Genomic DNA, 288,358 nt, shown 5'->3' on the forward strand with positions numbered 1-288,358 from the left:
ACTCATACACACACTCACATAGACTCACACACTCACACACACTCACACACACACTCACACACAGACACACACACATACTCACACACAGACTCACACACTCACACACACACTCACACACACTCACACACACACTCACACACACACTCACACACACACTCACACACACACTCACACACTCACACACACAGAGACACACACACTCACACACACTCACACACACAGACACACACACACTCACACACAGACACACACTCACACACACTCACACACACACACACATCTCCCAGAGAACAGCCTGGGGATGTCCACAAGGATGGGAAAATATCCCAGGCTGGGTCAGCTATGCTGGGCAGTCCTGTCTCATCCTGTGGTTAAATGTCCAGAGCACAGGAATCTGACCACTGACTACCTGTGACCCCCTAGCACCCACCAATGAGATTTTAGATTACCCAATCCTTAGCTCCCCCGTTCCCTATAAGAAGGCCTGCGTGCCTTTGTCTGAGGTAACCATTTCATGAAATGGTTGACCCCTGCGTGCTGGTCGTCTCTGCAGAATAAATGTCCTTTGTCTTTGTGTACTGTCTGAGCCTGGGTCTTCCTTCAGTGATTTTCAGACCCTCGCATTTACTTAAAGACAAACATGTTTTGCAGTACCAAGGATCAATTTGGGAGCCTTGCATGGGCTCCCACGCTGAGCTGCTCCCTGGCCTCTTTTCTTTGTCCTCCCTCTTGCTTCTCTGCTCTCGATCTCTCTTCCTCCCCTTCCTTCTCTGCTCCCGTTCTTCCCTCCCCCTCACCCCTCTAATTCATCACAACTGATGCCTCTCACTCGCTCTCTTCCCCCTCCTCCCCTTCCCTCTCCACCCTCCTTCCTCTCCTCCTCCCCTCCCATTTCCCTCTGGCCATTTTCCTCCCTCGCCCCCACAAGCTCATTCTCTGATGGCGGCTAGATTTCTGGGTGTCAATGCTGGGCCTCTCATCGACACTTGAAAAAGGCCTGCTTTTTAGGCCTAATCACAAAACGGAAATGAGTGTGAAGCCTACCAGGTACTGGAGAGCATCCAAGTACAGGGCCGACAGATAGAACACATCAAAGTTCTAATGGAAAGACGGACTGAAAATTAGACACATGGGCTGTCTCTTCCTCCCATTCACAGCCAGCCATGCTGGTTCTCCACAGAGTATGGCAGTAAGGCTTATACGATGTGGCAGTGTGCAGTCTGCCCCTGCATCCTGCTCTGGAACTACCCGTTGACCTTACATCCCTCACTTGTCCCTGGACTAGTTTTCTCTCTCAGCCATGCTTCTAAAGCCTTGTGTCTGTTCACCATGTTCCTCTACCAGGGCCTCTCAGACTCTTCCTGCCACTCCATGTGACCCAGTCCTGTCAAATTTGCCAGCCGCCTCCAGCCTCCATGTGTTAGAGCTAATGGGTGAGGCCTGAATGCTCACTTGGCCTTTCAGAAGCTGTTGACTAAGGTAATGCCCCTGCTTCTATCTGATTCTCAGAACTGTCCGTCCTTCTTCTCTTCTGTCGGAATCTCAGTGTTTTTCATTCCTTGAGTTGCTCTATTTCTACAATGAACCTGCCCTTGAGCCCTGCCCCAGGGCCTTTCCCTTTGTCTCTGGGCCTTCTGACCTCCAGCATGGTTTCCTTGATTGTCTGTGTGCGGGTCCCTAAAGAACACTCTCCATTCCTGGCCTGTGGTACCTCGAGTTCCTAGACCTCCAGTGACACTTCACTCTTCTCCCAGCTTCTCATGCCCGCTGCCCTCAATTCTTCAGTTCTTCTGAACCTCTCAGTTCTTCTTTCTTGTGCTGATTAATGGGACCCCCTTCCTTCTAGTCTCCAGGTCAGAAGTCTATAGTTCTCCCACTGGATGCAAGGGCTTTAACATAACATACAAGGCTCTTCATGGTCCAGCCACTGGTTACTATGGAAACCTCCCCTTCCTTCCCATCTTCATCCTATGCACTTATCACGCTGCTCTCTGAATGAACCACCATTCTCTGCCTTTGCATCTGCAGGGCTGTCTGTCTGGAAGACCTGACCCTGCTTCTTCACCAGCTGTTTGCCCTGCAGGGCTCCATTCTGGTGCCATTCTCTCCAGAAAACCAGTCTTTGTTCTTCCCTGGTACAGACCTCCTCCACGGCCACCCTGGACGTTTGGAACTCTGTTTTAACATTGTACTTGTTACACAACACTGTGCCTTCAGCATATTTATGGTGCTGTTCTTTGTCCTCTGAGTCCCTTGGGCGGGAGTACTTGTTCTGTCCGCCTGTTTCCAGCCTCTAGCACAGTGCGTGGTGCCTTTAAATGTTTCAACAAATGAGTTAATGCAGTGCTCAGCATGGCAGTCCACAGGGCTTCGGCCTGAGTCTGTGGCAAGTGTTCTTTCCTCAGAGGTTAATGCTCAGCAAAGGTTCTGCTCTGGCAGCCTAGTATACTCAAAACCAAAGTGTCTTTGGACAAGGCAGTAACCCGTTGAAACATTTTCCCAAGTTCCACCCTTGAGCCTTTCTCCAAAGACCTTCAAACTTTCCTAAACATGTAAAGTTAGACTGGGAGGATTCCAGATGTTTGCAACATATAGAGCCCCATTTAGGCCTGGCCTCCAGAGCCTAACCCTTAGCACTCCCATACCCTCTCTCTACTCACTTTCCCAAGGGACCTGAGCTGTTCTTGGTGTTAGCTTTAGGATCAAAGCAACGGCCATGTCCTTCTGCTGTCAGAATGAAGGATCCCACACTCCAGCTAAGTGGATTGTCTTTGGTGCCCTCTTTTCTTATGGTCCCTCTTCACTTGTGTGATTCCCTTTCACATGGGAAATTCCACCCTTGTCATGGATATACCCACAGCCATCGTTTCAGTGGATTCCTCATCAGAAGACCCACATCTGAGTTAGATGTGCCTTCCTGGAGTCCTGTGCACAGTGCTGTCTTTATCGTGAACCACGCTGCTCTTGTATAGGCACAGATGAGCATGGTCTCTTCTAGATAGTTGCCTCTCGGCGTCACATGTGGTAACACAGTGGGCATTTGTTAACTGAACAAAAGATTATTTTTATACAAAAGATCCTATGATTCTTTTTTTTTTTTTTTTTTTTTTTAGCCAAGAAGTTATCCAGCAAAAATTCTCAGAAAGTCACATCTTTGCATTTGGCAATGGTAAGTGGTATGAGTGTGTGCGCACCTGTGTGCACGTGTGTATGTGTACATGTGTTGAGAGCCTATAGACACCATGCCTTTCGTTTTCAGTGCTTTCCCGTCTGTCCCTGCCCTCTCTGCATCCCTGGAAGGAGCTCCTCAGGCTCATCTCCCTGACAGCTCATCAAATGCAATTTGTGTCTCCTTCATGATTTTAATTTCAAAGAATGAAATTTATATCCCATGGATAAGAAGGAGTAAGTATACAAACTTCCAGATTTGTCTTATTCCTTACGTCTCTGCTATACACTGAAAATGACTGGGAGATTTCACAACGTATTTTGCAGTTTAAAGGAATAAAATGGTAAAGAACAATTGCTAACTTTGTACTCGTTTGTTTGTTTGCTTGTTTGTTTGTTGTGCCTATGCACATGTGCTGCTGCCTGAGTGTGGGGCCAGAGAGCAACCTGCCGAGAGCTGGCTCTTGCTTTCTGTCATGGATTAGACTCAGCTCATCAGGGAAGCAGAGCTGATGGCTGGCCGGAGATGAACTCCCTCAGAGATGGTGGGTAAATGACCCTGTAGTGTGATCATTAAGTAGTTTCCATCCTAGAACAATGAGTCTTGCGATCCTCAATCCTGCAGTGGCCTCTTTCAAGCCCCCAAACTTTTGGATGGCTTCTTGTTTTTATGAGACTTACAGTGCCATGAGATATGAACAGTAATGAATATTCAGTGACTCCAGTTTACAGAGCTAGACTTCTCACTTGCCGAATGGCCCCTTATATTTGAGTTGAGGATTTTGTTTCTGCTCACGCCAGTGGGATGTCTGGTTACCAAGGATACTGGGCATAAAAGGATCCACTGAGTCATCTCGCCAAACTGTTCTTGAAGACAAAGCATGGCGCATATCTGTAGCTATGTGGGTAGTCGTTCACCCTCCAAATTCCCAGGCATGATGGTATGCTTTTAATCTGGAATTTGTCTAATGAAATCATCTCTATAAATTGGCGAGTGCATTCTTCAGAAGGAATAGGGCTGTGGTTGTCCAAAGACCTTTGCCTTACCCAAGTCAGGCCCAAAAGGGAGATGACTGAGATGTCCCAAGTGTCTGTCCAGTTCTAGGTCCTATACCAAACCTTGGCCGTGTCTCATGTCCTTGCCCATTTACTTGCTGGAAATAAAGACAAGGTCATATGTGAACAATGTATGATGTGTACAATGTAGTATTGATCAGCAGCACGACTAATGGACGAATGGGTGTGTAAGCAACCTTGCACAGGAATTGTAAGCCCGTTTTGTTAGTGGCCTTGGAGAAGTGAAACAAGTCTATTAGTTTTGTGTCTTTATCATCAAACTTTAGATAACTTTGTGTTATCATATTGTTTAATTCATCAGATGTCAGAGGAAACAGTGATGACCACTCAAAGGTCTGCATCTCTTTCCCAGGAAGGGGTCAGTGTCTTTCCAGATGTGCACCTGGTAACTGAAAATATTTTGTGGTTATTTTTATTTGGAGATTAAATGTGGCTTAAGGAAAAGTATGCTCTGATGATTTACGATTCTATTTGTCTAGAGTTTTGCTCCATTTTAAAATAAAACAGTATCGTAGAGCTACAGTGAGACATTTTGCGTGTTGTTAAATCATGAACAATGGAACGATGATTTGGTAAAATTCATGTTCTCCAAATTTTGCATTAAGTGAGGCAGGGCAAAGTGCATTAAAATCTCCCTTAGCATTGAAAACTTATGAGTATTCTTTTATTTTGAGATAACTACATCATTCTCATCTTCTTACTTCCTCCAAACCCTTCCATAATACCTACTTGCTCTTTTAAAATTCAGTCTCTTTTTTCATTATTACTATAATTGTTATATACATATATAGTTATACACATCTGTATGTATAGATAACTATAGATATTCCTACATACATAAGTATAACTTGATCCGTCTATATAATGTTGCCAGTATGTATGTTTTTAGGGTTGACCGTGTGGTGTTAGATAACCATTGGTATGCTCTTCCTGAGACACAGTCTCATAGCAAACTCCGTGGGTTCCTGCTTCATTTTCTATAATGATCCCTAAGCCTTAGGTGTAGCAGTTAGAGTGTAGATTCAGCCACTGTGACTGGGCTCCACAACTCTGCACTTCGATTGGTTGTGGTTTTCTGTAATGATCTCTAGTGTGAAGAGAAGTTTCTTTGATGCGGGATGACATTGCACTGACCTGTGGTTATAAGGACAAATATTCCTAATGTAGTTCTCCATAATGTAGTTAGGGATTACACTGGTTTAGTGAAAATGGTAATTGTAGATTTTCATCTAGGATTCATGACTTCCCCAGCCCTGGGTAGCTGGCTAGCTTCCTAGTAGCAGACAAAGCTTCCTTCCTGTTGAGTGGTTCTTAAGTCCAGTTAGAGAGCTGTTGGTTACTGCCAAGGTACATGTGCCACCACTGCACCCTTAGGGGTATCATGCAAGGTGATCGTTGTTGTGGCTTACGAGTATTACAGCTACACAGGACTGTTGGTTTCTTCCCTCCTTTGTAATCTTGCGTGGCAACTTCTGATACCTTGAAAGTTAGCCCCCAGGGAGGAGGCTTTCAGGTAATTTCTGGCTGAGGGCTTCTTGACACTGTGTCTGAAGCATATATTGTCATCATCAAGAGGGACTTTTCTTCTACCTCAAGGTAGCCACTAAGGACAGCAGCAATAGCCTGCCATGTTTGTGGAGTCCCTTGAACCACCCTGAACAACTCAAAAGAGATGTTCTCATGTCTGGTGTTAGGATTTTTTAGGATGGTTCTTGCCTCTTGGAGAAAACATTGCTAGCTCAGATGGAAAAGTTTTATTTACTCTATGTATGTGTATTTATACACTGGCATACATGTATTATAGGTTTTTAGGCAGATAGTTAATGGTATGATTTCTTGGGACTTTCTCAGATTTCCTTACAATTATTTCATCCCCTTCCCCACTTCTGTATTTATTTCCACCACCACTAGAACCTAGCAGTTTTCTAAGCTCATCAAACAGCAATGTAGCAAGCTGAGAATTCACAAGTAAGCAGAATTTCAAAAAAAATCCAAGGTAGAGAAGTTCTTGGATAGCCAGGGAGACCTGGAATGATCCACCAAACAGTGTCCAAATGATTGAAAGGGTTCGCATCGGTACAAGACCCCCAAACGCAGTTTTACCAAGTTTACTATTGATGCATATGGCTCCTGACTGAGAGGAAACCCAGTTTCTGATCACCTCTATGATATCTGGCTCTCCTTGATATTGTGTCTGATACTTTGCAGCAAGGAGTGGAATGGGGTGGCCCATCTCTGCTACTGCATCATGCATTTCCTGCACTGACTATCCTATAATTCTTCTCTTTGAATAGTCTGTTCTGTTCTCTACTAAGAGTACGGTCAGTTTGAAGAAAGTTCTCGTACATACCTGTTGAGGTATGTGGTGCAAGAGTTCTGCTTTACCGTGGAAGACTAAGTACCTGATGTATGTCGTACGCAGGCCCACACCATCCCTATGCCACCCTCCGACAGGTATAACCTGCCATGATCTTTCAGAAACTGGTTGCTAATGCTGGCACCAGACCCAGGGTGCCATTTTCTGATGGCCAGCTCATAAAGCTTATTAAACCTTGGGTTGAGCACCTCCTAGTTCAGTGGCAGAATACATGAGGTCCTAGGCTCCGTGCTTATAAAAGTCTTATACATCTACCAAGAACTAGTTACTGTTATGGGCTATGGCTGTCATATAGGCTGTCATACCCTAGCTCCAGAAGCCACCACCTGAGTATGGTCAAAAGGAAACTTGGCTTTAAAATGCAGTGGTCTGGCTTTGCTCACTGGAGAATATTTACTGAGGATCAAGTCAGCAAAGTATTAGTTCCTTTCCATGACTCCTGCCCTCACTATCTCCTGAGGATCCAGAGTGTGACCCTTGACGTTCACAGACTCTCAAGGTTCCTGTGGGAAAGAAGGTTGATATCTGATGTTGGAAATCATCCTTGATTGTTCGTCCACTTAAGCCAGGCCTCTCAATCAAACCCAGAGCTCACTGATAGGGCAAGCCTTTCTAGGCAATGCCCTGGAGATCCCCTGTCTCCTCCTTCTGAGGCTGGAGTTGCAAACAGACCTAGATGCCCGACCTGTGGGGAGTTCGGTGGAGACCTAAGGAGGAGTAGAAAGAATGGGAAACAAGAGGCTCAAAGAAGGAGAGCAAGTCGATTGTCTGATCAAGCTCTCAAACTTTATTTCAGGGCTGCAGCTTAAAAGGACAAGCAAGCAGGAAGGCCACACAGGGCCCACGATCAATTCATCACTGTCACCACCCTCCATGTAGCCATAAACCGTAAACTGCAGGTATTAACTGATAAGAACAGACAACTGCTAGGTTTCCCAGAGCCAGAGGCTATAAAAGTGATAGGAACAGATAACTGGTTAGGTTTCCCGGGGAGACAAAGGCTGTAACAGTGAGCCTGAAGCATCCCTGAGAAAATTCCTGAGACAGAGCGTGCTTGCCTCCCGGCACCTACATGCATTTTTGTGGGATCCTGGGGATCCGGATTCTGGTTCTCATGCTTACGTGACAAGCTCTTTAATCACTGAACAAGTTCCTCATCCAAAAATTATATTTTTCATGTAAGTCATATGCAGGCTGACATTCTGCTCAGAGGGCCTTGCTTTGTCTGTGGGCTCCATGACAGTTTTCAGTGGAAAGCGTTTCCTGATCGATTTTCAGAACAGCCAACCTTTCAATCATTCTGAATATTTTTCAATTAAAATTAAACATTAAAAATTTTACCCTCTCCTTATCCCCTGTCCTGTTTATTTTTAAGCTGTTTTTTGAGGGTGGAGTTTAGCAGTTATTCTAGTGGTTCAAGTTAATATCTTATATTTCTAATAATTTAGTTGAGGCGATAGCAATTAATTTCACCAGCATATGAAATTCTACTGCTGGGTGCCGGTGAATGGTAGAGGTCTGCTGGTAGAGCAGTTATTTGGCACACAGGAACCCTGGGTTCCATCCCCTCAGCATGAGTGTGGTAGTATATAGCAAATCCCAGCATTTGGGAGGCAGAGAAGATCAAGAGCGATCTTCATTATGTAGCAAGTTCAAGGCCAGCATAGGACACATGAAGTTCATCTCAGAACAAAATGAAAACCAACAAACTCCCTGTTCAACACAGCCTCTGTCTTCCTGTTGTCATGAATCACACCTTCACGTGGTGTATGCCCTGTGGCGTATATCTCTAGGTTTTCTTTTGTATCTTGAATCATCTAGGAAAGAGAAACTACAAACCCCAGATACGATAACCCCAGCTCTCATATTTGTCTGCCCAGCTGCCATAATCCATGTTATTCCCTTGCATGGTTTTGAGATATTCTCTACTTTTCTTTCCGTTCATCCTGGTAGACACTCTTTAGCATCTCTAGTAAGTCAGATCTACTAGAGATGAACTCTGGGGTTTTGTTTTTCTGGAAGTCCCTTAATTTTTTTTTAAGTTTTGAAGAATGCTTTTTGAAGAATGAATTGCTGCTTGCGCATTGTATACATGTGGGTATGTTTATGTGTGGGCATGTGGGTGTGTCTATGTGTGTGCATGTGGGTATGTTTATGTGTGGGCATGTGGGTGTGTCTATGTGTGTGCATGTGAGTGTGTTTATGTGTGTACACTGGGTGTGTCTATGTGTGTGCATGTGGGTGTGTCTATATGTGTGCATGTGGGTGTGTCTATGTGTGTGCATATGGGTGTGTCTATGTGTGTGCATGTGAGTGTGTCTATGTGTGTGAATGTGGGTGTGTCTGTGTGTGTGCATGTGGGTGTGTCTATGTGTGTGAATGTGGGTGTGTTTATGTGTGTGCATGTGGGTGTGTCTGTGTGTGTGCATGTGGTGTGTCTGTGTGTGTGCATGTGGGTGTGTCTATGTGTGTGAATGTGGGTGTGTTTATGTGTGTGCATGTGGGTGTGTCTGTGTGTGTGCATGTGGGTGTGTCTGTGTGTGTGCATGTGGGTGTGTCTATGTGTGTGAATGTGGGTGTGTTTATGTGTGTGCATGTGGGTGTGTCTATGTGTGTGACTATGGGTGTGTCTGTGTGTGTGCATGTGGGTGTGTCTATGTGTGTGCATGTTAGTGTTCATGCACATGTACACTGTTTGGTGCATGCATTTGCGGAGGCCAGGGATTGACTTTGGAGAGCTCCCTCTTTTGCTCTCCATTACAGTTTTTGAGAATTGATGTCTCTTGCTCAATTTAGAGGTCACCCCAGGATCCTCCTGTCTCCACTCATCATTGCTGGGGTTACCTCATGAGCTCTCATGCCTAGCTTTTACACTGGCATTGAAGATCCAAACTTCGGTCCTCGTGTTCACACAGGAGGTACTTCACAGCGGTCATCTCTATGGTTCTTATCTTTTTCTTACCTTTTAATGCTTTAAGTGCACTGTTCACTGTCTGACACCCACAACTTCTGATGAGAAATTATTGCTAATTTTATTGTATATGACCAGAGGCTCTCCCAGCAACTTCTAAGACTGACTTTTGTTCTCTGACACTGACTACAGTGCGTCTCCATGTTGAAGGCATTAAGCATCCTAAGGTGAACTGAACTTGGATGTGTGGTTTCCTGTTTTCAACCATATGTGTGGAATCTGAACTGTGATTTCTTCACAAATATTTCTCTTCCTTGTTTTCTCTCTTTCTAGAAAGCTTGTCGAAGTCCAGTGGATACCCAAGGCTTTGTGCAGTTGTATTTATTATTATTATTATTATTATTATTATTATTATTATTATTTTCTACTGAATAATTTTAATAAATTTTCAAGGTACTGACTTATCTCTGAAACCTGCTGAATGTGTTAACTTTAGCTCGCCCCAATGGCCCAGTGCTTGCTGATCCTCTCCTAGGAGTGTCAGTGTCCTTTGTCTTACTCTTCCGTAGTTTACTTGAGTCATTCAAGCACAGTTGAGCAGAGTCATTGAAGCCTCTGCCTGAGAGCCCAGTGTCTGTGCTCCCCCGGGACGTTCTGCAGCTTCATTGTTTTATGTCATTCGAACGAATCACATTCGTCTCTGTCTGGCCATGCTCTCACGCTCATAAGAATTTTCCCATACATATCTCTGTCCGACTGCCCCCTCTCCGTTCATGGTTCACTGTTGCTCTCTGCAGACTGCTGGCCTGTATTTGCATTTTGACTTTTCCAAATGATATTGCAAGCGTCCCTTGTCAGACTCCTTGTTGTGTGGAACCCTGCTTGTCTCCCTCCCATTATCTTGTCAGCTGTGCAGCAACCTGAGAAACACTTACTTAAATGCCTCCAACTGAAAATAAATCAAAACAGACTCTGGAATTTTCAATCTTTTCTGATTTTCAGTCTAAGCTAAAATGTTTGGTGTTTAGACTAGCCATCTGTAATTTTGTCCTTACAAAAGTTCACAGGTAAGCCAGAATACGGTCACTGGCTCATCCCTGCTCTTTCTTTTATATTTATTTAATTAAAATTTAATTTAATTTAGTGTGTGTGTGTGTGTGTGTGTGTGTGTGTGTGTGTGTGTGTGTGTGTCTGCATCATTCAGATGAGGGCATGGGATACTAGAAACTGGATTTTGGTCCTCTAGAAGAAAATCAAGCATGCCTAACAGCTGAGCTGTCTCCCCAGCCCCATCTCTGGTCTTTGTGAGAATGGGCTGAAGCTCAACGGACATGGAGCTCTCACAATTCCTGGTATTCCCAGAAATCATTCAGGGTTCCTATTTCCTCCTGGAGCTTTCCCCTTAGCTTCTTACTTTGCAGCTTTTGTTGTGTCTGCTGCTCGCCTGTCTCTCTACCCCTTACCCAGGAGACTACCAGTACCATAATTCCTGCTGTCAAATACTTCCCAAGAATCCTCAGCCCAGAAAAAATTAAAGTGTGATAAAACAAAGGAAAATCAGACAACAAAGCAAACAAACAAACAAACAATCATCAGGGACCTGCTTCAAAGCACATGAGCCTCATTCATAGACAACAATATTGCCATGACTGGCTAGCAGGAAGCCGAGGAACAGAAACCATCACCAAGCTGGAGGAGCTGGAAATGGTAAGAGGCTAAGCACACATAGGCTGCGCGCTCTCGGGCCAACACTAGCAGCTTCTCATTAAGCATCCCCTTTGTTGTTTGTTGTCTTTAAAATTGGATGTCTACGTCTCCAAATGGCTTATTGTGAACATGCTTGTAAGCCCAAGGCTTGTTTCTCAGCAATAATGGGTCCTGGGGGTGTGCCACTCTGACACTTTCCATGATGTCCCTTCTTCACATGCCTCAAGAGTCTGGAGTCCATGGTTGCATTTTTCACATTATTCTTCACATTCAGTTTGTGCAAAGGTCCTTGAAGTCTATGGAAAGATTTTATGAACCATTTAGTAGTGTATGAAAACTACTCCAAAAAGCATAAAATAAACCATATATGCTTAGTTACCAGGGCGTGGCATTTCTTGAGAAGGATTAGGTGCAGCCTTGTTGAGGTAGGTGAAGTCTGTTGGAGGAAGTGTGTCACTAGAAGTGGGCTTTGAAATTTTCAAGCCAAGCCCAGAGTCTCTCTCTGCTCCTGCTACTTGTGTGTCCGGATGTGAAACTCTCAGCCACCACTCTAGCATCATGTCTGCTTGTGTCCCACTATGATGATAAAAGACTAAACTTTAAACAAGTTCTAATTAAATGCTTCCTTTAAAATGAGAGGCTGTGGTCATATGTTTCTTCAAAGCAATAGAACAGTGACTAAGGTAATATATTAACTCTTAATGCAATCCTTTTTGTTGCTACTTTGTAAATTAGTCACATTGTTTATTCTTCAAAACTAGACTTTCCCTTACCTGCTTCTCCATAAGTCTGTGCAATTTTCTATCCTTTGATTCTTTAATTGCTTGTGTGACACATAAATCAATTTAAAATTCTGCCACCATAAAAGCCAGCTCTCAGGAAATGGGAGCACCTTGTCTACAGAGTTTCTCTTGCCTGTAGGGAGTCCTTATTAAGATACAGATTCATGGGCTCTGCTCCTCAGGCTCTGATCCAATTGTTACAGTCTGCATCCATTAGCCACCTCCTCCCAATGGATGCTTTCTTAAGTGTTTGAAAAAATGATCTAGTATTTTAATAGTCCATCAAGGCACATGCTCCCTGGTAAAAAGGCCCTCTTCACTTCCTTTGACCTTTAATTCTCAGACTGCAATATAGGAAAGTAGGCTAGCCAGGTGTCCCCTCTCTCCTGTCTTCCTGTCTTCTCTGATGAGTTCTGGTTACTTTACCCATCTACCTGCTCCCTGCTTTAGGCTTAGTGAAGTCCTTCTTCAGAGGCTTCTCCTCAGTGCCCTTCATGTAGAAGAAGTGCTCTTTTTTTTAAAAGCATCTCTCTTTAAAAAAAGAAAGAAAGAAAGAAAAAAGACTTATTTATTATATACACTGTAGCTGTCTTCAGACACACCAGAAGAGGGCATCAGATCCCATTACAGTTGGCTGTGAGCCACCATGTGGTTGCTGGGAATTGAACTCAGGACCTCTGGAAGAGTAGTCAGTGCTCTTAACCATTGAGCCATCTCTCCAGCCCCAGAAGAACTGATCTATTCTTTCAGATCCTACCCCTTGCTGTGATTGTGTGCCTATAGGGATGAGCTATGACCAATGAGGACCAATGGGATCTTCAGACATGAGATCGGAAAAGTTGGCTCTGTTTCTATTCCGTCTCCTGTAGACAGATTGCTTATGTGCACCTAAAATGCAATCAGTGGAGCCTGAGTCCCCACTGATGCTGAGTCCCCCCTGATGTCATGAAGCAGAGCCCTCGGGAACAGAACCTGTGCCCTTCTGAGAAGAAACGTTGAGTGTTCATTCTGTTCTGCCAGATGCAGTGAGAAGATGGTAAACCAGGAAGCCCTCACCCAAATCTGACTATGCCACATCTTTATCAGGTCCTTCTGCTCCAAACTATAAGAATGGTTGTCTCTAGCTGCAGACAGCCAGGCTCTGACATTATATAGCATCACAAACTGATGACACTGTTTGACACTGTTTGACATTATCCAGTACTGCCTGGTACTGACTGACTGACAATGAGTGACACTGCCTGACTGACACTGCCTGGCACTGCCTGACACTGCCTGACACTGACTATAGACACTGACTGTCTGACTGACACTAACTCAACATGACTAACAACAAGTACCTGTCTGACAGTGACTGACTATGGCTGACAGTGACTAACACTGACTGCCTGACTGATGATGACTGACAATGACTGACACCAACTCCCTGATACTGACTGACTGACAATGACTGACATTGACTGACCGACATTGACTGACTATGACTGATAACTGACTAATACCATATGCCTACTGACCAACTGATGCAGACTGACAGTGACTAACACTGACTGCCTACTGACCAACTGATACAGACTGACAATGACTGACACTAACTGATGCTGACTGACAGTGACTAACAGCAACTGTCTGATTGACAGTGAGACAGTGACTGACTATGGCTGACAGTGACTAACACCAGCTGCCTGACTGATACTCACTATGGCTGACAGTGATTGACTAACACCAACTGCCTGCCTGACAATAACTGACTAACAGTGACTGCCTGACTGTCACTGACTGACTCACACTGACTGCCTGACTGTCACTGACTGACTCACACTGACTGCCTGACTGTCACTGACTGACTGACAGTAACACTGACTGCCTACTGACACTAATGATGCTGACTAGCACTCACTGACACTGTCACTGACTGACTGACAATAACTAACACCAACTGCCTAGTGACGCTAACGGATGCTGACTGACACTGACTGACTGACTGTCACTGACTGACAATGACTGCCTGGCTGACATTATCTTTTGTAAAACTATGTTTGTGTCTGCCAAGTATTAAAAGAAACTATGCAGGAGGGAGAATGCAACGAGAAAAATCATCTCTGATATCGGACAGGAAAAGTGAGTCTGACAACATTTGGCTCCTGGGTGCCACTTCTCAACACCCAGCAGCACCTCAGGTCTCCCAACCCTTTCTCAGACTTCAAGTGACTTTGTTGCTGCTGTTTTGTTTTGATTTGATTTGATTTTTTTGTTATTGTTGTTGTTGGGTTCTTTCCCTACTATATTCCAAGTTGGATTTCTGCCATCTGTATTCAAAGGCTTACCAATAGGCAAACCTTCCTTGATTTTCTTTCTCTCCCTGGCAGTACAGTTGTCTGTGGAGTTTGGAGTGCAGGACGCCAGTGGTGAGAGGACTGAGAGCTCCATTTAAGTGTCTGTCTAAGTGGCCCAGCAGGAAATCATTTGCACCCAGAGGGGGCAGAACAGCTGTTGGCTGAATCTGTTGCTCTGTAGAGATAAGGAAATCAAGAGAGAGAATCAGGATAAAGAGGAGAAAGTGATGGCACTTGTCTGAACCCAAGGCAGGATTTCTAGCTGGAGAAAGATTTTCTTTCGTGTTTGTTGAGCTCATCGCCATACACTGAGCTCTGGGCGGAGCCGCCCAGTCTTCTCTGCAGCATTCCTGAAGCTCCACTGCCTCCTTTAGCTCTGGAGTCACACTCAAAGGAGACAAAACTCTGCAAGGTTGCCGCCCTATCGCAAAATAAAATGGCTGAAGGCTTTGTTCCATGTTTCAATGAAGCAAATGCTTAAGAAAGCAGTTGCTGGCCTCTCTTCTCCCTCCCCTCCAGCCCCCTTCCTTCTGTAAGAAGCTTCTTTAAATCTTCCCTCCATTCTGAAGACCCCGAGACTAAGAGATGCAACCCTAGTAGATTTTTTGTTTTTGATTTGTTTTTTTCTCCCCTGCTTACTTTTCAAAATATTTCTTTTGCCAGTTCTAAGTTAAAGGCAGCAGACACGTCCAGTTTCTTTGGTTATTCTTAGCATCTGTCTCCCTCATCTGAATAGTAATAGGATCCAGTGGCAAGCAACCCTCCCGGGTGTGGCAGATAGGGAGGCCACTGAGTCATTGTTGTGCTCTGTGGGCATCACAGCCACTTTGCCCAGTCCAGGTCTCCATCTGATCTCAGGTATTGGAAGCATGCTCCTGCTCCATCACTTCCAGGGATGCGATTTCTTTAGAAACTCCCCTTCACAGTTTACAGACTGACCTTTCCAGCAGAGCCAGTGAGAGGGGTAGCTCAGAACCCCAGACCTTCTTTATGACCCCTGCATGTGCCTTCTGCTGGAAGAGTTTCAAGTAAGCCAGAGAGTGGCGATACCTGGGAAAATAATGGTATGTAGTAGTAGAATGTTAAGCAGTTGAAAGGCTGGGGTGTGGCTCAGTGGAATAGAGTTTGTCTTGCATGCACCAGGCTCTGAGTTCAACACCCAGCACTGAAATAAAGAATTAAATGGTTGATGTCACGACAACTCCCTTATATTGCCACTAATTCCAAATGGGGCTTAAAAGATATCTCTGGGAAGGAGACATTTACAGCTAATGAACAACAGGGTGCAATCCTGTGTTGATTTAAGAGAATATCATTCCAGGATCTACTAGGTACAAAACCCAGCATATTAAAGATCAGAAAGCTTGGCAGGACAGACAAAGGACAATCCCTGATTAGAAGTCATTGTGAACACTGTAAGGGAATCAGAGGTAAGAGAGATGCACAGGGTGGAGAGATGGCTTAGTTGTAAGTCACTTGTCTAAGGACTCCAGTTTGGGTCTCTAAAATCTGTGTGGCAGCTTGCCCTTGTGATCAGCAATGGCAAAGTGTGAGCTGGAAACGGAAACACCCCTGAAACTCACTGGCCAACTAGCCCCTGCTTCTTGGTATAGTTTCTGGCCAATGAGGAATCCTGCCCCAAACAAAAAGGTAGAATGGGAAGGCTCTTGAGGAATGACACCTGAGGTTGTCTTCTGACAGCTATATGCATGTGCACACATGTGAAACATGCTCCTGCATACACACACTAGAGAGGGAGGGGAAGAGACATACAGAGGAGACACAAATGCAGCAAGCAAATGGGTTGGGCACGGTCATGACTTGTCTAAATTTCTCTATTTTGAGGACCCTTGGGTACCTTTCTCAGAAGCAGCAAAGGACCACAGAGGCCCATGGTCATATCGTGTTCAGATATTTGAATTTTAAGACAGTTTTTGTTTCATTTGTGATCAAAGCCCTCTGTGGAGCTTTGTTGATTCAGGACCGTGGACAGCGACCCGGCGTTGTTCTCCCCTAGGGTTATGAAGCAGGAGCTGGCCGAGTAACCCAGCAAACATCCCATAAGAAGCGAAGGGAAGTGATAAGGACCTCACTGTGTCATCCCGATGACTGCAGGGAATCCACACATGTTGAGTGCAGGGAATTCTCACATATGCAGACTGGGGTTGCCACTCTGACATGAGCAAAGAGCCCAGGATAAAGGAAACAGTGCATCTAGGACTGAACTCATTCTTACAGGCTGGATGTGGAACCCCACACTGTGTGGAAGACGGACAAGTGTGCGAGCACAGTGTGCTGCATTACCCCAACCTTCGCCAACATAGGGCTCTGTAGATTTCTAGGGTATGTGCACTGGTTGTAAATGTTACAGACACTTAGGGGACAACACAGTTAACAAGAAGGGCAGGATGCACTTGTTATGGGAGAAAGCATTTAATTGGGGCTTGCCACTCTCTGGGAATGACTCTGTTTTTACATGAAATCCAAGATGAAGCCCTAAGCTTACTATAAACAGAGTTGCTCTGGATGGGTCAGGGTGGAAGTCCCCGGGTTCAACTCCTCCTGGCAGCAATGTGGCTTCCCCCCTTACCTTACCCAACACCACAGTAGCACACAGCTTAATCGCTAGTACACAGGGCGTGGCAGGGACTTTTGGGTTATACAGGCATTCCTGCCCAATTTGTGGTGGCTTCATTATATTTACTGAGTGACTTGTGTATGCATACTTTTCAGGATAGTATGCTGCCCGCTGTATTTAAAATTGGTCTCAGTGGTTTATCATCTGTAGCATTTTAATTCCCTTTCCCTCCATACCCTCTTCTTTACTGTGATGGTTTGAAGAATGTCCTCCACTGGCTTGTGTGTTTCAATAGTTAGTCGCCGAAGAGTGCCATGTTCTGAAAAATTAGAAAGGTTACGTGGTGTGGCCTGGAAGGAAGTATGCCACTGGGGGTGGGCTTTGAGGTTTAAAAGCCCATGCCAAACCTCTATAGTCTCTCTCTCTCTCTCTCTCTCTCTCTCTCTCTCTCTCTCTCTCTCTCTCTCTCTCTCTCCCCCTCACCTCCCTCTCTGTTTATAGATCAGATGTCATTCTCAGTTACTGCTCCAGTGCCTGCCTGCATGCCACCATGCTTCCTGACACGAGAACAATGATCTAAACCTCTAACTCTAAGAAGCCTCAATTAAATGCTCTTTCTTATAATATTTGCCTTGGTTATGCTCTCATCACAGCACTAGAACTGTGACTAAGATATTTACCCCCCCCCCTTTTTCTTCCTTTCCTCTCTTTACCCTGTGTTCAGTTGCTCTGCCTGGATGGATATATATATATATATATATATATATATATATATATATATATATATACACACACACACATTCATAAGCCTCCAGGTCATGATAGGAGATGTATTCATGGCATCCAGAGGGCTCTTGGTCCTCCACGAGGGTTTTCAGTGGGCCTACATTTATTCCTTTATTTCTCATGCTAATCTTCAAACTACAGCATACTTTAGAGTAAAACCATATTTTTAAAACCTGTTTAGTTCACAGAGGGGAAGAAGGACAAAGGAGGGGTCAGAGAGTGCGGGAAGATGAGAAAAAAAGAAAGAGAAGGAAAGTAGGGGGGAGGATTTGGACAACTCTGAGCACGTCTTTTTCTTCCAAGCCCATGTATTGAAGTCTTGTTTCTCATTTCCTGTCAGCCTTAGCTGTTCACCTTCTTTTGTTTCCTCTCATGGCTGTGCATGCAGCAGCCCCCACTCTGCCCCACCTCTTGCCAGTTTTCTTTCTTCGTGTTTCTCTGCCTGCCTTTTCTCAGCTCTCTCAGTCAGCATCGCCTTCATTTCTGCAAACTCCAGCTTCTCCCTTAACACTGGCTCAACTCTCCCTCTCCTTACAAAAGCTACTCCCAGACACAGAAAATAAAAGGGATTTTGTTCCAAGAACATCCAATTTCTCATAGTTCTCGTGGGATTCCACCTTTATCTCTTCTGGGCAAAATTGGTTTCTTCCCTGCCAACAGAGGCTGGGCATAGCTGACTTCAAGAATGGTTGCTAATGAGTATGGGAAGGAATGAATGACTTCAACAGTTTCCATTAGAGACCGCTCTAGGGGGTTTGAATCCTGTCATTAGAGCCAGCAAAGAGCATTGTCCACACTTACATGTTCTCTGTGGCCAGCGCTCCCTCATTAAGTAGATAGCACAGTGGCTAAGAATGGGGGCTTTGAATCCACAGACCTGCATCCAAGTCTCAGCCCTTACTCACAGCAGCCATGGCATGTCAGGAAGCAGGCAGAAGCCCCTATGCCTACGCTTCCCTAGCCAAAAAATAATGCACGAACGGGGCCTGTCTGCCCAGAGTCTTATAATATGGAAGCAAAATGATGTACAATAAGGCACCACTTAACACATGAAAAGGCTTAGTGTTATCAATGACCTTCATCATTTCTAATGGAACTCTGAATATGGATGAATGAAGCTCAGGGAATTATAAACTGAATACTTGTCAGGTTTGTGTAGGAGGGAGAAGGGATCAGCTAACAGATACAGCCTTTGTGAATCCCTTAGCTCTCACCAGGAACAGATTATAGGCACATCCTTGGGCCTTTCCCAGCTTCTCTCTAGAGACAGTAATGCTGACTGTAGAGCCAAGGAGAGGATGGATGGATGGAGGGGCTCACAAAAGAAGGGATGTGTGAGTGAATGAATAATGAGACAGACTACGGTGCCGGGACAAGCTAAGCAGTCACATCCCTTTCCACAGTTTTGTCTTACTTCACCCAAAGGTGCACAACGAAGGTCTATTGGTCACTGTATTGGGCTTCTTTGCCCCACACACCCAAAATGTGGTTCTTCATCTGGACTGTGCTTTCAGGGATGCTCTGTGGTTTTTCACTAAAACCACGTGTCCACAAGTCTTGCTCCATAGCTGGCCTCAGATTTCCAGGAAGGCATAGCAGGCATCCCACCTTCCCAACACAGAGAAGCAGACCCTGGCGCTCTCCTAGGAACAAGCAGAGATGGCAGTGCTTGGTTCTGCTTCTAAGAAAACTCGGAGGATTGTCATGAAGTAGAATGTCCATGGATTGAGGGCTTGGCTTTTTTGGTGGACACTCTGGGAATTGTGTTGCAAGTGGTAGATCATCTCCAGTGAGGACAGAGTGTGGGAAGACCTCTGGGCTCTGCTATTGGCTTTCCCCCTGACATAAGCTCTGTCTGTTGTGACACACTCATCGAGAGTGACAGTGATACACAGTCTGCCTCTCTGATGGACCAACACTGGAAGGAAGCCATGACCCAACGTGACAGCCTGCAGCAGGAAGCACGGGTACACTGGGCTGAGAACACTGTGAATTTTAGTTGGAACAGCTATAGCAATTTATCACTACACTCAATGTCTTTTCTCATTAACTTGTCAGCTACCAGGGAGGAAGTGACAACGTGCCCAGGACAACCATAAAGGGAGGGTCAAGGACTAAACATGGGTATGTGGTGTTGGCCAAGTGCTTTGCTGTTGTGTGACGTCAATGGCCCTTGAATGACTCTACACATGGTAAGATATAGAATAGAGAATTACCAGCATGACTGACAAGTCCAGTCTGATGCACTGACGCTAATTAAAGGAAATCAATACTGGACAAGTGTAAAGTCCGACCTTCAGTTCACATTTCAGTTCAGAGAGACGCCAATCTGAGCTGTGTTGGTACCACAGACTGAATTTGAATTCTACTTCTGACACATGTGAAAATGGGAAGTTTATTAGATCTCTCTGAGCTTAGTGTCCTCACCTATAATATTCAGTTAATTACACAGGCCTTAAAAGTTCACTTAATAACCTTAAGGGCATAGGAGTTGGTTTAGTAAGCAAAGACATTTGCCATCAGTCTTGACGACCTGAGTTGGATCCCCAGGGCTCATGTGAAGAGGAGGTGTGTCTTCTGAAGGTTACCCTTGGACTTCCACATACATGCTGTAGTATGCATGCCCTTACACACACACAAGCACACGTACACACAGAGAGAGAAGCATATAGACACACACAGACATGTACTCAAAGATATACACAGAGATGCACACTCAAAGACACATATGCACACACAGATATACACTCAAACAGGCATATAGATAGTTATGCACACACATAAACATGGGAACCCCTCCACAGACACACATACACACATATTCAGACATAGACATAGATGAATACAGACATACACCCACATACAGACACAGAGACACACAGACACACAGACACACACAAATACACAAGCACACAGACATACACACACACACAGACTCACACAAGCACACTGACAAAGACATATAGACACACAAGCAGACAGACAGACACATAGATATAGATACACACACAGGCTCACACACACATAGACACATACATTGAGACGCAGGCTTATATACAGACATACATACAGACATACACACAGACATGCACAAACACATACTACACACTTATAATTTCAAAAAGATCATTTAAGGCTTGTATGAATTAATGCTTATTGTGGGCCTGGAACTTTAGTAAACAATGACTTCGTCTTCCTCTTCTTCTTCCTCCCCCACTCCTCCCTCTTTTCTTGTTCTTGTTCTTGTTCTTGTTCTTGTTCTTCTTGTTCTTGTTCTTCTTGTTCTTGTTCTTCTTGTTCTTGTTCTTCTTGTTCTTGTTCTTCTTGTTCTTGTTCTTCTTGGTCTTTTTCTTGTTCTTCTTGTTCTTGTTCTTCTTCTTGTTCTTCCTCTTCCTCCTCCTCCTCCTCTTCCTCCTCCTCTTCCTCTTCTTCCTCCTCCTCTTCCTCTTCCTCTTCCTCCTCCTCCTCTTCCTCTTCCTCTTCTTCCTCCTCCTCTTCCTCTTCCTCTTCTTCCTCCTCCTCCTCCTCTTCCTCCTCCTCTTCTTCCTCCTCCTCCTCCTCTTCCTCCTCCTCTTTCTCCCCCCTCCTCCCCCTTCTGCATTCCCCTCCTCCTCCTATTAGTCATTTTTCCAACTTCTCACAGCTTCTCTGGGGGGAGTCTCAAGAGGAGGACACTCTTGTTTCATGATCACTCTGAAAAGGTGAATGGGGGAAGAGAAACAAATCTATGTGGCATCTGTTCTAGTCTTGATTCCTTTTGTGTGTGATTTAGGATGCTGACCGTTAGTCACAGTTTCCTGTAGAGGGCACGAGCTTGCAGATAGTGCCAGAGAAACCAGATTTGTTAGACACACAGGCTTTTTTCTTCAACAGAAGAAATTAACATCTGTTTTCCATCTAGAAGCCTGGAAATGGATGTATTAACACCTGGTAACCTTTGTTCTTCTGTAAAGCCATTGAATCCCCCAAAATCCCAAACACTGTTCTCAGTCAACAGAACCCATTCTTGTGGGAAAGGTCACGGGTGTTTTACTAGAGAAATGTGTTTTGCAAGGGAGTTTCGATGCAGCCATGCTTGAAACTTTGTTGTGATAATTGTCACGAGGAAACTTATCTCCAAAGTTTTACTGCTTAAATGTGTAAGAAATAGTTTGGTGTCAATCAGATTCCAGATGTTTTGAGCTAGCCCCAGCTAAGTCTTGCTGAACCTCACATGGTTCATTTCACTGCAGGCTGCATGGCTTGCAGGGACCCCCCCCCCAGACACACACAGTCCCCATTCTCATTCTTTACTCCCCCCTCCACTAGAATATTCTTCCTGATATCTTTAACGTTTTTATAATCTGTCCTGGTGAAGAAAGTTGAATGAGGAAGTCAGCCTTGCAGATTTGGTGATTCTCTGTAACATTCTCTCATCATCATCTCTAATGACTTCCTCTTCCTTGGCAAAAGGCAGCACAAAATGTCAGTGATAGGTCATAGGCTAAGAGTTGGTGTGTGGATGAGAAAGGAATGCATGTGAAATTGCAGTTGGAGTGAAGCACTTTGATGACTTCTCCCCATGCAGCTATAAAAACTACAAGCATCAGAGACTGGGCAGACAATTTTACTCTATATGGTGTCTTCCTCTATAATATGTGTGTTCAGAGTGCCTAAAAACACTCATCACTGCTGGATTATCTCAAAGAATGCAGGTAGTGATGGGCTAGTCAGCCAGGGGGGAAGCATGTGGAGTCAGAAGTTATGTGTTTAAGTTCTAGCTGTGGACTTGTCCTTGAGTGTCCAACCACTGACAGATAACCCTTCTGGGCTTTGCTTGGTGCTGTAGACAGACCTCTTTCTCATTAATAAAAGAATTAAAAAACAGACTCAAATGGAAACCCCAAAACAATTTTATCGAAGTTTGAGAGAAAGACAGTAGTAAAGCCAAGCTGAAAGTCCCTGACGCTGCTAGAGGCATGGAGATGGAGGAAAATGCCTTTAGGTTAGGCATGAAAAGCAGAGAGCCACTGAGGGAGCCCAGTGTGTCTAGGGGAGCATGCTTTGACTTATAGCCAGTATCCGAAAAGATAGTAAAGGGAAACCAGCTTAGTGTGGAGCTGAAGACCACATTCAAGAGCACCCCACTCTTGGCTCTTGTGTTAAATGACAAAAGACTGTAACATGGAAACAAGAATAGAGAAAGTTTACTAATGATAGGAAAGCATGCCTGAGAGCGAGAGTGGGATTGAGAGCTGAGGGAAGAGCATAGAAGCATTCAGCCACGCAGAGAACACAGCTCTTAATGGGACCCATACCTGGTACCTGCCTCTCCTGTGATCTCATATGGAGGGCTTTTCTCCTAGGGCTTCCAGTCCTCTGGTCTCTTTCATTGCTAATTTTTGTGTAGCTTTCTTTAGGAAGCTCCTCCGCAGCTCTATAGGAACACATCGAGGTCTCTGCCTGGCTCCAGGGCCAGTGTGGTGCTGTGCATAATGGAGCTGTGCCTGGCACTTCTAATGCTTGGTGTCCTTGGGTCAGCAGGGCAGGCCAGCCTGCTTCCGCCCACATCCTGCTATCATCTCTTGGTTTGCTGCCTCCCAGGAGGTGCAAACTTTGCGCAGAGCTCTCTAGAAGCTCTTCTGAGCTTTTTATTTGCTTCCCAGTTGGATGATTTCAAGACTACTAAATGAGGCTGGGAGCCTCAGTATAGCTCATTGCTGAATTCTCAGCAAGTTATAAACCATCCTCTTGGCTTCTGCGTACCCACATTTCTATGGCTCTGTAAGGTTGGGCTGGGGGATCCTTCAGGATGAACATGACCGTAAGTGGAATTTCTGAGGTCTGAGATCCCCCTATGGCCAGGAAAGAGGCTTATCTCTTGTGCCTTGGTACAAAGTTGGTACTAAAAGAACATTTGTGCTATAGAAGTCCTGGGCTAGTGGAAATGGGCTATGCTCTCAAAATAAAAGTAGCTGCATTCTATCAACTTTATAATTTTGAAAGCATTGCATTAGAAGTAATTTCACATTGGACACGGACAAGCAACTTGGAAATGTATACATTTCACTGCTAATAATCGGGAGCACGGCACAAGGTTCCGTGAGCCCACAGAGCTCCAGAGAATCCAGGAATGCTATGGACACAGGACTCTCTTTCCAATGGGAAAGATGAAAAACCTGTTCTTCCATTCAGAAAGCTGAGAACTGGAAATGATTAACTGCCTGGTGGTCTGTGTTATCTGTTGGGCCAGGCCATATCAAGCTTCTACAACCAGGACCAGAGATGACTAATAGCCCAAATGACTCTGTGCTATCTATATGACCCAGGCCAGTCCTTAGGTGCTTAAGCTAGTACAGGTAGTGTCTCTCTAGTAACTATCACTTGGAAGAAATGGCACTGGCCTGAATTGAATTCCAATGTAATTATGCTTCCTTGTGCACTAGGGGTTGTATTATGCCTAGAATTCCCCCCCTGCCCCAGGATGTACTGATTTTAAATACGTTAGGAGTAAACCACCTCTTATTAGGGTTGACAAAGTCAATCTGCACTGAGTTTTCATTCTTATCTCTTTCAGGGTTCGCTTTCCTGTTGGACACGTGCAGGGACACACTTATAGCTTATTAAACACTAATTTTAAAGTCTAGTATTTTGCTAGAAATGTCACAAATATTATTACATTTAATAGTTAATACACCTATGCCAACAACCTTAACTACCTATCTTTAGATGTAACTTAATTGACAAACATTAGATGAGACAGATTTAAGTAGCCAGGGTCACATAATAGATAAATTGTAAAATGAAATTAACGCCAAGTTCTATCTAAATTCAAATCTTGCTTTAAGCACTATGCAGTGTTTAAACTGTTAGCATTATTAGCCAAAGCATGTCTTTGAACTCCTGGGATCTCTAAAAATAGACTGCCACAAGAATAGAGAGTGACAAAGAAGCAGGCTTCCTATAGTGTCTTCTATTCCAGGCATCTCGGGAGTCCAAAGGCTGAGATGCTGCTCCTAGTGAGGAGCTGTGGCCTTCTCTACTCTCACCCTGGGAAGCCTCTCCACAAGCCTGGAGAGGCAGATGGGTATACAGGCCAGAAAGCAGCCATGTATGTTTGTGTGTTCGGGGTGGTAGTGCAGGTTTTGCTGGGTTTGTGGGGAGTAATGTGAGGAGCTAGCCTGCAGTTTGATTGGAAACCACTATAAAGTGGACCTAGTGACCTGTAGGCCTCTGGTTGCACAGAGCTGGGGGCAGGGAGAGGGTGTAGGAGAAACCCCAAGGACTCTGTTCTTGCAGCAAACTAACACGTAATAGAAAGGCCTGTCTGAGCCATTGCCCAGCAGACACACACAGCTGGTGATAAGACACTGGGCTGGACTAAAGACTGTGGAGACAGCTAGTTCTTGGAGTTTGAACATTTTTTCTACTGGGAAACAAAAGCAAGACTCTGTTTCATCCAACTACAGCTGTGTCTCTACTGGGAACCACCAGCGATATACTTCTGTGCCATGTGCCCGACACTGAACCAGTCACTTCACGAATCATAATTTCTCATTACCTCGCACTGAGAAGCTTGTTAACGTTCTTGTTAATTATTGTCTCCCCACTTTACAGGAAACACACTTGGTTCATGAGGTGCTAGGAATGAACATAGGGCTTCATTCATGCCAGGCAAACAATCTACCGACCGAGTTGGGGGGGGGGGAGAGACGCCAGTCCTAGAAGGCAGCTAGGCTCCTTTGTGTTTTATTTTCTTCAATCTCATGTGGTCTAGGATGGCTTTGAACTAACTACATCGCTCTTGAACTCCTAATTCTCCTGCATCCACCTCCTAAGTGCCAACTAAGATTGCAGGTGTGACCACCATGATAGCTCAGGCCCTTTTGGGGTGGGGGTAGTAGGAAGGTTTCTGCTTTACATGGGTGCATCTGGGAAACATTTTCCCTTCAGTTTGCAGGAGTTGTGAACCAGAGCTGCCTTTAAGGGCAGAACTGAGCCCTGCTGTGTTACGGTGGGAAGACGACAGACAACAGAGATTTCCAAGAAGAAATCTAGTGTTGTAGGTTTAGTGGAGTGCTTTATGGCTTCTTGCTCAAAGGTAAGAGTCTGTATGCTTCATGAACCATGTGTGTGTGTGTGTGTGTGTGTGTGTGTGTGTGTGTACGGCTTCTGGATGGAGCATCCAAAACCCTCAGAATAGACCCACAGCCTCCCTAGACTAACCAGGTCATGCCAATTACTGTAGCAGGTGGTGCTGATGCTAAGATCATGTTCCCCAGTTGGTTCTTGATCGATCAATAAAGGTGCCAGAGACTCACTTCCAGAACAGCTGTAGGATTGTTGCTGATTCCAGGTCATCTTACCTCATCCAAACTTTCAGGCAGATCTGGCTAGAACTTCAGTCAAACTCTGCACCTTCCAAATATGCAGAGACTGGACAGCAGATGCTAAAGCTAGCTTTCTTAAGTCTAACCGGTTTTTCTAATTTTTCTACCCTTCCCAACCTCTTTAGAGAATTTCTCATCACCCCTATGCAGCAGGAAGTAGCTATGGAGAGTTGTCAGACCAATTCCCTGGGCTTGGGTGTCTGGTAATTGTTATTTTACAAATTATAAATAGGTTGTCATTTTGAGGAATAATTTGGAAATGGTCATAATTTTGAACACTAAGGAAATAGGATAGATAACTAAATTTTATTCTTGAACAAAGCATTGTGTAGCCAAAATTTTAATTGATAGAAAACTTTATAATTGATACAAATTGAGATTATAATTTTTTACACTGGTACAGAATTGATATTGATACAGATTTAAGGGTGTGAAAGTCTTATATTGATACAAAATTTGAGATTAATATTGTTACTCTTAGATAGGCATTGTGCCTATGCAACTCATTTAAGAATATGAGGCTTAGACGCCATCCTTCTACAGCTGCTTTACAAACTGGTTAGGATGATTAAGTAATGCAAGTTAAGGGCCAGATAGCAAACTCCTGGTTTAGATTATGATTTAATTATTATAAAGTATTTTCAGTTTACTCAAATAGGAATGGCTAGCACTAGTTAAGGTTTAATAGTTCAAAGACACTTTACTTAGTCTTCAAGAGCATCAGAAACCCACCGAATGTGACATTTAATGTTATTTCATTATTAAGAATCAGTTGACAATGGGACGTGTCTGTTCTGGACAGTTTTCCCACTCTCCTTCAAAGAAAAACTGAGCATCTTTATGTTCAGGTGAGGTTGCTTATCGTGGCAAGGTAGCCACTGGACAAAAAAATGATTATCATCTACAGACAAATACTGTCCAAAAGAGAAAAAAAAAGGTAGGATAGTCATTTATTAGCTCTGCCAATACAGGGTAAGCTGATCCTTCATATTTCCTACTTCATGAAAAGTTTGCCAGATGATTCTGGGCCAGAAGGCTGAAGATAGAAGACCCAACATTATTAGAAATTAGGGGCTGTTGAGGTAGTCAGCTGTCTCTATAATTGCTTAAGTTTTGGAAGATACGTTTGGTGCTTCCTATATACTCAGGCAATATTTAATTCATTTCAGATTTCTGACAGGGTTGAAGACTAGTTATAGTCCATAATCAAACCTAAATTGTTTAACATTGAGAGAGAGGTTATAGAGTGTAAGACATGGTTTCCAGACAGTGTTACAAGCTGAACTATAAACACAGTCTAGGGCTAGAGTCATAATTGTTTAAATTAGGAATGATGGTAGAGTACTTTACCTAATTAACAAATATGATAGACTAGATTTTAATTGTATATCATACTTTATAATTTACGTGATGGTTATGGTTTTGTTAAATTTATGTCTAGAAGAAGAGGGTTAAATTGGACAGAAAAGGTGAGATGTAGGAGGTGGTTCTGAGGCTAAGGTCCTGTTCCTCAATTGGTTCTTGATCAATCAATAAAGATGCCAAGAGTCAATTGCTGTGTAGATAGAAAGAGGTTGGACTTCTGGGTCACCACAGCAGGCTAAGGGAAACAGGAAGATAGAGGGAGACGTCACCATGCTTCAGAGGGCGGAAAGGTGGCCAGCCATGTGAGATCTCAGGCAGAGCAGCCCTAGGCCACATCCCCAGGCAGGAGATTAGGGACAAAGGTAAAGGCAGTTAAACGAGAACAAAGAGAAGGTAACTGAGCAACTAAAGTTGAGGGAAGATTTATGGTGCTGAGCTAAGAGTATTGGGAAGAGCACACTAGCTATGGAGATTTGAGGCGCCCAGCAATTGAGCCTATGAGGCAGGTTGAAATTAAGTGTGTGTGCGTGTGTGTGTGTGTGTGTGTGCGTGCGTGCGTGCGTGCGTGCGTGCGTGCGTGCGTGTGTGTGTGTGTGTGTGTGTGTGTGTGTTTTATCCACAATACAAAGGAACCTAGGTGGGGCTGGTAACGTGGTCCTCCTGGAGCTTAAAGCAGGGTAGCAAAAACTACATGCTACAAATTACTTTCTATCTCCACTTCCTTCTGTAGCCAGTCCCTGGCCACAAGCCTCTGCCTTGCCAGACCTCCCTGTGGTGCCACCATAACAGCTGCCCTTACTGCACTACAGCCTCATTGTCTGAAACATCCACCCCATGGCTCTCAGTTCCCTTTCTTGTTTGGGGGATCTTATTGCTACAGTAAATACCTGAACAAAGCAACCTAGAAGAGAAGGGCTTCTCTTAGCTTGCAATTCCAGGCTATAGCCCATCATGGCAGGAAGTCATGATGGCAGGAGAAACAGGCCACATACCATCCATAGTCAAGAGCAGAGAACAATGCGTTCATGTGTGCATGCTGGCCCTCATTGGCTTTACAGTGCACTCATGAGTGTATACTGGTGTTCGTCTGGCTTCCTTTTTGTTCCTCCCAGGACCCAGCTCATGAAAGGTGCTGACTATATTCAGAGAGGGCCTCCCTAACTCAATCAAACCAAGTAAGAAAATCCCTCACAGATATGCCCAGGGACCAAACTAACTAAAACAAATCCTTCATTGAAATTCCCTTCCCAGGTAATTCTACATTGCAGTCAGTTGGTGATTGAAATTGACCATCATAAGATCCACTTCACTCACCTGACTCTCACTGTTCACTGGACTTTACTTGTCCTGTCTGTGGAGTCCCTTTCTATCCCAGAGCTAACCTACCTCTGAACCCCCAGGCCCCTCAGCACTGACTCTTCTTGAAACTGACTCTTTCAAGCCTTCCTCTCTGCGTGGCCCCATGGAAAAGTTCCTAATAGTATATAAATTGAACTAAGTTAGAACTAGGTTCTTTTTTAAATATACTAGTTTATTCTGTGAGGATTTCACACATCTATTCAATATATTTTGATCACATTCATCTTCTATTACTCTTCCTAACTCTCAGACCCATCCCAACCCTCTCCCAACTTCATATCTTCTTTAAAATATTTTCCATTTTGTGTATATGAATGCCTTGCCTGTATGTATGTGCACGAATCACCTGAATACCTGGTGCCCACAGAATCCAAAAATGGATATCAGATCCCCTGAAGCTGTAGTTACAGATGGCCATAAACCACTGTGTGGGTGCTTGGAACTGAACCTGAGACTCTGGAAAAGAGTTCAGTCTGAGTCTCTGGAAAAGGGTTCAGTCTTCTAAACAGTCGAGCCATCTTTCCAGCCCTCCTCTCTTTTTAAAAAAATACAACAAGATGTCAAGAGGCTCCCCACTCTCCCCACATCACACAACATGGGTAGGGTGAAGCATACCCAAGATGACCCCAGCCCACTGCTATGCTGTATGGGCTAGGCAGAGCATGGGCCGGGGGAGGGGTTCCATGAGACACCGCGGCACTGAGGGCTGAATGGAAGACACCCAGAGGTCTGGGTACCACTCAGATGAGCAATCTGTGGTGAAGAGATGAAAGAGAAGCGAAGGAGTGTGTGCACTAGGGAGAGAGGTGAGGAGCATCCGGATGGGAGAAGCCTGCAGAGCCACCTGAGGCCATGGTGAAGTTTTGGCCTGTGCTGCTGCCCAAAGCCATGTCTGGGTCCTTGACCCTGCAGCAGCAGAGATCTGTGCTGATGTCCGTGGCCCATGCTACTACCAAAGACCATGTGGAAGTCCCTAGTCTGCGCTGCTACCTGGACCCATGTCGATGTCCTAAGGCTGTGCAGAATCACCCTGCTCTCACCAGCTGCAGGCCGCAGGTGAGCTGGTCCCACCCCTTGACTGGACAGTACAGGCTGGCCCAAGGGCACGAGAACTGGAGAACTGGTGAGCTAACCAGTTTAGCTTCTACCCGGGCCCAGATCCAGGACTTGAGTTGACCTCTCCCACATCTCCACCATCCACGAACTGCTGGAGTGTGTGAAGGGGCTACAAGACACAATGACACAGAGCAACACAGGACATACAAGAGGAGTCCCAGTGAGAATGTAGCAGAACCCAGAGTTCTTGAACCAGACCAATGACTCATTGTAATAAACATTTGCAAGTAAAGCTGTTTGGGCAAAAGAGTGTACACACCATGACACACCACAGTTTCTACAGATTTTGTTTGTCTTATTTGTTTTAATTAATTAATTAATTAATTTTTTTGTTTTGTTTTCTTTTGAGGGAGAGGTTGCGAGGTGTAGGGCGAATATGGAAGGATGGGAAGATGGGTGGGATTGGGGTTCATGAAGGGATTCTTCACAAAGATCAGTAAAAAAAATTTTTTTTTTAATTTCACTGAAACCAATTTGTGCTTGGTGCATATACTCATGAGTATGGGACCATTCCCTAGAGTGTGGCCCATCTCAAGGAGATCAGGGGCCACACCCATGAAGAAATCTGAGTCTTCCTTTCCCAGATGGAGTGGAGGCTCTTGAGCTCCTCCGTAGCCCACGCTGGACTGTCAACTGGCTGCAGCTCGTGAGTGGAGAGGTCCTGTTCTGTCCAGTAGGTACTGTCTTGTTGTGATGTTCCCGATGTTCCCTGACCTCTGACTCTTACAATTCATAGCCCCCTCTCTGGTAATGGTCCCCGAGCCTTTGGGTGTGGGTGGGGAGTGATATAGATGAGGGACTAGACTGAAAATTTCCTGCTTGATCAGAGGAACTTCCTGGTAGCAAGAACTCTCCCCCATTTCTCATTCCACCTCTTGTCTTAATTCTTGCTGTAGCTACAGTAAGGATTCTCGTTTCTTTTTGCCAAAGAGAGAGGCTCTGCTCCCACCGAGATCCTATGAGGTTGCTCGGGGTGGGAGGCATATTTGTCTGACTCACAATTTTCTCAGGTCCTGGCTCAGAGGTGAGAGTATGGAATGCACTTAATGCATGCTGCAGAGCGAACTAGTATATGCAGATTTTACTTCTGCACTGATTCATTCCAGACCACTGTCTCCAGGTAAGGGGTTGACTGACCAGTGGGCCGTCTCCTGCCTCTTCTCTTGTCAATTATAATTAATCATTCTTGTGAGAGTTTTTGTTTTATAAGTGCTTGTATTACTAGTTTTTTATCTCTGTGTATAGTGTATGCACATGCATGTGTGTGTGCATGTGCATGTGGCATGTGTGCGTGTGTGTGCCCTGAGGATGACCTTGGGTATCTCCTTGTTATTCTCCACATTAGGAATTGAGGCAGGGTCTCTCACTCAGCTCTTCCTTTGAGCGGTCTGATTAGCTTCCTTGCTCTGGGTAATTCCTTGTCTCCACCCCAACCACTGGGTTAGGCAGCTACCACACCCTCCCTGACTTTCTGATTCTCGACTTGGGAAGCAGGCACTTTACCTGCTGAGCCATCTCCTTAACCCTTTCTACACTTAGAACTAAGTCTCTCTTGTTTTGTCTATAGGGAGATTCAAGAAACAATGTTATAGTTGTGTGAAGCTTATTATAGGTCAAATACTTAGGAAATCATACGCTATTAACCTTGTGCGGGTCACAGACTTCTTACTCAAGCCCGCCAAATGCACCCTCTTGAGTTCTGGCTGCTCAAAACCATGCTTTCCTCATCTTTGCTTTCTTTGGCTTTTTTTTTCTTCTTTTTTCTTTTCTTTTTTTTTCCTGAAGCTGAGGACCGAACCCAGGGCCTTGCGCTTGCCAGGCAAGCGCTCTACCACTGAGCTAAATCCCCAACCCCTTCCTTTGGCTTTTAAACATTCTGTCTTTATCTTGTTGAGTTAAACATTTGACCTCCTTATTAAATGACTAGATGCTTTCAAGGCTTCAGTACTTCTTGTTGAATAAAAACCACTCATTTCTCGAGTCTTCTGATTTCAGTTCTAGCTTGGGCCAGTTCTTCGAAAGCTTCCTATGCAACTGTTTCCAATTGGCCTTCTCATTGCTTTCCTGGAACAATTCTATTTTTTTCCCTTAAATTCTTTTCTACATTCATTTTTCAATTTCCAAGTAAATCCTCAATTCATTTTGTTTTGTTTTGTGAAGACTTTGGGAGCTCATCCCTGACTCTTCAATGTCCTCAAACAAGCCCTTGTCTTACTGGCTTGTTGTGGATCTTCAGGGAAGAAGCTATGCACATGTTGAAGAGTCAGTACACACGGGAGCCTAAGCGCAGGTTCACCTAACTCTTCAGGGAACATTCTGGAAAATTATGTACTTATAACCACTCCTTTGTTCTGAGTGGGCTTCTGAGAAAGACGCTAGAGGAGGGAGGAAAAAAACCATCAGAAGAGCCTCTTGAATGGAGTGCTCACCTGAACAGGTACAACAGTTGCTTTGGGAGACTAGGAAGATCTGGGATCTGTGTCTCACCTGAGTGCGATGCAGACTTTCCTTGGCTCCATTTGACCTTCATTATTCGGTCAGTTATAGCTTTCATCTATGTGGAAGGGCTTAGATGCTCTGCCATCTCCTTCATATCTGTAAGCATGTGTCAGGACAGTCTTCCCACAGCTCAGTGCCTTCTCTCAGCACTTCCGAGGGACTGCTGTGCTGTAGCTGTCTATAGCTGTCTGTAGGTGTGCTGTGCTGTGCTGTGCTGTGCTGTGCTGTGCTGTGCTGTGCTGTGCTGTGCCCTGTGCTGTGCTGTGCTGTGCTGTGCTGTCTGTAGTTGTGCTGTGCTGTCTGTAGCTGTACTGTGCTGTCTGTAGCTGTACTGTGCTGTCTGTAGCTGTGCTGTGCTGTCTGTAGTTGTGCTGTGCTGTGCTGTGCTGTGCTGTGCTGTCTGTAGTTGTGCTGTTCTGTCTGTAGCTGTACTGTGCTGTCTGTAGCTGTCTGTGGCTGTGCTGTAGCTGTCTATAGCTGTGTTGTAGTTGTACTGTCTGTAGCTGTCTGTAGATGTCTGTAGATGTGGTGTCTATAGATGTGCTGTAGCTGTTTGTACCTAGACTCTGTTATTGTTCTACAGTGCCTCACTAGTCTAGAGCATGCTCTTTGGGGATTGGTTCATTGTCTACGAGTCTTTTTCTAAAATGGAATCTCTTATTTTTTTTTCCTGTGAAAAGAGTAGAATAATGAAATTTTACATAGCTGCATCTGTATGTGTATTTTTATTTATTTTATAGATGTGTATGTGCACATGTGTGCTATATACATGTGGGAGAGTTAAACTCAAGTATGCATGGATAAGGTCAGAGGTTACTGATGAGTGTCTCTCTCAATTACATTTATCTTATGTTTTACACGTGGCCTCTCACTGAACTGGGATTGTATCACTTTGGCTAGATTGGCTTGCCAGTGAGTCACCACCCTGCCCACACGTTTGTAAAGCAAGCGGTGTACTCACTGAGCCCCCGTTTGTTTAGCTTCTGAAAAAGATACTTTATACCAAAGATATGAATCCTCTTTTCTTTCTTTCTTTTTCTTTCTTTCTTTTTTTAAAGTCACCTTTATTGGGGGCTCTTTTTGTTAAGTAGAACACTTTCCTGGGGCAGAGGCTGAGACCCTACTTGGCCTGTTATGTCTTCTCTCTCTGCTACTTTCTTTTACATGTGCTCTTGACAGTTTTCCTTAATGCTATTATCTAGTGTAGCTATTAAATTTTATAGCAGAAATTACACTTCTAATTCCCAAGTAATTACTTTCTGAATATCCTATTTTTAATGCAGCCTGCTTATGTTCCAGAGACAAAAATCTTTTTCGGATTTCTGAGTCATTAATAAGAGTCATTAATAAGAGTCATTAATAAGAATGGTTTTTTTCCCCTCTCATCCTAGCTCTGTTTCTTCTGATACTAGATTTTCTTTTTAAAATTTTGTTTCAAACTTCGAATAGTTGTTTTATTTTGGTGTGTGCACACGTGTGTGTGTGTGTGTGTGTGTGTGTGTATACATGTGTGCATTTGCCATCTATGGGTACACATAGAAATTAGAAGACAACTTCAGAGGTCATTTCTCATCCACCTTAGCTTTGAAAAAGGTCTCTTGCTGACCCAACCCTCATGTAGACCGTGAAGGCTGGCCTGCAAACCCCAGGGGTCTGCCTGTCTCTGTGTCACCATGCCTGTCTATTTTTGGCCTGGGTTCTGAGTATCAGCCTCAGGTCCTGATGCCTGCAGCCACCTCTCCAGCCCCTTCAGTTTATTCTCTGTTTTCTTACCGTGGTCCTTCAAAATGCTTATGATCCTTGTGTATTAAGGAAAGAATGGAGAAGCTTATTTGGGAAACAATTGGCACATTTGTCCCCCACTATTTCTCCAGCAGGGTGCTTGCCCCCGTGCACAAGGCTGGCTCAGAGCTGTTTCCAAAATTTAAAAAGAAACCCAACAGAACACCCCCTAGTGTTTGTCTGGAATTAATTCTGTTCTGTTTGGTACTGGAGAACCACCTTACTATCCTCATGTTAACACAGACATCTTCTAGATGTTACACAAAGGAAGCTGCTTCCTTGTATGAAGGCAGAGTCAAGTCCGATTCACCTGGTGTTGTTGCTTGAATGAAGAGATGGTCTCTGTCCCTTTGTTCTAGAAATTTCCAAACATATTATGTGTCAATGTAAGAATGTTTCAGGGATATCTCAGGTAAGCAGGCATCATTCATCATATGGCTAAAATGTCAGGATTTATGGTTGAAACCATGCTTTTTTTATTACCTTGCTTATTTCAATGACAAATACTGATTTATTTATTTTTTTTGCAACATGTCTATGTACAAAGGATTACAGAACCTTAGTGGGATAAAAGCTTTTAAATCACTTGAATATTCAATGTGGATTGTGACATTCTCTGCTGTCTCATTGGCTGTCTCCTGTTGCTGTAAAATTATAACAAATACCTTTCTTTTACCCTGCTAGGTCCGGCACCGCAGTGCCCCAAGATATCTGGTAGATATCTCAATCTCAGTCAGCAAAGCCTCTCACCCACTTTGCTCCATCCCATATCACACTGCTGAAGGCCTCTCTCTGAGCCTGGCAGCAATCTCTCTACCCATCCAGTTCCCAAGGCAGGCTGCTACCATGGCGGAAACACATATCCTAATTCCGTGGCATCTCAGTGTACCAGCTGCCACCTACTCTCTTAAACTTAAATCACCACAGGAAAGAACACATAACACAATGACCTCTGATCCAATTGATTAGATATAATTGCCCACCTAAACACACAAAGCTGTGTACACATCCATGCCTTAAGAACATTCATAACAACCTGTAAAGGTACAGTGTGGAATCTTAACGTCAGCCTCCATGTTCTCTCTGCAGCTACCCACATTCTCCTCCTTTCTTCTTCCTTTCCATTCCCGTCTCTTCCCCTTCCTTCAAACTTTTCTCTCACCCATCCTTCCTTCTCGTCCAATGACAGGCCTCATTGTATCTTGTACCTGCCTCACCTGTGACATCATCCCACAGTCTCCTACCAACCAAGCCAATGCATGGTAGATGCTGTGTGGACACAATGCAGGAAGAAAGATGGCATCCTTCCTGGGCTGCACCTCTCACCTGACTGTTGCTATGGAAAGGCTGTGGCTCACCAGGGAGACAAGGTACATCGTGCATCTCATGCTGGACGTAGACTGCAAAGGGTGAGTGCAGATGGCCCCACACATGAATTCACACAAGCTGGAGAGCTTCTGAAGTGTCAAAGGTCAGGTCCAGGAACTCAGAGTCCATCCTTCATACAGGAGGCAACAGTAAATGTTATTAATCAGGCACAAAGAGGTTGGGTTTAGGTTTAAAAAAAATGGTTGTGGTATGTTAAAGAGCAAGTTAGAAATGGCAAGGCAGCATTTATGGAGGACGAAGGCCAGAAGGAAGATTCATTGGAGTTCAAATAGAAATTAATCATGTTCCTAGAGCTGCCTTAATAGTACCAGAAACTAATTGCTTAGAAATATCAGAAATACATAATTTCTCAGTCTTTGATGTTCAAAGCCAAGGCATTGCCAGGTCTTAGTTCCCTGTGAAACCTGTAGGAGAGAATCCTTGTTCGTCCCTGGTGTTTGGAAGCAGCCATCAGAACTTAGTGGTCCTTGGCTTGCAATGGTGGGACTGAATCTCCGTCCCTGTTGTCACATGGGTATTCTCTCTGCATATGAGAGATCTTATTGTGAGATCTTCCTCTTTTCATAAGGCTGCCAATCATATCATACTAAGGCGCACACTTATAACATTATCTTTAACTGATCATATCTGCAAAGACTGTTTCCAAACATGACATTCGTGGGAACCAGGAGTCTGGGGATCAAATTTGATTTGGTTAAATGGGCTTGTGGGTACTTAGCTTATGAAGGATTGAATGAAGCACTCACAGGAGCTGGGCTTTAGCAGGTTATTATGAAGAATGGACAAACCTAAAAATGGATGAGATTCTGAGCTGAGATGCTGAGTTTGTGAATTTGGTGTGGTGTGTAGGGAGTGATGTCTGAGCTGAGGTGAGGAGCTCCATCAGTACTTTTTTGAAGTGTTTCGGAGCCATTAGCTATTATCTAATATTCAGTGGTCCTTCAGAGAGATGTATGGACTCCAAGAAGGAAAGGCCCCGTCTCACCAGATGGGCTATGTGGAAGGGGTCTGAGGTGAGGACCCTGGTCAACAGTGGCCGCAGAGTTCTGGGTGTGGACAGCTGCTGTCAGTCATCTAAGACTCCCTAAAACTGGAACCTCTAGTCCCCATGGAGACGGGGCACGGACATCACAGGGAGTAAGTTGAACTTGCCCCACTGAGCGCACTGTAGAGCCATGAAAAGATGAACTCAGAGGCAGTGTTTTATTTTAAATCTACATTTTAGAGTCGCAAAAGCTACGTAAAGCAAGCACAGGTCTCAACTGTACATAGGAGCCTGCTTGCCTCCCTAATTCAGTCTGCCTGGGTTTCTGAAGTGGCTAGTATTTCCCCCTTAACTTCTAGGTGGCAGGTACCACTTAGTTTTGTATTTTAAAATATACATTTTTTTATGGGCGATGTTCATCATCTAAGTGTTCCCTTTTAAAATACTTCAGCTACAGTGTGTTACCAAGGGCAGGAGTTATATTTACCAGTTTTGTTATTTCTCATGTCTTTTAGGCTACAGAAAAATTAGACTTTTGGAGAAAAGTATTTTTGGAGAAAAAACAAAGAGAGCTTCTTTCTGCAGCAGACGCAGACAGCTACTGTCAAAATGTAGAGAACGGCAGACTGGAATGCCTGCGACTAGTGGGTAGACCTACAGTGTACTCTCTGCGTGTAAGGCTCAGGGGCTACCATGGAAGTGGGCAGACCGATTATAGGAGCCAGAGACTGCTTTGAGACAGCATCTTCTGTATCTGACAGAAACGTTGCCCCCCTGAAACCTCAAGAATGTGGTCACCTAAAGAAGACATGCATAATGACATCTATGCATGACATGCCGACACAGATGGGTAATCCCTCATAGGCTACCTGCCCCCAGACGAAGAGCAGCAGGCAGTTAATGGTGCTAAGAGAGGGAGAGGAAGGCTTCTCCAGGGATGAGTCCCTGATAGATTATCCAGCCCCAAGTAGTCAGCACTAAACACACACACACACACACACACACACACACACACACACACACACACACACAGGAGCAACACCGAAGAGACTCAGCAGGTTATACATCCACACATATGTATACATACACACATACACTCATAATACACACATCCACAAACATATACATACACACACACATACACACACACACATAATATACACATCCACACACATATACATATACACATACACACATACATACACAAATACACACACACACACACACACACACACACACACACACACGGGAGCAACACCGAAGAGACTCAGCAGGTTATACATCCACACATATGTATATATACACACATACACACATAATACACACATCCACACACACATCCACACACATATACATATGCACATACACACATACATACACAAACACACACACACACACACACACACACACACACACACAAAACACACAACACCCCTACGAGAATAACTAAAGAAGAGAGGTCATGAATTTGAAAGGCATCAAGGAAAGGCATCACGGGGATCCTAGTTGGCTAGGAGAAAAGGGTGAAAATAATGTGAATATAGCACTTGTGTACGAAACTCAAAAAAATATTTAACTTGAAAATTAAAAGGTTACATGGGAATGACTGATGATTCCAAATCCAAAAGCTTGTGTTATCAAACGTCCAGAAGAAAATAGAGGAGAAAACCTGTACTGCCTTGTATACGAGAATGTTTTCTATGTAGCATAAACAAGAAAGGAGGCAGAAGTTAGCCTTCGTCAAAATTGTTTTCTGCACATTGACAGGTACTGTAACATTTCAAAGCAGATTGAGAAAAAAAATTCCAGTACAGAATCTTTCAACAGAAGAAGTACATCGTGGTTATGTTATTCTTACAACTCAACAGTAAGAAAATGGTGCATAAATGTGGACAAGCTACTTGAATAGAAATGTCATCAAATGAAGGAGTGCAGGGGCTTTTAGCCTTCTGTGAAGAAAGACGCATGAATGCCCAATACCCATGTGGGAAAGCGCTCAGGATTAATCAGCAGAAAATGAAATTAAAACTGTACTGAGATGTCACGTCATGCAAGCCGGTGAGCAAGCTTGGTGTGGTGGCACATGCTTTTGATCTCAGCACTTGCGTGGCAGAGGCAGGAGGATCTCTGCAAGTTTGAGACCAGCATAGTCTCTATAACGATACCCCATCTTAAAAACGTATGACCAACACTAAGGGTTGTTCAGGAGGTGGAAAAACTGCAAGTCTCATTACTAGCAAGGATTTAAGATAATAGGACAACTTTGAATATAAATTTTTCTATATAATTTATTTTATTTATAACACACAATTGTAGTATGATCTGAATTATAATCAGAGATGCCAAGAGAAGAAATGCATAGAGTGTTCCAGGTGGGGAAGACAGGAAGAGTTTTGGAAAAACACAAGAGAAATAAGAGCAACATGAAAGTGAAAATGTGAATCTTAAAAAAGAATGTAAAATATAATCTAAATTATAATTTTGTTCATATTCATGTGCTCTTTCCTTGCTGTGAGGTTGTAAGAATAACATAACCACAATGTAATTCTGCTATTGAAGGATTCTGTACTGGGAATTTTTCTTCTCAACCTGGACACTTACCTCGAAATGTTACAGTCCCTGTCAATGTGCAGAAGTCAACACTGATGAAAGCTAATTTCTATATACCTTCTTTCATACATATATTATAAGAAATACATATTATATTATATATAATGTTTCTTATAAAATTAAACACACTTATGATACGAATGAGAAATTCTAATAGCCAGAGAAATAAATAGTCATGAACACAGGAAGATCTGCTACAGGTCCTCAGAGTAGCTTTATTTATGATAGCAAAAGCCTAGAAACATTCCTATGTGAAGCTATGTGCAAACTGACATTTGCACACCACTGAATACTTTTCAATTGTAAAAAAAGAGAAAGAAAGAAGAAAGAAAGAAAGAAAGAAAGGAAGGAAGAAAGAAAGGAAGAAGGAAAGAAAAAGAGAGAGAGAGAGAAAAGAAGGAAGGAAGAAAGGAAGGAAGGAAGGAAGGAAGGAAGGAAGGAAGGAAGGAAGGACGGACAAACCTGAGTGACAGGGTCAAGCCATTCACCTATGTGGTTGTCTGAATCGTTTCTTTGCATACTGGATGAGAGTTCCAGAATTGCCTCCCAGAAGTGACTCATTGGATGTTGCCTCCAAGCGATGTGGGGAGACAGATGCCAGGGAAGAAGCACATAGACTGCTCTAGGTGGTGAAGACAGGAGATTTTCTGGAAAACCCAAAAGAAATAACAGCGATATGAAAGCAAAACTGTGAATCTTTTAAAAGAACCTAAGAGCCTAAACTAGATTTTAAACAAAACAAAACAAAAACAAAATGGAAAGAGGATGAAGTATTACTAAACTCTCCCCGTTCCCCACCCCAATACTAAACATCCTACATTTGATTCTGGAAGATTCTTGTTCTAGAAGCCGTATTGACCAGCACTTTACCTCCCCTGGTCATATTTTAGGAGGAATTCTTTATCTGGGAGATAAAATTGGCAAAGCCAAGTGCGTTGGGGCAGGGTGTATATATAGCGTCCATCCCAACACCAAGACTTGTGTTAAAATAATGAGCCCTGCAGATGGGAAATGTGCTACACTGCTGTGAGCAGTACTGTGTGTAAACAAAACTCACGTCAGCGAGAAATTGATATTTAAGAAAAGTGTTTCATTCCTGTGAATTCACCTGAGGTTAAATTAATTGTGTGGTCATGAATTTCACAGTAATGTGCTTCCCAGTGGGTAAGAGAGCCCAGCATGCTTTGATTAATCAAATGAATGAAAGCAAAGATTCGGTGTCTGAAGTAATGATTAACAGTTCTATGGTCATCTGGTGGCTCAGGGACAGCTACACTGTAACAATTCACACCATTTCCCTGTGTAAAACCCTGAATGGAACTTCCCCCCAAAGTAGATCTTGCCTGATATACATAGGATTCTTGCTCTTCAGAGATGTTAGTGATGTTTTGTATTTCTGGCATCTGAGGTAAGAAGGTTGCTCCTTTATTAAGTGACATGGTGTCCAAGCACACTTAGTGAGTTGTCTCAAGCTATTGCTATATATAAACTACTACTCAAGCTGGTATTCATTTGCGGGATCTTATCTTGCATTTGTGTTAATAGTCATCAAAGGACATGTTAAAAATTGTATTTTTTCCATCAAGTTCTGTGCATTAAGAGTAAAATTATTCCTACTGTGTAAAAACAATTGAAAATTAAAACAAGCTGGGTGGTGTTGGCACATGTCTTTAATCCCAGTACCCAAGAGGCAGAGACAGACAGATCTCTGAGAGTTTGAGACCAGCCTGGTCTAGGAGCAAGTTCTAGGATAGCCACAGAGAAACCTTGTCTTGAAAACTAGAAGGAGGAGGAGGAAGAGGAGGAGGAAGAAGAGGAGGAGGAAGAGGAGGAGGAGGAGGAGGAGGAGGAGGAAGAGAAGCAATGCTAAATAGAATTTTATCAATTGACTTCTACAGTTTATCAAAAATATTATACAGTGGGATTTTCCCTTTAAGTTCCTGACCTTCCTCACACCCTGGGCTCAACTCTCTGAACACTTGGTCTTCAGCTAGTGGCACTGTTTGGGAAGGTTGTGGAACCAGTAGGGGGAGTTGCCTCACTGTAGGAGGGGGCCTTGGGGTTGGGTCTTGAGACTCAACCTGGCTCCCTGTTCACTCTGTCCTTCCTGGTGCCAGCCTCTGCCCCCACCACCATGCCGTCCCCAGATTGATGCACAGTATTCTTCTGGAACTGTAAGTCTGAACCCTCCTTCTCTCTCTCTCTCTTTTTTTTTTTTCTTTTTTCTTTTTTTTTCGGAGCTGGGGACCGAACCCAGGGCCTTGCACTTGCTAGGCCAGCGCTCTACCACTGAGCTAAATCCCCAACCCCCCCTCCTTCTCTCTTAAGTTACCTTTGTCAGGATGTCTAATCACAGCAATGGGAAAAATGACTAATACAGAACCTTGGTGCTAGGAAGTGTGGCTGTTACTGTGATTAACCTGAAGATGTTCTTAAGCCTTTAGAGCTGGTTTGTGGGAGGAATGTGGAAAGTTTTAGGTACTTTGAGTTTAAAAAACACTCCTTGGATGCTGTGAACAGTTGAATGGACCATTCTGGTGGTAGTATGGAAACAGAGAAATATGCAGACTGTGGAATCTGGCTCATTAGAGCTCAGAGAGGATCAAAGTGGGCTAGAAGCCATTTACATTACAGTCTGACAAAGAATCTGGCTGCATTCGTCTCCTGACTTGAACCTGAGTGATGCTGAACCCAAGAGTACAGGCTTAATTTGTTTCCTGAAGGAAGAGTGAAGGCTGAACATCAAGGCCGTGGCATGCCTGATGCTCACTGCTCATCGACCTGTTGTGAGAAGGAGGAGCCCGTGGCGCAAAGGGAAATAAAAACTGTGAGATGTGGTGAGGAAAGTGTGTGATGGAGATTAAACTTAAAAGAAAGGTCTGGGGAGATGGCTCAGTGGGTAAGGTGCTTGCCGCTCAGACAGAGGACCTCAAGTCAGAGCCCCAGAACCCATGTGAAGCTGGGTGTGGCAGTGCATGGCTCTCACTGCCACAACTGCACCAGGAGACACACTTAAATAATTAAGAGCTTGTAAACAGGGGACATCCAGACAACACATCAGCTTTAACTGTCAAATTAGTGTCAGATTAGTGCTTCGAGAATGAAGCCTAACAGGGTTGGAGAGCCGGTCAGCAGTTAAGAGCATGCCCTCCCCCCTTTTGTAGGAGATTCGTGGTCATTTCGCAGTACCCAAATCCAGTGGCTCACAACCACTTCCAACTCTAGCTCCAGATAGGTTCAATGCCTCTGGCTTCCATGGGCACTGGCACATACCCACACATACACGTAATTTAAAAGAATACAGTAAGATTTAAAAGTTGCCTGGTGCTCTGCACTGGGACAGTAGGGAAAGTACCTTGAGGGAAGACCCCCTCCCATTAAGAGCTCCATCTTGTGAAAGTGCAAATTCATTTGAAAGGGGGAGTCTACACTCAGAATAGAAGACAGAACATTTCCCCAGGGGAAGCTAACACCAGGGTGGTTCAAAGGGGCCAGGCTACACCCTGAGCTGACAGCAGAACTTGTCAGCATTTTTCAAGTGATAACCAGTGATGCCGTCATGACAATGGCAAGATGGAGGGAACTGTGGAAAGTGGCTGAAGCCAGGAACCCTGAGGAGGTCAGAAGCCCTGAGAAGCCATGCGTTGAAGATGAGGTTTAAGTTGCGGTGGGTGGAGAGTTCCTAATAGAGTAGGGGTGGAGCTTTGCTAAGACTTAGAGGGTATCTTCCACAAAGCAGGGGACTGCTACATCTGATTGTGCTGAACTTGGAAGGTCTCTGTGGCAAAGAGGGTCACAGGGAACAGGGAACACAAAGACCGGCTAAAAATAATTCAAAATATTCACAAACTCAATAAAATAAAATAGTCTACAGAGAAATCCCAACATCTATATAACCTTTTAAAAGGTTGGGCACTCGCTAATTAATATGCAGAAAAGGAGAGGTTATAATGATCGCATGGCGAAAGCTATTCAAATGCGTGTTCCCAGGAGAGTGGTCTTGGGCCTTATGATCAGGGTTCAAGGTCATCTGGCTCTGCACGGCTCTGGCTTTCCTCCCTGCATCTATGGGCTTCTCAAAGAGGAGTTCATGGCTTTGCTTGTAGCTCTCGCTCCTGGGTAACCATCACTTGTCTGCATAGCTGCTTTACTAGACCAGGAACGTGGGAACTATGAGCGGTATACCTCTGCTCCTACTGCCTGCCCTCTTCCCCACTCACAGTAATGCTTGCCACATTGAATACAAACCACTTTTGTTCAGAAAAGCCCAGAGTTCCGTCCCCAGTAAGTTAACATGGGCTTGGATGGCTTGAGCTCATGAATTGTAAATTACAGATGAGCTCAATGTAGGGGTCTCTGATCAAGGAGCTGCAGAAAAACACACATGGTATGCACTCACTGATAAGTGGATATTAGGCCAAATGCTCGCATTACCCTAGATGCACAGAACACATGAAACTCAAGAAGGATGACCAAAATGCGAATGCTTCACTCCTTTAAAAGGGGAACAAGAATACCCTTGGCAGGGAATAGAGAGGCAAAGATTAAAACAGACACAGAAGGAGCACCCATTCAGAGCCTGCCACACATGTGGCCCATACATATACAGCCACCCAATTAGATAAGATGGATGAAGCAAAGAAGTGCAGGCCGACAGGAACCGGATGTAGATCGCTCCTGAGAGACACAGCCAGAATACAGCAAATACAGAGGCGAATGCCAGCAGCAAACCACTGAACTGAGAATAGGACCCCCGTTGAAGGAATCAGAGAAAGGACTGGAAGAGCTTGAAGGGGCTCGAGACCCCATATGAACAACAATGTCAACCAACCAGAGCTTCCAGGGACTAAGCCACTACCTAAAGACTATACATGGACTGACCCTGGACTCTGACCTCATAGGTAGCAATGAATATCCTAGTAAGAGCACCAGTGGAAGGGGAAGCCCTGGGTCCTGCTAAGACTGAACCCTCAGTGAACAAGATTGTTGGGGGAAGGGCAGTAATTGGGGAGGATGGGGAGGTGAACACCCATATAGAACGGGAGGGGAGGGGTTAGGGGGATGTTGGCCTGGAAACCGGGAAAGGGAATAACAATCGAAATGTAAATAAGAAATACCCAAGTTAATAAAGATGGAAAAAAATTGATTATATGAGTACGAAGAAAGGTTTATTTTCCAATAAGGAGATTGACAATGATGTGTCTCCAAAAAAAAAAAAAAAAAAAAAAAATCACTGCTGACATTTCATCTATAGCCTAAGTCCTGGAAGTAAAGAACTTCCTTCAGAGCAGGAGCATCAGATAAGATTTCAGTGACCCTGACTTTAAAGGGCAGGTTGAGAAATAGCCAAATAAGGAAGAAGAAAACTAGAACATTTCATAGATCTCGCTTCATAGTGTGAAATGTCGCTTAGATGCTGGATAAATGAGATACTGAAAAACTGCACAGTGGGATTGGGGTCTTGTGTCTTAGAAAAAGGAATATTAAAAATTACAGTTGGTTCTCACAAAAAAAAAAAAAGGAGCTGCTGGGAAGTTGATGATTGTTAGAACTGAATGCACAGGATGCTGCTATTGGCCAGCTGAACTCTTTAATGTATGAGATGCTACTATTGGCCAATTGAGCGCTCTAATACCCTCCAAAGAGTGTTTTCTCCTGATGGAAGAGATTTCAGAGAGAAGCAATATGAGGCTGCTCAGGCACGGGGAAACATTTGTGTGAGACATTAAGACCTTGAATCTTGTTAGGAAATGTGTCCACTTTAGTCCGTGGGTCCTGAAGCAGAGCTGATAATCAGTTTGGGGAGAAAAATGATACAGATCAGGACTGGAGTTCTGAATTAATGAAGACTTTGTCCTATGTAACTGGTTGAAGAAATTGGCCAGTCTAACTCCCATCTGGATTTGTTCTAAGAATCTGATTTCATTTTCAGTGCAGGAATTCTAGGAGGACTTCAGGTGGAGGGACAAGGAAAAAGAACATATCTGCTGGCCAGTTGTACCTTACAAGGAGGAGAAAAGAAAGAGGAGAATCTTGAGAGCTGTGCGCATGTGTGCGTGCAAGACAGAGAAAGAACAGTGACTATGTGTGAGCATCTCTCTCAACTACAGCACACATGTGCAGGAGGCAGGGATACCAGCCACCAGGAGGACACTGGCACGTGTGAGACTGCTCAGGCATTATACAGACCAAGAACCACACACAGATACGTGGGCAAAGACTCAGCAGGAGCTCAAGCTATTGAGATAAAGAGAAACAAGGGATGAGAACAGACTGTGGCAGGCCACTAATTCAACAGAACTTTATTGAACATATTAGTACTGGCTGAAGAACATTGTCTGGAGCAGATGAGCTGGGTTCAAATCCCAGGTTTGCCACCTACTGGGAGCATGGCCTTGGGCAAGCCTCTGGAACTCTCTATGCCTCTGGCTCCTCTTTTATAAACTGGGTCTAATATTCAGTGACCGTTTAGAAAGGAATGGTTAATTTTCATTGTTAGCTGGGCAGATTTAGAATTATCATGGAAACACACTTAGGGGTGTGTGCATGATATCATTAGAGGAAGGTTTGACTGAGGAGAACTCACCCTGAATGTGAGCAACAGCATCCAATAGCTGGGTTCCTGAACTGAGTAAGACAGGAGAAAGCAACGTGAGCACTGGCCTTCTATCTTAACCTGCTTTAACTGCTGATGCAGTGCGATCGGCTGCCATCCTCATCATGATGGACTGTGTACCCCGGAACTGTAAGCCAAAGCAAACCCTCCCTTCCTTGAGTCACTTTTCTCTGACATTTTGTCACAGGAAGAGGAGGGTAGCAGGTATGAAGAGCTGTGAGTTCTCCTGGCACACTGCCCCACAGTTGTGACACATGTCCATCATTGCTATTTTGCATGCTGGCCATTGTTGTTTTGTAAGGGTTGTCCTTGTTATGATAGGAGCAAGGATGAACCCTGAGTGTGTCTTATACAACGGTGACTTCCACACACCATATTCTCAAAGAAGAGTCACGTGATGGCTGGAGAAGCACATAGCTGTTACAATAGCATGGTCCCTGTCACCATGGAGACATGCATAGGGCATCTGTGGAGCTCCAGAGGGGTACCACATTCTACACCCAACTTTTCTTGTCTTCTGCCTGGGTCTTGGACTTCCACCCCACCCCACCCCACCCCACCCCACATTCCTCCTCAGAACCTGTCATCGAGCTATGAAACTCCAGAGGTTACAACGCCTTGCAAACTGCCAGGGCACAGCGCCTTTCCTGGTAGTGGAACTCAGGGCTTGGCTCTCAAGCTTTGAAGGTTCCCAGACCTTTGAGTTGACCAACCTTGGAATTCAGTCTTGTTTAGAACATAACAAATCCTTTCCTTGCTCTGGTTTCCTATCTTTTTGCCCCAACTTCTTTCTGTGGTTTCCATGGAGATGGAGGCTTCTGGCTGGGCCCATCCCTGGAGCAACTTTAAGGAGATTAACTGCCTCCCTGGCTCTATTCTGTTTGCTTCTCACTTTTGGTTCAATGATAAGTTCCCCATTCGAGCTCTTCACTTTCCTGGTAAGAGGGTAGGGACGCGGCTCACTATGCTGGGAGGCAACATAGCAGGAGTAGCTTTGATTTGTGGGCCACCGCTCTGCAGTATGTCATACATTGGCTGGCTCGGAGCGAAACACATGGAAGTGGTTATGGCTCATGTACACATGGATGATGGATATAAACACCGGCTCCCCAGGCTCCTTCACTGCTGATAACCCTGGGAACCCGGGCAGCCTGTTATTTCATTTTGGCTCTGTGATGGCTGTGTTGGTTCATTGCACCCTAATGCCAACTCTGGTCACTTGTCCTTCTGGAGGCTGACTCTGTGTGTCCAAAGCCTCAGTTCTATCCAGGTAGGGAGGCATTGGCAGCAGGCTTAGAGGCTGAGGGAAAGGAGGTTGGAAAAACAAATTTGGCTTGAATAATGGCTTGTCTAGCCAGGAAAGGAGCAGGAACATGTCACAGCTGTTTTTCACTCTCCTTGTATTAGCATTTAATTAACTTATTTATTATTGCGCATACGTGCATGATAGGGTAGGGCACACTTGCCATGGCCATGTACTGAGCTCAGAGGAGAGCGCAGCTCTCTCCTTTGGTCTTTATGATGATTTGGGGACGTAAACTCAAGCAGTCAGGCTCGCACAGCAGGTATATTATCTGTGGAGTCTTCTAGCTCCTAGGAGCATGTTAAAAATCAATATAATTAAGATTACACTTGAACAACCCTTGTTCACTACCACAGAACAAATGGCCCTATGGTGCACTGACTGAAAATTTCATCTGTTACGTCCCAGTTACCGGGGTTAGGACTCTAGATGCAGCCGTATTGGGTGAAAATGCCTCACGGTCTCTCAGGAGATTGCAACCAGAATAGCACTGTTCTGTTTTGCTTTATTTTTAAAGTGCCTAGGATGCACCCTCTGATGTGAACAGAGATCCTGATACTCCCCCAAATTTGAGAACTACAGTCAGTCCCAGGCAAAATGGATGCATGGGCTCAGAGAGAACAGAACTCTGGGCCCAGTTCCTGGGCTGCCATTTAAACCTCCGGCTATCTGTTCGTATAATGTTTGGAAGGCAAACCACTGGGACCTGAACTTAACAAGAGTTGGCTAGAACATCAGGACCCTGAGGCCATAGTCAAGCTGAAGACATGGCTCCGTGTTTAAGAGCTCCTGCTGCTCCTAAGGAGGACTCCAGTTTTAGTCTCAACACTCATGGCTGACAGTTCACAGCTGTGTGTAACTGCAAATCCACAAGTGTGATCACCTGCAGGCCTATGAATACACACAAGCAATCACACATATATAATTAAAAGGGAGAAAAAACCCTAAAGTACATTCTCAGGTACCCAGGATGTTGTAAATGCTGAATTAATGACAACAACCATTTTTATTATCTTCCCTTTGAGCTCCAAAGAGTTTATCCATTATGTCCAGTTCTTGAGAACCCCAAGAGACCACCAGGGACCACAATTCCAATGCAAGTACACAAGAGTCTTTTATTGTAGTTCAGACTCAGGGCACAGTCCTCCCTGTGCAACAAGTTAGGTATGCAACGCTTGGGTTTAGGAACTTTGGGTTTCTATAGGGAAAATCTGCAAGCTGGGGCTTTGAAGCCTTGGCATTACATGATTGGGTAGAGGATAAAGGAATGCTATCCTTCGAACGGTAACATTTGTTCAGACAACAAGGAGAGACCACACATCTGGAAAGGAGCATCTTTGACCTGGGAATGATGAACTCATCCTGTTACAGGGACCAGTCTTTTCCTGTTGTTGCAAGCTGGCCACAGCAGTTATGCCTGTCTTCAACACTCAGTGGTCTCTTTCCCAGTGCTCAAGGGTGGGGGCTATATCACTCCAAGGACATCAATTTTCTGCTTTCTCCAAGGACAGGAGGCAGCAGCCTTTCCCAAGGTTAATAGTTTAAAATAGAGTTTCGAGGACAAGATGGAGTCTGTCCTGCTATTGCTTTTTGTATTTACACATCCCATCCTTCTTACATACATGGCTAGTCCCTCTGTTATACAGAGGTGCTAAGGCTATAGAAAGGAGAGGGAAAGTTTAAAGCATCCTGTATGCTCTACATGATGCTCTAGCTTCCTTTCTGTCACTACGATACATCTCCCTGGCCAGAAACAACATGGGGAGAAAGGCTTGTTTGGCCTGTGATTCCACGGGCTACTATTGAGGGAAGTCAAGGCAGGAACCTGTAGGCAGACCTGCCTGTAATTCTGTGAAGCATTATCTCTAAGGAGGAACTCAGTTCACAGACAAGGAAGAGCTTCAGGAACCCTGGGAGGTTCTGCTGTCTGGCTTGTAGGTAGACTTACTTCACTTAGATTGCTCAAACCACTCAGGACCACCTGTCTAAAGAATGCTGCTCCTCAGGGTTTGCTGGGAGCTCCCACATTGATCTTTCATACACATGCTAGACATAGGCTGTCATGTTTTTATAAAAAAGAAAAAGAAGGCAGGGATATGTTTGTTGGAAGTGCAGTATGGTTCAGAGCAAAGGGATGCCTCTGTGGGCCCATGCTGAGGCATCTCATCCTCTGAAGGTAATAGCCACAGGACAAGGATGGTATAGTATAGAATAGAGTTTATTCAGGGCATGGGGAGGGGAGTTGAGGGGATAGTAGAGACAGAGAAAGGGGGTGAGTGAGAGAGAGGGGGGAGTAGAGCCTAGTCGTGAGTACATAGAGAGAGGCCTTTGTCTAGAAGATTCATAACACTAAGATCATCAGAGAATCCACACCACCTCCAAACTCACTCCCAGCTGGACCAGGATCCTGCCCATTCAGGAATCTTCCCGGAACTTTATTTCATTCTTCTAGTCCAGTGTGCAGGGGCATCTAGACACCTCCAGAGGGAGAAAGCAGAGGAGGTAATTTATTCCTTCTCTGACCATCTTCAATGCAATAGCTCTTTGAGATGATTTTAGCTTGTACATGTATCTTTATTCCAGATGGGCTGATACACATATTGGAGTGAGCCAGCGGTTATGCAGTTTTGGGGAAGGGGTGAGAATATCCAGGTAGGCTGAAGACTAAGGCTACTGAGATGCCTCGTTAGCATGGGAAGGCATTCTAGGAATTTTGGTGCAGAACTATGTGTGACATTCCTCGGGTTTTTGATGTGGGGTCTGGGATTCCCCCAGAGAAGAGAACAAAGGGAATCCACCATTTTGCATAGAGCTGTTAGATTTTGACCCTAGCAGCAGGGTTTCCTAACAGCTCCCCTCTTTTAGGTATGAGCAAAATTTCCTCTGGGAAAGAGCCTGCAGGTGCCCCAGTCTCTTGACTCTTTTGCTCTTTAAGCCTCTTGTACTGAGAGAATCTGTGGGCCTTTAAGGCTAACCAGAGCCTTGCCTCTTCTATGAAGCCAGTCCTTCCTACCTCCAGGGTCTTTTAATATTTTCTTCTCAGGAAAGAAACTACGAGTTAGCATAGACTCATCAGCCAGTGGGGAGGTGGGCAGCTGAGCGGTACTGCCTTTACAACGGATGTTTCAATCTTGACCTACTGTCAGACTCACTTAGGCAGCTCTGAAAACTCCCAACATTCAAACCCAACCCATGAAATCAGAGCCACTAAGTCACACTCTTGGGGATGAGACTGTGGCATTGATATTTGCAGGAAGTTCCTCTTAGCATCTTTACGTGCATCCAGGGTTACGAGTCACCTCTCTAAGGACAGCCTTGTGCTGACTGCTCGGCAAATCAGCCATCCTGAGCACCACCTCTGATACTCGGTGCCAGCCTCCTGTGCTGACTGCTGCAGTGTGTGCTTTATGACTAAGGTCATGACTTGCAATCTGCTCACTCAGCTCCCACATTTGTCCATCCAGGCACCTGGTAATCGGGCTGATTCCCTTGTAGATTGACCTCTTACCACTTCCACTCCACAGCCTCATCTCTATCTTGCCTTGATCCTCCTAATGACATGCCTGGTTTTGCAGGAACATGGCACTTTGTGGAGGTTCTTCTCTGACTCGTATATCAGGGGTTGCCGTGTCAGCTATGTTTGCTAACACAGCACTTGGTAGATTTTGAGAATTCCACTTTTGGCCCAATAAGAGAGGCCTGTGCTGAGAAACGGAAACCTATGCCATTGGCTGTCGGCATGAGGTGATTTACGTCATCAGTCATGTCTACAGGTTGGGCTATGGTTTTTGCCTTTATAAGCCTGCTGCTTTGCAATAAAATTGAGTCTCGATCAGAACTTTGTCTTAGTCCCATCCTTCTCTCATCCTTGTCCTTTAATTCCCAGACCCCCATTTGAGGTACCTACATTGACTGGTAGTATCAGGTTGACTACAATTCTCAAGTTAGTTCAGGAAATTCACTTCTGTCTTAGTTAGGGTTTCCATTGCTGTGATAAGACACCATGACTTACAAAGGGCAATATTGAGCCGGGGCTGGCTTATACTTTCAGAGGTTCAGTCCAGAAAGACATGGCAGGAAGCATGGCAGCGTGAAGGCAGAGACGTGCTGGAGAAGGAGCTGAGAGTTCTGCTTCTTAATCCAAAGGCAGCCAGGAGAAGACAGGCTTCCAGGCTTCTAGGAGGAGGTCTCAAAGCCCACTCCCCACAGTGACATACTTCCTCCAACAAGTCCACATCTCCTGATAGTGCTACTCCCTGGGCCAAGCGTATTCAAACCGCCACATTTTTCTTAGGAGACTTCAAACTTATTTGAAGTCTGTTTCCAGGAGGGAGTAGCATATTTTTGAGCATATGGTAGATAGAAGCTGAACATCTTTATATAAAATTAACGTATCTACAAAACCCCTATAAAACTAGAAGACAATATAAAAAATCTACAGACTTATGAATTAATATTGTATTTGAAAGGAGATATTTGAAGTGACCTACATAAAGTACCTCAAATGATAGCGAAAACACACAATTATCTGGGGAAAAATATAGAGTCTTGTTGGATTAACTGAAACCTGAGTTTTGAAGTATCCACAATACTACACCTGGATGAGCACGAGACTAAAATCTCTCCAGGTTGTCATGGATGAGTGTGGAGTGACTGGCTTCATCGACAGCTATTAATTGCAATCTGTGCTTAGGAAATAATTATTTTCAGCAGTAGTTTCCCTGAAGTCAGTTATCTTGAGTATTTTATGTCCGTGTGACCCATCAGAAAACAAAGGTACACGACTCACAGCACTAATGAAGTAGTTTTAGGACTCCATCAACAAGCTGTTTTAGCAATGGGGACCTCAGACCAGGTCAGGGGTTGACGTTCTCTGTGAAAGGTGCAGGTGGCTAGGGTTGGCCCTCTCTCCTGTTGCATCCTGCAGGATCTCCTGAGAAGATTAAACCGGGATGGTTGTTCTAGATCTGTGTTGGGCAGGGGGCTTGCCCTGCTACCCAGGAGGATGGAAGACACACGCAGTGTCTTAGTGTCAAAGAAAAGAACGATTCTCAGACACTAGAGCACTGCCAGTGCAGACAGAACACACAAGCCAAAGATTCTTTGGATGGTTTTCTTGCTTATTCTCTTCCTCTAACCTGAGCTAGTTCTCTAGCTGTGCTCTCAGTAGGAATTGCGGTACTATTAACAGTCTTTTTAATCAGGAGAGAGTGACTGCGGGGGTCCTCTGTGAAATTCACATACATGGACAGCATTCTCTCATGGGGAAGAGCAAACTAGGGGACATCGGGCTTTATTGAGTCACTTTTTATGGATAAAAAGCCAAACAAGGAGTTAGATAGTAGCCCTGAAATTGCCCTCCTAGCTTCTAAAAAAAAACCTGCCCATGTGTTGTGACGGTGACATTTCTTGTCTCCCTTCCCATCACACACAGCGGGGGGAGCAGATTAGACACAGTCATTTTTCTGTTTGGCATATCTAGTCTTTGGGCAGATAAAGGAACATTGGAGTAAGACTTGTTCCAGTGTCTGCTGATCTCCAAGACACTTAATTTAAAATAATGAGCACATCAGCATCTTAGCTTCCTGTCACTGTGACAAAGTGTCATAGATAAAATTTCTTAAGGAAAATAATCTATTTGGACTCACATAGATTTCAAAGGATCCTACCCATGGTTGATAATCTAACTTTGGGCCTGTGTAAGGTAGAGCAACACCACAGAGAGTGAGATAGGAGCAAAGCTGATCTTCATGGCAGCAAGGAAGCAAATGGAAAGAAAGGGCCACTATAACCACTCCTGGAAGCTCTGTATGAACCATAAATGGCCTAATTCATTCCTGAGGCCAGAGGCCTCACGACCCAATCCCTTCCTAAGGATCTTGCCTCCAAGCTGTGCCATGCCTTAATGGAGTGTTATCTTACTGATGGGTAACCACAAATGAGCACGGTCCAAATGTTTCTCTCCACCCCAAATCCATATGGAGAAAGGTAATCAGTAATGTAGTGGTATACACTTGGGGACACTTAACATCAAATCCAAACCATAACACTGGAGTAACACGTTTCTAGGTGAAATTCCCTGGGCTCCCTCAGTTTCTCCCAGGAACAGATATAAGGAAGTGTGGCCTGTAAGCATGGGGGAGTCCTCAGCTGACAGAGAATGTTCTAGCATTTCGATCTTAGCTCAGGCCCTGAAGTGTGAAAAATACATTTCTCTCATTTATCCATCAACTGATGCCTAACTAAGATGCAGAACCAGGACAGAAAGGACAGGGGCTGGTGTGTCATTCAAGATCATCAGAGGGAGCTTCAGCTGTTCATACTGAGGAAATCTGACAAGGAACACAACAGCCATCTTCAAGTGTGCAGAGGCCAGTCAAGGAACCAGTGTGCCTCTGCAACTTGCTTAGAAGATGCCTCTTCCGGGCCTCTGATTCCCACCATCGCCTACTGTAAGCTCTTTTACAAGTCTGTCGGCTGTAGCCATGCAATATGGTTCTTAGAAGAAAGTTCTGCCTCTGACCTCCCTCTGCCCTGTCCCAAATCCATCTCACCTCTCCCCATTCACACATTCATTTATGCATTTCTGATTTATAATGCCGCTGTTCTTCAGATTTTCATTTAAACCACTTTTTCCTTGAACTGAATGAAATCTTTCACATTTGCAGATGTTTTACATACAGAGGAGAGTCTTGGCTTTATATTTTTCTCTTGAAAACTACCTTTTAATGATTGTGTGTGTGCATGTGCATGTGTGCATGCTTGCCCGTATGCGTGTGTGTGTTTTGTGTGTGTGTGTGTGTGTGTGTGTGTGTGTGTGTAGATTACAGACTAATGGGCAGGGAAGCAGGGATTTATCATCAAAACAGGGAGACCACGAGCATGAGTCTCAAGTCATGAGTTGAAGTTCGGGTCCTGCTTGTCCACCCTCTGCAGTATGGCTTGGATATTTATCCTTGAATTTGTTTGCCCAGTTAGAAAATGGGGCTAACAGTGATACTCATTTCACATGACTTTTTGAGATGCAAACACAATAGCTACATGTCTTGTGTTCTATCTGGCATAGGATGAGCACTTGATTGACACTCCTACAAGTGACTGTTAGGAGTTTCCATGGGTACGCACCATGTATTTAAGAAGATATATGAGGAGGCAGGCAGGAGAGCTTTAAGATTCTCAATAGAGAATGAACAGTTATCTAAAAAGCCCACAGACGGGATGCATGTCCTGGGTTGTTGTAGTAATTATTTAAATCATGCCCCGAGGTTTCTATCCTACCTTAGACTTTTTTTTTTTTTTGAAACTAAAACTAATTAAGTCTTTTCCTGCCCACTCCAGAGTTGCCTTTATTTTTATCTGAGCTGTTCACTTGCTGTGGTTGTTTTTTCCTTAGGACAATATAGTATTTCATAATGTGAATCACAATATTTTAGATGTTACTTTTCTAGCAGGGTTCTCAGTCTGAATGTAATCTTCCATCACCACAAACAATTCTAGGGCATAAATAATTTACTTATTGCTGTACAGATTTCAGCCCATCCTTTTGAAGTTTCCACAAACTACGTGTCCTAGACGTGCCTGCCGCTTGCTTGGTCTTCTAGTAGTATGTTTTATAAGATCACGAGGTAAAAGAAGAAGGGGTTCGGTCCCCAGCTCCAAAAAAAAAAAAAAAAAAAAAGAAGAAGAAGAAGAAGAAGAAGAAGAAGAAGGGGAACTCTTAGCTAAAAGCTCTTCCTGGAATTCTTCTGTCAGCAGCAGGCAGCTAGGGCTAAGTTCTAACTCAAAAGCAATACACCGCGGAGTTGCAGGACCACCCACAAGATCTAGGGGTCAGTGCACTCGTTGAACCAGAGGCATCTTGATGCTATGGTGTTTTTTGGTCAGGAGGAGTCTGGATCCAAAGGATAAAGAAGGAGTGGGCTCCTCATGCTGTCCTTCCTGCCCAGTTCTGCAGGATGAAGGCACTCTGAGGCAGGACTGTGTTCAGCCTGGCTGCCCTGAACAGGCCAGAATCTTTGTCCAGAGAAATCACTACCTTATTGTAGGGAGCTGCGAGGTCCCGCGGCCGGGGGGATGGCGCCAGTTTCCGCCTTCCGCTCCTTGTGAAAAACAAGTCCTTATTTGGCTGTTCCTGCTTGGCCTGGTCGCTTCTGCATAGATACAGCCTATCTGCTATCCCCACGTGGCCTGCTAGGATTGGCCAGTGCTAGCTATTTAAGTGGGGGGTGGGGGGTTGTTCCCTGGGGTCAGAAGATTGTATCAAGGTTCCTGAGTAAACTGCTTGAAGAAGATCTTCGCTGGTCCTGTCTTCCTTGCTGGTCGAGGTTGGGCGCGACACCTTATCACAGTAACTGTCTCTGTAGAGGTCAGAAGACATTTTCCAGGGGTTGGTTCACTCCTGCCGCCATGCGGGATCCAGGGATGGAGTTTGGGTGGTCAGGCTTGGCAACAAATGCCTGTACTCTCTGAGCCTTCTCCTTGGTGCCCTAAACTTTTAAATCGCATTTGTTTATTATGTGTGTCCTGGCCATCTCCCAGCCCTAGAATCATCTTGTAATATGAAGTTTAGAGTGGATTTTTGAGTAACTGTTTGAGTCAAGCATGTAGAAACTCTCACAGTCTAAACGCTCACAACTGGCGCTTAGCTGAGATGTGACTTTGAACTTCCTCAAGGACAAAGACTGGTCATCATTAAAACGTGTAGCAAAGTCTGCAGTGGTTTTATAACTGAAAATTATTACAGCACAGTAAACAGATTTGCTTGAGATCAACAAAGGTTCTTGTATGTGTATAAGTCCTTCATTTTACCCCTTTAGGAGAAAGGAAATAATTTGGTTTTCTGCTGCAAAAAAAAAAAATTGTTTATATGTGGAAGTTCCTCAGCCTTCTGTCTTTTTTTTTTTCTTCAGTTACAACTGTACTTTATTGTGTTCAACCAAATCACCATGTTACAAAAATAGCAAGCTGCCATAATAAAAAATAAGGCTCCTCTATCCAGCACCAGATAGCATCATTTTACTTTCAAGCCTAGAAATTGCACACTTGTATATAAACCAACCGAAGATGAGGATTGAGAGTTCATCTTGGTGGATTTTTCCTTTGATGAATATGAAGTGTCCTTCCTTATCTTTTTTGATGACTTTTAATTGAAAATTGATTTTATTTGATATTAGAATGGCTACTCCAGCTTGCTTCTTCTGACCATTTGCTTGGAAAGTTGTTTTCCAGTCTTTCACTCTGAGGTAGTGTCTGTCTTTGTCTCTGAGGTGTGTTTCCTGTAGGCAGCAGAATGCAGGGTCCTCATTGCGTATCCAGTTTGTTAATCTATTTCTTTTTATTGGGGAGTTGAGGCCATTGATGTTGAGAGATATTAAGGAATAGTGATTATTGCTTCCTGTTATATTCATATTTGGATGTGAGGTTATGTTTGTGTGCTTTTCTTCTCTTTGTTTTGTTGCCAAGACGATTAGTTTCTTGCTTCTTCTAGGGTATAGCTTGCCTCCTTATGTTGGGCTTTACCCTTTATTATCCTTTGTAGTGCTGGATTTGTAGAAAGATATTGTGTAAATTTGGTTTTGTCATGGAATATCTTGGTTTCTCCATCTATGTTAATTGAGAGTTTTGCAGGATACAGTAACCTGGGCTGGCACTTGTGTTCTCTTAGGGTCTGTATGACATCTGTCCAGGATCTTCTGGCCTTCATAGTTTCTGGCGAAAAGTCTGGTGTGATTCTGATAGGTCTGCCTTTATATGTTACTTGACCTTTTTCCCTTACTGCTTTTAATATTCTTTCTTTATTTTGTGCGTTTGGTGTTTTGACTATTATGTGACGGGAGGTGTTTCTTTTCTGGTCCAATCTATTTGGAGTTCTGTAGGCTTCTAGTATGCCTATGGGTATCTCTTTTTTTAGGTTAGGGAAGTTTTCTTCTATGATTTTGTTGAAGATATTTACTGGTCCTTTGAGCTGGGAGTCTTCACTCTCTTCTATACCTATTATCCTTAGGTTTGATCTTCTCATTGAGTCCTGGATTTCCTGTATGTTTTGGACCAGTAGCTTTTTCTGCTTTACATTATCTTTGACAGTTGAGTCAATGATTTCTATGGAATCTTCTGCTCCCGAGATTCTCTCTTCCATCTCTTGTATTCTGTTGGTGAAGCTTGTATCTACAGCTCCTTGTCTTTTCTTTTGATTTTCTATGTCCAGGGTTGTTTCCATGTGTTCTTTCTTGATTGCTTCTATTTCCATTTTTAATTCCTTCAACTGTTTGATTGTGTTTTCCTGGAATTCTTTCAGGGATTTTTGTGTCTCCTCTCTATGGGTTTCTACTTGTTTATTTATGTTTTCCTGGAATTCTTTCAGGCATTTTTGCGATTCCTCTCTGTAGGCTTCTACTTGTTCTCTAAGGGAGTTCTCCACGTCTTTCTTGAAGTCCTCCAGCATCATGATCAAATACGATTTTGAAACTAGATCTTGCTTTTCTGGTGTGTTTGGATATTCCATGTTTATTTTGGTGGGAGAATTGGGCTCCGATGATGCCATGTAGTCTTGGTTTCTGTTGCTTGGGTTCCTGCGCTTGCCTCTCGCCATCAGATTATCTCTAGTGTTACTTTGTTCTGCTATTTCTGACAGTGGCTAGACTGTCCTATAAGCCTGTGTGTCAGGAGTGCTGTAGACCTGTTTTCCTGTTTTCTTTCAGCCAGTTATGGGGACAGAGTGTTCTGCTTTCGGGCGTGTAGTTTTTCCTCTTTACAGGTCTTCAGCTGTTCCTGTGGGCCTGTGTCTTGAGTTCACCAGGCAGGTTTCTTGCAGGGGAAAAGTTGGTCCTACCTGAGGTTCTGAGGCTCAAGTTTGCTCGTGGGGTACTGCCTAAGTCCTCTCCGCGGCGGCAGCAACCGGGAAGATCTGCGCCGCTCTTTCCGGGAGCTTCCGTGCACCAGGGTTCCAGATGACGTTTGGTGTTTTCCTCTGGCGTCTGGATGTGCGCAGAGTGCAGTCTCTTCTGGTTTCCCAGGCGTGTCCGCCTCTCTGAAGGTTTAGCTCTCCCTCCCACGGGATTTGGGTGCAGAGAACTGTTTATCCGGTCTGTTTCCTTCAGGTTCTGGCGGTGTCTCAGGCGCAGGGGTCCTGCCGCTCCTGGGCCCTCCCCTACGGGAACCCAGAGGCCTTATACAGTTGCCTCTTGGGCCAGGGATGTGGGCAGGGGTGGGCAGTGTTGGTGGTCTCCTCCGCTCTGCAGCCTCAGGAGTGCCCACCTGACCAGGCGGTGAGGTCTCTCTCCCACGGGGTTTGGGAGCAGAGAGCTGCTGCAGGCCGGGATCCGCAGGTCCTACCTTAGACTTTTTAAGCTCTTAGGTGAAAGACACACTCAGCTTTCATACTTACAATAAGCCTTAAACAGCACAATTGCTGGGCAGATATCTACCCTCTCTGTTATTGGAATCTACTTTCCTTTGATAACTCCAAGTTATTACTTACTATGTTTCATCTGGGCTGCTCTTAACTCCAATTGGGCATTCCTAAGGGCCACATTCTTTTGACTCCTAACCCATAATGGCTTCTCCTTCCTCCTCCTGCACTCTTCTTCTCCCTCATGGTTCCTCTCCACCCCAAGCCTGAAAAGCCTAAACCCCATCTATATATTGGCTGTTGGCATTTTTATTTACCAATCAGAAATAACTTGGGGCAGGGTCACTCAGTGTCTTACATATGGACTCTCTCATCTCTGGGACAACCAATCTTGGGGGCTCAATATTAGCATTAAAATATAAGTAACTACAGTAGGTAGAAAGAGGGACCTCCAGATATCCAAACACAGAGCACTATGTAGTGCTTCTGAGCTTAGACACATGTGTCCTCCATGACAGCTCAGGACGAGACTCTAGTAGCTGTCACTCACATTGGAAGTAAAAGGAGAAGCCTCATCTGTAAGGCTCTTCTGTGGCCCTCAGCTGAAAGTTGATCCCACTGTGTCCTTAGGGCACATGGCATATACAGCTAAGGATTGAGCTGTTCACTTATATCTCACTTTGAGCACTCTTTTCCACCTACAATACCCAAGGGCTAGTACAAGGCAGGCAGGACCCTTCTCATCGCTTGTTGAATGCACAAAACCTAACAGGAGCCACTGGAATGCACGGCAGAGTTGTGGCCTCAAGGATGTGGGCAGTGCCATGGTCTCCTGCACCCCACCCTAACCAAACACGCATTTAAGTTTTAATTAGGTGTGTATGCATAGACGTGAGTGCAGGCAGTCACGGAGGTCAAAGGGATTGTTGGATCTCTGGAGTTACAGGTGGTGGTAAACTGCCCACAGTAGCCCATACAGGCCTCTGCAAGAGCAGTAGGCACTCTTTCCCAGTGAGTCATCTCTCCACCCATCAAAGCACATTTTCAACAGAGTTGAGAGGAAAAAGAAAATTCCAAGTGTTGGTTGGTACAATCTCTCTGCCAACCACATCTCCTAAAGCTAAATACGTGTGGTCTAGGACCAGCAATTTCGCTCCCACATATACGGTAGGAATTGGATGCCTGTTCACCACAAGGCATGTTCTAGAATGGTGAAAGCAGTACAATTTTCAGTAGTACTACCCAAAGGTGCAACAGGAATGGAATGTACGATTCATGGTATAGATCCTATGTGCAGCACCTGTAGTGTGAGTACCAGAAGTGGAAATGAGCCGTCTGAGTACACACAGCACAGGTGGACTTCTCACCGGGGCATGAGCCCAGGCGGGTAGACAGCAAAGGGCGGGCAGTGCTTGAGAACAAACAAGGATGGTGATTACAGTGGAGGTGGAGGCAACTGAAACGGGGCCGGGATGTTTCCTGGAGGCAGGGAATGCCTATTGGTTACAAGGATGCATTTGTAGATGCGGAATCAAAACGACCGTGTACGGTGTATATTTCTTTCTAAGTGCACTGTATTTTGAAAAGAAATATTTTTAAAACAAGGCTCATCAAATGAACAAAAGGGGGGATGAAGCCATACATACCATGCTGCATAGCTTCATTAAACTCCATTCAAGAAATTATTTATGAAGTCTGTATCATGTCCAAGATCTCAGAAATCCAAAGATGAGCAAGACAAAACATCTGTATGTTACAGCAGTCAATATTGTGGTCAGAAACGGAGCAAGATATCTGAAACCATGTACACACGAACGGTGGCTGTGACTAAATGTGTAAGTCACTCAGTAAGGCAGAGTGTGGGAAGGGAACAACACTGACCAGAGGCCCATGAGCGGCACTGAAAGATCTAAACATCCACATTACCACCCTAATCCTACACATCCTCACTTCACAGAGGAAGACGCTGAGGCCAGGTTTCGATGCTTGGCATCGCCTTGTCCTCAGTGTCTTGCTGTGGCATAACCAACTTCCTGTCTGGGTGTCACAGTAGCTTCTGTGGACTGGTCCCTGGGCTTCCTGCCTAGGATTTGCAGACATGGCTTTCTCTGCTGAGGCCTTGTTTCTTCCAAGCCTGTCTTTCAATTCATTGTTTCCTCCCCTCTGATGCTTCCCTTGGGCCCTTCATGATAGACACAGTCGACTACACTCTCTCAAACGTAAGTGCAGTGAGGGCAGGGGCCAGGTCGGTGGCTATTTGCCCCTGTTCTCCCACAGCAGCACATAGGAAACATAAAACACTGGCCTAGTAAACCTTTCAGATGCCTACCGTGAACAGTTACTGTGCTGTGCAGTGGAACCAAGTTTGGAGTAAAACCCGTGGATAAATGACACAACCATTCTATAGGTCCAGCTGACTTAGCACAGTTGCTGCCTTTTCTTCAGAGCCAGGCAGAGCTCTCCTAATTCACACCCAGCCTTTGCATTAAAACACACACAAGACATTTTTAAACACCCGGGGTACACTCGGTGCTGTCTCCAGCCTGTGTCTTCTTCTCTGTAATTTACTTGAGTAGGAAAGAAGGCTTTGAGTTGCCTGCTTAAAGGTTTTCAAGATGAAGAAGACCTTGGTTGCCCTGCCAACCTCTTTGTTTCCTCATTTCCTCGAGGCAGAACAGGGGAGTAAGCAGTGGGGGGGGGGGGGGGGGGACTGAAGCTCGCACAGGCTCGTGTGACTGTGAGCGTGCTACCGCAATTGTGATTTTCTAAGTATTACTTTTCCCAGAAAAAGGCCGGGGTACCGTACCAGAAATTTCCTCTCCCATTTGTTCAAAATACCCAGAGAAACGGGATCTTCCCCCAATGCCTTAATAGCTGGCCTACAGACCCCACACTCCAGAGCAGTCATTCTCAACCTGTGGATTGCAGCCCCTTTGGATCACATGATATTTTCACAGGGGCTGCACATCATATATACTGTATATCATATGCTTATATTATGATTCATAACAGTAGGAAAAGTACAATTATGAAGTAGCAATGAAATAATTTTGTGGTGGGGGTCACCACAAGAGGAGCTGTGTTAAAGGGCTGCAGCAGTAGGGAGGCTGAGAACAACTGCTCTAGAAGGTTCCTTTTCACTCAGTGCCATCTGAGAATTCCATACATTTGTGTGGTACATTTTTAATCAAGTGCACCCCACTTTTTACCCTCTGATTCCTTTCATATCCCCACCAATTCCTGTCCAATTTCATGGCATTCTGTTCCGTTTGTTTGTTTGTTTGTTTGTTTGTTTGTTTTTAACCCATCAACCCACTCAGCGCTGCCGGCAAGCGCACAGGTGCAGGACCATCTATTGCAGCATGGGTGGCCTCTCCTGTCCTGAATCTGTGAAGAAAACCTACTCTCCTCCCCTCCAGCAGCCATAGATTACCAATAAAGCCTCAGGTAGGAGAGCTCCTCCCTCGTCCACGATAAGACTTTGACTGGCTTGATCCAATACAGGTCTTGCTTGTTGAGACACGGCCATGACGAGCTCATGTGTATGACAGCCCTGACATGTCAGGCAGATGCTGTTTCGCTGTCGCTGGCTCTTAAAGTCCTTTAGTTCTCTTCAATGATAACCTCTGAGCGTTGGGAGGAGAGCTTGAATACAGATGTCCCGTTTAGAGCTGGGCACTGCACAACTTTGCATTCTCTGCCGGTTAGTCAGTTGTGGGCGTCTGTATTGATCCTCATCTACTGTAAAAGGGGCTTCTAAGGGCATAGGGGCAGTTTATTATATATATTTGATGGAATAATAATAGTAGCTTCTACCTTAGGGCTGATGATATAGCCAGCTACAGGCATTTGGTCCAGTTAGTGGCACCAAGCATGAGTTTTGTATTGTGGAAGAGGCTTTAAATCCAAGCAAAAGCTGTCGGCCACTCCCATACTTAGTCAGACAATAAGATTCACACAGAGACAGAAAAAAGCATTGCCCATGTTGGCTGCACATTTAGTTCTGAGTCTGAACTAAGCTTTCTCCTCCCCATCCTGCTCCTTCCTCTCCCCCTTCCTCCTCTCCCCCACCCCTCCTCTCCTCTCCTACCCCCTCTCCCCCACTCCTCTTCTTCTCTCCCACCCCTCCTCTTCTCCCCCACTCCCTCCTCCTCTCCCCATCCCCCTCCTCCTCTCCCCCTCCCCTCCTTCTCTTCCTCCATTGTGGATTGATTGTAATGCTATTTATGTTATTCGTCTCCCCAGATCCCATGAGAATTGCATGTCAATGTGTGAGACTCTGAAGGTCCCTGCCCCAAGTTGGATTTAATTAGTGAAATAAAGTTGCCTGTGGTCAATGGCTGGGCAGGGAGAGAGAGGTGGGACTTCAGATTTCCCGGACAAGGGAGCAGGAGAGTGAGTAGTTTTTAGAATCTCCATGGTGAGAAAGCAGAGAGATCAGACTTGAGTGAGCAGGAGAGAAAGGATCCAGACATGTAAAGGTCAGAGAAGCAGCCTCAGGGGTCACTTCCCTGATTGGGTCTGGTGTAGCAAGAGTAGCCCAGGCTTTGAGCTGCTTGGGGCATACTAAACATAAGGGTGTGTGTGTGTGTGTGTGTGTGTGTGTGTGTGTGTGTTTCATTAGTGAATCTAGAGCATTTGGGTGGGCAGTAGGGAGAAGTTTGTACTGCTGGCTAGGAGTTCAGACAGGATTAACAGTATTACCATTTCTATAGTGCTCAATGTGTTAGTCTTGTACTCACTTTTAAAAATTAATTAGAGATTACAGAATGGAAGGCACATGCCCTGATGTAAGTTTAGGAGGTGGAGAGAACTGGTTTCTTAGCAGAACTGCAGGTTTTGCCCATGCCTCATGGGTTTGGGCCTGGGACAGAGACATGCTGAATTGGCACACACCATTCTGGAGTTTGTGGATTAAGGCTGCGTCACATCCAGGCCAATATAGGGACAGGTTGTACAGGAGCTTAAACCAGCCAGGAATGCTAATAGATCCTGCTGTGAGAAGGCAGGCAGCAAAGAACAGGCAGCTCGTGCTGAGGAGAAGGCAGGTAGGACACTGAGAGCGAGTCCAAATAAAACAGAGAAATGGGATTGCTTTAAAGGAAATTTAAAAGGTTTACGCCATCACCAGCACGGGGTTCTAGGAACATGGTCTACACGGGAATCCTGGGATTGCTTAGCCTGGCACATGACACATTTGAGTTTAGAAATAGGCTCACACATTAATATAGAAGGGAATTTAATTGAAGTTAAATACATAGGAAAGGATGCTAATTCAAGTTATATATAGAGAAAGGGGATCTATAGACCCACAGAGATATTAATCTTTATAGAAGGGAGGAATGAATAACCTGAGACCGTTGATCTTAAAAAAACAAGACCAAGGGCAGGGACTAGGGAGCAGGACCTTATCTCCACAGATGTAGAAACTCAGGCCTTGATCTTGTGTAGGTCCGGGCAGGAGATAGCGGAAGCATGGTCTCAATGGATAATAATATTTGTTTAGGTTGCTTTAATTGCTTTGAATTGTTTAAATTATCAAAATGCATGTGGTTATAAGTTTGGCGGTTGTAATATTAAAAATCCTCTGGGAGAGAGGTCGGAGTAGGGCAGGCCTGAAAGAGGCTGATAAATTGAATCAATCTTTACCTTTGATGATTTCTGGCTACTGTACCAAGGACACGCTATTGTGAGAGAGAGGCTCTGCGTTTGTGTTAATAGGAGAGAAGAAAAGGCTTCGGACTCCTTCCGGAGTGGTATGGATCAGGGGAAGACCCCCTGAAGATCATGGCTACAGAAAAGAAAAATTTTTAAAAATCGAACAGGACAGGTAACCTGATCTGCTGATCCCGCAGAACAGCCCTGTGACTGAATTAGACATAAAATTGTCTCTCGCCAAAACTTCAGCTAAAATTAGACAATAAATCTTGCTGGTTGTGGAATCCTTAAGATTCACTGTGCCACCCTTCAATGGCATGAAGATTATTACAATTGGTTATTGATCAAATCGACTCATAAGAGGATAGCTGTCTTTGACCTGCTCAAAAAAAGAGCAAAACATTCATCCTAACTGGTCTGTGTACTTTGTGTAATCTATCTGAATATCTTAATGGTAAAAGTTTGATTGTAAGATTCATATGTTACAGAATGTACAGCCCTGACAAGATTCATCCGTGGAGATGCTAAAATGACGTGTTCTAGTTACCTGCCTCCCAAAACAGCCTCAGGTATAACTGCTGACTCCTTTTTTTTTTTTTTTCCTTTTTTTTTTTTTTTTTTTTTTTTTGAGCTGAGGACCGAACCCAGGGCCTTGCGCTTACAAGGCAAGCGCTCTACCACTGAGCTAAATCCCCAACCCCATAACTGCTGACTCCTGATGGACTCAGTGCATCCAGCCTTTCAGGCAGATCCGGTCAGAACTCCAGTCAAGTCCTGAGCCTTCTAACACAGAGGCTGGATAACAGATGCTAAAGCTAGCCTTAAGTCTAATCAATCTTTCTAATTTTCCTACCCCTCCCCACCCTCTTGAAAAACTTTTGTCACCCCTCTTCAGGAAGAAGCCATGGAGAGTCATCATCCTGATTCCCTGGGTTTGAGTGTCTGGTTATGGTCACTTCACAAATTATAAATAGGTCGTGATCTTAGGAATGATGTGGAAGTGGTCATAATTTTGAACAGGGAGGAAATATATGAGATGAATTACTAATTTATTCTTAACAAAGCATTGTATAGCCATAATCTTACTTTGATGGAAATCTTTATAATTGATGCAAATTTTAAGTTATAATTTCTTACATTGGCACAGAATGTGTATATTGATACAGACTTAAGGTTTTCATTGGTATAAACCTTTGTATATTGATACAAAATTTGAAATTAATATTGCTACTCTTTGATAGGCATTGCGCCTATGCAATGCATTGAGAATCCAAGGCTTTGACTTAGTCCATCTATAGCTGCTTTACAAACTGTTTAGAATGATTAAGTAATGCAAGTTAAAGGCCAGATGCAAACTCATGGTTATGTTAGATTCTGATATAATTATAATAAAGTATTTTTAAATATTATTCAATTAAAAATACCTAAGAGAGGTCACGGATTAACAATCAGATATATACTTTATATAGAGAGATAGTCTTCAAAAGAATCAGAAATCCACATAATTTGACATTTAATGTTATTTCATTATTAAGGATCATTTAACTACGAGATGTGTCTGTTCCCAACAGTAACCCCTTCACAGTTCAAAGAAGACATTGAGCATCATTACCTCCGGACAGAGTTGCTTATTGTGGCAAGGTAGCCAATGGGCAAGAACTGCCCTGATTCATCTGCAGACAAAGAATACTGCCCAGGAAGGACACACATGTGGGACAGTCGACAGCGTAGCCCTGCCCAGACAGGGTGAGCTCTTCATATTTTCCTGCTTCACATAAGCTCCGCCAGATGGTTCTGGGACAGAAGGCTGAGGAGAGATGCTCCATCATTATAAGAAATTAAGGGTGGGCTGAAGAGATGGTTCAGTGGTTAAGAGCACTGGCTGCTCTTCCAGAGGTCCTGAGTTCAAATCCCAGCAACCACATGGTGGCTCACAACCATCTGTAATGAGATCTGATGCCCCCTTCTGGTGTGTCTGAAGACAGCTACAGTGTACTCATATATAATAAATAAATAAACAAACAAACAAATAAATAAATAAATCTAAAGAAAGAAAGAAAGAAAGAGAGAAAGAGAGAGAGAAAGAAATCAAGGAACTGTCCAGGCAACCAGTTGTCTCTCCAAATCGTATAATTTTGGGAGCTAGGTCCTTGTGCTTCCTACGTATGCAGGTAATAACTTGTTCTCACATCTCTGACAGGGTTGAAGATCAATTCTCATAGTCAAACTTAAGTTGTATAACATTGAGAAAGATAACATAGATTTAAAAGAATGATTTTCAGATGGTAATGCAGGTTAAAATCAGAACATAATTCAGATATAGAATTATAAACTCTTTAAGCTAGATAAATGTTACATTAATGTGTCTAAATTGACAAAATTGATGGACAGGATATTATTAACACACATCAGACCTTGTAGTTTATGTAACTGTTATAACCATGTTCAGTGTATATCTGAAAGAAAAGACCTTTAATGGGCCGAAAAGGTGAGATGCTGTGCATTGGTTCTAATGCTATTTGTGTAATTCAGCTCCCAAAATTACGTGGGAACCTGCACAGCTGTAAGACGCTAAGGGTCCCTGCCCCCAGTTGACTTTGATTAGTGAAATCAAGTTGTCTGTGGTCAATGGCTGGGCACGGAGACAGAGGTGGGACTTTAGGTTTCCTGGGGAAAGGGAGCAGAAGAGTTTTTAGAATTGTCATGATGGGGAGACCAGACTTGAGTGAGCAGGAGAGAAAGCATCCAGCCATGTAAAAGTCAGAGAAGGACTCCAGGGGCCATTTCCCTGATTGGGTCTGGGGTAGCAAGAGTGACCCAACCTTTGAGCTGCTTAGGGCATATTAAACATAAGTCTGCATGTTTGTGTCTGTCATTCATAAATCCAGAACATTTTGGTGGGCAGTAGTGAGAAGTACTCACTGCCAGTGAGGAGTTCAGAGCCGATTAACAATATTACTGATTCCCTCCTCTTCCTCCTCCTGCTCCTCCCCCCTTCCTACTCCTCCTCTTTCTACCCCTCCTTTTCTTACCCCTCCTTCTGGGAATACAAAAATTCCCATAGAAGCTACCCGTAATATGTGTGAGCCCCGAAGAGAAAGTTTCTAATGGGAAACAAGAAACTAAGGTTCAACTCTTCCTCCATGCATGTTCCCAGAGAGCTAGGGTTCCACAGGAATGTCGCCATGGCAATGTGAAGATGCTACCCCAGCTCTGCCCTGTCGGGAGCGGCACCCACAGTCCTGGTCCAAACATTGTCCACAGGTGAGGAAGACTGGGTTGTTTACTGATCTCGGAAGACAGGCTCTCTTTGGGATACTTTGTAGCATGTTGAAGTCTCAGCTCAGGGCTCTGAAAAACCCTTCTGAATACTCAAGGCGCTGGAGACTAGAACCTCTCTCAGTGCCAGTGACCACTCAACATCTGCCCTGCGGAGATACAGTGGAAAACCCATCCTCCACATCCTGAGTTTTCTCCTTAGGCAGAGACCTGGGAGGACCCGAAGCTCCAGAGTGAGAAATGTACGCAGTGGGTAAGTGGGCGACTGCAGACACATTACAGGTGGCCAATGTGTTTCTGAGAGAGAATAATGTAACCGTATCTTTTTTTTTTTTTCTCGGAGCTGGGGACCGATGTAACCGTATCTTACCAGGAAATCCTCCACATGCTGCCTCCTCAGAAATCACAGCTGGACCCTGGAACAAAACAAAACAAAAATTTCCCAAAGGTTAAAACATACGCCCCCATTTTCTCTCAGAGAAGCAGCTCTGGGTTTCTTTCAAGCAGCTCTTGGTTTGTTTTCTCTTCCCCAAGAGAGTGCTGGGGTCCCAGATGACTGGCTTCCTTTTTGGAAGGATGTCACTCCCAGAAGTCATAGCATGTTGGTGGTTTTGGCAACCTCTGAATATTGCCATTGTCAGCCCCAGTGACAGGAATTTAACTTCTGGGGTCTTTCATATCTGGCAACTGTTTGTCATTTACCTTGCAGCCTGTGACTCCCTGAGTCATGCAGCTCCCAGAGGCAGAGATTCTTGTTCAATTTTTTTTCATGGTTCTGTCCCTGGAAACATAGGGCTCATAGCACAGTGCTCAATAAATAATAGAACAGAGCTCCACTCCTCTGTGAAACAGTCTCAAACACTCACGAGCATTGATCTAACCTCAGTCATCTTGTTACTGGCAGGAGATCAAAAAGGAAACACAAGGAAATGTGCTAGGTAGCCTCGTAAGGATGCTGCCAGTCAAACCGAGACTGAAAAATTGCACAGAAATAACAATTGTCTAACACGTAATTGCACAAGGAAAGCACACTGCTGCCATGAAGGGAAAAGTAACCCCATTGCCAGGGTTGCTGTGCTGCAGGGAAAGGGCTCTGCAGTCATCCTGCCGAGGGGCATCACAAAATCAGTCACACTGCACAGCAATCCTCACTCAGGGGCTATTGGGGGAAACACCGGAGGAGGGCTGCCCCTGCTTGGGAGAAGGAGAAGCAGCAAGGAACCGAGGAGGAGGCAGGCTTTATATGGGACTTCGTAAAGACAGAGTTGTCCAGGGTGGGCATTGGTGAGATTTCAAGTCCTAAGCTTGGAGCAGGCTCAGAGACTGGTGGGAGTTTGAGCCGAGAAGTTGGCAGGCTCGACTTTATACCTTATAGACCAAGGATACATTTCTAAATCAAGCAAGGGCTGAGCCATCAATATGAATGCAGCTTGGGCTAGGGAAAGGGGTAAAGTGCTTGCTGTGTGATTACGAAGGCCTCGGTTTGCCCTGTAATCCCTGAACTGAGGAGTAGAAGACAAATGGACCCTGGACCAGACAATTTGGTCAAAGTCAAAAGTTCCTCCGGGTTCAGTGAGAGAGCCTGTCTTTAAAGAAAACGTGTGAAACTCAACTGACTCTAGAGAGGTTTTCTAGTGCAAAGGTATCCAGCAGTTGGGAGTCAAGGAATACCACAAAGTGATACCATATGACAAACCTCACATAAGAGATTTACTGAGGAGAGCAGAGAGGCTGCTGTCTCACTTAGAGACAGCAGAGGGGTAGGGAGAGCAGAGGAGCTTTTATAGGGGCTTTGGAGCATGCTCAGTGAGCTAACTAGTAAAAAAGAACTGCTCAGTGAGCCAGTAGAAAGAATGGGAGTGGTGGGGCAGAGGCACAGGGGTGAGATTTCCAAGTTGTGGAGACAGGGCCAGGCTAAGGTCAGGGTGGTTTTCCCTGGCCCTAGTCTTAGGCTTAGAATTAAGTCACAGTCAGGGTGTTCTTTTCTTGGTCTCTTTCCCCTACATTGCCCCTCTTTTTGCTTACTGCTGATAAATAGGAATTGGGACAGAGGACTATGCTATCATTAAATTATTTTGTGCTGAATGGGGGCATTGAAGTCTGTGGGGCAAGTTGATCATCGCCATAATGTGGTTGGGAGACGTTGTAGGCCTGTGCTCCCATAGTTACGGGCTAATAATCTCATAATAAGAACTGATTAAATGTCTAGTTAGAAATCTGTTGGAATTGTTGTTGAAGAAATCTAGATAAGAAGTATTTAAGACAGGGTGTAATTAGTAGGCTTAGGGGCATTAAGAAAGGCAGTCTCCCACTCCGTATTAGACTGCCCATCAGTCAGACGTGTTGCCGAGCAATTCCTTAAGGTTTTGGAAATCTGTCCAGAGTTTGTCTTTTATGATACACGATTGGCTGGCACAGAAGTAACATTCCTCCCTGGGAAAGACGAAAAGGCCTCCTTCTCTGCTGTTAATTAGATCCAATCCTCATCAGTCGTGTGGCATTGTGAGTCACTTGTCCCTGGAGGCTGAGCATAGCCTGAACCACCCATTGGAGGTCCTGGTTGAACTGAGAGGAGGTGAGGGAAGTAGTCTCACCATTCCAGGAAAATGGCAGCAGTTACACCGGGGACTGCAAGAAGAGGTAGGACCTGAACCATTCGCCTGTCATGCCACTATAAGCTGTGATGGGGACCAAGTACCACCCTAATTTTAGGAAAAGCAACAATAGAGCACAAGTCCTGGAACCACCCAGAGGGCAGACAGCAATAAACGTGAGTGGTGCAGAGGTCCAGCCATTGTGAATATTTGGACATGGGGGCCTGATAGTACAGTCTAAGGACTCCAAGGTGCCCATAAAGCACCTTGAAGTGAATATGGGAGAAATAAGAGGTTGTTGTGATATTTGACTCAGAGCAGTTACTGAGACGCAAGGTGAGAAAGTCTAATAGACCAATGGATGAAGCCACAAATGATGGTCATGAGTTTGACCTGGGAGAGACACACAACCCACTCTCTCCAAAGCAGCCAGGCAGAGTGTGATTGAGTAGCTGATATGCAAAGGAACAGGAGATGAAGTGACCGTGAGAACAGAAGTGGATCAATCAGTGTTGTTTAAGAGGGGGATGGTAGGGAGGTGAGAGCCTTTGATGCATGCCAGCTCACATCTATATTTTCTACACCTCCATGTTCGGAGAATGGGGTGTATACTCATTGTATTTTGATTGTGCCCACGGGGAGCCTCCTAAATGTAAGGTCATATGTGGTACAGTTGGCTAGTGATTGCCTCCTCTCGTCTGGTTTCTCATGGGTCTTGAATGTAGATATGGTAGGATTCCTCCTATATGTAAAGAAGGGGAATCAGGATGGCCTAGGTTTGTCTCATGGTACCTACAGGACCAATGTGGGAAATATCTGTATGTTTCTGACCACTTCTTATGGTAACCTTCCTTTTGGTCACAGAAAGAAACAGGCATGAGGGTAAGCCCTGAGGAAGGAGGGATGGATAAGGGAGTTAGAGAGAACTGGACCAGCCTTGGACAGCCTGCAATAGAGCAAACCCAACTCTATAAGGATGAGCTATGTTATGGTGTCTCAGATGTTAAACATCCATATGTGAGAGCTGCCCTGGATACTTGGAAATAGGAAGGAACGGAGGAGGAGGGAACAAGTTTAGATATAAATATTTCAGATGGTTTGTTTGTGCAGTGACAGAAGATGTTACCATATGAGACAATTTGAAATGGGACTTTCCAGTTTTGGTCATTGGGCTGTACTGAGGCCAAGCAGCTTTTAGTAACAGAGTGAGGCTTCAATAAATCTGAGTCAGTGGATTTAGAGAGAAAGGGTCACAAAACAGACTCTGCTGAAAGGAGTTTTAGAAGCTACAACTGGGAGCTGAGAGCTGAGAGCTGAGAAAGAAGCCCATGAGGGTGCAGAGAAGTGGTGAGACTTTCAGGAAGGAGCTGAGAGACAGGAAGGTGAAAGGGGCAGAGGCCCAGGAGGGTTTAAGGAAGCTGCAAGAGAAGAACTGATGCTTGACCAGAAGCCACTCTAGCTGCCAGAACTTCAGGTAGAAGTTTGCCTGTAGACACAGACACACTTTCTCAGTGCCCCCTTCCCTGACATTATCTCAACCCCTGTCCTTTCCTCATTACCATGTCCCAACTCAAGTAGAGACACTGCTCAACCATAGGCCACCCCAGCCAGAAGCCTACAGAGGAAAGAGATACCAAGGAAAACACCCATCCAGAAAGACAACTCAGAAACCAACACCTAGACCTATATCACCCCAAACCCAAGTGCTTAGCTCCAAGCATGAGAGCACAATCAACAGCAGCCAAGGCAGTGTCACCACTGGAATCCAACTTATTAAAGCCAGCCCTGAACAGTCCAATACAGCTAAAGCACACGAAAGACAAGAAAAAACAAACTGACAGTTGAAGGAAGTGAGTTCAAGGCCTATGGAAGTAGAAGCAATAAAGAAAATACGAATTGAGGAAATCCTGGAAATGAAAAATCTGGGTAAGAGAACAGGAACTACAGAGGCACACTTCACCAACAAAATATGTTGGGAGCGATGCCCTTGAAACCCTCCATTATTGATGTTATTATTATGGTTAGAATTAAGTATGACTGGGTTCATGGAAAGTCCCCAGCCAGCTGCAGAAGACTAATACAAATCTGGTGGTCAAGATGAACAATGATACGATAAAGTTGTGAGCTTGCTGAGAAATACATCTGACGTCAAGATACCCAACGTGATGACCTGTAACCTTTCTGAAAAACCAACATCCTGCTGACTAATAGATATGACAAACCTGTGACCTTTCTAACATCCTGTCAACATCAGCCGATTCCTTGACCACACAAATACTGTGTCCTTGGCCTGCGAAAATGTTTCATACTTCCCCCCTCTCTCTGTTACGCCTGTTACGGTATAAATTCAGCCTTGGGAAAAAAATAAAATTGTCGCCTTGATCAGACTCTTGTCTTGGCATCCTTCTTTGTGTCTCTTGTCCCCCATTCTCTTCCAGGTACCCTCAGCCCCCTTGTTGACAAAAATAGGAAAGATGCAAGGAAGAATCTCGGATGTGGACAACACAACAGAAGAAACTGATACATTGTTCAAAGAAAGTTCAAAGAAAATTTTACATCTAAAAAATTCCTGACAGTAAACAACCATTCATATGAGACATTATGAAAAGACCAAACCTAAAAATATTAAAAATAGGGGGTTGGGGATTTAGCTCAGTGGTAGAGCGCTTGCCTAGCAAGCGCAAGGCCCTGGGTTCGGTCCCCAGCTCCGAAAAAAAAATATTAAGAATAGAAGAAAAATTTCCTAACCCAAGAAGGAGAGGCCTATAAAGGTACAAGAAGCATATAGAACACCAATAGATCAGACCAGAAAAGAAAGTCCTCTCATCACATAATAACCAAAACATTAAAAACATACAGAACAAGGAAAGGCTATTAAAAACTGCAAGGGCAAAACACCAAGAGACATAGAGAGACAGACCTATTTGAATTGCATGCAACTTCTCAATGCAGACTCTAAAAGTGAGAAAGACCTAGACAGATGTACTACAGACTCCAAGAGACCACAGATGCCAGCTCAGTCTACTATACCCAGCAAAACTTTAAATCACCATAGATGGAGAAAATAAGATACTCCATGATATAGTCAAATCTAAACATTATCTACAAATCCAGCCCTACAGAAGGTACTAGAAAGAAAACTCCAACCCAAGGAGGTTAACTACACCCATGAAAACACAGGAAATGAATAATTTGACACCAGCAAAACCACAAGAAGGGAAACACATTACCACTACCATCAACGCCGCCACCACCACCACCACCAATAACAACAACAGAACAGAAATTGACAATCATTGGTCATTAATATCTCTCAATATCAAAGGACTCAACTCCCAATAAAAAGGCACAGAGTAACAGAATGGATCCATTCTTCTGCTGCATTCAAGAAAGGTACCTCAACATCAAAGATAGACATTATCTTGGAGGCTGGATAAGATTTTCTAAGCAAGTGGACCTAAGAAACAAGCTGGTTTAGCCACTCTAACATCTAACAAGATACACATAAAACCAAAATTAATCAAAAGAGACAGGAAAGCATACTTCATTCTCCTCAAAGGAAAAATCCGCCATGATGGTGTGTCAGTTTTTAAAGTCTCTGTTCCAAACACAAGAGCACCCACATTTGTAAAAGGACTATTACTAAAGCTTAAGTCATACACCAGCTCTCATGCACTGACAGTGGGAGGCTTCAACACCCCACTCTCACCAATGAACAGGTCATGAAGGCACAAACTAAGCAGAGAAATACTGGAGCTAACAGATGTTATAAAACAAATGGCAGATACCTATAGAGCATTTCACCCAAACACAAAAGAATATTCCTTCTTCTCAGAACCTCACTGAACCTTCTCCAAAACTGACAATATACTCAGTCACAAAGCAAAGTCTCAATAGATATGAGAAAATTGAAACAACCCCCTGTATCTCATCAAACCACCATGGACTAAAGCTGAACTTCAACAATGGGAACAATAGAAAGCCTACAAACTCATGGAAACTGAAAACTTGGTCAAGACCAAAAGAAAGAAAGAAAAGACCTTTGCTGGCAATCAGTGCTACTGCAGGGTTCCGAAGCCAAGGACGGATGTGTGGTGTAGGCGAGAACGAAGAGACTGACCATCGGTTGATGTTCAGCTCTGAATAGCTCCAGCTGCCTTTATTTATACAATCACAAGCCTGCCCGCCTTAGCAGTGTGATTATTTTTTTTAAAAGAAATCATAACATCAGCATTACAAAAGCCCCATCTTTGCAAAAGCCTCATATGTTCCCTGAATAATTTCTCTTCTTCCTTTTCCCTCCCACTGGGTCAATCACCCCCCAACGCTACTTTATGGTACAAAGCACAATTTCAGCAAGCCAAAAATAAATGTCTAGCCAGCCATGTCCTGTGGACACAAACACATATCCAGCTGGCAGCAAATGCGGTTACACTTTTGTGTAAGGTAAGAGATGGATTAACCAATCGTGAGTATAGGTCCATTTCCCCTCTATCTTGGAAATTACAAGCTAAAGTTAGTCTTTTCCTCTAGCCATTAAATAGCACCCCTCTGTCACAATACTTTTCAAATTGCAGACAGAGACCTGCTCACTGTACCAAGCAACCTTTCCTGATATGCACCCATCAGTTCCTGATACCCTCTTTCCAAGAACCATTTTTAAGTCTCTGTTGATCAGACACAGCTTCCCCAGAACAGTTATGCAAGCAGGACCTATTGCTCTTCAAAATTGTTACAGGCTTACTCAGTGTGACTTAGCCATTTCTCTAAGGACATGATTACATGTCCCAAAATACCCAGGATTAATGGTTACATCTAGAGGATCAATAGAGGTAGAGAGAGGAGAAGAGGGTTTTACCTCTCAAAAGAGTTTTGAGAAAAACAGAATCATCCACTGGGCTTTCAGCCTGTGTGATCCCAGTCTTGCCCGTGACCAAGAAAGTGAAACTAAGTGCATTATGAGTAAAAACAGTCTATGAGAGCTAGGAGAGTCGACTTAGGTAATAAGTGCAAAATTAAGCCACCAAAATTCCACCCCAGGTCCTTGCCAAGTGGGAAGGGGTTTGCATGGGCTTTGCCATGTGGAGTCTCATCAGTAAAGCACACATATGCCATTCCCAGCCTCATGGCCACCTCAGACTTTGTAGAACTCAATGAAAATGAAGACACAACTTACCCAGACTGATGGGATCTGATGAAAGTGGTGCTACGAGGAAAGATCACAGCATTAAGTGTGACAAACAAACACAGACCTGGAAAGATCTCATACTAGCAACTGTTACTCGGGATCTCATACTAGCAACTGTTACTCGAGATCTCATACTAGCAACTGTTACTCGGGATCTCATACTAGCAACTGTTACTTGTCTTTGGCTACTTGGTGGGTTCTTCTTCCACCTTTTCCACCCTTTTCTTTCACCCCTTCAACTCCCTAACACTGGATAGGAGAGAGAAAAGGATAGAGAGGGAAGGAAAGAAGACCCTGAATAAAGTCAGGGTCAGAAAGGAGGCAGTGTTATTGTTAAGCTACTTCCTGTTTGATTAGTGGTGTCAGGTTCCTTGGGGCAAGTTTGATCTTCATAGTCAGGATATCTGATTTCTCCTTGTTATTGTTTCTATTTGTACACAACTACTTAACAAACATGGCTAATAGTAACAAACAACAACCCACACCACTCCAGGCCCTCCAATTTCTATACCCTCTGAAAATTCCCCAGAATTCCAAACATCACACAATTGTAGAAAGTATCCACAGTTGGCAAAAATCAGCCTCTGCCGGAGCATGAGACAAAACATAGTCAGATGCTGTGGACAATCTGAAGCAGCCCCATATCCCACACCTGGGATTAAAATAAAAAACATAGTTCCATATTATTTTTGTGTTTTTTAAAGAAACCAAAATCCTCACTAAATTTCCCTTCTATTTTAAGCCATTGTATTCTGTTTATCAGGAAATTATAAACAAAGACATTTGCAATGTAATACGTGCTTTTTGGGATCAGTGGTCAAGGTTTTTGGAGACCTCTCCTACTCAGTTCTAATCTTTATCAGTTTTGATGGTATCCACAGATGTCATTTCCTGTGGAAATATAAACAAATCTTTATCCCAAACACCAAGTTTTTCCAGGTTTCATTCTGAGGTTAACACATTCTTATGGTATAAAACTGACTTAATTCCACAGTTCTTTCTATAGCCCAGTGTCTTTCAGCTGCAGTTGTGCTTTGGATGAAACACCATATGCTCATCTTTAATCCAGATGTAGTGAGGTTACATGGCATCCACTCTCTCTAACCCTAACAAATATGGTTGCTAGAACTGTGGCTGTCTCCATCCTGAGAGAAGACAGCAGCTAAGATCGCGGCAAGCCATGAATTGCCTATAGCCCAAAATGGTGTCACCCCACATGGTTGCTTTAAGATAACCTAGGTATAGACATTTTAACTATCAACCTGTGTTATGATTTTTATGTTAACCCTTTTGTTGCAATTTTTAGCCATATCTGATATACTCACAAATCTTTATGTACAGAAAGTTTACATAATAGTCTTACAAATCTTGAAATATGATTCACACCTTAACAAAAGTTTTACAGGGTTAGACCAAAACCAAGAGTATGAAACGAGTAGCAATATTCCCAATTGGGAATAGCCTTCTGTTTGTTTCTCCCTTCTGTCACATAGTCTGGCGGCCTGGCATAGGAGGGAGATTTTGGAGGAAACCTTTGAACAATTATGCTTGAGTCTAGAGGAAGGGAACCATGACACAGTTCCACAACCAACTTTTTACCGAAGTGGAGCAACATAAAATAACACTCTAATATTACCCATTTTAAAACATAACCTAATTTTTTAAAAACTGAGTCCAGTAAGCTGACACTAGAGAGGGTTTAGCGATAAGACACTTTTTTGAGCCCTAAATATAGAGGATGCTGTAGGAGGGAGTTGAGAAACACCAGCCCACCAGGAGTACTGCGAGCCTATTCTTGGATTTCTCCCTCACCTGCTCTGTCCAGCTCCTGGCTCCCACATCAGCAGCAAACTTACAGATCTATCACCAGTAATTTCAAAAGGCAGAACACTCACGCATTCATCCTGGAGGGGGTATCAGACAAAAACCAAGCAGGACTTGCAGCCTGGATAAGAGAAAATTTGGATGTAGGGAATCTCTTTTCCATTTTCCTGATTGCTTATAGTAGTAGTAAAAGTTCTGAGTAATATTGGGATCTGGGGTGCCATTAGGTGACCGTTTGGGTTGGCTAGCTAAGGGATATTGAGGCCAGATTTGGTTTCAAAAGCAAATAAATTTGAGTCCCTTCAGGTCATGTGCCATTTCTGGAGAAGCTAGAGGTTTTCTAAGAAGCATCCCAAGAGGGAATGAGAGGGTATAGATGGAGGCGTGGGAATGGGAGAAGGTCACAGCAGCCTGTAGTCAATTCATAGCCTCTGCCATTCATAGACTCAGGAATGATTGAATGAGACCAAGCCATTTAGCAGGTCATCAACACACTCGACAGGGTCAGGGTGTGCCAGGGCTTTCAGATGAGACCTGAAGGCTTGACAGAAGACAGTTGAAAAACTGAGCTCAGAAATAAGGTCTCATCCACAATGAAGGAGTGGGGAACAGGGTCCATAGAATCAGAAAAGCCATAAGGGCACAGAAAAAGCTGTGTGTAGCACAGGCATCAAAAGGGAAGGGGAAAGAAAGGGTCATGATAGCCCGGTTAGACTAAAGGAAACTGCAGGATTTTGGCTCCTAGAGTGGGGAGAAAGGGGTGGGGTTTTTTTTGTTGTTGTTGTTGTTGTTGTTGTTGTTGTTTTGGTTTGGTTTTTTTTTTTTTTTTGATGCTTGCATACCTTTATTCTTTTTTTTTTTTCTTTGTTAACTTGAGTATTTCTTATTTACATTTTGATTGTTATTCCCTTTCCCAGTTTGTGGGCCAACATCCCCCTAACCCCTCCCCCTCCACTTTTATATGGGTGTTCCCCTCCCCATCCTCCCCCATTACCATCCTCCCCCCAAGAATCTCGTTCACTGGGGGTACAGCCTTGGCAGGACCAAAGGCTTCCCCTTCCACTGATGACCTTACTAGGCCATTCTTTGCTACCTATGAGGTAGGAGCCCAGGGTCAGTCCATGTATAGTCTTTGGGTAGTGGCTTAGTCCCTGGAAGCTCTGGTTGCTTGGCATTGTTGTTCATATGGGGTCTCGAGCCCCTTCAAGCTCTTCCAGTTCTTTCTCTGATTCCTTCAACGGGGGTCCCGTTCTCAGTTCAGTGGTTTAATGATGGCATTCGCTTATGAATTTTCTGTATTCTGGCTGTGTCTCTCAGGAGAGATCTACATCCAGTTCCTGTCAGCCTGCACTTCTTTGCTTCATCCATCTTGTCTAATTGGATGGCTGTATATGTATGGACCACATGGGGGGCAGGCTCTGAATGGGTGTTCCTTCTGCCTCTGTTTTAAACTTTGCCTTCCTATTCCCTGCCAAGGGTATTCTTGTTCCCCTTTTAAAGAAGGAGTGAAGCATTCGCATTTTGATCATCCGTCTTGAGTTTCATGTGTTCTGTGCATCTAGGGCAATTCAAGCATTTGGGGTATTATCCACTTATCAATGAGTGCATATCATGTGTGTTTTTCTGTGATTGGGTTACCTCACTCAGGATGATATTTTCCAGTTCCATCCATTTGCCTATGAATTTCATAAAGTCATTGTTTTTGATAGCTGAGTAGTATTCCATTGTGTAGATGTACCACATTTTCTGTATCCATTCCTCTGTTGAAGGGCATCTGGGTTCTTTCCAGCTTCTGGCTATTATAAATAAGGCTGCTATGAACATAGTGGAGCATGTGTCTTTGTTATATGTTGGGGCATCTTTTGGGTATATGCCCAAGAGTGGTATAGCTGGGTCCTCGGGTAGTTCAATGTCCAATTTTCTGAGGAACCTCCAGACTGATTTCCAGAATGGTTGTACCAGTCTGCAATCCCTCCAACAATGGAGGAGTGGAGAAAGGGGTGTTAAAGAAGGTCAGCCATAGCCTTAATGACTAATGTGTAGGGATACCGTCATCTCCAAGAATACCAGAGGGGGTCTGGACATTCAATGGCCACTTTCTCAGATATAGAGAAGTCTGACTAAAAGAGCGACTTATCAAATTACTGCTGAACAGACGTGGCGATAAAAGAAAGTGAACCTCATTGGCTGTCAACCCAAGAGTTGACCCTTTCTGTCACTCATAGTCTAAATCATTATTTAGAATGAATTTACCATAAAGTCATCTATCATTTAGAGTTATTGTCCTTGGATAGAAGTGGGGTTGTGAGTGGAGAAAGTTTAGAAAGTTCCAGGTACTATTAAAAAATGGAGTTCAGAGCTAAACAAAGAATTCACAGCTGAGGAATGCTGAATGGCTGAGAAGCACCTAAAGAAATGTTCAACATCTTTAGTCATAAGCGAAATGCAAATCAAAACAACCCTGAGATTCCACCTCACACCAGTCAGAATGGCTAAGATCAAAAACTCTGGTGACAGCAGATGCTGGCGAGGATGCAGAGAAAGAGGAACACTCCTCCATTGTTGGTGGGATTGCAGACTGGTACAACCATTCTGGAAATCAGTCTGGAGGTTCCTCAGAAAATTGGACATTGAACTACCCGAGGACCCAGCTATACCTCTCTTGGGCATATACCCAAAAGATGCCCCAACATATAACAAAGACACATGCTCCACTATGTTCATAGCAGCCTTATTTATAATAGCCAGAAGCTGGAAAGAACCCAGATGCCCTTCAACAGAGGAATGGATACAGAAAATGTGGTACATCTACACAATGGAATTCTACTCAGCTATCAAAAACAATGACTTTATGAAATTCATAGGCAAATGGATGGAACTGGAAAATATCATCCTGAGTGAGGTAACCCAATCACAGAAAAACACTCATGGTATGCACTCATTGATAAGTGGCTATTAGCCCAAATGCTCAAATTGCCCTTAATGCACAGAACACATGAAACTCAAGGATGGCCAAAATGTGAATGCTTCACTCCTTCTTTAAAAGGGGGAACAAGAATACCCTTGGCAGGGAATAGGAAGGCAAAGTTTAAAACAGACATAGAAGGAACACCCATTCAGAGCCTGCCCCACATGTGGCCCATACATATACAGCCATCCAATTAGACAAGATGGATGAAGCAAAGAAGTGCAGGCTGACAGGAACTGGATGTAGATCTCTCCTGAGAGACACAGCCAGAATACAGAAAATACATAAGCGAATGCCATCATTAAACCACTGAACTGAGAATGGGACCCCCGTTGAAGGAATCTTAGAAAGGACTGAAAGAGCTGAAGGGGCTTGAGACCCCATATGTACAACAATGCCAAGCAACCAGAGCTTCCAGGGACTAAGCCACTACCTAAAGACTATACATGGACTGACCCTGGACTCTGACCTCATAAGTAGCAATGAATAGCCTAGTAAGAGCACCAGTGGAAGGAGAAGCCCTGGGTCCTGCTAAGACTGAACCCCCAGTGAATGTGATTGTTGGGGGGAGGGTGGTAATGGGGGGAGGAAGGATGGGGAGGGGAACACCCATAGAGAAGGGGAGGGAGAGGGCTTAGGGGGATGTTGGCCTGGAAACCGGGAAAGGGAATAACATTTGAAATGTAAATAAGAAATACCCAAGTTAATAAAGATGGAAGGAAAAAAAGAAAGCTCCAGGTAAGGTCAAACTGTGGCACGTCTGTAATATTCTGGCTGACTGTAGCTGACCGCCACTGCTAAGTTCTTGACCAAGTGAGGCTAACTGGACAGGACTATGACTGGGGTCTCAGCACCACAGGCTCTACACTCCTTCATAATAGAAGGTGCTTCTGAGTATTAGGAGCTGTTACTGAGAGAGGAAGAGCTGGTGAACAGACCAAAAATGCAATGCTTTGACCTTAAAGTCCCTGTCATCCTTTGTGCTCTTATCTGATTGGCCACAGCAAATCACAAAGGAGCAGAGGGCACGCTACATGGAAATAGAGGGTGAAGAGACACTGCTGTGTGTGTGCTGTGTACACAGGGCCTGGTCTGGAGTTGTGCTAGGAGACATTCTGGCCATGTGCACCCGGCTCACCTCTGCCTTTCACAGAGATGTCACTCAATCTTCCAGGTCACTTCTCTCTGGAGGATGAGTGGACGGATGCTCACTCTTATCGATGATGAGACTCAAATAAGCTAAAGGTCCTTGCGATGTGCTGAGAACTCTAAGCATCAGCTGTTAATTGTCAGAAGTATTAGATGCCCTTTGCAATTGGAAAGTCAAGGACTCTTGGGTTTCTAAACAGGGAAACAGCAAAGCACAGAACACCGTCAGGAAATAGTCCTGGCAGTAAAGATTAGAGCGGGTCCATTTTCCACTTGGTACTCATTCTAACACAGCGCCACATTATTTTATCTGTCTGTCTGTCTTTCTGTCCATCCATCTGTCTATCTATCTATCTATCTATCTATCTATCTATCTATCTATCTATCTATCCATCCATCCTTCTATCTATCTATCTATCTATCTATCTATCTATCTATCTATCTATCTATCCATCCATCCATCCATCCATCCATCCATCTATCTATCTATCTATCTATCTATCTATCTATCTATCTATCTATCTATGTGTGATATTGAGGACTAACCTCAGGGTCTTCTTCATGTAAGTAAATACTCCACCACTGAGTTATATCATCTGGCCATATTAACCTTTTTTTTTTTATTTGAGGGAGAGTCTCAGTAAGTTACTGAACTTATAATCCTCCTACCTCAGCCTTCTGAGTAGCTAGTAGGGCAGACTGTACCTCCAAGCCTTGGCTTGTTCTATTGTTCTCGAATTGCTGATTTATTGAGCTTATGCTGAAGGTTCAGGGACAGCCTACAGAAGCGAATCATGCAAGGGTTATGAAATAGCTTTCTGTTAGCAGTAAGCTAGTATTGGAAAACACAGCATTGGGGCGAACAATAGTGGATTTCTCAATTTATTCTCAATAAATCTAGAATTGGATGAAATGCTTCTCATATCATTTTAGTCTGTGAGATGAGAGAAATGGATGCAGAGCAGAGAAATGGGAAATCACTTCTCAGCTACGTGCAATGTATGGAAAAAAAAAGATGAAGGCCTGCACTTATGGGCGTGTATAATCTCAACTCAAGAGAACCTTACAGTCTGTGTGTTATCCTGTTGCTACCTACGCATCCCAAACCTGTCAAGTCCAGTGAGACACGATTAACTGACAACACTCATCTTGAACAGAAGTGTGGATAACCCCTTTGGAATGTAAAGTGCGTTAAAATGCTAACGTAAGGCAGGGCAATCATTAGCTCTGTAGAAATGTGCACACTCATAGCAGAGTTATACAAACAATTCCAGGGGTGACGTAAAGAGCCAGCCTGGAGCCTGTCTCTGCAGAGCTGTAAGAATTCCCTCAGAAGATGGGACGCTGACTTTCTATAAACCTCAGACAATGTTCTGGTAGCATTGCAGGAGTTTCTCGAAGCATCCTAGGGACAGCATTTGCACAATAAAGTTAAAATAAAGGAACCTTCAGAACAAAGAGCCAAGGGGCCAGGTCTGAAAGCTCAGTCGAAAAGTTACAGTGGTCATGAGGTCATGTTTGGAATGATGCTTCTCTCTGTGTTCCTCTCTTTGACATTTAAAAATTGCTGGGCTATTTTTATATTCAAAGGGAAAGAAAAGAGAGGTAAATGTAAATACCTTGTGTGACTTCTGAGCTGTTACCGTTTCTGGGCTGGCATTGTCTATATGGAGAGGTGACATCTGCCTCCTTCCTGGCTTACCATTTGAAAAGGCTGCCTCTCCAGGTAACTGTCCAGTGCATACTGGGGCTGGATACTTGGTTTTGACCACATAGATGATCGGGGTGCTCTGGATGCCCCCCTACATCCCTCGTGTGAGCCTCAGCTTGCTCTTAGACTTACTTGGACTGGCTACTGGTTTCATCACTGTGACCACGTTCCTGACAAGAAACAACTTAAAGGAGAAATGACTTAGTTACAGATTTACAGCATCTAAGCCACTGTGGTGGGGAAGGCCTATGGCAGGTGGCACAAGGCTGCTCGTGGCACAGATCAGGAGGCAGAGAGGGGACCAGAGCTAGAGCCAGCATTACAACATCAGGGCTGATCCCCCGAGTTCGATGCCCTTAAACAACTCCGAATACAACTCTCCCAAGCTGTGAACTCCACTAGCAGTCTTCCTGAAGCCACACAGTGTGCCCAAACGAGACACGCTGGGATTTGCAACGGGCTTTGACTCCAACCTTTTGTTTGTCTGCAGAAGTTTTTAGCTCTTTTGTTTTGGAAAGATCCAGTAGGGGGTTCTCAGTCTGGCCAGCATTGTCAGTCTGAGTTTTGATTCCTTCAGCCCCCTGACTATGTCACTGACCCTCCCTCACCTGACTTGTGAGGTGTCAGCTGACTAGCTGGTCCATAGACTGATGAGGAGTCCTTTCCTCTTACTGCTGTTAACATTCTCCCCGTATAAAAATGCATGAGTCATCATGTCTGCAGTATCTTCTCTGCCTGAAGCCCATTTGGGTCTTCTTCGTTTTCAGTACTTTTCGCTCACAGTTCTCCCTACCCGGCCATTATTTCTCTAAGTAAATTCTCTGCACCTGCTTCCTCTCTGCTCCCTCGGAGACCTCCACAGCGGATCACAGTGTGATCACAGACCATCCTTCCTTCTTGAAGGCTTCTTGCAACTGTGTTCAGTCTTTTTCCTTTTTCTTTTTTCTCTTCTGACTGGATACTTTCACATGACCCATCTTCGCTTTCTCTCTTCTGCCTCACCAAGTGCCTTATTGAAATTAAATACTGCACCTTTCCATTTTATGACTGCCCTGGCTAGTTTTATGTTGACTTGACACAAGCTAGAGTCACTGAAAGGAGGGAATGCCCTTTGAGAAAATGCTTCCGTAAGATCAGGCTGTAGGCAACCCTTTAAGGCATTTTCTTAATTAGAGATTGATGGGGGTAGGCTCAGCCCACTGTGGGTGGTTCTATCCTTAGGCTCATGGTCCTGGGTTCTGTAAGAATGCTGGCTGAGCAAGCCGGTAAGCAGCACTGGCATACAGGAAGCCAGGAGGCCTGGGCATCAATTGCTGTCTCCAGATTCCTGCCCTGCTGGAATCTGAGTTCCTGTTCTGACTTCCTTCAGTGATGAACAGTGATTTGGAAACCTAAATCAAACCCTTTTCTCCTCAATTTGCCTTTGGTCATGGTGTTTTATCACAGCAATAGAAACCCTAGCTAAGATAATGCCTTATATTCATTGGCTCTGGAATTCGTTTAACCCTTTGTTGGACCTTTATTTTGCTCAAACGTCGTTCACCTGCTGGTGTTGCGCCACCTGCCTGTGCACCTGTCAGTACTTCTGTGACCGTCCATGTGAAGGACAGGGTTTAGGAGAGTTGCCAAAGTACATTGTACTGTGGGGATCAGCCCTGGGGTCGCACAGCCTGGCCCTGCCCCCTGGCTACTTCTACTTCCCGATCTGGGACGTGAGCATGCACATCTACCCGTGTTTTCTCAAAGCTTGCCCAGATGCCTGAGAGCATTTGTTCTGCATTTGTTGTCCATTCCTATTAGCTCTCCATCCTTATCCTTAGTGTTATTGGTCATGGTATTGTGTTGCTCTGGTAGAGTTACTTCTGTTAATGGTTCCTTGTGCTCTTAGGAAGTTGTGTGAACGTCTACACAGTTAAAAAGATACTTTCCTCCTTTTCAAAGATTTGTTTACTTGTTTAATATATGTGAGTACACTGTCGCTCTCTTAAGACACACCAGAGGAGGTCATTGGATTCCAATACAGACAGTTGTGAGCCACCACATGGTTGGGAATTGAACTCAGGACCTCTGGAAGGGCAGTCTGTGCTCTTAACCACACAGCCATCTTCCCAGCCCCTCTTTTTACTCTTTACTGACTATCTTCAATAGCGGAACACATCAGTCATCCCAGCTAAGTAACCATTCTGAGACTCTCTCCAACCTTTTTAATGGATGCACCCAGTCCACACTGCATGTTTTTTCTTGGAAGGAAATTATGTTTGTGTGTCCCTTGATCCCACAAAGCCAAGCAAAGTACAGAAAGCCTCTCATTTGGTTCTCTCTGGCTGATGGCTCTGAAATGCTCAATTTTGTGACCATTTCCCTGACTTCGGCCACTCTACGATGCACTCAGCACAACAGGGTACATTTGAGGAGGTGGCCTAGGAATGCCGCCTCCAGCAGAATGACCGTCTATTATCAGATGGAATTTACTAGAATGTCTTACAACTGACAGGGCTGGGTAGTTCAACAACAACTGTCTTAACACTGGAGAGACTGGTGGTAACCCAGTGGCTGCTCAGTTCACAAAGCTGAATGCCTTCCTAGTCCCAGCCTGGTGCTGAGGGCCTGGAGGAGCTCTAGAGAGCAGCCGTCCTTCAGTCTGCACTGGAGGGATGAGGAAGCTGCAGTCTAATATCACCTCAGGGCAAGACGCACTCACCGATAAGAAGCAAGGGCAAGACGCACAGATTATCTTTGTTTATAGGCCACTCCCCACCAGAGTTGCAGCCCAGTCTGGGGGTGGGTCTTCTCCCCACAGTGGCTCCTTCCTGAAAATGTCGGCACAGAGCCACCCAGAAGCATCTCTCTTGGTTGATTCTATACTCCCTCCAGTTGACCATCAGGATTAACCATCACTGAAGGGAAGGTGAAGTATGCTGGGACATTTTCGAGTGGGAAAACACAGGTGATATGTCCCACCTACCATATCAGGCTTTTTCTGGTGGATTCTGGGAAGTAATCTAGATCTGTGACCTGTTTCCTTGCTTCTAGCCTCTCAGTTCTGAGTAATCGGGGTGAGGCAAGAGGGAGCAGAGGGAGCAAGTCTGTTGGGCAGCATGACGCATGGCTGAGGAAGCTGGACACTTCTTCACTGTAGAAGACACTTCAGAGTGTCCCTGCTGATACGAAACTATACCACCTTAGAGACAACGTGACTCCAGTGAAAAGGTCCCTCTGGCTTGCTGCTATAGATTTGGTGTCAAATTTTGTTGTTGCCACAGTGTACCAGAGCATCTCCATTGGTCTCCCAGATTCTGCAGAGCTATTAATGGTCATGGGTAGTTGTAAGCTGGCCTTTTAAGTCTTTCTCTGTATATAACACTTATAATGAAAACACTCACAGGAGATTCGTGTTGAGCACCTGTGACCGGAGTGTCTTTTATCACTACGGGGAGCAACATGAACTACAACACGAGTGGGTTTCATGCCCTAGCCTCTCTGCTGTATGTGGGCTAGTCAGTGGATCATCTCAGTGTACCTGGACCAGACCCCATTCTACTGACTGACTTTAGCTCACTCAGAAGATAGCAGAAGATCAGAGAATGCAAGGTAATCTAGTACTCACCCATCCAACACACGGACATACGGCGGGCTCAGCTTTCTATACTGATGTATTCTGGGCCTATGACAGACAGACAGCCATCAGCTGAGCCCATTCCTCCTCCACCCCTATGGTCAGTTCCAGTTATCTGTCTCACACAAGTAAAAATGTCGGACCCCAGGAGTGTTTCTTTAAAGATGGGATCCTGGGCTAATTAAACTATCAATCTGGCCCTTGCCTTTTAATTTCTCCAGAAACACACTATTCAGTCTTGAAGACAGAGGACCTTGGAGAACCACAATGATGTGCACAGGCTGGAATGTGGCTCCAACCACTGGTCTTTTGCGGCCAGGCCATATCCTCACATACATAGGCCACCAAGCAAGGTGCTAGAAAAAGGCTAGTTCTTTGCCCAACAGCTTCTTGCTTTTTTGTTTAAATAAAAGGATCAGATTAGAATTGTATGCTTTAGAACTTTTTATTGATTCCCTGTGAGTTTCACATCATGTACCCCAGTCCCACTCATCTCCCCATCCCCTCATATCCACTCTTATCCTTTGCAACCCTCCCCCAAAATAACATACACACACACACACACACACACACACACACACACACACACACACACACAGAGAGAGAGAGAGAGAGAGAGAGAGAGAGAGAGAGAGAGAACATCTAATTGTAGAAGCTGTCGTATCTCACAGTGTGCCCCACAGTACACCCCTCTGTCCACAAATCTTCACTTATAAATGTTCATTGCAATGAATCTTTGGTCTGGTTCAAGAACTCTGGCTTCTATGATACCATCAATATGAGACCCTGATTTGGACTCCTCCCAGTTATCCTTTGTAGCCCTGGGTCATGGAGGTCCTGCAGCTTTGGAACAATAGGACTGGCGCTCTCACGCCTAGATGGTGTAGATGTTGGGGTGGGCCGTCTCAGAGCCCGGGATCTGGGCCTGGGTGGTGGCAGAGCTGGTCGGTCTCCCAACTCCTTCATATGTCAGTACTAAGGTGAGGTCTCTAGCACGGCTCCAGCCAGGCCGCCCAATGCCTCCACTGGAGAATATAGGGTCAACCCTCCCGCTCTCAAGACTTCTTGACTGGTTCACTCACACCCATGCCTCCAGAGCCAGCTCCACTGTGCTGCCCAATCAAGGAACTGGTACCCACGGTCCCAAGTGATGCAGCCAGCAAGGGGCTGGGCCAGCTTTCCCTCTGTCACACCTCTGGGGCTGGCTCACCCATGCCTTTGGCCTCAGTGCATCTCCACTGTGCTGTCCAGGCAAGGTTCAAGGCCTGCTCTCCTAAGTTCTACAGCCAGTGAGGGGCAGGGCTAGCTCTCCTGCCTCATGGCCTTGGGGCCAGCTCTCCCAACTAGCATAGGTGGCAAGGGTTGAGTAGGGGTAGGGCATCACTTTTCCACCCAGGCCACCTCGTGGCAGAGGAGTAGAAGGGCTAGAATTGTTTTTTGTTTGTTTGTTTGTTGAAGCTTGAAGGTATTTGGAACCTCCTACCATTGGCACACACATATTTTGTTGCTATGTCTTTCTTTCTTTCTTTCTTTCTTTCTTTCTTTCTTTCTTTCTCTCTCTCTCTCTCTCTCTCTCTCTCTCTTTCTTTCTTTCCTTCGTTGCATCTGTTTGCTTACCTATTTTGTTCAGATTGCTAACCAGAAAACATTTATTTTTCACAGCTCAGGTGCTGGAAATTCCAAAGCCAAAGCAGCAGGAGACAGTGTGTGGTGCCTGCTGAGGACCTGATTTATGACTTGTGGACGGCATTGGGACATTGTAACGTTTAGACACTGTTTAATGAAGAAATGATTATGTGCATAAGTGTGGGAGTAAACAGGTGAATAGATGACTGAGTCAGAAATGTTGCTGAAGATGTAGTGATCTGTGATGAATGTGGATGACATCTTGGTCCAAAGGACTGAAAAAAGAGGGAAAGAAATGAACTATAAAGATCTCATCCCAATAAACAAAGAGATATATCAGTGTCTCTAAGCTACCAGTGAACGAAGCAGTGCCCTGGATTATTCTGAGGGCTTAGTCATTTAGTCAATATGGGTCTGTTGCGGTGGCTCACCAAGACGTGAACCCATGTCTGATGGCTTCCATAGTAACAGGATCAATCTGTAAATCAACAAGGAGTTACTGAGCATCATTTGGGAGCTCGGTGTATCATTGCAGCTGAGCTCACCAGAGAAACAGAGCAGTAGGCAGAGGGTGCTGTCATTCAAAGATGAAGGCGACCCAGGGTGCATCACTGATGTGGTATAGATGTGGCTACTTCCCCATGACAAATTTAACTCTGTAAGAGGCTAAAGTTGAGTGTGATTCAGATAGGCAGGCAGCATTCTCAGCTGCCACCCACTTCTCAGTACAGCAATTGCTGGCTGGCCTATTGTGTCTATCTTAACAGAACTCTGTGAGCTTCTGAATATTGTTGGGCAAGTCTGGACCATCTGTAGTCAAGTAAGAAGGTATAGAAGGTTTGTTATAAGACTGAATTTATATAGAAAACATACTTTTACTCAAATCATGGTGTTAAGTATGAGTCTGCCGAGAGTGGGGAATCTGAGGAAGCTTATGGGAGATGAAGCCTCGTTTCCCTCTGCTCTTGACCAGACAAGATGTTTTAATCACATGGCACTGTTATTTTCCAGTCTTTGTCATCAGCTCTTACAGAGACTGGACAGAACTGAGTGTTCTGCAGCAAATGGTGAATAGTCATAGCTGAAGCATCAAGATTAAGCTGTAGGATTAGCATCTGGCAGCTCTGTCACTGCTGCTGGCCACAGGGCTGTTCGGCCACTTCCCGTGGATACCAGCCAAAGAGGCAGCTCTTTTAAGGCACATGGCCTTTGCTAATAGTACTATAAAGGCCCAGCACATGCTGAGGATTAAATATACCCCGAGGCAGATGAGAATGGTTCCTCCAGTCTCCTCACCCATCAGATGCACATGCAGAGTGGTGAAACATGATATTTTTCCAGGGCTCACTACAGAGGCTTCCTTCAGGAGGCAGAGGATGAGCCTCAGAGCTTTCCTCTCCAACACTCTGGGCAACCCAGCATGGACTCTTAGGCAGACCAGCGAGCCTTTGAATCGTTTGCACTTTGCTTCTATTCTCTTGAGGGAAGTGGGGACAAGACACCTTCATGGGCAGGTGGTGGCCACCCAAGGCCTGCGACTCACACTTGACCCTCAGGGCTTCTTCCAAATCTGCCCTGGAGCCTTTGGTGTGACCCCTTTTTAGGTCTCCAGCGGCCACAGGCCATGTTGGGTGCCATAGGCATCTGGCCTTCACAGGATTGGAAAGGTGTCCATGGAGAGATGAGCAGACAGTGGCTCAGTGGCAACATTTGTGGGGCCTCTTCCCTGCTCTGGGCTGGCCTTCTAGGTGGGTCTGGTGGGGACCCTTAGGTCACTCAGGTGCTGCCCTCTAGAGGAACCAGCTAGACTTGTGGGGTCTCCGTGTCAGAAAAGCTCAGCCTGACCCCTGAATTGCAATCTGCCTTCCTGACTGATCACGTGATCGTTCCCCTTTCCTCCCTTCCTCTCTTCCTTCTTCCTTTCATTTCCTTCTTTCTCACCTCTCTCCTTTCTTCTCCAATCTTTGCCTTCCTCTTTCCTCCTCCCTCCTTCTCATCCTCCTCTACCTCCTCTCATGTCCCCTCAGCCCAGGGCCACTGTATCCTGGTAGAAAATGTCCTTTAATGTGTGCACAGAGAATTCTGACAATCTCTCCCTTTCTACGCAGTTCAGACTGAAGTCATTCAGGGCCAAGCAAGGCAAGCGTCTGGGGTGCCCACTTAGACTGAAGTACAGACGGCCATGTGACCAGGAGCAGGACACCATCTCTGTGCTTGAGCAGAGCAGAAGCGGCGAGGAACAGAGAGGGCTTCAGAGCTCCCTGTGGGAGTCGCGGGATTTCTTTTCACCTTTTTAAAAAAGAAAAATTATTATTTTTGCAGTGACTATGTCATCTTTTGCCTCATCCTTCTAAATTAAAAATAAAGAAAGATTGTCTGGGCGGCTGCCACCGGGCCAAGTCACCCAGCAGGGAAGGCTGCCAGGGGCCCTGGGCCTGGATCCTGCCTGGTAAAGGCCAGCAGTGGGCTCTCAGCATCATTCAGGCAGCTCTGCACGTCCCAGAGGGTGGCCTCTCCCATCCCCCAACCCTGTCACCCTTCCATCACAGGCTGGGAGAGGTTCCTCCCCATCTGATTTATTCTCTGGGGTTCTCTGAGTCAAGAATATTCCTGGGTCGCTTTGACAATACCCACACCACCCTCACCCATCTGCCCAATCTTTGCTTCTCTCTGTGCAGGACTGGGAGCCAGAGCCCTGAGCACAGCACTGCTGTGGGCTTCTGAGGAGGAAAGGTCTCTCCTAGCAACGGCCCCTTCTAGGGTTCTTCCTGAAGACAGACTTCCCCATCCTTCAAATGCCTTCCTTTGCATTTACAGTTATTTCTGAGGCCAACAGGAAGCTGCTTTCTGGGGATGCAGCTCAGTATAGTGCTCGCCTAGTGCGCACAGTGCCCTAAATCTCTGCGTAGCATTACATAAACCCAGAATGGTGCTCCAGGCCAGCAACCCCAGTGCAGTTCAAGGCCATCTTTAGCTGCACAGTTTAAGACCAGTCTGAACTACATCTGACGCCCTTTCTCTAAACAAACAAAACCAAACTAACCACCAAACTTTACAGCTCCTATCTGCTGATCTCCCACTGAGGGTCAGAGGCAGCCAGCCGCAGCATCGCAAGACTCTGAAAAACAGGCAGGGCGATTTCCAAGCCCAACTCAGGTGTTAGAAGATTCCAAACCAGATTTTCTAGTGTCCAAACCCAAACTGGGCCCTTTTCTTCCAGATAAGAGAAATTTTCCACTGTGCTCCCATAACTTGAGATCTTCTAGTTGTCAAACACTTTCTACAGCAGCTTCTGAGTGAGTGCTGGCTTTGGGTCTAATGTCTCTATTTAATCTACTTCAATTCCCTTGATTCTTGTGAGACCCAAGAAGAAACTGGAGCCTACAAGAGTCAGGAGCTAAGGTCACCCAGCAGTCACAGGCAGCCTATCATGAGGACACATTCCTAGGGTGCTTCACCCCAAAACGAGGGGAACATGCTTGCTGGATAGGGAGACTGGGAGACCTGGCATGTGTGTTTAAACGCCTGGCACAGCAGCACTCGGGAAATGTTGGTCCCCTTTCTTCCCTCTCTCCAAGGAGAAAAAGGAGATCTACAAGCACAGACTTCTGTACTACAGAGATTTTGGTCAAGCTGCTCACTGGGTAAAACTCGGTGTAATTATAGATGAAAACCAGGCATTTGCCTTCCTTGGCCTTCTTCTTAGAAAAAGCGGTATATGTGTGCCTCTCCACACCAATTCAGTCACTACCCCTGGGTAACTCACTAATGGGTCAGGAGCTCAGCGGAGTGCTCTGCAGATGAGCTAGGTAGCAGATTCACCCAGCATCAACTAAGGCCCAGAAGCAGGCCCAGTGTACTACAAAGATCTGAGAGGGCAGCATGTATGGCAGTTCAAAAAAATTTAATATGAAAGATGTAAAACAACTCGGTGTTTTATACCGAAATGTCATGCTGAGCTCATCTGGGTTATTGAGCTGGTTAAGATGATGGCTGACATTCATTTCATCCATTTCGAGTCTGGATAAACAATTTTGAAAATCACACACACACCTTCCACTGTATCCCACTGGACACGTTGTCCAAACCTGAGTTTTGCTGTGGCTTACTTTTTCTTTCTCTCTCTCTCTTTTTCCCCCCTGCTTCCTCTTGCAGCAGCCGGAGTTTTGAGCAATTTCTTTTCTCTAAAATGAAACGTCTCCTCTCAAGGGGTGGCGGTATTATAAAGGGCTTAGCCGACGGTGAGGAGCCTCGAGGGCCTCTAAGTAGCGATGTCTCCTTTGTAACAGGCACTTCTCATATTCGGAAAGAACAAATGTGAGATGAATGCTAAAACCCGAGGTTTCTTACCTCTGAAATTATCATCAGAATTTCCTTTTATGCTGCTGAAGTTTCCATGGGAGCTTGGGTTCTATAAGGCCATCTTCACTTCGAGGTGACGCAGATTTCATTTCTGGGGTTTGGGAGTGATTTTTGACAGCACTTTAGTTCCCCTTGTTTCTCATTTTGTGTGTGTGTGTGTGTGTGTGTGTGTGTGTGTGTGTGTGTGTCTGAGAAAAGACACACGGAAACTTTAGAAATTGGCTCTTGAAAGGGATGCTCTGTTTGTCTTTCACTGACAGGCCAGCCTCCTCATTTCCCTGAGGGGCCTGTCTGCCCCATCTCTGCAATGACACAAAGGAAACTGCATACCCTTCCTCAGCTCTGCTTTCAGCAGAGCCTGCCGGAACACAGGTGCTATCCGGACGCGCATGAAACAGAAGGTGAACAACTTCTCATCCCGCAGTGTAGCTGCTGTAACCCAGTTCCAGCTGGAAAACCCCAGAGCTGTGGGCCCAGGTCAGCCAACCAGTATCTCCTTCTTTCCCTGCTAGACCCCTGGGTGACCAGGGTGTGTCATGGAATAAACCTCTTTCTCGGATGGATACATACTGAGAACTCATGTAGTCCCTTACTGTAAGAGTCAGCTCTCTGCTGTGGTTTGAAGAAAGCTGTCCCCATAGGCTCTCCTTGCTCCCCAGCTAGTGGCAGTGTTTGGGTGAGGAACTTTACCTGAGAAGTACATCGCGAGGGTTGCTTTGAGGCTGAATAACCTCTCCCCATTTCCAGTTCTGTTCCCCGCCCCTCATTTGGGTCCCTTCTCCTGCCTAGGCACCTTCCCTGCCTGTTGCCAGGACTTTACAATGGACTCCCTCCTCTGGAACTGTAAGCCCAAGCAAACCCTTTCTTCCCCATGTTGTTTTCTTGTCAGGGTGTTTTTATCACCGAAACAGAAGACTCGAGCACTCGGCTGCATGTAACAATGTGGAGTAATAAAACCTCAGAGGAGAACACGGGTCGGGCAAGCTCAAGTGTGAGCCACTACTGGCCAGGAGAGGTACTGCGCAGAGCTTCACAAAGGCTCCGGGTTAGGGTTGCAATCCCTCAAGCAGGGGGACGAGGGAGGGGTGAGGGGTGTGTACTTGGCCGTCTTAAATTGGTCAGGATGCAGAGAAGAGTGATCGGCCCAGGAACGTCCAGGTCTGATCCGTGCTCCCCGTCTGGTCCGTGCTCCCCGTCTGATCCGTCCTCCCCATCTGGTCCGTGGTCCCCGTCTGATACGTCCTCCCCATCTGGTCCGTGCTCCCCGTCTGGTCCGTACTCCCCGACTAACCCGTCCTCCCCATCTGGTTCGTGCTCCCCGTCTGATCCGTCCTCCCCATCTGGTCCGTGCTCCCCGTCTGATCCGTCCTCCCCATCTGGTCCGTGCTCCCCGTCTGATCCGTGCTCCCCTCGGCACCTAGCAATCTCAGGGCTCACAGTAAGCTGTCAGGCAAACAACCCTTGCATTGGACCAGATAATGGAGTACAGGGACAAGGAACCAACCTGCTTCCTGCGTTTATCTGGATGGTGAGAGGGACAGGCGTCAGCAGAGGTTACTGAGAAAGTGGGAGGATATCCTGCAGGAGGTATTAGTTAGAGCTGATTGTTGATTAGGAAGGAGAAGACAGGACAGTATCCATGACTGAAAGGCCATTACAGAATAGAGCATGTGGCTACTTCAGAGAGGGGGAGGGACCTGGGCCACAAGCCTGAAGATGAGCAGCAGGTGGCAGCTGGCTAGAGACTAGTCAGCAGTTTCTCTAGCTCAGCCTCTTCCAGGTGACGCGACCTGTCACCCTCCCAGACTGCACACTGAGACCCTGAGCTGAGAGCCTGGCTAAGCTCTGTCCAAACTCCTGACTCTGGAAACTTGAAGATCAGCAGTGGATGCTTTGAGCTTTCATGCAGTTACTTGTGGCGGAGCAATAGAAACATCCTGATCCCTGGGGAACAGCTGGGGACCCGGAAGCATTCAGAGGGCTTAGCACCTGCTAGGAACTCTGCTAAGTTCTAACGAGGTGTGCCTGTGGATGACTAAACCCATGAGATGTATTAATTTCTATAGCAGAAGTGTTCTCTCCTTCAGCAGAGGTAAGCAGGTCCAATCCTGTCCATGAGCACATGGTCCAAACAGCTCCCTACCAGACAGTACACTTTACAAACACCGACCTGTAGGCCTCTCATCAAGGACCTCCCTCATTTACTGCCGGCTGGACAGTCATTAGCAAACATCATGGAAGCTCCTGAAAGTCACCCATTTCCAGGCAGGGATGAGCCCTGTGCATTTCAAACCTCATCCTCTGGCTCCATCTTCAGTGAAGCGACTCCTGAAGATGGCGAGAAAGATGATGACTCGACTCTGTTACTTAGAAAGTTTTATTTAGAGAAACATAGCACAGTACTGAAGCACCATTTGCTGTTGTCTGCAGACACAACAGCCTCTTTAGAGAAATGTCTGTGTGTGTGGTCAAGCACCTCCCATGGAAGCACTGAGTTCCAAGCACCTTCCATGAAGCACCAAGCTCCAAGCACCTCCCATGGAAGCACTGAGTTCCAAGCACCTCCTGTGGAAGCACTGAGTTCCAAGCACCTCCCGTGGAAGCACCAAGTTCAGCAGTGTGATAAGCTTTCAGACATGTTCTTTACAAGGTTATTTTGACACCATCATTTGGTCTCTGGACTTTGTGGAACGAAACTGAAGATGAACTTAAGTGTTTAAAGCTGTTCTTCATCAGCTCGGATTTTTTCACCAAATGACACAGCAAAAAAAAAAAAAAAAAAAAAAAAAGAATCATTAGTAATCATTAGAAATTTAACTTAGCCAGGCACATGCCTTTAGTCCCAGCACCTAAGGATGCAGAGCCAAGTGGATCTCTGAGTTTGAGGCCAGTCCAGTCTATGTGGAGAGTTCCAGAATAGCCAGGGCTACACAGAGAAACCTTGTCTCGAAACAATAACAACGAAAACAACAGAAGAATTCTGTAACCAGAGCTACACAGAGAAACCCTGTGTCAAACACACACATACACACCACCATCACACCACCAGAGGAGGGAGGGAAGGAGGGAGAGGGGATTTAACTTACACACAGAGCATCACTATACTGAATGCCTGCACACTGTAACCATGATGTTTTTAAAAGGCCAACTTGTGAAAAAGTGGAACTGATTGTGTCCGTTTTCCTAGGGAGCACTTATCACACTGCAGAATCCCACTGTTTTCTCCCGTGGTTGGGCAAGGAAGAAAGTGCCTCAAGACACACGAAACTTTGTGGTTTCGGGAACCTAAGAACAATGACTGATTAAAATCTACATGCTTCAGTGACAACTAATTTCACAGCTAAAAAGGGACCCAGAAACACAATACATCTAATTTAATGCAGGCAGGAAAACCAACTACGAATTAGCACTTATTATATTCCACATTTGACACAATAGCATCCCTGTCAATCTTCTAAGAGGCTTTCACTGTTCTTACGAGAAATAAGGCTAAAATGCCAGTGATTGCCCCAAAGGAGCCGTTCATCTCCAGTGCCTGCAGACAAAACATTAATTGGTAATTGCACGTTCTAGCCGCAGCTCCTTTAAGAGGTTTATTCTGCACTGCTGAGACCAGGGCCTTAAGACACCCACTTCCCTCGTCACCGTCACCGCAAGAGAGCCTTGAACTCATGCTGAACTTGGAAAGTGGTTGTGACTCATCCCACATCAAAAGCTGAGACTCAGCCACTGCTCACAGGAAAGGCTATGAGCTCCCTTCTGAGCCTTCCCACCATCCTCCTCCTGCAGCAGACCAGTGCCTTTTAAATCAGATCCTAAATGCCAAGGAGCAGGCCTCCCTGCTGTTTCCCCTGCTTGCTCACTCTGCCTGCGTTTACAGAGGGCATGGGGTGTCTCAGCTGACTTAAGAGTTGGTGACACAGCAGCAAATCAGAGCTCCTGACCTTTGTAGATCTATTTGCGCTGCTCTGACACATACAGATTAAACCAGGCAGGATGCGGATCAGGAGAGGTGTAGACACCCGTCTTTCACAGGAACAAAGTCACAGGGTCTGGGTTTTGGGTATGTCATATGTGAAAACATACATGCAAAAAACACATGGGAGTGTGGAGCCCCTAACACGGCCACCGGGAAGCAGGATGATGCCCTGTAAGTGGTATGTTGTCCCCTTCCTCCTGACACGCCGGAGAGGGAGAGCAGGGACCAGACAGGAAAGGGTTAGCCTCATGGCTCCAGAGAAAACAGAACCAATGCTGGCTGCCTAGTCGCACAGGCTGCCGGCCTCCCTGACTGACTGCTGAGTCTGACTCCAGAGAAGGTGACTAACAAGAAGGCAGCATTCTCTCAGGAAGTGTGTAAACATGACCCAATTACGCCAAGTCTCAAGCAGAGGGCAAGAGCCTTCTCGAGGGCAAGGTACACCCCACTCAGTGTGGGGCTCACACTTCGGCAAGCACGAGCTGCAACAAAATACGTGTTGGTAGCTTTAAAAGTAGCCCCCGCCCAGAGCTGGAGGGCCTCTACTATGTGTCCCTTGGTAGGCTGCAAATGTGCCAGAACCCTGCTTCCAGAATGATCTGTACTATTCACTGCCACGCCGCTGTGTGGCTCCGGTTTGCAGGCCTCAGGAGTCCACTAAGGAAAGAAGTACTTCCCTAAGACTGGAAACAAGGTTAGTGGCCCCAGGGTGGTCATTTAGGGTCTGTGTATGTCCGTAAGAAAAGGAAGAGTGCTTACAAAGTAATTCCTACCATCATCACTAGAGAAGTGCTCTCAGCTTTCGGGTCACCAGACAGAAGGGTACTGCTGGGCATCCCAATACGGCCCCTTGGAGCTATAAACTCGACTACAGCACCGTGGGCCGCACCCCACAGGCTTCTCCTTATGTCCTGGAAAGGAGAGAAGCCGACTAAGCCAACTGCTCAAAACCACTGATATAGCTTTATCTAAACTTCAACTCAGAGAGCCTTTACGGCTGAAATAGTCATTGGCCTCTATGAAAATACCAGACCCCATAAATCACCATCTGTGGGACTCCGGACAGGGGGACCAGACATCGTGGCTCCTCCCAACACTACAGAGGGATTTTTGGAAGGATCTTTCCTGTGGCTATCTATGGTTTTTTAGTGATCATCTAGGTCTTTACTACCTGTTGCTACGCTCTGGTGCCCTCAAAAGAGGACCTGCCTGTTCATTTGTCACAGCTAGTACCAGGTGTGATGCCCGGGATGCTGTGGGTCCTCTCGGAGCTCTGGGTGAGAATAGGAGGGCCAAATGAAACAGAGGTTGAGGTCCCCAAGCACATTCCGACCAAAGGTTGCGCAGGATTAGCTCAGACCATTCCTGGTCTTCTAAAATAAAACATCGTTTTTTACTGCCTTCAAGTACACGTTATAGGTATATGCTACAAAAAGACGGAGCTTTTTGAAAAGAAAAATCTATATGCTAAAAAAATATTTTAAAGGTCATTTCGAAGTTAAAAAAAAGATAAACCACACACACACACACACACACACACACACACACACACACACACACAGAGAGAACTGTAATGGAATGTCTCAGACATGGCAATGTAAAAATATACAAAACCAGTTTCTTAGTTACCACTTCTCCGTCATACCATAACGCAACAGGGAGAAATATCGTGGGACAGTGCCAATCAAAGCACCCAGCGCACTCCTGATATTCACTTCCCAACGTAGAAAGTATAAGCAAAGCCTGCTTTTCTGTACACCCCCAAAGGCAGACAACCACTTAACGTAACTTCCGATTTCACCAAAAGCCATTAGATTAGGTAAACAATTGTTCCTATGATTGACCCAAAGTAAACTGGGAGGTTCCTGAGGACTTCCCTTTAAACCTGGTAAAACTGGGAAGGTGTGAAGACTAAAGATTTCTATATAAACTGCGAACATGTAACACACTCATGTGGTCAGAATGTAATCAGGTTTTAACGAATTCTGGGTCAGCTTGGAAGAGTGAGGGAAGGAAGACCCTGAGGGCAGGCTGAGCTATGAAGAGGCAGGGGACCGTGTCACAAAACAAAACAAAGCAATGCAAACAAAACAAAGCAATGCCAGAGTCTGTTCTAACCTCCCACTGTACGACTTACTCCAAAACCCTTATCAGTGCTGGAATGCTCTTCTCAAATGACTTCGATTATATAAATCAATGTGCAATTTTAAAAGTTGGGCTTAAATTTAATCAATCTGATCTAAACAAATGGCCAAGGCCACTGCTAGGTCAGTTCCGTGTTCTGCCCTCATTGGACAAAGTGTGCCTCACATGGGCGTCAGTAAAATCCCGTTCTCCTGCCTCAGGTATCTAAACTCAGGTTTCCCACTGGGAAGGTTTCTCAAGCCTTCCTTCTGAGAGTCACCATGGCATGACTCTGGCTCCATAGCTGGGGTTTAGTCAGCACTGCCTCAGGCTGCTGTCCGTGCTGAGGTCAAACGGCAGGTCACACCCAATTTAGGGCACAGCTGCACTCGAACAGGTCGATTTCCCTGGTAGGCCAGTGAATGCTCTTCTTGTCCAACAGTCAGAAAGGGCACACAGAAGGGGTTATTAAATTACATCCTGACAGGTTTATTATTATCTCACAAAACAAAGTGCTTGTTCTCTAGAAGCTCCAGGTCTCCCAGCACTGCCAGTCCAGAACGGTGCTTCTCTGGGGCTCTAGAAGGCTCTGTGCTCTCTCTTAATAGCCCTCCGACGAGGGCTTTAGACAAAGCACTTACTCGTTTCCATATTTAGTCTTGAAGGACGTTCCTAGCTATTCTTCCATAACGCTGTGGGCCATTATGTCTTAGGACACACACCACATCGATACCAAAAACATATACTGCAAACTAGCTACGGTTCCAACAGGGGTGGGTCAGCCACAGGAGTCACAGGCTTGAAATTCAAGAATGAAACCATTAGCAGGATGAATTCAGAAGTCGCTGGCGAGAGTTCTTCTCCCCATTGTTCGCTGCCGTCTCGCTGCTCAGGTCCAAATCTGTCAAAATTAAAACCATTATTTATAAGGGAGGAATAGCAGGAAGCACTGGTATCAACCCACTGTGAGGGAGGGGACTTCTCAGACACATCCTTTACCATGGCTGCGTCTGAGTCTGAAGTCCCAAAGTTAGGTCAAGAAGTCAGTAACCCCCTCTTCTAAGTAAGAGAGTCAGAGAGTGACTTTGGGAGCCATTCTTTGGCTATATGTGGCTTCTGTGGCCTGCTCCACAGAAGAAAAGTCCCACCTGTACAGTAAACATGGCCCAAAGCCCACAGGTCAAGAGGTCCTAGGTTCTAGAGGAGAACCTGCTCCTGTTGCTTTGCTAAGTGGACATGTGGTTGAATTCCCTTCTAAATGTGTTTGTCCTCAGAGATCCGTCCTGCCCTCAGTCAGAGAACCCCCTTCTGCAGTGGGCGGCGGTTAACACAGAGACTCAGGACTGGTTCAAGTGCCGAGAGCAAGTGAAGTAGCTGCCTTAAATGGGACCTCTATTCCAACCCCCATCCTCTAAGTCAAGGCTCAGGGAACGTCCATGAAGAGGAAATGATGTCAGAGCAACGGGGAGGGGAGAAGGCTGGCTTCTGAACACAGCATGGCCTGATGCTCATGGACTCACAAGACAGAGCCAACACGGTCAGCCAGCATCCCCACAGGTGGCACTAGCAGAACCCCGTGGGTTACAGAGCATACAGGCTGTATGAAGGTGGGCATGGGAAATATGGGGGTACAGAGAGGTGGAGTGCACACACGGGGGAAGCTGGATATGATCAGGATACACTGTAAACACATATGGAAATGTCAAAGGAAAAATAACAGAGAAGGACAAAGAGACGAGACATACAGACAGGAGGACAAGACAAAGACCGGGGGTGCTAGAAACAAGCAGAGTGTAAGACCGTACACAAACATAGACAGAGCAACTAGAACAGGCTGAGAGGAAGACCGGGAGAGGAGGACAGAGTCATCCTCCTTTAGAAACGGCTAACACCAATTTGTTCCTGTATCCTTGCAGTCTTGAGCTCCCCCAGGACAACCCTGGGGCAAGGGTTCAAGAGCCAGGCAGGGCAAAGACCACCCAGACTCCTGAACAGGTCTGCCTGCCCAGAGAGCCAAGCCTACCTTTGAAGTCCATTCTCTGGCTGCCCTGGTCCTCTCCCTTGGTCTGTAGGGACATGGGGACTTTTCCATCAATGACGTCCATCTTAATCATGCCTAGGTTTGTCAGAAGTAACATGGGGTCGATGCCCTGCCCATTGCTCTTAATGTTCTCCAGCACCTTAAGACACTTGTACGATTTGAGCTCACTTATGTTCTCTTCCAGAAAAAGGTTGTAGAGGCTCAAGTCGTTGTAGCCTTCAGACTTGAAATGTAGAACATCGAAGGTGGGCAGGATCTCGTATACCTTGAGGACGTCCGTCTTCTGCCGGAACGGGACAAAGAGCGTGTAGATGACCACGGGGACCAGCAGGGCGTACACTAGGAGGTTAATGAGGCTGAGCAGCTGGAAGATGCCGACCGCGATGAGCTTGCACTGGAAGCTATCGGGGATGGTGCTGTCGTTCCTCAGGACGCCCGACTTGATGCTACACAGAAACTCGTCGGAGAGCGAGGAGAGGCTGAAGTAGTAGCTCAAGTAGATGCAAGCCAGCAGTACCACCGCAAAGGTCACCAGCCGGCAGCTAATGTATTTCATGATTAGGTGACTGGAGTTCTTCTTCGTCTTCAAGTACTGCTCCACGATCGGGTACTTGAAGTGGCTTTCGGATATCTCCCACAGACTAGAAAACAAAACAAATAAAGATCACTCAGACCCTCGCCAGTCTCACCAAATGTGAGAGGCACGGACACACTCAGCAGTGTCACAATGAAAACTTCAAACATTGACTACAACTTCATCCGCGTGCTAGGGAAGGGAGCCAGGCGTAAAGCCTCTTCTCACTGATGCTCGCCCTGAATCCCAGCACGGGGGAGGTGGAGGCAGGAGGATCTCTCCGTCTGAGGCCAGCCTGGTCTACAGAGGACAGCCAGAGCTACGAGGAGAAACCCTGCCTCAAAAAACCAAGGCAAACAAACAAACGAAACCTTTTTTTCCTTAAATATTTTAAACATTTAACGTTTTATACCAGCGCTTTGCCTGCAAGTGTGCAGTGCCCTCCGGGGACGGAAGAGGATGCCAGACGCCCCAAAACCAACACTCCGGCCTCCGCACAAGTGGCAAGGCCCTTATCTGCTAAGCCATCTCTCCAGGCCCCTTTTAAGATTTTAAACGGTCTGCTCGATTAAATGTGAGTTTAATACTTAATAATCTTTAGGGCAATGCCTGGTACCCACTGATCAATGTTTGTTAAGTAAATTTATCAGATCCCAAAGAGCAGCTAGTGGTCTATTATTGTTTTTAAATGGCAATCTCCCACTAAGTGTGGAGAACAGTAAAGAAATCTCTAACCCATGTGGAACACACGCTTCTCCCAGGGAGGGTGGAGGACACTCAGTCGACCCAAATGGCATAGTTCCGGTCCCTGGCTCTCTCACAAGAGACTACAGAACAGCGTTTATCTATTGCCTACAAATAAAAGGGTGAAAAAGAGGCAAATAGATGCATTTACTTAATAATCTTGCACTCAGGGCTGGCGAGATGGCTCAGGGGTTAAGAGCACTGACTGCTCTTCCAGAGGTCCTGAGTTCAAATCCAAGCAACCACATGGTGGCTCACAACTATCCGTAATGGGATCTGATGCCCTCTTCTGGTGTGTCTGAAGACAGCTACAGTGTACTTATATATAATAAATAAATGAATCTTAAAAAAAAAAAAATTTTGCACTCAAACCCAGTGTCTGGAATTGTGACAGCTAGTTTTAGGTCACCCTGACCCACACTAGAGTCGTTTTACAAGCGGGGACCTCCATGGAGAGAAGGTTCCCACCAGGCTGGCCTATTGACAGATCTGTGTTGTGTTTTTCTGGACTGATGATTGATGTGGGAGGCCCAGGTCACTGTGGGCAGGGTCATCCCTGGACTGGCGATCCTAGGTGCTGTAAGGAAGCATGCTAAACCAAGAGCAAGCCAGTAAGTGGCACTTCCCCAGGGCCTGGGCATCAGATCCTGCCTCCGGAGTCCCGCCCTACTTGTCCTGCTCCTGCTGCAAAAGCAGCTCGAAGGGGAAAGATTTATTTTAGCTAACTAAAAAGAGAACTGCTTTTCAAGATTACAGTCCATTATCGAAAGAAAATGGGGCAAACAGATGCTGGCTTATCATTGTTTTTAAACCACAATCTCCCACTAACGTGAAAAATAAAGTAAAAAAAAATCTTCAGCCCAAACAAGGCACATTTGATTCTAACAGGGAAGGTAGGACATTGAGAGTACCCATAATGCCATAATTAGTGTCTCCGGCTCTCACAGTTCTTCCCCTGATTTCTTTCAATAATGGATTGTAATGTTGGACAGTTAGCTAAAATAGAGCTTTCCCCTTCGAGATGCTTTTGGTCATGGAGTTTTATCACAGCAACAGAAATTCTAAGGCAAGAATACAGCAGGTAATTTTAGAAATAAGACAGCTGTTGCTACTGTTGTTACTACTAGCAATGACGGAACCTGAGGAAGAATATGAGAAAGCAGGGCCTCCACCCATTGGATCCACCTCTCATCCTTTCTACCTGCTTAGCTGCCTCAGAATCCTCTGTGCTTTCCCATTATAGGAGATCAAAGCAAGCAAGCTATAGGTGAGACTTCCACCTGTCACCTCTGTGAGAGCCACTTTTCAAAGGATGAGACAGGACAGGGAAATGACCTGAGGTCAGTGAGGTCTGAGGAGAGCAGGGTCTGGTCAGTTGATGGTTGACACTCTACCTACCCTTCTCTACCCCACCATAAGCACCCTGGGCCAGCACAGCAGGAAAAGGGGCAGGGGACTGATCCTGGGGTGGCCACGGGCGGCCCTCTGGAGCCGTTACCTCTGCCCCACATTCTCAGTCACTCCTGGAGGTCCAGGTCCATCTCTCAGGTCCAAATCACGAGCACTCTTGGCAGCCTTGATGGCGCGGTTGTAGACTTTGTCAAGCTCCTCCATGATAAACTTCAGGTCGGAGCAGAGGTGTGGAGCCGCCGCAAAGCGCCAGAACAGAGCGGGCAGGTACAGGAGTATGGCAAACAGTAGCAGGATGTAGGGGAAGAACTGAAAAGCAAGGGTCAGTCACGTGAGCACCTCCTCTCAGAGCAGCAGGAACAGCCACCATCAGCTTCCCTGGAGGCTTCCTGCCTCTGCAGGAGCCGCACTTGCCCTCATTTCGGGGACAAATGAGCCTTCCCACGTCACTCATGGGCACTAGCTTGCTGGCTGCAGATATCTGACCCAGAGTTGACCCTTTCCCATTCAGTAGACATTAACTGGAAGGAAGTGGTGACTACATGGAGACAAATAGTATTTCCTTCTAATCACAGAAGAAGAAAAATAATACACTCTCCTGTCCTGCAGAATGGCTCCTCATCACAGCTCCAATTAAGGAACAGGTAGATGTCACAGTGGCCTTCGCTGGCTTCTTCCTTTCATTTGTTCTGGTTTAAAGCCCTAGTTTTTTGTTTTGCTTTATTCTTCTTGGAAACTGGGAAAATGCCAAAGAAACATTATGACAAACTCTGGCTTCGGTGGTCTAGTAATTAGCCTGTAAAGCAGTTGGAATAAGGACCTACAGGATGTGGAGGGAGGGAGGGATGGAGGGAGGAACCCTCCCCGCTGACCGTCACTCACGGTTGGACAGTGTCCCGTGCAGAGACGCGTCAGCACAGTAACAGAATCACAGGGAGGCACCGGGATTGGTGGACATACAGAGCAGGCCAGAGGGGACTCGGATGTCAGACAGTGAAGGGTGATCTGGAACTAGTCCAACTAGAAGCTCGGGAAGATCGCAGCACTGAGTTCCACTAGAGCTCCACCTGGCGGCTTGGGCAGTGAGGTTTTGGAGCCTCTGACCCTCAGTTTCCCTCATGAAGTGGTCATGTGATACAGGCATCCTAAAGATGAAACTGGGTTGCTCAGGAAAAGAAGCTAAACATGGCCACTGCCTGGCCTGTCAAAAACACTGGAGATCACCAGGAAATCCCAACAACAGGGCCTCCTTTTAGTCCATCCATCTACCCATGAGCCTGTGAGGATCATTCTTGTCTGAAGGGGGAGGGGATGCTGGAAGTGGTTTCCTCCTCCAAATCCCAAAGCTGTGAAGTGACCCAGTTAGACTATCACACACACACACACACACACACACACACACACACACACCACACACACATACACATACCACACACACACACACACACACACACACACACACACAGCTACAACTCCTCTACATGCCCTACACAGCATTTCGTGACATTGTTCTAGTTTTACAGTTCACTGTAGTGACACCAGGCAGGGTCATTCTGACTGGACACGATATCCCGTCCTTGAACACACGTAGGAGTAGGCAGGACCTGTGCAGCCCTGAACTGTACCTTTGGCAGGAAACTGAGGCTGCAAAGGCCCTGTGGACATTCCTAGGAACCCTGCCTGCTTTCCACTGGGGACAGCTTACACTTCCACAGCATACAAACAACTGACACACTGCCGTGAAGTATAAAAGCTTAGGCTCTGGTTTCGATCTCACTAGTTTTTCCACACCCACTCTCCTTCCTGCTCGAAGACCCCGCCCCAGTGCCCATGACCCCTGCAGACACTGTGGCTTCATGGTTCCCTTGGCTTTGTCAGAACTCCTTGGGCTGTGCTTCGTTTTCACGGATATAATGTTTCCCTTGTTTTTGTCTTTAAATGCACGAAGCAAGACGTACAGGCTTACAAAGGAAATGGGTTGTGCTGACAGAGTTATCAAAATCTGGAAAAGCCAACTTGTATGTGCTTTTGTTATTAACCCTGAAACCAGGTCCAGTGGATGTTTTGATAGCTGCTACAGTTCTAAGGCAGAGATGAGGGAACCACACCCCATTCAGATAGAATGGGACTTCTGTGGGTAACGAAGCCTTGCCCAATGTCAAACTCTAGCGGAAATTAACAGGAAATAGGAAATCATCTGTTCAGACATCCTGCAGCTCCCATGAGCTGTCCTGAGAATCCCTGATGCAGAAGAAACAGAGAAGGAAACCCAGTGGCCCCAAATCCTGTAGCACCCTCCACTTGGCTGTACTTAGGGGTTTGCACAAGACAGGGTCTCTCAAAGATAGCCTGATTTGCAAAGAGCTGGCATGCAATGGGGCACACCGCAGGCTGGACATTGCTGGACTACACTAGGGTGGGTTAGTTTACAGCCGGCTCTATCCAACCCATCCTGGTCTGGTCTGGTCTGGTCTGGTTACTGATTGTCTTTATAAAAGTGAACTGAAGCCCATGTGACTTCCAACCCTGAGACAGCCAAACACTTTTCTTTGGAGACCACTGGTGGCAGAAATCAATCAATCAATCAATGATCTCTTTCTCTCTCTCTCTCTCTCTCTCTCTCTCTCTCTCTCTCTCTCTCTCTCTCTCAAAAGATTTGTTTATTATGTATACAGCATTCTGCCTGTGTGTATGCATGCAGGCCAGAATAGGGCACCAGATCTCAGGATAGATGGTTGTGAGCCACCATGTGGCTGCTGGGAATTGAACTCAGGAACCTCTGGAAGAGCAGCCAGTGCTCTTAACCTCTAAGCCATCTCTCTGGCCCCATGGCAGAAATATTTCTAACTTAGGCTTCTGAAATATTTTTATGGGTCATAGTTGTTTTGAGGTTATTTGAATAACAGTGCTTACCTTGAATTTTCCCCCTAAAGTAACAAATGCACAATCTGTCTAACACAACCATGGAGTGTGGCAGCTGGCCCAGTGGGCAGCAGAGCACAGTTCATTGTAATTAGAAAATGAGTGTTTAAAGGTGTTACATGGAAAGTGTTCACAGTTTTCCTAAGTGTCCTTGTACTCGTTACCTCTGCAGGAATGTATAGCAAGGCCTTGTGTTTGCTGGTTTCCCCCAGACTTAAATTCTCCGACCCCCATCAAAAATACAGAAACCATTCTGCACGCTTCAACAAGGCAGTCAACTCAAATCAACTGAAATACAAATCCAAAAAGCATCAAATTATAGCCTTCACAATCCTTTTGCCAAATTAAGTTCACACTTCTTCTTTTTTTTTTTCTTTTTTTCGGAGCTGGGGACCGAACCCAGGGCCTAGCGCTTCCTAGGCAAGCGCTCTAGCACTGAGCTAAATCCCCAACCCCGCCAAATTAAGAATAACCAAGGTGTCTGCATGAGAAGAGAGCTTTGCCCGTGCTGCCTGCTCTGTTAGGTCTTGGGTGCGCATCACTCAAGGTTCTGACTGCACCCCTTGGTGCAATGTCCCAGTTGGCCAGCAATGTGCTCTTCCCAAGACAGTGAGACCCTTCAAGGAAAGACAAGCAGCTGTTCTGTCTGCAACTTGTAGCCTTCTTACTTTTTTTTTTTTAAAGATTTATTTATTTATTTTGTATATGAACACACTGTAGCTGTCTTCAGACACACCAGAAGAGGGCATCAGATCCCATTACAGATGGTTGTGAGCCACCATGTGGTTGCTGGGAATTGAACTCAGGACCTCTGGAAGAGCAGTCGGCGCTCTTAACCACTGAGCCATCTCTCCAGCCCCCAGCCTTCTTACTTTTAAGGTTGTAGTTACATGACCTGTGTATGAAAGGAGAGTGGGGTGACCTTGAGGTGACCTTGAACAACCTCCCTCTATGATGCAACTCTTTCCTCATTTAAGACAAAGATCCAGGCAAGCAGCTAAACAACACTGTCCAAGACACGGGGATGTGGACTCAAACATGTTCCTGGGCATCTGCTCTGTGCCGGTCATGCACAGGATTACACACACAGACACACAGACACACACACACATACAGACACACAGACACACACACACACACAGACACACACAGAGACACACAGACACACACATACAGAGACAGACAAACACATAGATACACACACATACATAGACACACACAGAGACACACACACAGACACACACACAGAGACACACACACAGAGATACACAAAGACACATAGACACATACACAGACACACACACACATAGACACACACACATACATACAGACATACACGCACACAGATACACACACACACACACACACACACACACACACACACACACACACACACAGGTTCCAGTACAGCACATTCCCAAAGACTACACAGCCTAACAATTAGAAACCAGAGCACATGGTGAACAGACATACACAAAGACAAAACACACATACAGTAAATAAAGAGAGAAGCTTGAGTGTGAGATTGCTTGAAATATGGTCTCAGCAAATATAGTTAGCTCTCATAAGGTCATATAAAGTGGAAATGGCCCGAAGACTGGTGGCAGCAAAGACCGACCGCAGGAGGGAGTCTGGTGAGATGAGGGCAGAGATTGGACACCTCCGTCTGCCGTCCCCTCTCATCTGCCAGCGCTTCCCCTTAGAGTCAGTCTGTGGAACAAGGAAAGAATGAATCCACGCTGTGCAGTTCGCTCTGATGTGTGAGAGCTTTCATCAGCGGCTCTGGGGAACACCAAATGTGAACCCGCAACAGAACCATAAAGACCCCAACTCTTTCACACAGCAGGAAGCCACTGGTGGAGAACACTGTCGGAAACACCTTGACAAGGCAACAAAGCCATACAGAGGACACAGAGGCGGGTCTCAGGTGAGAGGCTGGCGTGAGGTGTCTCCAGGCAAGGAGACCCTGGTGGAGATATGCGGTAACCGGTGAGAGGAAAGGCAGGGTCTGCCTGTGGTTCAGGTCCTAAAAGCACACAGACGGCTGCAGCCCAGAGAACTACAGCAGGGATCACCCCCCAGGAGAATGGGACATGTCAGGGTCAGGCGAGAGTGAATACCGGAATGGACAGGAAGGCCAGAAGGTAGGAAGTGGGCAAAACAAAACCATCTTGTATTGGAAGACGAAGGGACGAGGGATGTCAGTTCTGCTGTGGGGGGGTCAGGTAAAAACCCACTTAGAGTCATTTTCCAAATATGGGGAAAGAATGGTGGTAATGACCCCAGAGTAGCAGACAGGAAAGATGACAAGGACAAGACAATCAGGCGGGCTTTGTGCCTGCTGGCATCTGACAGAAGGGTAGCAGAGTCCTGGAGAAGACAGAGGCAGATGTCTGCACAGAAGAAGAGAGGAGGGAGCCAGAAGATTCAGAGCATCATGCCAGAGGCAAAGCGCTGGCTGGTCTAAGTGTTCCCCATGGTACTCTGAGAGCGCTTCAGGACTGTACACCAGACAGCTTTCCTGTGACGCGCCCAGGCACTGGAAGCCACATTGTTACCACTGCAGCCACTCCCTTTGGCCACTGGACTGTGAGAACAGTGTGTAGATTAATGGGTCAACAGTTACTGGTGTAGATCTATATTTGAAGAGAGGCTGGCTTTGGCTTGACAGTACGTGGCTTCACAGTTAGCCAACCTGATCTAGCTTTTCCCTTTTTGAGGAGTGGTGTGGCCCTCAGACCATTGACTTCTCCATTATGCCCAAAGCTGCTAGGAGGCCCTGTGATGGCTTTGTCAACTTGACACAACCTACACTCTTCTAGGAAGAGTCTCAAAGAGGACCATGAACATTGATTCCACCTGAGGGCGTGGTTGTGGGAAGCCTAGCTCGCTGTGAGAAGCGACATTCCCTATGTGGGGTTGGGGTGTGGTCCTAAACTGCAGGAGAGCAGAGAAATCAAGCTGGGCACAGGCAAGCAACGACCTCGTGTGTATTCACCTCTCTGCCCTGGTCTGTGGATGTGATGTGGCCGGCTGCTTCCAGTTCTGCTGCCTTGACTTCCCCACAGTGACGGATTTACCTAGAGCTACAACCTGAAGCTGACACAAGCCACTTCTCCTGAAAGCTGACTTTGTCAAGGAATTTTATCACAGCAACAGAAATGAAACTAAAGCGGACACAGCATTGTAGGTCCGAGTAGACGTCTCTACAGTGGCACACTGATGTGTAGGCACACACTATCTGAGGAACAAGCCTAATCTGGTGGTGTCCACTCAGGGCTCCCAGTCAGGCAGCAGCAGCTTGCAGGATCCTGAGAAAACCACATTCTGGCAATAACCCCAGGGTTAAAACTTCCACCCCAGCAAGTGTGGATGTGGTTCAGATCCGTGTTTGTACACATTCCAGGTAATGCCAGAGGCTTCTGGTAAATCCTCCAGCCAAGTCTCTACGACTTTGCCCATGTTGTTAAATATTTTCTATTCTTTCCTTTTTTCTTTAAAGTACTCAGTTTCAGAGAAACCTGATTAATCTTTGCTGACATGCTGAATGAGACTAGAGTTCAAGCAGTCTTAGAGCGCCCCCTGCTGGTCTGCTGGATGTACTCTCATGTCCAGCAAAAAAGACCTGCTCTTGGTGCCATGGGGGTGGGGGTTGGGGAGGTGGGGTGTGTGTGTGGGGTGGGGTGGGCATCATGGGTGAGAGAAGGTAAGCAAGCCTAATCAAATGAGAGAATTAATTAACCACTGACAGGCGGGGTCCACAGTATCAGTCATTTAAACATCACTCTGAAGGATGTCTCTGGGAGGATTTGAGTCTCCCAGTTTTAATTGGCATTGAATTAAGACATATTTATATAAAATGCTATACCCCTACCCCGTCCCTTGAGAACCAAGTGTGGTGGACACACAAGCTGGGGGATGGGAGTTTAGTGGGCATGGAGCTCTGTTTGGGAGGTCAGAGCTCAGTGGGTGGATATGCAGAGACTGTAGGCTGAACAATTAGGGATTAAGTATGATCGATCGGTCACTGGATAGACTGGCCACAGTGACCCACTTAGAAAAAGTGACTTGGAAAGACTGTTCTGGGGAAAGGGGTTTTGCAATCTGCAAACTCTCCCATTTCTTCTATTTAAAGCTATACAAGACCATCTTACTGCACTGCTGTTTAACATGTAAATTTTACCACTATAAAGAGCCTTTACTTTTTTAAGTTTTAGATTAAATATGTTTCTACCATTTATTTTTAAAAGGTGAAAAACCGGAAAGCATTCAGTGTGGGAATACAGCAGCTATGATTATTGATCTGTGGCCAACTCAAAAGCCACTGCTTAATCCCCATTCAGCATGGGCTACTTCCCTAGTTAGGAATATGTGTGTGTGTGTGTGTGTGTGTGTGTGTGTGTGTGTGTGTGTGTGTGTGTGTGTGTGTGTGTGTATGAATGACTTGCTTTATTTAATTATGTCTATGTGTGTAAGAATGTGTGTACCGGGTATGTGTGGATGGTATAAAGGTCAAAAGATGGAGTCAGGTGGCCTAGGAGAGGAAGCACGGGCAGTTCCGGGCTGCCTGATGTGGGTGCTTCAACTAAGAGCCTCAGAGACTAAGGTCCTCTGGAGAACAGAACATGCTCTTAAACAGTGAGCCATCTTGATTCTAAGCCCCACTCATTTCCGGGACTGTCACGATCACTGAAAGGCCTCGGACAATTAGTGTCTTTTCTCTGACTGTTCTGTAGGCCAAGATGCTCCTCCCTCCTCTCACAGGCTGCCTTCCCCACAAGTGTTTCCAAACTGTCTCCCCTCGATGTGTGTCTATGTCCAATTCTTCTCCTCGTAAGAGGACACCAACCAACTCCAGGATTGGTCCTCATAACTCACTGGCTGCATCTCTAACAGATCTGTTCAAATGAAGTCATCCTCTAAGGTACGCAGGGTTAAGATGACAACAAGATCTTGGGTGACAAAATTCAATCCATGACACCACACCCATGTCCCTGGTCTTGGTCTGTGCCCTCAGCGTAACCCTGGAAGCATGTGGCTCATGCTACGGTACTGAGAAGCCTTATGTATAGGACAACCTGTTCTTTATTCCTACAAGACAGTGTTCTGTTTGCCTCTCCACCCCAGCCCTGACTTCTGTGGGTCTCTTGTCCCACCAACTCTCCATCCAGTGCCCCTTAGATTCTGTCCTAATTAGCTTTGATCATCAGCTTGATACAGCCTAGTCACCTGACTGGGGGAACCTGGGCTGGGGTGTGTTTGTGAGGGGCGTTACTCATATAAGAGAGACCAGCCTATTTCAGGCAATGCCATTCCCTGGGCAACTGGTGCCAGGTTGTGTAAGAAAGCCAGTTAGGTATGGCCTGAGTGTAAGCCAGAGAGCAAGACAGCAAGCAGTGGCCTTTATGGTTCCCGCCCTAAGTCCCTGCCCTCGCTGCTCTCATTGGTGGATAATGACCTGGACATGAACAAAATAAATCCTATCCTCCCCATGTTGTCCTCCCTCAGTATTTTATCACAGGGACAGAAAGGAACTAAACAGACCCCACCCCTTCTACAACCTCAGTCTCACAGCTCCACACACACCCTGACAGGTGCTGAGGCACTGTGAACACCACTGTATCCTCTGTCTACTCCCTGCACCCTAGGAGCCCAGGAACAGCTCTGGCTAAGAGCTGAGCAGAGCCATCCACTTCTCCTCAGACTTCCTGTAGCCAGTGACAATCCTGGGTCACATGCTAGCCCTGATTCTCTCCTCAGCCCCCCATGTCCAATTAGCACAGGGGTCTGAGCTCCACCCACACTTGTGGGCTCATGCCAGGAACGTGGTTTTTCTCAGGATCCTGCAAGACTCTGTCTGGCCTGGAGCCCTGAGTGGGCACCACCACATTAGCCTGTTGCTCCTCAGATAGTGTGAGCCTACATGTCGGTGCGCCATTGGCGACAGCTACTCAGACCTGCAATTCTGTCTGTCTTAGTTTCGTTTCTGTTGCTGTGATAGAATACTCTGACAAAAAAGCAACTACAGGAGAAGTGGTTTATGTCAACGCCACAGACACCTGCAATGGGCCAGGTATCACCAGCCATGCTACCCCAGGGGTTGGTCAGCTGCCACCACAACACAGCTAAGCATGAACACAGTGCCTGTCTCCCTAGGGGAGCTTCAACAGTGACTGTGACTTTACTGACTGGCTGTCCACACAAGTTTGCTGACCCCTGGCATGGGCTCTCAATGTCCCCTTTCAAGATCGTACAGTGCCACCTTGTAATGCTGTGTGACACCAAGTCCGGCTTGCTGTTTGCACGTTCCCTTCTCAGAAGCACCTGCTTCCTTTCTTCTTCTTCTTCTTCTTCTTCTTCTTCTTCTTCTTCTTCTTCTTCTTCTTCTTCTTCTTCTTCTTCTTCTTCTTCTTCTTCTTCCTCTTCCTCTTCCTCCTCCTCTTCCTCCTCCTCCTCTTCTTCTTCCTCTTCTTCTTTCTTCTGTCCTGATCAGAGCCTTCCCTGAGCCCGACTAGTGGTCTCCATCCCTCTTCTCTCCAACTCACTAGGCTCCCCCCACATCCCCTCTTCCTTCCCAACCTAGGCTCTCCTTTTGTGCCTGGCTAAGGCTCTCCCTGCTCCCCTCCTGCGGACCAGAACCCACCTCTGTAACTGGCTAGGCTTCCCCTGCCTCTCTTCCCACCACTAACCAACCAACAGGAGTTTGTTCTAAGGACCAACTCCTAGAACCAAGCACACTCTGCTCAGGACCATGCAGTGGCTCCCACTGGTCCAACATTTTGCCATATGTCTGTTTGGCGGTCACAGATCCTACTCTCCATAACCTTGTCTCCATTCCTGTCTGCCATGGCCACCCAAAACAGGACAGGCATCTCCAGGGGCGTGCCTCACCCCACACTCCCTAGGCCAGTGTTCTCAATCTCCCTAACCCTGTGACCCTTTAATACAGTTCCTCATGCTGTTGCGACCCCCAACAATAAAATTATTTTGCTGCTACTTCAGAACTGGCTCCTGTTATGAATCATAATGTAAATATCTGACATGCAGGATATCTGATATTCGACACCCACAGGTTGAGAAGCGTTGCCCTAGGCAGTCCGGCTGTGCTTGGTTCAGCATCTGTCTGTCTTCTCCAGCCTTTCATCCACCTCATTGTCCTGGACATGGCTGTCCCTCCTGTGCCCACCCAGCTGTGTACAGGGAAGGCACATTTTCTGAGAAGAAGCGAGCAGGGTTTTTATTTTGTTCTACATTATCATTTCTTTTACACACTCACCCTTCACCTACAGCCACCTGGCTCTCCCCTTCTTCTCCACTGAAGCCCTGCAGCAGGAGCACCACGGAATAGCAGATCCAGTAAGCTCTGCTCCACCCGGAGAATAGCAGAGGGATGTGAGAGCTCACGGCTGTCCTTGGGTTTCTGAGAAAACCACACTTAATCTTTTTGGTCTCACTTTCTAATTATTGTCTCGCATGTTCATTTAACCACCAGGGATACTGGGAATCCAAGATGCCCACTGTGGCCCACTGCTGCCAAGCACACGAGGGCCCTCGATCCACATCAGCTAAAAGGAACTCCGTGCCACTGTCTGCAGCTCAAAGCCTCCTTTTGATTCCTCCGCCTCCCTGAGACCTCCTCCATATATCTCCATTCCCATAGTCCCTCGGGTCCATGGCTATTAGCTGATGGTCTAATGAAGACCTCCTGTGCCTCTTTCTGTTGGTGAGCTTTCTCTGGGTCTTCCTGCATTTGTGGTACACCCTACACAAAGAGACAGAACACACTGTGGATGGCTCTGGATGGTGTTCCCTTCCTCTCGGGAGGACCCAGCTTCAGTTCTGGCTGGCACATAACTTAGGGACATCATCAGTGTCCAAGTGGTCTCATTCCACAGGTCTGAAATGACTCCAACCCCTGGGAGGGAGCCCCTTAATCCCAGCCAAGCCTGAGTGTTGACCAGGCAGGTTTCTTCACTTTCTGTCCCCAGTCCTATGAGCCCGGGAAGAGATGGGACACTCAGAACCACCATAGCAAATGAGCTGAGCACCAGAAAGAGCCCCAGCCTCTCCTCACAGCAGGCCGCCTACAATGGCCACCCACATCACTCCCTTGACTTGCAACCGGGGAGTGCAGACCCGCCTTCTTATGTACAGCCTCAGACTACTCTACCACCCTGTCTCTCAAGGTTCCCAGAGTGTTTCCTGTGAAAAACCCCTAGAAAAACATCTCCAGGGCTTTTCTGCTAAGTAGTCTCATGGCAGCTCTCATCCCAGCCAATCCTTACCTTAGGCAATCCCTGCTACAATCCGAGGCTCAACCAATGCCAACCGAGACTGGCTACAACTCGCCATCTCCACAGTGACATTTTAACATGGACTTAAACTAGAGCAGCCGGGACCCAGATTTACAAAGCTTCTTATCTTCTGCACGTGCGCTGAAGGTACACAAGGCGGACAAGGACCCACCCGCACTCAGGCTGCAAACCAAAGGGAAAAGGCCCACCCAGGCATCATGTGGAGCCTCCATGCCAACTGTGCAGTGTGGGGGAGGGAAGGCAGGGTCCGAGCCAGCATGAGTCAGAGCGTGAAGAAAGGGGTCTTGTAAGAGAAGAATGCCGACTGGCTGTCCAGACGCAGTCACAATACTAGAGGCACTGCAGAAGATACATGTCTGTGTTTTCTTTAGTCGACGAGAGCATCAGAAGATACACATGACCTACTTGGTATTTTTTATGAAGGGCAAAAGAACCAGTGGGTGATGGACAGGCTAAAGCACAGTCCTGCCTTTGTATGTGCAGGGAAGACCCAAGGTGTCATCACTCACAGGGAAGACCCAGACTGTGACATCATGGCTCACAGGACACCCAGAGTGTGACGTCATGCTCACGGGAGACTCAGAGTGTGACATCATGGCTCACAGGACACCCAGAGTGTGACGTCATGCTCACAGGAGATCCAGAGTGGCATCGTCACTCATAGAGGAGACCTGAGATGTCACAGATGTCACATCGCCACTCCCAACAAGACTGAAGGTGTCCAGTGATCGCTTAAGAGCGCTCCTCTGAGGATGCTTGCTAGCTCCGGCTGCAGTTTCTTCCTCTCCAGTGTCTGTGTCTCCCACCCCCACCTGCACCTCTCCAACCTGCACAGCCTGGCTGCTAATGCCTCTCTGTCCGTTCAGTCCATCCACCTACCAGAAACCCATCCAAGAGCCCTGTGACCAGGACTCATAGCCGGGCTTCTTCAATGGCCAAAAGCAACCCAACTATGCTAGTCTTTCCTTGTTCTAAGTGACCCCGTGTGTCACGACAGGCTCTAGCCAACATTCCACAGGGGAATTAAGGACACGGGGTAACAAAGATGTACAAGGTGCCTCCCACTGAAGAGCGAAATCTCAAGAGAGTTCTTATCAGCTCCTCACAGAGTCGAAGCAATCAGTGCTGAGGCCCCGCCTTCCCAGGCCTCCACCTCTCCCTCCCTCCCTCCCTCCTCCTTCTTTTCCCTCCCTCCCCCCTCCCTCTCTCCCTCCCTCCTCTCTCCTCTCTTTCTCTCTCCTCTCTCTCTCTTTTTCTCTCTCCTCTCTCTCTCTTTCTCTCTCTCTCCATCACCACGGCAGGCAGACATGACAGTACCTCATTATTACCTTGTGCAGCCACAGCGGGAGGTTTCCAGACTCACTCTGCAGGGAGTTTTTCTGCTGTACAGCGGCCCAGCAGTAAGAGTCCACGAAGGCGGCCTGGCGCCAGGAGAAGGAACTTGGGGAGAAGCAGCTTATCTGGGTACCTGGGAGGTGAAGCAGATAGTTCCAAATGAAGGAAGCGCAGGCCTGCCTCCCTCCCCCAACATATCCCCACCGACCCTGACACTTCAGTCCTGCCTGTGGTCACTCCCGGCACTGAGCTGTGACATCACATACCAGCTGAATACAGACATTAAAATTTTTCTGACCAAATTCCATTGTTCTGGGTATATTTTGTCAACTTGACCCAGGCTGGAGTCAGGCAGGATGAGAGGTGAGTGGAGGAATTAATCCCATCTAACCTGTGAGCACGACTGTGGGACGTGTCCCTTAATAACACAGGAGGGCCCAGCCCGCTGTGGGAAGCGGCCCCCAGGCAGGTGTGCTTGGCTTCTGTGTAAAGCTAACTGAGCAGGCCGGGAGGAGCAAGCCAGGAGGAGCATTCCTCCATGGCCTCTGCTCCAGTTCTTGCTCCGGGGTTCCTGCCTGGCTTCCTTCACTGATGGACCATGAAGTGGAGGTGTTAATCAACCGAACCCTTCCCTTCAAGTTGCTTATGGTTGCAGTGTTTATCACAGTCATACGACGCAAACCGGGAGCGTTATGGACTGCAGTGCATATGAAGTTTTCTACTCTCACGGAAGCATAATGGCTAAATTTCGGAAAACAAAGGCTAAATATTGTCCCGATATCATTATTACATAATGGTCAAATCAGTAAATCTTCCGGATGCATTAAGGCAGCAAGCATACCCATCCCATTAGTATGCAATTTGTAGCCATCTTTAATAAGTGGTAAAATTATATATCAAATAAATATGATTTATGAGTAAATACTTGGCTTATACGCTTATTTCATATACCTACACCCATGAGTTCTCATAATGGCCACAAGTGGATAAAGTTTAAGAAGCTTGATCTAGGGGGGCTGGAGAGATGGCTCAGCGGTTAAGAGCACTGACTGCTCTTCCAGAGGTCATGAGTTCAATTCCCAGCAACCACATGGTGGCTCACAACCATCTGTAATGAGATCTGGTGCCCTCTTCTGGCCTGCAGTCACATATGCAGGCAGAATGCTGTACATAAAGAAGCTTGATCTAGGTCGTGGAGCACCAGGGCTGAGGAGGGGATGACGATGAGGAAGGCACTGTGGAGGTAGGACACACCCCAGCACACACTGGAACTGCACTGTGGCACACTGGCTGACACTAGCTCTGATAGCAGCTTGGGTGCTGCTGGGAGAATATTCAAGAAGTGAACTACCATAAAAAAAAACAACGAGGAACAGGAAATGGATGGACAGAAATGCTGTTTCGGAGGTCAATAAAGGAGGATCCCATGGGTGGGCTACAAGGACAACTCAATGTAGGTACACGCAGGTGCAGAGTGCAGAAGTCAACCTTGACTACTCCTCCTCACCTTTATTCATCCTCCACCTTCTTTCTTTTTTAAAAATTTTTATTTATTTTAATTTTATATGCATTGGTGTTTCCTGTGTGAGGGTGTTAGATCCCCTGGAACTAAGGTACTGACAGATGTTAACTACCATGTGGATGCTGGAAAATGAACCTGGGCTCGGGGAGGTGGGACACTGGAAGTTGACCGTGACACCGAAGGTGGGTGTCAGGCCATAGGGCAGCCTCAGGACACCACTCCAGGGGTGGGGAAGTGCAGTCTGAGCACAGGACAGTCAGACCTGGCTCGGAGGTCTCCCGGCTTGCAATGAAGCCCAGGGACTTTAGGTTCTCAGGCTCTTGGGCATCCAGGAGTCACTGGAAGTCACAGAATTACTGAGAATGGAGTACAGCCCACAGGACTGGATCTAGCACAGGGCTGAGGGGGAAAGAGTGGGAGCCCCAGTTGGTCCCGCTGTGGTAGTCCTTGGCTTGATGGTGGCAGGCTGCAGGCTTGGTGGTGGCCGCCACTGGGAACACAGGGAGGCCTTTGGGTGATTAGACAGCAGCTCTGTAGGCAAAGGCCTGTGGCTCCCCACGGCGGCGGAGCCTGATGAAAAGAGATAGTCGCGTGGTTTCAAGGCATTTATCGTCATGGCAGAGGGCAGATGAGTACAACTGTACTCTCCTCAGAGTGGGCCTGAGATAAATACCTTTTGCAGGGATGAGTGTCTGGGAAGGGAAATTCATTGGCTGAGCCTCCAGGTCTTTGGGTAGGTACCTCATTATAATGGAGATTTCTCTTGAGCCTACCTGACCTGTGGTCACATCCTCTACCAGTGGAGGGGCTGTGGGGCGTTGCCCTTAAGTGACTGATGGCTACAAGTCTATCGAGGGCTGTGGGCTACTGACCAGTCTGGTTTTCTGGGAGTCAGGTGAAACGCCTACTGTCCCTTTCAGAGTCACTGGGGTTTCAAGCCTCTGCTCAACAGGGAACCAGGGTGCCTTTCACTGTCACACGCTCTGGAAGAACAGTCTGTGCTCTTAACCCTGAGCCATCTCTCCAGCTCCCTCTCCACCTCATTTCTTGATGGAAAGTCCTTCATTAGAACCCGGCATGCAGAGATCCTGGGCTGGGTTAGCTGGCAGTGAGCCCCAGGGTTCTCTGACCATCCCAGACCAGCAAATACCACACCCCACCTTGTACACGGAATCTGGAGATCAAAGTCAGACTCTCATTCTTGTGCAGCAGTTTACCTCCCCCCCCGGGGGGGGGCTTTCTCCCCAGCCCTAAGGGAAAAGGACTTGTTTTTTGTCTTGAGAATGAAAGGTCTGAAGGGACACTGACCACAGATGACTGCTGGGCAAAGCAGTAACTTTCTGTTTCCTCTAAAGGACAAAAAGGCATAAACCAAGTTATTTCCTAAATGGTTTGGATCTAGAAGGCAAATGCCCAAGACTAGGAGCCTCCCGAAAGGAGATGGGGCTGTGTTGAGATGAGGACAGAAGACCCGGGTGGCACTCAGGGGTCTTCCTCTCTGTGCACCCACGTGCTGTGAGTGGGGGGCTCTGAGCGGTAGTCACTCAAGCCGTGTGGCCTTGGGGTCCAGCAGAGCTGTGCCCCTTGTCCTCAGCAAGTGTTTACTGGGGAGGGGGCGTGTCACAGGCACAGGAACCAGCTGCTGTTCAGTCCCCTTGCCTTGCCCTGGTCCCTCCAGTACCCCTGCAGATGAGGCACTCTCTCTTCCACATCCCACGCAGGGTGAGGGGGCGTTGAGTGCCTGGGCTCTGCTGCTGTATTTAAACCTCACTCTGCCACTCAGTTGGGTGACTCATTGCTGGTAAATCACTTAACCTTCCAAAGCCTGGGTCTCCAATGGGGATGACATTAATATCAACACTGCTGTTGTAAGGATGGGGAGGGAGGGAGGGAGGCAGCAAGTGGTTACTATAGTGCCCAGTTCTCACTGGTGGCTCTGTGAGTACCTGGAAGCCATGGGCTGACTTTTCCTGCATTGCTTTAAACGAAAGTGCACCACCATTGTCTCTTCTACTCTATGGAGAGGGGGCAGAGACAGTGAGCTGGATCTCCCTAAGCCCGAGAAGGATTAGGCCTCCAAGGGTCACTTTCCCCTGGGGAACAGATGATCCGCACACTCCTACAGAGAACAGGAAGTGGTCTGTGGTGTCAGGAAGGCAGACTTTGGAGGAGGTGATGGGGTGCATGCATGGTAAAGGCCCTGGGTACCCCTTCTTCAGCAGGAGGCTTGATATCCAGACATCAGGAAAGAACACAGCAAGGCTTGGAGAGACCATCCTGACGTCACCAGCCCCTGCAACGTATCTTAGGTTAGGGATGGTTCTTGCCATTAAGTGAGGGTGTTAAGCATGAGTTGGAATGTGTAAGACATTTCTAGGTGCCCCAGGCTCCTTCAACCCATTAAATTCGAGATCTTGCATTTTATAAAAACAGGGTGCATGGGTCTCCTTGCACTCTTCCTGCTGGCACCACCTGCCATTATCGACGTGGGATGAGTAGTCTTCAGGTAACTTGCTGATAAGCTATGTGCTTGGGCACATCTGGCCAAACACTCCTGCAAAGGGACAGTTCTGTCAGTAGACCACGGAAGCCTGCCTGGCTCAGAACACTCCTGGACGCCACCCTCAGAGCACTCATCTGCGTTATTTATGCGCATTCAAGCTCTCTTTCAGGGTTTGGGGACCTTCCTTCTACAGCTATAGGAACTCTTGACAAAGGAAAACATCTCGACATTCTATAGCAAACATTCTTCAAAGGAGGATAGAGAAAAGAGAGAGCTGGAGATTGAGGACATGCCGAGGTCCTGTGGAAGCATCCTCAGGCTAGAGTGGAGACACAGCAGGCGACCGGCGCGAGCTGGACACCACCGGTTCCTTCCATTGCCACCTACCAAGACTCTGTCATATGGGGGAGAAACTGTCTGTCTCCTTTACCCTAGAGGGAATTAAAGCTCAAAGTGGTCCAGCCATCCTCCACCCCTCTCCACACATGCTCTGGACTCACCACAAGCAAGCCACCTCTAGAGGAGCCCCCACTCCTGCTAGGGTCTGTTAGAACAGGATGGCCTCAGCGGTGGCTCCCCAAGCGGCCAGAAGCGGAGAAGCTGGAGTGGAGAACACTCCAGCAAATGAAACAGAGCAACACCCCTCACCCGCCGGACATAGTGTCTTCTGCCTAGGAATGGGAAACTTAACTCACAGAAGCCAAAAGCCATGCTAGGGCAGACACAGGACTAAGAGGAAAAAAAGCCAGAATAAAGCTGTCAGACTGCTCAGCCGCAGCTGTGGGCTGAGGTGCCTGGGACCTCCATACTCGACAAAAGGACCCCACAAGACCCTCAGCTGAAGGAGGGCACTGGAGTCTCCAGTGTTCTGTCCACCACTATACACGATGTGCACGTCACCATCTGACTTTCAAATTTTTCTTATATGTTTGGTTGTGAGCCTGGCCTTTAACGGCTGAGCCATCTCTCCGGCCCTTCAAAATGTTCCTACAGGCTCGTGTATCGAACACATAGTCTCCAGCTGGTGGTACCATTTTGGGAAGTTCTGGAAACTTGGGTGTGCGGGGTCTTGTGAAAAAGTAGGTCACTGGGTTACGCCTTTGTAGGACGGAACCAGTTCCCTGTCCTCTCCAGTCTCATTCTGCTTCCTCCCCCCATGCTCCCACAGCCTGAGGCCCTAGACGAGCAGCTGTGGACTGCACTTATGCTGCTATGAGCCCAACTACACCATTCTCCTTCAATTGTCCTGAGGAATTTGGGTCACTAATTCTTTTGTTTGACTAATAATCACTACAGCACACACAAGTTCAGGTTTATGCCAAGAAGAACAAAAAACACTCTTTCCGGTTGGCTAAAATGTAGAGACAGCTGTGGGCTCCACACTGATGTAGCTGGCAAAATATGGGAAGACCTTGAAGAGAAAACACGTGCGAGTTCAGAGTGTGATCATCCTACTTGAGGAACAGCCCAATGGCCACTCCCACTGCCTAGATCCACGCCAGCTGCAGCAGAAAACAGAGCAATGTGGCCCAAGACACAGGCCCAGGGCAGGGGGACAACAGGGAGCCACGCATGGTTTTATGTCAGTTGGGGTTTAATGCCAGTTGGGGTTGTCTCAACCCTCCAGCTGAAGGAGAGGTTCTGGCTACTTCTGCTACTGTCCCCTCTTTCTTTAGCTCACACACAATACTGACACAGAACATGGCAGGAGAGCAAGGGCAAGAAGAGGAGGGAGGCTGGAGTGCGTCCATGCCTTCTGACTGACTCCCGCATCTCCTCCTGGCTCCCTGAGGGAGATACGTTTGCTATGCTGCTGTGGGGAGGTGGGGGAAGCAGGCATCCTGAGGAACTAATGAAAAGCCTCAAAACTGTGAATTTAAGAAAATAAAACCATCAACAGAGAAATCTAGTCAGCTAACAAGAACCTCAGAGAGCTTCGAAACATGCGTGGGATTCCAGGAAGTGTCGCACTGCAGACAATAGGGGGCAGCAGAGGGCCAGGGACAGACATGGTCCTTGCAGTTAGCTTTTGCTCCCATTCGCCAGCGAGCAAAGAGAGACACTTTTGACAAGAGGCAGGAACTCAGACTTCACAGTTTTACCAAAGAAAGAGAAAAGAGAAGGGGCAGTAACTGGATAAAACTGATTCTGAGATTGAAGATTTGTTTGTTGAGGGGAAAGACATGCTGGGGCTACTGTTCCCAAGAGGTGCAAAGGGAAACAATGTAACCAATTATAATGCTGATTGCTACTTTCTGCAGTTTTAAAGTCAACAAGTGTTTTCATTTCACAAAACAAAATAATTATAATTCACCTACTGTAAATCAATCTCTCTCTCTCTCTCTCTCTCTCTCTCTCTCTCTCTCTCTCACACACACACACACACCCCTATATAAGGGCCCAAGCCAACCATAAAACAACCTTCAAAGCACTACACTTGAAAGCGCCAGTTAACCTTTTAAGGATGCTGGGGAAAAACTGAAAACCATTCTTGTAAACTCCCAAGTTCAATGAGAACCGTCACAAAGAGAACCATGAAGACAATACAGAAAGGAGATGGGTGACCAGCTCCTGTACCACCGAGTCTCAGGAGACAGGGCAGGCCAGAACATGCTGCAAGCGACTTAGCCTGTGTGCACAATGGGACTCCCGGCCACCAGATAGCTCCAAGAACCCCACAGTAACTTTCCCTTCCAACTGCTACCCAAATCCAATTCAGCTTCAAACACAAGACATTCTGGAGTTAAATTCTGGAAGACCCAATTTGCCCAAAACTGCCTTCCCTTTCTCTGTAGGAATACTTCAAAGTGTGCACATACTTCATACTGGTGAGAAAAGATAAGCACTTTCTGCAGCCCAGACTTGGATGGAACTGAAGTGATTTTCGTAGCAGTTAGGCCAGGCTAACTCACAAGGATGCCTCTGCACCAGCCCGGGCTGTAAGCACGCACCTCTGTGACCTGCTCTTTGCTAAGACAGGCACAGGAGCCTCTAAGACACCCCAGATACTTCGCCACCGACTGAGCAAAGAGTTAAATAAATGCTCGGCAGATCTGGAGATGCTTCGCTCCTTTCGATCCCCACGAACTGGACAAGGCTCAACCCGGACAGCTCTGTCTCTACAAGGAGAAAAGCAATATCCTGTCCATTCCAGAGGGAGGAACTCGGATGTGCGACCGGCAGCCAAGAAACAAAACAGTTGGGCAGTGTGGTGAGGGAAGGAGGTGTGACAACACACGCTGACACTGACAGGAGGCCAGGAGTACATCTGGGAAGTGACAGTGAGGAACTGGGTGGTGTGTGAGGTTCCATTCCTGTGCCAGAAGTCACTTCCAAAGAGAACTTGTACAAACCTACGGAAGCCTGACAGCCGACCCAGGAATGGGACCCCAGTAAAAGAATGACACAACAGCCCTCAGCGGTGCCTCAAAGATTAGAGAAAGGACTGAGTTATTTAAATACTGCTGTCACCTAAGACAAACTACCTCAAACACACAGAAAATTAGTTACAAATTTGTACCTCAGGCACGCGGGACTTTACAGTGAACAGGGTATGTTGTGGAAATTACCTCATCCTTTTTCAACTCAACCCTTCATTTTGAATTCTTTTTCAGACTTACAGAAAAGTTACAAGACCATGACAATGGCCCCGACTCTGTACTCAGATTAAACTCTGCAGACTTCAGATCACGCATCCTCAATCTGCATCTGTGAGACGCATCTGTGGCTGAGCCATTTGATAGCCACAGATCTCCACCCCTTCCTAGAGTGCTGTGTTTCTTCTAAGAACGGGGCCTTTTCTTAACCCAATGTAGTCACTAAGTTAAAGAATCGTAACAAGAACTTGATAAAAGATGCTATCTGGGGGTTGGGGATTTAGCTCAGTGGTAGAGTGCTTGCCTAGGAAGCGCAAGGCCCTGGGTTCGGTCCCCAGCTCCGAAAAAAGAACCAAAAAAAAAAAAAAAAAAAAAAAAAAAGATGCTATCTGTACAAACTGAGTTTCCCTTACCAAAACAGACAAAACCACATCCCCATCTGTGTTATCTTTACTACCAACTGGCACAGTCTAGCTTACCTAAGTCTCCACTGAGACTGCCCGGGTCAGCTGAACCTGCAGACACGTCTGGGAGCCAGGTTGTCTCATTCAATGATGGATGAGGGCCCCAGTCACTGTGGGCAGTTCCATTTCCGGCATGTGGTCCTGGGCCGTGTAAGGAAGCTAGCTAGCTATGTGCGGTCTGCAAGCAAATGGTGAGTACTGTTCCTCCTAGGTCCCCCTTCAAGGTGTACTGAGTGCCTGTCCTGACTTCCCTCAGTGACAAGCATGCCTGTCATCATACCCCCAACACATGCTAATGGGCTTCCATCCAAAGCAAGGAGCACCTTGATTTGTGCTTGCCTGGTTTCTCCATGTTTAGTACTTCTGCATCTTGGGTAGAACACAGGGAAGGCCTTAGGGTGTCAGGCTGAGAAGCCGAAGATGACAGCTTCCTGTTAACTGGTGATGTCAGTCACCCGTGTTATCCTACAGGGTGCTCTCAAGCTCTCACGACTGCAGAGTGGCTCTCGAGAGTGACTCCTCCCCTGTGAAACGTCGAGGGATCTGGGGAAACCCACGGAGACTGTAAACACTGCTTCGTGTACACACCATAGTCCTCTCCAGCTTGCTTCATTCATAACTATGATCTGTCATCCGCACTGAGAGGTGGTCAAATACTAACCAGTGCGACTCCATAGCACACTGGTACCCCATCCCTCCCCCAGGGCAGCCGTGGTGGCCTGGGCCTAAAATGTTCCCACAGGCTCATTTTGAGTGCTTACTCCCCGACTGCTGATGCTACTGAGGTGGTAACATCTTTGGGGGTGGGCAACTAGTAGAAACCAGTCATGAGGGTCGGGCTTCTGGAGGTCACAGCCAAGGCCTCTATTATAGGCCAGAACACCCTCTGTTTCCTTGTCTGTCATGGTGTAAGCAGCCATAGACACAGGCCCCCACCACCATAGGCTCTGACACCAGCAGCCAAAACAAATCTTTCACCCTTCCAGTCATTTCTCTCAGGGAGTTCGGTCACAACAGTGGAAAGTAAGTTAACCACACTGCATTCAACCAAAGGAAGCTGTGAATTACTGCCGTCATTTTTGTCTTACAAATGAGACTCAAAGCATTTAAACATTAATCTAATCAGTACTTGGCTAGGTTATGATTCAAGACCAGATTTAAATACACACACGCACACACGCATGCACACATGCATGCGTACACACGTGCATACACGCACACACACATGCGCACACACACACACACGCGCACACATACATATATGTATCCCAGATACCACAGCATCCTAAAGCTAAGTAGCCAGTGACTGGAGAGGAGAAAAAAGCCAGACAGAGCTGGGGCTGGACCCTGTCTGTATAATCAGACTCCATGGAAGAATACAAAGTTGGCCAATATACAAAGACCACACCAGACGGCCAGAATCAACCCCCGAGAACGCCAAAGCTGAGCTGAGATGCCAGCTCACAAAAAGGTGTCATTTACCACACAGCTCGGCTGGGCAGATGGCTCAGTGGTTAAGGGTGCTTGATGAGCAAACACGAGAGCTGTGTTCACATTTCCAATACCCACATAAAAGGCTGGGCATGGTCACGTGGGCCTGTAACCCCAGTGCTGTGGGGGGCAGGAGGAGGAGCATGGGAGCTCCAGGGGATAAGGAAGAGAGTGATAGAGCTTGTCCCATCCCAAGGAGACAGGAAGTGACAGAGCCAAATACTGCACACCCTTTGTGTGTACTCAGATGTGTGCATAGACAGACAGACAGACAGACAAACACACACACACCCTACACAGACAGCAAGATTTGTGGCTGACAGTTGGCACACACAGACCTTACCCGAGCACCTAGGCTTCTCTGTATAGTGTCAGAAAGGTGCTGAGGACTCTGCATGAAGCCTGCCTAGCAGAAAGACCGGCCCGACTGTCACAACTGAAACATAACATAGGAGGGTCAGGGAGTAAGTCCTTGAAGCAATGCAGCCTGGCCAAGCTTCCAGTAGGGGAGTTGATGGCCCTGGGTTTTGCATTTTTAGAGGGTAGCAGGAGAAGCTGGTGCAGACCCATAGTAGACACGAGACACGGACACTATAAAAGGAGATGGGGAAGTTAGCTCAAGACTAATGTTAAAGAAAGAGATTATGTAAAGACCAGGGACAACTTCGAAACATGCCTTTAGAACAGGTTGTTGGAAGCATTGTGGAAGTCCACTAAGTGTGGCCAAGGGTAAGTTAGCATACAGGGGGAAATCAGGTTAGGCCTTCCCTGAGGAGAGCTTCTAGACCTCTTTTCTTTGCTGTTGTTTTCTAAGAACAAAACAAAACAAACGAACAAGAACAATTATCAACAATAGGTACTTGGTTCTCTTTTACTTCCTATCAGGTCAGAATAACTAACTTTTTTCCATTTTTAAAGTTACATAGATTTTCAAGAGCCATGAACCAAGTTTCCCATCATCTGGTTAGTCATACATGGAGCTCGATCAGTAAAGGGCTTACCTTACAGGCTCAAGGACCTCAGTTTGGACCCCAAGAGCACATAGGAAAAAATCCCAGAGTCTGTGCTCATAGCCCCAATGCAAGGGAGGCAGGGACAGCGGAATCCTTGGGAGATCCCAAGCCAGCCAGCTTAGCCTACTCACCAAGTTCTAAACCAGTGACAGACCCTCCCCTGCAACCTCCACCATCACACACACACACACACACACACACACACACACACACACCCCACACAGACACATATACACCACACACACACCCTACACAGATACACACACACACACACCACACACACACACCCCACACAGACACATATACACCACACACACACCCTACACAGATACACACACACACACACCACACACACACACACCCCACACAGACACATATACACCACACACACACCCTACACAGATACACACACACACACACCACACACACACATACACACACATACACACACATACACACACACACCACACACACACACCACACACATACACACACATACACACACGTACACACACACACCACACACACACCACACACACACACAGACACACACACCACACACCCCACACAGACACACACACACACAGACACACACACCACACCCCACACATACACACACACACACACACACACACACACACACACACATGAAAAGTCAACTAGGGTCACTACTCCCAGCCAGCATGGACAGGATGTTGGGTTCTTGAGTCTCATGCTGTATTTTTTTTTAGTGTACACATGATTAGTAATTCCTCACCTACTTACTAGTTTTATCTTCTAAAATTCTTCAACAAATCCACTGCCATAAAGGCAGTTCTTGAGAAATATATGGACTTTATACTTAAAAATGCCCCCAAGAGTCAGCTTAGCTAACGCCATCATTTCTCAAAGATACCATTGAGGAAAAATCAAACAAACAAGAAAACTGGCTTTCATAATTCCCGATACAAAGGAAGCCTCTGTGGATAAGCCTTGAGCATCTCCACTCTGTAGTGAAATAAAGGTTATGACAATGATAAGTGAAAGGAACCTACGGTGACTGTCACCATCATGAGGACAGTGTCATGAGACGTCTGCAAAGCCAAGGCCATTCTGCAGAGATCACGGGGGTTTCACAGGACAGATTCAGACACTCAAGTGGCATGCGCTGTTCTCAAGGAGCACCAGTATAGAAAGGGGACTCGCAAGCTTTTCGTCCAAACGAGGTATGAGCCATCCCAAGATCTTATGACAACACCACACAAGCCAGAGCCTGGGGTTCATGCCTTTTGAGGGCTGCATTCTTCTGTGTCTTCCTGAGACATTCGTGCAGCCCAGGTGATACATGTCCAAAAACGAGAACAGGGAAGGAAGGAAGAAAGGAAGGAAGGAAGGAAGGAAGGAAGGAAGAAAGGAAGGAAGAAAGGAAGGAAGAAAGGAAGGAAGAAGAAAGAAACAAAGAAACAAACAAAGAAACAAAGAAACAAACAAAGAATGAAGGAATATCTAGGCACCCCAGAGCCTAGACCAACCACAGCTCTCCCTTTAAGAGGAACCAGGGAGTGCCTCTCCTGACTTACTTCACTGTCCTCACAGAGTGAAACTGATCTTAGGAGAGGTGCTTTCTGGTCAAATGTGACCTACCCAACTGTTTCCTGCTGTGGGGAATAAATACCTTAACTGTGGTCCTTGGTTCTTAAAAAGGAATTGGTTCTCTGCTCCCTCAGGCACTCCCCTGTGCTCAGGGAGCAAATGGAGTGTTCAGGAGAGGAATGAAGTCCTAGGAGGGGGTAAAAGCTGGGGCAATGGTCCTTGAGCTCTCTTCCCTCCAAGGACAGTGGAGGGAGGAACAGGCTACCCAGGCTCATCTCAGCAGTCAGGGATCCCACTCATGGCCTGAGTCTGAGTGGAGACTTGAGAGGTGGGAGCTTACGGCACTCGACGTTCTTCAACCCTGCGCACTTCACCTCACTCCCTTTGTAGTGGGCAGCTCCACCCACTGCCAAGGCAGAGCCAGGCTTGGCCCTTGCTTCTCGGTTCAAATGGTTTGCACACGACTGCCTGGTGCAGACAGAGGGGCTGTGGCCTCCCAGACAGAGCACAGTTGAGGGCATGGAGGTGTTGCCAGCCCTGTGAGCTCTCAGGAATCCCAGGTTAGACCAATATGAAGTAGATGTTAACACTTAAAGGAAAACTTTCAAAGCCACTCTAAAGTGAGAGTCAGTCTCAGCCCCCCCCCCAAGACTTTTAGTTAAAATTAAAAGTTTGACGGGCAGCGGTGATGCATGCCTTTAATCCTAGCACTCAGGACGCAGAAGCAGGTAGATCTGTGTGACTTTGAGGGTAGCCTGGTCCACAGAGCATGTTTCAAGATAGTCAGGGCTCCACAGAGAAACCCTGCTTCAAAAAAAAGCCAAAACCAAACAAAAGCTGAGGTGGCTCTCGTGTCCCGCACTTGTAAGCTCAGCACCAGAGCAACAGAACCAAGAGCCTACATGAGGCTGTGTCTCAAAAGAGCCAGAAAGGAGGTGGGGAGGGGGGTGGAGGAGACAGACAGGCAGAGGTGGGGCTCACTGGTTTCCAAAGATGGGAAAGAATTTCGCAAGGCAAGGATAACAGGCAGAAGGTCTTCTGTCTCTACAGGCTGAAAAGTACCTAACGCTGTCGGCCAGAAGGGAAGGAAGGGGTAGTCCCCAGGCATTGCCAAGTGTGACAGCTGAGCCCAGAATGTCTCCGTGTGCTAATGTAAACGGGAACTACAAACCTGGAAACGCACTTCTATTTACAAACAACAAACTAAGAATGGGCAGCATTGGGCCAGCGAGAAGGCTCAGAGGGCAAAAGCATTTGCTACGCACACCAAATGACCAAGACTGGATCCCCAGATCCCAGATCTCGTGGCGGAAGGAGAACTGACTCCCTGGAGTGTCCACCAGTGTGAATGGGAGACGGGTGTGTCTAGACGCATGCATGCATGATGCACACGAACACACACACACACACACACACACACACACACACACACACACTTTTTTGATGTAAAGTTTTAAATCTGAGATAAAAAGGCACAGAACCAAAGAGCCAGCTGACAGGGAGTATGGGTTCTGGAGGGTCCCGGAGTGACTGTTCTCAGAGAGCGGCCTTTCCAGGAGAGGGAGGCCAAGGTGTCTCGTAACACCACAGGGCTACATGGCTTTCCACTCTACTTTCTTGGGATTTATACAAACGAAAGACAATGCCATTCAAGCTTTCGAGGTTACTTTTTTTTAAAAAAAGTATTAAATATCATATATAATGTGGGGCAAATGTGTTACTATTAATTAAGATAAATACTTTTTAAATTCCCAAGCTTTAGTTTCTTTTTAAATGACAACAGAAATGCATCATAAACAAAAGCTGTTTTGGAAGTGTGCGTGAGAACGGAGGCTCTGAGAGCCACTGCTCCCGAGGACACAGGGCAGGCGCGAGGGGCTGGGCTGGTGCATCAGGACACAGCAGCCCACGAGGAGCAGCCACCCCAGAGTGACAGAATGAGGGCCAGGAGAGGCTCAGTGGTAAAGGCAGCTGAAGCCCAGGCCTCAGGACATGAGTCACACAGAAGGGGAGATGGAGACCAGAGAACTGCCTGGCTCCCAGGTCCAGGGAGAGCCTAGAGTAGGAGAAGCCTGTCTGAACAAAGTGAATGAGGGATGCACAGGCCTGCACACACATGTACACACACACACACACACACACACACACACACACACACACACACAACACGAGATCGAGGAAGGTTTAGTTTTCCCCTTTATGGCTGGGTCATTAACAAACACACCCCAATGCATACAGACACACAGCCTTTGGCAAACTACATTTAACCTTAATGTTGTGTAGCTCTGGACTGAGCCCTTTCCTACTAGAGGGAAATAGGGAGGCCAGGGAGACTGGCAAAAGAAGTTACAGGGACCGCCTGCCCTGAGAGTCCTGAGCAGTGAACATCACAGGGGAAACTCTTCTCAGAACTCCTACAAGCTGAGCTGGTGTCTCGGTTGCTACAGCTGTGAAGAGACACCATGACCAAAGCAACTTTCATAAAAGAAACCATGAATGGGGAGCTTGCTGGTAGTTTCCTGGCTTAGTCCATGGTCATCACGCAGGAAGCAGATGGGCTGTGGGCTTGGTGCTGAAGCAGTAGCTGGGAGCTTTACTTCCTTATTCAGAGGCAGCAGCAGGCAGAGGAATGACTGAGTCTGAGGCAGGGGTGGGGGGGTGTGAAACCTCAAAGACTCCCCCTCTGTGACACACCTCCTACTCCATCTCTAACAGCTCCATCAACTGGGGACCTGGGAGCCCTTGTCACTCACACGGCCACTACAGTTCAGGAAGGAAGATTCTGTCCCCTGGGCAGGGTTCAGCCCTGTTTCTGGAGGAAACAATCTGTTACATTTCCCTAAGACAAGTTGGAAAACCCATCTAGAACTGACAGCACAGCAGTAGGCTTGCCTGCTGGGACTGACACCAAGGACACAGTGGGGCAGTCACACTGCACTGTGTGCCGTGCCTGCGTTGCCATCTGCAGCCCCAGGCCACGAACCAACAACACAAGCAGAATCTGCACCATTTGCCAAGATGGACCCTAGGACACACACCCAAGTGAAGCCCCATCCACAAGGTGCTGGACCCTCCGGCATCAATCACTAAGAACATGTCCTACAGCCTGGCCCACAGCCTGATTTTATGGAGGCATCTTCTCAAGTGAGGCCCCCTCCTCTCCAATGACTGGAGCCTGTGTCCAGTTGATATAAAACTATCCAGGACATCTAGGCTTCCTAGAACGTGAAATTAATCTGTAACAGTCTTGATATCTTATTGAAAGAACAGAACACACCAAGTGGTAAACATGAAATAAAAGTCACTGAAGATGGTTAGGAGAAAATAAATGGTCACCTGCTACACGGGTGAGGTGGCGTTCTAGTAATGATGGAGCTGGAAAAAAACAAAATTGGTTTCTGGTTGGTTGGTTGATTTTGAGATGTGTAGCCTTGGCTGTTCTGAAACCAGGCTCTACTGAGCAGGCTGGCCTCGAACTCATAGAGATAGGATTAAAGGCATGCCACTGGCTTCTTTCTTAAAAGATTTATCTAAGAGTGTGTGAGGGGCGCTTGTTCTCCCATACTCATATGAAGGTCATAGTACAAACACAGAAAAATGCACCAACACGCTAAACCTTCCAAACTCGAGAGTCGAATCTGCAGGAGTCAAGCCTAGGCAGGCCCGGAGGCATGCGTCCTTATACTTGGCTGACACACAAACTTAGGAGTGCAAAGTCATTCTGGGAAATGAGTTCATCTTTCTGGAAACTGATACCGTTCTCATCTTCCCCTCTCCACCCTACCCTCCAGTGCAGGGAGAAAGGCAGCATCTGCAGAGATTATTATAAGCAAAATGTCCGTGTCAGAGCTGAAGTGTGAACAGAATCTTAGTGTCTGTCATGAGGGACTGCTCAACTGACTTAGGCTACACTCCGCTCTAGGTGTCGGTTACTGCCATCACGAAGCCAATTGAAATGGTTCAGAAGTAAAGACACTGGCTCCCCAAGCCTAATGACTCAAGTTTGAGACCCAGGACCCAGACCCACATGAAGGAAGGAGAGAGCCCCCTTTTACATGTCTTTTACATATCAACACACATGCATGGGTGACACACATGCAACCACACACACCGATACACCGACACGGGAAATAAACGGCAACAGAACAACAAAAATTGTAAAAGTGGAGGGAGGGGACACTTGTGCCATGAAAAGTTCCGAGGTGTTCCAAGTAGAGAGACTAGATTACCATGCCACGAATGGGCCTCTTTAAGATGGTGTACACGTGTGGATGCAGAGGGAGAAGAGGGTAGGCTGTGCAAGTACCCACTACGGTCAGCTACGCACACAGTCACAGAGGCCTGGGTTTACGGTTTACTTTAAGAACACCGACCAGGTCAAACACCTGAGCAAGAGGGCCTCTCTGGACCTCCACACCTGGCCCCTTGATTCTCGGTATGACCTGAAGGTGTGCTGTTATGGAGAAGCCAAGCATTAGTCCACGCTTATAACACAGTACCAGTTATTTGTAGCAACCGAACGAAGAGTTTCTTTTGGCTCAGTTAGATTCCTCCCGGTAGGCATGGCAACAGGCATCTCCACCAGAGTGGCAGCTACTGGCTACATCCTTGAAAATCAGAGCCGAAAGGAGAGAGGGCAGAGCAAAAACCCCCAAGGCCTTCACTAAGACACGCCCAGCACACACTGCCCAGAGGCCTGGATGCCGATGAAGAAGGGCAAAGTGAGGGCTGGTGGAGCGGCTGGCACAAACTCTCTCTTCTCCACCCCAGTTCACCTGTCTTCTGCACAGCAGAAAAGAAGTCTCAGAACTAACCAACCACAGCAGTTGCCCAGCTGAGTTCTGAGTTCCTACCCAGCAAACTCTAGTTCGCTGACTAAAATCTTCAAGATGTGGGCAAGGACTCAGAATTTAAGAGCAGCTCCTCCCAGAGGGTTTGAGTCCGTACTGGTGGCCGTTGCAGGGTCACTGGGGCTGACCAGCGAGGAGACCCAGACGCAGGTGTCTGCAAAGGCTACCAAAGCCACCTTGACTGCAGCAAGAACTCTCAGCTTCTCTAGCCTACATCACTCCTGAGAGGACCTACAAGTCACAGGTAGAGCGAAACCAAATGAGTGGACAGTGCTGTTTCCACTGGGGACTTCGGCAGCCAAGAGAGCAGCACCATCCTATGCCCATGTGAGCTGCTTCGGGGGGGACAGGGGTTAGGGACAACACAGAGTGATGATTTTAATCAAGGCCTTCACAGACGCTCTTATCAGTAAAGGTGACACAAGCATCGATGAACAAGTTCTAATTTTAATTAAAAGTTCTAATTTTATATCCATCCCTGTCCCTCCATGCAGACTATAGAGCACAGAGTGGTCCAGCCCACCTCCACACGGATGGCCACTCTCACTCTGGAGGGAATGGTGCTGCTGGAGCTCTGGCAGCCACGGAAGTCTCTTACCTGTCAACTTCAACTCCCCCTGCCTCATACACTGGGAATCTTTTTTCAAAGCTCAATCCCAACACCTGAGCCCCGAACCCCTCACTGCTCCTACGAGTGGTGGAAGCCCTCCTTCTGCCTCGCCCAGCAGCAGGCTTTGAAGCACAGCCGGGCACCCCATAGAGTCCATCTAATAAATTACTGTTTTAAGGGTGTTCCACAGAGTCCATCTAATAAATTACTGTTTTAAGGGTGTTCCACGTCCAACTGTTCTGCCGGGCCAACCCTGAAAGGAGGACTCTAAATCCAGCTTTTCTACACTCCACTGCCAAGCACCGGCAGGCTGCACGACTGGCTCAGGAAACACCTGAGCGGACCCAAGTGGTTCACCTTTCATTCTCATTCTCTCTCTCTCTCTCTCTCTCTCTCTCGAAAAAAAAAAAAAGTTCATAAAGTAGCTTTGACATACTGTGTAACAGGGATGGATCAACAAGAGGTTAAGCACCCAGTAGGCAAGACAGCCACATGGACAGGCTATGTGACAAGAGTATCCCAAACAGCAGAGAGGGAAGGGTCACAGGGCCATGCTTGAAGGCTGTCCTCCCTGGCAGTGTGGTGGCCAAACTGCTTGCTTCATCTAAATGGCTCTACTACCTCTGGTTGTCTTACTTAAGGTTTCTATTGCTTTGATAAACACCATAACCAAAAGCAAGCTAGGGAAGAAAGTTATTTCAGCCTATAGCTCTCACACCACACTGAGGGAAGTCAAGGCAGAAAATCAGGGCAGGAACCTGGAGGCAGGAACTGAAGCAGAGGCCATGGAGGGGTGCTGCTTACTGGCTTGCTGCTCATGGCTTTCTCCGTCTGCCTTCTTAACACCCCAGGACCACCAGCCAGAGGTGGCACTGTCCAGTGACCTGGGCCCTCCCACACCAATTATCAATGTGGTCGGGGTACTTTGTCGTTTGAGGTTACCTCTTCCTAATGATAGTGTCAAGTTTTCATAAAGCTGACCAGCACTCTGGGGCTATTACAACCCCCCCTCGTTTTATTTTACCCTCAATGTCACACAATTAAACTTCACAAGATCAACTATTGACCATGAACACTGACCTGACCTCCTAGGACTTCTGCTGCCTTCATCCACACACCTATCCTCCCCTTGAAACTCTGGAGCCCTTCAGAAGACAAGGGCATCTGCCTAAGAGTTCACTTAAGAGACAGCCAGGCAGGTGCCCAGAGTTCCCGCAGCTGCCTTATCCTGGAATCACAGAGGCAGCAGGGTGTCACCAGGTGGCAGACAGTACCTATCTGGATGGTAAAGTCTCACAGGTAGAGAGGACCATGCCTCAGAATCCTTCCTATCCCCCCACAGTGCACAGCAAGGCTCGCACACAGCAGAAGCAGAGCCTTGCCGGCTAAACCCACTTTCCATGCCTCCCTGCAAGATGCCTCTCACACAGCACATCCATCTGGACCTGCCCATCAGGTGCCTCAGAGCCCATCTAGTTGGGGACTTTACAGACAGTGATCAGCTGCTCCTTGCTGGCCCTCTGCCCGCCCAAGTGCCCACAGCTTGCTTCTCCAGCACAGGGACATTTATTCCTGGTTCAGCCCACAGAGAGAAGGCAGAAACTATCATCAGGATCCAAACGACTTTGCGGTTTTCCTTTCAGTAGGACGATCCCTGCCCAAGAACCAGGAAAACAGAGAACTCACTTTGCACCATTACTTCAGCAACTTCCACCTCACTGACCAACTCGCCCATACACGGCGCAGACTGTGCACGCCATGCCCTTTTCTAACCAAGTTTACCTCAATGCCCACCAGCCTGCTCATGTGGGAGTACTCTCTTCCCTCCACAGCCTGTTAACATCTCAGCGCCTGTTGCCCCTCATCTCTCAGAAGGATCCGTCATCTTCCTCCCTCTGTTCATCCCTCATGCATGTACAAGATCTGTCAAATGAATGCCCCAGTAGAGGCCCACCTCTCCCCTCCTACATCCAGAAGCTATGCATCCTCACCATTACTCATTGAATACTGTTGTCAACCTGTCTGTCAGTCAATAACCTCCCAATCTCAGGCGAGTGTGCATGTGCCTTTCTCTGGTAATCTGACCCAGGCGCATACACCCTCAGCTTTCCAGAGAAAGCCCTCTACTTCTGGCCGACACAGTGCTTTGGGCCTCCTTTCCAGGAACATGTGTCATCTCAAGGTCTTGGAGACAGTCTCACCTGCGGTCACCCACACCTGACACAGGTGTTCTGCCCCAGCTGCAAATGCCGTTGACCCTCCTACACTACTTAGCTGCAATTCACACTCTCACTCAGGTTATGAAAGTTAGGATAAATAAGACCACTCACTCTGCCTAATGATCTTGACCAATGGAACTGCACATAACTATTAGGACGAAATGAGAGCTTATAGGAAGGGGACTGGGTCATTTCTTCATCTTTCATTCATTGTTGGGGACCACTCCTGCCTCCAGGGGCAGTTAGTCTCCAGCACACATAACCCTAAGACAGAACTCAAGTATCATTTAAAGGCAAGACAGTGAAACAGCACAGGTACGAGGAACGCTTGTCTTTACATTCTCCCTGGAACCACTCAGGAAATTACAGGTGACTGTACAATCACTGGAGAGAGGAGTAGGAAGAGCCGTTTCTTGACACATCTCGCGGCAACAGGCTGAACATAAACTCCAAGCCGCAATAATGGAGACAAAGGGACTGGAAGGGGATGCTAGGAGAGTCAACAGAGGTACCCAGGTTGCACATGGGCAAAAAAGGCTTCAGACTCAAATTCCGGTACGACCAGGGTGGCTACATTAGAAGGGTCGTGTGGAAATGCCAGCTGTGTGCGATGAGATCTCTCAGCACCCCTCGTCAACCTCAGACAATGCCAGCCTAGCCTAGACTGCCCCTGCGCCCCCGGCCTCACCGATGGAGATCTCCTGAGCGAAGGCCAGCGAGATGAGCAGCAGAGGCAGACCCACGGCAATGCACGTGACCATCTTGTCCACTGCCAGCTCCAGTCGCAGCCCCTTGAACTTGGGCTCGGTGGGCTCCTTCAGCAAGAAGTCCGAGAACACGTACTCCGTGGCCAGGTGGGCGATGGCCATGGTCACGGCGCGCCGGGTGCCGCGGGACGGGCAGTCGAAGGCAGGCGCGGGTGCTGCGGGAAGCCGGGGAGAGGCGCCGAGTCCGCGCCGTCAACGACCCGGAGCGCGGCTTCCGGGCCGGCCCAGCATTGCACCGCCTTGGCAGTCGCTGCGCCTACCTCGCAGGGACCGCACGAGAGCTGCAGCCGCCTGGGATCGCTCCAAGCAACACAGGGCGCACGAGCCCCGAAGTCTTGGCGGCAGCGATCACATCCCGTGCTCAGCTCCCGCGGGTCCCCAGCGCGCGCGACACCAGGACTCCGGCCGCCTTGAGCGCGCAGGGACAACAACGTGCCGGGAACAAAGCTAGCTCTCCGCTACAGCTGCTCGCGCCTGCACTGCGCGCTCGGCTACGGGAACCGAGCTCTTCCGGAACCTACGCGGGGGAAACCGGGTTCCCAGGGGCGAGCAGTTTCCGGAAGCGCGCTGACGCCGGCGGAGTGGGCGCGGCCGCACCGCGACCCTAGAACCCGAACTAGCTAAGGATAGCCCCACCCTGTCTCCTGCGGACCGCCCCTCCCTGTGCTCTTCGCTCATAGGATTTCAAAAAAAAAAAAAAAGACTTCAAGAAACAGCAGATGCCAGATAAAGATCGAGATAATCTTGCGGCGATGACCTAATGTTGTAGAGGGGGGCTGCACCTTTCCAGAGTTCCGTAAGGCAGACTCATGCCCTGCCCTTTACATTTTCCTCCACCTTCCCGCCCCAAGCAGTAGTCAGGGGGTCCTTGAGGCATACCAACTGGTGTGTTTAATGTGTTGAACTACAGTGAGCTCCTTCTGAATACCTCACTTACAGCAGACAATGAGGCATTCAAGAAATGTCCCAGCCATTTGCTGCAAATGGCCTTGGAAGGTGAAGTGCCCAGCATAGATGCCTTTGCTGGGCTGTGTGCATCAGCGGGGTCTAAGGAGGTAACCCCAAGGCCCACATACCTGTCTACTGGACTAATCCTCTAAAGACCATCAGAGACCTTCACAGCCTGGCTCTGGCAAAGCTCACACTCAAATCCTTGTCTCAAACCTCAACTACTGTCTTCTACATCTCCTTAACCATAGCTGTTGGCTCTGGTGCCCAAGGTAGAATCCATTTTTAGAGTTTCCATCACACTTGACACCTGTGTCAACTAATTCTGAACTGATGTGCTTCTTTTTTCTAAATATAGTAGACTTGACAGCTCGTCACCTGCACAGCCAGCAACCAGCACCCAGTTTCCCCTTCCATCACTTAACTGCTTACAGAAGGCATCCTCCAGATCATCCAAACCGTTCTCCAAGTGGCTATGAAGTGTGGGGAGATAAAAAGTGGTATGCACATCTTTAGTTAATTTTATTCAAATGGTCCATAAATGAATCTCTTCCACCTTGAGTGGATTTTAAGTAGCCCAGTTCCCACTCCTGTCTGTTCTTCTCGAGGCATGTGGCATGGATTGGGATTGGGATGAGCAGGGCAATGTGGCCTGGAGGATGAGTCTGTTTAGGGCGGGCAGAACTGTGCTGAGTGTTTTCTAGGAACCAGTAAATCACAAACACACTTTCCCTTCTCTTTCTGCCAAGATCAACTCAACCAAGAGGAGAAATGGCCCCTGTGGGAAGCTTCTCATGACTCCTCCCCCAGTTGGGATGAGTCAGGCACTCTCTTGGTGCTCCTATACTGGCTAGTTTTATCAACTTGTGTTTGACACAAGCTGGGATTATCACAGAGAAAGGAACCTCCCTTGATAAACTGTTTTCCATGAGATCCAGCTGTAAGGCATTTTCTCAGTTAGTGATCAAGGGTGGGACTAGCCAGTATAGGGGCACCAAGAGAGTGCCTGACTCATCCCAACTAGGGGAGGAGTCATGAGAAGCTTCCCAAAGTGGCCATTTCTCCTCTTGATTGAGTCAATCTTGGCCCATTGTGGGTGGTGCCATCCCTGGGCTGGTGGTCTTGGGTTCTATAAGAAAGCAAGCTGAGCAAGCCAGGGGAAGCAAGCCAATAAGTAACATCCCTCCATGGCCTCTGCATCAGCTCCTGATTCCTGACTGCTTGAGTTCCAGTCCTGACTTCCTTGGGTGATGAACAGCAATGTGGAAGTGTAAGCTGAATAAACCCTTTCCTCCTCAACTTGCTTCTTGGTCATGATGTTTGTGCAGGAAGAGAGACCCTGACTAAGACAGCCCCCAACCCTCTAACACCCAGCTCACTCTGGACCGATAGTGTCTTGCTTGTCTACTCAGTAATCACATTTGAACTTCTGAGGTTCTCGGTTGGGTCTGTGCTGGTTTATAAACTCCCCCCACCCTGGCAATTCTGTGCGTTCGTTAAGACATCAATCAAAGATTGATGAACTTAAGAGATAACAAAGAGACATTGTTGGGAACTGGGAAGAAGAGACACCTGGCACTGGCATAGGATCAAAGGTGAAAGGTGGGGATGGAGCACAGTCTGAACTTTTGTCAATGGGCAGCAGGGAGTGGTGGAGGGACTGCTGTATAGAGTTATGCTTTAAAGCACTTCCTCCTCAACAGTGTGTGGAGTGGATTGGAAGGAGGGTTGAAGTGAGGAGGCTTCCAAGGTGTGCATGAGAAGTAAAGAAAGCTTCAGACAGGTGGGACAGGTGGTACAAACAAATGGTACCCAAGGGCACGAGAGTTGAGGGAACCATTTTTTTACTCCAAAAACAAAACAAAACAAAACAAAACAAAAAAAATCAGAGAAAAAAAAATCTCTGTCCTGGGCCAACATTCCTGGGAGGAAACCAGAAGGTAAAAGCCATGAGCCTAGGTTTGTTTCTTACTTACTGTGTGACCAGAATCTTTCTCTAAAGATTCTTAAGCCTGGTCTGTCACCCAAATAAGGATGGTCAGATAGGCTCCCCTCAGATTGTCCTTAGAATCCATGGGGTATCAGAGGAATGGAGTGATGCACACTTGCAGTCCCAGAACTTGAGAGGTGAAGACATGAGAGCCACAGTTCAAGGTCATCCATGACTACACGCTGAATTCTGGGCAGCCTGGGCTACACGAGACCATCCAAATAAGGGAGTGCTGTTTTGTTTTTAAAACAAACAAACAAACAAACAAACAAACAACTTCCCCTGAATTGTACACCCTTGGCATTAATAATCTCAGGACTCTAACAAGTCAAATGAAAGCACGGCCAACGTGGTGTTTTATTTTAATTTTCAGAATAGCCCTTAGGTTTTAATATAAAGTTTATCTCTGTGTGGAAAGCAGAGGTCTGTGTCAGGGAAGTTCCCCTGTCACTCCCCAGCTTACTTTATTTTACTTCATTTTATTTTTGAGATGAGGACTCTCCCTCTCTGAAGCTGGAGCCCATCAGTTTGGTGGACAAGACAAGCTGGCCAGTAAGTGGCAGGTTTCTCTTGCCTCTGCCTCTCCAGCACTGCCATCACTGCCACCACATGCCACCGCACCTGGTTCCTTTCATCGCTTCTGGGGAGACGCACACAGACCCTCACATTTGTGTGGCCATCACTCTGCCAATTGAACCAGCTCCCCACCTCCAGATTTCAGTTAGGCTTTACTTCATCTTCAGATCTTCAGAAAATGCGGGCAAATGAGTCAGAGTTCTCATATACCCACACTCTTCTCTTCAAGTTCTTCTAGCGTCATCTTGCAACAGAATTGTGCATCGGTTCCAAAAAAAAACGAATGTTGTGGTTTGCCCTGGGGTTATCTGTATTTTGATGCTAATTCCACTGCCCCAAGCACCGCTGCCTAGTCTAGGACTCTCCACTCAGGTGACTTCCTCAGAACCTTCTCCCATTTAATTTGTAAAATACAGGTGAGAGCAGGTACAGGATAACAGGAGGCCTGTCATTGGACAAGAAGGAAGGATGGGCGGGAGAAAAGTTTGAAGGAAGAGGAAGAGATTAGAACAGAAAGGAGGAAGAGACAGACAGCAGAGTAGCCTTGAGGCAACATGGAAGCTGCCGTGGAGGCTCCAGGCTGTATCTTTGCAGGTTGTTATAAATTTTCTTAAGGGATGGATGTGTACAGGACTTTGCATGTTTAGGTGGGCAATTATATCTTACCAATTGGATCAAAGGTTATTGTGTTGTGCTTCTTTCATGTAGCGATTTAAGTGTAAGAAAGTGTTTGTTGGCTGGGACACTGGGCCGTCATGGAGTTGGGACGTGTGTTTCTGACATGGAAACCTGCCTTGGGAACTAGGTAGGTAGAGAGACGCTGCCAGGCTCAGAGAGAGGCCTTCGGCAGTGTGATATGGGATGGGGCAGAGCAGGTGAGACGCTTTGCACTGAGATGAAGACATCAATCAGATATCTTGGGGCACTGCGGTGACGGACCTAGTGGGAGAAAAAGACTAAGTTTTATATATATATATATATATATATATATATATATATATATATATATATATATATATATATATATATATTTTTTTTTACAACCACTACAGAAACATTTGTGCATGGGCAGGGGGCACATTTCTCATGTCCTTTGATTTTTTGATGACATTGCCTGATAATTATAAGGAGCACTAGGGACATCAAGTCTTCCCTGCCCTCATCTCATCCTGGCCACAGAGTGATCCCTGGTGGGGTGCGCCCTTACAGCCAGCCACCCAGAATCGGTTTCGCTTGCTCACGTGCTTGGCAGACTACCTGCGCTGCGTGAACACTCAAGTGCTCACTGGCCTGATACTTGCTGAGCGACTGCTGTGCACTGTGTGACCGTGTGTGTGATCTGTGGGTGCAGCAGGAAGCGGTCCAGGTCAGAAGTGCTCACTTCCCGGGAACTTTCATGCCGGCCATGATACAGACAAAGCTCAAAGATTACATCCCATGATTAACGCTACAAAAGCAAACACTGGACATGGGACATTACAGAAGAGGGGCTGTCCAAAGGAGGAAAACTAAGAGAGAGGAGTAGGATGCAGAGAGGGCAAAGGGAACAGACTACAGGCCACAGAGAGGAGCATGTGCAAAGGCCTGAGTGAGGCAAGAACCCCAGGAGGTCCTGAGCGGAGGAGAAGCTGCAGAGGTAAGCATAGGCCTCACCAAGCTGGGCCTCACCTACCCAGGGGAAAAGCACTGGAGTGTAACAGGAAGATGTTAGGAAATGACCTAATCAGATTTGGGGGAGCATAGCAGCAGACAGTTTTGTGGACAGACAGTGGATGGAAGGGACAAGAATGGCTTTGTGCAGGGAGCTCTTGCAATGACCCTGCCAAACAGGGACCTGTGAGCCTGCAATCAAAGCCAAGGTTGGAGAAGCCATTTTGAATTTATTAGAATACAGGCTCAGACGTGTGAGGATGGATGTATAAAGGGATGCAAGAGAACACAGCAAACTCAGTGACCCCTGTTTCTTCCACTGCTCTGGAACTGTCAAGTTTGAAATCAATGTCCAGGTGATGGTGAGGTCAGTCATCTAAGGAGACCCTACGAGATGGCACATCTGGGCCCTTTCCAGTTTTCCCAGCTGTGTGCCTTGCATTACTTGGCCCCTCCTCCAACCCCTGAGGCCAGGAGTGCAGTGCCTCACTTCAGTGGTCTTTGTTAAACTGGAAGCCCTACCCAAGCTAGGAAACTGTTCCCTCCTTCCCCACCCCCATCTTCCCCACCCACTTAGAGAAGACTCCTCCAGGTTAACAAGTCACCACTTCTTGTCTCTACATTTCCCACAACCCACCAAAGGAAACCAACCAAGGTGCTCAGCTTTTGACCGTGCATGGATACAATCCCAGCTCCTAGCCGAACACATCATCATTTCTCACCTAAACTCTATAAACCCCCTTGCTTTAGGCTGCATGTGCGACTTCACTGACCTCCAGCTATGAGATCGGTGAGAATTGCCTCTTAATAAACCTGCCTCTCTCTACTTTTAATCTGGTCTAATCTGGCCCACATCTGTGTCACCAGGGAGAGAAAATGCCTATCTGTAGTCACACACACACACACACACACACACACACACACACACACACACACCCCTACCTTATCTATCTTATATTTAAATTTATTTTATTTTTGAGACTCAGTCTTTCTGTGTAGTCCTGACTGTTCTGAAACTCACTATATAGACCAAGCTGCCCTCACACACTCACAAAGATTCTCCTGCCTCTGACTCTCAGGTGCTCCGATTAAAGTTATGAGTCACCATACCCTGTTTATCATTTTATATATTATCATTATTCACTTATCTTTGTTGTAAGGCTGGGGATTGAACTTGGGGCCTTGTACAGTCTGGGCAGGAGCTCTTCCACTGAGCCACATACCCAACAATTGCCTTTCTTGTATAGGGACGCATTTAAGGATAATCTGAGATAGACTGTCCGTCATCACAAGAACCTTAGCTTATCACACGCCTTCAAATACACTTCCTGAGATCGCAATCAGATCTTCAAGATGAGGGTATGGAATCTTTGGGAGCCTTGCTTACTGCGAAGTAACAGAGGGTCAGTGAGAAGGCTCAGTGGAGAGCTTGGTCGCAAGCCTGAAAACCTGAGCGCAGCTCCGGGGTCAAAGCAGAGGACGGATTGCTGAGAGCTGTCCTCTGATCTCCGTGCGCCATGGCACAGCCACACCCTTCCTCTGCCTCCTCACTGGCACATAATAACAAGGAGAATAAATTTGAAATTCTTTAAAGGATAAAGGAGCAAAACAGGCCCACGGTCAAGTTCTGGGGGCTGCCAGCATTTAGACGTCAGGAGACAAGCTAGCCAAAGAATGAGAAGAAATAAAAAATGGAAGAAGGCAAGTTGCCTGCGAGTCTGCAGAGCCCGAGACTTGGAAGGGTGTCCAAAGGCTGAGAGGTGGAGATGCCTGTGGGAAAGCTATTGTGAAGACCCTCGTGATGACCCCTGGCGGGGCACAGTGCTCAGCTTACTGACAGGTTGGATGATTCCAAGCCATTGGTGCAGCATAAAGAGCACTGGTGTCAGACCGCACGGGTGTGGGCGGCTCTTCACATCCTACGCTGGGGAGACGCTGCGGTATGAGTGGAGGAAGACTGCTCCTTGCTCTCCACTGTCAATGGTGGACCTGGCTGGTGTCTTACCTCGCAGAATGCTGTGGAAGGCAGACGCTGATGGAAGAGGAATGGGACAGTCTGAGAAGGCAGACTGAGAGGGAAAGAGCCTGGCCCTGCCAGGAGCGAGGACACCTCCTCCACAGTGAGCCAAGGAAATGGTGGCTATTTCTGTAATCAGAGTGAGGCTGATTACAGAAGGGACCACACGGGAGGAGCCAGGAGGAGTCATAATATGTGTGGTGACATGTCATTCTGTTCCTTTGATACAAGTGACATAGTCATCATAGATAGATATCTAAGATGACTCTTTTTAAACCACTCCACACACACACACACACCCCATAACAACAGGTAACTTTGAGTGAAAACAAACACATAGAAATTGCCATCTGTGAAACTTTATTAAAAAGAGAAATAGCGAAACAAAACTACTTTGTGGTTTGTTGTCCTTAAAAAAAAAAATAAGTGAAAAAGGGAGGAAAAAACTTTTACAACTAAACAGATTTTGACATATTGAAGATCAGTCATAGATGCTTGCCATACTTCTTGTTCTTGTTGTACAACCTACTAGGAACGAACTCCACAGAGCAGGTGGTTCGATAAACTACGCAATCACCTTGTCGGCAGTCAGCAGGCTGGAGTTCAGAATCACTTGGGTACCCTGTTTGTCGACGCAGTCAAGCGAACTACAAACAACTATTAGTGGTTGTGTCATTTTTATCTAAGACTATGGCTTCTGTCAATTTCCCCTCACCAACAGTAATAATAATTTTAAAAAGGCACAAAAGATCCCTTCACCAGAGTGTTTATTAGGTCCTACTCGTTCACCTGGACATTCAAGTGACCCACCGCAAAGGCAGTGGTCTAACATCACGTGTCTGGCAACAGCATCCCAGGGCAGCATGCCCTGAGCTAAGGTAGAATTCCCAGTCTATAATAAACAATGTTGCTTTTATCAATCTTACATCTAATGTCTAGGGAGCTGAAAGAGAGGGTGCATTGTGTCCTTATAGGCTCAGCTTTCTTGCTGGGCATTTTGTATTTGTGTGTGAGTCTTAGCAGCTATAGCACTAATTTCTAACACTGATTTAACAGTTTAAAAACCACCAGGACTACTATTTTCTAGCTGCCCCCCTCCTCTCGGGGTCATGTCTTTAACAAGCATGAATGCAGGATTTTGAGAGACCTTTCTCCTAGTCAATCCGCTGCATTGATGTATGCCTCCTGCCACCCCTCAGATGACGAACTTTCATAGAAGATGAAGAAATGCCCCTAAATGAATGAAAAGTGAGACTCGAGGTTCCGGCAGAGACAGGGAGTCTCTAGCTTATGAGGAGGAAGTCAAGCCTGCTCCTTGACTGATTCTAGCCCTCCCACATCCTGAAATAAAAAATGCCCTAGTTGATTTTTTTTGAAAGTACAGAAGTTGCCAAGGAGACACATGGTAAAAAAAAATGTAGCGTGAGGTGAATTGTAAACATTCAAGTATCCCAACAGGTTGAGTTAAAATCAGCAGCAATGAAATAAATAACCATATAGCTTTGACTTGTATAACAAACAATGCATGGGCTCTCTATGTTAAAGGGGAAAGATCAGGAGAACTGCTGGAAGCCTCCAGAAGATTCAGGAGATCCATTTCCATCAGCACATACTGACTTGGACGTTCCCACAAACTCCTCGGAAGCTTGCTAACCCTGAAACAACTGAGGGCGCAATTTCATGTGACAGTGTTTAGCACCAGTGTGACTCCAGACGGACAGATGTCCAAGGCACCGTAACGTTTTCTAGAAGCTACTCATCTAGAAACCTTGGGGTAGGTGAGGCAGCGTTGTTTGACTTAAATCAGTGAAAACATCTTTCAGAGGGTAACCCCCTGGGTGAGCTGTTCACAAAACAGACTGAGGGTCAGCAGCTCTCAATCCAGTGCATTCTCCCTGTTCATGTGTTTTACACCTGAGAATCATTCACAGCCAGTTAAAAAAAATAAATAAATAAAAGCACATTGCTTTGGATGACCCATTCCGAGGCTCCGAAGAAGCCTGATCTAGGATACAGTGTCCGAGTTCCTTGGTGAACAATGCATCGGTCCAGTTTCCCTGTTAGCTAGTGTGTGTCCAGTTGTGGAACCTGACCCATTCCTGCCGAGGAAGGTCAGAGCATTCACAGAGCATCTGTGGGGAGTGCACAGGACTGGACCTCCCTGTAAGCCATCTGCCTCCTTGAAGAGCGGAGTCTGAGGGCGAGAATCACGGTGGCCACCAGGAGGAGGAGTCCCAGGATGAAAAGGATGACCAGCGCTGCCTTGGCTCCTCTTGGACGCAGACTCTTGCCAAAGAAGTAGAGGTCTTCCTGTCCAGGTTGTTCTGTGAGAAAGAAAAGTGAGGCATCAGGTACCTGCCTCTCCCCGGGAGTAAAAGGCTGGGGCACAACCACAGGATTCATAGATGTCATTACCCTGGGAGGGCACTGTGACTGCATGGGGTCCTGCTCCAGAAGGGGACTTGGTAGAATATGGAATCCTGTTGTCTGCACAAAAAAAGAAAAAGAAAGGTAACTGTTTCTAAAAGAAAACCCACCAATGCATCTTTTACCAGTAAGAACTTTCCTCCTCCAAGTCTGCCATCTTTCTTGAATCCTAACTGAGCTATTTCACGCCAGGGTCGAGTACCACCCCCTCAGCTGCCCTATCTCTGCTCATCCACTGAGATCTCTCTTTAGATCACGGCATCTTGAGCTCATGACCCAGACTATCACACATCCTCCGACTGCCTCTGGACCCCCATACCCTGCACTGTTTCTGGCTGTCTCAGTCGTGATCACATATCCACGTACTCGTCTCTCTCACTTGACTCTGAGCTTGCTGGGGTTTGTACCTGTGTTTTTCTCATGCCTCCTGATTTCCAGGTCTACAGGAAGATTGGTGCCATGAGCTGGCGTCACTGACAAACAGTACCTATGTTCCTGAGGACAGTGTACGTGGTCTCCATGCCAGCATGGATGTGGTCGGACACGTGGCAGTGAAGGAGCCACGTCCCCGGGTGATCAGCAAACAGCTCGATGGTTTGAAATGTCCCAGGAAAGAGATCATACACATCTTCTCGGTAGGACTTATCAATCTGCGAACGTCAGAAGAGAAAAAATGTAGGGAGGAAAGCTGTTTTTGTTTTGTTTTGTTTTGTTTAAACAACAGATCACTCCGATAAACTTGTAGTGACCAGTGTCTCCAATGGCCTCAACAGCCCTCCTACCCTGATACTCATACCCTCCAGGCGTCCCTCCTAGGTTATATGAGGTTAGCCTGTGTGCGGAATAAGGTAGGGGTAGAGGAAGCATTGTTTGGATAAGAAAGCTATAGTTCTTCCCTTTTAGGTCAGTCTGGGTGAAGCTGGCTCCCTCATCATACCCATGAGATGAGGAAATTAAGTCTTCAGTCACAGACACCCAAGTGAGCCGGAAGATGGATCCCATGGCTCCAGTCAAACTCTTAACAACCACACACCCAGATATCTTGATTAGGCCCCATGAGAGACACTGACGCCAACTAGCCCACTCCTCCAGACTTTTGGCCCAGAAAGAAGGAGAAGGTAAGTGCTTACGGTTTGGAGTCACTGAGTTATAGAGTGACTCGCCATGCGGCAATAAAGCAGCGGAACTACACACATCTCTGTCGGACTGACCAATGGGAGGGAGAGACAGAAACCACAGACATGGAGAAGGAGCACCACTAAGATCTGCTGTGCAAAGCAAATATTGCAAACAAACAGCTTGCATTCACAGACTGCAATTAGAAAGGACACAACCATGAAAGACCGTTCAAAAAGAAGTGGGTGGAGACTGGAAAGGTGGCTCTGTGGTTAAGGCCACCTGCTCTTGCAGAAGACCTGCACTCAAGCTCCAGCACATCCGTGGTACATCTAACCATCTGTAACCCCAGTCCCAGGGTGTTAGCATTTTGTCTAAGCTCCGCCCCACAGCTACACTGCAACAGGAATACCTGACTCACTGTAAAAGGGGCTGCTTGCCCTCTCCGCTCTCTCTCGCTTTCCTATTCCTGCTCTGTCCTCTCGAACCTTCTCCCCTCCCTATTCCCTTCCTTCCTCTCCCCCCATTTCCTTCCTTTCCCTTCCTACTCTCTCTCCACATGCTCATGGCTGGCCTCTACTTCTCGATTCGTTCTCTCTCTCTCTCTCTCTCTCTCTCTCTCTCTCTCTCTCTCTCTGCTTTTCTCTGTCTCTACTACCCTCTCAACCCTCCCCATGTATTCTATCCTATACTGTCCAGTGGCTGTCCCTCTGGGGAAGAGAAGCCTTTCAGCATGGATCAGCTTGGGCATCTCCTTTCCCTGCACCTGACTACACCTCCACAAAACACATTCCCTCTTTCTTTATCTTTTTATAAACATAGCACAGGAGATCTAGTGCCCTCTTCTGACTTTGTGGCCCCCAGGCACAGCCATATGTCTACAAACATAAATACAGGCAAAAGCTCATACATATATATTATTTGTTATCTATCTATCTATCTATCTATCTATCTATCTATCTATCTATGTATCTATCTATCATCTATCTATCATCTATCTATCATCTATCTATTATTCTATCATCTATCATCTATCTATTATTCTATCATCTATCATCTATCTATCCATCTATCATCTATCTATCATCTAAATATCATCTATCATCTGTCTATCATTTATCTATCATCTATCTATCCATCTATCATTTATCTATCTATCATCTATCTATCCATCTATCATTTATCTATCTATCATCTATCTATCCATCTATCATTTATCTATCTATCTATCTATCATCTGTCTATCATCTATCTTCTATCATCTATCTATATCTATCTATCTATCTATCTATCTATCTATGTGCTTTTTGAGACAGTATCTCTTTTTTTTTTAAACATTTATTTATTTATTATATATAAGTACACTGTAGCTGTCTTCAGACACACCAGAAGAGGTCATCAGATCTCATTATAGATGGTTGTGAGCCACCATGTGGTTGCTGGGATTTGAACTCAGGACCTCTGGAAGAGCAGTCAGTGCTCTTAACCGCTGAGCCATCTCTCCAGCCCGAGACAGTATCTCTTTATATAGTCCTGGCTGCCATAGAACTCACTTTGTAAGCCCAAAATGGCCTTGAACTCATAGAAATCGTTCTGCTTCTACCTCTGGAATGTTGGGATTAAAGATGCATACACCCATAAAATAAACCTTTGGAAAAGAAAAAGAAGTGGGCAGCATGAATAGTATTGATTCTTAAAAATAATTATGAATCATATTAATTCTTTCCGAGAAGACCAAATGGCTTCTTTGGCAAACTTCTATCACGTATCTAAAGAAGTAATAGAAATCTTAGACAGACTCTTGTAGAAACTAGAGGCCAAGGAGTGCTTTCAAAGTCTCTGTATGAACTGACTTTGTGATGATTTAAATTAAAAAAAAAAAGCTTCTTAGTAATCTGTAAAAACGCTGATCTCAGAAGTAATCACTGAGGGTACAGTGGTTGTTTTCAGAGGCTGAAAGTGCAGGGAGGCAGGAATGGAGAGAGCTGACCAGAAGGTACAGTCAGAAGCAGGAAGCCTTGTCGTTGTCTTATTTGACAGACTCATTACAGATAATCACCAAGTACTGCACACTTAAAAAGCTAGGACAGGACTGTGATGTTAGAGGAGAACCGGATGGTTCCATTCTGATTTGCATGTTATGCAGTGTGTACATGAGTGGGGACACCGCACTGTCTCCCAGAAACGTGCACAAATTACACTTTCATGTATCAGTTAAAAGAAAGCACAGAGAGACACAAAACTTACATACTTCACCAAAGAATATGTAGAGACGGCAGGTGGAAACTCAAGACGATGCTCAGTGTAAGAGACAACTAGTTCAGAGTAAACTGGCCAACAGGAAAAAGAGAAACAAGAGCCCAAGCACAGGTATGACCCGGAGCATGGGAGCTGTTGTGTATTTCCATGGGGACTGAGAAAGTGTACCACCGCATCACAACGGCTGGGCAGGGTCTGACCAACAGACAGTTGCCGCATGGCTTCGAAATTCTGCACATTTGTTAAGGAAATAAAAACAGATTCATGCAAAAATATGTGTCTGTTTATAATGACTTAGACCCTCCTTGGAAACCCTCTCATATTTCTTATTGGAAAAAATAATAAACCACACTGTGTCCATATGACGGACTACAACTTAGCCGTCACATAAAACAAACTTGTCACACATAGGAGAGGCATGCAGCCGAACTCCTCTACTGGACTGGAGATTCTGCAAGCTGCATGGCTTCTTTCTACAAGATATTCACAATATTGAAACTCTAGAGATAATCATGATCTGTGAGGTTTGTTATGCTTAATTTGTTTTTAAAATTTAGTATTTTAGTGTGTGTCCCCACATATGGATGCCATAGTCCTTGTGTGGAGATCAGAGAGCAGCTCTAGGGAATTGTGGGTTCTGGGGAACAAACTCAAGTCATCAGCCTTGCAGGGCAAGTGCCTTTGCCTGATGAGTCATGGTGCAGTTTGAGAGGCTGGAAGTCCAAGGGGAAGGGGCCTGACCTAGTGGGTGCTCTTTTGCTGCACTGTCCCATGGCTAAAGGCACAAGGATACAGTGTGGACAGCAAGTTTGCGGCCTCAGTAATATGACTGACATCTCTCTGTTCGTGAGGACTTTATCCTGAAACTGATCACTTGCCATCAAGTCCCACCCCCCAGCCACCTGCTAGGACTGGAGATCCGAGGCTCCAACTTGTGGCTTTGGGAAACACATTCAGATCACAGCCGAGACAGAAATAGAGCAGGACTAACCAAATGTTCGACTGGCCTACTGGAGTGACCTACAGGGGTGACGGGAAGCTGTGTCTGGGAAGGCGATGAGGGAGAGCCTCTGCTTCGAGTGCTGGTTAGACCTCTGCTTGTGTTTACAAACAACCCAGAATCTTACAATAAGTGGGATTTTGTGCAGAGTGAATTAAATCTTCATTTTACATATATGTGTGGTGAACTTTTTATAATTTTACAGTTTTATTATCTAACATTTACAATGTGTGTTGGCATTGTGAAAACCATTTACTGCATATTACCCTCACTGCTGTTGGCTAACAGTGGATGTCTTTGAAACAGTGTTTCAGGAGATTGGTGTTGGCCCGGTATAATAGCATGGACTGGTCCTGCTTCCTCACAGGCCAGGCTTGGCTATATTCTCCACTTCCTTGTAAAGAGCACCAGAACCTGAGGTGACTGACTGTGTGGACTTTATCCTTGATGAACATATATGACGTGTGCGTTTTAAACAGCTCACAAGGAGATTCTGCCCTGCCACTGGCACTGCCCACACAGCAGAAGGTCACCCATGGTGCATCCCAGATCTCTGGGGCAAGAGTCAAGAAGAAGCTGGAGCTCAAAAGATCTCCTTTACCAGATAGGGCTGTTTTGTGAACTAGTCAGGGAGAAAAAGAAAGAGATATTGGTGGGGCAGGGAAAGGAAGAAGCAAACAATAGGAGGGGAGGGGGAGAAGGGGAGGGAGGGGTGGGAGAAAGGAGCGGGAGAATACCCAAAGCCTATGGGAGTTCATATAAAGTGTGAACCGCATACTCCAGGGTGGCCACAAGTATGACCAGACCACTGATGGCAAAACTCACGTGAAACTCAGAAAGGCTGGTAGGTTACAAGAAATGAAACCTAACATTAAAAATACCAGGAGAAGGTGTGGCCACCTGGTCTGTTCTCTAATATGAGGCTCCCATAGGACTTATAGCCAACTTAGTCCCTTCCTGTCACAGACGCATTGAGCGTCCCTTCAAAGCCCTTCTGGGCCCCTTCCCGTACTTACTTTGAACAGAAAGCTCTCTGCATGGTAATGGATCGTGTGTATGTCCACTTCGCTTCCGATGCCCAGCAAATACCAGTTGGTCATTGAGTCTTCAGTCATTATGAGGCCAGGGAGGTTTCCAAAAATCTTTCCATTAATGGCTAAGGAGATGAAGACAGATACCCTCGGGTCAGAGGAGGTCAGTAGCGCTCACCCAGTGGTAGCATGGTTCAAGGTCAGGGCCACTAGCACTCTTAACTGCCTGAATAGATAGGTTCCAGCCACTCACACTGGCCAATGGAGCCACCACTCTAGACCCAAAATCCAGATAACCAAGGAATCTTCAAATGTAGGGATTGGGGAAAGAAACATCCGAGTCTGTCTGTGAGAGTTATATCTCCAGTAACAGGGTGTTTATTCATGTTTTATTCCACATGCCTCTTTGGGAAGTAGACAGTGTGCTGCTGAGAATTCACATCGAGATTTACTCCATGCTATTCACGAGTAGACGAAGACACAGAGTATCTAGCACATATAAGTGTGTGTAAAGCCTATGTACATGTAATGGATAAATCAAATGTATATGTATGTATATATTATGTCTACTTATATACATACACACACATGCTGAGCCTACCTGGATCTGTGTCTGTTTCACTTTCTAAGAATAGAATAAGTTTATCTGAGTCTCTAAAAGGCACATCATGCAGGCTGAATGGGCCTCATTATAACCAAAGCAAGCGGGTTATACAGTGGTGACCTCACTCCACCTCCTACTAACTTTACACTCTGTGCATCATGACTCAACCATGTGAGGTCCATTTGCTGAGAACCGAGAACGTACTAAGAAACTTCTGAGACAGGTAAGGAAGTGCGTCTGAATGGCGAGCTGGCCACCATGTTCTTACCCACATCAACAGCTTAGTGACCTGGATCAAGGCTCATCTGTACAAGTAGCTCTTGGTGAGAGAGTGTGTGCATGTCTGTGCAAACACACCACTCCTGCTCAAGCTATGAAGGGCAAGCGTCCTTAAGCAGGACCCAATTCTGTAACATACACATTAAAATGAAATTCTTGAGTGATACTTCGATTTCCAGAGAATTATGCCAAACCCTTAAGTTTGACCACACAGAAGCTGTAATGGATTCATATTAAAACTTATCAATAAGTGACAGTTTGACCTTTTAAAACATTTCCTGTTCACAGCTTTAAGGTCTCAGCATTCAGCAATAGCTGTCCCTAATCAGAGCCACAGAGCTGCTTTGGTCTGGAAAGGGCTTCCGAGGGCTTTCTCCAGACATCCCTGAGGGAAGACAGGAGCCCAGAGGAGGGGCTGGGGTCCCATCCAGGGCATTTCTCCAACCGTCTTCTCCTCACCGTGCATTCTGTTGCTCTCTTCAAAGTCATCGGTGCGCCTGAAATCCCGTGGATCTTTGTTGAGGTACTTCTTGATGTTGTCATCCAGATACCACGACTCGTTCTCATTGAAGACCAGGAAGAGCAGCGCAAACTCGTAGTCAACGTCACTTCTTCTCCCCTTCTCGTTTAGCACCCCCTCTCGGCATGTGATCAGAGGCCCCATCAACCCACTGTACGTATCCTGGACAGAAAAAGTAACCAAGTTCAGTGAGCGGCTAATGCGCCATCCCGTCCCACGTGTCGCCATCCTAATGTAGACACTCTCTTCTCCGGCCTGGCTCACTCCACCGTCAGTTGTAATCTGAATGTCTCAAAGGCTCGATATGTTCGAGATGCACAACTGGATAAACAAGCTTTCCACATTTCTCAGATACAAATATACTTTTCCAAATGCTCTGTGTGCTTATAAACTCCAGGACTTTAATTCATAATATCTAATGTGCTACTAAGGGAAAGTGAAGATAGCCCTTCACTTTAAAAACGACTACATCTTACATAGGCTGCGATTCCGGTGTGAACTTTGGTTTCTGATGTATGATTAAACACCACCTTAGTTTTGTGTACAACAGGTACCTGAATCAGAGCCACCTCTGAGTCTTTGCTTTTTATTTCTCAGACTATTTATGACCCAAAGATTCCATAGTTTTAGTGAAGTTTGGGATGTGCTTTTGAGCCCTGGGTGTCCTTCAACCTGACCAGAGGGCCCAGTGAGATGAGATGGCTCAGTCAGGAAGGGCACCTGAAGCCAGGCCTAACGACCCAAGATGTACTGCTGGGACCCACATAGTGGAAGGGGAGAACTGACTTCTTCGCTGACCTCTGACCTTTACATGTGTGCTGGGACATGCATTTGTGTTTATGCACACACACACACACACACACACACACACACACACACACACACAAACGTAATTGAAAGGAAAAGATTTTCCACTTCCCAAAAATCATGAGCAAATTCTATTGCAGGACACCTGTTTCCTTTCAGACTGGCATATTCTCATGGGATTCAAATTGTCTTGAAAGTTCTATGCATGGAAATTAAATAGCTTCATTTTTATACTCTTATACCCGCAGTTAGCAAACTTAAAACAGTTATAAAGCCTTGTTTACACTAGGTCTGTGTTGTTTTTGTTTCTCTGTGGGTCCTGCTGCCTCTGTTACACCCATGGATGGTGTCCACGGATGTATGCAGCTGGATTTGGCCAGCGGACTATAGTTTGAGAGCTCTGTTCTGAGTCACACCCCTCTCACAATGCCCACCAGAATAGGGGTGATTCCAACAGTCACCTTGCAACAACCCTGGCTCCTCTCTCCACCTTACCTTCACAAAGTTTGCTGTTGAAAAGTACACCCACGGGATACAGTTGGGATCAGAGGGCCCAGGACCTGATCTCTTTGGGACATTCCATCTGTACGTTTTTATTTCCCCTGAAGTTAAAGAGAAAAAAATAAAATTGGCTCTTAGATTTACCTGACGAATTACAAACAAGCCTTTAAATATTAGGTAGAGATAATTTCTCATGTGCCAGATAGGGCCTGAGAAAACCTACGCCTGGATTCCTACAGTTTCCGACTGATAGAGCTTGTCTCTGTGACCTCGGGCTCCAGCCTTCCCTTACTCTGCCTGTTTGGTTGTCAGTGAGCATCCAGGATGTAAAGATGTATTTCACAGTGCACTGTTCATTCTGCTTGAATTCTGTGTCTTCTTCCCAATCTATCCTTTGGTATTTGTCTTCAGGGGTCTCAGTCTTAGCCTCTGGCGCCATAATGACTAACTCTGCCAACCTGAGAGGACCCTGAGTTACCTAGGAGACAGGCTGCCAGGCACACCTGTGGGGGATTATCTAGAGAGGTTAACCTTTGAGCTTGTCCGTGAGGGAACACCTCGCTTAGTCTGACTGGGGTGAGAAGACCCACCGTAACTTAGGGCAGCACCATCTCATGGCCTGGGATCCTAGACAGGTGGAAAAGGAGAAGGAAAGCTATGAACAGCATCCCTTTCTCTCTGCTTCCTGACCGTTGGTGCAACGTCGCCTGTCACCTCATGTTTCTGCCACCGTGACCTCCCAGAAATGACCTGAAACCTGCAACTGTGAACCAGAATTCACCCTTCCTTCTGTAAGTTGCTTTGCCAGAATATCTTACCAAGAGATAGGAAAAGGGAGGCCAGGTGTGTAGGCATAATGTTTTTGCACAGTGAGTAAAGATTATCCTCATGTTATTCAAATGCTGATTTCTCTGACCCCATGTCTTGCTTCAATCCGGATGTGGCATTGCAATGTTTACATCAAGAATCTCCTGTCTCAAGTTTGTGTACACAATGCTTATCATTTATTCTCTGCCTTGTCAATAAAACCTGATCAGCCAATGGCTGGGCAGAAGAGAGAATAGGCTGGGACTTCCACCAGCCAGGGGAGGGGATAAGAGAAGAGAGGAAGACAGATGGAGCTATGAGGGGGGAGGAGAGGTGACATCATGGGCGTTCAGCTGAAGCATGAAAGGCCCTAAATGCAAGTATTATGAGGATTTTGGCTGAGGGTAGCCATATTAGTTTAGAAGATCAAAATACATCACTAACTGTGCAGATATTACAGTAAAGCTTGATTAAATAAATCTTAGTCTCTCTGTTTTATTATTGGGGAATTATCTAGGATAAATAAAAAGAGCTGCTGTAGTAATTTACAGTATACGTTTATGTTAAAATTAACATTTAAACAGATGAGAGTTGCTAGGGATCTTGGAGTGGTCTTTCCTCAGTCCTCCCTCCTCAGTCCTCCCTACAGATCAAGGGAGTCAGAATGAGGCTGGGACTGAAGCACCAACGTTTTGAAAGCTTCTTATGCAGGACTGTGCAATGCAGCTAGTACCAGGGTAAGAGAGAACTAATTCCAAATCCCTACCCTATGCAATGGTTTGGGGGGAGGGAGGAGGCTGGAACTTTCTGTTTAACTGCTATTTGACAAAGTACTTAGCTTCCTTGATCTACAATTTCCTTATGGTAAACTAGCTTAGTGCCCATGCTTTAGGACTTTTGTAAGGGTGAATTGAAATTATATAATGTAAGTTACACGGGGATAATACTACACTCCAGCTAGTCAGTAAATGTTAACTTTTTGCTTGTGTTTTTGTTTTCTGAAGCAAATTTTTCTTATGTAGCATTGAACACAGATAAATGGGACACAGAGGGAATAAAACCCCTCAGCCACTGTATAGGCCACCTCAGTGGATCAGTACTGAGCGATAACTCAAACAAGAGCCTTAACCCAGGCTTCAGAATGTCTTACACCCTGTGACCTTTGACTTTAGCCTTATCAGCACCCCTCCATAAACACAAACAGCAAACCACAAACTCCTTTCAGTTTCATCTATAAAACAAAATGAGAAATTCTTTACAGCAAGAGATCTAAACAAAATAGATAATTTTACACTGAATCTTTAAACTTGGCTTAACTTTTGAACCTGGTTGAAAATTACATCATTTGAACAATGTGACATCAGAAGCTACAAAACCATCTATGTGGCTATGGTTGTGACACTTGGAGCACAAATCTATCTCTGGAGAAGCCACCCCCGAGTCCTTGGGTGTGTTTTGTCCTCTTCTTAATGAACTCCAATTTTGCTTCATGCTGATCATGAAATTCTTTTTTATCAAGAAGTCATGATCTCTGCTACACCCACATGGAGGCTTCTAGAAAGGGCTCCTTAAGTGGCATAGGTAACAATGTCATGTAGGGGTAAGAGGTCAGTTGACAGGGTTCATCTCCCACTATTGCTGACAGACTACATTGGCCTCAGACTTGAGCACGCTCACGGGATCCTCCTGAGTACTTATATCATAGGCACACACCACCACACCCAGTTGGCTTTTCGTGCTTTAATAACAAATGTACACACCCTTATGAGTAGGCTCCATATCTTGCCTTGAGTCAATATTAACTACCATGATAGCCACATTGCAGAAGACCCAACTCAAAGCTTGTTTTAAGTCATTAGTTCCTTTGAACTATGTGCATCCCATCCCTGTCCAATAAGAACAGTAGACCTTTGCCTTCAAGCTTTTCTGCAGAAAGCAGAAGTGATGCTATGCTGTAACTTCATTTTTCTTTTCTGATGCTCAACCATGGGTAATCATACAACTTTGGGTGTGATCTCTGTTATGTCTCCTTGACGACCCTTTGCCTTGTGCATGGTGAGACAAACAGGTGGTGTTTAATTCCACATTTAACAGAGGCAAGTGGCTGCAGGTGTTATTTAAGTCGGAATAATCTGCTGTTTGCCTGGTGGCGATGTAAAAATGCTCTGTAAATGTTTGTTGAGTGGATGGATGGCTGTGGTGCACTGAATGAGAAGGCTCCCACACACTCCTGCAGTTAAACACTTGCTCCTTAGTTGGTGACACTGTTTGGGGAGGTTATGGACCTTTTAGGAGGTGGAGCCATGCTGGAGAAGTATTCACTCAAGGTGGCTTTTTAGAGTCTCTAACTTTGTCCCAATTTCAGTCTGCTCTGTCTGCTCTGTCTGCATTTGAACATGCAAGTTCTCAGCTTCCCACTTCCTTTGCTTGATGTCATGCCTCCTCCAGTCTTATAGATCTTGTCCCTCTGGAACTGTGAGCCCAAATAAACTCTGCCTTCTGTAAATTGCCCTGGGCATAGTGTTTGATCACAGGAAGAAAACGTAACTAATATAATGTTTTTTTTATTGCTAGGGTCGCTTACTTTTCATTTCTAAAGTGTATCTATTGTGAGAGTGCAGGTGCTGTGTGTCACGGTGTCTGAGGGTCAGAAGAGAACACTCAGGAGTCAGCTCTCGCCTTCCACTTTATGGAGGCCGTGGCTCTGTTGTCTCTACTGTGGGGCATACTTGAGGCTAACCAGCCTATGAATTTCTGGCTGATTCTCCCGTCTCTGCCTCCCACATTATCCTATGTAATGAAAAATGCTCAACATCATATGTTGTCGGGGCACTGCAAATTAAAGCAACGACCAAAATCTAAAACAGAAAATATTGGTGAGGATATGGCACAAGGAGGCCCTCTCACTCAAGGTGGGAACATAAAATAGCACAGCCGCTTCTGACGACAGTTGGCAGTTTCTTTAAGAACTCCCATATTCTCACCACACAATCCAGTGATTGGGTTCCTTAGTATGTACTCAAAGGAGTTGAATATTTATGACCATTCAAAAACCTTCACGTGAATATTTAAAGAAAACCTGGCCACCATCTAGAACTTCTCATGTATAACCTATGTCACTACCAAAATTGTTCATCTGGACTCCCTTCTCCTGCCTCAAGGCATCATAGTCACTTCAGAGAAATGGGTGATGAAGAGGTCGGGCCCTGGAGTCAAATAAACAGGGTTTCTGTCACCATTCTCCAGGGCCCTGCCAGGTCATCTGCTGTTGAGTGACAGACCAGCTTCATCAGCTCTAAGGGTAAAACGTTCACATTGAACATATCTGGTTAGGATGCAGAACTGGATTTGTAACATGATACAGTTCGATGAACGGTGCGTCTTCTTGTTTCAGTAACAGATTACACAGCAATGGCCTGCAGCTCATGCCTTCAGTGAGATCCGGTCTGCATTGCTGGGTTGTTGTATGGATGGACGATTAAGGGGAGTTTGTTTTTATTTTTAATTTCAAATGTAGAACTCGATCTCTGACAGAAGGTAGCACTCAGTGTGCACTTGCCATGGATATTTCTGACTGACTGTGAGGTCTGTGACAGGGCCATTGCGTAGAGCCTGAGACTCGGCAGAGAGACATAGAAGCAGCTCTCCCAGGCCCTCGGAGACCAGAAGAGGAGATCCCCAGGTCTCATCAAGATAGAACAGACTTTGTGTGACTTACCTGGCTTTGTGACTGGCACGTCAAGGAATTTTCCACTGTCTGAGTCCTCCACACCCTGGGCTGTGATGGAGTAGGGCCGGCTGGCTTTGTTCTTAAAGATAATGAGAATGGAGTCCCCCACCTCAGCATGGATCATTGGTCCTAAAGGGGAAAGTGCAACCATGTACATCACAAAGACACTTAGCTGTCTGACCAGCCTGAGTTTAAATCCTTCTTCCTTCCCTTAACAGAAGGCCTTGGGTGAGTCATGGAGAATCTCGGTTTCCTTATCTACAGACTGGGTTCACTAAGACTCTTCCCATAGGACTATTAAATAGCACTGTGTGTGTGTGTGTGTGTATGCGTGTGTGTATGCGTGTATATGCATGTGTATGCGTGTGTATGTGTGTGTATGTGTGTGCGTGTGTATTTGTGTGTATGTGTGTATGCGTGTGTGTGCGTGTGTATCTGTGTGTATGTGTGTGTATGCGTGTGTGGATGTGTGTGTATGCATGTGTATACATGTGTATGTGTGTGTGCGTGTGTGTATGTGTGCATGTGTGTGTATGTGTGTGCGTGTGTATTTGTGTGTATGTGTGTATGCGTGTGTGTGCGTGTGTATCTGTGTGTATGTGTGTGTATGCATGTGTGGATGTGTGTGTATGCATGTGTATACATGTGTATGTGTGTGTGCGTGTGTGTATGTGTGCATGTGTGTGCGTGTGTGGATGTGTGTGTTCATGCGTGTGTATGTGTGTGTGTGCGTGTGTATGCGTGTGTGTATGTATTTGTGTGTATGTGTGTGTGCATGTGTGCGTGTGTGTATGTATGTGTATGTGTGCATGTGTGTGTGCGTGGTGTGTGTATGTGTGTGTTTGTGTGTGTGCGTGCGTGCGTGGGTGCGTGTGTGTTTGTGTATCATAGAGTTTATTTCTGTCCAACAAAACCAAGTATTCAGTTAATTCTTCTCACCGCTAACCAGCAGTGGGGCTTCGGTTGTAATCTATGGTCAGTTGGATGGGAAGCGTCCCCCACAGTCTTGGGCATTTGAATGCTTGGTCACCAGTTGGTTAGCGCTGTTTGGAAGGTATAGGTGGTAGCTTTATTGATGAAGTATGTCAATAGGGATGGACTTTATGATTAACCTCTTCATACTGTTTTCAGTTTGCCCTAAACGATGTGAGCTCTCAGCTTCCTGCTCCAGTTGCCATGCCTGCAGCCTGTTGCCATGCCTCCCTGCCCTGACAGACTCTTAGCTCTCTGGAACTGTAAGTCCAGATAAACCCTTCCTTATATAAGTTGCCTTGGTCATGGTGGTTTTATTTTATTTTTTCACAGCAACAGAAAAATAACTATTGCTAATACCTATACCAAACCTTAAGGAACCTAAAATTGCATATGATCTGGTAAATGGATTTGTTACTAATAAGGAGGCTCTGGTGGAATGATGGGTAGGTGGTAAAGGAATTTATGGCAACACAGTCATCGCTCATACATGTCTAGTATTGACTCTCATTATGCAAATATTGTGAGGCTTAGTTTAACTGCAACTTGACCCACCTGAGAAGAGTCTTAATGAGGAATTGCCTAAATCAGGCTGACCTGTGCTCCTGTCTGCGAGGCACGGTTTTGATCGCCTTAACTGATATGAGGAGACAGCCTGAAGGTTGACAGGTTTGGGGCCTTGGACTGTCTGAGAGTAGAGAAAGCTAGCTGAGCACTAAGCATGTATTCCTTCCTCTCTGCTCTTGGCTGTGGATGTGATGTAACCAAGCTGTCTCAGGCTGGGGCTGCTGTGACTTCTCCATCTTCAGAGACTGAAGTCTGGACCTGTGAACTAAAATACAGGCTTTCTCCTCTAGGCTGCCTGTTGTCAGGGTGGTTTTGGTTTTGCTTTTTATCTCAGCAATCAAAACGAAACTAACGTCAGACGCCTCAAGCACGCTGCGCATGCTCACTTTCCTGTTGCTAGCAACTGGCCTCTGTGTGTCTGTGCGGGTGAGCCCCTGTGGTGGCTGGAGGGAGGGAAGGAGGTTATGCCAAGTGCCTCTTGCTCTGCAGTGCTAGGGAAACACTCTAACAAGATCGAGCATGGGGCTCACAATCATCTTCACGGGGTGCAGCTTTGTGGTGCAGACTCCCTTTGTAGAAGAATGTCTCACCTGATCCCTGAGGGTCCCCCCTCAGCGTTTGGCATGTTCTACAATCATTCAGAGATAAACCCTTAGATAGTAAGTGGTGGGTCACCACCCAATCGTTTGGCACTGAAGCAAGCCCAGCTTTGGTTTGAAGAGATGTGGCTAAAGTCCTCGATACATTTAAAAATTTTGTTGAACTATTGTTATCCCCAGAAGTAAAAAAGAAACTGCTATGTAAGTGTGTGGACATAGTTCAGACTATTTGCACACATCAAGTCATTGCCGTTCACGATTCCACTGCGCAAGCCTTGCTGGACTGGTTTAAAAAAAAAAAAAAAAAAAAAACAAACGGGGGTTGGGGATTTGGCTCAGTGGTAGAGCGCTTGCCTAGGAAGCGCAAGGTCCTGGGTTCGGTCCCCAGCCCCCCCCCCCCAAAAAAATGATGCCTTCCAGCTGACAGTGCTTTGTGATGGGACACAGAGCAGTGGTGGACAGATGTAGGCCTGTGTGTGCCCATTGAGTTTCTGGGATTCCATAAAACTCTAAGCTGCAGATGACAGAAAGGACCTCACTCTCCACAGGAGAGACTGGGGCTGCTAACTTGCCCCAATGTAAGCCACTCATTTCTCTGTTACTGATTAAGTTGTGCTCTTGGGGAGCTTGCTTGTCTCCCTCAACTAGCCCAACCCCGCCCCCTCAGCTAGCCCAACCCCGCCCCCTCAGCTAGCCCAACCCCGCCCCCTCAGCTAGCCCAACCCCGCCCCCTCAGCTAGCCCAACCCCGCCCCCTCAGCTAGCCCAACCCCGCCCCCTCAGCTAGCCCAACCCCGCCCCCTCAGCTAGCCCAACCCCGCCCCCTCAGCTAGCCCAACCCCGCCCCCTCAACTAGCCCAACCCTTTTCTTTAGAGCTCAGTGCACACTCATAGCTCCAATGTGTGACTCATGAATTGCTCACAGGGACTGACAAGTCAACAGAACAGGGCAGGAGCGGCGGGGGGGGGGGGGGGGGGGGGGCGCATAATCACTGTGAGGCTGATGGCTCCTGTAAACCGCACTCAAAAAGTTCCCTGTGGTGTAGAAAGCATTTCTAAACTCCTTCAAGTGGGGCGGGTCTAGTGGCTCCCAGGTGAAGAGGAGGTGAAGAAGGAAGGCAGGACAGGCATTGTTGATGGCCAGCCACACTGAGGCACCAGCCAGCCCAGAGTCCATGCATATCATACGCCTAGTCAGGTCTGAGGCCCCGGGGGTCAGGTCAGGACCTGTCCCCGTCAGCACCCACCAGAGGCCTCTTTTTGTTCTTACTCAGTTGTATAGTGTGTTCCATGGCACGGTGCACATGAGCCAGGACCTTAAGTAGGTCTCACAGACACTCAGCCTGATGTTCTGAGTCATCAAACTTTTTAAAAGGAAAATTTCTCAGCTCAATAGAGAGGCAGAAAAGAGTATGAGACACCAGGTAGACTACTGTGATGACAAGGATCCCATGGTGTGTGTGAGAGGTAAGGATGTAGAGGGGAGGGGAGACAGAGAGATCCCCACACTTGGGGCTGACAGGCTGAAATTCGACATACCCAGGAGTTGAAGGTGCTCCTCTTGAGGTGGCCGGGCTTTAATCTCCACAAATTCTCCGTTTGTGTATTCCCTATAAACCACCTTCCTGTACTGAGAGCCAATCCAGTTTTCAGTGTGGTTCATAAATATATCTCCATGTCTGTAAAGAAGGGGCATTAGGAATCAAGGTTGTCGGAAGACAGGACGATTGTGGGTATCTTATCTGGGGTGATTCTCCCCCAGCTGGGATCAGGGTCTCCCCAGAGAGTTGGCCTTTGCACCACCTCTGAGAGCAGGACTAGAAGTCAGCACCTCAGAGCTCCCTGAATCCTCATGAGAGGAACCCAGCTCAGACACACGGCCACCCTTGGAACCCATTACCGTCACCTGCTGCAGGGCTCTAAACTGGGCTAACCTCAGAGAATCCTAACAGAGGCTGTGCTTCTCTGGCTGGCACTAAGTGAACACTCTCTCTCTCTCTCTCTCTCTCTCTCTCTCTCTCTCTCTCTCTCTCTCTCCACACATTTCATGACCACATTCTATACCCCTTGCAGGCACTCCTCCAGCCCCATGGCTGCCACCACCCACTGCAAGGCTGTAGGGAATATGATACGAATGTAGCCGTGTACAGATGAGTAATTCTTGTTATGTTTATGTCCTAGAGACCTAGAGTGTGTTGTATGTGTAGCTGTTCAAAGACGGGCTAACAGATGTCTGTGCTGTGTTAACACTGACCTCAGTCCACAGCGCTATCCTCAGCCTGAGTGGAGCTTCTCCATTTCCCATAAGCACATCCCAGCACTGCTGTGCTAGGGGACAGGCACCCGTCTTCTTTCTGACAGTGGACTATGTAAGGCACACAAATGCAAAAGCCGTGGCATCAAACAGGCCAAGAACACTCACAACAGAAGAGCTGAAACAGGGCTCTGATCGCTTTAACGAGTGTCGCGCCAGGCCACTGACGTTGTCAGTCAGCTCTTCAGATATCTTCAAATTGTCACGGGAACCTCGAGTGTTTCTGAGTGATTTGGAGATACTCTGGGATAGTGCTCCCTTCCTGTGTGTCCCCAGGGCCTTCCTGGAGGGCCGGCCTCTCACGCCACTCTCTGGGAGTAGAGTGCCACAAACAGATTTTAACAAGTAGGTACACTTGTAAATTGTGAAGTTTGTGAAAAGTAAGGAGAGGCTCTGTGTCTGTCACCAGAGTAGGTCACAAACGATGGAGAAGAAAACTCACAAAGAGCTGGCACAGTGGCCGGCATATAACCCCAGCTGCTGACACAGAAGGATGACTAGTTGAAGACCTGACTAGGCTACACAGTGAGATATCATCTCCAAGAAAAAAAATCACTTTCTTTTCTAAAGTAGGGTGGGTCTAATGTCCTTCCACCCCTCCCAAATCAACCACCTGTGTTCTAATCTAAGCACATTTCTGCGTGGCTCTCTCTGCCCCCTACACAACTGCCTTCCTGCTTTCCACTCTGGTCGTCTGCTCCAAGTCTGACCCTCTCTTCCTTGTGGGAAACCTTTTAGTGCTTCTCTCGCAGACCTTCTCAGTCTCGCTCAGACTCTGCATTTTCTGTTTTTCCTAAGTCCTGACTTAGACTGGCTGTCCCTGCAGCTCCCAGACACGAGGGTCATTCTAAGCGTTTGCTCTCTTTAGCATGGTGAGCCCTCACCCCATCCTATCTTTCGACCTGTTCATCGCTTTGTGAAGAGCTATCACCCCCTTCTTTCACCACCGGCTTACACTTCACACTTCACCCCAAAGACTGCTTCCTCTAAGAGCCTGCTTTAAGTATGCCCCTCCCCCCACCCCCACCCCCAGATGGGGCTGTGAGTTATCACTGAACCTCTCCTCTGTTAAAGATGGCTTCCCTTCCCACCGGGTCCAGCAGTACCCTTGGGGCCATGTATTCAGTGTGGGGAAGCCCTGCTCTGTGCCCCACACAGTCCCATCAGCACTCTGTCCAGTGGACGTTCAACAGACATCAACATGCGCACCTCTGACCTGACTACACTCGTGGCGGGAAGAAAGACTATATTCTACACAATCTGTGGGTCTCAGCTGTGCTTGTGGCCGGCACAGACCAAAGCTGTGTTCTGTTTGGCATTTCCCAGCTCTCCTCCATGCACAAGGAACAGAGCAATTGCTGTGTGTGAACTTGATCACATCCGATGCTGGGAAGATGCTGACCGAATGAGTCACGTGTGCTGTGAGGCCACTATGACACACTGTTTATAAAAGTCTTAGCAGATGCCTGGTGTATAATTGCTGCTCGGCAGATGCATTATAGTGACCCCTGGGATTTCTAAATTAAATGCATACTGGCCTTCAAGCTCAAGCGTGTTAGCACCATAACTTCATTCTTCTTTAGCCAGTTGATCTACTTTTTCAGGTTTACTTTCATTGCACAAATCTGATACTGACGTTGTACCAGTGTGTCCGTGTGTTGCCTTTCACGAATCCTGATGTCTTCCCAGCATACTCTAAAGAAATTCAGACATGGAGGTGGTGCAGAAGGTCTGTGCTGGTCAGGACAATGAGTGTCTCAGAGGCTCAGAGGTGGCTTGTATCAGGAAGTGGGTCAAACTAATAGCCCTGGGGCAGAATCGAATGCACAAGCCAGAGGTGTGGTCTATACACCTGCAAACTTCTCCAGAGGCTGAAGCAGGGGGACCAGAAAGTGAGTTCCAACCTGGGCAACTTAATGAGATCCTGTTTTAAACAAGCAGCTGGGGCTGTCTGTGGTGGAGTGCTTATTCAGATGTAGGAGGCCTCAGTTTGATCCTCAGTACTGAAAAACATCATGGGCACAAAAGCTGGTGTGGAGAGAGCATTGGTCCTTCTGCTCCCGTCAGTGGAGAGACTGGATGGGCAGCACGGGGCATGCACGTGCCTTGTGTGGGGGGCTACGGCTGGTGTCAAAGGACAACTTTTGGGAGTTGGTTTTCTCCCTCCACTGTGGGACATAGAAGTTGAACACACCGGTGGTCAGGCCCAAGCAGCAAGCAAGCTTACCTACTGAGCCATTTTGCTGTCCCCTATGCTTCATATAAAGCTGTCAAAATGACAGAAGTTGGTACACTTCAGACATATGCTGCGTCCTTATCCTCCCTCGCTTTTGTTAGCTAATGGTTACCAACCAGAACAGTGGGGAATTAATTCACTTTAGCCCTCTTTCCTACCAGCACCCTCCTGTGTTTCGGGGCTGTTTATCCCAGAGCCCCAGAGCCAGAAGTACAGCTTCCCGCTTGTTCAGATAGATGGGGATGGGAGCTTTAGCGTAAGTTAAGGAGAAGCCTGTGCACTTTATGTACCCTAAGTCAGGGCTACTCAGAAAAGAACAATTATACAACTGTTTCTGTGGTGACAGCGGCCACTTAGCGAAATCACTGTTTTAAAGAAGGCCAAGTTAGTCTCCATTTTTAACAGAGAAAGCATCAGTGTTTAACTGGGACTGGCAACAGGAGTGTCCCCAAAAAGCGTGTCTAGATTAACAAACCATTAGTGAATAATTGAATGGGTTTTAAATGCCCTCGTCCTGGGAGCAAACCATCTCTTTAGTTACTTAACTTTTTCTTTCTCCTCACTTATCTTTTAAGGTGGCAGCGTCACCTTCCTTAAAACGATGGCTGGTAAGTAAGGGAAGGAACCGATGTGTTGAGTTTACCGGAATCAGACATGGTGGGGTTGTAAGGAGAACTTGGCATAGGTGTTAGGGGAAATGGAGAGTGCAAGGTCAAAGGACAGTGTGCTGTGCTGGAAAGAGCACAGACTTTTCCTGGGAAGTTCAATGTTCCGCTCCTGTTCTCCCACAGACTAGTCGAATGCCCTCACTCCTCCAATGGAGGTCCCATCTGCTTATCAGGGCAGTTATATCCAAGCAGCAGGGAGTTGTAAAGCAGACGGTGTTAACTTAGTCGGCAGTCTGTGCCTGAAGCCTTCCTTGTGCCCCGGGAAGCTTGGTTCCTAGACTCCAAACTAGGACAGTAGAGGAAGGACCAGGACTGAGAGACCTTTGTGCGGCCTGAGCATGGCCAGTGTTTCAACATGTGATCTTGGCTGGCATCACTTCATGGAAGCGTCAAGTCTTTCAGATTTGCTAGGAAGCTTGGAGATTGGCTCATCCTGCCCTGATTCAGGAATCTCTCCAACGCAATAGCCTCAGTTTATCTTTGAATGTCCCCACGGGGCCATGTTTGACCGCACCGTTTCCCCTGCTCCCTTTCCCTGCACCACTGAGTCTACAGCAGCCCATCCTCTCACCCAGATCCACATACCTTCTCTGCCTCATCTGCTTCATTTTTCTTCCCAGCCCCACCGTTGTTGTACGCTCCACTCTTCCTCTAAACACCTCCACCTGCATTCTCATTAAAAAGTCCGTCCGTCCATCCGTCCATCCATCCATCCATCCATCCATCCATCCATCCATCCATCCATCCATCCATCATCTATCCCCACAGCCATGAAGTAGACCGGCCACAGCCACAGATAGGGAACTAGAGGTATGGGACTCCACTTTGGGGCCCTCAGGATGACCTCTGACCTACTTCCAGGTCGAGGAGACAGAAGCGTCTCTCATTTTCTGTGCTCATAAGGAAAAGTCTCTGCCTGTGGAACTATGCACATTAAAGTCCGGCCGCTTGGTTTCCACGGGTGCTAAGGCCCACAGAGCATGCGCATTCCCACCGAAGAGCCGTAGCTCCGCCCATGGTACCTTTCCCCTCCTGCGTCCAAGTGCTGCTTTTCGAACTCCCAGTTTTTGTTAGGGGCATAATCCCATTCTACCTCTTCAGCGGCGATGTAAAAGGTTCTTAGCATCCCGTAGGGCGGCTCAGAAGGGTCCCTGTTGCCACAGCTGCTGACCTCATAGATCTGACCCATGCCTCTCGTGAAGTGGTGCAAGGTGGAGCAGAACACCTTGAAAATACCTGAGGAGAAAAGGCTTGACATTGTGACCACGACTTGATAATTCCGGTAGTAGTAATCTTACTAATATCTTACATATTTTATTCCAACGCTCAGAAACCAGTAAGATGGACTTTTACAATGTTGACCTCCTGATAGGTATAAAACGGAGCTTATGAGGAATAAGTTACTTTTTTGTTTTTGACTCTAATAATTTTGGAGGGAAAGCTACTACATAAAATTCATTTGTAGTAGGGGAAAAATTACCAAGAAAAGATTTCTCTGGCTCATCCCTGTCAACACACCCCTGCCTATAGTCACTCCTGGAAAATTACTGATCCTAATGACTCTCTCAGCCCTGCCCAGCTTACAGGGAACTAATTATCTATGAGATGAAAGATCTAGACAACATTCAAATTAGGCCACGGCTAGGGATTCTGCCCTGAAGGATTTCGTAAATTATAAAGCAGTATGTATGCAAGAGAGTCAAATCGATTATGTCACTACAGCCTCAAGCCAGGGAAGGTCCTGAGGATCATGGTCTAGATAAAGAGGAAGCAAAAAAAGATCAAGATCAGCTGCCTTTCTCCTGGAGTACCAACAGTGACGTCTGACAGAAAATCGTGCAACTCAAAAACTACATTTCTAAATGTGTTGGCATTTTTCACCAGAACATTATGTGAACTCACTGAGGATATCAACTGTCAGTGAAACTATTGGATCAATCTCCCCATTCTCTGACAGACTGTTCCTAGAGGCAAGTGATTAACAAGCTTGTCCATAGCCACCCGTAGGTGCAGGGAGCGTCACTTTGACTCATGTCGTCTAGATAGTGACATCATTTCTGGATGAGCAAAGCCAGTTAGTTCAGTGTGTCCATTCAGCCCATTCTGAAAAGAATCCCAATAAAGCATGGTAAATACAAGTGTATTATTAGTATTACAGACCTAGGAAGATCTTTGTGAGACCTCAGAGAAGACACCTGGGAAAGACCTCTCTCTACACAGGCTCTACCAGACAGAACACAGTCAAGAGTTCTCCGTAGCTCCTAACAGCAGAGCCATTATCTTCTCTAGGAGCAAAGGGAAGCAGTGTCTTTCTGCCTGCCATCTGAGCTTGCTCCCTCTCCCTCTCCCTCTCCCTCTCCCTCTCCCTCTCCCTCTCTCTCTCCCTCTCCCTCTCCCTCTCCCTCTCCCTCTCCCTCTCCCTCTCCCACTCTCTCCCCCTCTCCCTCCCCCTCTCTCTCCCTCCCCCTCCCCCTGTCCCTCCCCCTCCCTCTCTCCCTCTCCTCCTCTCTCTCCTTCCTCCCTACTTCCCTCCCTTCCTCTGTCTCTATCTCTGTCTCTGTCTCTCTTTCCCTGTGTGAGTGTGTGTGTGTGTGTGTGTGTGTGTGTGTGTGTGCATGTGCATGTGGGTGTATGTGTGTATGTGCATGTGGAGGCCAAAGGATAACTTGGGATGCCTTTCCTCAGGAACACAAACATATTTTGAGATAGTCTTTGGCCTGAGACCCATTAGGCTAGGCTGGCTGGGCAGTGGACCTCAGGGCTCTCCCTGTTCCCTCAGCTACAGGGTTACAAGTATGTGTCAGCATATACTGGATGGTCTTTAATTATCTATTAAAGCAGGTATGCAGTATTTTATTTTTAAATTGAAATATATATAATATAGACTGATTGTGTATATATAATATAATCATATCATATATGATAATATAATCATATAATATATTCTGGTTACAGTTTCTCCTCCTAAAGCTCCTCCCAAGTCCTTTCCAACTACCTTCCCACCCAAATCCACACCCTTTCTTTCATTAGCATACAGACGTCTAAAAAAATAAGAAGAAAAATAATAACAACAACAACAAAACCAGGATAGGATGAAACAAACTAACAGAAGAAAAAGAGGCAAAGAAAAAGCATAAGGCCCACATATTGATGTAGTGACACATATATTTACAGACACAGAAGTCCCATAAAAAACTGGGAACAATGTATATGCAAAATGGCTTTAGGGATAATAAGTAAACAAACAAACAAGTAAGAAAATAAGAATAATGTCCGGACGAGGCAATGTGAAACAAGATGCACATAGATTCTTCACGCAGGGGCTGGGGATTGAACTCAGGTCCTAATGCTTAGACAGCAAGCCCCTTACTAGCTGAGCCATCTCCTCAGCCCTCTACCTACTTCCTGATTATTCTCTGTAACTCACATATAAGGGACGGGAATTATTGAAATAGCCAGAGTTTTTTTTTCAGTCACAGATTTATGCTCACCACCAGCACAAGCCAGAAGTCATCACTAGGATGAAGGTCCTTAGAGGCCCATGAGGCTTATGGGTAATGATCCAAGCTCTGATTGGAGTAAGATACCAGATTGCTGCGTGTACACCACTGGCTCCAAGTCCCTGTTTGACTTGGTCCCTGTTCCTATGGATTGGAAGAGTTTGACTGTTCCCCATCCCTGCTCGTTTTTAGTGTGTGCTTGAAAACAGGATGTGCTCAATGCGGCCCTTGGGTTAGGTGATTTACAACCAATAGGGTGCATGAATGCAGACGGGTGGAGCACTGTAGGAGCGAGCGAGCATTCCAAGACAAAGAACCCAGAGCTTCCGTTTGCAGAAAGCTCTTGGGCAAAGGTTTTGAAGGACCAATCTCAACTTCTTAACTGACCACATAGCCAAGTCTAGAATGAAGTCAGGAAGTGGAAGGTTCATTGTTACATGAGGTGTCTATCAGGCGCTCCTCTCAGAGAGGATCACCATGGGCTCTTGCTAACATAGATGGAGACGTTGAGAAGGGAACAGGTCAAATGCCCCGCACAGTAGTCATCCTCATTGGTAAGTAGGATGCTCTTATGTGTTCCTCAGTATCTTTTCTTTTTTTTTTTTTTTTTTTTTTTTTTTTTTTTTTGGTTCTTTTTTTTTCGGAGCTGGGGACCGAACCCAGGGCCTTGCACTTCCTAGGTAAGCGCAGTATCTTTTCTAAAACTGTCCTAATGGCCCCTTTAATTTGGAATCTCTGAGGGAAGGGAGAGGTTCCAGAAACAACACGGACTCTAAACCCAAGGCAGCTTTGCTTCTAGGGAAAGCAAGGATGCTCAACAGAATGAGGGGAAAATCAGTCTTCAATAACTCATCCCCAAACCACAGTCCATCCCCAGGGGAAGGATACCAGGCTACTGTGAAAGCTACATCCATGGCTTCGTAGCCTACAGCGTCCACTAGGCTGTCCATGTCAGGTAGATGCTTCAGGGGATAACCTCAGCCATGTTTGTGCTTAATGAGAGCATGAAGTTCTGGTTTCTATCTAACAGGGATTTCTCTCATGAATATGAATTAACGTATTTGCCTAGTGTTCACAAGGATTTACTTCAGATTCATGGGAATTCAGCTGGGGTTCACATGAATTCACCAGGGGTTCACCTGGGTTCACCTGGATTCACTGGACTCCCCAGGGTTCATGTGCATTAACCCAACATTCACATGGACTGAACTAGGGTTCGTGTGGGTTCCACTAGATTCATGCTAATTTGCCTAAGGTTTATGCAGCTCACCTAGGATTTGTGAACAAAGTCATGCAAAGGACTCTCAACTCTGGTTCTTCATTAGCAACTCCTCTATCTTTTACACTCTATGTTTGCACTGAAATAGCCAGACATCTGACTCCATTCAAACTACATCTGTTTCTAGAGCCTTCGAAGTGCCAAGGCCTGCCGGTTTTTCTTGGAGGAGGATTTTATGGCGACACATTGGAATATGCCCACTTGAGATGGCCCTGCAAGTTTACCTGAATGGTCTGGCTGCATGAATGCCGTTGTGGACATATGGGGAAACAGAGCCAAGGAGTCCCGATGAGTCCCTCGTAGGTGGATGGTGTTGCCTTGGAAATAAACTCCATGCATGTCTGTGTCGGTGCCCATTCCAATTAAGTGCCAGGAAACTCTGTCCTTCTTGCACATGCTTAGGCCTGGCTGGTTGCCATACATGTAGCCATTAATAGCTAAGAAGAAGGGAGAAGAGAGTGAGTGTCCACTGTAATTCCAGTTGTACGGCAAACACCGTCTCATAGCGTACTTATCAGGGTGAGAGAATCTCAAGCATGTGAGCTGGACATAAGATCCTTGCTATTAGAGAATGACTACTACTAGAAAACATGCTACAAGGTGACTAGAACTAACAAGAAATAAGAAAATATACTAAAATTGTAAAACACATTAAAATTAGCAACACATGTTCTAAGACTGGAATTCTAAGACTCTCTAAAGAACAAACCAGGTTGGTTTTTGCATTTTTTTAACACATTGGCATGTCACAAGAGCACCGTCTTTATAAAGAATGTCATTGGAGGGGACTGGAGAAATGGCTTCGTGGTTGAGGGCACTGGCTCCTCTTCCAGAGGACCCCCATGGCTGAGAACTAATCTGGCACAACCATTTCTAACTCTAGACCCAGGGATCCAAATCTCTCTTCTGGCTTCTGTGGGCCACATGATGCATGAGCAAATATGCAGGCAAAATGCCGATCACATAATAAAGTAATTAAGATAATTCTCAAAAACTATTGTCCATTGACTTCATTATCTCCCCATACGTCTGGAAAGTTCTTGATATAAAATAATTTTCTTTGAGGTTCTCGTCCTGTTATCTCCTTGTCAGGCGACTTCCTGAGTTAACTCACTGAGGTCAATCCTTTGATTCACACAGACTCTCATTTGCGAGTGGCTTTGCATTCGCTTCTCAAAGCTATCAGGCGCTCATTTGCAGAGTTCATAGCTGCTGAGTCATTAGGAAGTGCTTCAGAAAACAGGCATCGCATTTGCTGATGTGACCAGTGGACACAGATTGGGGTTGATCAGGAAGCCGTGTGTGTTCGGAAGGTTAGAGTGTAACATAAATAAGCCTGGTGTATGGTAACGCTCACTGCCTTACCCCCTGAGACAACCGAGAGGTCTGTGGGTTGTGCGAGCATGAGGACTGTGATGGTAATTTTCACTGATGACTTGACCAGACTGGGGATCACCTAGGAGACACACCTCTAGGTGTACCTGTGAGGACATCTCCAGAGAGGTTTTCTGAGGGAGAAAATGCCCACCCTGGACAGAGTAAAATGGAGAAAGCACACTGATTGCCAGTATGACAACATTACTTTCTGTTTCCCAATCTCACTCTACCTCTCCCTCTCTCCCCTTCTCTTTCTCAGTCTCCTTTTCTCCTTCTCTCTTTTCTCTTTCCCCTTTTCCTCTCACCCTCTTTTTCCCCCTTCTCCCTCTCTTGCTCTTCCTCACCCCCTTCTCCCCCTCCTTCCCTCTGCCCACCCCTCTCTATCCCTCTTCCCCTCCCTTTCTCCCTCCCTTTCCCTCCTCCTTCTACCTCCCACCTTTCTGAGTACAATGTGAGCAGCTGCCTCTTGCTCCTGGTACCATGTTTTCCTCTCCATGAAGGATGGAGCCAGAATAAACCCTTCCTCCCTTAAGTTGCTTTTGCCAGGCATTTTTGTCAGCAGGAAAGAAAAAAAAAAAAAGGAAGACCCCACCCAGCATCAAGGAAATAGCTAATAAAATGAACAAACCCATGCTTTCAGGGTAATCAGTTAATGTTGCCTTGTCTATGGATCCCAGTCCATCAGTGGTAGCTCTCTAGGACAGTGCCTTTTGAGAATGGTTTTGAAACGTTACCTCCGATTCAGTATGGATGAATGTTATGACTGAGTGTTTAACTGGAGAGTTCGTGTAACTATAACTCACACTTGGTGTCCCGGCTAATGCATAAGTGGGGAAGACTAGCTTCCACACACACCAATGGTCTTCTCATATGACCTTCTTGTGAATAACATTTCCTTTCATTTCTGTGTCTGTCCATTAAATCTGTGGTACTCACCAAGTGTACTTAACTTTAGGGTTATTAGTAGAAAGCCCTGGGGTGTCTAAGGAAACCTATATTTTTAAAGAGATAATGATAATTTTTTTAACTAAATCTTGTCTACAGAGTTGGAAATAGTGCTGCCGCACTTGGCCGAGGTCAAAGAGAATCTTCTCTGACTCTAAGCATGCATTTACTGCTTCTATTTCCAGACCTTTCACTCACTCACTCACTCACTCATGAATACCATTTGAATACACACAGCCCACGGCAGAGCAACTTAGGAAGCCCTTTATCCTCAGTCTTTGGTTTTTCTCCCTTCCATGCCATACAAACGAGTTTGGAACTAAAACCTAGTTTAGCTACAGCAGAGCTCTCCTGGAAGCTGTTACTGAAGCTCATTGCTCCCCGACTCCCACAGGTCCTAGTGGGGCTCTGTTACTAGTGGACCTCAATACTGGGAATCATGGAAGTCTGTGACCTGGTTACTGAGGGCTATTGTGGCCTTGGACTTTGGGAACTTCCTGAAGTGGGAGGGTCTTGGGAGTATGCATTCTTCTATATTGTGTTTAAGGGTAATAAACCAGTATTTTGCTTGGAAGTGAAATGGGAGGCCTCGGCACCTCACATGCATGCACTGAAATGTTACAGTGTGTTAGCAAGTTGGACAACCGCTTGCTCCTTGTGTTCTGGAGTCTGGCCTCTGGCTTGCTCCCTGGCTGCATTAGGCAACATGGCTGAAACCAATACTAGTCACAGACAATCACTGGGTGGCTTGCCATTATGCCATGATGTCATTAATCCCAAGTTAAGGTGCCGTGTAAGCCGCTTGTGTTTGGCAAAGTAATCCTTGCAGCAGGTGCTCATTGTAATTGATTCGTTACACTTAGGGGAGTGTGTGTGTGTGTGTGTGTGTGTGTGTGTGTGTGTGTGAGAGAGAGAGAGAGAGAGAGAGAGAGAGAGAGAGAGAGAGAGAGAGATCATTCCCCATGATCTCCTGTTATCAGACTGGATGTGGGACTTTGCCAGTCACTTTCTATACTTTGGCTCTTCTATGTTCTTCGCTACTTTGCTTTGGCTCTGTGTCGATGTTTTAGAATTGTCAGACCCACAGTATCTCTGGGAGCTCATGAATCTGAAAGAGTGAAATGGTTTACCTCCTGACCAGGAGCGATAGCAAAGGCACCAAAATGAGGCAGGCTCAGTAGCATTCCCCAGCCTCAGGTCAGTCTCTCACCATGCATCCGGTTGGATTTCACGAACTCCTTGTCTTCTTTGTCGACACTGAAGGGATGCCAAGTAAACTTCTGGATGTTTTCATCAAGATAGCTGCTGAAATTCTCATCAAAGACTGTGAACAGTAGGTAAAACTCCTTGTCTATTCCTTTCTAAAGGGGATGAAGAACCAAAGACATACATCACACAGCTTGAATTTGTTCTAAAATTCACCGAAATGGATTGTCAATGTTAGCTATAGATTTACCCATCATTTCATAAATCAGGACGCTGAGTGCGGCCTGTCCCTTGTCCGCCTGTCCCTTGTCCGCCTGTCCCTCGCCCGCCTGTCTCTAACATGCCTGCCACCCTCTGTGCTGTCTCTCACTCTCTATGCTGTTGCTCGCCTCACAGGGCTCCTTAGCAATGCTTTCGAAACTGTGACATGTGCTTCTCTCAGTGACATGATGTAGGCTCAGTGGCCCCTCCCTACCCACCTGTATTCTACACGTTTCTGTCATTGTGTGTGGGAAAAAACAGAGAGAGTCAGGAGAGGAAGAAGGAAGAAGTGGAGGAAGGGAAATAGGAAAGAAAGGAGGGAAGAAGGGATGAGACAACCTGGAATTTGGGGGTTTAATTGAGTGGTTGTGTGGAGGGCAATAATTCAGAAATCAACCTTATGTCACCTGACCATACCCTATGACACCCCTTCACCTCTGGGAGAGAGTGACAACTGACTGGAAAGAAACACTCTTCTCTAAACCCCTCCTTCTCTCTACCTACCCAGAAGAATTGTGAGCAGGTTTCGGTCTACAGAGAGACTGACATACATTCTAAGGCACGTTTTACACTAATGGCTCTATTTGGGGCCAAATGCTTTTTCTCTCTCAACCAAATATCAGGTTTTTAACTGTAGGCTTTTGTTTGTTCATTTGGGGTTTTTTTTTTTTGGTCTATTTTCGTGAATTTTGAATAAGCAGTCTCACTATGAATGGTATTTGGCGTAGCAACGTCCTCTGCAAACTCCAATTTGTCACTGAGTTTTTCATTTTTAATTTTCACTCTGTCTCCATTGAGTAGGTGCGGTGTGAGAAGTGAAAGCGAGGACTCTTCACCTGTACTTCTGGCCCTTAGCCCTTTAGGCTCAGGACTTGTCAACAAAGTGAGGAGCAGGTTAGTATACTGGGGAGAAGAAGGGTTAGAGGCCAAGTCCTATGTTCTGATGACCTTCAAACTTACTAGGAATAGTTCCTGGAGTCTCATTCAGTGTCTCTGAGTCTCAGTTTCTCCACCTTTAAAATACAAACACCCTCTACTTCCTTCTCTTGCCGTTGAGGCCCAGGACACATGTTCAATGCATTACACGTGTAGACTTCCCACGGTTGCTCCCTCTCAGGGATAGCTGACAGTCCAAGATAGATCAGGATGTCTTCTGCCCTTAAAGCCCAGTTAGACAGTCCTTGAGTCCACACAACGGCCTTGTGCAATGCCAGATACCCTGAGATACAGCGTTTAAGTAAATTGCCCTGCTCTCTCTGACTAGGAGGTAATTGGCGAGGTGAGCTGTTGAGTGAGCAGATTTTCCACAATTCATCCATTAGCTCCGGCTGTGAAGAGGCAGCGTGAGATCCTGCCTTTGTCCATCCATCACTGCAACCACCTGGCTCTAACATGTGGGCCTCCACAGCACCCTCTGTACTGTTTCAGAGTTGGGACTTGGACATTAGCTATCTACGCGCCCTCTCTTCCTCGGCCACCATGATTCATTTCCAGTTTCCTACAGCAACCCTCAGCCTTGGCGCAGGCGCAGACTGGAATCACCGGGAGATTCTGATTGGACTGGTCTGCAGCATTTGGATAAAAGATGCTGAAAATGTTCACGGATGTGCTCAAGTCTGAGAAACCTCACCCAGCAAGAAAGATCCAATCACATACCCATATAGATCTCTGAAGGTTCCAGAATCAGGCAACATACAGGTAAGGAAGGCAACCAAATACCAGCGACACCACAAGCAGAAAGGATAAGGTATGGGTCAGAATCTCAAAAAGAACCATGGAAGTCAGTTGCAGAAGGAAGGGACCCTGTTTTGTTACTGGCTGTTGCTGCTTGGTCTCCAGCCAGGCTGCTGGTCCCTCCCACCTACAACCGTGGGAAGAGCGTGGTGACACTGTCGGCCTACCTGTGTCCCATCGGCATTGAGCGTGCCCTTTTTGCAGACCAACAAAGGCCCCACAAGCCCAGCACTAGTGTCCTTGATCGGCTGTACCGCTGAGAAATAAAGATAGGTCAGGCACGGGGGGTCGTCATCTGTCGGGCTGACGCTTTCTGGCACTGTCCACCGGTAGGTGAAGGTTTCACCGGGCTTGACATGAGCCCCTGGTTTCAGAAATCCTGAGGATGCAAATGGAACAGTTTCACACAGCCAAGAATGTTGTTTGCCACAAAGCAAAGGTACAAATTTCTACCCTGAGATCTTTGGACCTCAGATGCTATTTTATGTGATAGAAGTTGAAATTGAAGTGTTTTCTTCTTCACAGATAATTTCCTATATTGTATCCATGCCATGTTCAGCTGGTACTAAGAGAATTATAGTATTCCATTCACACAATTAAATACAACTCTGTAAGATACCACCAAATATCTTCTATGTGAAATATATCAAACTCAGTCCTGCAGAAGATACCCTGAAGAGTTAAGCAAGAATCCGATCTTTGGGGGCTGGAAAGAAGGCTCAGCAGTTAAGGGCGTGTACTGCTCTTGCAGAGGACCTGAGTTCAAGTCCCAACACTTGAGTATCAGGTGGTTCACACTGCCCAGTCGAGCTGCAGGAGACCCATGACCTCTTCTGTTCTCAGTAGGAATGCATGTACTGCATGTATACATGCACAGACATACATAAATAAGAATTAAAAAGCAAATTGTTAAACCAGAGCACTATCTTTAACAAGCTTACAACGTGAGGGGGCAGTGTGCAAGTACAGCGATTAAACCAAACAACAGAAGCGAGTGTGTGAGCGAGTGCCCGGGGTTCAGAGCTGCAAACAGGCAACAAAATGGAAAATGTAAAGATCACTGCTGTCTCTGCTGTCGCCCATGTGAACTGTGAATGTCCCTCCTGTTCCAGTTACCCTGAATTGGGGGTGAGGAAGGCAGGCAGGGGTGCAGTGAGCACAGAAGGCAGGGTGAGTCTGAGGGAGCATCTCCACCCTCTGTTCTGCTTCAACCATCAGCATCACCGTAAAGCTTGCTCTCCCCCGGGCCTGGCTCTATTCTAGATCACAAGGCGTTATCTCCAGTGGTCATGTTGTCTGGTGCAGAGGTAGGACATGCGCCACACACCTGGAGTCTCCCGTAAGAAGTACCAGCAATGTAAGGGTAGTTCCTGCCACCCCTTGTGTGCACAAAGAGCCTGTGCTCCCTGCCCGGTGAGGGACAGAGGCTGTAGATATCAGCCAACAATACTGAATGTTTTCAATAAGTATCTGCTGGTGGATACATACATGGTACACGTTTTTGTCAACTAAACGCTGAGATCAGATTATGATCCTCATGCCTCCTCTCACCAGCAGAATCTCCTGCAGTTTTCCATGTTGGAGAACTGGACAAGATTGTGTAATCAATCTTTTTGGCACTGAGGGAAAGGTAAGAAACTAAACTTTCCTAAGAGATAACTGTAGGTTTAGCCTAGGCCTGAATGCACTCAGTCCTGTCCAAAGCCCTGTGAGGGTGCTGTTATAATCTGGAATTGACAGGCAAGAAGCACATCCACATAATTTAAAGACTTGCTCAGAGTTGGGAAGAGAAGAGACCAGAGACTTGAACCAAACTTGCTCCTTCTTGTGTGTATAGTGGATATAGCTGTTCATATGGGGGGATCAACATGTGGGTGCATTCATTGAGAGGTCAGAGGTCAACTTTGAACATCTTTCTCGATCACTCTCTACCTTAGTTTTTCAGACAGGGTCATTGAACATGTAGCTCACTGGTTTCTACAATGACCACCCAATGAGCTTTAAGGATCTTCCTTTTTACACACTGGAGTGCGCACACACACACACACACACACATACACACCAACATTGGAGTCATACACATGCTCCGTTTGCTCTCAGCAGTGTGGGCACTGGGAATCCAACCTTAGGCCTTCATGCTTGCACAGCAAGCATCTACCTTCTGAGACATCATCCCAGTGCCCCTGTCTCTTTCGTAATCCGTTCCTCACTCACACTATGTCCTTGGGAAGCTGGCTTGAGACTTACCATCAACATTCGGCCCTGCATCCGATGCCTTGTCATAGAACACACCATGGGGTAAAATGCTGTAGACCTTGTCAGCTTTGTTGGCAAAGGTCACTAGCAGGATGTCACCCACCTCTGCCTTGATGACTGGACCTGGGAAGCCAGAGGAGAGGACGAAAAGATGAAGTAAATCAGAGTGAGCAGAAGAGTCGCTCTGCAAAGATGTCTGCTCCCAGGTGAGCGCACCCCCCTCAAAATATCAGGATGCACATACCGAGGATTCCAAGATGGGCTTCTGAATCTGAGGGCATCTTTCTTCTACTGAAAGTGGCATCCACGTACTCCGTGTACCGAGCCTTCCAATATTTTCCTCCTATTCTGTTGTCAGCTTGTGTGAAGTACACTGCAGAGTCACTGGGGAAAGACATGGGACTCTGAGAAGACATCCAGACTCATCTCTCCAGGCAGTCCTCACAGACCTCACTCTACATCTCTCCTAGGCACCACCCCTGCCCAGCAAAGCCTGCGCAGGCCTCAGCACAACACAGCCCTGGGGTCACTGACAGCTCAGCCTCCGACACTGACAACCCTGGGGCTGGTTCTCAAGCCCATTTCCCTCCTCACCTTTGCACCTCTTTCCCCAGAGGCCCCACAATCAGAGAAGTCACAGCAAAACCCTCATTTACGAACAGTGGGGTTCCAGAACAGTGTCCTAAAAAGTAGTAAGGAGCTGCCTGGTTTCTCTGCAGAGCAAACATCCCTGTAGTTCTCGATAAAGCCAATGAACAGGCTTTGTATGTAAGAAACTCTTTTACACCTGACGTGATTGAGAAATGGAGACCGAGGCACGATGTCTAGTTAATTAAATGGTTTAACCCACGGAGAAGTGTCTATAAATTATATGCCTGAAATGCCTAATTTCTAAATTCTGAAGCACAATGATATTGCCTGTGATTCATGCTACCTCTCTGTGCCTCTTAAGGTATCCAAGCTGTCACTACCCAAGACTGTAAGTCACAAGTTCACAGCCACTTTCTGAAAAATCATCTTGAAAAGAGGCTAGGAGCACTGGCCGCTCTCCCAGAAGACTCAAGTTTGGTTCCCACCACCCACATGGTGGCTCTCAACTATCTGCAACTCCAGTTCCAGGGGATCTGACAGCATCTTCTGTCCTCCAAAGGCATCAGGCATACATAAAGGACAACTACCTATATGCATAAAACAAAATTATTTTTATGTCAACTTGAAAAATGCTATGTACTATGGAAGCCAAGAGACTCAAGACTGGGGAGGTGGAGATTTCCACTAAGAGGCAACACTGGACTTGGGTTTCAGAGCATTTAACTGGACAAGGAGGCAAAGGCCCAGAGGCTGTGGAGCTTACACAAGAAGGCCTTCAGACCACAGCAGCTCCTCTCTATACAGAGTCCTGCCTTGTCCCCTCTCTGATACTGTTCTCCATGGGCATTCTGTAGCTCCGTGTTTCAAATGGCCCTGACGGCCATTTGCACATAGGAGGTGCTAAGGAAATGTTTGATTAAAAAACAAAACAAACCAAAAAGCAAGTGAGTGAGGAATGAGTGAATGAATAAGTTAGTGGATCTGTGAATGAATGAGAAAGAGGGAGTGAATGAATGGCTAGCTAATGGGTGGACAAGTGAGTCTGTAAGTGAAGGAATAAATTAATTTAATGAGTGATGGCTGAGTTAATAAACAATGAGTGAGTGAATGTATTTTTCTTGAGTTCTGATCTAGCCAACAATCACAAACAATCGTTCTCCCAGTTCTCAGCAGTGTCCACGATAAGAATTGTAGCAGCTCTGACATCATGATGTCTGCCATCGGAGACACAGTGAGATCACAGGGAAGAGCGTGCTGCACCCTGCCCTGGAGAGGGACTTAGAAACACCAACAGAGTCCTTACCTGCCAGATGTATTCAGGGGAAATCCAGTGAACTTATCGTAGCCCTGGGGACTGTAATCCCAGAGGACTTTTTCAGCCGCTATGAAGTAGCGCCTCTGTTGGCCCCGCATCTTCGGGTGAGGAGCATTACCCCTGCAGTTACCCACATTGTACTGTCCCAGCATGCCAGCTGCAGAAGGAGGAAACACACACGCCAAACACGGCATGGATAAGATGCCCAGGAGAAAGGGAACAGGCTTGACCTCATCAGCATTGAAACGTTTATACAGAAAATTGGATGATAAACAAAGTTAGCAAGAAAGGATAAATACGGGGCAGTCAATATATTTGCATGCAGTAAATATTTAAAAGTTAAAAGTTAATCATTTTAAACATAAAAAAAATCCCCCATAGGAAATGGGCAGAAACGGGTTGTTCAGAAAAGAAATGACACCAGCCAGTAAGACAGAAAAGTCTGTCTTAATCACAATTATGTAGCGCCATTGTTCACTGATGGCAGAGACACAATCTAAGCGTCATAATTCCCAGGGCTGTCAGGCAGATGGAGGGCAGACGTGCTCACACACTGTGGGTGGATGAGTAACAGTGATGGTAGGGAATCAAGCAGTGTGGGTCTGAAACTTAAAAAAAAAAAAAAAAAAAAAAAACCAGATCCAACTCTGGCACAGGCATTCCAAATCCAGGGGTTTGAGAAGACATATCTGTAAACTGTTATAACAAACGGGAGAGCGAGGAGAAGTGCTGAGCAGTACAGGGGCATCGGTGGTCATCTTGCTGTGACATTGAAGGCACCAACATGGATAAAGTCCCTCTGCTCACTCACAAGGAAACACTACTGAAATACATCAGTGCGTGGGAAAATGAGCTACAGGGAACCAGAAACAGAGCAGCGGCGTCTCACAAAGAATAGCGAGATCTCTAGATGGGACTGTTGGTTTTACAAAAGCAAATTATAGGGCTGGAGAGAGATGTCTCAGTGGTGAAGAGCACTTGCTGCTCTTGTAGAAGATCTAGGTTGGGTTCCCAGCCCCACCTGGTAGGTAGCTCACATCTGTCTGTAACTACAGTTGTGAGGGATCCAACTACCTCTTCTGACCTCCATGAATGTTTTATGCACATGATTCAGGGACATACATGTAAGCAACTACTCCTACACATAAAATATGATTAAATCTTTTAAAAAATAAAATTGCATAACTTTGTAGTTTTATAATATTTATCAGAGTATGGGCCATTCAATATTTTATATTGGTCAGTGTATAAATATCCACTTATGGCTACAAATACTGGCCAAACCAAGCTACCATGTTTGCTTCAAATGGTTGCTATTGTCTTGATTTAAATCTGGATTTTGAATTTCTATATCAGAGAGTTTCTTCCCAAATTTAAGAGTTCTACATCAAGAAGAGGAACACGGGGATTGGAGAGATGGCTCAACGGTTAACAGTGCCAGCTGCTCTTACAGAGGACTCAGCTTCAATTCTCAACACCATGGTGGCTCACAACCATATATAACTCCCATCCCAGAGGGTGTGTGTGTGTGTGTGTGTGTGTGTGTGTGTGTGTGTGTGTGTGTTGTGTTTGCATAGATAGAATGCAAACACTCAAGTTCATGAAAATAAAATAAATAAGTCTAAAAAGAATTTGGTCTTTCCATACTAGTGCTAGTATCCAGGCTGTATTAACGAGGCTGAGTTTAGTTGGGATAATCCAGAAGACTGACACCAGGATTAACTGCAGAAGAGTAATAGAAACAAGAAAATATTATCAGCATGCCCTGAATGTCAGGACTCTACCTGTTAGCATCTGTGTGTGGTAGTAACATCCACATTTAACCAGACGTTATCCTTCTGGATCTCTGTCACTGTTTCCTCTTCCTGTTTTTACCATCTAAGAACAGACCTCCCTGTACAGTGTAACTCTGCTGCTGCCCCTCAGCTGGTGCACAGGGCCCAGAGCTCCCCGCATGGGGTACGTTCTGCATGTATGTGTTGATGTCAATCTTCCCAAGCCACTGCGCTGACCACAGTACAGCAGCAGTGTATCCCAGGGTGCAGAAACCACACCTGCCTGCAGATGCCCCATCACCTCAGCCTGGCCATTGAAACCCCTTCCTGCAGGGCCCTCTACCTTCCTAGTCTCCCCCATCGCTCTTCCTTCAGAGTTATTTTGGGTTGTCCCAAATAATCAAGACTGAGATATCCAGCAGGCGAATAAGTCAGCTTTTTCTTTCTTTCTTTGTAAAGCCCACCTCCCAAGCACAGAATTTGCCAATGGACTTTTGTCTCAATAGAAAGAATGTTCCAACAGAGAAGTTTTGGAGCTGAGCGGAACTGACACAAAGAGTTAAAGATTAACGAAGGGAAATTTAAGGATTGGGTGGGGAATCAATGCCTGTTCTTAGCAAGGACTTTTCCAGTGTCAAATGTAATTGTTTCATTTCCAGTCACTGGAAGAGAACATGGACTTTTTCAGTTCGTGTGGCCTTTTGTCCCTTCTTCCATCCAGGTCCTCCCCACACACATCTCGGCTCATCAGAGGCTGACTCCCCGGGAGCCCTGTGGACTTCTCTGCAGAAGTGAGTGACACACCTATGGGGAATGTACATCTCGCACTTTGTGAACCTTGTAAATGTCTAAGTACTCGTTTCTAAGTTCCTTTAAGGCTTCAAACTGATCTTAAGAACATCACAATAAACACAGATAGAGAATGCTGAATGCACACTGTTTCGCAGATGCTAAATATGTAAGTAAAAGTGACGCATGTGGAACTCTACGGTGGAGGAACCCACTCCTGGGCTGGTAGTCCAGGATGACAGGCCCCATCTCGAGCCCCTCCACAGCAGCCTCCATCCAGTTTACCTTGCAGGTGGTCACTAACTTGGCAAGTTATCATCCATTTCCCAGGATTCTCCACTATCATTTCTGTTGTGAGGAACGTGGCTGGAAACAGGTTGACAACATCCGCCCGGTGCCCTCTGGTGATGAAGGTGTTACCATAAAAATAGATGGAATGGATGTCTATCTCATTCCCCATCCCAAACAGGTGCCAGGACACAGATTCACCAACACACATCTCAGGCTCGGGCAAGTTTCCAAAAAGGAATCCATTGAGGGCTGCAAACACAAATGCACCAGTGAAAGACACGCCCCTACAGATGCAAGCAGGACCAAAGCTGGGCGATCTGTGTCGGGGTCATTCCTATAATGCTCTCCGGCAGCAATTTCCCCAATCCAAATGAATCCCACTATTTAAAGTGCTAATGATGAGGGACTCTGAGATCTGAGTCCTAAATGGGACATCTTTACTAACCCTCCCCCGGGTAGGCTCAGAAAACACTGTGATGGAGTGACAGGATGGGAGGGCGGGCACTGTGAAATGCTCCCTTCTGGATGGGGTGTGTCAGAGGCGCTGGTGTGTGCATAGCATCCGTGGTCCTTGTGCAGAATTAACACTTCACCATCCCAGCATAGATAAGGGTAGGCAGTCAGGAGTGTCAGGTGTGTATCTGGCAGTTGGTGGATACTAAGGAAGGAAGAGCCCCTTTGCTCTAGGAGGACGGTCATTGATAGGTGGCCCATGGCCCAGTAGGTGGCCATGCCATGCTCCTGCAATTATGGGAAGCATTAATCAGGCTCAGTAAGTATAGACAAATTTTAAAAGGAACATATGAGGTTGGGACAGAAATATGATGGAGATCCTTGGAGAAAGAAGTAGAGTGGATATGACCAAGATACACTATGTACAGAATAAATCAAAAGATTATCTTGGGGCCAGAGAAATGGTTCAGTACTTAGGAGCACTCGCTGTTCTTAAAGAAGACCCGATTTGATACCCAGCCCCCACAAATGTGGCTCACTCTGGTTCCAGGGAATCCAATCCTTCCGGCCTCCTTGGGCACACACTTTAAACATGTTCCCAAAACGTTGTTTCCTCTCTGTTTTCTATACCACCGTCTTGTCCGTCCCACTAATGTAACTTGTGTATATGGCCTTTCCTTTCTTTCTCAGACTATTGGGATTCAGAGTGTGTGTGCTGTGTCTTATACCGAATCACTGTCATCCAAAGCCACACATCTTACGCAATGAGGTCTAGGGTTTCCATGTGTCTTGCTTCCCTGAAGTACTCTTCATGCAGAAAGCCCTGTTATGTACCACGGTACACACTCACCATGCATCTTGTTGCTCCTCTGGAAAACAGCGTCACTTTTGTCAACAGAACTGGGATTAGTGCAGAACTGCCTGATGTTGTCATCCAGGTACCAGCTCTGGTTCTCATCCACCAGAGTGAACATGATGACAAACTCTCGGTCCACGTCAGTCCTCGCCCCTGAGTGTCTGTTCAGTACACCTTTAAGGAACACCAAGAGCAGGGTTGGGGATTTAGCTCAGTGGTAGAGCACTTGCCTAGCAAGCACAAGGCCCTGGGTTCAGTTCCCAGCTCCGAAAAAAAAAGAAAAGAAAAAAAAAAAAAGGAACACCAAGAGCATAAAGCAGTTAGAGGTAAGCTAAACCTCAGGGCAGGCCCCTCTCCTGCCAGCCGTGTTCAGTAAACGTGACAAGGATAATCAAGGGTAACTTGCATCCCATAACGTGCAAGCAGAAGCCAGCTCTGGTGCAAATGACAGGACTGTAGAAAAGTCACAAAGCAGAAGTCTTGAGCACTGAGAACACAGAGGCCTAGATACTCCCTAAAATCGACACACCTAGGAAGAAGCTTTTGGGGCTGGGGACTGCCTGCCTACCTTCCTTACACACCAGCAGGGGTCCAATTAGCCCAGAGCAGATATCCTTGGGGGCATCAATGTGTGAGTGGTACACCCAGGTCAGGCAGTTGGCATCTGCCGGAGCGGGTGCATATTCTTCTCTCACCGGCCAGACATAGGTGTAGTTTTTGCCAGGGGGGACCATGTCATCCTCCTTGTTCTTTCCAGACGTCCCATCTGGGTATAAGGCTCCTTTTAGTCAAAAGAAAAGGAAAGCTGACATTAAAACCCAGAGATTTTTATGCTACAGTAGAGAGAGCAGAGCTTTGAAATCAAACGGAAATGAATTTAAGTGCATTTGCTGTAGAACTTGAAACTCGCTGAACTCTTAGTAGCCTGGTTTTCACTGGAAAGCTGGAAGGCTGAGACGTCCCCTGCAAAGATCGGAGAACTCAGTGAGGAAAAGCGCACAGAGTGCTTCTCCCAGAAACAGTCTTCCTAATAAAGATACTGGTGATCCTGCTGTACCAGTCTGGAGGCTTTCAGTTCTCCTCACTTGTCACTGTCTTGAGATGGGACAGAGGAAACAGTAGGTTCTATTTGGGTGCCTAGTACAGACTCATCTCGTTTCACAAGAGGTGACAAGGGGTTTCTCCCAGCTTCCAGAGACATTACCACCCTGAGAGAAAGACTGGACTAGGTATTAGGGACACATGGACAGCTGGGGACTAAAACAAAGCAATGGGAAGAGTGTAATTTGAAATCAGAATACCCGGGCAGAGACCTAGGAGTGTTAACTGCACCGTAGATGAAGTGTGTAATCATACAATAGGTGAGGTGTGTAATCACACAGTAGGTGAGGTGTGTAACCACACAGTAGGTGAGGTGTGTAACCACACAGTAGATGAGGTGTGTAATCACATAGTAGGTGAGGTGTGTAATCACACAGTAGGTAAGGTGTGTAATCACACAATAGGTGAGGTGTGTAATCACACAGTAGGGGAGGTGTGTAATCACACAATAGGTGAGGTGTGTAATCACACAGTAGGTGAGGTGTGTAATCACACAGTAGGTGAGGTATGTAATCAGTCACACAGCAGGTAAAGTGTGGAAAGTCGCCCTGTGCTACATTTTATCACTAAGATTCCTGCATGGAATTTTTCAGTTAAGGAAAGTTCAGTGCACATAGTGTGGCAATAGTATGCAGAAGGCAAGTGACCAATCAAGGCACAGTATCATCATCAGATGACAGTGTATCAGCTTCATAATGAGATGGATTTAAGGGGCCCTGAAGGACCAGGAATTTCAGGTCTTTCCCTGAAAAGGACTTTCCCTATTACTGAAAAGAACAGAGGACTCTTAGGGACAGAGAACACAATGGACCTGCTCCAGGTCCACTGCCATCACTCGTGCGTCCAACTGTCCATCCATCAACAATGAATTCGATATACTATATGCTAATGAATGGGGTTCATATTACAAATCCAATTCAAATAAGATGGCAGCCCTAAGGAGAGATATGGTCCAAACCTAATGTTATTCTCTTAATAAATTTTACCGTAAAAGTGTAATTGGTGTTTAGCGAAGGCTATGAGAGGAAAACAATAGTCAAGCCTACTGCACATCAGGGGTCATGGTCCTGAGGACCGAAACCAGGACCTCAAGCGTTCTAGGCAAGTGCTCTACCGCTGAGCCACGCCTCAGACGGACCACATCTGTTCTTCTGTGCAGCCCAATCCAGTGCATACTGGTATCTATTTCATACGCTAACACCTTCCCACACAGGGAGTGAGATCTGAAACAATTTATGCCAGACTTTCTATCGAGACTATCGAGGAGAGAGTCTGCGGACCTCTTTGACACTCACTCATTCAACTGGATTTCTTTTTGACACCAACTTTCAATAACTATATGCTACACAACACTTAAAGGTAAAGCCGGAGATAACTGGTGATAAAGCCAGAGGAATTTTCCATAAAAAAAGCAAGATGTAAATTAGAGTAGTTGGATCCTGTCAGGAATAAGGTCGTATTTAGGTTATACTGTTAGATATAGACCTAGTGTATATCAGCGTAATATGAATAAGTTATATTATTTCTTCCTTCTGCAAAAGGAAACTTAACAATTGCTAGTGAGATGTTCTGAGAGAAAATCATGTAGGAGGGTGTTATATATAATACATTGCATATGAAATACATTACATTTTCCATCTTTTAAACACGAGTTCTGTATTGTCTTTCAATAAGAGGTGAGGATATTTAAGGAAGGCTATTTTTACTCAGAGTTAGACCACTGTGACTTATTACTTTTAACTTGATAAAGGATTTAATTTTACAGAGAAATAAAGATAAACTCCAGAAGGCTACTCTCCATCACCCAACCCCCAAAGCCCCTCAAAGAATCCCTAGGTGACTCCTGCAGTGACCTTCTTGACCTTTCCTCTCAGTCTGCATTTCTGGATCTCTCATCTCTGCCTGCCGCTCATTACAAGTGAAGGCTCAAAATAAAATACAACGCTGGCTCCATCTCCCTGTGCCCAGCGCAGCCACCCTGCATGACTGTACCCCTCGCCACAATGCCATCCACTAGACGCACAGGTCGCCTTGACTTTAAGATGCCTGAACTCCATGCCTGAACTTGTGCTGACACCTTTCTAGGCAGCCAGTATAAATTTTCCCAGCCCTGTGCACCGAAAGCCACAGGTCTGAAGCAAAAGCACCTCTCTCCCCTGTCTCCCCTTCTTTGCCCCTTGCCTGGTTCTCAGTCTTCCACTCTGCCCCCGTGTGCTGTCACAGAGCTCACCCAGATTGCAAGCCACGCTCATTTCCTAGCTGGCTTTCCTGAATCTTTCACCTCTGTGGTAAGAGTTCTCTTTCTCATCCCAACTCCAGTGCTTTCACTCCCTGCTTAGTCGTCTCACAATCTTTCCTGAGTACAGGACGAAGGTCAAATGTGTTCTGTGTGGCTCCCCATAGTCAGCATGGGCTAGCTCAAGCAACCCATGAGCTAAGTCTATTCTCCAAGTGCCTTCAGAGCAAGGACAGCAAACCCACTGAGATTAGACAGCCTAGAACCAAACCTTCTCTTGATCACGTCATCGCTAGAAGGCCTGGAAATCTCCTTTAAAAAAAAAAGAATTTCAGAACGTAAAATATGAAAATTATAATACCTATCACGTAAAGTCACGGGAGCTTATGTGACATGACATTTAAAAGGCCTGTCACTGTGCCCGGCATATGGTAACTATTCAAAGAGCCACTGCCTATTGCTCAGTCATAACATTGCTCACATTTAACATATATGTATAAACGGTGACGAATGCATGGAAGCGTTTGATTTATGTATAGTTTTCATATTAGTCTGTAAAAACCACGGACTAGGGTTTATTTCTCCTCACTGTCTATACCAGTGCCTGCTGTGAGGGTTGCTAGATACATGTCTGTTGAAGAAAGAACAACTCCATGCTATTGCCTTACGGTGTCCCTCTCCAAAGCCCTGTAAGTGTGATGTATGGATGGGTTTGCACATGGACAGACAGACACGAGACAGACACAAGGGGAGTTAATCGTCAGGTGTGGGCCTTGTCCTGAACTTCAAGTGGGACCCCTGTTCTTGCTTTGATTATGAAATGCGTATGGGTATGAATCACAATTCTTTGATTCGAAATTCACTGCGTGAGCTTTGTTCTCAGGGGGAACTTCTGGTGACTGCCACTGAAATGGAGGGACCGGAGCCCCACAGAAAGGCATGGTGCCAGTTTTCAAGAGGACAAATATCATTTGAGATCCATAACTGAGTGTGAAGATAAATTAGGAAAGCGATGCTGGTCCCACATGCTGCTTGGCTTCCAAATCCCTTTCTCTGCTCTTCCCCTGGGAGGATGTCTGGGAGGTGCTGACCGTGTGGCCACTCATCGTTGCAGTCCTACTACGCACCCAGCAATGTCTGTTCACAGTGACACTAGCTTGTTCCCAGAACCCGATAGAAACTGATCATAGGGGAAGGAGGAGGTCAGCAAATCCAGATGACTCCAAGGCTGGAGGAGCAAGGGCTGCTGGAGTACACTGGGTCTTGTTTACTCCCAGGATGGGGATAGGGTTGGGAAGTTGGAGGCACCTATTAAAGAAAACTGTAAAATGTGTTTCAGTTCTCTGGAAACTGAATAAAGGAGCCTAGCACTGTTGGTGTTTGAGCAGCTGCTGAGCACTGGCCAAGAGCTCCAGTCTCACTTTTCCTCCTCCCCCAGGGCACAGAGAGGTAGTTGGATCCAAATGGTCACAGATGAGGTCCAGCTGTTGCAGCCATGGTAAACAGAAGCTTTTTTTTTTTCCTAGAAAGGTGGGCATTGCTACATAAATGTCGATGTTATTGAGAAGGAATGATTCGGGCAGCAAGAGGAAAGGGGGAAGATTTCTTTCCTAGCCTGAAGTCATAGCGATGCCTGGAGCAAACAGAGCCCTGGCCGGCTAACAGGGAGATGTCTATATACAAAGAGAAAACACAGGGAAGGACGCTCAATGTTTAAGGGCACCTGCTGCTTTTGCAGAGGACCCATGTTTTGTATCGATCAACCACATCGGGAACACACAAACGAGAGAGAGAGAGAGAGAGAGAGAGAGAGAGAGAGAGAGAGAGAGAGAGAGAGAGAGAGGGAGGGAGGGAGGGAGGGAGGGAGGGAGAGAGAGAGAGAGAGAGAGAGAGAGAGAGAGAGAGAGAGAGAGAGAGAGAGAGAGATGTTTTAAGAGGAACCGTAAAAAGAGAAGAGACAAGAGGCTAAGGGAAAGTGAAAGCAGGGGCGGGTGGGGGCGGGGGCGGGGCTGGAGGCATGTGGGGCAGGGGCGTAGCTGGAATCTAGAGGGCATTGTCCAATCCACTGACAGAACCAGACCCCTGCTCAAGATGCCGAAGCACAGCCTCTGTCCAGTGACTTGCACGTCCCTAAGCTCCGCAGACACGAGTCTAGTCTTGAAAGTAAAACCCCAAACTGAATGAGGCATAATGAGAAACTTTCTCCGGAAAACAGTTCCGCAGACTGGGCCCGGCGCCTCGCTAAACAAAGAAAGATAAAAACAAGCAACAACATGGGGAAGCTCACAACCCAGGCCTGTGAATGGTTTTTGGACTGTCCAGTTTTCCGTAGAGAAATGTCAAATGGCTTACAGCAATACGTACCCCTCTGTACCACCGCACAGGCTTGGTTACAATCTTTCAGGCCGGGTAGAAGCTGTAGAGAGGACTGCAGGGGAGACCTCCTGGGGAGACCTGCTCTTGGGTCTCTGTTTCTAACCCTAATGGCAGCACTGAGGAAATCCTGCTGGAAACCAGTACGAAGCTAGAGGGGAATCGATCCTAGAGACAGCCCACCTGGCTCCTGCACACCACGGGCTACTCACATGGTCCCTGGGTAGCTGCACTTGCTGTTTAACTGTTCTGTATACAGAGTTCTTAACTCAGAAAGGTGAAGAAATCAACATTATAATGGTGTGTAGTAATACTTATGCCATTACTTAGTCAACATCTCAGACGGGTACGATTTTCTTTGCATATTAGATTTAATACTACAAGGGTTAATTAATATCCAGGTGATGATATAGGTAATATTTGAAAGTTATTTTAACCTTAATTCTGTTAAAACACCGGGTGTCGAAGGAATAAATAACATTGGTATTAAAATCACTACACTGAGGCTGGAGACATGGCTCAGCAGTTAAGGGCACTGGCTGCTCTTCCCAAGCACCTAGGTTCTGTTCCCAGAACTGACATGGTGGTTTACCACTGCCTGTAATTCCAGTTCCAAGGAATCTAATGCCCTCTTCCGGCCTTTGCTAGCACCAGGTAAGCATATAGTGCACAGACATACATGCTGGCAAAATATATATATCATGCTGGCAATATATATATATATATGTATATATATATATATATATATATATATATATATATATATATATATATCATGATTTAGGTTTTTTTTTGTTTTTGTTTTTGTTTTTTTTTTTTTTTGATTCTTTTTTTCGGAGCTGGGGACCGAACCCAGGGCCTTGCACTTCCTAGGTAAGCGCTCTACCACTGAGCTAAATCCCCAGCCCCATGATTTAGTTTTTAAGGAGGCATCGTTGGCGTCTATTCAAACTTTTAGCACAAATCTAAGCATTGGAGAGTTCACAGACAAGCACTCAAGAGAATGAAAATGTGTGGTAATGATTCTGAAGGCTGCCTCTTTGAAGCCATACATATCAAAGTCCATGATGACATCACAAGAAAACAAAGTATTCTATGTGCACATAGACACAAAAATTGTTAGCAAAGTTTTAGCAGATCAAACCCATCAATATTTAGACATTTAGTATTTCAGGGTCAAATAAGATTCACCCTCATGACATCAAAGTTGCAAATTAATTAATGCAACATATAAACGGATTCAAGGGCAAATATTGCAGTCACCTCAAAAGAAGCAGAAACGCATCAATGACATCCAGGACTCCCATGAAACACTCAGCCACCTAGGAATAGAAGACTTCTTCCTTAACTCAACAAAAGGCCACTAAGGAAACCCCACAGCAAACATCATGCGTAATTAAAAGGGAAACCAACTGCTTTCTTTCAAAATGGAGAACAAGACAAGAATGCCCACCTTTGCCACTACTATTTTCCTGAAGGTTTGCCAGTTTAATAAGTAAAATAAGGGTTAATTCATCTTTATTCATAATGATGCTACAGTGTCAAATTACAGGGGGCCTACTGGTTACTAATGAACAAGTTCACCCAGGCAGGAAGACACAAGACCAATGCACAACATCAACTCTGGCTTTACACTACCAACAAACCATCCGAGAGAAACCAAGAAAGCTGCTTTCTGTGAGGAATAAGACAAAACAAACTCACAGTGTGGACGCCAAGTTGAAGGCGCTGCCGGGAGTTGATGAGGCTCCAAACTCCTGTTCTGGGTATCGTCAACATGTCAAGCCATGACTTTTCATTTTGTGTGGCTCTTTTTACTTATGCATTTATTTATTTTTAAATCAGCATACAATGTCATGGGATTCATATGACATTTGATACACACATTGTTCTTATTAGCCCTTCTCTATTCCTCCACCCCCAACCCTGTCTCCTACTTGTCTCTTCCTCCTTCCACTATGTTCCCTCTGCCTTTGGGTTACACAAATTCCATCTGACTTTGTGTCCCCAGATTCCATCATTCTCTCTTCTGCATCAAACACAACTGGACAAACTCTGCCGTGCACTTTTCCCTATGGATCCTGCCTTATTTATACAATGTTGATACTGAGCAGTGACAGGAAAGTGATTGAAGTTTTGAGAGAATAGTTACCAAGTCCTGTGTTAGGATTTGGGAATGGTGCCCAGAACAATTCAGATTGGTCTCTCTTTCCAGGAAAACCTATGTTCTAAGGTACAGACAGGTACAAACAGTAAGTAAAAACAAAATGGTCTCTTTTACTGTACCAGCTTGGCAAATACTATGGAATAAGCCAATGACCCAACATAGGCGATACACATATAAGACAGGGCCAGAGAATACTTCCTAAAAATGAGAAGGACCGGGACTGGAGGTATAGCTCAGTGGTTAAGAGCATTGACTGCTCTTTCAGAGGTACTGAGTTCAAATCCCAGCAACCACATGGTGGCTCACAACCATCTGTAATGAGAGCTGAGGCCCTCTTCTGGTGTGTCTGAAGACAGCTACAGTGTACTTATATATAATAAATAAATAAATCTTTAAAAAAAATGAGAAGGCCCTTTAGATGATTTCGTTGGTTCTAGTAATCTCCTGAACTAAGTTCAAATAAATCAATTTTCTGAGGCCAGGTCTCATGATCTTCACAGGTGTTCTAAGGGTTAGTGATATAAATAAATATACTTATATTTTTATGAAATATATATATTTATATATTTATCACATGTAGCCTAGATCAGATTCACCACTTATCTAAAGATGGTCCTCCTGCTTCCACCCCCAAGGTGCTAGGATCACAGTGTACACCATCTTTATGAGATGCTGGAAATCAAACAGTTCTGAGTGTGGGCTAGGTAAGTTCCTGTCAGCAGTGCTTTGTGTCTGCTCATATGGTGTGGTATGTGTGATGGCCAATGTTCACTGTCAGCTTGACAGAATTTAGGGAGATGTGTTTGTGGACATCCCTGTTAGAGACTGTCTTAACTGTAACTGAGGTATTTAAAAATGGGTGACACCATTTCATGGTGGACCTGAAATGCCCTAGAGGCATTTCAAATGTCAAAGGCTTGTTCTCCTGGGGAAAGGTGATGTTCCTCTGGTGAAGCTAAGAGGTAGAGTCTAAAGGAAGCTTTTCAGGTCACAGAGGGGACAATGAACCCAATTCTTTCCTCCTGTCCCCTTTCTCCCTCTCACCCATGAAGCAAGTGGTTTTATCAGGCCATGGATTCCACACCAGGATGTGCAGCCTCCCTATGGGCCAACAGCTGTAAGTCAATAGATATAATGGAACCTCCCAAACCAGGAGCCAAAATAAATCTCTTTTTCTTTTTAGGGGTTGGGTCATCTTAGATATTTGTTACCATGATGGAAACCTAATAGAGTTACAAAAATATATACTTGCTGGAAAATCTTCATATCAAAAGTCTAGCACATTTCCTCCTCTAGAGCTCCAGCACCGAAGCCATCATGAATGACACGGTAACCATCCAGACCAGGAAGTTCATGACAAACCGTCTGCCTCAGAGGAAACAGATGGTCACTGATGTCCTTCATCCTGGGAAGGCCACAGTACCAAAGACAGAAATTCGGGAAAAGCTGGCCATGATGTACAAAAGCACACCAGACATCATCTTTGTGTTTAGATTCAGAACCCACTTCGGTGGTGGCACGACAGCTGGCTCTGGCATGATTTATGATTCTTTAGATTATGCAAAGAAGAATGAGCCTCAACACAGACTTGCAAGACACGGCCTTTATGAGAAGAAAAAGACCTCCTGCAAACAGCGAAAGGAACGCAAGGACAGAATGAAGAAGGTCAGGGGGACTGCAAAGGCCGATGTTGGTGCTTGGAAAAAGCCAAAGGAGTAGCTCTGCGGTGACTCGATGTTCTGCTGTGATATGCAAATTACTGAGAGGAGAAAATAAACTAACAAGCTTCTACGAAAAAACAAAGTCTAGCACAAAACTGCTCCATCATTTAAATCAAGAAACTCCTGAGGGCTGAGAAGAAAGAGAGAAACATGCACAAAAGAAGCCCCAGAAACAGCAGGGAGACAGGCAGCACTGAGGTAGCCATCCTGTAGCCCAGGCTGGGACTTGGGATAGGAGCAAGCTGCCTTCAGCCAGCGTTTCCCTGACACTCCGGGAGGGCGTGTCAGAAAGCCAGTCAGCTTCTGGGGGCGCGGGAGCTCAGAACCCTGTTCATTGTACGTAAAGAAGAAAAAGGAAGCCGGGGCTGCAGCTCAGTTGCTCGAGCCCTCCTCTGGCACACGTGACGCTTTGAGTTCAGTCCTGAGCATCACATGAAACCAGGAGGGATGTTGTACGCTTGTAATCCCAGCACGTGGGAGCAGAGGCGACCGGTCCCAAAGTCCAAGGCCAGCCTCCGCTACTTGAGAGCCTGTCTCAAAAAAAAAAAAAGAAAGAAAGAAAAGAAAAGAAAAAGAAAAAGAAAAAGAAAAGAAAATAGAAAAAATAGCAAGAGAGGAAAATAAAGAAGAGAAGGAATGGGGGAGGGAGGGAGGGAGGGAGGGAGGGAGGAGAGAGAGAGAGAGAGAGAGAGAGAGAGAGAGAGAGAGAGAGAGAGAGAGAGAGCGAGCAGAGGGAGACAGTGAGTGAGTTTTAGGACCAATGTGCTCTCTGACCCTGACAATGTCCGTAAGTTATCTGTGTGACCAAGCAGAAGCAAGAGCCAGTGACAGAGAGGGAGAATCACCTTCGGAATCCTTGTTGTAGAAAACACCGTGAGGGTGCAATGAGTAAGGTCTGGAAGCAAAGTTCTTCAAGTGGATAACGATCACGTCGCCCACTTCTGCCCTCAGGATGGGACCCAGGAACCCCAGCCAGGGGGGCTTAGGGATCTCGGTGGAGTAGCTCCCATCTGTGAAGTGTCTATAAACCGCCTTCTTGTAGATGCCACCTATCCTGTTGGGCCCTCGCTCCAGAAATAAGGTCGCAAGTCTGGAAGCAAGAAGGAAAACATTTTCAGTTGCAATTCAAGGAAAATCCTGTACAGCTAGTCCTTAAGGGGTCATCAAATGCTGGATAGCATTTCTAATTTGGTGTTCACCATAATCGGTGTGGCCTCTGCAGACTCACCAAAATTACTTTTAATTTGCCAATGTGGAAAGGACAAGTCAACAGGCGTGAACAGTACTCACAGAAGAGCAAAGTGCTCTGAAGTCACACTGTCCCCTAACCCCTTACAGGCCACAGGACCCCCATACAAAGTGAGTGTGTATGCATGCATGTGTGCATATGTGTATGTGGTGTGTGTGCATGTGGGGGGATGTGTGTGTGTGTACATATATGTGTACCTGTATGAGAGTGCATGTGTGTGTGCTTGTGTGCATGCGTGCGTGCGTGTATGTGTGTGTGATATATGTGCATGTGGGGGGGATGTGTGTGTGTGTACATGTATGTGTACCTGTACGCGACTGCATGTGTGTGCATGTGTGCATGTGTGTATATGTGTGTGTTCATGTGTGTGTGCATGTGTGTGTATGTGTGTGTGTATGCGTGTGTGTATGTTGCATGTGTGTGTGTACTGGTATATACTCATTTGTACACATTTGTGTGGAAGCCAGAGTCAAATCCTCAGGTAGTTTCCTCAGTCACTTTGTCTTCTGAGACAAGATCTCTTGCTTTAACCTAAAACTTGGTGATTCAAGTAGGTTGCCCCGCAGTGAGCCCTGGTGACCTGCCAGTCTCCACACCCCAGGACTAGAAGTTCAAATACAGCCCACCAGAGTGATGAGAACTTAGTAATTGAGCCATCACCCCCTTCAGCTTTCACTCAACTCACACTAACTGTGCCCTCGATGTCTTCCTAGTACTGTGTAGGTCCAATAGGACTCTAACTGAGGAAAAATCACATGCTGGACAAAGCCGTGGGAGGCCAGTGTTAACTGAGTGACTGATTAAACAAACACAGGCAAACCTTTTCTCCTTTATTTTGTAGTAAATAATGCTCACTAATCAGCAAACTTTAAAATGTTAAATTGTTTCATTGTTAAGAGATGTACTAATTCAACACAACCCCCATCAAAACCACAGAGATGTTCTTTGTAATGATGAAAAATAGTTCATAAAATTCACATTAAAACATGAAAGATCACAAATACCCAAAGCAATGCTAGGCAGAAAGAACAACGTTAAATATTACAGCACCAGATTTCCAATTATCTGAGAGAGTCACAGTGACCGAGAAGGCATGGTATGGACACAAAGTCAGGGAGGGTTAAGAGTAGAGAAGAACGGAGCAGCAAGTTATAAACCTTCACGGCCACATGCACTGAATTTGGACAAAGGTATGGAAGCCATACATAGAAACAGAGACAACCTCTTCAACAAGTAATGCTAGGAAATCTTGTCAGTCCTCATGCAGGAGATGAAGCTGGATCCTTACTTTGTGTGCTGCACAGCAATCAATGGAAAATGAATTAAAGACGTGATTGTTAGACTCAGAACACAAACCATGAGGAACCTATAGTTTTATAGGTGCATCAATGGCTCTCCTAAAAGCACTGTAGGACCCAGGTGATTATCACAGGGCTTACTCAGTAGAAACACATGGAATTGAAATGTTGCTATGCAGCAAACGAGATAATCAGCAGGATGAAAATATAGACTACAGAATAGAAAAAAATTGGCCAGCTATATATCCAAGAAAGGATTGAAACCTAAAATTATAAAGAATTCAAAATTTAAACGTAGGAAATCCATCTAGTCAGTAAATAGAAGAGTGGATTACATACATGGTCCTCAAAGGAAGAAAGGGAAACATCCAATAAATAAATGAAAAATTCTCACCACCAAATGAGCTGAGTGCAACTGAGAATTACATCGGGATTCTATATCGCTTCAGTCAAGCTGGCTATCATCAAGGATAAAGAGTAGTAAATGCTAGACACAATAGCAGAAGGAAGAGTCTACAACCAAAATACAAACTGCAGCGAAATACAAACTGTCCCAAGTATTGTTGGAATTTCCTCAGAAAAGAAAACTGTAACGCTGTTGGATCTGTTCTACAGCTCCTGAAAATTAACCAAAGAGACTGGAACCAGCGAAGAAATTCTGCACATCTAGGTTCACTGCAGCACAGTGCCTGATAGCCAAGATGTCATTCCTGGATGAGCCATTACAGAAAAAGTAGTAAATGGATGTCATGTAGTTCCACATAATATACAGGAAAATGGATGGAACAGAGGACTCCGTGTCAAAAGAACTAAGCTAGAGTCAGGAAGACAAACATATGTTTCATGTTCTATGTAGAACACAGATCGTTGAGTGGGGAAGGATCATATGAGAGGAAATGGGGAAGGAAAGGGAACAGCAAGAAGAGAGGAGGATAGCAGAAGAGCAAAGTCCTGATATAAAGGGATGACAGTGTCACAAGAAATTCAGTTACAAAATATTCCAACAACTTAAAAGTAATAGTATCTAAAGAATCTTTAGAAAGTAACTATGATTAAAATAAAAACAAGGTAGTGTTCTATAGATATCCGTTAAATCCATTTGGTTCATAACTTCTGTTAGTATCTCTGTGTCTCTGTTTAGTTTCTGTTTCCATGATCTGTCCATTGGTGAGAGTGGGGTGTTGAAGTCTCTCACTATCATTGTGTGAGGTACAATGTGTGCTTTGAGCTTTAGTAAGGTTTCTTTTATGAATGTGGGTGCCCTTGCATTTGGAGCACAGATGTTCATAACTGAGAAATCATCTTGGTGGATTTTTCCTTTGATGAATATGAAGTGCCCTTCCTTACCTTTTTTGATAACTTTTGGTTGAAAGTCTATTTTATTTGATATTAGAATGGCAACTCCAGCTTGTTTCTTGGGAGCATTTGCTTGGGAAATTTTTTTTTCCAGCCTTTTACTCTGAGGTAGTGTCTGTCTTTGTCTCTGAGGTGTGTTTCCTGTATGCAGCCAAATGCTGGGTCCTCTTTACGAATCCAGTCTGTGTCTTTTTATTGTGGAATTGAATCCATTGATATTAAGAAATATTAAGAAAAGTGATTGTTGCTTCCTGCTGTTTTTGTTTTTAGAGGTGAAATTATGTTTGTGTGGCTATCTTCTTTTGGGATTATTGAAAGAAGATTACCTTCTTGCTTTTTCTAGGGTGTAGTTTCCTTCCTTGTGTTGGAGTTTTCCATCTGTTATCCTTGGTAGGGCTGGATTTGTGAAAAGGTATTGTGTAAATGTGGTTTTGTCATGGAATATCTTGGTTTCTCCCTATACAGTAATTGAGAGTTTTGCTGGATACAGTAACCTGGGCTGGCATTTGTGTTCTCTTAGGGTCTGTATGACATCTGCCTAGGATCTTCTGGCTTTCATAATCTGGTAAGAAGTCTGGTGTAGGTCTGCCTTTATATGGTACTTGATCTTTTTCCCTTACTGCTTTCAATATTCTTTTTTTGTTTGGTGCATTTGGTGTTTTGACTATTATGTGATGGGAGGAATTTCTTTTCTGGTCCAATCTATTTGGAGTTCTGTAGCTTCTTGTATGTTTATGGGCATCTCTTTCTTTAGGTTAGGGAAGTTTTCTTCTATGATTTTATTGAAGGTATTTCTTGGCCCTTTAAGTTGGGAATCTTTGCTCTCTTCTATACCTATTATCCTTAGGTTTGGTCTTCTCATTGTGTCCTGGATTTCCTGGATGCTTTGGGTTAGGATCTTTTCGCATTTTGCATTTTCTTTGACTATCGTGTCAATGTTTTCTATGGTATCTTCTGCCCCTGTGATTTTTATTTCTATCTCTTGTATTCTGTTGGTGATGCTTGCATCTATGACTCCTGATCTCTTTCCTAGGTTTTCTATCTCCAAGGTTGTTTCCTTTTGTGATTTCTTTATTGTTTCTATTTTCGTTTTTAAATCCTGGAAGGTATTTTTCAATTCCCTCACCTGTTTGGTTGTGTTTTCCTGTAACTCTTTAAAGGATTTTTGTGCTTTAAAGAGGATCTTGTTCTCTTTAAGGGCTTCCACTTGTTTACCTGTATTGTCCTGTATTTCTTTAAGGGAGTTATTTATGTCCTTAAAGTCCTCTATCATCATCATGAGATGTGATTTTAAATCCAAATCTTGCTTTTCCAGTGTGATGGGGTATCCAGTACTTGCTGTGGTGGGAGAACTGGGTTTTGATAATGCCAAGTATTCTTGGTTTCTTAGGTTCTTGCACTTGCCTCTTGCCATCTGGTTTTCTCTGATGTTAGTTGGTCTTAATGACTCTGACTGGAGCTTGTCCCTCCTGTGGTCCTGTGAACCTGTGTTCTTAGGAGTGAAAGCACTCCTGGGAGACTGGCTCTTTTCAGGCAGGCTTTGGGTCCTGAGGGCTGTGGGATAGCCTTAGCTCTGGGCTCAGATGGAGAGTGGAAGGATCCTGTCCCAGGCTTCTCTGAGGTTCCTGTGCCCTGTGTGCTCCTGGCAGGTCCCTGTTTGGACAGTTATTGGAGCAAAAGTGTGATCTCACCTGTGGGCTTAGGAGTGAGAGCACTCCTGGGACACCAGCTCTCTCCAGGCAGGCTTTGGGTCCAGTGGGCTGTGGGACAGCCTTAGCTCTAGGTGCAGATGGAGACTGGAAGGCAAACTTTTTCTTTTTTATATAGTAGCTTTATTAATTCTTTGAGAATTTGGTTGTGTGTTCAATGTATTTTGCTCATATCCACCCCTACACACACGCTCCTAGCTCCTCCCTGATCCCGATCTAACCACTAGTCCACTTCCCAAATTTGTGTCCTCTTTTTAAAAAAATGTTATAATTGTCAAGTCTATATTGTGTTCCTGTACACTCCTGGGTGTGGGAGCATCCACTGGAACATGGCTGACTACAAGAAGCCACAACCCTTAAAGAAAAACTCTCACTCCCTCTGCAGCTACTAACAGCACTTCAGTCGTGGGTGAGGGCTCATGAGCCCTTCCCACTTCTGCTAGAATGGTAACTGTCTTGATCGTGTGCATGTCTTATACAGGCAACTGTCTTGACATCTTGTGCAGACAACTAGCTTGATCATGTGCAAGCCTTATTATACAAGCAACTGTCTTGATTGTGTGCAAGTCTTGTACAGGCAACCACAGCTGTATGAGGTCATAGTCAGCACTTTGTCATACCCACAGTATAACACTGGTCCTTCCAACTCATGGGTTTCACAGACTTTCTATTCCCTCCTCAGTGATCTTCCAGAGCTGTGTGAATGTGTACCTGTGTGTGTGTGCATGAGTATGAGTATGTATGTCTGTGTGTCTGTGTGTACGTGCATGTGTGTATGTGCATGTGTATATGTGCCTGTGTATCTGTCTGTGCCTGTGTGCATCTGTGTGTATGTCTGTCTGTCTGTGTGTGCATGCATATGTGTGTGAGTGTGTAGGTGTGTGTATGTGTGTAGGTGACACAGATGTTCTGTTTATAGCTGAGCACCCCACAGACACTCACTGTCTGCACTTTGGTCACTAGTGAGTTTCTCCATTAGCCACCAGCATTGCACACTGGAGCTTCTCTTATAAGATCTGACAGCTCAGGCAAAACTTTTCTCTTTTCTAGAAATATGAATAGTTCAAAGAAATCTCATGTGTATGAGGAAAGAAAGGAAACATAGGAAGATACCCACAAGCTGTAGACAGAGCAAGCAATGAGGAGGGAGAGGTGTGGCTACATGTGTGCTTTTGGGTGGTGGGTGCTGAAAACTTCAATTCCAGTTTGAAGAACTTCCAATTTCCCTGGAAAACCCTGATGACTCCTGGGGTTTGCACAACACTCCTGACAGGGTAATCAGGTCTTAAGGACTCTTCTGATGGCTGTGATAGGGAAATTTTAGAGGAGGCAGGCAAAGGAAAGACCACAATGAGGGGGTGGTGAGGCTGTTAGGAGAAAGGAAGGAGGAAAAGGAGATACCAAAATTCTAGAACTAGATTCAACAGGAGCCCTCCGGGTTATTCTTTTTTTTTTCCCCCAGAGCTGGGGACTGAACCCAGGGCCTTGCGCTTGCTAGGCAAGCGCTCTACCACTGAGCTAAATCCCCAACCTTCCTCCAGGTTATTAAATGTTAGTACAGCACCAAGGAGCTGCAATCTCCCAGAGGTCTTGAGTCTAAACAGTGACTTTCCTAACCTTACAGGTGTCTCAAGAGTGATGGCGTTATAGGCCAACATGTCCAGTAACCAGGAACTCGTCCTCTGGCGAGCAAAAGATGGGAACCTTCTAGAAGGCAGAAGCATTCAGACAGACCAAGAAGAAGACATATGAGTGAAGCCAAAGACCCAGAGGTTCGGTCTGGGAGGCTAAAGTCCTCCTCTAGGAAGCCTCATTTCTGTCCCTGCCTGGTTTCGTTTCTTTCTGCTCCAAGTTCTCATCTTCTTCATGCTCTTGACCCTGAGCGCATCTGTCTGTGTGTGAAACTCCCCACGAGCAGATGTGCCCTACATTCAGTCCCCAGATAGTGGTACCATTTGGAGACTGATGAACCTCTTGGAGGTGGGGCTTATCTAGCGACATCGGACCTTGGGGACCAGGGTTGTTTTCTGGCTCAGCAAGATGTGACAGGTCACATCCAAGTCCTGCCTTTATCTCGTCCCTGTACCAATGCAAAGTATCCCTTAGATGGTTTATCCAGATAATTTGTCCTTCTCTATTCTGTTTTTGATTGTTTGTTTGTTTGGTTGTTTTGCTTTGTTTTTGTGTGTCTAATTTTTCAAGTATCTTTTAGAGTCAGTTCAACTTTTTCCCTTTTTAGAAAATTAGATGTATATGTTTTATTCTATGTGAGAGTATTTTGCCTGTATGTATGTAGACCACATGCATGTTTGGTGCCAACAGAGATCAGAAGAGGGCATTGGATACCTGGAATTGGAGCTATGGAAGGTTCTGAACCATGATGTGGGTGCTGGGAACCCAACCCAGGTCTTCTGCAAGAGCAGCAAGTGCTCTTATCCACTGAGCCATCACTCTAGCCCCAGAGTCTTCCTCTCCCCCTTTCTCCCTATACTCAGTGTCCTGTGAAGATACCAGCAACAGCACTTTCCAAAACGTATTCTGTCTGTCCTTGGCAGGTATGCTTATCAAAGATAAACAACTTTTCTATTCCTACTCCCACTAATTTCCTAAAGCCCTATTTTCTATTGCAAATTTTTAGAAGCATTGCTGCTTGCTTTGAAACCTAAAGCGAACTAGCAAACCAAGGCCCTCTGAATTGCCCATAACTTGGCAAGTTAGAGGCGGGAGAGTGTTGCAAGGTATGTTTGCAGAAGAGCTTGGGCTGTCGTGCTTGAGCGTAAACACCTCCAGATATCTAAGAATGGAGGCATAATCTTTTTGTCTTTTGCTTCATCTCCGGTGATAACTGCTTAGAAAAGGAACCATGGCTGAGGTGTATCATGTGGGAAACTGAGGGAGGTCGCACAGCTGTCTGCTCTGGACTTGATCTTTGCCTGTGCTCAACCAGACAGGAGGCAGCATTATGCTTCAAGATCTTGAGAGGCAAGTCTACACAGGATGACGTAATGCCTGGCACTCGATTGCGTTGTTCTCCTGGCGAGCTATGTCTAGGGGAAGACTCCTTCCTTGTTCGTTTACTAGTTGTCCCTGCTAATCAAATGACACAGGCATCATCCCATGATGCTCAGCTCCAAGGTACAGGGTGTAGCCATCATATCTCAGAAATCCAATATGTGCTTTTATTGGCTTTAGTTTTCTGGGTCTGCCTGTCAATGCCTGATGGCCTCTTACAGCCACCTGGCCTATCTTTCCTTAATAAACAGTAACAAGTTCAAAACAAAAGCATCTAAGAAGAGTATAACATGACACTAAAGGCAAGCTAAAGCAAGGGGGCAATAAGACAGTTAGCAAGAAAAGGTGACACCAAGCCTGAAGACTAGGGCTTGATCCCTAGAACCCAAGTGCTAGAAATGTAGAACTGATTCCCTCAAGTTGTCCTCTGACCTTCAGATGAATACTGTCACAAACATATACCACATGTGCACATGAAGATAACACTTGGAAATGACTTGGAAGGAAGAGGGAATTCTCTTTGCAAAACTTCTTCAGGCTGAGGATTGCTTGGAGCTGAGAGAAAGGCTTTCATTAGTTTCCTCTGATGGAGTTAGCAGACAGGTCTGGGAGACCCCAAGGGTTGTGTCTTTAAAACAGGTGGCCACTAAAACCGACTCCAAGGAAGATTGATTGGTCTGTAGACCTCAGAGTAAGCTCCATTGGCTCAGTCAAAGGAAAGTTGAGCATTTCCACCACCTCCCTGCCCTCTCTGCTCAGTGGTCAGCCTGAACACAGTGAGAGCTGAACACAGAGCTTTGCAGATGTCAGTTGGTTGAGCCCCAAATCACTCACCTGCCCAGGCACTGCCTCACCATTCTTCCCTGGACACTAGGATGTGCCAACCCTGCCCACCGTTAATGCTAACTACACCAGTCAGGAAAGTTGCCGTGATGGCAGAAGCAATGGGACCTTCAGGAGGGAGAGGAGCCTGACCAGAGAAGTATCCCTGGAGCCATGGGCCAGAACCCCAGAAGCAGCAACCTGGGTCTAGCTTCCATCTACACAACAGGACCAACAAGGTGGGCATCTTGTTTGAAAAGTAGAGAGTGACTGAAATAGAGAACGTCTAGAGGGGCAGACATGTTCCTTAGCGGGTGCCATGCAAGAGGGTGACAAATCCATATCACATGGCAGGGGGTTGTCAGTGCTGTATTGTCACCAAAATACCAACATTACAGACCAAACTATGAAGTACAGCCCATCTGCCTGAAATGTTTTAACAATATTCATGTGAGAACATACAAAGAAATTATCTCAAAGCCACCGGATGCCTGACAGAGACCACAGGCAAGAGTGCGGGGGTGGGATTGCTTATCCATTTTATTATGGGGTTGTTTATTTTGTACATATGAACTCACTTTTACCGTTTACAAAATAACTATAAAATGTAGAACCACTACTTAGAATAGAGGGTCTAGGCTGTATGGCTACACCCTAGGGTTGGTACAGTTTAAACCAAGAAGGAACCTTGGATTCCCATGGCCACACTTTAGATTTGTATAGAGAAAATGTCAATGTACTTAAAGCATTGTTTTGAGGGTGTGGTGTTTTGCTTTTTCTTTGGGGATGGGGAGAACTCCTGGTAAGCAGCAAGTCAGTAGAGCCCCTAATTGAACAGGCTTAGAGGACAGAGTGAGTCACCCACGAGCTACCAAGCTCCAGCGTGGGCAGAGTTGCCTGATAACAGGTGACAGACACTGGGTCACCCAGCAGGGCAGTGTCAACCGCCCTGCTATGCCTTTGCACTCAGACTGATGGGTAAGAGGTTGTGCAACGATCCCGGCCACTCCAGCAGGCTTTAGTGGAGGATCTTCCATACTTCTCCACCCTGTCTCCTGGCCCACACAGGAGATCACGTGAGCTAAGCAGGAATGCCCACTCACACACTGCAGTTTCTAGAAGGTCCTGACCCAAACCCCACATCTCACCAGAGTCTTCTCCATCACCCTCTGGATCTACCCATCAAACAAGAGAGGGGACAGAGCACCAGGGGAAGGAAAGTGTGGCTAACTTCCCACGGCAGGATTAACATAGCTAATCCCTGAGTGACACAGTGACTTGTTTTGTATGTGCTTAGACAGGTGTCAGTCCTGTCCCTCAGTGTCTGATCATGATTGGGGTTTCTGTGGCACCTGTTCTCTGATGTCACCAGGCGCTGTCTCATTGGAATCACTAGGGACATTTGTCTCATTTCAGGGCCACCAAATCAGACTTCCTGGCAAAGAAATGGCTTCCATATTGTCCCCACTCTTATCAAATCATTCTTTGGGTAGAACTTTCCTGTCTGCCTCTTGGTGTAAAGGTCCTATTCCTGCACTAAGTGGAAACACTAGGCTCTCAATACACAGGGTGTCAGTGGAAGTGACACAGAGCATTTCCGGGCCAGGTCATGTGTCACTGTAAGACCCTCTGCTCCTCCTCTGACAGGAGGGCTTCTGTGAGAAGTGATAGCTCAAGATCAAAGCAGCCAGGACTTCCAGGTTCCGGGACAAAGGCTGTCCCCAGAGCCCATGGCCCTCTGTGAACAAGCCCTTGAAACATGAAGGTTGTCACTGACCTTGTAACCTGGTGTGTAGCCAGAGTCACAAATCATCCCTGTTGTCATCCTGGCATACAACAAAATCTGTAATGACCCGGGTTTCGCTTTGTTCTGTTTTGTTTGGGTTGTTTGTTTTTTGAGACAAGGTCTCACTATGTAGCCCTGGCTGTCCTGGAACTCACTCTTTATACCAGGCTGTCCTGGAACTCAGATCCCCTGCCTCGGCTTCCGAGTGCTGCCTGGATTGTAGTGAAGCTTGGGTTTTTATTTGACTGAAAAATACTGAAAGTGAAAGACAAATGAGACCATATCAAAAAGCAAGAATAAATTTTAAAATAGTATTTAAAAAAAAAAGACACTCAAAATGGTGGGGGAGAAAAAAGAAAGAAGAAAAGAAAGCAAGGTACTTGAAGCAAGAGTTTCTCTGAGCATCTGTGTAGCAAATGTCTGTGAGTATCCAGTGTGTGCAGAAGTCTTAGGACAGAAGTCCTACTGCTGTGAATTCTAGAAGGCAATCCTTCCAAGAAGCAGAGGCTCATGGGAGTGGAACACAGGAACAGCTGCTGACTCAGAGAGAGGTATCGGGTTTTCCTGTGAAGAAGCCACCGTGGGCCAGATGTTCCCTAGCTAACAGCTGTTTAAAAGCCAAGGTGGGGAATTCAACTGCCATTGCCAAAACTGAGGGGCCACACCATGATGGAAACAGACCTTCAGAGGCCAGTAAGATTGGCAGTGGTCAGAAACTGTCCAGCCGTGCTGAGGTAGGCTTCCAGGCTAGGATCTGAGGAGTCGTCTGTGGCTCACAAACTGTGTGCACCCCACCGGAGTCATCCCCTGCAGATGAGGGGTTCATTTTCCCATCACTTATCCTGAAGTAACTGAGGTTTGGAACTATAAATGGAGGCAAGGGTATATTGCTCTCAGAACCCTGTACTCAAGAGAGTTACATTTGCCTGGGAAACCTACACACTGGTAAATGGCAAAGCCACATGGTTTTGGTATCGATGCCAGCTATGCTATACAGCGCCGGAGCGATAGAGGAGTGTGGATATGGGTAAAGATGAAGCTAATGTCAGAAGAATATGTGACCAGGGCAGATGTGAATGAAGCTCTTATAGTAACAAAAATGAAAACAGGACCGTATCAGGACAACCAACACTGGGCAAGATTGAAGGGTGGTGGCAGATTCTACATTAAAACTCGGAAGCCACGCCTTCCCCCAATTAGATGGGTAATCGTTAAAGCCATCTGGGTTATGTGCTCTGGCTTATGTGCTCTCATATAATCCCTTCATTATGATTCCTGTAGTTCTGCCTGAGGCTTGGGTCCTACCTTGTCTTATTTGATTTTCACAGAAGCCCCTCGGAGTACACAGAGCTTGTGTTTTTAAAAATTCCTCAAAGCTTTGTGACCTAGACGAAGAGTGTGTCTAGTACAACAGAGCTCACACAGTGATTCATTTCTGGTACAGCTTTCTTAGATTAAAAGAGATATGTAGCCACTTCAGTCTTTCTCTTTCCTAGTCTCTAGAAGTCCTTGAGATAAAAGAGTGGTAACCATTCCTTCTGAAAGTGGTCTAGATTGTAGGTAATTGGTCTCAAGCTAAGGAACACTAGGCACCTTCAAAAGTCCAAGAGACAAGGAACACTGTCCCTGAGGACCAGCAAAAAGTGTGACTTTTATTTCACACTTGTAGCCTCCAAAACTGGGTGAGAATAAGTAGCTGGTGTTTGAATTCACCTAGTTTGTAGCCATTTGGTCATAGGCATGGGAAACCAATATACTCCCAAGTATTGTTTGGCCTACTTTTATGAAGAGAAAAATGAAGTCACGCTGGGGAAGGTCTACCTAGGCTTATGGTCCCCTTGCTCAGGATCAGGTGGGTCTCTGTGTAACATACATAACTCAGAGTATAGGAAGGATGCTGAGACCCTTAACTGCCACACTGTGTGTGCTTTAGATCCCAGGGGCTCTGCTGTGGAGGCAGGAACTGAGGAAGGAACTAGGAAGACGCCCCTGACTGCTGGGAGTAGAGGAGACAGGAACCCCAGGTCCTCACAGTGTCAATGGTCCCCCATGTTCTTCATGGCAGAGTTGAATTCCATCTAGAAGCACATACTAAATGACGTTATCTTCCAGTCAGCTCAGTGAGATTTCCTCTTTTTTCTTTGTACTGGAGATTGAACTTGGGGCCTCACATATAGAGACGCACCCTACCACTGATCTACACTCCCAGACAGTTGAGTGAGGTCTTCGTGACAGTCCTTTAAAGGCTGGTGCAACATGAATATTCTTGAAGAAGGAAGCTTCGTGTTAAGGATAGTTGGGCCAAAAATACAGACTGTCCCTAAATCCCCAATCCATCTACAAATTTTAGGCTGCTCATACTTGGGCTGCCTTGTAGCAAATACAAAATCCTAATTTGTTCAACCTGTTCTTTTTGGAGAGGTGAAACCGACCACGTCTCAGTATAAGATACGACAGCAGCTCGGTTTTAGAAATCTTGTGTTGATGCTGTTGTTGTTGTGGTGGTGGTGGTGGTGGTGGTGATGGTAGTAGGGTGTGTGTGTGTGTGTGTGTGTGTGTGTGTGTGTGTGAGAGAGAGAGAGAGAGAGAGAGAGAGGATGAGAGAGAGAGAGAGAGAGAGAGAGAGAGAGAGAGAGAGAGGACCACAGTGTACACATGAAGGACAACCATCTTGAACTTCCACTTGGTTTGAGATAATATCTCCCTTTTGTTTGCCATGGCATACAGAAGGCTAGCTGGCCTTTAAGTTCCCAGGAATTCTCCTGTCTCTACTTCCCATCTCACAGTAGGAGTGCTGGGATTTCAGACGCACACCACCATAATGACATCTGGCTTTATGTGAGTTCTGGGGATCTAACCTCAGGTCTTTATGCTTACAAGTGAAGTATTCTCCCCACAGAACCATCTCTCCTGTTCGAGTTCACAACTGATGCCAGTTGGAAAGAAACTTGAAAGTTGTTGTTCATCCAAGACCAAGCACTAATGAAACGCAGCCCTTCCCTTAGTTCTATGAACTCCTCTCTGCTACCCTCCTGTTCCCTCTATCAGCTTTTCTTTCAGACAGATGAAAATCATAGGCCCTCCACCTAGAGACTATTTAAACTCTGCCCTACCAATGGGCTGCTGTGGCGATGGTAAGGCGAGCTTTCTCTAGTACCCCCCCCCCCCAGTGCTGAGGCTTTGACAGAGACCAGCCAGCGTCATGATCAAGTGCACCTCACACTCACAGGCAGCCCTGCATTCCACTGGGAAGAAGCTGCACGCACAGTGCTTGCCTAATGAGGTCTGTGGTAAAAACTCTGGCTTTAACTAAGATGACCCACTCAGCTCCATTAAAGACCAGGCTTTACCACTGAAGCACAGTCACGCCTTAATTAAGTTCTTTATGAGCCCCAGCAGGCCTGGCATAGATGGATCAAAATGCTGACAGTGATGCCAAGCAAATCAAAGGAGCCGGTGTCCCCATTCCACCCAGCGACGAGGGAGAGGAGCACACAAAGACAATGTTTCTAAACAAAACACACTTCTGAAATCCTGTATATTCTAGAAAACAGTGGTGATTGACACTCCAACTTGTATTTTTGAACACTGTGACCGAGCACAGGCTTGACTTGAAACCTTGATGTTCACTCTCTTTTCTCCTATTTTTTTCCTTTCCAATTTTTCTTCTCTGAAGGGAGAGCAGCAAAGATAACTACATAGATAGAGCAACTTCTTTTGACTCCAGAGACGTGGAGCATCTGGCTTTTGGACTGCCACACACAGTATGGCCACCAGCACAGCTCTGTGTAGTGAGAGGGGTTAATAGTTTGGGCTGTTTCCCTCCGTCCTCCTGGAGCTCTGACTTTGGCTTTAGAGGTAAGTGGTGAACTTCAGACAAGCACACAGTGTTAGAGAGAAGAACAGCCCATCTATGTGTATGAGGAGGACCCCAGTCGGGTTGAAAGGGAACAGACTAGATCCACACAGGACTATAGGACAGACCTTTATAAATGAAAAGTTGGCAGTTGCAAAATATGGTGGGGAGCCTGAGAAATGGGTCAGCAGTTAAGAGTATATATTGCTCTTACAGAGGATCTGAGTTAGTTCCCAGCACCCACATGGGTGGCTCACTACTGGCTGTAACTCTAGTTCCAAAGAATCCAATGCCCAGGGCCTCTGACGGGCACCAGTGCATGTACGTGCTCACTCGCAGATACACAATTTTGAAAATCTATTTTCGAAAATACATGGGGGACAAACAAAATACAGAACCCTCCCAAAACAATCACATAGGCACACACTCATTCCTAGGTCTTCTAAGCCTTTTCTTTCAAGGCTGGTGGGAACCCATCTAGAACTGGGAAACTGGGTAGAATTTTTTTCATTTGGTTTCAAAAATAAAATGTGATGTTCAAGTGTTGTAGGGATTCATTTAAGTTCCTTCCTTAGCCATATTTAGAAAAACATAGTGTGGTGTGTTCAGCAATTCTGACGCAGCAAAAACTAGGAGTCAACTCTAGATGGCTTTTCAAGACTGCTCCACTGTGGCAGAACACTGGGCACATGGCTCCCTGGGTCTCTAAATGCTGAACATTTGTCTGAGTGCCCCAAATGATGGCCTGCCTGGATGGAGCCTGTCCATCCTGATAAAGGACTTGTTTTCGCTTTAATGAGACAATAAGACATTGCCACTGACATGGTTCTGCGGAAAGAAAGGTTATTCTATGTACATGGATGGGCATTCTCCTCTGCTGCCATGGTGCTTGAGTGAGTCCAGAGTGTGAATGATGTCCCTCCGTCATGGCCTGGGTATGACCTGGAGACTACGGTCATGTCTGCCAACTGCAAAGATACTCCTTAGTGACTGTCCCTGAGCCGCCTGCCGTGGCCCGTAACTCATAACTCTTTCCTAAGCACCAGGGGTTAAACTGAATCCCCCTTTCAAAAGATAACCAGAGTTCTTAAGAAAAGCCTTGAAAACCAGCTATCATCAATGTGACATCAGCATGTGCCAGCCAAAGCCAGGCAATGACTTCTATTGAGCTAAAACTGGGTGAGGCTGCCCCACTCAGATCTGGCATCCAGATCCCCAGAAATGGCTTCTACTTGTCTAGTTTCCTTTCACCTAAGAAATCTCATCCATGGCATTGCCCTTTATTGAAAGCACCTTCTTCTTATTGAAGAGATTCCCAGAGATACCCTACCCCCACTTTTCTTCTCGTACACAGTTTTGTGGAAATTTAGTCTTGAGCATCTACATTATCTGAAGGTTTTAAAATAAATGCAGGAAGTCACTGTGGCCACTGACCATTCGGGACCATTTTCTACTTTTCTCTGAGAGGGCGTCAGGTGAGATGAAATGCACTCTTGAAGACTTTTCTAGAAAGTTCATGCCACTAAGATCTCTCCCTTCCATTAAAGTTTGGTTTAGTTCAGGAAGGACTGGTCAACATTTCCAAGAAGTAGGTTGCATGGAAAGAGGAGCGTGGGTCCTGGCACCCGAGCCAGGAGCTTCGGTGAAGCCATATGCTTACTAAACCACAGCAAGGTTCGACCTTGGAGCCTCCTTCCTTGTTGAAATAATGGGAATAATAACATTCATGGGCAGACTTAAGAGTCCCTAATACAAATTGGGTCAAAAAACAAACAAACAAACAAACCCACAACTCTACTGGCCACATTATGTTCCATGTACACATTCTGAGTAGTCTCATGTCCTATAGCTGTTCACACTGGCCATTTTCCAGTGACTTCTCTCTCTAGTAGCAAAGCTCTAATTTCAAAGATAGGAAACTTTTTAATGTCTTGTTCATGTGTTAAAGACCTTTTTTTATGATAGAAGTCAGAGAACAAGAGTGTATCAAATTCTTTCTTTGGAAATAATCCAACAAAAACTTTCAATAGGAAGCTCAAGGAAAAATCCTCTTTGTACACCAAATTGGCAGAATCCTCAATATTTTTTTTTAGAAGACAGAACATGACTCCCACCACTGTGTTAGACAAGTGGGAAGTTGAATATCAAAGCCAACTGGAACTTACGTCTTTCCTCTAGTCAGAGAGAGCTGGCTCTAGAAGATTTACTGGCAGACCCCAGGCCATTCCTGAATTTAAGCTCATCTTTAGGAAACAGAAAGTAGATGTTGAATATAATGGGCTCTGGATATTGAGAAAGGGTATACATTTAGTTGCCAGATCTAAAACACAGAATCACCAAGTGGAAAGCACACTGTCACAGTTTCCAGAGCCAGCAGGTGGCTTCAGAGGGAGATCAAGGAACAACAAAGATGGCGGAAACCCTGAGCCCTGAAGGGGAGGAATGCTCTCGGCTAAACTTTAAAAGCCAGAGATGTCCAGCACCATCTCCACCAAAGGTGTCATGAGTTCCAGCATTGAGAAGGCGTTGGTCTTTGGGATGAAGGGACCAAATGGATCAGTGAATCAAATGGCTCAACAGAGGAAGACCCACTTCTAAGTAGATTCACAGGAAACTCTTCAAATATGACCACCTCTGTTATAACCACCCCTGTTTTACATCTTGCGTCACAAAAGGGAAGCAAGACAGCATACAGCCTGGTAAATACACCACCTTCCCAAAACACAACTGAGAAAACAGCTCTGACACTTATTTGCCTTTGTTTTTCTTATTCACAGAGTCCCCAAATCCTCCAGAAGCTGCCAAGGAGAACCTGCTATTCAAACACTGGTTGTAGATGTCCCTTCACAGTCAAGAAGAGCAGGTGGCTCAGGGAATAGAGAGAGATGGGAATTTCTCTCACAGGTTACAGATGCACCTGGGTTAGGGATCCTCAGGCAGAAGTGAAACCTGCCTTTCCACCTGGGTCAGTTCGCCTCCATCATAGCCACCTAATGAACACAACCTCCCTGACCCAGAGTTGCAAAGAGGTCAAACTGGGGAGTCTGTGAGGACCCCAAGTTCACTCACTTGTCTTCCGAGAAGCTCTTCCCAGTAATAACATCCTTCCCTTGAGGCACATAGTTCCAGTATTCTTCCACAATCCCAATGTAGTATGTTCTGGTGACTGCACCAACCAGTCCAAGCAGACCCAGGAACTCAAGAAGGATGCAGCCACCTGGCTGCTTCAGAAACATTTGTGAATGTAACTCCGGCAGGCAGTCTGCAAGGGAGTCAACCTGGTGATCCCTCCCCCTCACTTAGAGCGAGTTATAAATAAGGAATGGACTGGCCTGGCCCCTCCTCCTCAGGTAGCTTGGGGTTGGGACATGGGCTGACAACTTGTGCAAGCAGACCTCCCTCAATGGGAGAGTTGCTATGACAACAAACTTGCCAGTAACCCAAGAGATGCATGACTGGCTTATTCATTCACTGCCAAGCTACACAGGCCTGTTTCTGAGAGTTTTGGGTACTCTGTTCTATATGAGTCATTTGTCTTTCCCGGGAACAGCAGGGAAACCACCTGAGAGATGGGTTCTCCCCCACCCTCCTTTTTTCCACACATACTTCAGAACTTTGTACAGTTGGAAAAGTGAGCTGGCCAGAGTGGGCCATCAGGAAATAGTCCAGGCATAAAATAAGGTCTGATCTCTGTTGGGATGGCAGAGGGGATGATGTAATACCTTCCGGCTTGTTTTATGAGGCTACAGGAAACACTCATGTCAACGCATAAAGCTCTAACAGCACCATAAACCCCACTACCTACCCGTCAACTTTCTCATCTCCCCAAAATACTCTCAGACCCCACCAGCAAAGCTGAGGGGCTTGGCTGCCCTCGTCAACCAAGAGCTTAGACTTTGACACCCCTAAATCAATCATTTTCCTCGGGGTGAAAGACAATGTCAGAGGAGGAGGTGCCCTCCAGACCACAAAGATAAATTTCAGCAGCAGAACTTTGAATCAAAAGGTAATGAGAGTGCTTCTCCATACGCCTTGAGCGATGACCTAGAATCTCAGTGTTGAAAGAGAGAGAGACCTTGTCCAGCCTTGGAAGCAGTCGGATCATGCACAGAGCTGTTCCTGAGCCATCGTTTCAGTGTGAAGTGAAGAGCCTCCGGGGCTCTGAAGCTGGACAGGCTTGGATCTGAACCCAAGCTCCACTGCTAGCCAACTTCACAGCACTAGGGAATCAACTGATTGCTCCAAGGCTCTGTCTGTGAGACAAAATGGAGGAACTCTCCAGAAGATTTAAGAGGACGGTGTCTGCAAGGTGCCCGCCTCCATCCCCAGCACAGTAGAAAGTGCTCTCTAGCTGTTGAAGTCCCCACGCCCATAGTAACCATACAGTACTGCCCTAGATCTTACTTTACTTTTGTTTCTCCCAAAATTCTTTTCTTTCTACTTTTCCTGCCAAAGTTCTGCCCACCATGCCTTCTATAAAGCAAGTGAGCACCATAGAGATTCCACAGCATGGGTTTTATATATTATCTCTCCCAATAAAGTGTACATTGCTTGTACTGTCTCACAGCAAAGTGCTTCACTGCCTTGGATTTATTAACAGCACCCCTCAGTAGAATAATTCCCACAGCATATTTTTTTTACTCTAATCTACTTTTGACTCTATGATTCTGGAAGTTTCCATGGAGTTAGGACAGTTACAGCCACTCTAGAGTACTCCCAGCGTAGCTGTGAATAGCACTTTGACAAAGAGGTGGACATCTTTGGGATATGGAACTGTCCCTGGTCAAACAAATTCTTATTTATAACCCAGAAGATCAGGCTACTTGGAAGCTACCACAAATTTTCCCCCAAACAAATCATATCCCATGTCCCAGTCCCAGCATCCAAGAGGCAGGAGGTCCCAGAGCTCAAGGCCAACTACTCTAGCTACACAGATAATTCGAGGCCAGCCTGCATTTAAAAAGAAAAAAGGAAAAAAGGGAGGGTCGGGGGAGCTAGACAAGGATAGACCAGAGTTGCTACAGCAACATGCAGTCAACATAACATACTGAGCCCCTTATAGAACAGAACGCAGTCACTGAAGAACAAATGACAAGAAAAGTGTCTGTTTCAAACGACAAATCAGGATTCCTGGAAAACAGTTTGAAAGCTTTTCACCTCAAGGCAATGATATTCTGGTCAAATGGTATCTGTGCGTCCTAAAAATAGGAACCTGGCCCCAAAGGATTCCCTGCTACCACAGCACAGAAAACAACACATAGTGTGATTGACAGGACAAGATATGGTTACAAAGGATGTAAAGAATCCAATTAGGAAGACTGTGAATAACATTGACTCTCAGCTCCACTGGGCATAAACACGACTATTGATCCTCGAATGGATGGAGTAGCCCCCTGTTCTCCTCAGTAAACTCACTGGGGTTATCTACAGTGACATGATACCACACACCTCTCTGAGGTAGAACACGAGTATTTTATCTATTCATTGACACTTTACCCAGTATAGAAGGGATCTTGATCTTATTTGCCCGATTGCCCCCTTGCTATCCTCAGTCCTTCTTGAACCTTTCTTCCTGGCAAGTCCACCTCCTACTTTCAAGGCTGAATGTGAGCCCCTGGGTTTAGTTAGGGTTGCCTCCATGAGCAGGAATGGTAAGTGATTTGCTGGAATGCGGGCAACTAACTCATGGCTACACCATCAAAGAAAATGACTTCTCCTCCTCCAGTAGCCATTAACTGGTTCCTCAGGAATGGGTGGAGCCTCTGCTTCCCCTACCCATGATTGACAGTTGACTGACAGGTATAATCCTAAAGCTTAAGGTGTTTAAATATCATATTTGGCTCAAGAACAGCCAAATCAGACCAATCATGTTCTAGGTAACCTTAGCCAAGGTGTCCTTTTTACATTGATTGGTTGGTTGGTTGATTGATTGATTGATTGATTGATTGAGAAAGGTGGAGTGGTCATGATGTAGCCTTGGGTGGCATGGAACTTACTACGTAGACCAGATTGGCTTCTAACTCTTTTCCTACCACATGCTCAGTCTGAGGTATCATTATAATAGCCTGTCTTAATACTATCTGCATTTTTAAAAGAAATAGGTTAATTCTCCTTCGGAGACTCCTACCATCCCAGATCCTGACCGTGAGCATCCATTGGCCCAGCCTTCTCACTGCTATAGAAGACAGTGGAGATCCAGCCTCACAAGACCCTGGCTCACTTGGTAGAGCCTCTCTATTTCCCATGTGGAGCCCCAAATTCCTAGCTTCTCTTACCGGTGTCGGAGTCAGCTTGCCAATGTGGACAGAACCGGGATTCTCCACTACCTGAGAGTTTTCGGTGGCTCCTGTGGCCTTCAGGACAAGGACTAAAGGCCTTGACTTGAGTCCTCAGCTGATCCTGACATGGTTCTCAGAAACAAAAGGATTACTTCTCATTCTTACTCCACTATGCTGGCAACCACTGTGCCCTTCATTGCGCTCCAATCAGAGCAGAGGCTATTAGGCATGCGGGCACAGTAATCACCATAATCTATTCATCTCCCTTCCCAAACACAAAGCACAGACTTCTTATGGGCAAAGACAAAGTGTTGTTCATCCCTGTGTCTCTAGAGTCTGACCTGTAGACACTGGTAACATGGTAGAAGCATGCATGTGTGAATGAACAGACACTGGGTCGTTACAGAAATTCGACTGCATGCTATATAGCACTTTATAGGAGCCAGCCTAGTCAACAAACAGAAATGAAATTAAAGAGCAAACTGGAACAAGTCTGTGTGCTGTCACGTCAGGTCACATACAGGTCTTATCAGCTCCTGCATGAGGTTGAAGTTAGGGTTGAATCAAAAGGACACGCCCTCCATCCCTCCCTCTTTTTCTCCCTCCTTTCCCCCTTCTGCTTATTCCTGGTAATGCTGGGGATCGAACCTAGAGCCTATACATGCTAAGTATGTGTTGTCTAGATAACTAAGAGGATCCCTTTAAATAATAAAAAAAGGAGACTTGCAAAATAATTTTAATTACAAACATAAATTCATCCCAAGGTATGTGAAATGCAGTTACTTGCATTCTATAAAAACCACAGGGGGGAAAAAAAACCACAGAAAAATAAATAAAATCTGGAGACTATGAGGGAACCGCCACATGCATATTTGCTTGATAACAAGAACAGGTGACAGGAGACTGCCAGGACCACGCCCTCACACAGAATACTTCTGCAGGGACATCTGCCTAGCCGGGGTCTAATCTCCCTCAGCTTGATGCCACGTCTTGTGACGTTACTGTTTCCTCCCATGACAGGGAAGCTTGGCCCTGGCCTTGGCTTTCCATTCAGCCCAGTTCTACTATGTTCTGAGTGTGGTGGTGTAGGGTGGGCTTAGATTTGAATCCTGACTCAGCTGTTTTCTGCATATAGGATCTTCCTGAAGGCTTAAGTTAAGTAGTTATTCACCTCCCTCCCATTTAGTGAGTATTATCTCCCTCACAGGGTATTAAGTTTGCACAGTGTCTTAGCTACTTTTCTATTGGTGTGACAGCATACTATGACCAAGACAACTTATAAAAGAAAGCATTGAATTTGGGGCTCACACTTCCAGAGGGTTAAAGGCCAGGACCATGGTGGTAGGGAAAATGGCAACAGGAACAAAAACAAGGAGTAGCTGAAAGCTTCCATTTGATCCACAATCACAAAGTGAGGAGGACACACACACACACACACACACACGCGCGCGCGCGCGCGCGCGCTTTCCAAACAGTTCCATTCACTGGGGACCAAATATTCAAACATCTGAGCCTCTGGGCACCTTCTCATTCAAGCCAGCATAGACAGGATAAAAAAAGAGACAGTAAGTCAACTGGAGTGACTTAGCTCATATCCTTTCCTGGGAGGAAACACTAGCATCCCACAAGAAGTGGCTTCAGCCCCAAGTAGAATGGGCCATTGCCGGGCTGATGTCTCAGCGGAAGTACACTGAGTTATAGGGTTCTTGTTTCAGGCAAACGTACACAGGCCTTGCCTCAGTCTCCAGGCTTCATTCTCTAAAGTGACATAATTAACTCCATTTTGAGTCTGGCAACGTTCATATGCGTGCTCTCATTTGCTTATTATACTACGCTTAGGGCAAACATTTTTTGCCTTTGTCTGACAAGAGGGGATGCTAAGGCTTAGAATGGTCAGCTGATTTTCTCACTGAGTACCTCACATCCAGAAATGATAGAGTCCCTTTCATCTCCAAAGCCACATAGGTAGGTGTCCAGTAAAGAGAAGAACAGGGTAACAGAGAGAACATACAGATGCCCGCTTCGGACCACTAATGGAAATCCACTCTCTATAAAAAAAAAAAAAAAAAAAATGGGCCGGGGCTATACACCTATCCGCTGTAGAAGAATGCCAAAATGGCTTCTTGGGTACCATCCACTCCGGATGGTCCAGATAAAGTGTCACAGAAAACCACAAACTCTCCACAAACATACCATTCTGCCCTAGCCTCCATTTTACTCCCAGCCTCCTCCCACCCCACCCTCCACCCCCAGGAAATTCCTTCCCTTCTTCTCCAACACTCCTGGGTGCTTCCTCAAGTTCCGGCCACGCCCAGCACACCAGCCTCCGCCCCCAGTTTAATCACTCCTTCCTCTGACTTCCTCTGCAGTGGGCGGCTGGCTTGCTCTCCCTGTCTATTCCCTTGATGGCTTAAGTACCACTCTCCCTTGCACACTGGCGTCTCCTTGGAAACAGCATCTCCCCGAGTTCTCCAGCATCCACCCTCCTGAGCCAGAGGTCTCAGTTTAATTCAAATGCAAATTCAGCTCCGGAACCACCCAGTCTCCTGTCAGCCTCTGCCACATCCCCACCCCACCCCCACCCCCGTGTCTAGACTCTTGGGCTAACTAAGTGTCATTTCTCCAACCTTCACCCCAACTCCCCTGGGGGGTGAGGGTGGGGGAGCTAATTTCCTCGGCCTGACCCTGTGTTGCTGTCGTTCACGTGCCGCTTCTCCAGGCTTGGGTTTGAAGAGCCAGCCTTGCCCCATCTTCACACTCAGAGTTGGTATTGTCGGGATGAGGAGATTAAGCGCCCGTCTCTGAGTGCTGGGCAACTAGCGCAGAGGCAGGCCTGCAGCGAACCCCAAGGAAACAGCAGTATTGATGGAGTAGCACTTTTAGTAAGTTCTTATGTCTCCTCTCGTTTATCCTCTGAAAATGTGAGGGAGACATGACACATCGAACCTCAGGGAGGGTCTCACACACAGTGAAAATAGCTGAGTCAGGATTCAACTCGGAAGCTCACACCACAGACCCCAACCCTGGCCCTCAGTACATAGTAGTTCTGTGTTATCCTGCAAGCCATGTCCAGGCTGCCCTCTCATGGAAGGAAACAGTAAAATTATATGAGGTCTTCTCCAGCGTAAGCAAGGACCAGGCTGTTTAAAGGAACAGAGCTACTAAGCACAGGATGAAACTGCCCAGCAGCTGGAGCCGCCACCCCCCCACCCCCCCACCCCCGCCGCCAGGAAGCCATCGAGCTAAGCAACCACCTGAGCCATTCTTCTGTTCAGTGAAGGATGAGGCCCACACAGTCCCTATCTCAGAGTCTAAAAATGCAGAGTTGACTGAAGTCGATCCCAAATTGAGCATGTACAAAGAGAACCTTGGGCAGTGTCTGTGGAGTGCTCGAGAGCTTCGGGTGGTGACCCAGCAGCTTGCTCTGAAGCACACATTTTAAAGGGTGGAATAAAACATGTAGAAGTCTCTTTCCTAGAAACCCTAACCTATTAACATCACTTTAAAAAGAAAAATACCAATGCCTTTAATCAGCACTTGGGGGGCTGAGGCAGGTGGCTCTCTGTGAGTTGAAGCCAGCCTGGTCTACATGAGTTACAGGACAGCCAGAGCTACTCTGTTCAAACAAATAAACAAATAAACAAACAAACCCCCAGAGTATACACAGACGGGATGTGTAGACAGAAAAGAAGAAAGTAAGCCAATCTCAGGGGGTCAAGGGACCTAGAGGCCATGTGACATCAGACCCTGCTGCTTACTCAGTAAGAAGAGGAGGGCAAGGGTCGTGCTTTTAGGGCTTTAAATCTAGCTTTGGACTTGGAGCCGTGGCTCAGCAATGCCAAGCGCTTGCTGCTCTTGCGAAGACCTGGACCTGCTCTCAGCACCCACCTTGGACAGTTCCCATCTAGCTGTACCTCCAGGTCTAGGGAAGCTAATGCCCTTTTGCTGGGTCCATGGGCACTGCCACTCAAGTGGTACAAATATCATCAAGCAGGCCCACGGATACACATAAAATACAGTAAATAAATATTTTAAAAAGATAATTGTTCTGTGTATTCACAGATACATATAAAGTACAATAAATAAATAAATAAACAAACAAACAAACGATTGTTCTCTATTTTCAGTCATACAGCTCGTCCTTCAGGGCTCATACCTGACTTTGCAAACTAAGCTGACTCAATACCTCTATGTGGAGTCACCAGGACTTTAATTATGAAGTAAGGGTTCCTCACACTGGGAAAGGGCCTGGAGATGCCTCATATCCCATAAGCCTGAGGCAAACCACCCTGCAAGAGACTAAAGAACACTAGCTTCCAAAAAGGAAGAGCGTAGAACTGGCCCTTCCATCTCTGCAACTCCTCTCCACAGGAAGCTTCGCACCCCAGCACTCTGGGATGAGTGATCCTGAGGAATTTGGGCAGAGCTGTCCTTGGGTGTGGGTCAGAGCAGCCTTGCATAAGTCACTGAGTATCACCACAGTTTGCAGTTACTGTTCTAGTAATCCAGTGTCACGGTGCCACAAAGACACATCATCCCCACCGTAAGGAGGGAGCTGGTCCTTGAGACCACCTCCTGCAGCTAGAGCCAGAGCAAGCCACAGGACTCTGGAACAAGCCTGCGACACTAGTCCCTGAGTGCCCGGCTGATCTACCAGTCCTGGGGCACAAGTATTCCAAAGAGGAACATGGAAACCAGATCCCAAGGGCCATTTAAGTTCCTGCCTGGGCTCAGAATGGCTGGCTCCAATGGCACAGCCAGATCCAGAAACCAGACAGAAGCCATCTTAAGGAAAGTGCTCAGAACAAGGGACGCCCAGGACTTCAGTTTAGCACAGGCTCTCACCATCTGGATCTAAGGATAATACAAGGATCATGCCTTCCACTCCCCTCTTGAGTCAGAGTTTAGGTTTGTTTTCTTATTGACGAGAGAAAAGCAGAGACAGGAAGATCCCTGGGTTTGAGGGCCAGCCAGTCTAGCCAAATGTATAAGCTTTATGTAGCCACAGTTCAGTCTCCGGTCTACATGTGTATGCTCACATATGCATGTACAAATGAACACATACACATACATATACACTGGAAATATTCTTTAAAAGTGAGGGCTCTAGCAGCAAGTGTAAGCTGTCTGAACTGAGGTCTCCCAGGGACACAGATCCCCTGGAGAGGCACTTCTGGCCATCAAAGCACCAGCTGTTCTGGAGAGAAGAGTTTTATTGTAGGGATTCATCTCCCAGCTCCCAAGTATGGGCAGGTAGACACATGTAGCACGGATTCTGGAACACAGCCAAGACTCTGCCTGGCCTCACCACTGAGGCTTAAATTCTACCATCAGAGAACTCTTTCTTTGCAATAAGATGAACCTTGTAAAAATTTTAAGTATCTCACGGTATTGATCTCACTGGTGTGGCTGCTGCGAGTGGATGAGTTTATTAGGCCTTTTCCCATGAATAGGATTAGATTGAGAGGAGGAGCTGAGAGAGTGAGACACACATTAAGACAGCTTCAAACCAGAGGGAACCCAAGAATACATCTAGGTCAGAAGACACACCATCAGCTCACAGGCTGACTTCAAAATATTCTACTGGACTAAAATAGTATCCACTAAAGAATCTGTACTTGATTGCCTCCGAGAGCATGAGTCTTCCAGCTCATCGCAGATCCTATAATGTCCCTCTTGTATTAGTCTGCATCACTAGCTCATGTGAGTCCTGAGCTTCATTTGTTTCAATACCATCATCCTCTACTTACCCATTAACTCACTCATACACTCCTCACGAAGTGCATCCTGAGACTCTGCACAAGGAAGGAGATGGCTGACTGCAGTTCTTCACCTTTCGCAGTCTCCTCCAAATGCAACCTCCTAATCTCACCCCCAGCTCTGTAGCAAACCACCTGCTGCAGCCTCCCCTCCTCCCCTGCTTCCATTTCCAGTGGATAACACAGACCTTGCTCTGCAAACTCTCTCCCTGCCTGTCATCACTTTATCCCGGTCTCCAACACTAGGAGGCATTCCCTGGGAACCCACAGGCCACTCCAGTCAGGGAGGCAGGGAAGCAAGAAGCCTAACAATGGACTATGGATCTTTTATCTGTCTGTCTGTCTATCTATCTATCTATCTATCTATCTATCTATCTATCTATCTATTTTGGTTTTGAGAGTTGGAGATTCTCTGTGTAGCTCTGGCCATCCTGTCACTTGCTCTGTAGACAAGGCTGGTCTGGAACTCAGATATCCACCTGTTGGGGATTTGATTTGTGCTTACATGGGAATCCGAATTCCACTGCAGGTCCCTGCCGACAGTTGGTATTTTGACAGGTCAATAAAGAGCCAGCGGCCAATAGCTGGGCAGGGTGACAGAGTTGGGACTCTTAGGCACAAAAATGCCGGGGAGGAGAAAAGGGGATACCACCATGAGAGGAACACAGGATGGACCACACCGTCAAGGAGCAGGAGATGAGATGGCTGAAATGTAGGTACAAAGGGAAAGTGGCCCCGTGGGAGGGCTGCCCAGAAGGAAACAGAGCAGTAAAGATAAAATATAGATTTGGAAAATGTTAACTCAGGAATACTGGAGGGGAGTGTGTGCTAGCTGTGGGAAGGTTTGGAAGTGCTCAACCATTGAGCAAAGTAAGACATATTAAAAATAACGCTATGCGTACAAGTCTTTTATTCGTGAATCCAGAGCTCTTGATTCGGTGCAGGGCTGCGTGCACATGGGAGTTTAGGGCAGACCTTTAAATATTTTCTGGTATATCCACTTACCTTCCAAGTATTGGGATTAAAGGCATATATCGCCTCCACCTAACATAACTGTGAACTTTAACTCTCCTTCCTCTTCTCCATATTGAATGGTCCAGTCTTATCCCTGGCTCTGTAGCAGACTACCTGTTCTGACCTCTAAGATTCTGGTGGAATATCCTGCTCTTCTCCCTTCTGTGGATCCTCCCAGGCACTCCCAAATATGCACACCTAGATCAATCCCATTTCTAAATGTCAGCCTCTAAGACCTAGAAAAACATTTTACCCAGAAGCCCCAGTGGTCAAATCTAGCAGCATCCCAGAAGTTCCTGCCAGGCAGCAGCCTCCTCACTCTCCTAAGAACAAAAGAAGGTGACAGAAACCAAGGAACAAAACAGTCAACAAAGACAAGATCAGAAACCAGTAGCCAGAATTATAATCTTCCCTACCCAGAGGCCAAGACACCAAAGTAAGACATCACCAATAAGAGCCAGGACCATGTCTCTACCAGAACAGCCCGACCACATCAGGACCCAGGAAATGCAATACAGCCGAAACAGAAGACTAAAATAGTCTTTATAGAGGTCCTTAAAGAGGAAATGAATAAATGTCCTAAAGAAATCTATGGAACACAAACAGTGGGACGAATTCATAAAACAGCTCAAGACTTGAAAGTGGAAATAGAATCAGTAAAGGAAACTGTACTGAGAGAAAGCTGGAACCGAAATTTAGGAGCTCAAACAGGAACCTCAGAGGCAAGCCTCACAAACAGATAAGAGAGAGGAAGAAGAGAATCTCAGGCATTGAAGACAAAATAGAAGAAAATGTTAAGTCTAAAAAGCTCCTAGCAGAAAACTTCCAGGAAATTTAAGACACTATGAAAAGGACAAATCAAAGAATAGTATAGAGAGAGGAAGGAGAAGAAACCGAGGTCAAAGGCACAGAAAATATTCTCCACAAAATCATAGAAGAAAGTTTCCCTAACCCAACAAAGGAGATGCCTATCAAGGTACAAGAAGTATATAGGACACAAAATAAACTGGACTAGAAAATAATTTTTTTGACATACAATAATCAAAGCATTAAATGTACAGAACAAAGAAAGAAGATTAAAGGCTGCAAGGGGGAAAGACTGAGTAACATATAAAGGTAGACCTACCAGAATAACACCCAACTTCTCAGTAGAGACTCTAAAAGCCAAAAGGGCCTAGACAGATGTGCCACAGAATCTAAGAGACCACAGATGCCTGCCCAGACTACTATACCCAGCAAAACATTCCATCACAATAAATGGAGAAAATAAGATGTTTCCTGGTAAAACTAAATTTAAGGAATATCTACAAATCCAGCCCTACTGAAGACACTAGAAGGAAAATTACAACCTAAAAAGGTTAATTAGAACACCCAAGTAATAAATACTCTCAAGCTATCAAATCAAAAGAGAGAAAACACATGATGTGCACACTCGTACTCACACACATACACATACATGCACATGTGCGAGCACACACACGGGGGGGCGCACATGCATACTTACTGACACAACAACAAAATAACAGAATCAACAAACACTGCTTATTAATATCTCTCAATATCATGGGCTCAATTCCCCAGTAAGAAGATACACGCCAACAGAATGGATGGGAAAACAGAATCCATCCTTCTGCTACATCCAAAAAATGCTCCTTAACACCAAGGAAAAAGAGCACTTCAGAGTAAAAGGATGGAAAAAGATGTCCTAAGCAAATAGACTTAAGAAGTGAGCTCATATAGCATATTAATATCTGATAAAATAGACGTTAGGGCTGGAGAGATGGCTCAGTGGTTAAGAGCAGTGACTGCTCTTTCAGAGGTCCTGAGTTCAATTCCCAGCAACAATATGGTGGCTCATAACCATCTATAATGGAATCTGATGCCCTCTTCTGATGTGTCGGAAGACAGCTACAGTGTACTCATATAAATAAAATAAATAAATCTTTTAAAAAATAAAAAATAGACTTTATAACAAAACCAATCTGAAGAGATAGGGAAGGACACTTCATATTCATCAAAGGAAAAATCCACCAGATGGAATTGTAATTCTTAACGTGTATGCACCAAACACAAGGGCACCCAAGCTCATTTAAAAAGAAAACACTTGGGGTTGGGGATTTAGCTCGGTGGTAGAGCGCTTACCTAGCAAGCGCAAGGCCCTGGGTTCGGTCCCCAGCTCCGAAAAAAAAAAAAAAAAAAGAATAGAAAAAAAAAAAAGAAAAAGAAAAAGAAAACACTCCTGCAGCTTAAATCACATGTTGACCCTCACACATTGATAGTGGGAGACTAGATATCCCACTCTCTCTAATAGACAGACCATCCAAACAAAAACTAAACAGAGAAATGCTGGAGCTAACTGACAAGTTAAACCAAATGGAGCTAACAGATACTGACAGAATATTTCATCCAAACCCAAAAGAATATATCGTCTTCTCAGCACCTCATAGAACTTTCTCCTAATCTGACCATATACTCAGACACAAAGCACGTTTCGATAAATACCAGAAAATTGAAATAACACCCTGCATCCTATTTGACTACCAGGGATTAAGGTTGTATATCAATACAACAGAAACAACCCAAAGCTTATGAGCTCATAGAAACTGAACAACTCACTAATGAGCGAAAGATGGGCCAAGACAGAAATTAAGAGAACAATTAAAGGCTTTCTAGAATTGAAAGAAAAGGAAAATACAACATACCCAAACCTATGGGACACAATGGAGGTGAATCTAAGAGGCAAGTTCATAAGCCCTAAGTGCCTATTTTAAAAGAAAAAAATGGAGAGAGCTCTTACTAATAACAGTGTTCCTGAAAGATCTAAAACAGACAAATAAATAAATAAATCATACCCGAAAGAAGTAGATAACAAGGGATAATTAAACTCAGGGCTGAAATGAAACAAACATGAATACAAAGAATCGATGAAACAAAGAGTTAGTTCTTTGAGAAAATTAGCCAAATTAAAAGGTGGAAAGAGAATATCCAAATTAACAAAATTAGAGATGAAAAGAGGGACATAAACAACAGACACAGAGGAAATCCAAAGAATAATGAGGACATACTTTAAAACCTGTATTCCACTGAATTGGAAAATCTAAATGAAAAGAATAATTTTCTGGATACATAACTTTTATCAAAGTTAAATTAAGATCAGTTAAGTAATTTAAACAGACCTACAACCCCTAGGGAATTAGAACCAGTCATTAAACATCTACAGATCAAAATATCTCAGGGCCAGATGGTTTTTTAGCTTAGAATTCTACCAGACTTTCAAAGAAGAGTTAATGAAAATACTCCTCAAATTATTCTACAAAATAGAAACAGAAAGAACATTGTGCAACTCATTTTATGAGGCCACAGTTATCCTGATAAACAAACCACATAAAACCCAACAAACAAAGAGAACTGCAGGCCAATTTCCCTTATGAACGTAGATGCAAAAATTCTCTATAAAATACTTGCAAACCAAATCTAAGAACATGTCAAAAAGATCATCCACCACAATCAAGTAGGCTTCATCCAAGCCAGCATGCAGGGATGGTCCAACATATGTAAATCTATAGCAGTGATATAAATTTAATAAATAATAAACAAACTGGAAGAAAAAAAACACATCTCATTAGACACAGAAAAGATCTTTGGCAAATATAACATCCTTTGTGATAAAAGTCCTGGAAAGATCAGGGATACAAGGAACAGCTTTACCATGATAATTTAACATGGTAGTTTACAGCAAGCCTATAGCCAACATCAAATTAACTGAAGAAAAATTCAAAAAGCAAGGAACAAGACAAGGCTGTCCGCTCTCTCCATACCTATTTAATATAGTACTTGAAGTCTTAGCTAGAGCAATAAGAACACTAAAGGAGATCGAAGGGATACAAACTGGAAAGGATACATTCAAAATATCTTTATTTAAAAATACTATGATAGCATACATAAGTGACACCAAAAATTCCACCAAGAAACACCTACAACTGATGGATACTTTTAGCAAAATACCAGGATATAAAATTAACTCATAAAAATCAGTAGGCTTGGGGTTGGGGATTTAGCTCAGTGGTAGAGCGCTTGCCTAGCAAGTGCAAGGCCCTGGGTTCGGTCCCCAGCTCCGAAAAAAAAAAATCAGTAGGCTTTTATATCAAATGACAAATGGACTGAGAAAGAAATCAGGGAAACAACACCTTTCACAATAGCCTCAAATAATATAAAATATCGTGGGGTAATTCTAACCGAGCAAGTGTGATTGATAAGACTTGTGTGATTAAAAAAAAATTAAGACATGGAAGAAAGAAATTGAAGAAGATATCAGATCCCCCATGCTGATGAATCAGTAGGATTAACAGAAAAAATGGCATCCTATCAAAAGCATTCTACAGACACAATGCAATCTCTATGAAAATTTCAACACCATTCTTTACAGATCTTGAAAAGACAGCTTTCACTTTCATACGGTAACACAAAACCTAGAATGGCTAAAGCAATCCCGAGTAATGAAAGAATTGCTGGATGTGTCATCATCCCTGACCTCCAACTGTACTGCAGAGCTATAGAAATAAAACAGCATGGCATGGGCACCAACACAGACATATTGATCAATGAAATTGAACTGAACGCTGAAGCATAAATCCACACACCTGTGGACATCTGATTTTGGAAAAAGAAGCCAGAAATACATATTGGGAAAAAGAGAGCAACTTCAAAAAGCAGCTTGTCAAACTGGGCAGTTGCTTACAGAAGAATGCAAATAGATCTAAATGTATAACCCTGCACAAAACTCAAATCCAAGCAGACCAAAGATCTCATCATAAAACTAGATACACTGAAGCTGACAGAAGGAAAAATAAGGAATGGCCTTGAACTCCCTGGCACAGATGACTTTCTGAACCAAACCCCAATAGCACAGGCACTAAAATCAACAGTTACAATAAATGGGACCTCATGAAACTGACAAGCTTCTGTAATCCAAAGGATGGCATCATTTAGACAAAATAGCAGCCCACAGAATGGGAAAAGTTTTTTTTAACCAACTACACATCCTATAGGGGACTAATATTAAAAAATATGAAGAACTAGATATAAAAAAACAAATATTTCAATTAAGAAATAGGGTATAGTTCTAAACAGAGAATTACCAGTAGAGGAAACTCAAATGGCTAAGAGACAGTTAACAAAATGTCCAACATCTTTAGGTATTAGGGAAATGCAAATCAAAACTACTGTGAGATTCCATTTAACACCTGTCAGGATGGTTAAGATCAAAACACAAATGACAGCTCATGCTGGTGATGATGTGGAATAAGAGGAACACTCATCCATTGCTTGTGGGAATGCAAACTTGTACAACCACTATGGAAATCAGTGTGGATGTTCCTCAGAAAGATAGGAATTGATCTACCTTAAGATCCAGCTATACAACTCTTGGGCACATACCCAAAGGAGGCTTCATCTTACCACGATGACCATGTTCAATGATGCTTTACTCACAAATTCCAAAGCTGGAAACAACCTGGATGCCCTCAACAGAAGAATGGCTAAAGACAACGTGGTACTTTTACACAATGGAGTATTACTCAGCTGCTTAAAAAAAATGACATCATGAAATTTGCAGGCAAATGGATAGAACTAGAAAAAATTCATCCTACATGAGATAACCCAGATCCAGAAAGACAAATATAGTATGTATTTACTTATGTGTGGATATTAGCTAGTAAGCCAATGAAAAACAAGCTACAATCTGTAGAACCAGAGAAGTTAAACATAGAAGATTCTAGAGGGGAACACATAGATCTCCCTGGCAAGAGGAAATAAAATAGATTCATGGGTAAACTAGGGGAGAGGAGCAGAATGGAAGAGCCAAGTTGGTAGGGGACAGGTTGAAGGAAGGAATATGGGAAAAGAAGGCTAGACTTGAGGGGCATTTGTTGGGTGGTGTGGAAACCTAGTGCAGTAGAAACTTCCTAAGATATATGAAGGTTCTCCTAAAGAAGTACTGGGAGGCAGAATCGTAACTGGCCATCTCTTGGCACCAATTGAAGCTTCCAGTAGAGGACTAGGTTATACTCAATGGAATTGCTGACCAAGGGTTTCCCATGGAAATCCTCAAACAACCAAGGCTGTTGCCAAGACAATAGGTTGCCCTCCACAAACTGACAGCAAAAACCTATTGCTGAAGACAACACCCACACGACTCACTGAAGACGGAGAGGTTGAGGAGGCACATACATAGAACCTCCACCCCCGTGTTCTAGTGTCTTTGGTACAGAAAGGCACTCTTCAGGCTTCCAAAAGAGAAGCATAGACAACCCAGCCACAAACCTTTGACCTACAATGTTTCCTGCCAGCAAAATATGCTAGGGCGAGTAGCACTGAGCTTGTGGGAGGAACCAACCAACACCTAATTTCACTTAAAGCTCACTCCAGGAGCTGGGACTCATACCCAGCCCTGCTTGGGTGACTGAAAACAAGAGACTGGATAGCCCAGAAACCTAGGGTTAAACCAAGTGTGACCGGTCTTTTAAAAGAGTAATAATAAAATCCTGATGGTAATCTACTACACTCATAGATCAGTGCCTTGTTCATACCTCATAGAAAAGCTTCCTCCTGCAGCAGATGGGAACCAATATGGAGACCCACAGCCATTATGCAGACAGACACAGGGGAGGGGAGGGAGGGGGAGGGAGGGAGAGAGAGAGAGAGAGAGAGAGAGAGAGAGAGAGAGAGAATGAGAGAGAGAGAGAGAGAGAGAGAGAATGAGAGAGAGAGAGGGAATATGCAACACCCATCTCTACCAAATACTTCCCCTCAGAACTCAGGAAATCCCATTGAAAGGGGGGCAGAAAAGGTATAAGAGCTGAGAGGATAGAGGCAAACAGAGCTCTCTCAGTCAACTAAGCAAAGCTCAAGTGAACTCAGAGTCTGAAGAAGCAAGCCCAGGAGGTGCACCAGGTTCTCTGTACACATATCATGGCTTCCAGTTCAGTATTTCCGTGGGAATCCTGAGTATATGAGTGACTGGGTCTCTGATTCTTGTGCCTTCCCTTGAGCTCTTTCCATTCCGTTGACTTGCTTGTCCAACCTCGATGCGATGGTTCCTGTTTATCTTATTATGTTTTGTCCTGTTGTGTTGCTGTCTCTCAGAAGCCTGTTCTTTTCTAATGAGGCATAGAGAGGGTGTGTATCCAGATGGGAGGGAAATTGGCGATGGGGGCAGACAACTGGGGGGAGTCTAGGGGAAGGAAACTGCAAATAAGAAATTAAAAAATGTATATGAGGACAAGAAGGATTGACTAGTGGTACACTTTAAATGTGAGGATTTTGGGGCTTGTGAGACTATCTCGGTGAAGTTAAGTGTCTCAACAGTTGTCAGAGGCATGAAGTCCTTGTGCTCACGGATAAGCACTAAAGAAACCAGAAGTGTTACACATGCAGGCTTGTCTCCTCAGTGGCGGAGATGTTTTTCTCCCAGAAAGCTGGGAATGGGTGGAGTTAATTGTCGGGTGCTCTGGAAGTATAGGCCAGGCCACGGCTGAGTCCTTGGACTATTGTGTATCCCAGGCTCTTCCTCCTACACCTGTCTGGCTCTGTATCACTCTGTGAAAGAGGTCACATGTAGCTTGCAATCGAGCTGTAGTCCTAGCACCAGGAAATGCTTTCCCAAGTTGTGCTGCACTTACATGTGTCTGAAATGAGCTGTAAGGTGTCAGACTCCAGCACCCGTTTACCAAGTCATACTAAACCGGATTTCCTTCTTGCCTCACACAGACCATTGCCTACCCTGGTGTTGGCAGAGACCCCCAAAATTAGTTAAGCAATGACCTTTAGTTTAGGAGACATATTCTGGGATCCGAAGTGAACTTGGTTATTGAGGCCCTGTTCATCATCCATAAAGGATATTCGGTGTCACTAAGATTCTTTCCCATGTGGAGAATATGAGATTACATGAAAGTTAGAGGCAAAAAACATAGAGATCAGCTTTTCTGGACTTTTTTTTTTTAGGTTGACCTCAGTTGAGTGGAAGAAGATGAGAAGCCAAGACTCGAGGGAGTGAACTTTCATTCTGACTAGCTCCAGTGTGAAGAAGTGGGCCAACGTACAGTCAGCCATATCCCGCCATCTGCAGTTTCAGCTTTCCCCGTCGGCCATGTTAAATAAAAGCTTACAGAAACAAATGTGCTCTGACTGATCTTGATTGTCAACTTGATGAGATTTAGGATCACTGTGGAAAGAAATCTGTCTAAGCGATTATCTAAATTCGGTTAATCAAAATAGAAGGACTCACCCTAAATGTGGGTGGTACCGTTCCATGGGCTGGGGTCCTGACTAACAGAAAGGGGAAAAACAAACCTAAGTGTTCACTGCTCTGTTTCCTGACTGTGGATGCAACACGACCAGTCTCCTGCTCCTGCTCCTGCTCTGCCCCCACCTGCCATGACTGACTGTATCCCCTAGAAGTGTAAGCCACAATAAACTTTTCCTTCCCTAAGTTGCTTTCGCTGAGTATTTTGTTTCAATGAAACGAGTAATTAGTATAAAGCAGTGTGTTAGCTTCGAGCTCTGAGTAGTGTGATTAAAGAAAGCTCACACCATCCTGATGATCCCTTCAGCCGGAGTAGCCATAGCAGATAGGCTGCTCGCCTGTTAGTCTGCACTGTCTCATCTTACCAGATGGGAAGGAAATGGGAGCAAGTACTTAGATCGAGTAAGAAAATCACGGTAGCCACGATTCTGGAGGACACCACTCACGTCAGTAATCTCACGGTGTCACATGGCAGGGTGGACATAGTATGATAGGACATCTCTTCTATGTGTGTTAAGTCTGGCTATCCTGGAACTCACTATGTGGGCCAGCCTGAAGCTCACAGAGGTCCACCTGTCTCTGCCTCCTGAGTGCTGGCAAGGATAACTTGAGAGACCGCATTCCTATGGCTTTTATTAAAGTATGTGTCTCTCTTTATTGGTTATTGCTAATGTCCTGTTATATGTAACTTATAATTTAAACTCAAGTACATGTGAATAGAAAAAGAACATAGTTTAAGTACAGTTCTTGCCTTGGGATATTCTCTAGGAGTCCAAGAAGATATCCACTGTGAATAAGAGGACTAGTCTTTAAGTGTATACGTTGTACCCACTACAATTGTCTGAAAACGGAATGGATGGTCTAACAGCATCAGTGGTGTGTACGGGAAAGAGTGAAGACGCATCTATATATTTGCGAACAAGATCAGCGAGTGAACAGATGTGCTACATACGTAGGATAGAAAGGTAGGCAGCCACACAAAAGGATTAAAACCCTGACACATGCCTTAACATAGGAAAACAACATAAACACTATATAGCCTTAATGCTGCCACATCACTTAATACAGGGAGATTTCCTGAGGGGACTCAGGCGCTGGGAAGAGAGGAGATATTTTTTTAAGGGACATGCAGTTTCTGTCTGAGATGACAGAAGAGATCTGGAAACAGAGCTGGGGGTTGTGTAATCATACACGTACTGTCACTGAATTGTACATCAGAACATTATTAAAACAGCCACTTTTCAGACCAGTGTGACGGTTCAGTGGGAAAAAGCACTCGCTACCAAGTGTGACCCTCTGAGCCCTGCAAGGTGTTCACCCACCCTGGCTCACACACACCCCACACATAATATAATGAATAAATGAATAAATATAATTTGTTTCTCAAGAAGTAAATAAAATAGAAATTGCTATGTTACATATATTTTACCACATTAAATGCATTTAAAGGGGGACTAACCAGAAAGAAGGGGCTCAAGGAAGCCAAAAAATACATAATGGGAGACCATCCAACTACACCTTAAATTCAGGTAAATATGGCCCGTGTGATATCTGGGGTGCTTGTACACGGAGAAGTTAATTTGTTTTTGTGAAACTAAAATGTACGTAGGTGTCTTTATCATCACTCCTGAGAAGAGACACTCTCAGAGCCTTGGCCTAGCAACAGCAAAGACATGGACAGGATCCCACAAACATTGTAGAGTCAGAAATAATAGTAATGACATGGACGGCCCAGGACTGAGGAGAGAGGAAGCAAGAAATGCTGCACTAACAGTTCATTGTCTGTTCACCTCCCTTGTGGTTTCTCCGGGTACTGCAGGGGCTGAGAGCTCAGTGAGAGGAGCTACAGGGGACAGCAGGCAGGGGAGCGAGGCACCAGAGTGGTGTGTGCATCTGGGATAGAACGTTATCCCAAACTCTCACAGCTCACAAGGCTCTGCAGTTAGGGGGCAGCAGCATCAGAGAGCTACTGGAAAACTGCCAAGGGTACACTGGGCTTTCTTGGCTGTTGTCTGCAGTAGCCCCTCAGCCTAAGAGAATCGGATTGTGTCCTTGCTTATGATGGCCAATACACCTAAGGAGGAGCCTCAGAGTTCCCAGGAACCTGTCTATGATCAGGTGTAGACTTGGCAGCTGGAATGACTACTATCTCTCTGTCCTGAGAACTTCCTTCAAAAGGACAAAAGGCATTTTTAGGGTCCTTCCTAACCACAGAGAACCCAGGGTGTTGGAATAAGACCTAGGAACAGGCAGCTTCTAAATCAAACAGATGTCTCAGCTTGCTTCTGGGTTCACCAAACTGGACCCCATATTGCCTCATACACCCAGTGCATCCATAAATTATCACTTCATTAGGTGCACAGTCACACTACTAAAATTATATCCACAAAATGCTCCATTAAAGAACTCTGGCTCGTCCAAGAGGATGAGTCACACACATTAAAGAAAAGTCTCTTTTAAAACCTGGCATTTCTTGACAAATTCCCTAAGGCAGCTCAGTCAGGTATCCACTTGCTCTGTGGCCTGAATTCCTTGTAACTCTGGATCTAGAGACACAACCCCTTTCCATAGGACAGGCAGGATAGATTTCAAGTATGGGTGATAGATTGGCCAGGGGTGGGGCGTGGTAACCTAAATCCCACCCCATTTTGTCTGTAGCCTAGTACACATGACCTCACTTCAGTGCTGCCTGGGTTTAGGAGGCAGAAGTAGAGTCCCAAACAGCAGGACATGACTGTGATAGCTCCCTGAGAAACCCACAACAGACAGAGCCACAGCTGCCCCACTCCTGGCTGTGGGACCAGCCTGCATTGGAACAGATGTTTGCACACCTATGCTAACTGTGGCTCTATTCACAGCACCCAAGATAGAGCCAGCTCAGAGCCTGTCAACAGATGAGTAGATTTAAAAGAAAGAAGAGGTGCAGACACAACATGCTGTTTTAGTAATCCACGAGTGACGAAGCTATGTGATTTGCAGGAAAATGAATAAAACTGAAGCAAAAAGCCCAAGATTCTGAAGGTTAAGCATCAATCAGTGTGTTCTCTAAGATGCAGAGTCCGGACTTAGGATATAAATGTATACATGACATGGGAGAGAGACGACTAACGGGGAGAGAAGAAAGAACAAGAGAGGGGGATACACACAAAGTACAGTGCTGCATGTACGTGAAAACGCCACGGCAAACCCATTGTTTTGTATGACAATTTAAAAACCAAATGAACCCCAAAACAGGTGAAGGCTGAATAGAGTGTCTGGACAGAGAGGCAGTCTTTGAACCCCATGAGAGTTGGGGACACTGCATGTAGGACAAGAACACGGGAATCCCACTGTGAGCCCTGGACTTGAGTGAGTTTCTAACCTACCCTGACATATTATCACTTGCAATAAAGGCACCACACAATTGCACAACTCAAGGTGGCAAAAAGATCACTGAGCTCCCTGGTAGGCAGCACCAATTAGACTTATGTATGTCCATGTAAGCATGTGTGCCGCTCACCCATGCATGCATGTATGCAATCGCACAACACAAAGGTGGGAGGGGGTTGGGAGGTGTTGAGGGGGTCGGGAGGTGTTGAGGGGCTTGGGTGGAAAGTGGAAAGGGAAATGGGAGATGGTCGTGATCAAAATATGTTGTAAACATGGATGCAGTCTTCAACGAAGAAGCAACAGATACACTTTATTTTTTTTAAAAAAAAAAATGGGAAAATGTGAGCAGGAAGTTGGCTCTTCCCCTGCCTATCCACCGACTACCCACTTTCTGTTTAGTGAAAAACTGAAAGGGAATGAGATTCAATCCTTCCTATGGTGAGAGTAGGGAAGAATCCAGGCAGGCAAGAGTGGAACGAATTTATAAATTCCTGAAGTAAACCAAGTAGGGACTGCTTATCAGCCTCTGGATGTGTGTAGCAGTCGCCATCTCTTAGCAAGCTGGGTGAGAGATAAAGAGATCAAAACATAAACGGAATTGACTGTGTCGTATTCTAACCCAGCAGACAAGCGAGTTAGACAAAATGAGGAATATTCTCAAAACTACATAAGCCATGGGTCTTCCTGCGAAGACTTAGAACATAGAGCTGAGTTTGTGTACACACACACACACACACACACACACACACACACACCAACTACACATGCATGCATGTGTGTGAACGCAAACACAGATGTTCTCTGCTTCCCCTGGGTGGAGAGCTGAAGTGAGCCCAGAGCACACACTGCTCAGAGGCCATGGGAGAGGCTTTTCCTCTCAGGGGTGGAGTTCTCGAAAGGATGGCTTAGGAATTGCCTACCTATTACTGCTCGCTTCCCGGTACCAATTTCTCTGACCTCAGGAGGCATTTTCTGGCCACCCTGGATGGTTCAGAAAATATTCCTGTATACGTCATCACTCCCTCCCACTGCCAGAAAGCAGGTGCCACCAGATTTCAATTAGTGACTTTTAATTGAGCTCTTTACAAACAAGGCAAGGTAAGACAGGCACATGGGAGAGACAGATGGGGTGGAATTTACACACGGCCAACTTCATCAGATCCTCAGGTGTCTTGTTGATGTAGACACTATAGGGTAATTGACTTATGATGTTTGAGAGAGACCCAAGCCACCACCAATTTGATTTTGTATGTAACAAAAACTGGTCCACAGAGAGTAGCCAGAGAGTGGCCCTATTAGAAGGTGTGGCCTTGTTGAAGTAGGTGTGTCCTTGTTGGAGGAAGAGTGTCACTGTGGGGGAGGGCTTTGAGACCCTCTTCCTAGCTGCCTGGAAACAGTCTTCTTCTGGCTGCCTTCTGATCAAGATGTAAAGCTCTCAGCTCCTCCGGTGACTTTCTCTGAAGAAAATGCCAGGCAAGACAATACTAATGCTCCTCGAGGCCCACCAATAGTTTTCTCTAGACCCATAACCAGACTCAAGGCAAAGCAGGCCCCTAGAGGGGAGGTAGAAAGTGTAGTCCATGAAGAAATGCACTATACTACTAAGGAGTTTAATGAGTTTGTTGATTCATTCAAGCAGAAGTCTGGGGAATATGTGTGGGATGGATTTTAAGGGTGTGGGATAATGGTGGAAGGAACATACAACTAGATCTGGCTGTGTTTATTGACATGGGCCCTCTGAGTGGAGATTCTAGGTTTAATATGGGAACTTGCACAGTTAAAAAGGTATCAGAAGTTTGTTTGAATGGTTGGTTGAAGCGTCTATCAAATGATGGCCTACTGAAAAGGAATTGGAGATGCCTGATATCCCTTGACTTAGTTGATGTAGGGATTTTAAGACTCGGGGAAATTGCAATGCTAGAGTGGATAGGATGTATAAAACTTAATCCTCCACAATGGAAAGGCCCAGAAGCTATGCCCTCCATGAATCCTATAAGACACAAATTGGTGAGAGGGGCACCAGCACACTTGAAGAGTTTTGTTCTTGCCCTTTTCCTTGTGCCAAACCTTAGGGTGGGAGCTGCTGCTGCTGCTCAACTGGATGAATTAAATGCAGTGAGTTTAATTGGGTCCCAAGGTAGCAGGGGTCAGGTGGCAGCATTGAATCCCCAGAGTGATCATAGTTATCATAATGGGAAGCCTAGACAAAACAACACTCATAATGACCTAGCTCATAATGGTCAGCGTGGACAAGGTGAATTGTATAATGTATAATAACTCGTCTGGACCTTTGGTACTGGCTAAATTAGTCATGGTGTTTCCAAGCATGAAATAGATAAGAAGCCTTCTGCATTTCTGTTTGATCTGTATAAGCAGAAATTCTCAAACAAACGAAAGAAAGGCTACAGTGGATCGTGGCAAAAGGCAATCTTGGCCAGTGAATCCATTTCCAGACTTGAGCCAGTTCGCAGACCCAGAACCCTTTGAATGAAGGGGTGGCCAGATTCCCCTGAGGAAGGACCTTGATAAGACACCTAAAAGTTTTGCTGTTAGCCTTTCTCCAGTTCTTCCCCCAAAGGGACCTACGGCCTTTTACAAGGTAACTGTGCACTGAGAGAAAGGAAATAATCAGATTTTCTGGGGTCTATTGGATACTGGTTCTGAACTGACATTGATTCTGGGAGATCCCAAGAAACATTGTGGCCCTCCAGCTAAAGTAGCAGTTTATGGAGACTGGGGGATGGGGGGTTGGGATTAATGGAGTTTTGGCTGATGCCCAACTCATAGGTTCAGTAGGAGCTCAAACTCAACCTGTGGTTATTTCCCAGTTCCAGAATGTATAATTGGGATAGATATACTTAAAAATTGGCAGATTTTTCACATTGGTTCCCTGACCTGTGGAGGGAGGGCTATTATGTTAGGAGAGGCTAAAAGGAAGCCTTTAGAGTTGCCTCTACAAAAGAAAAAGGTGAATCAAAACCAGTGTCATATCCCTGGAGGAATTGCAGAAATTACTGCCACTATCGAGGACTTGAAAGATGAAGGGGCAGTGGTTCCCACCACATCTCCCTTTAACTCTCCTATTTGGCCAGTGCAGAGGACAGGTGGATCATGGAGAATGACTATTGAAAACTAAATCAGGTAGTGACTCCAATTGCAGCTGCTGTTCCAGATGTAGTTTCATTACTTGAGCAGATTAGCACATCTCCCAGTACCCGGTAAGCAGCTATTGATATAGTGAATGCCTTCTTCTCAGTACCTGTCCATAGGGACCACCAGAAGCAATTTGCCTTCAGTTGGCATGGCCAGCAGATACCTTTATAGTTTTGCCTCAGGGATATATTAACTCTCCTGCCTGTGTCATAACTTAGTGAGAGGGACCTTGATCACCTGTCTCTTCCACAAAATATCGCATTGGTGCACTGTATTGATGACATTATACTGAATGGACAAAGTGAGCAGGAGACAGCAACCACTCTGGACTCACTGGTAACACATATGTATATCAGCTAAACGAGGATGGGAAATAAATCCAACCAAAACTGAAGACCCATCTACATCAGTGAAATTCTTAGCAGTTCAGTGATACGGAAGATGCAAATACCCCTTTAAGGTGAAAGATAAGTTATTGCACCTGGCCCCTCCCACTACCAAGAAAGAAGCACAACATTTAGTGGAACTAGTTGAATTCTGGAGACAGCACATTCCTCACTTGGGTTTGTTACTTAGGCCATTTACCAAGTGACTTGGAAAGCTGCTAGCTTTGTGCGGGGCCTGGAACAGGAGAAGGCTCTTCATCAGGTCCAGGCTGCTGTGCAGCTGCTCTACCACTTGGACCATATGATCCAGCAGACCCCATGATGCTTGAAGTGTCGGTGGCAGACAGAGATGCTGTTTGGAGCCTCTGGAGGCCCCTGTAGGTGAATCACACAAGAGACCTTTGAAATTTTGGAGCAAAGCTCTACCATCATCTGTAAACAACTATTCTCCCTTTGGAAAACAGCTCTTGGCTTGCTGTTGGTCCTTAGTAGAAACTGAATGTTTGCCAATAGGACACCAATTACCATGGGACCTGAACTGCCCATCATGAGCTGGGTGCTATTGGACCCACCAAGTCATAAAGTAGGACAGCCAACTGTCTATTATCACACGGAAGTGGTATATACCCGATCTGGCTGGATCAGGTCCTGAAGGCACATGAAGGCAAGTTACATGAAAAAGTTGCCCAAATGCCTGTGGTTTCTATTCCTGTTACAATGCCATCTGCTGCCAAGCATGCACCTATATCTTCATGGAGCGTTCCCTATAATCAGTTGACTGAAGAAAAGAAGACTAGGACCTGGTTTACTGATGGTTCTGCACATTATACAGGCATCGCCCAGAAATAGACAGCTGCAGCATAACACCCCATTCCTGGTACCACCTTCTGTCTTAGTTAGGGTTTTACTGCTGTGAAGAGACACCCAGACCAAGACAACTCCTATAAAGGACAACAATTTACTGAGGCTGGCTTACAGGTTCTGGGGTTCAGCCCATTATCATCAAGGCAGAAAGCATGGCTGTGCCCAGACGGACATGGCACTAGAGGAGCTGAGAGTTTTATATCTTGATCAGAAGGCAGCCAGGAGAAGACTATTTCCGGGTAGCTAGAAGGAGGTCTCAAAGCCTACCCCCACAGTGATGGTCTTCCTCCAACAAGGCCACACCTACTCTAACAAGGCCACGCCTCTTAATAGTGCCATTCCCTGGGCCAAGAATATTGAAACCACCATAGAAACTATGGCCACCAGCAATCAGGAATGACATCCTGCATTCCTCCTGCTATGTGACATCGCTACCTAAGCAGAACTTCTGCAATGAGATTCTTCCTGGACTCATCAGAACCCAGAGGTCTCAGGTGTCAGCCCCTGGACATGCATAGGATCCCCACAGCATTCACATTTAGTCTGATCAAGTTGGCACCTTTCTCTCTGTGAAGGACATAGAGGGTGTGAAGCCAATCTGGGTTATAAATGGTGCAAGGGCGACAGACAGTGGAAGAGAAAGTCTGGGTGAGCTCTGAGCTCAAGTATTCAAAGGACTGGGCTTAAATCTCAGTGGCAGAGTGCCTGACATATGTCAGGCCCTAGGTTCAGTCCCCATTACTGCTTCTCACCAAAAAGAAAAGAAGGAGGAGGAGGAGGAGGAGGAGGAGGAGGAGGAGGAGGAGAAGGAGGAGGAGGAAAAGGAGGAGGAGGAGAAGAAGGAGAGTTTGCTTTTGAGCCAAATAGGAATCTGTATACAGGCAAAGTGATGGGAAGCAGTTAAAAATCAGAGTTTGGTCGTTTCAGAAACTAATTATTAATCCTTTGCCCACATCCTAAATGTGATAGCCAAGACAGGCAATTTGATGCACAGAGCACAGAGTGTAGTCTGGCTATGTGGCAACATTTCCCTCCAATGCTCAACAGGGCTGGTAACCCCTGTCTGAGAACAGCCTGGGAAGATCTAGAAATGAAGGAGCTTGACCTGCCTCTTCCCTTCTGTTCTACACACACACACACACACACACACACACACACACACACACACACACACCTCTACTACTTTCCCTCTCCCCATCCCTCCTCCTCCCCTCCCTCCATCTGCTGTAATTAGAAATACCAAAGTCAAAAACCAGATGGCCAATTTCTGAGTTTGTTTAATAGTCAAGAGATGGGCTAGAATGATGGCTCTGTGATTAAAGCATGTACTTGGAGAGGAGAGAAGTTTGGTTCCCAGAAACTATGTCGGGTGGCTCACAACTACCTATAATTCCAGCTCCAGGGAGCTTGGTCACCTCTGGCCTCCCTAAGCGCTTGCCTCCAGGTACACATACCTACACGAGGACAAGGCATGCCTCACATGCGCAAGTTTCATGCAGAAAGCTTGTGATTCCAGATGAAGTAAGTCTTCACTCAGGGAAGTCAGCTCTGCTTCCTGAACTTCAGTGTGCATGCAAATCATCTGAGGATCCCATTAAATTCTGATTCAACACAGGAAGAAGCCTGAAATCCTGCATTTCTAAGAAGCGCCCAAGGATTACGAGTGTGAGTGACAGGATCTTGGCTAAGGAGCGAGCATGCACTTCCCTAACACAGGAGGGCAATTCTTCCCCTCTGGGGTGGAGGCTGTCAAAGAAAGCTTTAGGGGTCACCAGACTGCTCACACTATTTCTTGATATCGACTTTTCTGACCTCAAGAGGCATGTCCTGGCCCCCATGGTGTTTTCTGAATACCTTCATATCCACGGCCCTACAGAGAGCAGATGTCACCTTGTGTGAGATTAGTGTCTTTCAAACAAGCTGTGTACCAGGGCCAGGCGAGGCATGCAGAGAGCCGGATGAAGAGTGGAGAACAGACCACACACACGGGGCAACGTGACCAGATGCTCAGTCTTCTTGGCACTCCAGTACAAGCCGATCACGAAATCTGTATCTTCTCATTCCCACTGCATTTATCAGCCCCCATGCAAGCTCTGACAAATGGCCTGTGGGCAGAAGTGCTATGCAGTACTCCCGAGATTAGCTCCTGAAGTTCTCCCACAGGCGATTCTGACATTCTCTTTCTGTTGAAAATCCCAGCATGGGGTTCAAGAGAACGGCAGAGTCCAAAGGAAGAGTAGCCCTAGGCTCTGGCTTGAATGGAGGGAGCGTAGACAGTGCTTAATTAGACTTCAAGTAACAAGAAATAAATCTCTGTGATAGGTCATCTTGACTGACAACTGATCCAGACAATTAATCCAGATGGTGGCATACCCTGGTAGGTTATGCTGAAGAGGCAAAAGCAGGAAACCACTAAACCAAGGCCACTTGGGCTCCTGATGCCCCTGAGTCAAGCTAGGAAAGGGCTAAGAGTTAATCCACCTGGTTAATCCAGAATGCTTCTACACATCAGAGGTGATCTCCTTCAGAGCATCTCATAGTGTTACTAATGTCCTGTGATTAAAGTAAAACTAACAACCCAATGCAGGCAGGTGACAGATGGTCCAGAACTGTCAGAAATTCAGGTATGGGTCACCCCATTAGGAACAGAAGGCCACGAGGCCACTTTAGGCTTAGACAACATGGCAGTGATACAGATGTCCATTATGCTATCCAGTATGAAGCATGGCTGACCTGGGCATCCTGGGTATGAGTGAGCACAAAACGGCTGGCACCAGGGTTTCAAAGAACCCCAAACTTTTCCTGCAGAGCTAGATAGTAAATGCTTTTTGTTTGGCAGACCAAAGGGTCCCATGGCGATACTCTATTCTGTTTTGGAGTGATAGCCACCACAGACAAGGGGAACCAAGTTCTAACAAAACTGTACTTATGGGTACTGTCTTTCAATTTCTTGATTAAATCAAGCTTGTGAGATGGATGGGGAGTGGGGGATAGGGAGTGGTTCACTTGTTCCTCACAAGACTAGGGTAGTGGTCATCATCACCACATACACTTAGAAAACTCTCAGGGCTGCTCAGTGAGCAACAACACAAACTATGGACTTCAGCAAATAGAAATAGATCAATATCGGTGCATTGGTTTTAGCAAATGTGTCAGACCAATGCAAGACGTTAACAGCGAAAATGCTGGGTGTGTGTGGAAGAGGTAAGCACATACAACTGTGCACACACCCTGCTCAACTAGCTTGTCAATCCAAAGCTCTGCTCTAAAAGATGAGTCTTCAGAAAGTGTAAAAGCTAGGTTGGCAATTCATGCCCCTGCCCCAGTTTGAGGCTGGAGGATCACAAGTTTGAATTTGTTTCAGCTATGTAATGAGACTGTGTTTCAAACAAAAATGGAGACTGGAGAGGCAGCTCTGCAATTAAGAGTTCTTGCTGCTCTTGCAAAGGAACTGGACTCCATTCCTAGCACTGTGGGCATCAAACATATGAAAGGTATACAGATGCACCTGCAGGCAAAGCATATATATATATATATATATATATATATATATATATATATATATATATATATATATATATAGTGTAAAACCCAAACCTGAAGCTTGCTTTGGGAGCCAGTTAGTAAGTTAGGATCCAGGTAATATGGTCATGTGATTAGGCCTAATGGTGATTGAAATGGCCTAAGTAGTAGGGGTGGAGGGTGCCCAGGCACACTGTGTAGGTACTAAAAAGGATGGAGGGACCTCCTGAAGGCTGTGGTTTCATCACTGTCCTCTCATAGAGCAGCATTTGGGAGGATGAAGCAGGAAGGTTGCCAGGAGTTTGGGGGTGACAGAGTGAGACCCCATCTTCCTATTTTCCCACGAAGTAAATAAAACATCTTGTCATTTATCTTCGTCTTCCCATGCTATCTCCCCAGGATAAGTTTCTAAACCCGAGCCATCCAACATGGCTGCCACCAGCACGGGAGGCTCTTGAGCTCTTATGGAGTGGTTGGCATAATGGAGATGTAGTTCTACATTTTGATTGTGGTATTAAACTTAGTGGGTGATTAAGAGTTCACTTTAGTTCAGTAAGGTTCAGTAAGAGTGAACCGTGTGGATAGACTGTTCAGCTATGGATGGTATAACATCCAGGCACAAAGTACTTCCGGTGAGAACTTAACATTTAAATGAGGATCAAGGTTGAGGATGTAGCTCAGTTGACAGACAGCTTGCCTCACATGCATCCAGCCCTGACTTTTATTCCCCAGTCCACACAAACCACCCAACTGTGCTGGTGCACCGCAAAGGTGGAGGTCGTAGTATCAGTTCATGGTCACTTTTGGCTACATAGAGTTCCAGGCAGCTTGGGCTGGGCTCCGTCTAAATAAGTAAATAAATAAATAAATAAATAAATAAATAAATAAATAATAAATAAATAAGGATCCTAAGTATCAAGACACTGGAATCCAAAGAGTTAATTAAACATTTTATTAATTATTTCTATATGGATCCAATGCTTGCTTGTCATAAGTCTATACACCTGAATGTAACTGAAATTTAATCATAAATACATTTCTTAATTTCTTTCTTTTTTTAGTAGGACTTACAAAACTACATATGTCTTGTGTTTTACTCTATTGGACATACTCCTCAGAAATCACTGTGGCTCCCACGGTGGTCTTTAACTGTCAGCAATTTCACATCACCACCATTGCTGTCAGAGTCTCTTCTCAAACTGTTTCCCACGTGAGGTTTGTACTCAGTGTTTCCCAAGTGACCTGTCCTTTCTGATCTAAACTGTCCAGTATGGTCAGGATTCGCCACCCATTCCAGCCGCACACAGCCTGCATCTCCCCAGAGCCCACAGCTCTGTTGTCTCTTGTTTACATCCTACCATCCTGCCCAAGTGCTAACCAACTATTTTTTTTTTTTTCGGAGCTGGGGACCAAACCCAGGGCCTTGCACTTGCTAGGCAAGCGCTCTACCACTGAGCTAAATCCCCAATCCCCTAGCCAACCATTTTTGCCAATTGCATTTTGGTGCCATGTGATTTTATTCACTAAAACTTTCCCTTCCTTAGAACTTGCCATTTTTCTACTCTCCTGCCTCCACCTGTCTATTCAAACCAGCTCTTCCCATAATAACCTCAGATCCCTGCTGGTGCGTACACTGATGTGTCTGATGGCTGTGCTCCTGCATTACTGAGTCTCCGTGTGCCAAGACTTGGGTCATCTATGCAGCCAGCCCCTGCACAGCCAGGAGTCTGCTGTGTTTTATGTCCCCCGTTGGCACCTCTGCTGTGCTTCATGAAGGCTTGGAATGAGCGATACTACAATAAACCCTAATGAAAGCGATGCATAGCTGGAGAGTGAGGTTTCCATACACTGATACTTCTTCCTACAGACGCTTTTCTTGTGGTGTGAGACCACATCTGGCCTGGCATCTTTCATGTCATTTGTGGAAAGACACTTCCATCAAAGGCTTCATTTACCCAAGCATTTTATAATAAGGGCCCCTGGGTTTGAAAGCAGCCACTTGTCCAGACAAAGCTACCAGCATCCATCCAGGTCAGAAGCAGCCCTTCACTGGGTACCATCATTGCTTTGCCCTGTAGGAGATTTTTGCAGATTGGTTCTTAATGGAAGAGTTAAACTTATGTGGCTTTGAAAAGAGGTTTCTTACAAATTTCAGGCCAAGGGCTAGGGGTGCAACTCAGTTGGTAGAGTGCATGCCTGGCACGTATAAACCCCTGGGATTGATCTCCACCACCACATAAACCAGGAATGATAAATTTCTGAAATATTATTTTCAGCCTCTAATACATATACAGAGCTTTATTATTAATTTATTTTTAAAGAAGAGGTGCTGAACACACACACACACACACACACACACACACACACACACACACACGTGTCCCGTTCTCTGCTAAGGAAGCTCACAGCCCAGGAGAGAACTATTTTAAATGAGCAAACAAGAATTAGCCTTATCACCTGTATTTGCTCGGCATAGAGATGAGATATGTGAAGGTCACACAAAGGCAATACATCTGGTACACTCAGTCACAGGCACAAAGCCCTGAGCATTAACTTTGGCTAGAGCCTGACACTAGGCACCCAGGAGACAGATGCTTAAGGATCCTTACAAAACAAACTGGTGTACAAACCACTGGGACTCCTCCTCACAGAGCATGAAATCTGTATGCAGAGTAAGGCTTCACAGATATGTCAGAGACCCATGTGAGCTGTCTGAGGAAGTGACAGAGCGATAGCAAGTCAAGAAGTTTGGAAAGAGTGTTCCAGACCTTGCTAAGATCAATGGCATCCACCTAATCCAGGAAGTCTACCCTGTGAGAAGCTTAGTTTCACACAGTCTGTGTCATTATTAATTCATTGCCGACAGATTGATACAGCTTGTCACAATGATTTGTCATTAGACATTTTAATGTCTAATTTGAAATATGTTTATTATAAATCATTAAGGTAAAACTAGTATCCACACCCTTCTGGTCTAAACCTGTGCCCTGAGCAGACATTGGGCGCTGGCTCCACACCAAGTCCCACAATACCCAGAGGAAGCCTGACTCCCAGGGGCTCTAACACGCCCAGGATCAGAGGTGAGGGGGTCACAACATCTGCCCCAACACCTGGAAGAACAGGGTCCCCCAGGATCCAAGGGCACAGGAATCACTGCCCAACCAGGGGCACAAATCCCTTCCACTCTAAACCAGTGCCCTGAGCGACCTTGGGCACTGGCTCCACAACACCACTCCCATAACACCTAGAGGAAGTTCAACTCCCAGTTGTCTATCACACCCAGGATCAGAGGTGAGGAGGTCACGACTGCCCCAACACTGAGAATAACTGGGACCCCCATGATCCAGGGGCCTAGGAACCCCCACCCAGCCAGGGGACAGGTTCCTTCTGGTCTGAACCAGTACCATGAGCAGACCTTGGGCACTGGTTCTGCACCAAGTACCAAAACACCCAGTGGAAGTTGGACTTCCAGGTGTTCTAAAATGCCCAGGATCACATGACCGCTGGATCACAGAGGCTCGACTCCCTGGAGATCAAACACAATGAGGATCTCAGGATCACAGGATCCCAGAATCATAGGATCACAGAGACAGCTGGACTCTGAGGAGTTCTGACACAACCAGGACCACAGGAGGGATAGGTTGCAGTCAAAGACAGCAAGGGCAGGTAACACTAGAGATATCCACATGGCAGGGGCAAGCACAGGATCATAAGCAACAGAAACCAAGGCTACTTGGCATCCTCAAAACCCAGTTCTCCCACTACAGCAAGTCCTGGATACTTGCTGATACTCCCCATCACACCAGAAAAGCAAGATTTGGATTCAAGGGCACATCCCATGATGATGAAGGACTGCAAGAAGGACATAAGTAACTCCCTTAAAGAAATACAGAACAACACAGGTAAACAAGTAGAAGCCCTTAAAGAGGAAACACAAAAATTCCTTGAAGAGTTACAAGAAAACACAACCAAACAGGTGAAGGAATTGAATAAAACCATCCAGGATCTAAAAATGGAAATAGAAACAATAGAAAAAATCACAAAGGGAGACAACCTTGGAGATAGAAAAACCTAAGAAAGAGATCAGGAGTCATAGATGCAAGCATCACCAACAGAGTAAAAGTGATAGAAGAGAGAATCCAAGTGCAGAAGATACCATACAAAACATTGACACAACTGTCAAAGAAAATGCAAAATGCAAAAATCTCATAACTCAAAACATCCAAGAAATCCAGAGCACAATGAGAAGACCAAAGCTAAGGGTAGTAGGTATAGAAGAGAGTAAAGATTTCCAACGTAAAGAGCCAGTAAATATCTTCAACAAAATTATAGAAGAAAACTTCCCTAACCTAAAGAAAGAGATGCCCATAAAAGAAGCCTACAGAACTCCAAATAGATTGGACCAGAAAAGAAATTTCTCCAGTCACATAATAATCAAAACACCAAATGCACAAAACAAAGAAAGAATATTAAGAGCACTAAGGGAAAAAAAGGTCAAGTAACATATAAAGGCAGACCTGTTAGAATTACACCAGATGGCCTAACAGAGGCTATGAAAGCCAGAAGATCCTGGGCAGATGTCATACACACCCTAAGAGAACACAAATGCCAGCCCAGGCTACTATACCCAGCAAAAGTCTCAATTAACATAGATAGAGAAACCAAGATATTCATGATAAAACCAATTTACACAATGTCTTCAAACAAATCCAGGCCTACAAAGAATAACAGATATAAAAATCCAACACAAGGAGGGAAACTACACCCTAGAAAAAGCAAGAAAGTAATCTTCTTTCAACAATCCCAAAAGAGGATAGCCACACAAACATAATCCCACCTCTAACAACAAAAATAACAGGAATCAACAATCACTTTTCCTTAATATCAATGGACTCAATTCCACAATAAAGAGACATAGACTAACAGACTGGATACATAAAGGGGACCCAGCATTTGGCTGCATACAGGAAACTCACCTCAGTGACAAAGACAGACACTACCTCAGAGGAAAAGGCTGGAAAAATTGTTTCCAAGCAAATGGTCCCAAGAAACAAGCTGGGGTAGCAATTCTAATATTGAATAAAATTGACTTTCAACCAAAAGTTATCTAAAAAGATAAGGAAGGACATTTCATATTCATCAAAGGAAAAATCCACCAAGATGAACTCTCAATTCTGAATATCTATGCTCCAAATTCGAGGGCACCCACATTCATAAAAGAAACCTTACTAAAGCTCAAAGCACACATTGCACCTCACACAATAATAGTGGGAGACTTCAACATCTCATTCTCATCAGTGGACAGATCATGGAAACGAAAACTAAAAAGAGACATAGAGAAACTAACAGAAGTTATGAACCAAACGGATTTAACAGATATCTATAGAACATTTCATCCTAAAACAAAAGGATATAACTTCTTCTCAGCACCTCATGGTACCTTCTCCAAAACTGACCATATAATTGGCAACAAAACAGGCCTCAACAGATAAAAGAAGATTGAAATAATCCCTTGCACCCTATCAGATCACCATGGACCAAGGCTGGCATGCAATAACATCAAAAACAACAGAAACCCACATACACATGAAAGCTAAACAATATTCTACTCAATGATAAATTGGCCAAGGGAGAAATAAAAGAAAAAAAGAAAGACTTTTTAGAAACTAATGAAAATGAAGGGAAACATACTCAAATTTATGGGATACAATGAAATCTGTGCTAAGAGGAAAACTCCTAGCTCTGAGTGCCTCCAAAAAGAAACAGGAAAGAGCACACACTAGCAGCTTGACAACACACCTGAAAGCTCTAGAACAAAAAGAAGTAAATACACCCAGGAGGAGTAGACTGCAGGAAATAATCAAACTCAGGGCTGAAATCAACCAAGTAGAATATATATATATAAAGAACCAACAAAACCAGGAGCTGGTTCTTTGAGAAAATCAACAAGATAGATAAACCCTGAGCCAGACTAATCAGATGGCACAGACATAGTATCCAAACTAACAAAAATTAGAAATGAAAAGTGAGACATAACAACTGAAAATGAGGAAATTCAAAAAATTCTCAAACCCTACTACAAAAGCCTATACTCAACAAAACTGGAAAATCTGGAGGAAATGGACAATTTTCTAAACAGATACCAGGTACCAAAGTTAAATCAGGATCATATAAACCATCTAAACAGTCCCATAACCCCTAAAGAAATAAAAGCAGTCATTGAAAGTCTTCCAACCAAAAAAAGCCCAGGACCAGGTAGGTTTAGTGCAGAATTCTATGAGAACTTCAAAGAAGACCTAAAACCAACTCTTCAAACTATTACACAAAATAGAAACAGAAAGAACTCTACCCCATTCGTTCAATGAAGCCACAGTTACGATTATACATGAACCACACAAAGAGCCAACAAAGAAAGAGAACTTCAGACCAATTTCCCTTATGCATATCAATGAAAAAATACTCAATAAAATTCTCACAAGCCAAGAACATATCAAAATGATCATTGACTATGATCAAGTAGGCTTCAATCCAGGGATGCAGGGATGGTTCAAAATACAGAAATCCAACAAAATTATCAAATATATAAACAAACTCAAAGAAAAAAAAACACATGATCTTCTTATCAGATGCTGAGAAAGCATTTGACAAAATTCAACACCCCTTCATGGTAAAAGTCTTGGAAAGATCAGGAATTCAAGGCCCATATCTAAACATACTAAAAGCAATATACAACCAATCAGTAGCCAACATCAAACTAAATGGAGAGAAACTTGAAGCAATCCTAGTAAAATCAGGGTCTAGACAAGGTTGCCCACTCTCTCCCTACCTATACAATGTAGTACTTGAAGTCCTAGCCAGAGCATTTAGACAACAAAAGGAGATCAAAGGGATACAACTGGAAAAGAAGTCAAAATATGGCTATTTGCAGATGATATGATAGTAAACTTAAGTGACCCCAAAAATTCCACCAGAGAACTCCTAAACCTGATTTAAAAAAAGTTCACCAAAGTGGCTGGATATAAAATTAACTAAAAAAAAAAAATCAGTAGCTTTCCTCTACTCAAAGGATAAAGAGGCTGAGAAAGAAATTAGGGAAACAACACCATTTACAATAGTTACAAATTATATAAAATACCTTGGTGTGACTCTAACCAAGCAAATGAAAGATCTATATGACAAGCCCTTCAAGTCTCTGAAGAAAGAAATGGAAGACCTCAGAAGATGGAAAGATCTCCCACGCTTGTGAATTGGCAGGATTAATATATTAAAAATGGCCATTGTACCAAAAGCAATCTACAGATTTGGTACAATCCCCATCAAAATCCCAAGTCAATTCTTCACAGAGTTAGAAAGAACAATTTGCAAATTCATTTTGGATAACAAAAACCCAGGACAGCAAAATCTATCCTCAACAATAAAAGAACTTCTGGGGGAATCACCATTGCTGACTTCAAGCAGTATTACAGAGCAATGGGATAAAAACTGTATGGTATTGGCACAGAGACAGGCAGGTAGATCAATGGAATAGAACTGACCCAGAAATGAACCCACATACCTATGGTCATTTGATCTTTAACAAAGGAGCTAAAACCATCCAATGGAAAAGAGGTAGCATTTTCAACAAATGGTGCTGGTTCAACTGGAGGTCAGCATGTAGAAGAATGCAGATCAATCCATTCTTATATCCCTGTACAAAGCTCACACTCAAGTGGATCAAGGACCCCCACAGAAAACCACATACACTATCATCCTGAGTGAGGTAACCCAATCACAGAAAAACACCCATGGTATGCACTCATTGATAAGTGGATATTAGCCCAAATGCTCGAATTACCCTAGATGCACAGAACACATGAAACTCAAGAAGGATGACCAAAATGCAAATGCTTCACTCCTTCCTTAAAAGGGTAACAAAAACACCCTTGGGAGGGAATAGGGAGGCAAAGTTTAGAACAGAGGCTGCCCCACATGTGGCCCATACATATACAGCCACCAAACTAGATAAGATGGATAAAACAAAGAAGTGAAAGCTGACAGGAACCGGATGTAGATCTCTCCTGAGAGACACAGCCAGAATATGGCAAATACATAGGCCAATGCCAGCAGCAAACCACTGAACTGAGAACGGGACCCCCGTTGAAGGAATCAGAGAAAGGACTGGAAGAGCTTGAAGGGGCTTGAGACCCCATATGAACAACAACGCCAACTAACCAGAGTTTCCAGGGACTAAGCCACTACCCAAAAACTATACATGGACTGACCCTGGGCTCCAACTGCATAGGTAGCAATGAATAACCTAGTAAGGGCACCAGTGAAAGGGGTCCTGCCAAGACTGAACCCCCAGTGAACAGGATTGTTGGGGGGAGGGCGGTAATGGGAGGAGGATGGGGAGGGGAACATCTATATAGAAGGGGGTTAGGGGGGTGTTTGCCTGGAAACCAGGAAAACAATTGAAATGTAAATAAGAAACACCCAATTTGATAGAGATGGAGAAAAAAAAGAGATATTAATGAAAAAAAAAAGAAAAAGAAAAAGAAAACCAGATACACTCAAACTCAGAAGAGAAAATGGAGAAGAGCCTCAAACACATGGGCACAGGGGGAAAATTTCCTGAACAGAACACCAATGTCTTATGCTCTAACATCAAGAATATGGGACCTCATAAAATTGCAAAGGCAAATTTTAAGGTAAATTTTAAGGCAATTGTAAGCAAAGGACACTGTCAATAGGACAAAACGGCAACCAACAGATTGGGAAAAGGTCTTTGCCAACCATACATCTGATAGAGGGCTAATATCCAATATATACAAAGAACTCAAGAAGTTAGATTCCAGAGAATCAAATAACCCTATTAACAAAACAGGGTACAAAGCTAAATAAAGAATTCTCAGTTGAGGAATATCGAATGGCTGAGAAACACCTAAAGAAATGTTCAACATCTTTAGTCATAAGGGAAATGCAAATCAAAACAACCCTGAGATTCCACCTCACACCAGAGAGAATGGCTAAGATTAAAAACTCCAACGACAGCAGATGCTGGTGAGGATGCGGAGAAAGAGGAACACTCCTCCATCGTTGGTGGGATTGCAAACTGGTACAACCACTCTGGAAATCAGTCTGGAGGTTCCTCAGAAAATTGAACATTGAACTGCCTGAGGATCCAGCTATACCTCTCTTGGGCATATACCCAAAAGATGCTCCAACATATAACAAAGACACGTGCTCCACTATGTTCATAGCAGCCTTATTTATAATAGCCAGAAGCTGGAAAGAACCCAGATGCCCTTCAACAGAGGAATGGATACAGAAAATGTGGTACATCTACACAATGGAGTACTAGTCAGCTATTAAAAACAATGACTTCATGAAATTCTTAGGCAAATGGATGGAACTAGAAAATACCATTCTGAGGAGGTAACCCAATCAGAAAAGAACACCCATGATATGTACTCATTGATAAGTGGATATTATCCCAAAAGCTCGGAATACCCAAGATACAATTATAGACCACATGGAGCTCAAGAAGAAGAAAGACCAGAGTGTGGATGCTTCAGTCCTCTTTAGAAGGGGAAACAAAAATATTCACAGGAGGAAATACAAAGTGTGGAGCAGAGGGATCCATCGGATATGCAGACACCAAACCCAGACAATACTGCAGATGCCAAGAAGCGCATGCTGACAGGAGCCTGATATAGCTGTCTCCTGAGAGGTTCAGCCAGAGCATGACAAATTCAGAGGAGGATGCTCCCAGCTAACTGTTGGACTGAGCGTGGGGACCCCAATGGAGGAGTTAGAGAAAGGACTGAGGTAACTGAAGGGGTTTGTAATCCCATAGAAAGAACAACAATATCAACCAACCAGATACCCCAGAGCTCCCCAGGACTAAACCACCAACCAATGAGTACACATGGAGAGATCCATGGCTCCATCTGCATATGTAGCAGAGGAAGGGTCTTGTCAGGCATCAGTGGAAGGAGAGGCCATTGGCCCTGTGAAGGCTCAGTGCCCCAGTGTAGGGGAATGACAGGGCAGGGAGGTGGGAGGGAGGGAGCGGGTGGGTGCCCCTGGAAGCAGGGGGTGGACAGATGGGATGGGGGGTTTCTGGAGGGGAAACTGGGAAAAGGGATAACATTTGAAATGTAAATAAAGAAAATATCCAATAAAAGAAAAATCTAGTATGCACAAAAATACATTAAGTTTAGAGTCTCTAGGCTCATTCAATCACTAGATTTAATTTTATGTTCTAATGTACAAAGAAATATTTTATGACTTATAAATACATGTAAGTATTATAATGCCACAAACCCCTGTGTTATACACATTGCATAATATTACATAATATATAGACATTGCGGTGACTCCCTGAGAGATGAAACACAATGTAAATGTCTTTAAATTTTTTATTCTTTGCGTAGTTTTCCATATATTTGTATACAAACACATAATTCCTGGAGTGACACAAATCTGCATATTGTCAGATAGCAGTAGGTGAAAAGATTTGGATGTTAAAAAAAACAGAAAACAGACTTTTCAAATCTGCCAATATGTTGCCTTTGTAAATAAAGACACAGGGATCATATCCATAAATAATACCCATAATTTGTCTGGGGTATAGACATGTTTATAAGAATATTAATAGCCAGCCAATATTAAATGATGCTCCACACCAAGTTTGGGCACGAGCTAAAATTATAAAGAGTTTTATAGCGGCCACTTGAAAGAAAACATCAGAATCCTGAACTTGTCTGGGTTCAGAGACACACGCCTTTCATCCTAGCACTCAGGATGCAGACACATCTTTGTAAGCTCAAGGCCAGTCTGGTCTACACAGCAAGATCCAGCTATACAATAAACCTTTTCTCAAAACAATTAATTTAATTTTAAAAAAGGATTCTTAAACTCAGAGGATCTAATTGTAGGCTATTTCTTTTTCTTCCTTCAACCCAAAACTTTGTAAAAGAAACATGAATCATGTCAGAGGCACTGACGGTATAGGATTTTGTTTCAAAAACAAATCCAGATGAATTATGTGAGTTTGATCTAGTTCCAATGTAGCTTACAGGGAATAAATCTCACGATAAATGATTGTAAGTACTTAGGCTGGTTACAGCTAAAACGTTATCTATAAGGTTTTCCTAATCATATTTAACGAAGATGAAGTTTTTAAGAAAAACTTTGAGTAACGTTTAAGAACGGTAAGAATTGAATTTCCGTGTGTGCAGGTATTTCTGCTGAGGCTTTGTTGGTAGGTCGGATGCAGATAAAGAGAGAACGGATGTCTGTTCTTTTGTTTGTTTGTTTGTTTTTCCTTTTTTTCCCCGCCCAGAAGGGGCTCGCGACACGCCCCCGCCGCCCCCGCCAGAGGGGCCCGCTGAGTATGAGGGAGAGCGGGCAGATAGGAACCGGGAAGCCCTCCGGCGGACGACCGACGTCCCTGGGGCAGACCGACCCCGGGGGCAGAAGGGCAACACCCTCAGGGGTCTTTAAACCTCCGCGCCGGAACGTGACAGCTAGGTACCCGGACAGGAGCGGGTCGGACACGCGAGGCCCAGAAAGCGGGGCGGGATGCGCGAGCCCACCGCGGCACCGACACCGCCCGCACGCGACAAAGCCACCCCGGCACCATCAGAGCCGGAGAGCCGCGGCGGAGGGTGGGGAGGTCACGGGAGAGCGAGCGCGCCCCGGCTACCACCCCGGACCGGATCACGTACCACCCCCCCGGGACGCACCTCCCAGGGAGAGGAGGGACTCACACAGACCCTAGAGGACGGACGGAGCGAGCTCCGGTCCTCTCGGTCTCTCCGTTAATGGTCCTTCCGCAGGTTCACTACGGAAACCTTGTTACGGAAACCTTGTTAGGACTTTTACTTCCTCTAGTCAGTCAAGTTTGACTGTCTTCTCAGCGCTCCGCCAGGGAGGTGGGCCGACCTGGCTGGCGATCCAAGGGCCTCACTAAACCATCCAATCGGTAGTAGCGACGGGCGGTGTGTACAAAGGGCAGGGACTTAACCAGAGATCTGTTCTTAACGTGGAAAATACCCATAACCTTAAAGGCACTGACTCTTAGCTCAGTTTTCTTACCTGTGAACCAAGGATTAGGCCCTGAGACCACAGTGCTTCTAATTCCCCATAGCGTTTAGATTTCCAGCTATCAGAACTGGGAAGCCCTGGGCAAAGACAGTGTATGGCATCCTTGACTTCACGTTATTCAGGGACGTGGCAATTAAAATTTTTTGCTCCAAACTGGCCTGTCAGAATATGTCCGCTGATGGGCATGAGCATCACAGGAGAAACTAACAACTTTCTTGCTAGAGTTTTTTTTAGGGAAGAGGGGGATGAAGCAGGGTATCTTTGTGTAGCCTTGGCTGCCCCAGAACTCCCTCTGTAGACCAGACTGGCCGCGAACTCAGAGATCTGCCTGCTTCAGCCTACCAAGTGCTGAGATTAAAGGAGTGTACCACCACAGTTGAACCTTACATTTGATATGAGCACAATATTAAACTGATTCCTAAGGACTCATTACTAAGGCACCTCTCAACCCTCATCAGAGAAGCCTCTGTTCCAGTAGATGGTGACTGATGCAGAGTCCCACAAGTAGTCAAGATGCAGAGAAAATGGCTGAAGAATGCTCACCCCTAAGTGTGACAACTGTAACCCACCTCTTCCTCCTGAAGCTCAGGGATCACTGTGGAAGAAGGGGAGGGAAGACTTCGGGCACCAGAGGCAGTGGGTGGCTTTAAGGAAACAGTGCTTTCTGGACACATGGAGGTGGCTGCACATAGGAACACACATGGCTAGAACAGCACAGACCTGTGCAAGCTCAAGCCAGATCAAATCCCAGCAGAGAAAGTGAAGGGAGGCTAAAGTCCTACCCTTAGCTGAGGGACTGTTGGCAATTAACTGCTGGGAGAGGGAGAGTGGGTTTTCTTTAACGGTGTGGCTCCTGCTAGGCCAAGCACATCCCAGTGGAGTATATATCTGAAATAATACACAGGACAAACTGTACTTGGTGGGTTTAAAACAAAACAGTTTTGTACAGGGTGGAAAACGTGGCTATAGTTTTATTCTTCTACGTGCAAGCTAACCAGATTGACCAGCATCATTCCTTAAAGATGTCATCTTTTCTGTGGTGTGTATTGTTGGCTTTTTTTTTTTCAAAAATCAAGTGTCCATAGGTATGTGAAATCATGTCTAGGTCTTCTATTCAGTTCTATTGATCAGCACGTCTGGCTGACAGCCAATGCCATGCTGTTTTCCTTGCTGTAGCTCTGTCGTATAGCCGGAAGTGGAGATGGCGATCCCTCCAGCAGTTCTCTTATTGTTCAGAATTATTTAGATACCCTGAGCTTTCTGAGTCTTCATATGAAGTTGAAGATTGTTTACGATTTCCGTGAAGAATTGTGTTGGAATCTTAATGAGGACAGAAAATTAGATGGGTAGGGATTGGATTTGGTAGAAGTTGGGGAAGAGGGAGGGATAAGTATTACCAAAATACACTAAAATGTTCTCAGAGTATGATGGTCCAGTCAACCCAACTCAGGCCAACCTCTCTGGGCTCCAGTCTCCTTATATGTTAAATAAAGGTAATCCCAGTGAGCATAGCTGTAGTGTTGAAATGACCCCTTAGCAGAGTTCCGAGTGAGTTGGAAGCGTGCAAGGGCAGAGGTCACAGTCGCTGTCCTTAGACTCCTGTTACCTTTGTTAACCATATTCAGGAAAGGAGAAAAAGTAAACTTGAAACATAGACCACAATCAGCAAGACATAAAGCAGGTCTGACTGGGGCTTGTTTTCTAATGGGGAAACTGAGGCAATGAGCTGTGGAATTGCCAAACAAAGGCCACCTGGTGAGTCAGTGAAAGCACCTGGAAGCAAGCCCAGAGATGGAGGTTCTAGGGAGAGTCCCAGAGGCTACTCAAATCTCATCAAGCCTCACGGGGTGTCCTCATGGGAGAACATCCTGGTTTGTGCACTCCGGCCTCAGATTGAGGGCATCAGGCAAAGAAAGGCACCTGGGTGAGCTCACAGATCATGCTAGAAAGAGACAGGGTCTTGATGGTAAATTCCCTGCATCACACTTCTCTTCCTAATCACTTTCGTGAGCCTTAGAATGTTGAGCCGAGCCTTCAGTGGTACAGGCCACACTAGCACCAAGAACACACAATCAATAATAACAGAAGTACACAGTTACACCTGCTCCCCACCCCCATCACACTCAAAGGCAGGGATCACAGGCACAGGTTGTATGATGATCGAGTTGATCATCCAGGGAAACCCTGCAATGTCACTGACCTCACACTCACTGAAGATTACAAAACTTATGCCCAGTCCTCATCCTAACTGACCTTTACCATAGATCGTACGCACCCATTGAGTGCTAATTTGATTAAATCTTTATCCCTGGGTTTATGTTAATTAAATGCCTCCATGCTCCTGTTAGTTTAAAAATAAAAATTATAATTTCAACCTTGCATGTGTAAACCTTTGCAGCTACTCCCTTGGGTGACATTCCTCCTCCTCCCGCTCATACTCCAGTCTGGGTGGTGTTGACCCTATACACACAGAGAATAGCACACAAGACTGACCGACAGAGTGTGCATTTTTGTCTCAGTCACTAGATCCAAACCTGACTGAAATGAAGTACCCCACCCCCCAAAAATAACCAAACTAAACCAAAACAAAACAAAACAAAAAAGAACCTTTTTGTTTTTATTATTCCTAAATTTAAGGAAGAATTGGAGTCTCTTTTCCACTCAGCCTAGACTTTGGAGCACGTGACCAACCTGTTGTAATTTCAATATGAAACCTCTGAGTTTGACTTCTTGGTCCAGAGCTGGTGTGGCTATGTCAAAAACTTGTGGAACTGTTAGGAGATGGAGTCCTGCTGGAACTGGATGCTGGGAGTGGGACTTTAGTGTTATGGCCCACCCCCACTTCCAGTCTGCTTCCTCCTCCTGGCAGCAGATAACAGCCCATATGTCTCCATGCCTTCCTAGCCTCGATGGGCTGTGCCCGCTTACACAGTGAGCTATAAGAAGCCCTTTCTTCCTGAGCTGGTTTTTTTCTGTCAGGCACTTTGTCACAGCAATGAGAAAAGTTACTAACTTGGATCCTGTGAATATGGATGGAAAGTGGACCGCAGAGCCAAGAGCTTTAAGGAAGGAAACTGTCCTGTTGACGCTGGACACTAACTTCAGCTGTGGCGTCAGCTCTTCCCACCCTTATCTCTCAGTTATAGGGGTGTCCTAGTCAGGGTTTCTATTGCTGTGTTGAAACACCATGAACAAAAACAGTTGGGGTGGGTGGAGGGTTGTTATTTGACTTACACTTCCACATTGCTGTTCATCCCTGAAGGAAGTCAGGGCAGGAACTCAAGCAAGGCAGGAGCCTGGAGGCAGGAACTGATGCAGTGGCCATGAGGGGCCAACATGTTGTACCAAAAATAGAAATAAAAAAGTTCACACACAAAAAGAGCCTCAACATCTGGAGGGGGTTCTACAAAGCCTTATGCATCTGGAGGAGGACTCTACAAATATGAATTCACCTTTACAAATTATCACAAAAGTTGGACATTAAATTTAAAGATTCAAAACTCAGAATGTTCTTTACTATAAACTTTTTAAGCCACGGAAGAGGAAACAAACCAAGAATGAGAAAAGTATAGATTCTAAAATACTGAAGTGGTGAGAAAATTCCAGATGACTACAGCTTCTGCCACACCATCAGAGAAAATGAAGACCATTTAGAGAAAGCCTATCTAGCCCTAGCCTTCAAAATAGCTAAGGTTATAATAAAAACAACCAACACCAGGCCCTAACAGAATGCCTAGAGAAGGCACTTGCTGAGCCAGCCCTGATAAGAAACTGGGTACAATTCCTGGAGCCCACGTGAGACAGAAGGAGATAATCAACTCCTTAAATCATCCTCTGATGTCTACACATACATTATTGTGTATGAGCATCTATGCCCCACACAACCATCACCACCGTCACCATCACCATCATCATCACCACCATCATTACCATCACATCATCATCAATTTGAGTGCCAGAATTAAAAGGAAATTTGAGACTGTGGGAAAACTGCAAAAATGAAAAAAATGATTATGGGACAAAGCCAGACCTTGCTCAATTCTTTTATTTTTTTTTTTTTGGTTCTTTTTTTCGGAGCTGGGGACCGAACCCAGGGCCTTGCGCTTCCTAGGTAAGCGCTCTACCACTGGCTCAATTCTTAAAAATGTCCTTCTGGGAGCTTGCAACCTCATAAGAACAACAATACCAACAGACCAGAACTCCCAGAGACTAAAGCACTACCCAAAGAGGACACATGGACAGTCAGACCCATGACTCCAGCTGCATATGCAGCAGAGGATGGTCCTGTTGGGCATCAATGGGAGAAGAAGCCCTTGGTCTTGCCAAGGCTAGATCTCCCAGTGTAGGTAAATGTCAGGTTGGGGAGGCAGGAAGGTGGTTGGGGAGGGGGAATGCTGTCACAGAAGAAGGGGAAAGGGGGATGGGATAGGGGGGTTATGGATGGGAAACTGGGAAAGGGAATAACATTTGAAGTGTAAATTAAAAAAAGAATCCAAGGAAAAGAATTGTCCTTCTGTAGCCTGCATTTTTATGAAGAGAAAAGAGTAGGAGTGGATCTGGGGGAGAGGGAACTTTGTGGAACAGAAATGGGAGGAGTGGAGGGGGAGAGGCTATGGTCAAGATGCATTGTATGAGTAAAGAATAAATGAAAAGAAAAAACGTCCAAGATGGAAAAAAATGTTCAATCCCCTAGTCAAAGGGCAGAAAAACAGACTGTGAATGTCAAGAGCCTTGACAATATAGCAGTCCAAGTGAAAGATGACTGGAGGCAGAGAGCTAGGAGTGCTGAGAGCAAGTCTGGATCAACATGCTCTCCTCCTATAAGTCAAAATTATTCCACCCAGAGGTCAAAACAACTGCTGACTGTCAAACAAGAAACGACTTAAAACTTCAAAGAAGTTGATTAAAAAAGTGAAAGTTGACAAGTGTGGAGTATCCTGAGAACTCAGGGAGGCCACCACTTCTGCTCACATTCCTGGCCCAAGAGGAACCTGACTGGAGCCCTCTGAACACAGGAACCTAGGAGCACTCAGGGACAGGATCTTTCCTGTCTCTGCCTGCCTCCAGAGCTGAGTCTCCAGGAGCTCTGACACACCTGAAAGCAGAGGTAAGACCACCAATTATACTCCAAGGGACCTGCCTGGAGTCATCAGGACACAGGAACCAGGAGCAGTCTGAGACTAGACCTTTCTGGTTTCCACTTGTGCCCGAAGCTGAACCTGTGACACAGCTCTTTGTACCCAATCCCAGTGGGAGAAAGCCAGTCTCTAGGAGTGCTGACACACAGGCTTACAGGAGGCTCAAGCCACTGTCAGAGAGAGCAAGACCAGCTAACACCAGAGATAACCACATGTCGAGAGGCAAGCATAGGAAACCAAAGAACAGAAAACAAGACTACTTGGCATCATCAGAGCCCAGTTCTCAGACCAAAGTTAATAGTGTATATCCCAACACACTGGAAAAGCAAGACTTGGATCTAAAATCACATCTTACAATGATGATAGAGGACTTTAAGAAGGACATAAATAACTCCCTGAGGATAGAACAGAACAGCACAGTTAAACAAGTAGAAGCCCTTAAAGAGCAAACACAAAAATCACCTCAAGAATTACAGGAAAACACAATCAAAGGAATTGAAAAAACTATCTAGGATCTAAAAATGGCAATAGGAACAATAAAGAAATCACAAAGGGAGACAACCCTGGAGATAGAAAACCTAGGAAAGAGATCAGGAATCATAGATGCAAGCATCACCAACAGATTACAAGAGATAGAAGAGAGAATTTCAGGGGCAGAAGATAACATTGACACAACCATCAAAGAAAATGTAAAACAGAAAAAGCTCCTAATCCAAAATATCTAGGAAATCTAGGACTCAATGAGAAGATCAAATCTAACAATAATAGCTATAGAAGAGAGCAGAGATTCCCAACTTAAAGAGTCAGTAAATACCTTCAACAAAATTATAGAAGAAATCTTCCCTAATCTAAAGAAAGAGATGCCCATAAACATATAAGAACCTACAGAACTCCAAATAGATTGGACCAGAAAAGAAATTTCTGCCATCACATAATAGTCAAAACACCAAATGCAAAAATCAAAAAAAGAAGATTAAAAGCAGTAAGGGGGAAATATCAAATAACATATGAAGGCAGACCTATCAGAATTACACCAGACTTCTTAACAGAGACTATGAAAGCCAGAAGATCCTGGGGAGATGTCATACAGACCCTAAGAGAACACAAATGCCAGCCCAGGCTACTATATCCAGCAAAACTCTCAATCACTGTATGTGGAGATTCCAAGATAGTCCATGATAAGACCAAATTGACACAATATCTTCAAACAAATCCAGCCCTATGAAGGATATCAGATGGAAAATTCCAACACAAGGAGGGAAACTACACCCTAGAAAAAAGCAAGAAAGTAATCTTCTTTCAACAATCCCAAAATAAGATAGCCACACAGACATAATTCCACCTCTAAAAACAAAAAATAACAGGAAAAAGATTGCTATTCCTTTATACCTCTTAACATCAATGGACTCAATTCTCCAATGAAAAGACATAGACTAGTAGAACACTTGCCTAGTAAGCGCAAGGCCCTGGGTTCGGTCCCCAGCTCCAAAAAAAAAGAACCAAAAAAAAAAAAAAAGACATAGACTGAAAGACTGCATAAGTAAACAGGACCCAGCATTTTGCTACACACAGGAACCACACCTCAGTGACAAAGACAGACACTACCTCAGAATAAAAGGCTGGAAAACATTTTCCAAGCAAATGGTCCCAAGAAACAAGCCGCAGTAGCCATTCTAATATCAAATAAAATAAACTTTCAACTAAAAATTATCAAAAAAGATAAGGAAGGGCATTTCACATTCATCAAAGGAAAAATCCATCAAGTTGAACTCTCAATTCTGAATTTCTATGCTCCAAATATAAGGGGGAAAAAACTACAATCATAAAAGAAACATCAAATCTCAAAGGACACATTGCATCTCACACAATAATAATGAGAGACTTCAACACCCCACTCTCATCAATGGACAGATCATGGAAACAGAAACTAAACAGAGACATAGAGAAACTAACAGAAGTTATGAACCAAATGAATTTAACAGATATTTATAGACATTCCATCCTAAAACAAAAGGATATACATTCTTCTCAGCACCTCATGGTACCTTCTCCAAAACTGACCATATAATGGGTCTCAAAACAGGCCTCAACAGATAAAAGAACATTGAAATAATCCCTTGCATCCTATCAGAATACTACAGACTGGTCTTTAATAACAACAAAAACAACAGAAAGCATGCATACACATGGAAATTGAACAACATTCTACACAATAATAATTCAGTCAAGGAAGAAATAAAGAAACAAATTAAAGACTTTTTAGAATTTAATGAAGATGAAGGCACAACATACCCAAACTTATGGGACACAAGGAAACAGTGCTAAGAGGAAAACTCATAGCTCTGAGTGCCTCCAAAAGGAAACTGGAGAGAGCACACACTAGCAGCTTGACAGCACACCTAAAAGCTCTAGAACAAAAAGAAGCAAATACACCCAAGAGGAGTAGACTGCAAAAAATAATCAAACTCGGGACTGAAATCAACCAAGTAGAAACAAAAAGAACTAAACAAAGAATCAGCAAAATAAGGAGCTGGTTCTTTGAGAAAATCAACAAGCTAGAAAAACTCTTAGCCAAACTAACCAGAAAACATAGAGAGAGTATTCAAATTAACAAAATCAGAAATGAAAATGGAGACATAACAACAGAATCTGAGGATATTCAAAAATTATCAGATTCTACTACAAAAGTCCATATTCAACAAAACTGGAAAATCTGGAGGAAACAGACAATTTTCTAGACAGATACCAGGTACCAAAGTTAAATCAGGATCAGATAAGCCATCTAAAGACTCCCATAACTCCTAAAGAAATAGAAGCAGTTATTAAAAGTCTCCCAACCAAAAAAAAAAAAAAAAAAGCCCAGGATCAGATGGGTTTAGTGCAGAATTCTATCAGACCTTCATAGAAGACCTCATACCAATACTGTCCAAACTATTCCACAAAATAGAAAGAGAAGGAACACTACCCAATTCCTCCTATGAAGCCACAACTAAACTTATACCTAAACCACACAAAGACCAAACAAAAAAAGAGAACTTCAGACCAATTTCCCTTATGAATATCAATGCAAAAATACTCAATAAAATTCTCACAAACTGAATCCAAGAACACATCAAAGTAATCATTCACTATGATCAAGAAGGCTGCATCCCAGGGATACAGGGATGGTTCAATATATGGAAATCCATCAACGCAATCCACTACTAAACATACTCAAAGAAAAAAATCCATGTGATCATCTCATTAGATGCTGAGAAAGCATTTGACAATATTCAATATCCCTTCATGTTAACTGTCTTGGAAAGATCAGGAATTCAAGGCCCGTACCTAAATATAGTGAAAACAATATATAGCAAACCACTAGCCAACATCAAACTAAATGTCAAGAAACTTGAAGCAATCCCACTAAAATCAGGGACTAGAGAAGTCTGCCCACTTTCTCCCTACTTATTCAATATAGTACTTGAAGTCCTAGCCAGAGCAATCAGACAATAAAAGGAGGTCAAAGGGATACAAATTAGAAAGGAAGAAGTCAAAATCTAACTATGTGTAGATGATATGATAGTATACATAAGCGACTCCAAAAGTTTCACCAAAGAACTCCTAAGCCTGATAAACAACTTCAGCAAAGTGGCTGGGTGTAAAATTAACTCAAACAAATCAGTAGCCTTCCTCTACTCAAAGCCTAAACAGGCTGAGAAAGAAATTAGGGAAATGACACCCTTCATAATAGTCATGAACAATATAAAATACCTCTATATTGACTTAACCAAGCAAATGAAAGGTCTGTATGTCAAGAACTTCAAGTCTCTGAAGAAAGAAATTGAAGATCTCAGAAGATGGAAAGATCTCCCATGCTCATGGATTGGCAGCATTAATATAGTAAAAATGGCCATCTTGCCAAAAGCAATCTACAGATTCAATGTGATTCCCATCAAAATTCCAACTCAGTTCTTCATAGAGTTAGAAAGAGAAATTTGCAAATTTATTTGGAATAACAAAAAACCCAGATAATGGAAACTATACTCAACAAAAAAGAACTTCTGAGGGAATCACCATTCTTGACCTCAAGCTGTGTTACAGAGCAATAGTGATAAAAACAATATTGCATTGGTACAGGGAGAGGCAGGTAGATCAGTGGAGTAGAATTGAAGACCCTGGTGTCAAGACGAAGCTGAACATTTCCTTCCCTGCCACTGGCTGTCAGAAACTCAGAGAAGTGGATGACGAACACAAGCTTCGTGTGTTCTATGAGAAGCGCATGGCCACAGAAGTGGCTGCTGATACGCCTGGTGAAGAGGGAAGGGTTTTGTGGTCCCGATCAGTGGTGTGAATGACAAACAAGGTTTTCCCATGAAGCAAGGCTTTTTGACCCATGGCAGAGTGCGCCTGCTGTTGAGTAAAGGGCATTCTTGTTATAGACCAAGGAGAACTGGAGAGAGGAAGCGCAAGTCTGTTTGTGAGTGCATTGTGGGTGCCAACCTGAGTGTTCTCAACTTGGTTATTGTAAAATAAAATAATAAAATCAAATAAAGGAGAGAAGAATATTCTAAGACTGACAGATACTACTGTGCCTCGTCGGTTGGGGCCTAAAAGAGCTAGTAGAATCCGAAAGCTTTTTAATCTCTCCAAAGAAGATGATGTCCGCCAGTATGTTGTCAGAAAGCCCTTAAACAAGGTAAGAAGCCCAGGACCAAAGCGCCCAAGATTCAGCATCTTGTTACTCCCCGTGTCCTGCAACACAAACGCTGACATATTGCTCTGAAGAAGCAACGCACTAAGAAAAACAAGGAGGAGGCTGCAGAATACGCTAAACTTTTGGCCAAGAGAATGAAGGAAGCCAAAGAAAGTGCCAGGAACAGATTGCCAAGAGACATAGGCTGTCCTCGCTGAGAGCTTCTACTTCTAAATCTGAGTCCAGTCAAAAATAAGTCTTTAAGAGTAACAAATAAATAATCAGACCTTGAAAAAAGAAGAATTGAAGACCCATAAATGAACCTATATACTTATGGTCACTTGATCTTTGACAAAGGAACTAAAACCTTCCAGTGGAAAAAAGATAGCATTTTCAACAAATGGTGCTGGTTCAACTAGTGGTCAGCATGTAGAATAATGCAAATCAATCCATCCTTATATCCCTGTACAAAACCCAAGTCCAAATGAATCAAGGACCTCCACAGAAAACCAAACTAATTCAACTAAATTCAAACTAATAGAAGAAAAAGTGGGGAAGAGCCTCAAACACATGGGCACTGGACAGGGCACCAATGGCTTATGCTCTAAGATCAAGAATCAACAAATGGGAGCTCATAAAATTGCAAAGCTTCTGTAAGGCAAAGGACACTGTTGTTAGGACAAAACAACCAACAGATTGGAAAGAGATCTTTACCAATCCTGCATCTGATAGAAGGCTAATATCCAATCTATACAAAGAACTCAAGAAGTTAGACTCCAGAGAATCAAATAACCCTATTAAAAAATGGGGCACTGTGCTAAACACAGAATTCTCAGCTGAGGAATATCGAATGGCTGAGAAGCACCTAAAGAAATGTTCCACATCCTTAATCATTAGGGAAATGCAAATCAAAACAACCCTGAGATTCTACCTCACACCAGTCAGAATGGCTAAGATAAAAAACTCAGGTGACAGCAGATGCTGGCAAGGATGTGGAGAAAGAGGAACACTCCTCCATTGTTGGTGGGATTGCAGACTGGTACAACCATTCTGGAAATCAGTCTGGAGGTTCCTCAGAAATTGGACATTGCACTACCTGAGGACCCAGCAATACCCCTCCTGGGCATATACCCAAAAGATGCTCCAACATATAACAAGGACACATGCTCCACTATGTTTATAGCAGCCTTATTTATAATAGCCAGAAGCTGGAAAGAACCTAGATGCCCTCAACAGAGGAATGGATTCAAAAAATGTGATATATCTACACAGTGGAGTACTATTCAGCTATCAAAAACATTGACTTCATAAAATTCTTAGGCAAATGGATGGTAATAGAAAATATCATCTTGAGTAAGATAACTCAATCTCAAAAGAAAAAAAAGAAAAAAGAAAAAACCCACACATGGTGTGCTTTCACTGTTAAGTGGATATTAGCCCAAAATCTTGGATTACCCAAGATACAATCCATAGACTACATGAAGCTCAAGAAGAAGGATGACCAAAGTGCAGATTCTTCAGTCCTTCTTAGAAGGAGGAACAAAAGTATCCGTAGGAGGAGATATGGAGACCAAGTTTGGAGCACAGACTGAAGGAATGGCCATTCAGAGACTGCCCCATCTGGGGATCCAGCCCATATACATACAGCCACCAAATCCAGACAATATTGCTGATGCCAGGAAGTGCTTGCTTACAGAAGCCTGATATAGCTGTCTCCTGAGAGGCTCTGCCAGAGCATGACAAATACAGAGGTGGATGGTGGCAGTCAACCATTGAACAAAGAATGGGGTCCTCATTGGAGGAGTTAGAGAAAGGATTGAAGGAGCTGAAGGGATCTGCAACCCCTAAGAACAACAATACCAACAAACCAGAGCTCCCAGGGACTAAACCACTACCCAAAGAGTACACATGGACAGACCCATGGTTCCAGCTGCATATGTAGCAGAGGATGGCATTGTTGGACACCCGTGGGTGGAGAAGCCCTTTGTCCTGCCAGGGCTGTAACCCCCAGTGTAGGGGAATTTCAGAGCAGCGAGGATGGGAAGGGGTGGGTGGACGGGTGAGGGAACACTCTCATAGAAGAAGGGGGAGGGAGGATGGGTTAGGGGTTTTATGGATGGGAAAGGGGTAACATTTGAAATGTAAATAAAAATATCCAATAAAAAATAGTGGAAGTTATCTAATCAAAGTAAACAGCTGAGAGGACAGGTTAAAAAACAGGGTTAAAATGCTTACTAAACAAGGGCAGAGATTCAACAGCTACTATCTAAAATGGATCATTCAAGAAAGTACCCACAGAAACGTGTCTGTAGAGGCATGGCAATTAGCATCAAAGGATACAAGTTTGAAAGTGCCTGCCTTGAGGGTGGGACAGGAATTAGGACATGGTGAGGTAAGAAACCTGGCATTTGATCTCAAGAGTTCTGTACTATTTTAACTGAAAAACAAAAACTAAAAAAAAAAAAAGACAAAACACAAAAATCAAGGAAAGTTGCTATACATTTATTTTTAATTTTTCAAAGGATTCTAACGTTTTCACTGGGGCCACTGCCAATTTTCTTTTTTAAAAGTCCTTTGTTTTGAGCACAGATCTTAATTCTCATGGATTGTATTCAGGTTCTGATGCCAAGAAGTCCCTGGGATACCCTTGTATGTCTCAACACCATGGCTTCCATGGTCCTCACAGGTCACAGTCTACAGTAACAACTAATGTTTATATGGAAGCTTTCATCTGAAGACCTGGTACATGCCCCAACATCACTCCACCTTGTTCCTGTGGGAGGCAGATGCTATTAACCCCATTGCACACATGGGGAAACTGAGGCCAGGAGCTCTTACAACCAACCTGTTAAGTTGGTTCTGTCACTCAGACTGAAGATGCAACTGCAGCCTCATGAACCTTCTGAGGGCTCCTGGGAGAGTTAACCTTGTTTGCTTCCTGAAAAGGACCTCTTTCTACAGACATGGAGTGAACATCAGTCTTCCTCCTCTTCTATTGAGTGGCCCAGAATCCAAGATGAAAAGAGGATGGTCACAGAGGGAAGGTGGGGTCAGGGAGGAGAAAGAATGTCACAATAGTTGTGGGTAGTGGTTAGCCCACTCACTAAGGTCCCTTTACTAATTAGATCAGAAAGTGGGAGCTGAGGAATGGCTCATGGGTGAAGGTGTTTGTCACTCAAGCCTAAAGACCTGATGACCCATGTACAATCCCAAAACCCATGTAGTGGAAATAGAGAGCAGACTTTTGCAAATTGTTTTCAGACCTCCGCACAGTGTGTACACTTATGTGATATATATATATAACACGTTAAAAAGTAAGTGTTTGGGGGCTGGAGATTTAGCTCAGTGGTAGAGCGCTTACCTAGGAAGCGCAAGGCCCTGGGTTCGGTCCCCAGCTCCAAAAAAAAAAAAAAAGTAAGTGTTTGGAAAGCCTTTGTCTAATTAGAGTTTCATTGCTGTGAACAGACACCATGACCAAGGCAACTCTTATAAAGGACAGCATTTAATTGGGGCTGGCTTACAGGTTCAGAGGTTCAGTCCATTATTTTTATGGCTGGAAGCATGGCAGCATCCAGGCAGGCAGGGTGCAGTAGAAGCTGAGAGTTCAATATCTTGTTCCAAAGGCAGCTAAGAGAAGACTGGCTCTGATGTATTAGAAGGAGGGTCTCATTGCCCATGCTCACAGTGACACACTTCCTCCAACAAGGACAAACCTACTCCAACAAAGCCACACTTCCTAATAGTGCTACTCCCTGGGTCGCGCATATTCAAACCACCACAGTCTTCTTTGGATTTTGCAGGCCTGTGCTCCATGTCAAGGAGAATTCATGAAGCATAGAGTTAATATGTCTGTACTGGCTGGTTTTGTGTCAACTTGACACAAGCTGGAGTTATCACAGAGAAAGGAGCCTCCCTTGAGAAAATGCCTCCATGAGATCCAGCGGGAAGGCATTTTCTCAATTAATGATCAAGGGGGAGGGTCCAACCCATTGTGGGTGGTGCTGTCCCTGGGCTGGTAGTCTTGGGTTCTATAAGAAAGCAAGCAGAGCAAGCCAGTAAATAACATCCTTCCATGGCCTCTGCGTCAGCTTCTGCTTCCTGACCTGCTTAAGTTCCAGTCCTGATGTTCTTTGGTGATGAACAGCAATGTGGAAAATGAAAACTGAATAAACCCTTTCCTTCCCAACTTGCTTCTTGGTCATGATGTTTGTACAGGAATAGAAACTCTGACTAAGACAAAGTGGTACCAGGAGTGGGGTATTCCTGTGACAACTTGACCATGTTTTGGGTAGGACTGGTGGAAGGACTTTGGAACTTTGAGCTAGAAGAGCCATTGGGTATTAAGAGTTCTGTGGAATGTTCTGTAGGAGTTTGGAAGATAACGTTGAGAACAGTGCAAATGATAGAGGCCTGGCTTGTGAAATTTCAGAGGGAAGATTAAAGACTCTTATCAGGACCATTGCTGTTTTGATTGTGAAGAATCTGTGGTTTTGGTTAGCTAGGGCTGAAGAATCAGTTGTAATTAACCAGATAGCAGAACTTTGTATTACTGGGTCTATTGATGTTGTTCAGCTGGAGCTAAGAAATTAGCAGTGATTAAGAAGAGACCAGCATCACTGAGGTTAAATCTTCTGCGAAGTGTTTTCTAAGAGCACAAAGAGGCTGTGTTCCAGAGATAGCCAAGGCTGTACCTTATGCAGCTGGACTTGGTAATGTGTAAGAGTCACCCAGGTGGTACTGATTTTGAAGGAATGAAGGGGTCATGAACAGCAACTGAAGCTTGGCACCATAAGAGGCCATAGAAGGCCACTGGTGAAGGTGCAGTCTCAGTTGCAATTGATGGCCCAAGACTGAAGGGGTCATGCAAAGGAGTAGAGGCTTGGCACCATGAAGAGAGCCTGTGAGAGGCTATTGGTGAAGCCTAGTTCCGGTGGAAGACAGCAATGTTTTGAAGATGCCAGTACCATGAGATGACCACCAAGAACAGTAGCAACAGTGGGTACAGGCAGCTGGAGCCTAGAAGACAAGGTGTGTGCTACAAAGGGCAGAGCTGGAGAAGTGACCCAAGCCCTGGGAGGAGTCCAGAATATCATGAGTGGATCACAGACATAGGACAGTTAGAGTTTGATAGTGCTTTTTGATACCCTGATAATTTTCCCTCTTGAAGGAAGAAAGTATTTTAGTGGAGCCCAGAGTTAATAGACTTTGAATTGTAAAAAGACGTCGAATTTAAAAGAGATCATATATTCTAAAGGGATTGAATTTTTAATATGTAGGAACTTGTACAGACTGTGGAACTTTAAAGTTATTTAAATCTTGAGGGTGAATAAGAAAGTAAGGGTTAAGGCTTTTTTTTGGTGGTCTCCTGATAAGATTCATTTTTTATTGGATATTTTATGTATTTACAATACAAATGTAATCCCCTTCCCCCTCTCCTATCACTCCTCCCCCCTCCACCTGCTTCTATGAAGATGCTCCCACTTGCACCCACCCACTCCCACCTCAACACCCTGGCATTCCCCTACACTGGGGAAATGAGCCTTCACAGGACCAAGGGCTTCTCCTTCCATGACAGATACACTGCTACATATGCGATTGGAGCCATGGGTCTCACCATGTGTACTCTTTGGTTGGTAGTTTAGTCCCCAGGAACTCTGGGGGATCTGGTTGGTTGATATTGTTGTTCTTCCTGTGGAATTGCAGAGCTCTTCAGCTCCTTTAGTCCTTTCTCTAACTCCTCCATTGGGGTCCCTAAGCTCAGTCGGATGGTTAGGTGCAAGCATCCTCATCTGTATCAGTTAGGTTCTGGCAGAGCCTCTCAGGAGACGTCCATATCAGGTTCCTGTCAGCAAGAACTTCTTGGCATCATCAATAATGACTGGGATTGGTGGCTACATATGGGATGGATCCCCAGGTGGGGCAGCCTGTGGATGACCTTTCCTTCAGTCCCTGCTCCACTCTTTGTCCCTGAATTTCTACCTGTGAGAATTTTGTTCCCACTTCTAAGAAGGAATGAAGCATCCACATTTTTGTCTTCCTTCTTCTTGAGCTTCATATGGTCTGTGAATTGTTTCTTGGGTATTCCAAGCTTTGGGGCTAATATCCACTTATCAGTGAGTGCATACCATGTTGTTCTTTTGTGACAGCATTGCCTCCCTCACGATGATATTTCTAGTTCCATCCATTTGCCTAAGAACTTCATGAAGTCGTTGTTTTTAATACCTGAATACTACTGGATTGTATAAATGTACCACATTTTCTGTATCCATTCCTCTGTTGAAGGACAACTTCTGGCTATTATAAATAAGGCTACTATGAACATATGGAGCATGTGTCCTTGTTATATGTTGGAGCGTCTTCTGGGTGTATTCCCAGGAGTGGTATAGCTGGGTCCTCAGGTAGTACTATGTCCAATTCTCTAAGGAACCACCAGACTGATTTCCAGAATGGTTGTACCAGTCTGCAATCCCACCAACAATGGAGGAGTGTTCCTCTTTCTTCACATCCTCACCAGCATCTGCTGTCACCTGAGTTTTTTATCTTAGCCATTCTGACTGGTTTGAGGTAGAATCTCAGAGTTGTTTTGATTTGCACTTCCCTGATGCCTAAGGATGTTGAATATTTCTTTAGGTGCTTCTTGGCCATTTGATAGTCCTCAATTGAGAATTCTTTGTTTTGCTCTGTGCCCCATTTTGTAATAGGATTATTTGGTTTTCTGAAGTCTAACGTCTTGAGTTCTTTGTATATATAAGATATTAGCCCTCTATCAGGTTTTTTGTTATTCCAAATGAATTTGCAAATTGCTCTTTCTAACTCTATGAAAAACTGAGTTGGAATTTTGATGGGGATTGCATTGAATCTGTAGGTTGCTTTCGGCAAAATGACCATTTTCACTACATCAATCCTGCCAATCCATGAACATGTGAGATCTTTCCACTTTCTGAGATCTTCCATTTCTTTCTTCAGAGACTTGAAGTTCTTGCCATACAGATCTTTCACTTACTTGTTTAGAATCACACCAAGGTATTTTATATTATTTATGACTATTGTGAAGGGTGTCTTTTCCCTAATTTCTTTCTCAGCCTGTTTATCCTGTGAGTAGAGGAAGGCTACTGATTTGTTTGAATTAATTTTATATCCAACCATTTTGCTGACATTGTTTATCAGGCTTAGGAGTTCTCTGGTAGAATTTTGGGGCTATTTAAACATACAATCATATTATCTGGAAATAGTGATATTTTGATTCTTCCTTTCCAATTTGTATCCCTTTGACCTACTTTTGTTGTCTAACTGCTCTGGCTAGGACTTCAAGTACTATATTGAACAGGTAAGGAGAAAGTGGACAGCCTTCTCTAGTCCCTGATTTTAGTGGGATTGCTTCAAGTTTCTTGATATTTAGTTTGATGTTGGCTACTGGTTTGTTGTATATTGCTTTTACTATGTTTAAATATGAGCCTTGAATTCCTGATCTTTCCAGGACTTTTAACATGAAGGGGTGCTGAATTTTGTCAAGTGCTATCTCAGCATCTAATGAGATGATCATGTGGTTTCTTTGCTTGAGTTTGTTTATATAGTAGACAACATTGATGGATTTCCCTGGGATGAAGCCTACTTGATCATGGTGAATAATCACTTTGATGTGTTCTTGGATTCTGTTTGTGAGAATTTTATTGAGTATTTTGGCATCGATATTCATGAGAGAAATTGATCTGAAATTCTCTTTCTTTGTAGGGTCTTTGTGTGGTTCAGGTATAAGCATAATTGTGACTTCAAAGAATGAAATGAGTAGTGTTCCTTCTGTTTCTATTTTGAGGAATAGTTTGAGTATTGATATTACATCTTCTTTGAGGTGTAATAGAATTCTGCACTAAACTCATCTGGTCCTGGGCTTTTTTTGGGGGTGAGAAACATTTAATGACTGCTTCTATTTTTTTTAGGGGTTATGGGACTGTTTAGAAGGTTTATGTAATCCTGATTTAACTTTGGTACCTGGTATCTGTCTATAAAATTGTCAATTTCATACAGACTTTCCAGTTTTGTTAAGTATAGGCTTTTGTAATAAAATCTGAGAATTTTTTGAATTTTCTCAGATTCTGTTGTTATGTCTCCCTTTTCATTTCTGATTTTGTTAATTTGGATACTGTCTCTGTGTCCTCTGGTTAGTCTGGCTCAGGGTTTATCTATCTTGTTGATTTTTCTCAAAGAACCAGCTCCTGGTTTTGTTGATTCTTTGTAGAGTCCTTTTTTTTTCCTACTTGGTTGAATTCATCCCTGGGTTGGATTATTTTCTGCAGTTTACTCTTCTTGGGTGTATTTGCTTCTTTTTGTTCTACAGCTTTCAGATGTGCTGTCAAGCTGCTAGTGTGTGCTCTCTCCAGTTTCTTTTTGGAGGCACTCAGAGCTATGAGTTTTCCTCTTAGCACAGCTTCCATTGTGTCCCATAAGTTTGAGTATGTTGTGACTTTATTTTCATTAAATTCTAAAAAGTCTTTAATTTCTTTCTTTATTTCTTCCTTGACCAGGTTATCATTGAGTAAAGTGTTGTTCAACGTCCATGTGTATGTGGGCTTTCTCTTGTTTTTGTCATTATTGAAGACCAGCCTTAGTCTATGGTGATTTGATAGGATGCATGGGATTATTTCAATCTTCTTGTATCTGTTGATGCCTGTTTTGTGACCATCTATGTAAGCGAAGGGTCTGAAGGTTACCTGGAAGAGAATGGGGGACAAGAGACACGAAGAAGGACACCAAGACAAGAGGCTGATCAAGGTGACAACTTTATTTTTCCCCAAGGCTGAATTTATACCATAACATGGATAACAGAGGGAGGGGGGAAGTAAGAAACATTTACGCAGGCCAAGGACACAATATTCGTGTGGTCAGGGAGTAGGCTGATGTTGACAGGTTGTTAGAAAGGTCACAGGTTTGTCATATTATTAGTCAGCAGGACAACTTTATCATATCATTCATCCCGACTACCAGATTTGTATTAGTCTTCTGCAGCTGTCTGGGGATTTTCCATGAACCCAGTCATACCTAATTCTAACCATAATAATAACATCAACAATGGAGGGCTTCAAGGACATCGCTCCCAACACATTTATATGGTCAATTTGAAGAAGGTACCATGAGATGCTGAGAAGAAGGTATATTCTTTTGTTTTAGGATGAAATGTTCTATACATATCTGTTAAATCCATTTGGTTCATAACTTCTGTTAGTTTCACTGTGTCTCTGTTTAGTTTCTGTTTCCATGATCTGTCCATTGCTAAGAGTGGGGTGTTGAAGTCTCCCACTATTGTGTGAGGTAGAATATATGCTTTGAGCTTTAGTAAATTTCTTTTATGAATCTGGGTGCCCTTGCATTTGGAATATAAGTGTTCAGAACTGAGATTTTTATCTTGGTAGATTTTTCCTTGGATGAGTATGAAGTGTCCTTCCTTATTTTTTTTTTGATAAGTTTTGGTTGAAAGTCAATTTTATTTGATATTAGAATTGCTACTCTGGCTTGGGACCATTTGCTTTGGAAATTTTTTTCCAGCCTTTTACTCTGAGGTAGTGTTTGTCTTTGCCACAGTGGTGAGTTTCCTGTATGCAGCAAAATGCTGGGTCCTCTTTGCAAATTCCATCTGTTAGTCTGTGTCTTCTTATTGGGGAATTGAGTTCATTGGTGTTAAGAGATATAAGAAATAGTGATTGTTTCCTATTATTTTTGTTGTTAAAGGTGGAATTATGTCTGTGTAGCTATCTTCCTTTGGGATTGTTGAAAAAAGATTACTTTCTTGCTTTTTCTAGGGTGTGTTGGAATTTTCCATCTATTATCCTTTTTAGGGCTGGATTTGTGGAAAGATAGTATGTAAATTTGGTTTTATCATGAAATATCTTGGTTTCTCCATCTATGGTAATTGAGAGTTTTGCTGGATATAGTAGCCCTGGGCTGGCATTTGGGTTCTCTTAGAGTCTGTATGGCATCTGCCCAGGATCTTCTGGCTTTCATAGTCTCTGTTAAGACGTCTCTTGTAATTCTGATAGGTCTGCCTTTATATGTTACTTAACCTTTTTTCCCTTAGTGCTTTTAATATTCTTTCTTTGTTTTGTGCATTGGTGTTTTGACTATTATGTGATTGGAGGAATTTCTTTTCTGGTCCAATCTATTTGGAGTTCTGTAGACTTCTTGAATGTTTTTGGGCATCTCTTTCTTTAGGTTAAGGATGTTTTCTTCTATAATTTTGTGAAGATCTTTACTGGCTCTTTAAGTTGGGAATCTTTGCTCTCTTCTATACCTATTATCCTTAAGTTCAGTCTTCTCAAACCTGTGTTCTGGATTTCCTAGATGTTTTGAGTTATGAGTTTTTTTCATTTTTGCATTTTCTTTGATGGCTGTGTCAATGTTTTCTAAGGTATCTTCTGCCCCTGAGATTCTCTCTTCTATCTCTTGTATTCTGTTGGTGATGCTTAAATCTATGACTCCTGATCTCTTTCCTAGGTCTTCTATCTCCAATGTTGTTTCCCTTTGCAATTTCTTTATTGTTTCTATATTTGTTTTTAGATCTCCAGGATCTAACAGGATCTCCAGGTTTTTTTCAATTCCTTCACCTGTTTGGTTGTGTTTTCCTAATTCTTTAAGGAATTTTTCTATTTGCTCTTTAAGGGCTTCTACTTGTTTACCTGTGTCCTCCTATATTTCTTAAATGAGTTACTTATATCCCTCTTGATGTCCTCTATCATCATCATGAGATGTGCTTTTAAATCCAAGTCTTGCTTTTCTGGTGTGGTAGGGCATCCAGGATCTGGGTTCTGATGATGTCAAGTAGTCTTTGTTTCTGTAGCTTGGGTTTTTGCACTTGCCTGTCTCCATCTGGTTATCTCTAATGTTATTTGGTCTTGCTGTCTCTGACTAGACCTTGTCCCTTCTGTGGTTCTGTGGGCCTGTGATCTTAGGAGTGAGAGCACTCCTGGGAGACCAGCTCTGTCAGGACAAGCTCAGAGTCCAGAGGACTGTACGACAGCCTTAGCTCTGGCTGCAGATGGAGACTGGTAGTGTCCTGTCCCAACAAGAGTTGAGGTTTAATAATAATGTATTTGTGTGTCAGGTTGACAAGGGGTCAATTGTATTGGCTAGTTATCACAGATTAAGGAGCCTCTCTTGAGGAAATGCCTCCATGAGATCCAGCTGTAAGACATTTTCCCAGGGGTTGGGGATTTAGCTCAGTGGTAGAGCGCTTGCCTAGCAAGCACAAGGCCCTGGGTTCGGTCCCGAGCTCCAGAAAAAAAAAAGACATTTTCCCAATTAGTGATCAAGGGGGAGGGCCCAGCCCATTGTGGGTGGTGCCATTCCTGGGCTTGTAGTCTTGAATTCTATAAGAAAGTAAGCTGAGCAAGCCAGGGAAAACAAGCCAGTAAGTAGCATCCCTCCATGGCCTCTGCATTAGCTCCTGCTTCCTGACCTGCTTGAGTTCCAGTCCTGGCTTCTTTTAGTGATGAACAGTGAAGTGGAAGTGTGAACTGAATTAAAACTTTCCTCTCCAACTTGCTTTTTGGTCGTGATGTTTGTGAAGGAATAGAAACCCTGACTAAGACAGTATCTCTATCACTCATAAAGGAATTAATGCTTCTCTGTCACTTCTAAAATACTTGAGTACAAATGAGGCAAGTGGCACTGAACGTTAAGAAAAAGAGTTTGCACTGGAAGATAAAAACTTAACTGTAAATGAAATAGAAAGTACTAAATTTCAATTAAAAACTATAAAACCACAATGTGCTCATAAGAAGTGCCTCAACTGTTTGCTGAGAGGCTCCCGGAGTTTTAAAATCCAACTTAAAAACTAAACATAAGTTGAGTCAAACCCAGTGACTAACACTAGCCATGAGGTAGCAGAAGAATCGGGAGTTTGTGGTTCTCACTGGCTACATACTACATCTTGAGGCCAGTTAAAATGCAAACGATAAATAAATCATAGTGATAAAATAAACAAGTCATGTTATTGTAGGAAGAGCAAATAATCTTCATCCCTGAGAATTCTAAAGACTGCTATTTATTTTCCTGGACTTTAACAAAACAAAAATGACAGTCAGGGTCCTGTGATCCTAATCAGGAGGCACTGACTAGGGCTGCAATCCAGTGCGACTGAGTGGCGATGGTCAGGAGCAGGCCTGCTCCAGTTGGCAGTTGCAGTTCGGGAGAGCTCTTCCATTATGTAAGATCTAAACAAGAGAAGGGTGGCATTCTGTTAGAGCCAGGAACCATAGGTGTGTCTGCAGTTATCTGACCAGCGAGGGACATCAGAATCACACTATTTCCTCCCTCAGCTCAGCAAGTCTCCTGCTTTTTGTCCTGTTTCTGTCTTACACAGTTCCGCTGTCCTGGGTTTCAGTGTCGTCTTCGTGCTGCATCCGGCCATGCATTAGCCGTCATTCTGGGGGTTGTTGATTTGCTTGCTCTTTGGTTTGAGGCTTCTTACAATTTCTTTCATCTTTGCTCTAGCAGGATGTGAGCATGCTAGATGCCTCCCGAACAAGTCCCATTGCACCACAAACAGAGCTGGAAGCCCTTACCATGAACCGGAACTAAAGGGCCAGCTCCAGACACAAATCTCTGCATCCTGGCACATGGAGGGCTCATAAACACCAAGCATCTTTTTCTGTGATCAGAAGGATGTTTGGGAGAGAGCCTTCTTTTATTTTTCCTCCCCATGTATTTTTCCTCCTCCAAGTACAACACCCAGCTAAATATTCCTGATTTAGCTCAATAAAACCAACACTTTAAGAAGCATGCAGGGACCAGAGCTCACTTGACCTGGGGGATCTGTGGAGTGCAGCGCTCACCTAGCCTGTGCGGGGCTGGTGTGAGAGCTGGGAAATCCATCATCAGTGCAGCAACCCTGGGTCCTGCTGAGGGCCGGCTGGTGTGCAAACAGACTCCTTTCTCCATGCTGGAGCCACTCATTCCAGAGCTACCACTGCCTTGTAGACCAGCGACTCATCCCAGAATTGGCTTTCTATACATACATCAACACTTCAAGGCATATCCAAACTCTCTGGGTCTCCCCAGACTGTTACACATTCCTCTATACATGCCTAGACATGTTTGATTGGTATTATTATTAGTGATAAGTATAATTCCTATGCCCACGCTGAGTCTAAACTGTAGTAATAGTTTCTTAAGAACCCCTGCAAGGTAGTGGATTCAACCGTGAGCTCTCTGGAAAGAGAAATGGAGTTTCCCAGACATGGCTATCATTAGCAAAATTTTCAATTAAGTAAGAATCTGTACTCTGTTGCTCTGCTCCACCCCTACCCCTGGCTTTCCATGGTTTTCACAAGACCCAGGCTCCCTCTAATGGTCATATTTGGTTGTGAATGCATTCCTTATAACTACCTAGAAGTCTGGTGGGGTCCACCTAACAGGACAGAACCTCTCAGACCATACTCCTTTTACTTTGTGGAAACCAGAGCTTAAAAAGGCAATGAGCATTCAAATTCCTCTCTATCTTTGGAAAAGAAGACAAATTAAAGTGTGTGTGTGTGTGTGTGTACGTCCATGCATGTATGTGCTCATGCACATGTTCATGTGTGTGGCAGGTGTGCACATGAAGATCAAAGGACAACCTCTGGAGTCTCTTTAGGAAGCAACCATCTTTCTTGAAGCAGGAGCGGTCACTGGGCTGCACCTCACTACTAGGCTAGGCTAGGTCCTTGAGCATCAGCTGTTCTCTTGGCTCCTCCTCCCCAGTCCTGGGATTATCAGTACACACCATCCCCATCCTTTAAAACAAAAAGCATTTGCCCAAGAAATTGAACCCAGCTCTCCATTATCAGTTGAGTCATTTCCCAACCTGAAAATAAAGTTTACATCCAGTGGACATGTGACTTCAGAGCCCTTGTTAGAAAGGCTGAGGTGATGTAATCTTCATACCCGATCCAGAAGAGCAGCTGAGTTACAAAGAAGCATTAAGGCCCTGGCACCCTGGAGTTGGAAGAACTGCTCGTCTAGCCCTAACGCACTTGACCATCAGATTCCTCTACACAACGTACCCAGCTTAGTCCCAGCAGGAAGAAAGTAGACAAAAGGCTCATGGGCAAGCTGGAGAGAACTGTCCCTCTGTCCTTATGAAGTCACAGTCTTCATGTCCTACTTAACTGCACAGCTCATGAAAAGCAGGTGTGTAATCTGTGCTTGAAATCTCAAACAAAAGAACGGCTATTCGTGAAGTCTTGCTTCTCCATCGTTGAATTGTCTCCATTGTTCTGAAGACAATCCAGCAGGCTCAGTTGGTTTATTAGCCAGTTTCTCAGAGGCAAAAGGCCAATAGAATGTAGGTATTATAAGGAGACTTTACTACGGTGGCTCACACTCAGGCCTCAGTACTCTGACAATGGCTGTCTTCATGCTAAAGAGCTTGAGGGCCCATAGCCATTAAGTCCACAAAGCGAGAGGCCTCAGCAGCACTAATTTGGTGATGAAAGCCTCCAAGATTCCTGGGGAGTTCCTGCTCTTCCTTCCCAGTGCTACTTACAGGAAGGCACCACCCACCTTGTCACTCTTCCCTGCAGACCCGCCCAGACATATCCTGACAATAAAGTTGACAAGCTAAATTAGCCTTCCTGGTTGTTTTGATTTTTTTTTCTTGAGGTAAGATTTCTTTATACCTCTGCCTGGTTTAGAACTCAAATCCTCCTGTCGCAGCCTCCTATATGCCAGGATTACCAAGCACATGTGACCACAGCCAAAAGTACTACTATTTAAATAGGAACTGTACACATGCTCACCTCTGCTTCTTCCTGAAGACTCCCTCCCTCCAAAGCAGAAAGCAGTGCTGTGTGTGACAGTCAAATCTAAGAGCCTGAGTTTGATCCCATAGGCCCGCATGGCACGAGAGAGTTAACTTCCACATATGATCCTCTGATCATCACATGAATGCTAAGACGTGTGTGTGTGTGTGTGTGTGTGTGTGTGTGTGTGTGTGTGTGTGTGTGTAAAATAATTGTTCTGTATTCTCAGAGTGGGGCAGGAGAATTGTGAGCTTGAAGGACAGACTGAGCTTCCTAGCAAGACCCTTTCTCAGACATCAAGCAACAACAAGAGACAAAGAATTTGAAGGAGGCAGGTGCCTTGGAGACAGCTCGGGGCCTGAGTTGGATTCCCAGAACTCATAGCTTCCTGTGGGTTATGCTTGTAATCCCAGTGCGAGGGAGTAGGAGACAGACTTAGCACTGGAGGTAACTGCCAGCTGACTTGGGCCACTTGGTGAGCTCCAGGTCAGTGAGAGACCGTGATGGGAAAGGAAGTAAAGAAGAAAGAACAGAGGGAGGGAAGGAAGGAAAAGGCTCCTGGAGGATCATCACCACAGGTTGTTCTCTGACCTGCACACACACGAGCATACATGTACCTGCTCACATAAGATGTGCCAGGAAGATAAGGTGATGGATAGGAGGGTGTCACTGTGTGCAGGCAAGACAGAAAGCCCACGGAAGTATGAGAGTCACTTGGGAGAGAGCTGAGCTGTGAACACCTACAGAACCTGTGTTCATTTCATAGAGCCTGACCACGTATCTCGCAAGGCTTGGGACCTAGTTATCTGGTTTGAAAGCTAAGTCTGAAAGTACATATTAGGTCCAGTGTGTCCTAGACACTCTGCGACCCAGGATGGCCTCATACTTGTGATCGTCCTGTCCCAGGACTCCTTTTACAAGACGCCATGTAACTACCAGCCAGCACACATCAAGAGCCACCTGAATTGCTCGTCACAAGGTCTGCTGTTTTGTACTCTAGCAACTTGGATGCCTTTAGCAGTGACACACCTTCTGCCTCCCACCATCCTCCCCACTCCCAGGATGCACAGTCATCTTTAATCTAGCCTCTAAAACCATCTGTGTCCAATCAGGCATGGTGGGTCACGTCTGTGATTCCAGCACTTCCTGTGCTTGAGTAAAGGAAGATCAAGAGTTTGAAGCCATCCTGGGGTTATATAGCAGTATCCTGAAAGGCTGAGTGTGTGTCTCACCTCCGACTACCAGGTGGAAAAACACATGTAAGTAGCCAGCAGTCACCTTTGTCATCGGTCACACGCCAGCACCCATGCCCCAGCGTGCTTTTGTCTTATTACCTATTCTAAATCTCTATCGCCTTTGCCTTGACTCCTTCAGCGTGAACGCCGGTGCTCATTTGCCCTTCAGTCTTTCCCTCTAGATCAGCTAGTGAGTTTGTATAAAATGGTGCTGCAGAAAACCAGAAAGCTTCGGTTTGTGGATGGTACAGTCTCGTTGGAGACACGGGAGGTTCAGATATAGGTAGAGGAAAAGCTAGAGACAGCAAGGGCAAATGAGAGGTGAAATAAGACCAGAGGTCCATCTGGTTGTCTTGGTTCAGAGTCCTGTGACCTGTTCCTATTTCTTTCTGTGTCTCCGCTGCCCAGCAAGCACCCCCAGAGGAAGCCATGCCTGAAAGGCAAATCTGCATTGTTACCTGCAGCTCTACCCATTCCAGACAACAAAGCTGGCTAAGAGCAGCCTAGCAAGGCCAACCCAACGAAGCCAATGGCTGATGCATACTACAATAGGTCCCTCAAAGGACTCAATTTGGAGAAAGTTTATTCCCAGAATTCCAGGGTGCCGAGACAATCACAACTCTCTTACTCTACGGTGGGTTTCCATAGAGGCCAGTGGCTTTGCAAACTCAGTTTCTTTGTTACAGTCGTGATCCCTGAGAAAAATACACCAGGACACTACAGAGCTATGCGATGATTAAAATGACGGCGTCAGACACACCCATGTTATTTTATGCCATCTCTGTGCTCAATACTTTTTTCTTATTGTTTCAGGCATCACCTTTGTAGAGCAGGTAGCCATCTTACTCAACAACTTGAGTCTAATGCCAACAGCAGCTTTCTTGACCACGCCCTGCGGTTTGCACGTGTGCTTTCTCTAGCAGCGGCATGCCTGTTGGGGCCATCTGTGGTCCTGTGTCCTATGCTTCAGGCTCCACGGCACATAGGGACAGCCTGGGGTCTGCTGTACCCCCGTCCAGTGGAATGGGGGACTTCTCCAAGGATTTTAATGAAACAGCTTTCTTAGATGATCTTGGCTTGTGTGCAGACTTTACTTGGAGTGAGCTTATACATATACACTTTATTCTGGGTTAGCCAGGGCTGTATATGAACTTTGGAGAGTGGGAAGGAATTTTTAGGGGGAATGTGAAATTACTGGCTGGAGTTTAAGGTACTCGAAATACCTCATTTGCATGGAGAAGCATTCCAGGAATCCCAAGTACTTGCTGGGCGAGTTCTTATCTCAAGAAAGAGGAAGTTGAAGTTATAGGTGGCCAAGGACTAATTGGCCTTCCCCAGAGGGTGTAAGTGTTCAGGCTTCCCAAACAAGGTTAGAGAAGGGGAGGCCCTGCTGGTAAAGGGAGTTAGTTCTCCATTTGACCATGATCTCAGAGGAACTATCCAGACATGGTAGACTGTGGCCTTAAATAGCAGAGTTTCCCCACAGCTCCCCAACAGCCATCAAGGTTTGTTGCTAAGACAACAGCTTCATGGATTACAGCAGATATTCTTAATTTATAAAAACAAAACAAAACAAAAGAGTGAAGGATGAATTTGTAGTCAAATTCATTTGGGATACACAGGCTTGAAATAAAATTGAGTAGATTTCTCTATTGCAAGATTTATCAGACACACCCCCGTGTGTGTGTGTGTGTGTGTGTGTGTGTGTGTGTGTGTGTGTGTGTGTGTGAACTCAAAAACATAGGAGTCATTTCTCCTACCTTGTAGAGTCTGAGGATCAAACTCAGGTCATCGGACTTGGCAGAAGACCCCTTTACCCGCTGGTCCCTACCTGACCTTTATAAGTCAACGTGTACAGCTAGTCTTCAGGAGAAGAGAGCAAATACTTAATTCTCAGGTCTTATTTGACTATAAAACTGCATTCTCCAAGGATAACTTTTATGGTATTAATGGTTCATGGAGCATAAAATACTACACGACTCATGGTGATTAGGTGGACTTTCCCTCCAGAGAAGAGGATGGTGAATGAAGCAGATTATGGCACTCAGTCTCTGTCAAAATAAACACAAGAAATTTTGCTGTAACAGTAGAAATCAGGAGGACCTGTCCACTTTTATATCACAGTTCTCTCCAGTCATTCTAGCAAACATGGAGTGCTGTGGGCAGAAGCTATAACTATTTCCAGAGAGGTACGCACAAGTGCCTTGCTTTAGTTTATAGTCGTAGGGCTTTTGCACAGACAACAGCCACCAACCATAGCAGTCATACAAGCTCCTGCTGGTCCGTTTGTTCAAATTAGAAAAAAGCAGAGGAAACAGTTTGGCAAGTAGACAGATTCGTTGGCAAAGCTTTAAGAGGCACCTTCTCCACCAGATGGCTGCAGCCCATACTGAGCATGGTTCTCCTAGGACAGAGAAAGGACTCCTGTGAGTTATCCTCTGACTTCCACAGTGATATGTACACAGTGGGGGCTGGGAATGTGGGGGAGACTGGGCAAAGAGCAGAGAGACTGACATTGGCTGCCACAATCCGATGCCAAAGGTTGCTGGCAACCAGCAGACACCAAGAACAGTTAATTCCCGGCTTTGATCCTCCAGCACCGTGCCACCATCTCCACTTCAGTCTTTTAGCCTCCAGAACCATGGGAGAATAAACACCTGCTCCCAGCTGGCCATGGTGGTCTGTTGCAGCAGCCACAGGACTCTCACCACAGTTCCTCTGTGCTACAGATGGCCACTGCCTTGTGCAGCAGCGGTTAATCCTACTGAACCAGTGACTTTGCTCAATCCACAGATGCTGGCCAGCCCTGTCAGCTGGGCTGCTCTCTCCATATCCACTTAGCTCTCCCACCTTGAGGAACCAGTCAGAAGAAGAATCCAGTGCCCAGCCATGTACCCAGCACTGTGCTGGAACCTGATATTTTCTTGCCCACACTAACCCTCCACTTTGGTAGCCCACCAAAGAAAATAGCATTCTCTGAACCAAATTCTTCTCCCAGAGTGGAAGGAAAAAACCCAGTTAAACTTTAATAGCTTTTCCTCATCCAAAAGCCCACTGGATTTAGAAAGGCACAAGGATGCGCTGCCTCTGTATAATTTTTTTCTCTTGGTTTTTCTTTTGGTGAGTAAAAGAAACACTCTTAAAAACACCAAAGCGAAACCACTCTGTGACCAATAAAGAGTGTAGAAGGGAATCTCAAGTAGAAAAGACCTAGGGTGGGACCCAGCTCATAAACGCAGCAGGGTTCAGTTCTGGTGCCCCACAAAGGGCTCTGGAGGGTAGGAGACACAGTAGCAGCACTTTAAATTATGAGGCCAACCATAAGAGAATCCACAATTAAACCACTAATGTGTCTATTGCCAAAGAGCCGAGATCACTGGAAACCAGTAGAGACAGCAGACTTTCAAGGCTGACGTAGTTCACCACCAGACAATTATTTTCCTGAGTTACCACACAGTGCAAAGCAACCACGCTCAGAGAAAGCAGGAGTGGAAGTGCTCAGCTATGGAATGAAGGGTTTAAGGAGAGGAAACTCTCAGGGCTCGTCCACCAGACCTGAGGCAGCGAGAGCAAGGTTAACCCACCTGGGACTCTGCATCTTCTAGATTTCTTCTATCCCTCACTCTCTCATGAGAAGCCACAGACCAGACATAACTGGTAATGTTTTTTCAACACGTATTCTAGTTACTTATGGCTGTTTTCCTACCAGGGAAGGTTTGCACTGATCTAATAAGACACACTTTATTGGAAATACAGAGAAAAATCTACCAAGAACTTAAGGATTCTTTCTTTTCTCTTTACTCTGTGCTATAGTATATATGAATTTATTTTAAAATGATCTTACCAAAACCATCCTTGCATGTCTTGAGAGACACTTCCTGGTTCAAAGGTTTGTTGATGAACTGTCACCCATAACTTCTCTCAATTAAATGAGCAAGAAATACAAGAAGTACCATTATTAATGGGGAAACTCAAAAACAACTTAAGTAGCTTTAGAAAACTTGGGAGATTATGTTTGACTTTGAAATTTTGAGAAATAAGGCTTGATGGGTAACATTTGATCTGTTCAAGCATGAGAACCCAAGTTCAAATCCCCACAACCCATGTAAGTGGGGATATGGCCGTCCACACTTGTGATCCTAACACTGGGACTGGGGGAACAGAGAGAGAGAGAGAGAGAGAGAGAGAGAGAGAGAGAGAGAGAGAGAGAGAGAGAGATCCTGGAGCCACACTGTAGAACATCTGTAGTCCCAGCAGTAGGGAGGTAAGAGGTTTTGCCGGCTTGCAGTTCAGCCAGACTAAGTGAGTACTGCTCCAGATTTGGCAAGAAATCCTGTCTCAGCTGGTAGTGGTGGCTCATGCCTAAGATAAGTGGATCTCTGTGAGGCCAAGAACAGTCTGGTCTTCAGAGAAAGTTCCAGGATAGCCAGGGCTCCACAGAGAAACTCTGCCTCAAAAACAAACAAAAGCAAAAAAAAGGAAGAAAAAAGAAAGAAAGAAAGAAAGAAAGAAAGAAAGAAAGAAAGAAAGAAAGAAAGAGGGAAGAAGGGAAGAAGGAGGGAGGAAGAGAGAGACAGACAGACAGACAGAGACAGAGAGAGAGACAGAGACAGAGAGAGAGACAGAGAGAGAGAGAGAGACAGAGAGAGAGAGAGACAGAGAGAGAGAATTATCTCAAAAAGAAATTTCAGGGAATTCAATGCTTTCTTCTGACCCCTGCAAGCACTAGGCACACACATGGTACACACACACACACACACACACACACACACACACACACACACACACGTAAAATACTTATACACATAAAATAAAGAAATATAAAAAAAAGGTTAAAATAACAACAACGTTCCGAGAACAGTCACTAAGTCCCAGGATTGGGCTATCATTCCCCAGGTATTTTAGGTATGGTGGTTTTCTTGGGTGTTCAGGTCAGTTACCCAACTATGAGACCTTGTTATACCTGTTTCAATGCTGCCCCAGGCGACACGAGATGTATAGTGATGAGAATGAGAGAACAAGTCACTGAGTATTCCAAATATACAGAAGACCAGGAAATATGGTTGTGCAAACTGAATACAGCGCTCTGTAAAAAGCCACCAGCTTCCGTCTTCGTCCCTCCTCTCTTTGAGCACTATGGCACAAACATGGAAATTCCCCAAGGAAGCAAAGCCAATCTGACCAGAGTTTCAGTTTGCAACTGTAGTCACAATGTGTTCTGCCACTTGCCACCACCCAGCAACTGAGATTTATAGGAGCTTTTAGCATGGGTCACACTGTGCTCGAAGCATCACACAAAAAGATCCCCATAATGAGAAGTCTGAGATCGTCATGCCTTTGAGTAATTTGTGAAGTTCTTCTCCTACAGATCATGTCTCACCTGAAAACAGTGTCAGCACATGGTCCAAGGGCAATGGCCATCACTATCCTACTAATGGAGAAAGAGGGTCAGAATGGCTACTTGAGGCACAGCAGCTGTGATGCCTTCTGTCTCCCATCAAAGGACTCTCTCCATGGAGTCTCACTCACTGCTCATAACACAGTAAATCGGGGGACCCTGGGAGTGAACTGGAGCAGTACATGAAGCCCCCAGAGGGGAGAGAGAAGAGAGGCCATTCCGAGGCAGAGGGACAACAGGACCATGGGGCGGGAACAGGGTTGGCAGGGCTCTGAGACGTTCTCTGAAGGGCGGGTGTCTGAGACAGCAACAGGAGATGCTCTTCTCCTGTCACCTTGAGATGTGTCAACTGTCACACACAGCAGAGCAGAACAAATGCCTGGCCCAGCTCTTGGTCACAACAGTGATTTTTCTTCCATATTGTTATGACGAATTTACTATGTTCAGATAGCTTTGGAAACTAAGATCATTAAGAAGAGGAACATCTTTACAACGGGAGAAAAATAAAAAATAAAAAGAGTTTCAACCGTGTGCTTGAGAGCCTTCAGAGCACTACAAGTTAGAAGCATGAGGTTAGGGGTATGTTGGTCCAATCACTGTGTAAATCCTTGTTGAGTGCCTACAAAGTGCTGGGAATACTCTGGACACAGGTTCAGAAAAGTGATCAAAAGCGAAGCCTCCCTCGGGTGCGGATCTTATTTTTGTAAGAAGTGGGCGATAAACAGCTAATCATCAGATGCTGACAGTGTTGTGGAGAGAAACCAGTCCAGTGAGTGTGAGAAAACCTGCAGAGGGCCCATGTCAGGAGACCTTCAGTGGCAAAGCTTTGACAGAGACCTGCAGAAGTAGAGAAGAGAGGCCTGTGAGACACATCAGTCGAGACACGATGGCAGAAAGAATACGCTCATAAATGTCAAATTCCAACTACTACTCTTGCTTAAATCTTTAGAACGTTTTATTTAATTCCAGGGCTGTGAACTTAAGCTGAATTAACTGGGTACCAACCACTGCTCCACCCCAAATCTGCCCCACTCTGTGGTCAAAATGACCCGTCAGGGCTGATTCTCAAATCTCACAGGCAGTACTGACTGTCCCACATTCACAAGGAGGACACAGGAAACCTTTATCTGAAACCTCTCTATGCTGTTTTCTCTGTTGTTGGTATCCTTCCTCATCATCACCTCCAAAAACTTCCACTCACCCCTTAAAATCTAATGTGAGCATCATTTCCACAGACCTCCCCTGACATTCCACACATAGGTCAACGTCTTTACATCCACTTCCTGCAGTGCCCTGGGCATGGCTTCAGGACAGCAGTAGCATGGCAGCTCTCGTTGTCTGGCTGTCTTCACCTTTAGATTAGCCACAGGACTGAAGCCAGGAATAGAGAGAAGACACCCCAGCTCCACTGGGGTCTTAAATCTGCTTTGCCAACTCTGAACAGAACAAACTGATGCCATCCTGGGCTGAGTGGCACACGGGATGTGAGTTTGTCCCATCTGGCACCCACAGCTGTATAGGCCATTTACACAAAGGCAAAGTCTAGGATGCAGACTGGATGTTGCTTATCCAAATGCCTGGGACCAGAAGCATCTCCATCCAGACACACACACACACACACACACACACACACACACACACACACACACTCACACGCACACTCTCTCACACACACACACATACACTCACACACACCACACTCACACACACACATACACTCACACACACCACACACACACACCACACACACTCACACACACCACACACACACACCACACACACTCACACACACACACACATACACTCACACACACCACACTCACACACACACATACACTCACACACACCACACACACACCACACACACTCACACACACCACACACACACACCACACACACTCACACACACACACACACACACACACACACACACACACACACACACACACGGTCTCTTACAAATGAGACCTTCATCTAAATCCGAAATTTGTACATTATGCACATCTCAGGAACAGACCTGCAGCTTGACTGTGACTCATCTCATAAGGTAACCATTTAAATACATTATTTTAATTATTAAAATAAAGGCTAAACATAGTGTTGACAAATGTCAAGCACCATGCAACAATTATACACTTTAATATTAAAATTTAATATATAAAGGTAAATTTTGAAATAGCACCTTTTAATTATTTAAATATATTATTTTATCCTTGCTTTGTTTGAAAATAACGCCAAGTAACGCCAAGCACCAGCAGGATGGTGCTGAATTTGATGCATCCAGTAGCACAATGGTGTGTTTATGCGGGCATCACCACAGAAACACCAACATCATCAGGTCTGTGACAGCTCCAGGTGACAGGCACCTATCAGCTCCATGTCACTCTATGTACCGCAGTCCTATGACATCCACTTTGAGGCCTGGTTCCCTGTGCAATTCTGTATTTACCAGAAGTTCAAATCATTATGTTTAGCTTTACCGAAAGGAAGTGCAATGTGTTGCCATGTTTCTTCACTGCGCCATTTAAGAAGTGTTATTAAGCACACACTGCCTACAGAGCATCAAAACAAACACATACCAGAAGGGCAAGCAATCTAATGACTGACAGTCAAGGAAATCAAGATCCACGGATGCCAACGACGACGTTATGTATTAGTAAGGGCTTCTCGAAAGAGGTAGTATTTAACAGATGTTTAGATGTCAATGCGAAAAGCTGTGGAAGGGAGCTGGAGGCTGAGACAATAAATGCAAAGGCACAAAGGTGGTGCCGGGGAGGCAGCTCAGTGGTAGAGCCACGCCTAGATATGGATCTGACGCCAGCAATGCACAGAGCATGCGCGCGCACACACGCAGGCCGATGTGTGCCCACACACACACACACACACAGATGCACACACATGCTCACACACTTCTTTATATATTTATATTTATATTTATGAGACTATGTTTTAACGGTCCCACTCTGTAGCCTAGATTGACTCTGA

The 288,358-nt window shown here is 45.4% G+C and overlaps 2 protein-coding genes, 2 long non-coding RNA genes and 2 pseudogenes across 8 annotated transcripts; 3 read left to right on the top strand and 3 right to left on the bottom strand.

The window, feature by feature from the left end:
* Window positions 1-33,136: 33,136 nt before the first annotated feature.
* Window positions 33,137-75,484, bottom strand: LOC148003955 (uncharacterized). The gene is made up of 5 exons (XR_015627522.1): window positions 75,170-75,484; window positions 67,770-67,815; window positions 39,685-39,843; window positions 35,539-35,710; window positions 33,137-34,567 (listed from the first exon to the last, which is right to left on the bottom strand). It is a non-coding gene; the product is annotated as an uncharacterized LOC148003955 (long non-coding RNA).
* Window positions 75,485-94,798: 19,314 nt separating this feature from the next.
* Panx1 (Pannexin 1) lies at window positions 94,799-137,024 on the bottom strand. 4 transcript variants are annotated; one of them, NM_001270549.1, is given in 5 exon segments: window positions 98,621-99,441; window positions 100,847-101,222; window positions 103,398-103,618; window positions 115,875-116,014; window positions 136,410-137,024. In NM_001270549.1, coding segments are annotated over 5 exon segments (930 nt in total). In that variant the 5' UTR covers window positions 136,591-137,024; the 3' UTR covers window positions 98,621-99,429.
* On the top strand, window positions 96,985-102,257 carry LOC148003956 (uncharacterized). Its single transcript, XR_015627523.1, has 2 exons — window positions 96,985-97,110; window positions 100,766-102,257. It is a non-coding gene; the product is annotated as an uncharacterized LOC148003956 (long non-coding RNA).
* Window positions 137,025-144,008: 6,984 nt separating the features above from the next.
* Hephl1 (hephaestin-like 1) lies at window positions 144,009-212,670 on the bottom strand. Of its 2 annotated transcripts, NM_001191993.2 has the most exon segments (20): window positions 144,028-145,993; window positions 146,085-146,156; window positions 146,584-146,746; window positions 151,488-151,627; window positions 152,845-153,067; window positions 154,208-154,314; window positions 158,739-158,879; window positions 162,427-162,566; window positions 167,128-167,341; window positions 171,109-171,321; window positions 174,417-174,567; window positions 176,575-176,786; window positions 178,655-178,786; window positions 178,908-179,047; window positions 180,558-180,726; window positions 183,419-183,673; window positions 184,728-184,907; window positions 185,302-185,514; window positions 195,177-195,421; window positions 212,489-212,670. In NM_001191993.2, coding segments are annotated over 20 exon segments (3,480 nt in total). In that variant the 5' UTR covers window positions 212,656-212,670; the 3' UTR covers window positions 144,028-145,790.
* Rps24-ps16 (ribosomal protein S24, pseudogene 16) lies at window positions 193,928-194,329 on the top strand (annotated as a pseudogene).
* A 40,961-nt stretch (window positions 212,671-253,631) lies between the features above and the next one.
* Window positions 253,632-264,232, top strand: LOC148003957 (small ribosomal subunit protein eS6 pseudogene; annotated as a pseudogene).
* The last annotated feature ends 24,126 nt before the right edge of the window (window positions 264,233-288,358 follow it).

This window comes from Rattus norvegicus, chromosome 8 (assembly GCF_021556685.1).
Source record: "Rattus norvegicus strain SHRSP/BbbUtx chromosome 8, alternate assembly SHRSP_T2T, whole genome shotgun sequence".
In the NCBI taxonomy this organism is placed as follows: domain Eukaryota; kingdom Metazoa; phylum Chordata; class Mammalia; order Rodentia; family Muridae; genus Rattus; species Rattus norvegicus.

Bases quoted from the DNA above. Each gene is read 5' to 3' on its own strand.
- Panx1 (XM_087561685.1), bottom strand. From the start codon at position 101,137: ATGAAATACATTAGCTGCCGGCTGGTGACCTTTGCGGTGGTACTGCTG. The intron at 99,442-100,563 runs GTAGGCTTGGCT...TAATTTTGACAG, and splicing joins CCAGAGAATGGACTTCAAAG to ATTTGGACCTGAGCAGCGAG.
- Hephl1 (XM_087563273.1), bottom strand. From the start codon at position 185,467: ATGGTCCCCCCTGGCAAAAACTACACCTATGTCTGGCCGGTGAGAGAA. The intron at 176,787-178,654 runs GTAAGTCTCAAG...TTGCATCCTCAG, and splicing joins TGCAGGGCCGAATGTTGATG to GATTTCTGAAACCAGGGGCT. The intron at 167,342-171,108 runs GTAAACTTGCAG...TTTTCTCCTCAG, and splicing joins CATGCAGCCAGACCATTCAG to GTATTTTCAAGGTGTTCTGC.